The 288,358-nt window shown below is 40.6% G+C and overlaps 5 protein-coding genes across 20 annotated transcripts; 3 read left to right on the top strand and 2 right to left on the bottom strand.

The window, feature by feature from the left end:
* The first annotated feature begins 76,432 nt into the window (after nucleotides 1-76,432).
* Nucleotides 76,433-105,909, top strand: GEMIN8 (gem nuclear organelle associated protein 8). 5 transcript variants are annotated; one of them, XM_061459956.1, is made up of 5 exons: nucleotides 76,433-76,692; nucleotides 77,329-77,380; nucleotides 80,804-80,840; nucleotides 83,588-84,010; nucleotides 103,867-105,909. In XM_061459956.1, the coding sequence occupies exons 4-5, from the start codon at nucleotides 83,650-83,652 to the stop codon at nucleotides 104,115-104,117; spliced, it is 612 nt and encodes a 203-aa protein (XP_061315940.1). In that variant the 5' UTR covers nucleotides 76,433-76,692; nucleotides 77,329-77,380; nucleotides 80,804-80,840; nucleotides 83,588-83,649; the 3' UTR covers nucleotides 104,118-105,909. The 5 variants fall into 5 exon arrangements, with proteins under 5 accessions (XP_061315940.1, XP_061315937.1, XP_061315939.1 ...); XM_061459953.1 differs by having other exon boundaries at nucleotides 83,584-84,010; XM_061459955.1 differs by having other exon boundaries at nucleotides 76,433-76,695.
* A 15,205-nt stretch (nucleotides 105,910-121,114) lies between these two features.
* GPM6B (glycoprotein M6B) lies at nucleotides 121,115-230,400 on the top strand. Of its 6 annotated transcripts, none has more exons than XM_061459946.1 (8): nucleotides 121,122-121,271; nucleotides 205,639-205,758; nucleotides 216,263-216,449; nucleotides 219,550-219,706; nucleotides 223,025-223,196; nucleotides 225,150-225,223; nucleotides 225,535-225,600; nucleotides 227,948-230,400. In XM_061459946.1, exons 1-8 carry the CDS (start codon nucleotides 121,268-121,270, stop codon nucleotides 228,095-228,097), a joined length of 930 nt encoding a protein of 309 aa, XP_061315930.1. In that variant the 5' UTR covers nucleotides 121,122-121,267; the 3' UTR covers nucleotides 228,098-230,400. The 6 variants fall into 6 exon arrangements, with proteins under 6 accessions (XP_061315933.1, XP_061315930.1, XP_061315931.1 ...); XM_061459947.1 differs by lacking the exons at nucleotides 121,122-121,271; nucleotides 227,948-230,400 and adding exons at nucleotides 197,969-198,249; nucleotides 226,305-227,491; XM_061459945.1 differs by lacking the exon at nucleotides 121,122-121,271 and adding an exon at nucleotides 197,971-198,249.
* A 450-nt stretch (nucleotides 230,401-230,850) lies between these two features.
* OFD1 (OFD1 centriole and centriolar satellite protein) lies at nucleotides 230,851-266,876 on the bottom strand. 6 transcript variants are annotated; one of them, XM_061459930.1, is made up of 23 exons: nucleotides 266,824-266,842; nucleotides 266,634-266,735; nucleotides 263,997-264,197; nucleotides 263,052-263,120; nucleotides 262,940-262,967; nucleotides 262,054-262,161; nucleotides 261,162-261,298; nucleotides 258,922-259,095; nucleotides 253,451-253,557; nucleotides 252,426-252,545; nucleotides 251,042-251,115; nucleotides 250,255-250,367; nucleotides 249,926-250,115; nucleotides 249,158-249,288; nucleotides 248,667-248,778; nucleotides 246,632-247,243; nucleotides 243,425-243,557; nucleotides 238,625-238,725; nucleotides 234,995-235,114; nucleotides 233,781-233,932; nucleotides 232,727-232,885; nucleotides 232,007-232,065; nucleotides 230,851-231,020 (listed from the first exon to the last, which is right to left on the bottom strand). In XM_061459930.1, the coding sequence occupies exons 2-23, from the start codon at nucleotides 266,727-266,729 to the stop codon at nucleotides 230,975-230,977; spliced, it is 3,042 nt and encodes a 1,013-aa protein (XP_061315914.1). In that variant the 5' UTR covers nucleotides 266,730-266,735; nucleotides 266,824-266,842; the 3' UTR covers nucleotides 230,851-230,974. The 6 variants fall into 6 exon arrangements, with proteins under 6 accessions (XP_061315914.1, XP_061315915.1, XP_061315917.1 ...); XM_061459931.1 differs by having other exon boundaries at nucleotides 232,727-232,882; nucleotides 266,634-266,876; XM_061459933.1 differs by having other exon boundaries at nucleotides 250,255-250,346; nucleotides 266,634-266,876.
* A 1,026-nt stretch (nucleotides 266,877-267,902) lies between these two features.
* On the top strand, nucleotides 267,903-273,131 carry TRAPPC2 (trafficking protein particle complex subunit 2). The gene is made up of 4 exons (XM_061459959.1): nucleotides 267,903-268,012; nucleotides 270,096-270,244; nucleotides 270,974-271,055; nucleotides 271,741-273,131. The coding sequence occupies exons 1-4, from the start codon at nucleotides 267,920-267,922 to the stop codon at nucleotides 271,837-271,839; spliced, it is 423 nt and encodes a 140-aa protein (XP_061315943.1). The 5' UTR covers nucleotides 267,903-267,919; the 3' UTR covers nucleotides 271,840-273,131.
* Nucleotides 273,132-275,668: 2,537 nt separating this feature from the next.
* RAB9A (RAB9A, member RAS oncogene family) lies at nucleotides 275,669-285,664 on the bottom strand. Of its 2 annotated transcripts, none has more exons than XM_061459957.1 (2): nucleotides 285,595-285,664; nucleotides 275,669-277,831 (listed from the first exon to the last, which is right to left on the bottom strand). In XM_061459957.1, the coding sequence occupies exon 2, from the start codon at nucleotides 277,795-277,797 to the stop codon at nucleotides 277,192-277,194; it is 606 nt and encodes a 201-aa protein (XP_061315941.1). In that variant the 5' UTR covers nucleotides 277,798-277,831; nucleotides 285,595-285,664; the 3' UTR covers nucleotides 275,669-277,191. The 2 variants fall into 2 exon arrangements, with proteins under 2 accessions (XP_061315941.1, XP_061315942.1); XM_061459958.1 differs by lacking the exon at nucleotides 285,595-285,664 and adding an exon at nucleotides 285,076-285,205.
* Nucleotides 285,665-288,358: the final 2,694 nt, after the last annotated feature.

The raw sequence follows: 288,358 nt of genomic DNA, 5'->3' as shown, positions 1-288,358 counted from the left end.
CCATGGAAGAGGCTTGGAAATTTAGGGAATAATTAATTTGCAGGACTTGATGTCCCTTATGAAATGTTTTACCAGGCATAAATTATCTCAGCATGCAATTCTAGTCCTTATTTACACCGTATATTTTTACAGAGTACATTATTTACATTATATTTACAGAGTACTTTATTTACAGAGAACCTAGTGATGATTTTTAACACATTGAACTAGTCCAGCTCTCATTTAGAACTCCTTCTCTGTTGGGGAAAAGCCATAGGGAGAAAATTTTTCAGCTTCTTATGACATAAATTATCTTTACCCTGGAAGCAAAAGGAGAAGAAAAGGAAAATATCTTGACATTTTTGTAAGTACATATTCATTAATAAATTAAATGTACAACTCATGTGGGTAAATAATCTTGGGTCTGAAAATCAGGTGTCAAAGATGCAGTAAATAATTTAGTAATGCCTTTGGAATCTTGGTTTTGTATGTCAGAAGTTGAGCACCTATCATATCCCAAGCAGAGCCAGAAACCACAAGGAAGGCTGGTCCAACTGCTCCCATCAGTTCCTAGCTCTCACCACACAAAGGAAAGGTGAGTTCAGAAGCTACTACTCCAAATGGACAATGTCCAAGAACACCTGCTTGCTCTGGGGGACGATGAGGAAGCTGGAAAGGATTGTGAGGGGCGGTCTTATTTGTTTTTGTTTGGGTTTTTTTTTCTGGGGAAAAGAAGATGGAAATGGCAATGCCCCAGAAGAGAATTCTCAAACCAAGGTCTGGCACCTGTGAGGCAGCATCTAGGCGTCAAAGACACCAAATCACCGTTTTCTCTCCCTATCAGAAACTATCATCTGATCTTTATTGTGGTATAAACACATGCCTCTTAGCCGATCTGACAGATGGTACTGCTTGAGAATAGCAGTTAAACTGGCTGCCCTTATACAAATAGTCAGACATGGCGAATAGTTTTTTGCATTCTTCCAACATGTACAGAATGTTTCTTCTTTGGTAAACTCATATGCTAAAATAAAATGTACGTCAATTTGCTGTCTGGATTTTCCATCTAATCAAATTTAGGGATACTGGATCCACTCAAGATGACAGAAATACTTCACAGAAACAGACAAGATTATTTCTGAAAAATGTTAGTTTATATTCTGAGAAAATGGTTTGGTAAGGCATTTAGCAATTGTACATGTTGTACTTCGTACATGTTGGCTACTGAGCCAGTTAGGAGAACGGTAACAATCTCTTTTCCTATGGCCCTACATTCTCACTGGTGGCCAGATTGCCTCCCAGATATGTACCCAGGCAGTTCTTTTTGAAATGAACAGGGACTGCCTGCATGCAGGGGTAGATGATCTTCCATTTAAGAAGTGGTAGGCTGAGGGAGAGGGAGCCATATCTGAGTATGCCAAGGTTTGAGTGGGAAGAGTCCTAGTCCAGGCTATATCAATTCAAAGGTACAGAATTAGACACAGTTGCCTAATTTGTTACGGGTTTGCTCGAATGTTGGGAGCCTCTCAGATACATGTAGGCACATGTCCCCCAGAATATTTGGCTGTTTTCATTCTCACTTAATAAAAGCAAAAATATCACTAATCCATAGAAAGAGAGAGAATCAAAAAATAATAGAAGTCACATCCCTTCTTTTTGGATGTAGAACAGGAGATGCTATTTTGTGCTTGTATTCCTACTCCTTTCCAGCTAAGATGCAAAAATAAAAGAGAAAGGAAAAAAAGCAAGGGAGGCATTTATGAGGGGTCACCACTGGCCAGGCCTGGCTCCCTGAGCACCACAGTAGTGGCAGCTCAGTCTGTTCTCAAGCAGTTAAGTTTTCTCCCTCTTTTTTTAACACTTTTCACAATCTCTCAAGACTTCCCTTTTTTTTGTATGCAGCGGAGGTAGGATTTATTCATACAAATCCACTAACTCATTTACCTTTCACAGAGGGATTATTTCCCAAGTATTTCTCTCTTGCTTGCCACAGGATCTTTTGAATACTGATATGGCAAAAGTGGTTAGAGGCTACAAGGCAACACTTCCTACTTTTGAAAAATCATGGGATTTATATTATCCATTAGATCAAGACACAGGCTAAGAAATAGCCACTAGAGAAATCACACAGAAAACAAAAGAACTGAAATATCCCTCTGAAAATCACATTAGCGGTGCAAATGTCGGAGGTGACGTTTGTTCCACATGATTCATCTAAACAACATATCTTTATGGTAAGGACTTTCAAGATAATTCTGGGGTTTGGGCAGGGTTTTTTTTAGGGTTTTTTTTGGTATATAAAGTAATCTAGCAAGCATTCCTGTGCACTCTGTAATGCTATCTGTTATACTAGCCATAAATGTTTGAATGTTAGTTTGAATGTTAGTTTTCTGATGTTTCACTTCCTTCAGAACTTCATAACATCTACATCTGATTCTGTCTAATGCTTACTGGGCAAACAGAAAGAATCATTAAAAATATCCTGTTTCTATGCAACAACATAGAGTTATTTGTAAAGAAATAAACAAGCATCTGCAAAGAATGTGTTTTGATAAGCCTTTTATGTGATGCCCAGAGACTGCTTCTGGAATTAAAGCACAGAGTAGTGAAGAACTTGGACTGCCTGACCATAGTAAAGTATCTCCTTTAAGCCCTTTTAAAACGTGGCAGGAATATAAACATCAGTGTGACAACAGGAAGGTACAGTGCATAAACAAAGAATTTAAAGGAAAGAGGTGACTCATCTTGATGTCTTTGGAGTTATAGTAAGAGTAACCTGTCTTTCAAACCTGAATACAATAGTCAGCTTTTACAACCTAGAAGCCTTTTGTGAATGTGACATCTGTCGCCCACCACAAACAGCTTTCAGCAGACAGTGCCCAATGAAATTCAACATGTCGTTTCCTAAAGGAATGAGAAATAATGCAATCTATTGTGATGTTATATAAATCAATACACAGGAAAAATACTAAAGAAGCTGGGAGATGGCATCCTTCACTAGATGCTCTAGAACAATTCTCATGAACTATGCAGGATGAAAAACCTGTTTCTGGTAGCTTGTCTTCTTTATTAAATGCATTCACACCTTTTTTCCACACTTTCCTCTGAAAGGTCTGGCACCACAACCCTTAATCCTGTGTACAGGGTAACAGGGTTCCTAGATGAGTTTAATGCATGCAGCCCTTTTTCAATGGGATAATTGATCACTAACCAAGGTATTTCAGGCAAAGTGTATTGAAATGTTACAACCAAATAGCAGTTTTCACTGTGAGAGGAATATAGAAAAGAGAATGTGTTTAATGTGAGTATATCCATACTCCAACAACACCAGTGCTTGGGTTTAGCAGGTTATAAACTAGATCACTTCCTTTACTTGGGGCTGTACATCAGAGGAAAAGGGATGCTGTATTTCTTCTGTTTGAATAGTAGTGTTTAAAGCTGCCAGATATATATATTTGAACAGTGTAAATCTAGATGCTTTACCACAGTGTCAAGAGTCTAACTGTTAATGCTGTCACAAGCACTAGCAGCTTCCTTGGACTTTGTTTACAGCAGCAAGAAATTCAAGGTAAGGGAGTGTTGAACACAAAAATATCTGAAGATAATTTACCTTAGCAGAAAGTAAGCAGCGAGCATGGCTGTGAAGAGAAATTTCCCCTGGAAGGTTCAGAACCTGTCCCTGCTATCAGACACTGAGATTCCAAAATCTCCTGCCTTTCTACTTGATAGGTCTGCATCCTTGAAACAATTCCAACATGGATCTTCTGAGACAGAAAAACACTTGATAAGGGGTGTTTTACCGATTTAAAAGACTTGGAATATAAACAAATGCTGTTTAATTAAAACGTTGAAGCACTTTTGATAAGAAATGTTGCTAAAATGGTGCCTAGAGTTGTCCCAGATGGGGAAGCAATTAGCATACTTGTACTAAAAGAAAGGTGTACTTTCAATAATTCTCTTCCCTGCTTATTATAGCTGAATACCACTTGTACTAAAATTAAAAGTGCTCTCACTCTTCCTCATCAACTCATCAAATTGCTTTAAAATCTATATGGATGTGTGGTTAGCATCAGTGCTCCAGATTTGAGAGTATTTGAACAAGGCAAACTTGACAAAGAGCACTATGGAGAAACGTATATATATAACAAAAAGTGAAGGAAAACAAGATTTTCCATTAAAAAGGCAAGCTTTACTCATTTGTTTCAGTTGCATCTGGGATTAACTCATGGCTTCCATTATCATTTAACTGTCTGGCTTCCATGCCAGCTATGTAGTGGGTGCATACCTGGAGGGAAAAGAGAGACCACAGTTCTCATCAGTGCTCCACTACTGGAAAGGCTCACCCTTTAGAAGCACACTGTGAGGATGAAAGGTCATTCAAACTTTTGACTTTGAGGTCTTTAATGTGATCTGGCTAGTATGTGATTCAGATCACCATTCAGTGCAGCTGCCTCTCATCCTGCTATCATCAATTCACACCCAGCCTTTGAAAGCTGAAGACAGACAAATGTTTTAATGCAGTCTTCTTTAGCAAGTGCTTTGGGGGAAAGGTTTTAAGCTGTACAAATGAGAAAAAAGGCATAGGAGAAAAATCAGAAGAAACTGAAAAATAGCTATGAATGTGTACGAGGAGGGACTGGGTGTTCAAGAAGGCTACAGCAGTGCAAAGGAGAAGGAAGATAAGGAGGGTAGCAGGGTCTGGGAAACCAAAAGGCTTTAGAGAGTATTAGAGACCAGTTATCTCTGATATTCTTGAGCCCTCTTCCAGCCCCTCTGTGTGTAGGCTTCTCTACTACCATCAAATATCTTCACCTTACACCATACTCAAATCATGCCAGATATACCCTCCATTTCATACTGAAAAAAGACTTTCCAGTAGACCACAACACAGGCTTCAGACTATATTTCATTTTTAACTGAAACTCACCTCCTCAGGCACAAAAGGTGAGTTATATCTCAGGGTACTACCTGCATCCTAAAGGAAACCCAGGACAGGTATGTTTACAGCCAGTTCATTCCACCAGGGAAACTTCTAAGCCATGTGAATGTAAGACAGTTCACACCACACAGCATTGTCATCAGGGATTGGTCCCTACCTCCTTTATTTATCAGCATTAATAGAGCCACTGAGCTCCTCTCCTTGTCCCCAGGGTACATTGCCATCTGTTATCTCATGTGCCTGTCTAACAGAAAAAGATGTCTAAGCCCTGATGCTCATGGTGCTGTAAGGTCTTCATCCAAATCTTTGCCTCTGAATGCAGGTAGAAATGCTCATAGACAGAACTTCCTAGGACTATCAAAAGCCTTGGGTGAGTCTGTTTCTTGTGTAAGGTGCTTTATTTCATTTTTTTTTAATAAAATCTGTATTAATTTATTCGAGACCTAAACTTACGGATCTTCATCTTGTCTAAATAAATACAAGACAAAAAAGGGAACCAGAAACCAAAGTGCAAATTAGAATCTAACCTGGCCAAGTACAGAGTTAGGTAGGAAAGACATTGTGCATTACAGTCAACACTTCAAACTGCATGACATATGAAGTGAATTCCCCTGTGTAAAAATTCTGTAAGGCACAAGAGACAATTGCAGAAAGAAAAACTGAAAAAGTATTCACTGATTGCTGGCAGTACACATTAAAAAATGAGATTTTGAAGAGTCTAGAAAGGAAGTGTTGCCCTGTGCAACTCATGGCGTGAACTGTGAAGTTATTCTTCCTTTATTCATCTATTCGATGTCACACACAGTCTGGGAGCATGAGACAGGCTTATGTCTGACACAGAGACATCACTCAAGTTGTAACAAATAATGGAACTGGTTTTGGCACATACCTAGCTACTTCACTTCTGATTTTCAGTGGCTGGAATTGGTAAACAATTCCCATCCAAACTTCACATTTTCCAGTGCAAAGTTAGTGAAGAAACAAAAGGGCATGAACTGACTGGCAAAGTCCCAACAGCTGCTACAAAAAGTCACTCCAGTCATTTATTTGTGCTGTGAGATCCCCTTTGCAGTTGAGCCACTGAGGATTTTCCTGACTATGAAAGCGCTTGCATCTCCTTTTGCAAACTGCATGTTCAGACTGCTAATCCCATGCTTTTGTGAGCACGCATTTGTCAAAAATTATTTATCAAAAAATTAATTAACTTTTGTCTGGGTGGAGTCAGCGTCATATTAAGAAAAAAAAAAATTAGCATACCTACAAAGGAGACATAGAAATGGTCTAATATTGTTTATCTGCCTGTAGACATAAACTACATAGAAGACTTGGCTTAGGTGATCCACTGAAGAGAAATTTGGATAACACCTGTCACTGTTATGCAGTTAATGAAGAGTTGGAGACACAATAATTTATAAATTACACATTCTGAGTGTACAGTAGAGAACACAGCCTGTACATTGCTAAATGCTGCTTAGAGAGGCCATTTTGTCCTGTACCCTCATTTTTCAGGAAATTCATCATGTGCCGTAATAGTCACAAAGATAAGCAATATTTAAACTTGATAAAACTGAGTTTCATAGTGGGTTTTTTGGGTGCCTTACCATCACCAGAAACCAAAACAACACCATCCCATTTCATAACACAAATCTTTTCCCAGAAAATGTCTGACTCAAAGCATATTTGTCTAAATGAGAAACTGACTTCTTATATCAAAAACTGTTTCCAAGACCCCAGGCTTTAAATGTGGAAACTAAAATGTATAGGACTCTTTCACAGTTTTTGAGAGCCACCATTTCATGGAGCAGTTTTTCCCTAGAGTGAAAATGAAAAGGGAACCGCAACACTTCAATGAGATAATGAAAGCCAAAACTGAGGTAAGTGACTTCGGGGCTTTTGCAAATTTTGGGCTAGCATCAGTAATAAAAATGATACATACATCTACTAATGTTTAGGCAAAAGAAAAGTGAGGTTTTAATGTAATGAATGCTAAAGCTGGCAGATAATCAATCTCATAAAAGGGGTCATAATGGCAATGAAAATGTAAGAAACCTCCCAGATAGTGGAATGGCATGGTTTGACTAGGGAATGTTACCTGGCCACTGGCACCAATTAGCCATAAGGATCACACAGCCATAAGAGAATTAACAAGAAGCATATAAATGTTTTTTTTAATCATGATATAACCTGAAATAACTTATCTATGTTTTTATTAATTGCTACTCCCTTTTTTGTATGCTATGGAAATATAAAACCCCAAATATTGTTCAAATGCTTTTGTCAGCATTCTTCTAATAATTTAGCAATTGGCTGCTATCACCGCTTGACAAAAAAGAATTAGCTTATTATTTAGAAATCAGTCATAAGCCTCATCTCCAGCCAGCAGGCACTATTTCCTGTCAAGATTAGTTGGGTGTTATCTTGTATCTTCACATCTGGAGCAACAAACAGGTATCAAACATCGAGAAGGGAATTTTCAAAGTCTTCTGTGGGAATGGGATGACTATTTTGTACTTAGTTTAGAATTATGCATATTTGTATTTGTCATGATGTCTATTTAAAAGGTTGGACCAGATGATCTTTTGAGGTCCCTTCCAACCTCAGCTGTTCTGTTTTTCTAGGAACTGAGCTAGCAGAAAACATTTCCATAGAGGGCAGCCTGATTCCTGTGTGGTTCTTGTGTGGCTTATTTGTGGACATATTTAAGACCCCAACGAAGTCCAAAGAGGAGTAGCTATATAAGTTACAGCAAAATAATGACGTATAGTCAAAGAGTAAACTGTAGTGTAATATTTATTTCATAGAATCATAGAATATCTAAATTGAAAGACTCTTAAGGATCATGAAGTCCAATTCCCTACTCCTCACAAGACTACCTTAAAGTAAACCATATGGCTAAGAGCATAATCCAGATGCTTTTCTGAAGTAAAAATAAAGTAATCTTATTGTGCCAATAAAATATGCCCAGAATTCTTAAAATACTTCCACAAGGGGCTAATTTTAAGACTGGAAATCCCAGAAGGTACTTAGCATGTGAACTTTAAATGTAAAATCAAATACACTTTGAGAATAAGTCTGCTGACTTGATTTAGGTCATCGTCAGGCTGGTGGCAATCAGTGAATTGGAGAATGGCAAGATGGGGAGCAGAAAGTAAAAAAGTTCAAAATACCTACAGTCTTTCCAAGGACAAGTATAGCATCCTTTGCACTTCACAAGAAATGGAGAAGGACAGGTCTAGAGTGGCATTTGCAGAAGAGGTTTTCCTCCATTGTCAGTTATTGTATCATTTGTATGTTTTATTATAATATGAATCTACTAAGTAGATTACTAGCATTCTCTCTCATGTTATTTGCAATTAATTGATCCTTTTCTTTCACAAATAATTGCTTCTGTTCTTTTTTTTATATTCCTTCCAAGTTCTTCAGTGTTCAAATTCCTTCCAAGTTTTTTAATGTTCCCATGCAATGAGCAAGATGGCTTCATTGCCAGTACTTAATGTAGGAAATGGCCCTCAGTTACCAAACACCTGCACCAGACAAACAAGCAGTGAGTTAAGCAGTACTGTTGTACCAGCATGATATTCATGGCATCCATTGCTATATAACTATCTGTCTTACCATAGAAACTACAGCCTATGTGTTCTGAATGATAGGCTTAGTTTTGTAGAGGTTTTTTGCATTTGTTTTAGCAGAAAGTCAAGATACCTGATAAATGATACTAGCCATCTGGCTTTAGGATGCACTGATTTCCCAGAAGGCTGATAGGAAAGTAACATAACTACATCTCACATTGCAAAAAATGCAAAGCAGGACATCTGTCTAGCCTGTTTGTGTCTGATGGTGCAGTCACACAGATGAGAAGTTTACAAAGTTTATAATAATAATAGTAATAATAAGGAGACTTCAATAGGCTATGGTTTGTCACTCAAATTTTGGTGTAAAAAGTCATTATATAACAAGAAGGTTCTCTTTCATTGACCACTTTGTTGTACTTCTACAAAGCTGAGTTCATCAAACTGATCAATGATTATGACCCAAAAACTTCAGCCTTATAATTACCAAGTTGTTCATCTAATCCTGGATGTGGCAATGTTACAAAAAGGATGTAAAGGCTTTGTAATCAAATTATCGAATGAGCAGGCTCTGAAGAAGTTGTATAAAGAAATACTTTTATTAAAAGATTAGTTGGGGAAATTGCAGCTTCAGTGAAATGAACACGAGTAAGACTTACTTAACAAAATGTCTAAAACTACTGGGGACACGCAAAGTGACTTACAAAAGCCTAAAGGGGATAGTCTGACAGAAGACAGTACTTTACACATGGAAAATATGATGGCATATATTAGTGAAAAAATAGATTGGATTTTACCTGCACAATAGCTATACTAAGCCTAGTTGATTGTCTGCTTAAAGAAGGTTTGAGTCATTGTTTTTAGCTTGTTTCAAATCGCAGGCATGAATTAGAAAAACTAAAACCTGTTTCTGTACTTAAGAATGGAATACAATTATGAATAATGTCCCTCAGCCCTTCAAAGTCTTTCAAGACAAGACAAGCCTCCTGGCTAAAGCTAATGGTAGCACTGTGTTAGGGGACTTCTGCACAAAAGCTCAAGGTGAAAATAGAAAACAATACATTTAAAAGCTTGAAAGTCACCAACACAGAATTATTGCAGTGAGATCACTGAGACAAACATCTTCTACGTCAAAGCGAGAAAGGTCAGACAGATCCTAGCAAGAGTTGAGCTGATCTCTTTAACCAGTCTAGAAGCCCATCCTAAGAGTTTCTTATTCATAGAAGTCATCGCTGCTGAGAAAGCATTTTACTGGCACTACTGTGCTGACACTACTGTGCAGCCAGATCATTGTGTGTCTGAGAAAGGGTTAGTAGAACTGGACCCCAAGTATCCAACTGGCCATGTTTCTACTGCCAACTAAAAAAACTTTGAGGAGCAATCCTTGGCACCAAGACCAAGTGGCAGCAGCTACCTCACAGCCATGCTGCCAACACCTACATAAATTTGGTCTTAGAAAGAGCCAGCTAGAGTGGTCCAAAGCAGAGGTAGGGTGAGAGGTAACATTCACAAAGTGACCCAGTGCTAAGGGTCACTCCTTCTGCCACTCTTACATAACTTTATAGACATAGCCATAACCATATTATTCTATAGTGCAATATCTGGCTAAGAAATACGTGTGATTTGCTTTACAGGCCTTGAAGATGTCCTCTAGACAAACAATTCACAAGCTGTGATGTACATCATGCAACATTATCCTTCAAAGATAAAAGACTTCACTTATTACTAAAGCCTAATCTGAAAAGGTTTTTTTCTTAACTAACTCTGATGTTCCCGTTCAACCTAATTTACATGGTAGTTGTGAAGTGATCATATAAATTAATAATACTGTCCTGTGGCCGTAGTCTGCCATAACACCATTTCCACAAGTTCTGTTGTGTAGAAAAAGGCATTTCATTACTTATAGTTAGGCAAGTACATCCACTTCTATAATTTGAATTAAGAATAATCTAAATAATTAGACTGTTACTGTTTCCCTAATGATCTAATCTGTTTCAAGTGTAAACACAAGAGGGAGAAAGCAGGTCAGTCCTGGATTCAATGATTTTTAATGACAAAACATGAAATATCCTCTAACCTAGTTTTTTCTATTCTTCAGTAATAGTTTTACTTTTAGCAAACACAGACAGTGTTCATTAAAACATTTTGCTGTTCCAACCTTGATCTTACCGAATACATTAAGAGGTAGGTCACTTGACAGGTCTTTTCTTTTCCTTTTTAATTGAAATCAATGAAACTGACCCTGGCAGGTAAAACTAATTAAAGAAGTAGCAATATTTTTAATTATGAGATATGTTCTGTTCAACCTGGAGTTCTTTCTAAAAGAAATTAGTTTGAAACCAAAGCATAGGTGAAGTTTTTCCTGAAGAAACTTCTTCAGGAAGAAGAACTTTGAGGAAAATACCACAGAACTTGAAATTCAGACTTTCATGGTCTTCAGTATTGCAAGAAAGCTGAATATGATTCCAGCACATCTCAACTTATATAAGCAGAGGCAAGTCCACAAACACAAGCAAATATTGTACCTCTTGCATTTGGGAATTCATCCTCTTGTGACTGACATTAATAACCTCACATCTTTGGACTAGGGAGGCTTTCAGCTCTGGTGTTCTTCAAAATCTCTTCTCGGGTCCCATGAAAAAACATGTATGAGCTTTAGACTGAGTGAATCTACAGGTGATGAAGAAAGCTTAGCATCACAGTGGCAGTGGCTTGTTTTATACATCAACAAAAACAGTCCAATAAATACCAACCCATCAAGAAATTATCAGTCACCTAAAGGATCATTTAGATATAAATGTGTGTATAAAAATCATAACTAGAGGATAGTTCTCAGATCTTGAGACGATACATTCTCTCAGATCATCAGACACTAGATAAAATTAAGCTATAATAAAAATTTACCTCCATGTCCTTAGAAAAATTTCATCAGAAATCAGTGACATTATTCTTACCCAAAAACTTTCATGCAGTTCTATACAAGGGCAGAAATGAACTGTGATATTACCTCATATCAACAAGTAACTGCAATAGCATTCTGTCCATTCTGCTGCATTGAAGGAATAAATGCATATAGCTCAATTCATTTTAATGCATAAAATGTAAGAACTCAACATTTAATCCGTTTTTTTTTAAGTGAAGGGATTTTCACTATTTTTGAAATGAGTCTGTAATTACACGCTCATTTATGCAAAATTAGCTCGTCTTGCAGGAGAGCAGTTATTAGTGGAATGAAAAGCATCATGCTAAGTAAACAGCTATAATAACGTCAGCAAAAAATCCAAACACATTTCAAAAATAAATATTTGTAAAAAATAAAATAAACACAGCTCATGTTGAATTCTAGGAGTATATTCCTGTTATCGACTACAAAACAAATAGCCACAATGTAGATAAAACAAAGAAAAAAAAAACAAAGGACAAAAAAAAAAGCAGGAACATGTTAAAAGTTAATACATTACTAAAAATAAGCCATGGGAAAAAAAAAAAGAAAGAAAAATCAGTAGTAAGGTATTCATTATGAAAAGGTTGACAAATACATGGTACGTATTTTATTCTGTCAAGTGATTGAAGAGCAGCATCTACCTCAAGGATCTATTTGCTAGAGCAACATAATCAACATGGGATTTAACAGCAGAATTCAGGTCTCTGAATGCAGATACCTTGTGCCATAAAAATAAAGCCTGGGTGATATGGAATTGGACTTCTGAGAGTCCTTCACCATTCTGGAACAGCCCTTAGGCACCAGGTGAGATCCCCAGGGACATTTCACATGGCACCTGACATGTGTGGGCAACCAAATCCAGTGCTGAAAACTAACCTTGAACACTTACAGTTTGTAGTTTCTAAACACAAGTGCAATGGCTAAGCTCCCATTTTGGTCCATGGAGAGCTAATCAAGGCAATTAGGGCCTGTCCTGGGTTCAGCAGTAGCAGTCAGTTTTTCTCCTTAGCAGCTGGTGCAGTGCTGTGTTTTTGACTTTCAGCCTGGGAACAACACTGATAACACCGATGTTTTTAGTTGTTGCTCAGTAATGTTTACTCTGACCAAGGACTTTCTGAGTCTCATTCCCCCTCTGCCAGGGAGGAGGGGAAGCAGGAGTAGTTCAGCTCACCCTAAAACAGACATTTATATCTGGATAGCGGAGTATCTCACAGAATGTACTGGCCGTATAAATTAAAGGATAGTGCGAAAAAAAGAGACTGCTTGCAAGAAACTGAAACTCTTATTGCGCTGGATTTTGTCACTTGGTATTATAGACAAGTTTGTTTGGAAGGTGTGCAGAACTGTAACTTTAGAAAGCCTTGACCTAGCCCAGGTAGAAATGTGCAGTATCCAGAGGCTCATTAGCTTTCATCGGAACAACATATCATGCTACAAAAGGACATAAATGTCCAGTTGAATCACACCAGGAAGCTTTTTCTGGAGAAATGTGACTGATGCTAGCGCAGAGTCAGGATAGCTAATTCAAAACCCATAAAAGTACATCTGTGTTAGTAATCTGAAAGAGGAGAAAGAGAAATAAATCTCTGAATACTATACTTAAAATACCACTCCAAGTTAGGGCTCCCCATAAATATTTAATAAATGGCATAACTAATAAATGCTTCTTCATTTCAACTCCTATCTGAATCTGTAAGGTTTTATTTTGGAAAATTACACCTACAGACTCCATGAAGGTAGATTTCTCCCTGGTGATCAGTGAATGAACTTTGCAGGCAGTGGTCACCAGGCATGCTGGGGCTGGGAATGCTCTCTGATGTGTGAATCCTCTTACTTCTACAGGAAAGAGCAGCCTAAAATTCCAGAAAGCATATTAAACAGCAACTCTAAGACTTTCCTGAGGAATAAGTATGAAATTTCCACTGAAGTCAGAGTTGTGTGTATATTTGACTATCTAGAGGCTGAATGTGGCCCAAAACTCTTTGTAAGTTTTAACCAGTGTTTGCAAAAGACCTTATGCTTCAGAGTATAAAATCCAGATCCTTATATTTCTTCAAACTAGAGGCAGCTGCTATGCATTCAACCTGAAGACTGGTCCTCAGTAATACAGCCATTTGTTTCCATACAGCACTTGCTCCCTGGCTGTAATCATGAAACTCCCTCTCACTTGCCTACTATTTGCAGTGATATCCCGGACATGCAAGTTTTTCAACATCTCGCTTTCAGGCTCCAAAATGTAAGTTTAGGCAACTCTAGAATTCAAATTCTGAATATGTGAGGCTAATGTGTACACCAGGGAACATCAAGGAGTTTCATTTCAGAGTCCCAGTTTTAAATACAAATAAGTCTTTAGACTGCAATATTGCCTAATATTTATGTTTACAATTATTCATGGAAGCCATAGATGACAAAACAAGGTAAAAGACTTATTCCAAAACAAGAAATTATTTTTATATATATATAATTAAGTAGGATTTTTTGTTTTGTTCTGCTATGTAAGGAATAATGGAAAACTAATTTCTCAGTCTGTGCCAACAGGAAATTATATGAGGTACCCCAAGCTTGTTTCTTGTTTATGCTAGTGATGGGCACCATGAGAATCATAGGATTCTAGAATGATTTGGGTTGGAAAGAACCTTCAGATTATCTAGTTCCAAACCCCCTGCCATGGGCAGGGACACCTCACCCTAGACCATGTTGCCCCAGGCTCTGTCCAACATGGCCTTGAATACTGCCAGAGGTGGAGTATTTATCACTTCTTTGGGCAACCCTATTCCTCAGTGCCTCACCACGCTCACAGTAAAGAACTTCTTCCTTATACCTAACCTAAACTTTCGCTGTTTTAGTTTAAACCCATTCCTCTTTGTTCTATAGCTACAGTCGCTGCTGAAGAGTCCCTCTCCAGCATCCTTGTAGGACCCCTTCAGATTCTGGAAGCTGCTATGAGGTCTTCACGCAGCCTTCTCTTCTCCAGGCTGAAGAGGATCAGTCCCAAGACTATGAAAACTGTAAATAACAATAAGAGGTCAGCAACTGCCTTGGTACTGTAAGATCATTACCTGCTCCCTTCTCCAAGAACACCTGTGTAATAACTTGTAATGAACCATTCTCCACTTCTTTCCTTTGACATTCCCTTTCATATCTCTCTGACATCTATCATTATTAAAGACATTGTCTGAAAGCATGACCCTCATGAATCACCATTAATTCTGATAGGCGCAAAGAAAAATAATACATTCAAAGACCTTTTTCACTGCTAGATTGAATTGCTGCCTTCTCTGACAGGCCCAAGTATCCTTAATCTAACTAGGGAAACAGCAAAAAAAATAGTAATTGCTTCTGAATCACTCCTTTTCACATAAGCAGTTAATTTGGTTTTGGTATCCAGATTGTAAAAGACAAAGTTTGTATTTGATGGTATAATAACTGTCCACATTTAAGCTTGCTGTAATATTTATGGGAATTGGGCAAGATGCTAATATGAATTACTGAACATACGTTTTTTGTTCCTTTGTGTCAACATGTGTTGTGCTGCAGAGCTGAAGAAACTTTTCATTTATCGGCTGAACTAGATATATCATTTCTTAGATATGCTCATTCATTTTTCATCTTTACCAGCAACTTACACTTTTACCACCTGAAAAAGGTACAGCATGGTAGAACTGGACAGCCTACCCATAATTGTGAACATGCACTAAATAAGCTGTCCCAAGCACTTTGAATGCAGCCCACCACCACTCTAGAGGATTTTGATATGTCAAGACTGATGCATGTTTTCATTTTAAGTGTAATTCTGATCTAGGGCTACAGTTATGTGATGTAAATAAGCACCCATTTAGGAAAAAATTGAAGCCACCAATTCCATTACAATGCTACACCAAGCAAAATGATGAGATGGAAAGGAGTTGACGACACCACTGAATTTCATATATTTGTACATTTCATATATTAATGAAAAGTACATCAAACTTTGCTACCAAGTTTACTGGAAACTTCACAGTCTGGATCTTGAAGACAGTAGGAGACATTCACAAGCAACCTGACTCTCAGGAAACAGGTTTGGCACAACTGGCACAGCAAAACAAAGAGTAAAGCAAAGCACAAAAATGACTGGTTGTCAGTTTTGTCTCAAGTTGTGCCTTGAAACACCCAGTAGGATTTTTGACTCTACCATCCTCCAGTAAAACACAGTTAAAACAAGGGAAGCAGATCCTGAAGTTACTACACTGTTCCTCCTTGTTTCCATACTAGTTGCTGCAGCAGACTGGGACATTGTCTCAGTCTCACTACTTCCTCCTGGTCTCACAAAAATGGTCCATGCCCCTCAGAGACCCAGCTTCCCAGTTTTTCCTGACAGCCAGGATTCACACAGTGCCCTAATAATTGGGCACTAGTATACAGGCATATCCCTCCTGGAGCTGGGGTGGAAAAGGGGGAAAGTGAGGATCAGCTGCTTGGTTCTGAGTTACCAGTTGGGCTTAAACCACAACAGCATCATTGAACTCAAACCACGACAGCATTGTCTTCAGGTTTAAGTGGACACAAAATGAATGGCACTTGCAGTCTCAGACTGCAGTAAAAGCTGGCTGGTTTTATATATAGACAGCCTGAGCCTGTAGACCTTTAAAATCCTGGCACCACTGGCACTTGTGATTTTCTTAATAGGAGAGCAGAACCTAGAGGGATAAAAATAAGTAGCTTTTGATTCTAAGAAATTTAATAGAAACAGACATGTCTGCTGTGAAAAATTCAAAGGGTGAAAATCTGTTTTGAAATCCCAGCCCCGTGAAAATCCACATTTTCCATTAACTTGAATAAAGTCTCAAGTTTGTTGCTGAGACTCGGCTCAGCTCTTTCTTTTCTTGGCTCACCTACAGATATTTCCTCATCAGAGATGTCCACATTTCCTGTGATACAAATAGCAGTTTTACCCCCAGGGAAAGCCCAGGGTCCCTCTTTATCCTCATCCTATCTAACCACTGCTGGTTACTGCCAGAGACAGAGACAGGACTAGACAGACCTTTTGTCTGAATGAAATGTTCCTGTGTTCCTAGAAGATGAAAATGTGGCATGTTCTTTAACACACCATTAACTCAGATGAATAGTTGTCTTGCATCAGCGCAGATGGATTATCCTTGTCCAACTGATTTTAATCACACTACAAAGTCACAATTGATTTAATGGTCCTTCACTGGTACTCTGCTTTTTCATGTTATGCTTTTAGATCTGTGGACATCTCCTGTGGCTCTTGATGCTACATTATGCTGAACTACTTTGATCTTTTCACTGAGTATGGTTTGGGAACCTGTCTTTCTGGACTCACAGAGAGAATTGGAGGACAGCATTAGTGGACCATTAACTGAGGGTGACTTACCCAATGTAAATGGAAGTGGCATCTAAGCATAACTGTGCAGATTAATCTAAATATGAAGCATCAACACACTTAGGTAAGAGCGAACGATGGGAGGAGGCTAGCATCCAACAACTTAAACTTGCAATAATGGCTCATAAGGCACTAACAGTTTGAAAACATGGGAACAGAAGGGAACCTGTTTTCTCCTCTAAACAGAAAATACAACACTGGAAGGAAACACATGGGTCATAGTGGCAAAACCAGCCATCACAGGCGCTCACAGCATCTAATTCTTTTCCTGCTCTGGTCCACCTAAAAAGCAATTAGCTTGTTCCCATCATTCTTATAGGAAGGCTGTTACAGACCCTTATTGCTTCTGATTTCCAGCCTACATTTATTCATAGCCCCTGAATACACAGGAATGAAAATGTCAGCACTGAGAGTTGTAAGTGCTAGCAACTTGGAAACAAAAGGTCTTTTGCTTGTATCTAGGGAGTCAACAGCAGATTCAAGTCATTGTCTGCAAGCAAAACATCTCACATACGTCATGGATGATAAAGTCAGTGACATACCTTGTGCCTGATCTCCAGAGACCTATGTGGAGACATATGCTTAAAGTGCATGAGTTGAGAAGTCTTGCTAGAAACATTTAATGGCAGCTGGAACCCAGAGCATATGTTGCCAGAGAATTAATATAGCAAACCACTTGCTCAGAGGCTGTCTCTCCTATATCTTTTGCGTGAGAAGAAACTCATCAGCCAGGACAACAGGCTGACAGTTCTCACATCAGACAGGTCTGACACATCAGGGATGCAGAAGCAGAAAAAGGCAGGAAGCTGCACCACAGAGTTCACCATGAACAGCTAAGAAGCAGCAACACCAGCCCTGATGCATCATTTTTCAGATTAATGGTTTGGTCTTTGGTAAACATTAAGAAGTCTTGCTGCAGTCTAAAACAAAAGGTCAGACCTCTGGGCAAAAAGGAAGGGTCAGAAGGATTGCAGGGATATTCCAATTTTCTCTCTCAGCTAGGGCTGGAAGGTTAGTTGTTACTCATTTGATCTAAATATAATTTCTGAGAAGGAGAAGTGAAAAGGGTAGATGTATTTGCTCATGCAGCCCCTGCAATCTTGTGCAGATAGGAATGAAGAAGCCAGGAAGTATGAAGTATTTAGGGAAGAAGGAGCTTGACCTGTGAAGGGGCAGAAGTGGAGTCCCAGACCTACTTTCCATTTTATGCATGTATTGGTCATTAGGTCATCTCTGGTCAAAACCAGGGATAATACACTGATATCAGGGAGTATAAGCCCAAGTTTATCCCTTCACAGTTCCTAGCCAGGATCTGGATTTTGGATGACTGGCTGTCTCTTCATACCCCAGGCTTCTGAGCAAGCTCAATCCTCAAAACATGGGTGCCAAAAACCACCGAACCTAACGAACTGTGGTGCCCAACAGTGGGACAGAGGAAGGGAACATGTTGAGTTTCATCCTCCAAATCTCAAAACACAACTTGGCCTTTCTTCTCCAAAGCAAGAAGGCTCCTAGGAAAAGGAAACCAGTCTTGAACCTGGAAGAGAGGCAAAGTTACGCTTGTACCAGGACAAAGTCCAGGGCTCCACAAACACGTGGTGATGTAGCAAGGACACCCTGGAGGGCATCTAACCCTCAAAGGCAGTTGGGTTTTCTACCCTTTCAGTAGGCACAAGGTGGTTTGTTCATTTCCTACCCTCTTCGCCTCATTCACCTGAATGTCCCTAACTGTTCCATTTGCTGAAAGAAACTAAAAGCTTAAACTAAGCATCTATCTTATGCTGCCACTTGATATGATATAACATGACATACGGTGCCATCTGCAGTTGCAGCTTATATCTTAAAATAACTCAATAGAACATGTCATGACATAAAATAATAGGAAATGACGCATGACAAATTAATACCTAAAAAAGCAGTAGCAGCTGGATGTACAATCCTTTCTTCGATAGTTCTCATAGTATGCTTGTTGGAACAGTTTCTCATGATCCACAATTAGAGACACTGCACACTGACTCCCTCAGCAGTACTTCAGACCATGGCAAATCCTGTGGATCTGCACCACAAATCTGTGGCTTCTGGAGCTTTTACTTTTTAATTGGTATGATACAGTGTGAATCTCCTACTGAGCATTTTCACCGTTCACCACATGTGGTAGACAGCACCAACATGCCAGCTTTGATTTTCGTTGGACATTTCAAACTCCACCAGGTTCGGAGTTTCTGCTTGATTTTAGGGAGTTGATGTGAAGAGCTGTCCCTGGATTTCTTAGCCTAAGGCATGTTTCAGGAGCCTGATATATCTGCACAAAAAGACAGAGTTCTGCTTTTTTTTTTTCAGTCTGTGTAGACTTTGTGTACAAAGGGTACTTTTTTAGTGATACAATGCTTTAAAGGCTATGTAATTCAAGTAAAAGATCTTTCATGACGTTGACATTTTCCCATTTCACACATTTCACCTGAGTCAGCTGAACAGCATAGAAGGGTGCAAGGAGTATAGAATTCTGCTTACTATATAATGAAATGAACCTTTATAATATTTTGGGCAGAAAATTAAATGCTTTATATGTGCAACTGTCCTGGGTTCATCAGTAGCAGTCATTTTTCTCCTTCTTGGTAGCTGGTGCAGCGCTGTGTTTTTTGACTTTCAGCCTGGGAACAGTGCTGATAGCACCGATGGTTTTAGTTACTGCTTAAATGTTTGGTCTGGCCAAGGACTTTCTGAGCTTCATGCTCTGCCAGGGAGGAGGGAAAGCCGGGATGAAGCAGAGACAGGACACCTGACCCAAACTGATCAAAGAGGTATTCCATACCACAGCACATCATGCCCAGGATGTAACTGGGAGTTGCCCAGAAGGGCTGGGACTGCAGGGTTGGAGGAGGTATCGGTTGGTGCTTGGTTGGGTGGGGTAGGGTGAGTTATTGGTCAGCAGGTGCTGAGGTGTTGTATTCTCTTCCCTTGTTATTTCCTTTATCATTGTTATTATCGGTGGTAGCAGTAGTGATTTCTGTTTTACCTTAGTTACTAAACTGTTCTTATCTCAACCCATGGGAGTTGCATTCTTTTCGATTCTCCTCTCCGTCCCTCCGGGAGTAGGCGGAGGGCAAGAAGGGGGGGAGTGAGAGAGCAAACTGCGTGGCTGGGTTTAAACCAACACAGCAACAAAGCCAATAACCAATTCCACAACCAATTGCTTTTTCAGGCAAAAAAAGTATTTGTACAGTTGCAGAAGTGAGCCCATTGTTACAAACTTTAATGGATCAAGTGCACCCAGCTGACTGTCACTGCAGTAATGATCTGACATATGTTGCAGCAAGCAGTCTATCACCTTAGGTCATTTACTTTGGTTTACATTAAATGAACTACATGTATTGTTTTCTAGCTAAAACATTGGTTGTTTAAAGTTAAGAGGTGAAAACTGCATTATTCACTCCAAGCTATTTTAATAAAGAAGCCTTTTAAGTTTTAAACATAATAATAATATTATCAAACCGGAGAAGCTGGTTGGCTTGGATTGCATTCACTTTCATGGGCTACCTTATATACTTTCATATACTGATTATTCCCTAGCATTACTTAGTAGTCACATATGCTGTTCACACTGGCATTACTAATATGTTCTTAAGTCTCTTTCCTATGTCTGGCATATTTGTATGAGAGCCTTACGTCCAGAAGTGCTGTCTGTTCAAGTTACATGTAGAGCACTTAGCCTCTGGAGTTCAAGGCAATAAAGATTCCCATGTGCTCTGAAACACCAATCTCCAAGTCAGTCCTGCTAAAACACATTATGATTGACTTTAAACCACAGATGCAAATATATGCATATATTCACCTAGTGAGTTAGCCTTGAAGTGCAAGGAGAAAAAGAAACTGCTATTTCATTCCACAGAATGTTCAAGGTTTGTGGCTAACAGATCAGTCATTGTAAACCTTCAAACTCTAAGCATTTATCTGTGTAAAAGCCTTACTGAACATAGGAAAATCATGGAATTTGCCTTATCTTTTTATGGAGTTGTGCTCACAATTTTGGGAACAGGACTCCAGATTCTGGTTCTTTTCCTACACTGCTTGAAACCTACTGTGTGTACAAAAGTGAGTACAAAACAAAACTTACTGACAGTCAAACTTCAAGGAATTGCATAATCTAGGCTTTCTATGAAAATGCTTTATCCACTGTTCATTACTTGACACTTAAACAGGCTTCATCTACCAAAGGTCAGGACAAAATACTAAGAAATAAATGCTATCCAAGTGTTTGATGCTGAATTGTGAAGAAAAATTGGGAATTAGTGGCTTTGTCAAGTACTTCAGAAAAATGCTACCAGCTGACGTATTGAACTTTCTACTGCATAACTTCAAGGATAACAAATAGCCTGTCATGTCAGCTCCTCCAATGTAATTAACATTAATAGCTACATAAAGTAAGCAATTACTTTCAAAAAGTGTGATGGGTGCGAGTATAGTTTCTTAACAATAACAACCAAGAGTTCCTATCTAAAACCATGGCAATTCATCTTGAATGACTCATGTAATATTCTTTCTACTCTTCAACTAGCAAAGGGTGCTGATTGAACCCCAACAATACTGTTGCTTTCACAAAAATAAAGTCCTCGGAGGCAATTTTCCAAAACAGATACTCTTAATCCTCTTCATAACATGAAACAGAATGTCAATAAAATCACAAAAAAAAAAGGTTTGAAATGTATAGATTTAATTCGCACTCTGTGGAAAACTTTGGCCTTTGCATATTTTCCTTCATAAATATAAAAGTTTGTGACAATCTTGGGAAATTTACTTTCTTTTAGGAATTATAGCTGATTTCTGTTATACATGTCTTGGCAGAGATGCTAAATAAGGGTTTGAAATCATACAACAATTCAGCAAAAGTATAACCTTTCTTTTTCATTACATATTCAGAAATATTTGCATTGCATTTCCCAGTGGTTTCAAGCTTAGCTCTTAAAGAAAACAAAAAAAAAACAAAAAAAAAACAAAACCAAAATCTCTGTACTGCAACCAAAGTAATAGAATTTCTTAAGCTTTAAGAGCATGAAAGAGATACTGATAATAAAGCTTAAAGATATAATAGAATTTTTTTTCAATATTCAGAAATGCTCTTTTGAAGTAATAAGATCTGCAATGTACACAGGTATACCCAGCCTGAAGCATCCAAACCGACTGGAAAAAATAATCTCATGTTGAGAAAATAGCAGGAACTCTACATGTACACACAGAGTGGGAGTCATAGTTACAGTTTCATTTCAGAAGGCTCAGTTAGAAGAAAGAACCATGAAGAAAAATAGTGAAATACTATCAAACACTAATCTGCTGTGATGTTTAAACAAGCAGTAGATGGAAACTATGTGGGAAAAATAGAAGTGATTAACTGGAATAGGAAATTTATCCTTCTGATACGGTAGAGAATCTCTATGGGCATGCAGTCAATAAGTTCTTTAGGTATGTGTTCTCAGGGTTCTTGGAGTTCAGAGACTCAGCTTCAGAAGACCTCAGATTGTGTGGTTGCTTCCACGAATTAAAAACTGAAGAAGACATAAAAATTTATGCAAAGTAACTATAATGTAAATAAAATGCAGGAATATCTGTTCTTCCATGAGGTGAATACCCGGTATCTCAATACCACCAAAAGAGTGGTAGTGGCTTGCAACAATGTCCTTATTCTGTTTACTTTGCTGTTTTCTGTAGCTGATGGATACAGAACCTGTATGGACCAGAGTGCGCTTTTGGCTTAATGGTTTATATATTTTTCTACTTCTTTTCAATTATTTTAATATTATTTAAAATTATGTATTTATATAATTAGTTTAGAATTAATCCAAAATATTCTACATATTCATATGAAGGTAAGTGCAAAGTGTTTTGGAATAAATTTACTAAATGTGCTAATAAAAGGATGTCTTAACGCATTTAAGAAAAAAAATAAAAATGAAGGTAAGCATAGTGTCATAGTGTAATCTTTCTGATAATAATCCTCTTATTCCCCAGACTCCTTGTGTTTGAATAACCAAAGACAAGATTTTGAACAGCCTGTCACACACAGAATGTTACAATATATTAGAGAATCAAAAGAGAGAGAATTTAATCTTTATTTTACCATGGCAAAATCCACCAATGCTCCCAAGGAGGCTCTCAAGGAAGGAGTAAACAATCAGTAGAGGGTCCCTACTCCAGTGAAGAATCTTGTTCACTCCCATCCTTTCCTTTGTGCCAGAACACACCAGACAGAACCCTGAAGCCACACAGGGTAACCACAAGAATAAATTGTGACTTTTGTCTTCAAATATTCGTTGGTGTTCCATGCACATAAATAGCATTTCTCTCAAATCATGCTGTCCACCTTGCTCCAGGCACTGTGCCCTCCAGAGCCACAGTATCACGTTTTGAAAAGCTGCACTGCATCTGGGCAGTTCACGTTTGCAGTGACCTACCGTATCTGCCATCAGAAAGGCCACAGACACGTCTGTTGTTTGCTGGGATAGAACTATGCACAAAGTGAGATTTGGTTCACTGTCATGGGTGCTTAACTGCAAGATTAAAAACTATACAGCTATAAAGCCACTGCAGTTTTCCCTCCTGCAAAAGCATATGCCCATGAGTGACTATGCTGACATGACAGGTTTCGTGGGAACACCTGAATGCGCTGACAATGTGCTCTGAAAATAAGATGGGTTCTATTATGTTGGATATTGTATAAAAACTTTATAAAAAATTGAATTTCTAATTTCTAAATATTCTGAACTCTATTAGTTCTCTAATTTTTAGTGTGTCAGACCATATTCTTTATTGTTATAGTACTGTGCATCTCATTTACAACTGCAAAGCATTGCTGACTCATGTTCAGTCCATAAGTCATTAGATCCTGAGGACATTTTCTACATCAGTTTTCCCCATATTGCCTTTATTCAGTCCAACATCTTGCTCTATGCTGCATTTATTCAAATGAACATTCCTACCAAAATATGGAACAATTTCTTTACGTTTTAGAAGCATTGCAATTTTTACATTTAGCTTCATTGTATGCTTTCTGGAATATTTCCCCAGTTTGTCAAGGTACTCTAGATTTCTAATTCTATCCCTCAGCCTGATTTTCACACCTGCAAAGTGCACTCTTACTCTTTCCTTCAAGTATTAATGAAAATACTGAACAGTACCAAACCATTGAAGAACTTTCCCCAGTCCCCTGGTGTGAAAACGAATGACCAATAAGTTCTCCCTCAATATGGTGCACTCCACAGTTCTGCTTTCGCTTCACAGCAGTTTCAGCTAATTCAGATTTCCTTCTGAGAAGGAAATCTTCATGATGCAAGTAAGAAAACATGATGTGACCGTATCAGAAATCTTTCCACAGTTGTGGTAATGTTCTGATGTTCAGTTTACTGCTCATTGCCAACAACAAAGTTAAACTGGCTGGCCTGCCCTGACATTTTTTGAAGATAGACATCATGGCTGTTCTCTGTCAGAGCTTCCTCCAGGAGTTCTCATAAATAGTTACTATGGACATCAGGTTGCCTCAGCCAAATTTGCTGCTGCTGCAGTTCCATTATCTTATCATGAGATGCTGAGCACTCTCAGTGAAACAAAAGATGTTTTGCATTTCCTGGCTTTAAACAAGCTGTCCATAGTCAGCCAAGAAGCAGCCAGCAGAGCTATAGGCTGCATTGGGCAGCCGACCCTTAAACCCAGAGAATTAAATGAGCTCAGATGACCTGTTAAGGTGTAAAAACGTGCAAAATCCATATGCTGAGAGAACTTTAACCAGAGCCAGTAGGAGCATTTCACAGATGCCTCTGCTGGTATAACAAAGACATCTGCCATTCAGCAGATGTCTTTTCTTCAACTTTGTAGGTTCATGAATTACACAGTTCATCGTTTCACTTGCCTACTGATAGGTGCCTTGCAACTTTGTACATCCTAAAGCAAGCAATGGAAACTACTGAAAACATTATAGCTCAGTTCCTGGTGACAGCTAACTTTTGCACCTCACTTCTCAAGTTATTTACCAAAAAATACCTTACAAATATTGACATTTCCTGCTGAATGGCAATCTTGGGGACAAATGAATCAGAAGAAAAAGCAAATTTATTTATTATTTTTTTACTCTCTAAAATTTGACAGATAATTCATTCACACAGCTAGTTATCCCTGTGGAGACACAGGCAGTCCAGGAATCTTGTACCATAGACTGGGGAGCATGGAAGTCCAAAGATCTCTACAAATTTCCAAAGATGCTGAAATCAGGAACTCTGCCCCTAGAGCTTCCATGGTACTATGAGGCTGGCAATTTTTCTGCTGAGAATCTGCAAGTACTAAACTATCCACTTAAAATCCAAATGCTTCTTCAGCTGCTGGATAACCTGCCATAGAACCTCCAACAGTGCTCTTAGAGAGCTACTGGGAAACCAGACAGAAATGTCAAGCACCACCCATTCCTCAGCAGGAGTTTACTGAAATCACTCCAGCTCTGCAGAAGTACTACTTTTTACAAATTACTGCATGTAGCATTCCCTTAATAAGTAAAAGATGTATGCAATCCACCTGCCCAGCACCAAAGCTGCCAGCAATCCAGACAAGGAAACACCAAGAGCAGTACTTCCTCCTATACAGTACAGCATGAGTACTCCTATGAGTACATCACTCAGCTGCTACAAACCAAGGACTTCAAACTGAAGCGTTGAGTTCTACTGTCTCCTGTCATTGCCAGGAACACGGGTACTACTGTAGTAGCTCCCTGTACATGATCTTCATGCCTAGCAACAGCAAACTGTTTTTTTTTAGGCAGCAGATTAATTATTGGGGACTCCAAGTAAAAGAAAAGGCCAGCAAAGTGCCTGGCTCCAGATTTTAAGGCAAAAGTATAACCCATGTTTGCCTGCATTTTCCTTCCCCTGCCATTAGTACGTTTATTCCTACTCTCTCTTCAGCTAAAGAAGTAAGAGTTCAACTCAGTTTTACTCAGCTACCTTGGGGAACACATTCCTGCCAGCAGCGTTCAGCTTAACCCTGTTAAAAAGATATAAAACTAATGGGGTTTCTTCATACCTCACCGGGGAAGAATTTGGTTCAGCTTCTTCCTTTCTTCTAGTGACTCTGATGCCCTTTTCAGCAAGCATCATTATGCAGAAGCACTTGCCTGAAAGGCTCCAATATAGCATGGACATTTAGTCTGTGTCCTGCAGGCAACCCCCACCCCCCCCTTCCCCATCATGTTTTGACAATTTCCACAAGAATTTCTGAGTGTTACATTTTGGGTGAAGTTTGCCTCAAAATATAATTTTTGTAGGACCTAGAGATGGTGAATCCAAAGCAGACAGCACCCTGATTTGGTCTGCAGAGTGAATGAAATTAACATTATGCACAGGGAGGAGAAGTAATAACATCTTCTGGATGCCATTACAGCACTGCCCTAGCATGCACCAGAGCTGCAAAGGGAGATTTACTGCAAGCAAAATGAAACTCTGTGTCTAGCCTGAGAGAAATTAAAACAGTGAGCAAGAGAATAAATGGTGAGAATGAATTTGTAGCTGGTGAAATGCTGTTGAAGTTATGATTTAAGACATTTTCTGCTAGAATACAAACTCTCTATAAGACAGTTAAAGACAGCTGAGGTGAGATGATGTCACCTAACTCTAGACATCAGCACTAGTTGTACAAGGGGCCCCTTATCATCTGTTTTCGATACTTGCTTTAGGATTAGGAGATTTGCCCACTTTTCTCTCTTGACCACAGAGAGAGACTCAGACAACAAGTACTGATGCAGAGGACTATGGTCAGCTGAATCCCCCTGAGGCTGTTCAGGGACAGTTTTTAACGTGGCACTACCTTTTCAAACAAGATAAACACTGTTTTCACCTCTGTAACCAAGAGGAATAAAACTTCAACCAACTGAGCTAATCAAGTTTCTTTTCCCCTTGCTGTCACAGATGAAGCAAGAGGGAGTAGGTTTCAGCTTCAGGATTAGAGAAGAGCAGTGAAACAGTGCAAGGAAGGGGAGGGAAAAGGAGAAAGCACCTGAACTAGGGTAGAGAGGGATTTTTCCCAGTATTTTATGCTGCAGGTACCATGCCGGCTCAGCTCCAGCAGATGAAGGGGACATTCATCATGTAACCATACACCTGGGGAAATAGCCAAAATGGAGCGATCCCAGGAAAAGGTAATTGTCAACAGATTTATTAACTATATTAACTTCTGGTATCTAAAACATGCACTTGAACTAAATATTTAGGTGTCTTTGATGATCAATGGAGGAAACGGGCAAAACTAGATCAGATTAAAAGTACACACTGCAAATGTCCAAGATCTGTTGGATGAATCCCAGTTGCTGTAACTTTCACCTGTACAGAGTCCACCTTTGGCTGGAAAACAAAAAGCCCATCCTAGCTGCCCCCATTTTGTGAACTTGAATCCAACACGATAAGCAGCAAAAATTAAGAAGATAATTTTGAACTGTGTCTGAGCAGCTTGGCAGGGGCAGGGCAGCTGTGTTCTGTCTGATGCTAGAAGACACTCCTGTGGCCCATGGCTTTCAGTGATACCCATTTTATTACACAGAAAAACTGAGGAAGCCAGAGGGAATCCAGAGAAGCAGAGTAAAAAGGGCTAAAGATCTGGAGAGAGGGAGCAGCAATGAAAGTACAGAAGCAACAAATATATGTTATACATGGAGATATTATTTTGAGGATATCTTAAGGAGTGCTGGAAATTTCTTTAAGATTAGATGTTTACTGAGATGAGATCAAATTAGATTTTTTACATTAAAGGGTACATGAAACACCAGGAGGACTGTGAAAAAAAGGCAGATTGTTTAAAGAGGAGGTACAAAGTGGCAAAAACTCCAAGAGAAATGGGGAGAAATTTGCCTGAAGCAGACATCCAATAGGCTAAATCTCCCAAAATGGGAAGAAGTCCCTTCATTTGGCCTTATTAAATATCAGTAAAACACTAGATAATTTAAAAAATAAAAAAAAAAAAACACAAAAAACCCTGTGCTAGAGAAAGTATTTATAGTTCTATATTATGGCTCTGACTTCATGGTTTTTATACATTGTTGGTCTTTTGCAAACGGCCTTTTAAAAAAAGTCAACTAGAACATTTTCATTGAATGCAGAAGGCTGTAGATTTATTTACAATGTAAAAGTATATATTCCAGGCTGTGTATCTAGAGGCTAAAATATAGTGGACTAGTTTTAAAATGTGCAGAACACCTGCATTTTCCACCAGCTTCAGTGAGGGCAATGAAACAGGCACAACAAAGATTAAATGAAAATCATCCCATACGTTTGCCTCCCATGGTATTTAAGGCAGTCAGTGGTGTTTTCTCCTTGTCTGATGAATTTTGGCAGCTGTTCCAAAGTTGTCCACACTAACTTGGACAACCTCAAATGGAGGTGACTCAGAAATCACCCCTGTGACAACTGACAGGCAAAGGGGACTGCAGGAGTGTGAGACATGCATAAACAGGATCCCATCACTACCCTACACAAACTGTCCATGCTGGGAGCAGGCAGCTCACAGGGAGATGTCCAGCCTGTTGCAGGATTTGGGCAGGGAGGGAAAGGGTAGTATAGGCAGGAGTCTGCCTGAACTTCAACAGGAACCTGGCTTTGGTGGTTAGTCTATATCAGCTTACATGTTGCTTGAGAAACCTCATCAAATGTCTGTTTGTAAACCACAAAAGGACTGAACAGACCAGAAAAGCTGAGAATATTTCCAAGTGTTCAGCTCTTTTGTGACCTTTCTGCATCAAGAGAAGGAATTGGTGAAAGAGAAGGACAGAGAAGCAAAGTGGAGGTTAGTAATGGCAGAAGGTGAAGGGCTGAGAAACTAAGAAAAATTTCAGCCAGTTGTTTATTTTTGACAGTGAAAATTTGTCTGAAGTGGATGTGTCACTTGTGCATGCACCAGTAACAATATCGTTATTGTGTACTGGACTCCTGTTTTGACACCCCACTTCACCTTCCATTAGGTTTGGTTACCAACCCTGAGCCACAGCTCTCCTGACCCCCAGTTTAACAATCCTCTGGAGTCAAATGGGGTTGGTGCAGCCTGGCAAGTCTGAGCTGGGCTCCTTGTTCAGTTTACACCAGCTTTCTGTCCTTAGGGTATTCTTCATCAGAGCATCTCATTTTCCATAAACTCTTCTTTTAAATGCTTGAGTAATCACTCAGAGTTGGCTCGATTACTATTCATGCACAACAGCTACCCTGAAAAATCCAGGAAACAGAATATTCATTCTCTGAGCTCTTTACAGAGATGAAGGGATATGGGCTATTTCACAACTAGGATGGGCTTTTTGTTTTCTAACCAAAGGTGGACCCTCTATAGGTGAAAGTTACAAGTAGGGTAGTGTGCACTTTTATTCTGATTCAGTTTTGCCTTTTTGTTGATTGATTGTCAAAGGCACTTAAACATTTAGCTCAAGCATACATTTTAGATACCGGAAATTAATACAGTCTCAAAAACTCACTGGCCAAATTTTTACAACTAATCAGGCTGCATAAACAGCATTATCAGTTAACTGCTAGTAATGGCCAGAGTCCTGCCTCTGAATTCCAGACCTACTTTTATGCTTCTGGAAACCCAAAGGAATCTGTCCCACATCAGTTCTGCCCCCACATCAGTTCTGCCCCCACATCAGAGATTCTCAGTGAATTACCAAAACCTCAGCATTTACTCCTTAACTCAGTTCAAAATAGGCTCAGGTTGCACTCTTTGGCTGCTGAGACACTGGATAAAAGAGAAACTGTGGCAATAGATTATAGTTGTAACAATTGACTGGAAGGATTAGATCCCCACCTTCTGACTACTGAATTTGTGAGTCAGGAAACTGATAGCCTGAGGAGGTAAAGAAGGACTCCTGGGTTGCTTCTGGATGCTTTCTCCTTTTGCAGCAGAAACCTAGTCAGATTTCTTCAGCCTCCTACTGTTTTTCTAGCAGTTAGCATTATCATTTTGTTTTTTCTCCCTGAGACTTCATCTGCAAGTGGAAGTACATCTTTTTTCTTCTTACCTCATTTGGAGACTGCTTTGTTCATTTTTCTGGAGTATTTTGACCATCAGAGTTGACTACATGGATTTATCTGGGCTGGTGGGAAGGGTCTGGAGGATGTTTTACAGGACATGTATTTTTTGCTTAACTGTTGATGCAAACCTGGGTTCTCCACTGGGTGCACACTCTGAGCAAGAAGACTGGGGACCTACAAGAGGAAATTTTCAAGGAATTTAAACACACATACACACACTACCAAGACAATTGAAAATTAAAATTCCCCAAGGTATGATATTAGGAAGTTTGTCAGAGAGAATACAGCTCTGAGGAACAGCAAAGATGCTCTCCAAGGAGGAATCAGATAAAGCAGTTCAGCATGAAAAGTATTCACAAATGCATCCCTGATCACAACAGCCATTGCACAGGAGAGGGATCAAACCCATGTTATAACTGAAGTAAGACCTGCAGTGGGAGCTCAGAAGTTTCTCTGTGTCACAGGATCTTCCCCAAGGAGAAACTGCATAAACAGCCATTGTAGAGTTGCTGGAGGTGCTACCCAAGAGAGCACAAACAAATTCACCTGAGAAATGCTGTATAAATATCTGAAATGGAAAAAGAACTTCACATAAGAGCTGTCTCAGCCATAAGGGCATTCACCAGCTCCCTTGGCTGGGGAGCAGGAGTTACCACAGGTCTGTGGTGAAATCAAGAGTCCACACAGGAGAGACACCAATGGATGAGAGATTGAAAACCATCCAAAACCCCTCCTTGCAAAAATCACAGGCTCCTCGCTGGACAAACATCTTAGAAGTGTGCTGAGACAGAGGAGGGTTTTTCTGCTGGAGCCTATTTTACTGGAAGTGAAGGACCCACAGAAGAGAGAGACCTAGAAAACAGGCCAGATCAGAAAAGCCCAATCCCCTGGGGGAATCCTTGCAGAAGAGAGGCCAGTTTGAAGGTAGAAATGATCCCTCGTTCGATCCTACACCAGGAACAAGGTGTTCGGGTTGACATGTAGGCACTGGGGGAGATTTTCTGAGCACTTTGTAGTCAGAGGGATGTGGACTGGGAAGTCAGAGAAGGACGAGGAGAGAGACAGGCACTGAAACAAGCAGTCGTGACACCAGGTAAAGGAGGTGGGTGGCACAAATCTGCATTTTGGCTCCTCCTAGGTGATTGCTGGAATGAAAAGAGCAGAAGAAAACAGCCAGCTCCCACTGACATGGAGGCACATTGGAGAGAGCATCCAGTTTGACCAGTGGTAGGGTCAGGAAGAGATAGATGAGCAGGAGAGTGCAGGAGGGAGGCTGTTTTACAGAGGTGGGGGAACACTGCCTGACTAATGCAAGAGTTTAAAATACCATGTTCCCATTGGCTTCAATTCCTTCTCCTATCCCACTCTGGGAATTTCCAAAAATTACTTCTTTGCAAACAGCATGTCTTCTATGCAGTACATTTTCATTTTCTCAGAACACATTTAAATAGCTAGAGTAAGAGGTTTAGTATCACTCAAGCCCTTGTGAAGCCTAGTGGCTGTTCCTGTTGCAATGAATTACATTTAATTAAAGTTTAATTAATCATCAAGTAATTGGCCCCTTGATAGACATTTAATATTGAGATTCAAGCCATCAGAACTACCTCCACTGCCCGGTTGTTAAAACCTGATAATCTGTTGCTGACTGGAGTGGTTCACAGAAGGCGGGTGACTCCCAGAAGAGGGTGTGTGGCTCGGACAGCCACTTGCCACATGCCGAGTGGTGAGTGCTGCCCCAAGCAGTGCAGCAACCCTGATCGTAGCTGTAGTCCTTTTGCAAGGAGGTAAAAGGGGGGGGAAAATGTTTCTGAGCTTTCTGCTGCTCAAAAACATGGATGCATGGGTTTCTCTGGCAGCCTGTGAGATACAGGGCTTTGTTCTGCCACTCAAGGCTTTCGGAGCACCACAAAGAAAACATTACATCAGGCTGAGGAGTCCCCTATCCCAGGCATTTTTGAGTATGCAAGAAATTACAGCCGGATCCCAGGTAGGCAGGGGCAAGAAAGTCTTCCTGAACATCAAGCCCAGTTGGAGAGCTTCAGCCAGCAATGTCCACTTCAAGCATGTCCAAGCCACAGAGGAAGATCTTTCTGGAAATACTAATGAATGAGGCACAGGTACACATTAATTTGTGGAAAGCATTTCATTGACGGCATTGAGGGTCAAAGGAAGAGGGAGATGGCTACAGGAAACAAAATCTGATTTACCAATGTGCTTCATTTCAGTTTCCTTTAGTTCCAAAATGTTCCCATGTGCAGTTCAATTCTCTGTGTGTGTGTATACAAGCACATAACTTCTGTACAAGGTGCAGCTATATGCTCAGAAAGGTACAATCAGGCATTCTACAGGTAGGGTTAGTTCTGTTACATGGAGGGGCAGTTCTCAGTTGCCCCACAAGAAAAGAGCATCCCTATGCTTCAGAAGCAAGGCAGATGGGGTTTGATTAGAAAACTCCACAGCCTTTTATCTTCTGCTATCACAGAAGACTTCCATTCATATTCTTAAACAGTGCTGATGATGTACCCCTTATCTTCAGAGGTAATCCGTCATGTCTGCTGTAAAGAAAACCATATGTTGTTTCCATCAGGGCATTCTCTCTGGATTGCAGTAACAGATACACTCATTTAAAACAAAACAAAACAAAACCAAACCCCCACAATTAAATACATAGAAACAAAAAAAAAACCACCAAATCTACAATCAAAAAAAGCTATTAAATTCAATGACAGTGCATTTCCCATCAAAGACTACAAAACCTGCAGAATAACTTCCCATTGCTCAGCAGCTCTGTGCGTTCTGTGTGTGAAGGATGCAAGAGCCACCCTGCAGATGAAGTTGGCTGCCTGTCAGTCTGTTGGCTACAGCAGCCTGAAGAAAGCAGCATTTTATTTCAGCCCCATGTGTAGTTATGCAGTCAGGTACCAAGGTTATACTTAGGAATAAAATGGATTTTTTTTCATTTTGGATTTTGGCCTTGCTTGTAGACCAAAGGATTTCTTTGTCATCATTTCAAACTCTTTACTGGAAAGAAATGAGGAATGTCTGTCAGAATGGTAATCTCCTGCAGACGGCAGGAGGGCAGCTTCCCCTTCAGGATAAATAATCTGCCCCTACTCTTCCAAAGCCATTCAGAAATTCTGTTTTTTTACCCACTCCAGGCAAGGTTCTTACTTCATATTGATACTTCGGTACATTTACAGGATGGAAGGAATATCCCTTACAAATTCAAACCTATACTGTAGGGGGTTTGCTAAATTTTGTGCATTAAAATATTCTGAGATTATGAGACACAGACTCTACTTTTGTCCACACTGATCCTTGGTGATCCTTGTCATCCCCTTATCCATGCCACACTAATCCCATGCTTATAAAAACCCTCAAGGTTGAAGCTTTACGTTCACTGGACACGTGTAGTGAGGAACACACATTTCTGCTTCCATTCAGAGCCCTACAAATGTAACTTCTTGATTCTAGGCTTTGTTTAATTTTGTTTTTAAGTGGATATAAAATTACATTTTATGACAAAGGACAGCTTAACACACACTTCTGTCTTCTGACATAAGATTTTTGTCCAGACACAAGTAGCATTTATCCCTGAAAGTTTTAGATTTCACTCAAATTTTGACCATGATAAAGATATCAAACCAGCATAAACCTCTAGCCATTTTTTAGAACAGCAATATCACTTAGAATTTCATAGACAGCTAATGTAATCTCTCCACATCAAAGTTGAGGGACAATTTGAAATATATCATCAGCTACACTTTAATCTGATTCCTTTCTCCAAATTACATTATTTAATTTCAGAATTCTTCAGCAATGACAGTGCAGAAAGAAACAAATCTGGGAATGTTTAGGAGCATTTCCAGGATCCTGAAGCATTGAACAAAGGCACTCAAATTCTGACCATAAATATTTTTCCATCCCTGTTGCATCAGCAAGCAATTTTTTTAGCCAAACCACTCCAGTTTCTTGCACATCTCTCCTCCTCGCTGTGTCTCTGATTGCCAGTGGACAAGAGGAACCTATGTGACAGGCTACAATAATTTCTTGCAGGTACATATTATCTGTGCAGGCTAGACCTACCAAATGCCTGCTCTTTAAACAAAGAGGGGTATTACAGGGCTCAGTATTTACTGTTTTGCACCCACAATTCCTTCCTCATGAATAAAACTCTGGTCTTTTGCCAATTATTATTGCATTTGTTCTATACACGCAGCAGGTAGATACTGCTATGACACAGAGACACAATTAAAGTAGGCAACAAGGGCCTCTTGTAACAGGATACTGAGATCCAAGTCCTACTTGTGTCTCAAGAAACAACATTACATTCTAGCAATTAAGATGAGCAAAACCTTTTGTGTCCCTAGCAGGAGGTCACAGTTCCAGCAGCAGGATATTTATCACACCTAGCAAGAAAAACGTTAAAAGTAAAACCACCAATTTTGCCTGCTAATAACAAATAAATTACTAAAACCCCATGATCTTCAAGGCTCTCCTCCAAGTCCTGTGAGTCTATACTGGGAGCAGGCTGGTCTGCTACCATGAGGAATAAAACCTTTGTGCTTTATAATGGGAAATTAAAATGAAATCTCAAAAAAGAGGGGAAAAAGGGTCAGAAATAGTGACAAATTACACTCCCTTTGCAGAAATTTATCTTCATCTCTGAAGATTTTTCATGTGTTCCAAAGCAACAGACAAAGTAATACATATTTCCTCTTCCTGGTATAGATGTGAATTAAAATCTTGGAAGTTTTTTTGATCTAGTTGCTGCTTTTTAACTTGACATATCTAGGCACTGATGAAACAAGATCTGCTCTATTTGCCACAGACAAAAACGCCCTGGACTCCTGACTTTGACAAAATGAACATAGAGAAAGGATACAAAATCCAGCAGAAATCCCTCTTAAAAGGACACTTGGTTTTTAAATACAGCTTTGGGTCCTCTACTGAAAGAATTTTGTACTGATTGTAAGTCAAAGACACACATAATATTACATTATTAATATTGTAATATTTTACATTGTAATATAATATGGCAGTTGAAGTACAAAATTGGTGTATGCAGTATATTGGGAAAAAATAAGGAAGTTTTAGATAATAAAATTGTCTGGTTTCTTATTGCTGTATTTTCATTTTTTGAATAAATTTTATCAAGCATTTCATTATGACTTGCATTATAATTGGCTTTTATTTCACATCTTAAAGAGGCTTGTTGCACTGTGGTGAGAACATGATAATGTGAGGAATAGTATCCTGTTTCTCACAGACATTGTTTAAAATATACAAACATTTGAAGAATGTGCTCTGCTCTTTCTCAAAAAGTGTATACTTGATGCTGGGGACTCTTCATTAGGTATTGCAGTCATAGGGCACGGGCTAATGGGTTCAAACTAAAACAACAAAAGTTCAGGTTAGATATAAGGCAGAAGTTCTCTACTGTGAGGGTGGTGAGGCACTGGAACAGGTTGCCCAAAGAAGTGGTGAATGCTCCATCCCTGGCAGTGTTCATGGCCAGGTTGGCCAGAGCCTTGGCAACATGGTCTAGGGTGAGGCATCCCTGCCCATGGCAGGGGGCTGAAACTGGATGATCTTAACATTCTTTCTGACCCAAACCATTCTATGATTCTGTGATTCTATGATCTTGACACAGCATTCATTTTTACAGCAGTAAGAAGTTAATAGAGTGTTTCTGTATAGAGAGAAGATAGATAATCTGGCTGCATCTACATGAAGGAAGAAAATGGTATTCTTATGCTAAAGCATCAGATTGTTACTTTACATTGCTAGAAACCTGGGGGGATAACAGTCAAATCATTACCAACAGTTGTTTTAACTAAATCTGATTCTTGTTAGGTGCACACTCCTATGGAATCCTTTTTTGTCTTTGCTACCACTTTTAAACCTCAAAGGCTACAAAGGACTGACAAAACAATGCCACTCTGCTGCTTTCGTTAATGAAAAAAAAAAGAAAATAATGGAGAAATATGCCAGATTATCTCAATGTACATAAAAAAGGAACCAAAGTGCAATTAGCAATACCATAGATTTCTTCCAAATTATATTCTTTTACCAAAAGCAAGCTTTTTAACATTATAATGCAAGTTTATTTCTCCAGCATCTCCTAACTGCATTTTTACAGGCAGATCATTTCAAAATGGGCTTCATAAATGCTGCTACAAAGCATTCGTCCCACCTAAGGTAAAAATAAACCAGTATACTTTAGGTTGGGGGCTGACATTGCTTACTGTTACCAACATTTTATAAACAGGTCTCTATTTAAAGAGTTCTATACTGTTTTTAGTAATCATTTATCTATTGTACCAAGTGAACACTCGTCTTCTTGGCCACATTAGTTTAAAAATCATGTTGGTATTTAAATACTTACATTGCCCTTTACAAGGACAATTCCTGCATCAAATGATGTAGCAGAAGCACAAAGAGCTCATCACATGTTTTAGTGCTACAGTAATCAGTGTTACTAACAATAATGTCAATATCAGTATCAATTTATTCATTATATTAGCATCATTCCAAATCAACCATCCACCGCCATGCTTGGACCATCTAAGCTAAAATTCCCAGTTTCAGAAAGCTCCACATTTAGACAGTGATTATGAGTACTAAAAAGTGAAGGTCTTATTACAGCTCTCAGCGGTTTTTTTCCACTTAACTTTCTACCAGGACACTGTGAATACTTCATCCAAAGATGAAGAGATCCCAAACTAATAAAGAATTAACATCACTGGTTGCCACCAACTTCACTCCCTGAAATTATCTTACTGTTGGCATTCATTTACTTGTGCTTCCCACGGGCACATCACATATATTGATGTACACCTTTATAGATATTTGCATATATACTTATATATATATATATATATATATGCATGCATGCATGTATTGATGTATTTCAGAGGTCACATGTTCCTTTACTTGTTCCTTAGCTGCATAATGCCCTAACTAGCCATATCCCATCCATGAAAGAGCTTTCTGTGTGTGTAGGTCATGTAGCAGCAAGGCAAGAGGGAAACAAGACGTATCTGAATACAAACGTAACTTGGGAAATTACAGAATTCCTATACATCACATCTACCAAGGAGCAGAACATAGGTGTGATTAGGTTTAATCAAGACCTTACTTTGTTAGACCTATCTTTTTAAAACATTCTAATTAACTGCAATGGGAATGCAGGCTTTGATAAGAGTCTGAGTGAGCCTCTATACTTTTTTTCATCCAGTTTGAGGAGAGGTACCTGGATATCTCCAGTCCCCGCTGTGCACTCTGGCAGACCCATTTCCAGGGTGAGCATGCAGCAGACATTAAGCATGGGGAAGACCTGAGGTGTACCTGAGCACCCAGGAAAGATTTAAGAGGCTATTCAACAAAGCCAGGCTGGGCATATAAAACTTCACTAGATAATAGGATTGTTTTATAGAAACACTCCACTCCTATCTCTTAGGCTTACTGTAGCTGCAAAAAGTTTACAATAGCAAGTAAATATTGGAGTTGCAGCCAGACTGAAAGAATAGCAAATAAACGTGCTGTTAAACTTAAATCTGGCTCCCATCTGGAGTTCTGCTGTAGCCTGCCAAGCACAACAGGGACGAATGCAACAAGGACACTGGTCTGGAGGTCAGAGCCAAGGTATTTGTAAAGAACAAAGGATATCCAAATAGTATCGGTGGCTGCAAACACTGCACTGGTAAGTCAGGGAGCATTTGGAAAGAAGAAACTCACAGGAGGAGGATGAGAAAGAAAATGAAAGGGTCAGAGGAATAGAAGAGAACAAAATGGGACAAGACAAAGGTAATGAGCAAAAGGCAGAACTGTAGTGTCCTTCAGCATTTAATGATGAGAAATCTTTGACTGAGATTATAACTATTGATCCACAGGCAAAAATTTATATGAAAGAGGAGAGACTGAGAAGGGCCAGATAGTCCAAGACAGGGGGTTAAGGGAACTGAGCCTTACTTTAGTTTTGCAGAGCCTCGGGACAAATACCACTGTAATGAAATGCTACACTTTGTGGCATGCAGCCCCACACCTGTATCTAGCCAAGTAGTCACGGACCACTTTATGAACTGGGTGAGAAGGCTGGTGGGAAAAGCAGAAAGAGAAGCAGAAACTTCTTCATTCATGGTGTTTCTTAGAGGGAAGTATAAAAGGATGTAGCCACTTGCACCGTCTCTTGACCTGGATTGACTTGCTGATGGGAGAGGAAGATATGTTCTGAATTTAAAAAATGGTAAGAATAATAATCAATGGGGACGTAACTAAGGATAGGGACACCAAGCCCCACAGAGCACTGTGATAAGTAAAAAATACAGTTCATATAGAAGGGCTGACATAGAGAAAGGAGGCTGTAGCCTTGAAGCCATAGATTTTTCCCCAGAACAGTTTTCTTGGTATACTAAGCTGTTTAGCTAAGTTCCACTCAGAATGTCATCACATTTTTTTCAATTACTAGTCCTCTGCTCTTGCTTCCCTTCTAGACTTCTAACAACCAGATTTAATTTATTAGCAATGTGAGTTTCAGTTGCTTCAAAGTAATGAGCAAAGATACACTCTCTTTACTTATTTAGCTCATCCCTTGCTAAATCACTGCTGTAGACATCAGCTACTAAGAGATGCAAAGAAAATCTGTGTGTCATGTCCTTTCATGTACTTTATCCGGTTCGGTTCAGTAGGGCAGACTTCATGCTCTGTACCCACTGGATAATACTTTTACCATGTTGATAGGATGTTACCAGAAGAAGAGAAACAACTCGGAGAAAACTAGAATTTTTTCTGTCTCTTTGGGGAGTGGTAAGCAAAGATAAATCTTTGTGCAGAATATCATCAACAGACTTCCTTGGAAGGACTTTTCAAGTGTAAGCTCCCAACAAAGCTCTTCAAAGATACCAGGCTTGGGAGCAGCCAGTCACACACATCCTAAGTGATTGCTGTGGACATCACAGTTCAGCATGTCTACAGCCTGATTTAGATGGAACTGACACATCCTAAATAAGGCTGTGGTACCTCTTCAAGCTTTTCCCAAGCCTTTCCCTATAACAAGTCACTGCCGAGAGTGTCTTGTTCTGATGCAGAATGACACAGGTTTTCAAAAGTGCACTTAAATTGGCATAAAATAAAAGCTCCTGATTAAGGTACTGAATTAGCATATTTTCCTAAGCATTCTGGGTAGTTCTTCTTAGTCCTGACTCATAAATTATTGGTGCCTCCCTGGTGCCTCCTTCAGTGGAGGCTTCAGATCTATGGTGTCAAGTAACTCACAGCTGGCTGTCCCTGACTTATACAGACATGAAAACTTCCCTGTTTACTCTTCTAAAGCACCATGCAAACAAAAGGCACTGAAGAGAGGTTTGGGGTTCTTTTAGACTTCCCAAAGCATCAGCGAGCTATTTCATTTATGGTCTCTCATCATAACAAGAAAACGGGAAGCGTGCAAGTTGAAATTGAAAGCATGCCTGTTGTTCTATTTCTTTTCTTTCTGGAAATCACTGGATATACATAGTTCCATAACGACTACATTGCAAAAAGTCGTGTTAAACAAAAATATTGCAGCTGCCCGCTATAATGTAAAAAGAAAATTCAACCTGCTCTGTCAGCTGGGTCCACTTCATACAAAATCGCCTCATTTTTCTTTTTAGTCACTGACTTCAGGAATGGTTATCATAGATGCTCCACTTCCATGTTCCGTTGAAGTCCTCTTCATGCATATTAGTCTCTTGGGAAGGATGTTCAAAACAGAAATCAAGTGCATACAGCAAAAAGCTTTCAGCATCAGATGGGAATGATTTCAGATGGGATTGAAACCATTGTGAAGATTCACTAGTTCAGTAAATTGCCTCTGAAACATCTATGCTTTCTAGTCACATTAAGAAAAAATGATGCTTTGAGCGTAAGGTAGGCCAATAAACCATATTAATTACACGATCCTGTTTTATATCTAGACTTAGAACTGCTTTATGCCACCGTCAGGCAGACAGAATAGATGAAGTCACCACAGAAGACAACCTCAGAATCTAGGTTATGATTAGTCTAGTTGGTAAATCTGAGTGTCTGCCAATTCATTAATAGTTTGGCCTGGCTTTTACAACCTCTATTTCTGAAAGTATTGACAACCAAACAAATCTTGCCTTTTGAGATCAAATTGTCTAACTGTATTGTTTCGGTATGGGCTGCAACATTAATAAGTCACCATGTTATGTGACATGTTGGACAGAATACCACTGAGAGAAACTCAAGCTGCTTGTTTGTTCTGTCTGGTCTACCTTTGGTTGTGACATTAATTGCTGGCAGAATAAGGCCTGCATTTGTGAGGGACTTTATTAAGAGACATAAAGATGCTATAGCTGCTTGGAGAATGATGCCTCCCTTTCTGTTTGAAACATTCATCTGGAAAATGCTTGGTCACTCTCCCTGCATAGTAGATTAAATCTTCTACAAGGGTGGTGTGGCAAACTGCTATAATTTTATCTGCTTGCATCCCAGCACTTTCACTAGCACACCTCATTCTGAAGGATGTCAGTCTCCCAATTTTATTATGAGTGTTGCAGTATCTAACACTAGACCCAGCTTGTTACATCAGGATACAGCTTTTTTTCAGAACAAAATTGAACTCTTTTGGTTACTGAGAAACTCAAAACCTATTAACTGTGTTCCTGAATGGTTTCAGGTTATTAAAAAAAAAAAAAAAACACAACAAAACAAGAAGCATGGCTAAGATATCATTGTCTGCAAGCCAGTCTCATAGGCTTGGGCACTTTATTCAGGATTTTTAATCTAGCGAGATGTTAAACCTACAGCTACCCTAATGAAAATCACAATGTGCACTTAGAATCATTGAATCAGTTAGGTTGGAAAAGACCTTCAAGATCACAGAGTGCAACCAACTGCTAAGTCCACCACTAAACCATGTCCCTTAACACCACATCTACATGTCTTTTAAATACCTCCAGGGGCGGTGACTCCACCACTTCCCTGGGCAGCCTGTTCCAATGCTTGACAACTCTTTTGGTGAAGAAATTTTTCCTAATATCCAATCTAAACCTCCCCTGGTGCAACTTGAAGCCATTTCCTCTTGTCCTATCACTTGTTGCTTGGGAGAGGAGACCAACATCCACTTTGCTATATTTCAGGTAGTTGTAGAGAGTGATAAAGTCTCCCCTCAGCCTCCTTTTCTCCAGACTAAACAATCCCTGTTACCTCAGCCGTTCCCCATCACACCTGTGCTCCAGAGCCTTCACCGGCTTCATTGCCCTTCTCTGGACCAGCTCCAGCACCTCAATATCTTTCTTGTAGTAAGGGGCTCAGAACTGAACAGAGGATCCAAGGTGCAGCCTCACCAGTGCTGAGTACAGGGGGACAATCAATTCCCTAGTCCTGCTGGTTACACTACTTCCAATACAAGCCAGGATACTGCTGGCCACCTGGGCACACTGCTGGCTTATGTTTAGCTGAACATGAATTCACTTGAAAAATACTGGGTTCATACCTATTTTCTTCAGTCATGCCTAAGCAGTTGCAATTTTAATTATTGATATCACTCTAAAATTGCCACTAATGCCATATAAACACACCATAATTTCTTTCCTTCTAGTCACTAGAAACTGTATAGCAAATGTTTTTGCATTTATTCCGAACTATTTCTAGACCAAACCACTAAACTTTTATAATTTGTTATACTTTAGAGCATCGTATTCTTGGTTCTTGGGTACTTCCCCAAAGGAGTCATGTTTGCTAGTTATTAGAGGGTATTGGCTTTCCTTTTGCCATTCCTGCCTTGAACTTCTTGTACATTTATTCTCTGCTGTAGTCCAAAAGGATGTAGGCACCTTAGCTGGCACACTAGATACATTCAGTCTGCAAGCACCTGAGACAAGCAGCACCAGCCAAGTGGCCCAGGCAGGGCAGACGGTATAATTCTTAAGGGAGCAATATCAAAATCATATAAAGCAGGAAACCATCAAACAGCTTATTTGACTGACTGTGATATTGGGCTTGACATTCTACCTTGGTGAAAGTAGCCTGGCATCTTCCTCTGAAAAATAGCTGAACTCTACTTTTGTCTCTCTGAATCATGACTAGATAACTCTCATTCAAACTTACATTATCAGTGCAATATGTAACAAGCATTAGCTTTCAGACATGTAGCTCATCCTGCAAAACTGCAAATGATCAAAAGTCATGAGTGCAGGCTGTCTTAGAGTGCCTTTCCTCAGTGTTTAGTTAGATCATGTTTCTCACTGTTTTACAGGTTGTACTATGAGTACTAATGGAGAGACAAAGTAATTTTGAAGAACTTTCTGCCTCAAACAACAGAAAGGGCTTTAATTACATTATATACAACATCTACCACGCTGTGAAATCACTAGTCTTCCAAAGCCAGATTCAAGTAAAGATTCAAGCTTCTAACTACCTATCACAAGAGTTACTAGGAAGCTAGGAGCTTGCACATCTTATCAATGGAACAGGATGAACAAAAAAGTTGCTGTGCAAATGAAAACTTGCGTATAGCAGGGTTCCATCCTCTTAGTCATGCAGGCTCTCAATTTAAAAGGATTATAATAAAAATAGAGCCATTTGAAATATTTGCAAATATTTTTACATCTATGCATGCTTGTTCTGCAACTGTAGTTGTGCATTTTTTCATATCCTTGTGACAGATTTTCTAAGCACAAAATCTCAGGAAAAATACAGGTATATATTATATATTATTTATTATATATTATTATATTACGTATTTTTTATATATATATTGCTGTATATAGGTGTGCAAGTCCCACTTACAGCAATGACTAATGGTATTTTAACCACTCTTTGTGCTGCCCTGGTAATTTGCTTATCTAAGTACCTCTCCTTTCATTTTTGGATTGTAAGCTTTTTTGGTCAAGGACCGTTTTTATGTCTGTCTGAAGCATCAAGCACAATGGCAATCTTGGTCCATAACTTAGTTTCTGACGTAAATAACAACCTGGTTCTTAGATGAAATAGGTTTTCAGTCCTTTTAAAGAACAAATGAAACATTGAAAAAAGAGGAGGCCAGCAATGTTTTCTACAGAAGCCTAGAAGTATTAAAGGGGAAGCGGCTGCTTCTTATGTACCTGGCTACCAACAGGTGCTTTGTTATAACAAAAATCAGACTGAACCAGACTGTGATCTTTTGTGAAGCTGGAGTCATGAAAGCTGTTAAAGGCAATTGGAAATGGGCATATTACCTGAAGTTAGCAATGAAGCTGAAGAAAGAATTTCAGAAGAATCAAACCAACATTAAGGCGGGCAGATTTTCTACACAAAATGTTATTATTTTTGAGCCATCTGTCAAATTAAACACAAAGAATTCCAAACCCATGTTGCAGGGGCAGGAAATGCCATCAAAAGCTTTATACTGGCTTTGATGCAAGATTAACTGGGTTAGTTCATTGCCTCCAAGTCACTGGCTCTGTTATCTTACAAATCTAAAAGAGAGAAGCAATAAAAATTTACAAGAAGAGTAAAGTAGTGAGAAATGCAGCAAATTTTCTGACATCTGGTAAGACCAACATGCTCCTTGATTTTACTTTGGATGACGAAGTGACCCTAAGACTCTAAGTCTCCAAAGAGCCCTCTAAGCTATTTCTGTCAGTCGACAAAACATAATCACAGTTTTCTGTGGAACATATACTATGGTCCTCTGAATCTTTGAACTATTTACATTATTCTAAGAGCAAAATAAATCGCTCAACAACTGAGCATCAAACTACAGTCAAAGTCTCATTGAGAGGAAAAATAAAAACCTAAAAAACAAAAAAAAAAACAAGCAAAAGAAAAAAAATAAAAACAAAACCAAAAACCACCCACACCTTAGAAAGATGGCGATTCTTCCCAGAGTCATTGATGCACTGGTGACCTCAGCTTCAACGGCAGGTAAATTGGCAGCCAGTGGAATAGAAATGAGTTGTTGAAGGTAAGACATCTCCAGCTCATGCTCTCAATGGGTTAGGAGCAAGAGATGATGACCTTTTCCTGCAACAGAAGAACAGGAAGCCCTGGTTTCCCAGCCCCAAAACTAAGATTTCTGACTGGTCCCATCCTTTCCTCCCCAAAAGACCAAGATGCACAGGTCAGTAAGCAGTGTGGGATGCCTGCAAGAGGACTGGAGAAGAAGCAGGTCACCATATGGGGCAGGGAGATACTCTGATGTCTGACAGGCCTCAGAGGGAAGTGGAAATCCCATACCCCAGGGGGAAACAGGAGAAGGAAGAAAGAAACCTCATGCTTCTGCACCCACCCCCCCCCCCCCCCCCCCGCCCCCCCAACTCTGCTCTCCAAAACTCCAATTCTTTCTCCAAGGCTCCCAAAACCTCCCTGCTCTCTCCCATCCTAAGTCTTCCATACATCTGTTTCATGTACTCAGAGTTATCTAAAACCCCCATATTCCCCCTTTTATCTTCCCATTACCCACCTGCAGCCTTCTTCGCAGACAGTGATATTTTCCCACAGAGGTGAATGCCTTCAGCCCACTCTGGCTTTAACTACAATTTGGGTAAGGGCTGTACAATCACTTTTTCATTTTCCCATCATGTGGTGGAGAGCAAGGTTTCAGGGCATCCCTCTGATGTTGAGTACTTTACTCAACCTTGATCTTTGGCTAATCATTTTAATGAAACCTGGGGAAGTGGAAGGGGAGAAATGGCCACTGTCCTACTAATTCCATAAAATACATTGCATTTAATCCCTTCCATGGCCCCAAGGCTGTTAGGTCAAGACTCAGCAGTTGTCATTGCTCAGGGTCCCAGTAATAACCATATTCACACTGGCTATGCCTGAGCTGCACACATGCCACAACAGCTAGGAGTCAGGAGAGGCCTGGGCCAGGTACCCACACTTAGAAGCTCAGGAGCAAGAGCAACATGGCCACTGGGACCTCAGTCCTGACCTTATACACAGTAGAAAAGCAGAGGTCAGAGACCTTAACATAAAAACAGTGCTTGAAGATTTTTTTAGACCTTTACCACCACAGGCTGATATTTGTGTACTCATGGCCACAACATTTCCAATGGGTATGGATTACCTTTGATGGGATTGAATTGGATTGGACTGGACAAGAAGCAACAGACATAGTGTCTCATTATGCATTGCCAGCAAAATCTAGTTATCTGCTTTCTGCTTTTAATCTCACAGTCTAACTTTCTTTGTCTTTTAATCATTTCCAATAAACATCAGTGATACTTTTCTCTAGTCTCTTCATTATGTTTTCTTAGAAGATAAATGGATGTAATGGATTTGTATCTGCTATCAGACAAGGTTATGCTCTGATTTATAAGGGGAGACAAAATTATGCAGTAACAGGCATTTTAGATAGGATACAAGAAGCTCCCCTTTCCCATTGCCTAAAGACTGGAATAATTTATTATCTTTTTTTGTAAACAGTGATTTTCATTGAGTCCGAATGAAGTGAATTAGTTGCATGAAAATTGTGAAGGGTCTAGAGAGCTTGGGACCAATCCTTTGTTAAATTATAAAACTGGTCATTCTGTTTTCATTTGTAAGAATGAGTATATTGGACAGATTTCTAAAGGCTTTAAATCAGTGAAATCCATCAGATTATCTTAACATTTGGAATTTGCTCTGTGATTTGACTTCACTGGCTTCTGCTGAGCACGACTCTTCCTAATCCTCTGCTCTGCCTTCTGTCTCTGTTTTCCTTTTTCTCTCTCACCCTTTGTCAATATAGGCATAACTTTTTTTCCACAGCATGACTCAAAATTTGAAGCAAGGTCTTGGTTTACCTCTCCCCCCCGCCCCAAGCATTCAATTCTACAACTGGCTGCTTGTTCAAATATATGGAATCATAGAATCATAGATCTTAAACCCTGCCTTGTCATGTTACATACTTTTCCCTCTCCAGTGTACCATCAGGGAGAGTCACGTCTTTGCTTTTCCCCTGTAAGCTGCATGAAATATTTGGTTCCACCAACAATTCTTCCTGGAAAAATCAGAAGGCTGTTGGAAGCCCTTACAGTTACCTGCTGGTGAACTCAAAGAGCAAGAGTGTACATTTAAAAGCCTTTCCCTTCTCAACCAAGCCCAGGAAAAGTTGAGGCAAATAGCAAGTGGCCTTTTTCATGCCAGCAGTTATATTCAGACCCATGTTTCTTGTGTAGGAATGCAGCAAACCAAAACTGAGCTCATGTTTGTCACTATGATTCCATCAGAGTTTTTGATATGAAGATTTTCTTCTGGGTGAGGCCAGAAGAAGAGGCTTACATAAGAATATCAAGGGCATGCTCTGCTGTGGCTTGAGAAGACGCAGTCTCTCCCATTGTTGAATATTTTCTAAAGGTAAGCCTAAGATAAGGATAAAATTTCCATCAAAATATTCACACCTCCAAAATGCCTGCCTCTGTGACTCCAGCTGGGAGTAAGAACACAAGCAGAGCTGTTTTCTCATACTTTGTAGTCTCTGGATTGGAATACAAGAAACAGCAGGTGTTGAGTCTTCAGTTTTCACAGGTGATATTAGACTTGAAACAGTAACGAAGAAAGAAAAGCCTGAATATTTGGATTGATTCCTCAGAGAATAAATTAATTTATTGTTTATGAAAGATGTCCTTGTTGCAGGGAAACATTTAATTCACTCGGAAAAAAAAAATTAACTGAGAAATTAAAAGCAGAAAGAAATCCAAGAAAAAAGCTGTGACTATTTGTAAGGGCATTAAGGTGCTCATCAGAATATTGAGATCATAAGAAGTTTTCATCTTTAAAGGAAAGTAAGTTATCAAATGTTATGTGTGTACGCATATATAATTTGGGTATATGGATACATAATGTGTTTGAAACAGGCTTCTCAGGGAGTTATTAATTGCAGATTTTCTATAAAGATGGGAGAAAACACTTAAACTTTTTTTGATACGTTAGTGCTTCTTTTTCCATCCTAGATGAGGTCCCCTAAAACAGTAAAAGCAAAATTTAATACCTCTGTGTGACTTTTAGAAACTTCTAGAAATAGTAATATGACCAGCTGGAGAAAAAAAAAAATATTCAAACATAATGAACAGGCCAGGTATTTCAGGAACAAACAGAAATAAGAAACGGAAAAAGCCACCACCACAATTGTTTGCATGAGATGGATTTCTTTTTCAGAACTGGATTTTTAAGTTCATTCTGCTCTGATGGCATGAAAGAGGATTGGACCCAAAAGCTATGCCTCAATTGCTGATTGAAGCTTGCATGAAGCTGCTCCCTGACACTAAGGCCAAGTGGCACGGAACAGCCTGTATCCACATTATTAAACTCTCTTACCCTATAAAGTAGGTGGCTGCAGCTACACTGCACTTGGGAGCAGTTCCTGGCCTAAGCTAACTTCTGAACTGTGCCTGAGAATCATTTGGGAGAGCAGTGTGTGGCCAAAAGCAAGCCAGGGGGCATTTCAATAATTTAACAATATAAATAATCAAGTCCAGTGATGTGCCCTGCCACTGCTTAATTTATTAGAGCAAACACAGCTGACATGGCCAGCTGCTGATCCCTTAATAGCACAGAAAAAGCACAGATGGCCTTGGACTGCTCTCCTTTTTGAGCAGGGGTGCTGGGAGCACGCTGAAGCATATGCAGCGCTTCACCAGGGGCCAAAGGAAACCCATTCTATCAGAGCAAGCCAGGGCTCATGCTGGTAGCAAAGCTGCTGCTTTCCAGCACCATTGCCTCCCTCCCCTGTGAGACTGTACAGGAAAACAAGCTACCTTCTCCTTGGTCCCAAGTCCATGGAGGGCTAGAAGATGCTGCTGTAGCCTACTGGGGCACTGGAGGAGGGACTGGGGTTGGTTGTGGTCCCCTATGCACAGCAGCCAGGACCCATAGAGGCAAAGCTCTCTATGCATGGAGACAAAGCATCTCCTGCCCTGCTGTGCTTCTGAGGTTTACTCACTCCAGCATAAATCCTGAAGAGAACAGCTTTGATATCTGGCTTTTGGTTTATGAAACAGTATAAATCGTTCACTACAGAGAAGCACAGTTCAGCCCAGTCTTAGAATGTATGCTCTAGGCACAGCATGCAGCTGCTGGGAGGGAACAGCCCACTCAAAGCAGGCAGTGGGATCCACAGAAGCTGCATCCCACTTCTCCAGGTGGCAGGGGCTCGCCAAGAAGTGGGAAGGAAGCCGCTGGGACCTTTGTGTACCACAGTTAAAACCGCAAGCAGGCTTCCAGGAGGGGCTGCAGTACGTGCTACAATTGGAGCAGTTCTCAGAACAGGTGGCTTGTTTTGCTCTTGAACAGCAGTGTGTCTTGGTGCACATTTTTAATAGAACAGTTTCACCACTGGACCACTCTGATCATTAATTTTTAAACAGAATGACTGGAAAGGCAGCAATTATTTTTTGTAGGTCACAGAATAAAAAAAAAATACTTTTTCTTTAAGAGTCTTAAGAATTGTAATGAGCACAAACATTTAAGTGACATAAAAAATTAAAAGAAACCCATGCAAGGCAGCCATGCATAGACTAGCTCCCAATGTTAGATTCGAAATGCAGTTATTTTGTGTCTGTCCCTCTGTTTATGTCTGGAAGGAAAATAGGCAGCCCTGAGGAATTCAACAGTAGCACCTCATTTGCCTCACAGCATTCTGCTGTGAAGCCTCCAAGGAGATGACATATGTCATGGACCTCTACTCTTTCTCAACCTCTCATTCAAAGCTCCTGGTGACTACTGAGGTCTGACCCTCATCACTAGGGTCCGGCCTTACATCCGACACAGTCTGGATATTTTGACTCAATCCTCGTGTTAGAAAACTCTGTCCTCCAGCAGTGTCCATTGCCAGCCATCACCTGAGACATGCAGCATGGATGATGTTAGGCATGTACATGTCTTTAGAAGCTTGTCTCAGACATAATCATTATCTTGCTCCAATGGATGGTGGGAGAAGGACTTTTGTATGGACTTTTTCTTCATTCCCATTCATTTGCATGGTCATGGTTGTTCAGGTTACAAATTACCTTTCAGGGTTTGCCATACCTCCACAGATGGATTAAGAAGTTTGAGCAGGATGGGGCTGGTGCAAACCTGATACCACAGCAGGTGGGATGGTGCCCAAGGATCCACCTGGATACAGACATGGCCTTAGACAATCTGTCTGGGAAGTGTGGGCCTAGTTTCAAGCCACTGACATCTCTGGACAAGTTGGCAGGTCTCAGATTAATTAACTAGAAAATGAAACAACATCAATGATACCTAAGGAAAGAGTAAAGTATGACTCTCATCTGCGTTCAAGCCTACAGAAGCTATAAAGACATTATGAACACAGGAGTCTGTGTTCTGAGCACTATGTGCAAAGCCTCCAGAGCCAGTCATCTGCAAAAGAAGGGTGGGATTGTTTCACCTGATGCCTGGTCACTAAACCAGCAGCACTGCTAGACATCCAGCATCAGGGATTGCTCAGGTTCTGCCATTTGTTCTATTTTCTGTCCCTGGCTTCACAAGTACTGAATTAACACCTCAACAGCTTGTTTTACTGCATGTTGCTGTTCAAATAGCAATAAATTGGTCCTTCTATCCACACACTATAGTTTCTTCATCCCTTTGCCATGCTCTATCCTTTCTTCTGCCTCCACTGCTGCAATGGAGCAGCTTAAAGGCCAAGCTGGAGGCCAAATCACCCAGCCATTGTCCATTTGATTTCTGTTCATTGGTGTTATATTCTCTCAGTCCTTGTGTTGGAACATAGCAAACTGTCAATTAAGCTCTGTTCACCTTCTCCATGACACTCAGACTTCTGTCCTCTCTCCACACCACAGTATTATTTTCCAAGCTGAATATCCTCCTTTATCTAGTCATACAAAAGAAGTTTCACACATCTGATAATTCTAATTGGGGATCATCCAGCCGATATTCTTTGAAAAGAGACACTGAATGCACTGGGTGCTTTCAGAAGAAACTGCACTTCTGCGCTACACAAGCAGACCATGCACATCATACAGCCTCCTTCTGCCTCTTCAGAGGCATGACATGGCCAATGTCTTATCAGGAATCCAGGAGTCCTCCCTACAAAGGTCCCAAAATAAGATTAAACCTGCAGACAGCCTGACTTCATAGTACATTGTGGATGTGAGGTGCCAGGTCTTAACAGTACTCTGGGTTTCCACAATTAGACCTCTTGTCAAAATTGAAACGAAGATATAGATACAAAGTGAGGGAATTGCAGAAGTGCTGATTTAAAGGCAAGCAATTGTGATCCCATGCACCTCCAACTTGAAGAAGGACTTTCATCAATACCCAATCAGTTCATCTTTGGCTTTGTCCAGCCCAGTCTTCAAAATCTCCAAGAATGTATGAAAAGACCTCTCTGGGCACCTGCCCTCCTGGAAAGAAGGTTTTCCTAATGTTCAACATGAATGTCTACAGCCACACTTTGTGATTGTTTTATCATTTTACCCCACCAAAAAGAATTTGATTCCATCATCTTTGTAACTGCCTTTCGAGTAGCTGCAGGCTGCCATTACGTCCCCCCTCAGCCTCCTCTCATGTAGAACATGGTCCAGCTCCCAGACATATTAGTGGCACTTCACTGGACCTTCTTCAGTTTGTCCACATCCATCTTGAACCATAGAAGCCTAAAATTAGATACAGTCTTCCAGCAAAAGCTTCATTGGTGCTAAGGAGAGGGCATAATGTCTTTCCTTGATGTTAGCCACATTCCTCCTAAAGTAGCTCAGCATACATCTTGTCTTCTTTGCAATTTTGGCTCATATACACAGTAGAATAAATAATCTATTGCAAAGCCTCGGTCCTTTTCAGATGCAACCAACATGATTTTCATCAAATAGTTTGTTTTAGTAAAAGTTTTGGTAAAATACATAACATCACTTTTTCAGGCATGACAATAGGTTTGTAATCCCATGCCAATCTAAACAGTATGTTGCACAGATCAATACAGTCTTTTCCTTTAGGAACTGTTTGTTTTCTTAACAGGAGAACAGCAACCACCACAAACATAGTGAAATAAGGTAATTCCTGCTCTAAACCCCAAAACTAACAGGAGGTATTGCATGGGTGCCAAAAGCTGATGATAGGCAAACATGAGTTGACAGTGAGATAGCTATGTTTTGGTATAACAAACAGCAGTTTCAACATCAGCTGCCTAGCCATTCTATTTCATTGTTGTCTTCTGTGTTTGAGCAAAGTAACAATGGCCATAAAGGTGTCATGAAACTCCACTGGGTTGCCTACCTCACATGTAATGCATATGATGTCATTTTTCACTGAGCCTAATACAAACCAACATGGCTTCAGAACATGAAAATAAACACTGCAACAGAAAGTCTTACCAAGGTAAGTCAATTGGAAAGAAGGAAAAGCCCAAACATGCAAGTGCTCAAGCCATTCTCTTGGGTTCCAGGATGATTTTCTGGGACAGCTCCTGGAGATTTGCTAGTGGGGACACATGGATTCACATGAGGCAAGAGGGCTGGTCTCACCTAAGCAGTTAGCTTTCAGTTTGGGACAGGGTTCCTGAGCGTGCACTTGGAAGCCTCTGCCAATTACATGGAACCACACTATCTATTTAATCAAGCTCATTGATCATCTCAGCAGAAACAGGTTACTGCAATTCCTGAAAATAGTAACCTCCTGTTGGCACAATCTCTACCAGCAAGGATGGCTGGGGGTGAGAAGGTAAAAAGCTGTAACAGTTTTTATATGAATTATCAATGATAATTTATTGTTAAAAATTGAATCTGAATGCATAATACCACTGAAAAATCAAAAGTAGTGAATTTTTCACACAGCTAATTTTACAATAGTTACATACAAACAGAATACAATTATTCAGAAGATCAGCCCAATCCCTCTCAATGGCACCAGAACACAATTTTCTGTACAAAAAGCCATATTCTTAACAATCTAAATAAACTCAGGCCTATAAACACGTTGCAATATTTGCTGAAAAAGGAACAAAAGAAGCAATCTAATCTGATCATATTTCCAACACAAACTGTCTCATAAACTGTAAAACAGGAAAAGCTGAACTGTATACATTTCCTCTGTTAACCCAGCTTCCTTTTAGCAATGGTAGAAAATATTTTTTTCAAATATTAATGATTTTTTTTTGAGACTGGTAACATAAACAGCCTCTTGCTGCAAATGAATCTGAAAAGCACAGCCACTGCATTTTCCTCCCTACAGATAGGAATCATTCTGTTCCTGCTTTAGTCACAATTAAAAATCTCAGTAGCCCCAGCAACTGGACCCCTGAATCACCATATAAAGGTCTCAGAACATCCCAAAAGCCCATAGCAAATAGAGTGTAAAAGGGAAGCATTCTTCTTCACTCTTTGACTACAATCTTCTTATTGCTAAGGAAAGAGGCAAGCCTCCTAACTCCCAATATGATAACTGTGCATTAACTAGTTAGAATAAAGGCTAAATTCAGAACTAAATCACTTGAGTAGAAATTCAGTACCTAATTTACTGTAATATTAGGCCCCTGGCTCCTATTCTTTTCAGTTCATAAATGCAGATTGGCTAGAGGGACCGCAGAACACAAAGCAATAACATAAAATAAACTATTAAAGCAAAGGACACTATGTTCCTTTGATTCTCATGCCTACCCACACACATACACCCACAGATACACAAAAGCTCCTCAGGAGTAATAGTTCTGAAATGTGAAAAGCCCAGTATACAACAAGGCTGCAAAACAGACTTATTACTTTTTTTTATGTACATGTCTTGTGTCATTAAGCTGCTCTCCTAGAGAGAAGGAAAAAAAAAAAAGGCCATGACATCTACATGCCTTTTTGTGCTGCTGGAGAGGTAATTGCTGTTTCAATAGAAGTCATTTCAAGCTACTTGCTATACATTGAGTGACACACTGGACAAGTAATTTTGTGTTCCCACAACCGCAACTTAGAAAGACAGCAGAGCAATAGAGTAACCGCAAGACAGTCCTTCTCGACCCTTCAAATTATTGCATAGAAAGCACTAAAACCAACACAAAGTCCAACTATTGATTCCACAGTGGAACGTATTTCACTCCAAATTATATTGCAACAGTTCATGTCTACATTGTTTCTGAAAGGACTTAAAATGTCCAGAAACTTAAGCAAGAAAGTTGCTAAGGTTTGGTTTTACATTGACCCCTTTAAAAAATTAGGCTGTTTTTCCACTTGAAAAGTATTTCTTGATTATATTAGAGGCCTGATTTCCCCTTTAAAGTTTTCCTGCCTTACACCAAACAGCCAAATTTAGGCACCCAAATTTAGTTGCGATTCTCATTCACCAAACCCTCAGTTCAAGCTGCTAAAGTTATTCTTGGATATCACTTGCCTTCTCATAGCATGTTCCAGTGACACCATGTGCAGGCAAATGGAGAACTGTCTGCACCAGCAAACAATGGCTTGCACCAGTACTCTCAAATTATGTTTTTATTATTTATTTAATAAAACCTCAGCTGTCTAGAAGCCACAGTCATTGTATCCTCACCCTCCTCTTTATAGCATCTGGTGTTTTCAGACAAGCCTGTTGCTAGCCCACCCTTGCAAGCATATGGCTATGTTTCCATCTGGAGCTCATGCTGCAGGTCTATCTTGCTCTCAAGCCTCTGCTGCTCTCTCCAAAAAGGAGGTAACTCATCTGACCTGCAAAGAGAGAGGGCAGACAATCCCAGCTACATCATTTGAACAAGAATTAAGACACATTTTTGTACATGGGAAATAAAACAAAGATTCCGGGACATGGAAAGCTCGCACAGTTCTGAACAGGAGAGAAAGGACTGCAGTGCTCCTGCTGAAAGGCATGGGGGAAAAAGGGCAACAAAGTCTGGAGCAGCCACCTCCATACTGAATACTACCACATGCAGAACTGAATTCAGTGTTGAGCTCAGATTGTACCATTCACCATATGTCATAGTAGATGCTTTACAGCATTGAGAGAAAGAGATCTGAGGAAGGCCAACACCACTTTTATTCAAAGTCTAAGGCCTTTCCCAAGGATTCTCCAATGTCTGGCTAAAACTGATTCAACCTGCTGAGGAAGGGGAAAGGAGTTAAACTAGGTTTATTATTCTGTGTTCCAGTCCACTTTCCCTCCTCATCCATGTCCTCTTTCCCAAAAGAGTCTAGCATGTGCAGATGGAAATAGGATAGATCCTTCTGAAAAAGCCAGGTTATTTTTACAATGTACACTGACAATCGTTAGCAAACAAAGTAGAAAGCAAAAGGTTAATACTGAAAGCATGCAAAAAAATACTTCCAAATGCACGATTTTACAGAACAGGCAAACAGAATTTCTTAGTGAACAAATCAAAGCAATGAAAACAGAAAAAGGAACATGGTGAAACCCATACTTCGATACATAGATAAATTACATGCAAAATTTAAAGCAAGCTTTGCAAGCAATTCACTAACTGGTTGTTCAGATTCCATGACTTTTCATAAATAAAATAACAAATATGTAAGGTAAAAATCCAGATGCAGCACGCCTGTTTTCCCATCTGCAAATGCAACTCCAAGACAAATTATTTGCCTTCTGTGCTTGGACTCAAAATTAGAAATAAGTAAAGCTGGTTCACTTTTGGCTCAAGGGACTGGCTTTGAATTGGCTTGTTGTGCTAGAGAGCAGCAATAAGCTTTCTGTTTGTAGACTATAATCTTAAATTTGGCACTTGTCCTCCCTGCAGTTCTCTGGTACAATGGAGTCTATTCAGATCGCCTACTTTAGTTGCCTAACACAAGTGCCGAACATGTCAAAACTGGATGTCTGGCCACAGCAGGCACCAATAATAAAATAATTCTGAGTACCCAGCTTAGGGCTACTTAGCCTGTAGAAAGAGCCAGGCCTGAAAGAAGGCCCCTGAAGAAACAGTCAAAGCGGTAAAGAAGGTGCCAACTTCCCCTCCTGCTTGGAAGCCCCTTAGCAACAAGGAATTAATCCTGAAAGTTTCCTTGGGAGCACTAGCAAATCGCTGAATAGACGATTGTCCAAATGAGAGGAGATGTGCTCCCAGCAGGTGCTTCTTTGAAAATTTTGCATTAAATGTTTGTATCTGCAGGAGTTCAGAATGACGAGCCCTCTCCTCTGGGCACCGCATTGTTGACATGTCCCTTCCTCACACTGCCCCAACTCAGGATGAGCAAAACCTTCTGCCTTTCAGCTCCAAACATGGGGTCAGTGGGGAACTGAGCCTGTTGCACTTTTTTCCCATGTTTGCACAATCTCACATAGCAAGGCAGCAAAGCAGACACATTTCCCTGAGCCATTCTTGAGTTAAGTGAAGTAGCCTCCAGTTGCAAACTAGGAGATGATATACTGCTGGCAACACAGTGAAATTTTGGTTTGATATATTGTATAACGTATATTTATACATACAGACACACCATAAAATATGAATATACATATGCTATAGATTTATATCATTTGTACAATTTATAAAACATATCTTAAACATTGTCATATGTGTTACAAACAGACGCATTTATTATAAACATTTCTATGTTCTACATAAGTTACATAGATTCACTGATATCTTATTCAGAAAAAATAAAGTTTTCTTCAGGCTTTCTGTGCTGAATTCTTGAAAGCGCCTGCCACTGCAAGAAAAACTTTATCCCCAGAATGGGATGAGCAAATGTAAAGATAGGGTTCAACAAAAAGTAGTGTGGCAGTGAAAATCTCATCGACAGCTGGAATGATGTAAAGCAATCAGTGAAACTGATCCTCTACTTCCTCTTCGTCCATTTTTAAGCATGAATAAATGCAGCATAAATGTAGAACAAACATAACTCTTGCAACATGTCCAATCCTGTCTTCCTAGTTTCTGATTGAACTGTTTTATTTCATTACTTGTTTTTTCCCTGTACTGCTCTTCTAATTCAGTGCAACGTGCAGGCATTGTACATCAAAAAATTGTAAAATGTACAAATAAATTCCATTCATAGCTACAACGTCACACTAAAGTCAAGCTGGTCTGCCAAATAATAGCCTGCAAAAATATCAAGGTAAATTTTATTCTATAGGTAAATATAGAACAATTTAACTGGAATCAGTGGATATTCTGAGCTTATATCATCACAAGCAAGTACACAGCATGGATTACCACCTAATACTATTAAGAAAGCTTTAGCAGTATTTTATCCATTTGATGAAATCACAAGCATTTTGCAGGATTTCATCAGTGTGCTAGAAAGAGAAGGCTTTAAGACCCACAGCCCTTTTTCTCAACAGCAACAGTATGTAAAATGTGACTTTATAACCTCTGACCTGTGTCAGCCCTCTTACATTCACCCCTGAAGCTTTTTCAGAAATTGTCTTCTGAGTATTTCTGTTTTCCTGTGAAACAGAGCATTCTTTCCTTCTGAAGTTGTTTGGCATTTTTCAGAAAATATATTAGAACATACGGGGCAGCATCAAAAAATGCTTTATGGGATTTCACAGGTTTTGGCCACAGGTTATTTTTTTCCCCAGGATGCTACCTGATTGACCCCAGCCTCATCCACAAGTAAAAAAACCCAAATGCTCAGACGTCATAAATGTCTGGTTGTCAGGTACAGATATCCTACAGATATGGCCATAATCATTTAAAGAGTCTCTGCCTTCTAGGCTCCATAAACATAACTATGTGTATCAAGGACAGTAACCAGAAGTCATGAAGAAAAATCTAGATTATGCAAAATTCAGCTGTGCCCCTGCTTAGCAGCACAAACGGCTTTACCCTCAGGAACTGGCAACTGTAGTGCAGAAAGAAAGTTACAACTTATAAAATCACACAATTCAAATTACAGTGCTTGTAAAAAAGAGAAAATTACCTCTGAACGTTAAGTCACAAACGTTAAGGTGATTGGCATTCACTACTTATTCCTGCGTCATTTATTTGGCACCTCTGGTGTCCAAAGTAACATATCAGTTGAGGTCAGATGAAGAACTGGTCATGAGGCAGAGTCAGTTGAAATGCACAGCTCATACTCCAAGATACAGAATATTGTGAGCTGTATTCTGGCTTTAGATTCTGATATTGCTTATTTGCCTCTTCATCTATGCCCTATTTGCCTGTTCAGCTAGATGAGGCATGCATCACCCTATCCTGCAATTCACCTCCTTATTGATAGATACTTTGTGCCAAGACATACACATCTCAGTGTCAGTATCCTCTGTCGATGATCTCTGCTTGCTTATAAGTCACCACCAAGGCCCCCAATACCTCCATCTCATGGCTGTCTTTCCTCATTGAACCTTTTAATGGGTTTATCATACAAAAACATTGCTCAGGCTAAAAGTAATCTTCAGTACCACAGAGGGCTGAAATTTGACTGTTGTGGGAATTCCTCTGGCTTTGAGCATTTAAATTCTCAGCCACAATCCTGTGTTAATGTAGAAGTTATTGTGTCTTGAATAGGTTTGTGTCTTCCCAGGACAACGATAGATTAGGGTTTAACACTTCTGTAGTGCTCAGCTTCTTGTCACATGCCTTTCATTTTGGTTTTTTTTTGCAAAATTACATCCAGCTTTACCTGGCACATACTAATGAGTCCAAGCTCCTTCTCTTTACATGCTGGGAGTTTAATAAAACTAAACACTGATAAAACCAATTTTGGATTATTTAGACTTGAGAAGTAAAGCATGTCTTAATAAATCCAGCACATACTGATAATGCATTTAATGGTAGAGAGCTGAAAATCACAACAGCTATGCCTATACTTGCAAATCAAACAGCACCAAGGCACATTTCAGACTCAAGACTGCCAGCCTCCATTCTTTACACCATTAAATTGTTAGTGATCCCTGGTACAGTTCAGGGCCATATCATCTAACACTACTCAAAAAATTGCAGTTAAGGTTCAAAAGTCAGCATGGATAGGCTGTTGTCATGCAGCAAGCTTGTATTAAAGAGGAGGATGGTTTAGCAGTGTGGATGCAGGGTGTCAATAACAGCACCAGGCAGCCCTCCCAGGCAGTTTCAATTAACGGATGTAGATATAGCAAGAAGGTCCATCTCTGTTATTCCAGTGTCATGGTTTAAGCCCAGCCATAAATCAGAACCACGCAGTCTCTGTCTCACTTCATCCCTTCCCCCCCCCACCCCGCTCCCAGAGGGATGGGGAGGAGAATCGAAAGAATCTAACTCCCATGGGCTGAAATAAGAACAGTCCAGTAACTAAGGTATAACACAAAACCACTACTGCTACCACCAATAATAATATTGATAAAGGAAATAACAAGGGAAGAGAATGCAACTGCTCACCACCCGCCAACCGATACCCAGCCCGACCAAGCACTGACCATGCCCTTCTGGGTAACTGTCCCCAGTTCTACATCCTGGGCATGACGTGCTGTGGTATGGAATACCTCTTTAGGTAGTTTGGGTCAGGTGTCCTATCTCTGCTTCTTCCCGGCTTCCCCTCCTCCTTGGCAGAGCATAAAACTCAGAAAGTCCTTGGTCAGACTAAACATTACTTAGCAACAACTAGAAACATTGGTGTTATCAGTGCTGTTCCCAGGCTGAAAGTCAAAAACACAGCACTCCACCAGCTACTAAGAAGGAGAAAAGTGACTGCTACTGCTGAACCCAGGACAGTATACATTCCTTATTCCATACCATTCACATCATGCTCAGATCCCACATTTTCAATATACCATCACTCTTATCTCATAAATATACATATATATACACAGAGAGACAGAGAGAGAGAGTGATTCCTTAGTGCATGGACCAATCCCTATAAAGCTGCTGAGTCCATTGGTCTGGGTGTGCTGGTCGATGAGAAAATGAACATGAGCCGGCAGCATGCGCTTGCAGCCCAGAAAGCCAAACGTATCCTGGGCTGCATCAAAAGGAGCGTGACAAGAAGGTTGAAGGAGGTGATCCTGCCCCTCTACTCTGCTCTTGTGAGACCTCACCTGGAGTACTGTGTGCAGTTCTGGTGTCCTCAACATAAAAAGGACATGGATTTGTTGGAACAAGTCCAGAGAAGGGCCACGAGGATGATCAGGGGACTGGAGCACCTCCCGTATGAAGAGAGGCTGAGAAAGTTGGGGCTGTTCAGCCTGGAGAAGAGAAGGCTGCATGGAGACCTCATAGCAGCCTTCCAGTATCTGAAGGGGGCCTATAGGGATGCTGGGGAGGGACTCTTCATTAGGGACTGTAGTGACAGGACAAGGGGTAACGGGTTAAAACTTAAACAGGGGAAGTTTAGATTGGTTATAAGGAAGGAATTCTTTCCTGTTAGGGTGGTGAGGCACTGGAATGGGTTGCCCAGGGAGGTTGTGAATGCTCCATCCCTGGCAGTGTTCAAGGCCAGGTTGGACAAAGCCTTGGGTGAGATGGTTTAGTGTGAGTTGTCCCTGCCCATAGCAGGGGGGTTGGAACTAAATGATCTTAAGGTCCTTTCCAACCCTAACTATTCTATGTTTCTATGATTCTATGATTCTATGATTTGGTCCATGATGGCAGGCTCCATCTCTTGTAACAGTTGTTCAGAGCAGGAGAGGCTGTGTGCAGTGTTCACACTCATGAATAACCTTGGCAATAGTGTCCATTGCTAAGTCCACCCCTCGATCATGAGTCCATCTCTATGTTGCATCTCTACTCTGATGGCCTGAAGTGCCATGGGCCCACCAGGCTCAAAATAATTCACTGTCCCCTGAAGCAGTTTCTGCAATTTGTCACTGGGGACTCCATACAGCTGCCTTCCATCTTTGATGCTTCCAAAGCACTGGAGGGGCCCAGTGGACTAGATACTTGCCCATATTGTCCCCCACACCCTGCCACTCGTGACTGCCCAGCCTTGGAGAAAATCCCCCTTCCCCCCATATCGCCATCCAAAGCCAGACAAGGCCCCAACCCGACTCGGATCAGCTCTTGATATCAGATGAAATGGTGGTCTGTATGTGTGCCAACATGCTGATCCCCATCACTATCAGCAGGCAGGTCTCAAGGGCACCCAAAGGCCATTCAAAACATTCAGAACTCTCAAACGATGCTGCTATACTTGTCACTGGGCTGGTGTAGCTGCTGTGCTTGGAGTTGGAGTAGCTGTGTTGTCTGCTGCGGTCAGAGTTTGAGTAGCTGCTGCACTTGTCCCTAGGGTGTGTGGGAATGTCTCCCTCATAGGTTGACCACCCGAGGAGGGAAAAAAAGATGTGTAATTGCTATACACTTCTATTATATACTTCCCAAGGTATAGAGGTGGTGACCACATTGGGAACGCAAGCCAGATCAGTTTTATTATCAATGAGTCTATCGTATTACAAGTCATTACCATAAAGTACAATGAAACAAGAACCTTAGCCCAAGGCTCCCAGCCAACAAACACTAACACAGCAAATACCAGCTGTAAGTAAGGTATGACATGCTGAAACTGTGAGCTCAAAAGCAACAACTTTGAAAGCCAATAAATCAGCATTGTGACGAGTGACTATTAATCCAAAACAATAAATGCTTATCACAAATACGATTACACACACTCCAGTCAGGTCTGTCGTTTGGGTCATGTGTCCTGTCTCTGCTTCCTCCCAGCTTCCCCTCCTCCCTGGCAGAGCATGAGACTCAGAAAGTCCTTGGTCAGAGTAAACATTACTGAGCAACAACTAGAAACATCGGTGTTAACCTGCGCTGTTCCCAGCCTGAAAGTCAAAAACACAGCACTGTACCAGCTACTAAGAAGGAAAAAAATGACTGCTACTGCTGAAAGCAGGACATCTAGTCATAAGAGTTGTGACTGGCCTCATTTCTGCTCCTAAAGGGAGAGAGAAGGAGGGAGGGAATTTCTGCCCCAAACCACTGCTTGAATGTGCAGGATATTAGCACTTGTTGTAGTGGCCAAACTGCTGAGTCCTGGGACAATGGTCAGAGCTTTTACATTAAATGAAATCAGAACCAGAAAAAAACTCAGCTGAATGTGTCATGGGATTATTTGCATCATCATCTTTATTTCATTTGGTTTACTTGGATTTCAGATATGCTCTTGACAACACAAAGTACTTTGGACACCATATGAGGTCCTCAAGTCAAAATGTTATTAAGATAAATTTGAACTCCCTCTTTAGGGAGTAGACAAAATCAAATCCAACACCAAGAATGAGAATCACTCACTTCAATACTCATGGGAGAAACAAAACACTATTAAAATAAATTCACAGTGGGAAAAGACTGCTCTTCACATTCTCTCTCAAATTACATTTTTAGAGAAATATTTTATTAAGGTTAATACTACTTTTAAAGTTGTTGTGGAGAGCAAGGGAGAAAATAATCCTTGGCTTTCAAAAAATTGTGCTTTGCAGCCTTCAGATAATCTTTTATGATTTTTTAAACTTTTAGTGTCTTTACATACCTCTCTTCCATATGCATTCAGGACCCTTGGCTGAGTGCTTATTGACCAGGTATATGTTATCTTGCCACATAAATACTGTTTTATTGACATTTCCCATGCTAAAAAAGCCTTTCTTTGGCTGTTGAAAATTCACCACACCATTGTCACTGTTTGTAGAAAGGTGTTAAATAAATAGAAGGGGGAGAAAGAAAGGAAGAAAAATGTTTCAGGCAAAGTTTCCCATCATCTCCTTCTTACTGTAATTATCACCAGAAAGCATACAAAAAACTTGTCTACAGCAAAATGATTTATCTAACAAGGTAAAGTAATAAAAGTCTCATTCTGATTTTCTGATAATAGTAAGAAGAAAGTCAGCTCCTCAGTATTTTACACTCTTCTCACGTGTAAATGACAAGATTCAAAAGGGTCAGGATGGATACTTTTGAGAACATTAACCTTATTCCCATCCAGACTCTGATCTTGCCTGTCTGCAATGTTCCCACTTCCAAGTAAGTATTCAGCTGTGCTGTTTTCATCAACATCTCTGCTCTCAAGTGCCTCTGTGCTGCAGGGGACAGTTTGCAGTCAAGACAGTTTGCTCAGCAGGATGCTGTATATTGTGCTGATCGTGGCCTGTCCTCCCTCTTTAAAGAGAAGAGAGAAACATCTGTAAAATAAGCCTAATTTTGTGAGAAGCTAGAAATTATTACTAAGAGAAGCAAGGCAAGAATAGTGAAAAAAAGTAGGATAGGTCCAGGAGGGGACATAGGAGAAGAACAAGCCCTGAGTTTCTGCGCTTTTTATAGATGCAGTGGGATTACCATTTAAACGTTGATGTTTGCCAAAGTAAATTAAATATTTATTACGAAAATCGCCCTCTTGGGTGGAAAACTGGAGCTCTTCAGAACCGATGATGTGCTTATCTGGAGAAAATGAAGACTTTTTTTAAAGAATCACCCATTTTAAACAAAAGTAACAACCAGACCTTAGAATCATAGAATAGTTAGGGTTGGAAAGGACCTTAAGACCATCTAGTTTCAACCCCCCTGCCATGGGCAGGGACACCTCCCACTAAACCATATCACCCAGGGCTTTATCCAACCTGGTCTTGAACACTGCCAGGGATGGAGCATTCACAACCTCCCTGGGCAACCCATTCCAGTGCTTCACCATCCTAACAGGAAAGAATTTCTTCCTTAGATCCAACCTAAACTTTCCCTGCTTAAGTTTGAACCTTGACACAGCATAGTCAGAGCAATTACACTGCACTGCAGCATTTGGAAATAACCCAGGTTTTCCAACATTTGATTTCTGATGTTGCTCAGCTTTCCACTTGTACATCTAAATGAGCTACAGATACTGCTATAGGTAATGCCAGTAAAACAGGTTGTGTTACACAGTATTCTGATGGGGGTGATTTCTACTTTGTCTTATTGCTCTAGAGATGATTACCTTGCAAGTGTTTGCTGCAGTGCCTGATTATACCTGACTGAAATATAAAATGAAGTAAAGAAAAAAAAAAAAGAAACAGCATGTCCTTGCCAGGCACCATAATTATCTAAAAACTCTAATTTGAATGGGTTTCCTTTTATTCACAAAGAGGAATCACACTATCTTATTTTGAATGCCTTTACTGGAAAAAAATAAAACTTTTGTGAGTGAAATTCATAGTGGTTTTATGCTTTGAAACAGCCAGACTTCATCAGTTCTGCCCCAGTAATATCTCTGCTGCAGACAAACTCTTTAGAAACCAGAAGACAGAATACGGAGAAAATCAAATGACTATTGCATAAACATCTTTCTCCTGTTACCCAGAATGGAAGCTGTTCCCACAGATATTGTGTGAAATTTTTCCACCAGCTGGCTTGGTGCAGAAACATCTTGGGGTTTTTGTCTATTTGTGAGAGACACCAAATTTGACATGAAAACGCACACTAATGAACTTAGAGGAGGCTCAGGTTAAGGATACTTAAACAACAGCTGTAAATCACATGGTTTTCAAGCACTTGAACAGCAGGTTAAATGTAATAAGGCTCTGGAAAAGAAAAAAAATTTACAGCTGTTCTTCTTGGATGGTCGTTATTTCTTGTAGTTCAGCTTATTTGCTATGTTACGGAGCATGATCATGAAAGCTCTGTTGTTCGTGGTCAAGGAAACAGCTGTGAACAGCTGGCATATTTTAAAACCATTCTTATTGCAGGGTCATACAATAATTTGTGTGAATTACCATCAGAGATGGAAATTTTCTCCTGTCAATGTGAGTTGACAGATGTTTTGTCTTTGACCTATAATAGCCCACATAAGGACTTGATGCTTTTGTCACACTTTGAAAAGAACAGAGATAGTGGCAAGATGACTAGTTTAAAGAAATTAAGCTACTGCACAAGTTCAGTTGTCAAAATGTGTAACAAGAAAAGATTTAAAGAAAACTAAAACGCTATTATTTCTACAGCTATAGCAACAGCAACAGCTTTAACTGACAACTATGTTTCCAAAGTTATCTAACATTTATATCAGAGTTCCATTTTCTTGCATTAGCTTGTCTATCCTCCTACTCCCATCCCCTTTATAAACATGGTTATATTTACTCACCCCTATGCTGCTGCCCCTCCAAGTTGCAGGCTTTCTCCCAGCCTTCCTAAAAGTAGGAACTATTACATCGTTGTTTCCAAACAAATCCTTGCAGCTCAAGCCATGCCAGCCCTGTCCATCCATGCTCTTTGCATCCCAGTCAAGACTGCAGCTTCCTGGAGGAATTTCTGGCATTTTGCCTAGCCCAGACCTTCGTATCTCCCCACATGTTAGCCAGATCCCTTCACATGCCCCCAGATCATACCCCAAATCACTATTTCCTAGGTATCACTGGGGTTTATCCCTTTCTGCTTCCATTTCTCATGCCCCACCAATGACACCAACAGCCCCCAACTGTGCACCCCTGCCACCACCCTACACCTGCACTGCCCCTCACCACCCTTGCCTTGGCCTTGCACTGCTGAGGTTGCCCACTCTCACCTGACTTGAATGCTTTAAATATAAGTATTTTATTTAAAGTATTCACAATGATTTTTAAATGTTTTATAATTTAATATACTTTATTATTTTCCAAGCTCTGCCATCAAAATTCCTGAAGTGGCAGACAATAAAAATATAAAAAGAAACACTTCTGGCTGTGCACCAGCACAGCCCAGCTAGAACTGTGGTCCTTCTATTTTTCTTGTTTAATGAAGGTTGATGGAACATGTATACACATGAAAACTATATCTCATTAGTTGATAATCTTTATATATGTGTCAAGTTCTATAACTTGCATTAATGCACTAAGGACAGACTTCTATAGTTACTAAAAGATAATGAAGACATTGTGATCTCAGTTAAATGTCTTATAGGAAGATAAAAATGAGCCAAAATTAATCTAAACTAAAATATCTGAAGGTTACGTGTCCTGAGAGTTTGAAAAATATAACGTCCTACAAGCAATGTTCAGAGAATCTAACACAATGAATTTTGAATAGTATTTAGATGCCAAGAAAAGGCAGAGCTCTCTACTTCAAAATGAAAAATACCAAATTACAGATTTCTGTAAATTCTAGAGCAATGAGAAGAGTAACAAGATAAATGAGAGGAAATGAATGACAGGCAAAGAAATTAATTTCTTAGACCCTTATGGCACAAAGCTTTGCATTACATTTTTCTGGTTTACCAGTATTTTTCTGGGACTTGCATACTTTTCATTTTTGATTTTGGCTCCTCCACCACAACTATTTTGATTGTTTACTTTCTCTGAATTCCTCTGTGATACTTTCTGAAGTTTAAGGAATTGTGTGAAGATGTTAACATAGACTGTACAGCACTTTTTCACTTAGGAAGGCTTACTGCAGTAAAGACTCTGGACAGAATGGGTGTATGGAGAAGTTTGAGCAGCACCCTAGAAGTCTTCTGCCTTTGAAGCTCACCTTCAGGGATGCCAGGCCCTGACCACAGGAGATGCTCTAGCAGAAGCACTGTCTTACCTGGAACAACCTCACACAAGAAGACATGAGTTTCCCCTGGTCACTTTCACATCCCTCTGTTTCCAGAAACAATGGTGAAGGTCCTACTGAAAGCGGAAAAGAGAGTTCGGAAAGCAGTAAGTGCCCATCTTCAGGCTGGATTGACGACCAGAGAGAAGCAGCAGCTTTACACATTATCACTGCTCAGCATAGTGCACGTTGTACAACTGCCACTACCCCATCTTCACTGCAGCTGCACCCAACCTTGGTAATAGTGTAAAAGTGTGTCAAGGTGGAAGTTTTTCTTCTAGCCAACAAAATGATCAAAGGCACCCTTAGGCTACACAACCACTGAAACTCTTGGATACAAAGTGAATGGAAGCACGTAGTACAGACTGTATTCTGTTAACAACAGACAGCGCTGGCACTAGACTGTGCGTCAAAAAATATTTATGTCTAACAAGCAACTGTGTGTGGTAGAACAAACTGTTCTGAAGATCACCCCATACTTAAATAACTCAGACCTTGGCACACAGCATGGATCTCAGTGCCACATGCACCAATAGTTGCCATCTCTTACTGCTGCTCTACAAATACGCTGTCATACTGCCGCCTTTTCCTCCGCTAATGCTCATGCTTCCAAGCAAACATGCCTCTCCTCTTGCTGTCTCCTGCCTAATCCTCACTGTTGGCTTACCCATACACCTTATAAAGCAGTAAGAGTGTTTCCATGGAGGTAAATGACATGAGCTCAGAGTAATTGCAGCTGCAAAGGTGGCTAGCTTACCTGAAGACTAACCCAGTACTGCAAAGATGCCTAAAACATTAAACCGATAGTAATAAAATAAGCCTTGGTAATTCTGCAAAAGCTAAGCCAGACAGAAGGATTTTGAGAGGGATTTTCAGCATTCATATTCTCATAAATTAATTTTTACTACCTAGGAATAGTACTCTGATTATAACAAAAAAATCTAGACTAAGGAGTTGTATGGTGCCCTCATAAACCTGTAAAATAACAACGCAAATGCACAAGCATTTGGTTTTATTTTTATTTTTTTTTGTTAAGTGTATCACAGAATGCTGATGTGTAGAGCGGAATTAAGTTCTCAGGAATAAATCTCTGGAATCACCTCTGGATCTATCCACTTATGTCATATTTTATCCATTACAGCAGCATTTGAACACCTTCCAACTACTTACAATATAAATAACAATCTCTGTCCCCTTTCCCACAATAGGATAGCATTCATATTCAGTTCTATGCTAGCAGATTAGTTGGTTTGTGTATCTCGTGTCTGTACAGTATATATCACAGCTTGTCCAGTGTCTCTGGGTACAATGTACAGTAAGTATAATAAGAAATAACAGAAATAATGTAATATATTTTTTGTCTGGTGATATGGTATGTATAGACAAGCCTGAGAAATTGAATGGGTAAATATTGAATTTGCTTTTGAAAGTGAGTTTTATTTATCACACCAGCATTTCTTTCATTTTGTAGAGGCAGATTACCATCTCTACTCCTGAAGATTTCTTCTCACACTGGTTCAACCCCATATGCATTTCCTTGTAAGATAAACCCTCCATGAAATACTGGTAGTGAGATTTTAATTTTCACTGTACTTTAATAAAAAGTACTTCATTACTCATTCTATAGGAGTCTCTCTGGAAATATCAAGCTCTCTTTTAACAGAGAGATGTTCCACTTGTAAATCATAAAATACCAAATTAAGAAGATAAAACTGGCAAATAACTTTTAAATCAACAGAGAACAGATGAACAATTCATAATTAATTATTTGGGAATTAATGCCACCTCAATTTATCATTGAATATTTGCTAAGCCAGTACATGCACTTGTACCCTTTTTTGCGTCTTTGTAGGGTCCCTACTGAACATTGGCCCAATACATTCCACTATGACTGATAGACGGTCAAGTCACCAGCTCGTCATTGACTTCTCTGCAAAAAAAAAAATGTCTGAAGGATGATGTCCACAATAAACTAAATATTCAATTTCTTCAGGGATAAAAGAATTAGGAATTTCAAAGTTTGTGCCTATTACTTCAACATAACTGGCTGTAAACGGTTATGCAATGATTTGTCGAATCTCTGTATACGCAATTTAAAAACAGCTTGATATTATGAATTGTCTGTGTTTAATTTGTGAAAAATGCAATTTCACTTCATACACAGAGTTTGTCTTTCCTCTCTATAGGCTGTTTTATCTCATCATTTTTATTTTGAACTGAAATTCCCAATGATGGTGATTTCGGGCTAAGAGCTGCGCAGTGATGCCACCTTCTGCCAGCGTCACATAACCTGTTACAGAGATGTTCATCAACTATTCGTTGCTAACTTTCTCACTCATATAACCACAAATGCAGCATAATAGGACTATTAACAAGATCCTTCGTCTACCATGGTCACTATGTGCTTCATCACACACATCACTTCTGGCCATGTGGTGGGACTGTGTACATGCATCAGGTCTCCTAAGTGACTTCACATGCACATCTCAGGCCACAGCAAGACAGCCCTGAGCATGTCAGCTGCAGTAAATATATTTCATTCCCAGTCTCATGATGAAAAAGCCCACTGAGACTTCAGGAGGGAGAATGACAGAAAAGAGCCTGTAAAATCCCAGAAAAAAACTTCCAGCCCACTTCAGGCTGTCTTCCCATCTCCAGTCTACGCTACAGACTGGTTGAACTCTTTTAGTCATTAATTTTTTGTCATCCTCTGTTCACATGGAAATTTCATAGGATAAAATGTTCACTATCACACTGGTCAACTGCTTTCCTAAACCTAGATTTCAAGAGAGAATCAACCAAGCAAAGGAGTATTGAGAGGGGGCTTGGATCATTTGAGGAGGCCAATTAAAGTTTTAATTGACACAGAGAAATTTGGTCTGAGTAGAGAAGCAGAGGTCTGTCCAGGAGAGGAGGCAGAAAGCTAGCTACATGCCAGAGCAGAGACTCTGGAAGGAGAGGAGTACCATTGCTGCAGGAGAAGGATTGTGAGTATTCCAAGCCCAAGAACAGTTCCAGAGCAAGAAGAAAACTGGAGCACAGGTATATGTGAAGACACTTTGGTTCTGATTTCTTGTGCAAGGTAAAGTAAAGAATTAACATTTTCTGGATGCTTTTTTCTGCATCCCCAGTCAGAGTTCTGAGAAAGAGTGAGCAACTGCATGTGAAGGACACCAAGGGATCACCATTGCATCTAGCTAGTTCAGGCTTCTAGGCATTAAAGCCCTGTTTCTGAGAAAGATGCCCAGGTTTCACATAAGAAGTTTATAGAAGAGAACAAGAAAACTATACCAGAATTACTCAAGTGGCAGAAAGCTTAAAGGTACACAGGATCACCAGGAGCCAACCCAGCAGCATGAGGTATACCCTGCTTTTTTAAAAAGTTTGATTCAAAGTTCACATTCTTGAAAACTTCAGGATTCTCAGAATTTACCTGGGACTTCAGGCCAGAACATCTCAGTAAAATGCAGCCCAGATAATGAGAACCAGAAGCAGCAATTAATGAATTCTCAAAGGAAAATACATTTGCTTTCAATGTTACAAAACCATTTTCTCTACAAATACATTTTATTTAGACTTTCAAAAAATATTTTGAAAGTTTCTGACACTATTCTATATCAATGTTTGCCATATTCTGAGATTCTTATTCAACTTTTATTCAGTTTGAACCCAGGACTGAGGAGAGAAAAAGAAGTGAAGCTTTCAGGATTTAATGCTCAGTGGGAATTTGTCTCCTGAATCATTACTATCTGCATGTTACACGTAGGCCACTCCTTTGGGCTTGCTTGTAACTAGGCTGTCCTGAACAAGCTCCTTTTTCTGATGTGAGAATTCTTGGTAGAGGAAATCTGAGGGATATATCCATTTGTCTGGAGCTTCTGGACTACTGTATGCGAGGAGGCTCCTTAGATTTTGTTGTCTGTCATAACCCAGCTGAATAGCACCTTCTCATCCAACTCTAGAACTAGATAGGGCTGCTGGAGAAGAAGCATATTGTGTGTCGATCAAATCTCATAATTTCAAGGTGCTTGGGTTTTCCTATATATAAGCAAACCAGTTGTACCCCCATAAACAGTGGATCCTTCCTTTCTCAATAGCAGAGGCCTTGCTGTGCATTTACCATGCTTCTTATGAACACATACTGACATTTCCAAGACTCAGATTTCACCTTTCCTACCCAGAAGGAGAAATCAGCTTCCCCCAGATCACCAACAGTAAGACCTCATGGCAAGAGGTAAGAATACACTGAAGGCAAGGTCAACATAACTAACCTCCCTCAGCCCTCACATAGATTTTCTTGAGGAAAGCTGTTTCATTCTTATGCGCCCATTCCCAGGGAGACCCCACTGTGATGGATCCGCAGGTACTTCTGCACAAGAACAAACTACACTGAGAGCATTACCAAATTTTTCTATGAAAAATGTCAACCCAGGAGGTAACTGTACAGAGAAAATGGGTCCAATTCATGACTAGGCAAGTAAAATAAAACACACTGTTGATGCTCAAAATATTTAAAATTTATTAACCTGATTTTTTTTTTCCATGATTATTCATTCTTGCTGCCACAAATATGCTATTTATTCCCCTAAATTTCAAGTCGCTTAGCCTGGTGGTATTTTTTCTCTAAGTTGGCCAAAATATTTGTATCTGGAGCACTGCAATACCTATGGCAAAGCCAGCGGAATGGCTTGCCAAATAATGTCTGTGAACACATACAAAAGCTGGAATGAAAAACAAGATATTGATGTTGGCCTATAAACTGGAGGCCAGGTTTCAAGGTCAGCAAGAGGTAAGTGGCTTATTTGTTCCCCTGGGGTAAGTATTAAGCATCTGAGGCATAGAAGGGAATTAAACCCAGGTGTCTCATTTTCTAAGGAAGTGATGTACTCAGCAAGCTATTTTACAATATGAAGGGGCACATTCATCATGACTTTTTTATTGCCACCTAAAAGAGGTGTGGGTTTTGAGAGAACAGCAGCAGATAAAAATGTTTTCGCACTATGGTTTCTCAACATTCTTCTCACCTACCTTTAAATATGCAGCAGAAATACCTAAGCTTAAGATAAGGTTTGGTTTAAGGTCAACAGAGGCAGCCATTTCCAGAGAGCTTAGCTCAGATGCTAAGTAGAACCTCTGTCTCTTGGAGTCGCAGGTCTTCACTCGCTATAAGGCAGGTAGAGGCACTTCAGCTGGAAGCTTAAAGATGGTAGAATAAACACCAGGACAAGTACAAAGGCTTTTCAGGTAACTCTCTGGGACACCCAACTGCCTCCCTGGGTTTAAAAGAAAACCTCAGACATAGCTTTCAACTTTGGATCCCCCCTAGTGGATTAAGTACCTAAAAGTTATGTATTTATGTCTTCTACGTCATCTGTCTTTTTTTCCCTCTCCCCCCTATTAGTTAAATCCTGAGTCCGTTTTAAGTCTGAATTAATTTTGACCCATAAGGAACTACCCTGTAAAATCTCAAGAACCCTGACACTAAAGAGCCACTTGTAGCTCCTCAGCTACAGCAGATTTAGAAGCAGTTCAGATGTGGCTCTTCCATCAAAGCTGTGCCTCTCAGGGTTGCGCTGGCCCCATAGCTGGTGGGTCATCTAAACACTTGGCTGCTCTAAGAAGCTTCTGTTACTGATTTTGCTGGGTTGCAATCCATCTGCGCACCTAACTCAAGAGCCGTTGACATCTCTTGTCCTTGTCCAGAGCTTTCTGTAGCTCTTGCAACAGTGTAATAGGCACCTTGCTGTTCTCAGTCCCATGGAAACTGAGCACTACATTTGCAGGATCAAGCAGCCTCCCCTTTTCTGGGGCAGGTCAACATGAGCACACACCTAATCTATATTCTGCATGGCTTCTCAGTGCACTTCTAGTCTCAGTTTCAAGTATCTGTGAATAAAGCCTTTTATAGCAGAGGATACAGATAACACAGAGAAAGCCTTTTGCCTCCTCAAAGCCCTCTTGTAGCAGGAAGATCAGTCAGCATGCTGTGGTCTCTCTCTGGATTTAGGTGCAGCTATGTGTAGAATTATTATTACCCACTATACTGAACACAGCCATTTATAATTGTGGAAATTCAAAAGGTCATGGCAACACCATCAGTGAGGCACTCTGCAATAAGAACTCAAAGTGAGAGCTAGCTATGGCTCACAGACAAGACAGCATTAATAGCTGCGGACACAACAGGAAGGTACAAGCAGTAACAGAAGAAAAGAAGAAAAGAAGATGATGGAGGGCAATGATAATAAATCAAACAGCTACAAGGCCTGACAAAGTACATAGCCAAGTGGTTTTAACTGAATTCAAAGTGTTATTCAGCAGCTCTGTGACTAACCTCTGGTCAATTGAAGGCTGATTTTTAAGATTATACAGAAGTTAACATATGCACAATAATGAACAAATCTGATCCCAAGCTACGGGATCTGCACAAACCCTTTCCACACGTCGATGCCTATTCATGTTGGTGGAATCTGTGGGCCCATACCTATTAAGTAGTTCACAACACTTCAAAGACCAATGAAGAAATTCAGTGTGCAAATAAAAACAATAAAAACCTAAAAATTCTTCTAGGAAGGCAGCTGTATCCCTAATATATTGTGCTTGTCAAAGCAGAAGAAAAAAAAAAAAGCAAAATGAAAAAAATCCCCAAACAAACAAAAAAACCCTGACCCTGTATTAAATTGCTGATTGTTAGTTAGTTATTATTCGTCATAAATCATTTGCAAAGTCTTACAACACTAACCTATAACTGAGTGGATTGAACATTACTTTGGGGCATTAACTTGGATATCATGTGTTTTGTAGACTAAATTCTAATAACTGGGTGCATGGAATGGAGTGTGTGTGTTTCAATATATCTATGTATGTATCCCATATGCATTTGGGAATCTTTTGAGGCTTAGTAATATTACAAAAATACAGAACAGGAAAGAGAACAAGAAATCCAGGTACAGTGCTGGTTTAACCTACATGCAGTTTGATTCAACACACTTTCTTGGGACCACATTCAGGTGTGAGGAGCTCATATCAAATAGACACTTAGTGTCAGTAGCACTTAAGCCAGGAGAATTGCTAACAGGGTGGAAGCTATGCAGCTTAGACAGAACAAGCACAGGATTCCTTTCCAACCCTAATGATTCTGTGATTCTATGATTTACCAGGAGGCTCAGCCCCATCCCACACTGCTGTGGTCACAGCCATTTGGCTACATAGCACCTCCCTGATGTGCTCAAGGCACTGAGTCTCTCCTTGGATAAAGGAATCAAAACATGGCCTGCATCTTCTGGTATCTTTGTAGTCTTCATTTCTGCTGTGGCCTCTTCACACACTACCTGCTGTCTACATTTAAAGCACACCTGACATTATTAATGAGTTTTCTGGATTAAAAATAACCAACAACAAATGTGAAACAATTCCTTTCTCTTTTTTTTTTTTCTGCACAAGAGAAACAGCATATATGTATTTCCTAATTAAAAAATTTAAATGCTGTTGCTGTAGAATAATTACAAAATTAACAAAGGCACATAAAATAAATGAAATTACTGAAGACCAACAATAAAATTCAAAGACAAGATGAAAATGTATCATTATAAAGTTTTATTGCTTGTGTATACTGCATTAAAGTACCACATAACAGAATCACAGAATCCTAAGGGTTGGAAGGGACCTCAAAAGATCATCTAGTCCAACCCTCCTGCAAGAGCAGGGTAACCTAGAGTACATCACACAGGAACTTGTCTAGGCGGGCCTTGAATATCTCCAACGTAGGAGACTCCACAACCCCCCTGGGCAACCTGTTCCAGTGCTCTGTCACTCTCATAGTAAAGAAATTTTTCCTGATGTTCACATGGAACCTCCTATGCTCCAGTTTACACCCATTGCTCCTTGTCCTATCACTGGACATCACTGAAAAAAACCTAGCTCCATCATCCTGACACTCACCCTTTACATATTTATAAACATTGATGAGGTCACCCCTCAGTCTCCTCTTCTCCAAGCTAAAGAGTCCCAGCTCCCTCAGCCTCTCCTCATAAGAGACATGTTCCATTCCCTTAATCATCTTTGTAGCTCTGCGCTGGACTCTTTCAAGCAATTCCCTGTCCTTCTTGAAATGTGGGGCCCAGAACTGGACACAATATTCCAGATGCCGCCTCACCAAGGCAGAGTAGAGGGGGAGGAGAACCTCTCTTGACCTACTAACCACCCCCTTTCTAATGCACCCCAGGATGCCATTGGCCTTCTTGGCCACAAGGGCACATTGCTGCCTCATGGTCATCCTATCCATCAGGACCCCCAGGTCCCTTTCCCCTTCACTACTGTCCAGCAGGTCAGCCCCCAACCTGTACTGGTACATGGGGTTGTTCTTCCCCAGATGCAAGACTCTGCACTTGCCCTTGTTGAATTTCATCAAGTTCCTCTCTGCCGCACTCTCCAAATTTTGTTCTAAACCATCATAGGCAGCTATGACAAATGATCCAGTGCTGAGCCTTGAGAAACAGAAATTTAAGAATAGGCTGACTGCTCAGTTCTCTGCTTTTCAGACTCTGGAAAACTGGAGGGTCCAAGGTCCCTTTGTTAGCTCTCTTGAAAAAAGGAGACCTTGTGCCACCTGAAAGCTAAGAGAAGACAGCATATTTCATCAAGCCAGAGGTACACGAGTCAGGGCTATTTGGCAGATTTTTTATTCCTCCAAAGCAACCAGTTTATACATCCTAGCATCACTGTTTCAGGCAGAGGTTCAGCATTACCATTTCCAGTGCTGCCATCTATTGGCTGAGGTGGGCTTTTACATTTTATAGTCTGCTGCCACATTTTCCTTCTCAATTTTTTGCACTTTTACTGTTTTCTTCCTCAGTGGGATTTATCTGGATAAACATACACACCTGCAATAAGAGCACCTACCGAGAATTGCCTCAGGCTCCCTCGAAAATCAGTGGAAGAAACTAGCATTTCTGGGGTGTGATTCACTTCACCCCAAAGTAGTTAACAAATACACATCAGACAAATACACCCGTAAGTATTACTGTGCTTTGCCCGTGGCTATAATGGGATCTGAAGAGTGACTAGCTTAGATGCAGAGATCACTGTCACACTGTAAGCAAGAGCAGAAAGACAGCAAAAGGAACACTACCCCCTTATCCAGCAGGAAAAGCCTTCAGAGATGCTGCTAATTTTTAATTCTTTATCTTGTATCCAGATACAATGAGGCCACAGGTACTGCAGAAGACAGATATTAACTACATCTAACTTTAGATAGGAGTGATGACATTTGGTCAGAAGTCCAGCTCCACTTCATATTTTCTTTGGCAGTAAAATCATCTTTAAGACGTTTCTACCTCTTCCCCCTACTCTGCCTTTGGTAGCCTGTCCACTTTCCTCCTCAGAAAGGACAGCTAAGTAAAAGAAGTCTTACATATAGTTTTCTGCCCACAAACACACATACCCCCCAGAAAGGGCTGTCAACCTTTTCCTATAAAGTTTCAGAAGTGTAGATTCAGAACTGGACTTAAGTCAGATTTGGTTTAATCCAAAAACAGAATCTGCATCATGGTTGAAAATCTACTACAAATAATTAAATTAAAATATGATTAAATATGATTTTGTCTTAACAAAGGACAAGCAAAGTCAATAACTTCAATGCCCTAGCACTTTAGTCTACAGTTGTAAAGGTGACTTATTTTTGATTATGCTTAAATCGGTAGAGCAATACTACAGTAACACAATCTTTGAAAAATAATGGCCTACATACAAATTTGCACTAGTTTAACAGAGCCACACATCTGAGTGTGACAGATACGTACTTCCGGAACAGTGGTACAAGAGTAAGATTTCTGCCTAGTTTCCAACTTCCTATCATTGCCTCCCTGTACTTAAAACTACCACCTTTCCAGATCTGATGGCCAGAATGCCGTTTTCAGCTTATATAAGCAGTAAAGTGTGCTGAAGGTTTAAAATCTACATTTTTTACAAACCTCCATTCATTACAGTCCTTGCTTCTTAAAGCATAAGTTAATTAAATTAGTTGGCTAATTAATGAATCTGAGTATCTGACAAATGCCCTCTGTCTAGACCCAACAGCTGCAAATGCTGTTTCTTATGAGAGAATTTTCCTGCTCTAATAGCTGTTCTAGTCTAACATTTCATTCTCTTTCCGGGAAACATCACCTGTTTTCAGCCTGGCTCAAGACTAATGTTCAGCCACTAGAGCAACACCAAAAGCCACAAGGAACACAGCAACGCAAGAAAGGAGTTCAAGAGGGACATGCTGCATTATGGGACACCACTGATAAAAACTTCTCACAGTGTACCTTCGGCACAGTCGGACGCCCCAGTAATCGCACAACTAGCTGAAACTAGCTGTATCTGTAATTCTTCTGATAACTAGCAAAGATTTAAAACAGAGTGACCTTCCTGCAAAATTTATTGCAGGATAGGCAGACAAGGAGTATCCCAAGCTAGCAGATGTATGGGAGGCTCTGTCTCTAAATTAACTGATAAGTAGAAGGATGGTGTGAAATAACTCATTCATGTTTAGTGGGGCCACTAAATCCTGTTATCTCACCACAGACTTACAACACAAACATTGTTCTTTAAAACTACTTCAGAAGACTAGTGTGAAACAATTAACTCATGTTTAGTGCAGCCACTACATTCCACAGACTTACAACATAAATATACTCTTATTTTTTTCAGGCACTAGCTTTTCTTATATCAAGCCCCCCCCCCCCCCCCCCTCTTTTACCTTTACAAATTCTTTTGCTAGGTGACTCCGTTTTGCTCAAGAGTTCTGGCCCGTTGTTTAATTTGTTGTCTGATCTTGTGTCTTTAGCGAGCTTTGTTTTTGTAAACTGGTGCAGTTATACCCGCATAACCACACCTATGATTTGTGAAAGCCAATATGTTTATGTGTTTAGCACACTAGTTTAGGAAAACAACAATAATCAGAGGACAAGAGTCACAGTCATCAACAGCACAATCATCACCACATCCCACAGACGTTTTGACTAACAATTCAGTTTGTGGCGTATTGCATACACCCTAGGGCTGGAGGAAGTAGGAGGCAGCAGACGGGATTACAGGAGCTCGCACCACTGCCCCTGTGAGGGGCAGGTGCCTACAATGGGGCAGCCCCTTCCCGGAGAAGACTCTTGAGGTGACTGAGAGCCAGAGCCGGGCCCTACCGGTACCTCCCCGTAGCCCCACAAGATGGCGCCGCGGGACCGGAGATGGATGGGCGGGCGGAAGCGGCGGGAGGAAGCTTTGCCCGCCGTGCTCACCCTCGCCGGAAGGAAGGGAAGGAGGAAGTACCGGAGGAGTTTTCGCTCGGTTTCTCCTCGGCTCTCCTTGCTCACCGGAGCCGCAGGCAGCCCGTCTGGGTGCGTGGACGGTGGTGCCCCTGCGTAGGCTGCGGATCAGGCCTCCCGCCTCGCTGGTCCGCGGCGGGACGGTTGAGGGAAGGGGCAAACCGGGGCGAGCGGTGGTGTGAGCGGGAAGAGAACAGCTCAGGAGGAAGTTTTGCGTTCGAGCTTGGCGGGGCGGAGAGGTGGTGCGTGTGGCTGGCAGCTCGGTTGTACGGGCTCGCGGCTTTTCGTCTTCTCTGCAAAATGCTGGCCTCCGGCCTGAGGCGGGGGGTAGAGCTGGAGCGTGAGGGATGCGCCGGCGTGAGCTTGTCTTAAGGGTTTGTTTTCCTGTCAGCCTTTTGATTTGTTTGCCCTATTTGGCAGACACAGGAGCTGCTTATGGGTTTTGTGATCTGTAAAGTCACTGACCAGTCTGTATGGCATCTGTGAGACGAGGAAAGGAATTTTGCTTTCACACGCAATAGAGTAGAAGTTTCATCCTCTCCCTCGTTTATGGGTAAACTGCCAAGCCATATATGAAACATAAGCTAATTGAGGCTACTAATAATTGTGCAGCTCTCAGCACTCTGCTTTTGACCTGTGACTTTTGGGTCAGTTAGCTTTTGGGTTTGTGTCCTGGATCTCAGAGAAAAAAAAAAAAATAACTCTTTTTGGGAGCAGTCAGAGGATTATGCTGTTTCCGCTCTGCTCAGGTCAAAAGAGCTGTAATGCATATGGTAAAGTTTGGTCTGCATGCTTTAGTCACAGGTCTAGTGATTAAACGTGGATTGTCCCTGCAATGAATGTAATTTTGTCTTATGTGTAGTTTCCATTCACAGGAATTGCTACTACTGGTGTAAAGACACTGCTGTGAAGACATCATAGTGATAGGTAGGTCTTCATAGGTCAACTAATTGTCCTGTTCAGATGATGACCAGCTGTACCTGTATCCTAAGTGCTGGACAGGTCTTGTATTTCGAGCCATTCACAAACAAGAATGCAGTGCATAGTGTTAGGAATTTAGGGAAATAACTTGTACTGCTGACTGTCTCAATCACAGGCTTATCTGTTTGACTAAGTAGGGCACTTTGGTATTAAAGTTGTATGCCAGCAATGCACAGTATTAATCTGAAGCACAGAGTGTCAAAACACTTTCCAGACATTTCCCTTTTCTGGTGGTGATTCTGCACCAAGAGTAAGCATTAGAAGTATAGAATGAAATAGGTGTTTTTAGGAAGTTGTACACTTTAGGTGTTGTTACATAGCATGATTTTCTTGCTGAATCCTTCAGATATTTTTAAAGAGTATGTAGTAGGGTGAGTTTAAAAATACACGCACAAATTGGTGTTTAACACCTTAAATTGTGAAATTTATTCTGATGGGATGTTGTGGAAATACTTAGTATTCATAGATTGAGAAAAAGGCAGCCTGGCTTTGAATTCCAGAACCAGTTTGGAGCTGAAAAAAGTATGTCAGCTGTCACTTGCTGAAATAGGGGCAAATGTACCAGGAAAAGTAATTCCTGTATGTGTGCTCTAGTGTTACATTTTACTGAATATCTCTAATCTCTTTGCCAGAAACTGGTTGCTGAGTTAGGGACATCTGTGGCCTGACTGAGGAAGGCACTTCTCACAGGCTGAAGAAGCAGGGAGAAAGGATGTGGTCAGCTGTCTGTTCTTTTGGGCATTTCTGATTCAAATGTATTTTGCCTTTCAAGGAAAGATTTATATTTTTTTTTGTTGAAATCTGTTGAATTTATTGAAGTTTCACCTTTGTTTAATAACATCTTATATTTTTATCTTACTGCAGTGCAACAGGTTCATCTTGTTCACATTGGTGTTCTGAATAGCCAAACCCTCCTTGATGCTGCATTGGTGTTTCTGGCTGTACCTGTTTCCTCCAATATGGCAGCCATGTGGCAGCACTATATCTAACACACCACAAGAGGGCTTTGCTCCCAGAATATGAGTTACATTGCCAAGTTATAAAAAACAATGATTCGTGATTGTGTTTCACAATATGACAGACATTGTCTCAACTTCCTTTGACTCACTTTGGGATTAAGTGCTGTCATTGCTTTGATCAGATTTATTTATTTTCACTAATGCTTACTTGCCTCAGGTTGGTAAGAGGACAGATGTGCTTTGATTTAAGGGAGTACATCTGTATTTAATTATCGGTGAGGAAATATTTTAAAACTGAGAAAAGGAAGTAATAAAATTTATTTTAAAAATAACTTTTTCATCATTAATGATCAGCATAGGCAAACAAATCTCTTACTCATTTTAAAGTCTACATTTGCTAGAGAGTTTCAAATGTTCAGTTGCATCCATATTTGATTTTTTAAAGTATAAATTATAGAAGTAGAGTTATCAACACATTTTGTGCTTCTTGTCATGTTTCACATTTTATGTAGTTTGTTTTGGAAGAGTAATTCAGCTGAAAATTTAGTGTCCCAGCTTGCAACATTGTTATGCTCTGCTTTATGTTTGTAGTCTAATGTTTCATAAATAATTTATTAAAATTATTAATGTTTCTGTGTGTGACAAAACAGGTTTTTCATATTTGGTAAATTAATGTAGTTGGATAATTTTGCCAGAGTTTTTCCTCTCCTTCTCCTTTAGAAAATATGTATTAATAATAAAGTATCAAAATTCACCACTTAAAAAGTGTCTGCATGTTAAGCTTCAGCCCTGATATCTGTTTATGCAGAAGCTGGTTCAAAGAATCTTTTGTCAGGTAGGAATTGTGAGTGAACTGGAAAATGAAATACACATACTTTTTCTAAAGTGGAAAATGGAAGAATCAGTTACCATGGACTTAGGTTATTAAGTATGAGGAAAAATATATTATGACAACCTTGACAGTATCCAGATGTATATAGGGAAGGGACAAAAGTTGTGTGTGTCATGGGAGTGAAGTTTTAAAGAGGGCTAGCATGGGAAATGAGATGTTTGAAATGAGCAGAGAAGGGTATCACAAGAGTCCTTTATGTACATGCGTGTTTCAAGTGTTACAAGTCACCACAGTGTTTTACAGTGACCTCAGCACTAGGTTTTCTTCTTCCTCCAAGCAGGCAGGAGAGAATACAATGAACTCGCATACTTTGGTTGCCTAACGTCTGATTCTACAATCCTTAGCTTGCATAAGTCATCCCATTGATTGTAAGGGGACTGCTCACGTATGTAGGTTTTCTTGTAGATAGGTTGATGTGACTGAGGGTTTGTAGGTTTGAGCATAGTGTAGGCTTTGCAAAGGATAATAGTTTGCTTTTGAAGTAGCAGCATGATTTGCATTTTCTTTGAATGTGGCTCACCCTTATTCTCCTTTCGTGCAGCATGGCTTGTCTTAGAGACAAACTGTTGTTGTTTAATCAGTTCAGACAGAACACAGCTGATGTATATACTAAATTCATATGCATTTTGAAAGATCTTAGTTTTAAACTGGTATAAATCTGCAACAGTTGTAAGTGCTGTCTTGGCTATATTCCAGTGTTGCTGGGAATTGCATTTTACTGTGTCTTATCAGTGGAAGTTTAGTGTACTGAGTTCCTGTTACTTTTCACTGTCACTCACCTGACATAAAGTTCAAATCAAGACTGAGAGTGTCAGGAGAAATATGTGGATGAAGCAGCTAACATCTTAATAATTGTCAGGTAGGGAGGGAATTCAGATTTTCAGTGATTCCTCTTGGTAAATCACACTGAAAATGATCGTAATTATAAATCCTGCCTGGTAGTTATAGATAGCTTGTTTTCCATCTCTTCCCTTACCAAGAAGAGAGATAAAGAAGGTATTGTAGGTGGTTATAAGTGCACCACAGATTTGAATAGAGTCAAGATGATGTCCTGGTTTCAGCCTGTTTTAATCATTTTATAGTAATTGCTTCCTTTATATATGTCCCTGAGCAGACACCACTAAAAAGTGAGAACAGTGCGTTTTGTTAAAGTTTATTATTTTTGTTCAGCATTTGGAAGATAAAGGTTGTAAAAGTATAAAGTGCATGAGACAATAGAAAAGGGAGCGGGGGGAGGGGTGGGGGTGGAGGGAAGCGTTCAGTCACAGCATTTTGGGCTGCGTAGTGTAGAAGGTTCCCTTTTCACCTTCTTATTTTAGTGGGGAATTTTAAGATTGGGATTTTTACTGAAGCTAGTCAAAAACTATAAATAAGACACTTCAATGAGTCGCAACAGAAAAGGGATATTTAATAGCTGTAGGCCATAGTATCCAAGTTTAACAAAAATATATTCAGTGCTTGTGACCATTTTAATACATACATTCTCATGAATTTAAAAGTTACTGTTCTCTTCTCTAGTTCACCTTGATCACCAGAACAAACTCCACAAGTGATGGTAAGTGGTCTTTATGTGTTTCTATGTAAGAACTTAGTCACTTCTTATATACAAAATGCATATAAACACTTACTGAACTGCCAGTGCAGACATGTAAAAATTAGATGTGAAAGTAGCTAAACTGCTCTAGAAATGGAATTCAGAATGTAACAGTGGATGATTTGTCTACTCCTGGGAAGACTCCAGAGACATAACAGGAAAATAACAGAGGACTCTGATCATTTGCCTTAGATTTATAGCTTTTGTTTCCTTGAGGAAATCTCTTATTTCCATTTATTCTGCAGCTGAAAAAGCACAGACACAGAACTAAGTTAAACTTTAAAGTGTTCCTTTCCCTTTTCCACCCCGATATAAAACATTTCTGTAATTTTTTTAACAGATGTATTTTTAAAATTCAAATGTAAAAGGGATTTCAAGGGTCACTTGCAACAAAAAAGCCACAAAAAGTAGTTGGACAGGCACCAGCATCACAGTTCTGTCTACATGAACTGGCTTTTTGTCTTCTTTTCCCTTAAATTAACAACTGAAGCTAGTCATCTAGACAAATTAGCCAGCTGGATTCCAGAGCTTTCAGTAAAGTGATGAAGGCCCTTTTTAGAAACATTTTTGAAGAACTGGAGATAATTTTTGATATTTTAAAGAATATGTTTTCTTCTTTGGAAATACATAGAATGTAGGAGCTACTTGCTTTTGTCAAGCTTCTTGATGTTTCAAAACCTGTTTTTTTAAGTACTGGGAAAAATAGAATGTTCTGAAAGTAACCTGCAAATGTATCAGATTTGACAACAGGAGGCTGTCTGACTGCTGAAGGGTGAGGAGTCAGTGTGGCATTCTTAAGCAAAGCAAGAACAGTAAATAAAACGTTGTTCTTCCTAGCTTTTAGGTGGCTGGCTGATTAAGAATGAAGACATTCCATATGGAAGACAGATGCTTTTCTTGCACCCACTCATGTTAAGAATAAATATTCTGAAATGCATGGTCTCATAGCAGTGCAATGTTAAACCAAGAGGAGAATCAGAATAAAGATTCACCCCCATGAATTGTTGCTTTTCAGGAAAGATCATTTGTCTAGACTTTTAAATCACATAGCTGAGTCCCACAGCCCTTCACAAACAGAGTGCAGTGTTTGATCAGAAATAACCTAAAGAATGCAAGTTTGTTGTCATGCATTTTCTTTATGGACTCTGTTAGCTGGAGGAATTTTGTTTCTGAAAGTGCTTCCCAATGACCTTAAAAAGCGATTGTATTTATAGATCTCTTATGGGATAACAAGCTAAATTTTGCAGAAAGAGGGGAAACATGAAAGTTACAATTATTATTCCAAATTCTCTAACATTTACGTTATTGCTTGAGAACCAGAAATTGAAAATAAATGTAAGGAAATGAAATTAACCTCTCGAAATTGTTGGCATTAAATGGAAGGTATTTCTTAGGGATGTTTTTTCTGTTTTGTTTTCGAATTATTTTCTCCCAGAAAATTATTCCTTAAAGGCGGCAGAATGGTGCCAGTACAGATCAAGAAAACACACTTAAAGAAAGATTTTTGTCTTGTGCGCCTTTTAAAAAAAAAAAACCAAACAAAAACCCCAACTAAGGTAATAAAGGATTGTAAACATCACATTCGTCTCTGAAAACGTCAGCTAAATCTCGCCTTAGTTTTGAGTGTTTGCCAAAGCATGGCTTAATTAAAATTCTTTCAATTTAAAGTACAGACATTCTGGTTTGGCCCAGATAAAAGATTTTCTAAGGAAATTAAGAGGTGAGGGAAAGAAAAAAAGAAATTTATTATACTTGTTCTAGCCTCTAGTTTACTTTATGGCTTTCTTTCAGGATACCTTATTATCCCCTCATTTTGAAAGTAGGATGAGGGTGGAGATGAAATGGCCTGTACAAAGGGGGCTTAATGCTAGAGGGACTGGGGGGCTTTGTAGTCTCTGGTGAAATCTGAACAGCATGAAACTTTTTTTCAGGAAAACTGAAATTAACTGGAAGACAGGAGAAGGTGTGTTACAGTATGCTTCTTTCTATAGAACCATTTTCCATGTACTTTATCAGTGGTACTTTATTACCCCTTTTCATATGTTGGTTGCTGATGAGTACAAAAGGGAGATTTACTGGCAGCTTGCATTTGGCTAAATACAGTCTTGTTTTTGATCAAGGCTATGATGGATATATGAGCTTGGCTGAATTGCCATTTGACCTTTTCTGAGAAACTTATTTTGGCAGGCAGATGGAGGAAATATGTTACTGGATAAAATGAATGCCTTTGTTTAATATGGAGGAATTTTAATCTCTTGTGTTTTCTGTCTGCGGATTTGGAAATCAGGTGTAGGTTGTAATACATACACCTTGGAATGGTTCGGTTCTTACAACTCACATAAGCAGCTAAGGAATTGTGGACTATGTCCACACAGCATATCCTCTAAAAAGAGCCAATTCCCACTGTAGTAGCACAAATACTTGAAAAATACCTTCTGGAGACTACAAATTTCTGTTGCTGATTCTTCACTGGTAGTTGTGTTGATGCAAAACCAGTCTCTTGTAATAGTAATAAAGTGTAGTGCAGTTGTACTGTGTTAATACTTGTCCTCTTTTAGACCTGTGTGGTTTACCGTAGGCAAAGGATGATTATTGATTAAAAGGCAGGCTTTGTGCTTGTGTTTACAGTGTTTCCTGCCCTCAATTACTGTTTGTTTTCTTTCTTTTTGGTGTTTTTTCCCTCTCCCCCATGTTTTGGCCACAGGAAGACGCTCAGCCATGGTATTCTCGGCAAGTGTACGCAAAATACTGGAAGCACTATGACTTAGCCATGCGCTGGATGCGTAGACACCAGCGAGCCTACAGGAAAGCCATGGAGTCCTTTTATCACGTACCATGGCATCTTCCTGCAGCCTCTCCAAGTGGTCACTACTCAGATTGGGATGGGAATGACCTCCCACATACCCAAAGCTATTCTTCCAGCTCTAGGCCAAGTGGCACAGCTGTGTACCAGAGGGGAGCTCAGCAATATGCAGATGCCCACCAAGAGAGGGAGGATACTGACGGGGATTCTGAAATGGAGGAGGACTCTGAGTCTGAAGGGGAGATAGAATATGACTTGAGTAACATGGAGATCACGGAGGAGCTTCGCCAGTTTTTTGCACAGACAGAGGCACACCGAGAAGAACTGCGTAAGTCAATGCTTGTTCTGTGTTTTCTGGTTCTTGGTGGCCATAACACTGAATGATGGATGGTTTCAGCACCTACAGGTTTTGTAAGAATTCACAGAAACAGGTACTGCAATGGAGCAAGCCAAAGAAAATGAAGTAGGGAAAGCTGATGGGTGCAGTTAAGTACCATGCATTACAAATAAGTCTCAGAAAATGTTTCAAGGTTTTTTAGTACAAGGGAGAGAAAATCATGACTGCAAAGAGGAGAATAACACGTTTGTTCATAATATATTCTTCTTCAGTGCTGAAGGAAAAACTCCAGAATTTTTATGGTTAAATCTAGTTAACATGCTGCATGTTTGAGAAGGGAACCCAAAGGAAGTGCTTTACTACCTCTTTGAACCCTAGAGTAAAACCTCAATGTATTTTATAACATGGAGCATCCATTTTGCATGTTATTCTTTGGCTAACTCAACAGTAAAATTTCATGACCTTTTTCTTCTCCCTCTGCATCCCTAGGGTACTCTTCATTCTGTACTATACCACAAGTTTCTCTTTGTTTTACATCTTGATCTGGACCCAAGTCCTTAAGCAGGGAATGTAAGCCAAAGACTTAAGAATTTTCTCAGGTCTTAATCCTCAGAGGTATTGGTCATCTTTATTTCTATGAAATCCTTAAAAGAAATAAAAATTACGCAGTACTTTATTGACACATTACTTCATATACGAATGTTGCAGGCACATTTATTATCTGTTTCAAGAAAGCAGCATGATGAAGATAACTTCCACGTGACTCCAGTAGGAAATACCCAGAATGAATGATTAATAGAGCTTTCTCTGGAAGACTGAGATGTTCTAAAAATGCATAATAAACACAGTGATGGGGAGGGAGAGATAAAAACTGTGTTGTTTTAAATTCTTTGATCAGAGGGTATCTGGTGAGCTGAAACACCTCAGCTTAACTTCACACTTCCCATCAGTATGATGCACGGTTGATCTCAAGAAGCTCAGTGTTAGTGCCCAACGTGCATCCATTTCTCATCATGCTTTCACAGAATCAGCTTGGTGTTCTCTGTTGAAATGTTCTTTTAATGAGGTACATAATGTTTTCAGATGCTTGTTTGTGTCAGGAGATGCATTTTATTTTCTTTGGCTTTATGTTGTCTTTATGGTTAGTGGGGTTTAAAGGTATGCAAATGATTGAAGTGGTATCCTTGAAATTGGGAAATCTGGCCTCACAGATGTTCTCTATTGCAAATATACTAGATGACCTCGGTATAGCTATTTAATCTCTTCCTGACCCCTCACTGGCTGCTCTTGCTAAAAATATGATTTGATTCTTTATGATGAGCAGATGAATTGGGAAAAGGTTTGTGACTCAGAATACAGATTTTACTTTTGTTCCTTCCACCACAGTGGTACCTGGAGGCTTTTGGAATAATTAGGTCTCTGCCACGTGCCATGTAGCAGCCTAGTTCTGTGTAAGCGTAATTCCAGTCACTTCAGCGGCACTGTTTCAGATCTTCATGCAAATTTAAGCTGAATCTGGTCTTTAGCTACTACTTGCCTCAGTTGCGATAGTAGTTTCCCTGCTAAAATGAGGTTAGTAATAATAAGCTGTAATTCCTCAAAGCATGAAAAAGTAAGCAAGTACTTGATTTAATTGAAATTTTAAAGTGCTGTGGAGCTCTTGGGTGAACAGTGCTATCTAAATGCTAAATTTTGTGAGTAGGAAAAAATACGATGTGATCTTGTTCAGAAATAACTTTTTTCTTGTGTGGTAAGGGAAAAGGAAAATAGAATGAAACAGATTTTTCTAATTCTGTTGAAGTTTCTCAGAAGAAGAAACCTAAGCAGCAGGAGGAGAGGAAAATCATTGTTTACCTGACGGCATGGAAATGAGCTGGTATGGCAGACATGTTGAAGGCAGTACCACTCTACTTCAGGAGGTAGTATTATTGATTTTCTTGGATGCTGTTTCTGAACAAAATGAAATTTGGGGTTCATTAAGCTGCAATTCATAATGATGCTGTCATATCTTTTATACTGTGCTGAAGAATGATTCTGTCATTCTGTATCAGTGCTCAAGAAGATGGAGATAATGCATCTACAAAAGAAACCCACAGTTACTTAAGTAACTGCCTTTTCCTTTTAATCCCCAACTGTATGTCCTGGGCTGCTCCGCCTAGCTTAGGAGGAGATTTATAGAGAAACTTGGGCACTAAAAAGCTGAATAACACCTGAAATTTAGGCATCCATGTCCAGCAGAGACATTTGTAATGGTAAGAGTTTTCAATTTTCTTTATGAACTGGAAAGTAATGTTTGAGTATGTCAGAGTGGAATACCAATAGTGACTTTAGCGATCAGTTGAAGTATAAGTCAGCTGTTAAGGAAGGTTAAGGGAAGGGCTGTCTCGTGTTTTCTTTCTCTGGCGTAAATAAGAGGCTATAGGTGGAGTTCACAGCCTTTGACTCCTGCACCTTGACATGCACTTGGTAGAGGACACCTGGCTTGCTCTTCCTTTAAAATGAATACCATGCAACTTTGGTACATTTGTTGGCAATTTACTGAAGTGTGAGACATATGGGAAAAGAAGAAGAGTGGGACAAATAGAAAGGGGAATTTGTCACATAAGGAAGGAGATGCTAGTACAGAGGGGTGGAGGTCTAATTTATCTTTGTGAAGGATGACTTCCATGAGTGGTGTTTTTTCAAGCCCTGCAAAATCAGGAAATGCTATGCAGCATTAAAAGAGTTATTTGGATATGCATAATGAGAGTCTTGATTTCCCAAGTAAGATATAACTGGTTCCCACATTTCATCCATGTCTCATCAACATGTGGAAGGATAATCAAAAGGACTGAAACAAATCCTAGCTGATGTCAGACTCTTCACTTCTAATGCTTGATCTGGAGTCTGCTAGAGGTGATCACAGACATCAGGGGCTAAGATCTTGCAGACTGTAACTGTGGTAGATTTACACAGGCCTGAGATGTAGGTGGGAAAGACGTTTGTGTCTGGATGGTGCCATGCAAGCATTAATGCTAATTGTAAAGAGAAGGGTTTCAAACAAAGCTGTCCCGTCAGACCAGCCAAAGAGGAAGAACTCCAGGTTTATTTCATTTTTCAGTAAGTGCGACAAACTTTAAGAACTAGCAGATTCCTCACTTCTGTTCACAGTGGGCATTAGCAGTGGTTGGCTGACTTGTACAGTAAAGCCTTTGAAACTGGCAAACTATGAGCCGTGCTGCATGATTTAACACTTCAGCAGTAATACAGTTGTTCACAACCAACCTCTTCTAAAACAATCTACTTTTTGTCTTTGAATTCATGTCAAATTCTTACTAGTTTTTAGGTTCGTGTCATGTATTTCAGTCAAGTTATGTGTTCCTGGAATGCCCCAAAGTAATTGGGAGTGTTTTGCTGAGCCTGTATGAACTCAGGCATAGTAATGCAGTACGAACTTATCTTGTGTTCTAGATATATAGTGCATTTGGTTATAATGTAATGCCCCTACAGACAGTTTACATTTCTCTGAAGTTGTTTCTTCATATGCTATTGTAATTGTTTAGTGATTCTGTTTTTTAGGGGCATTTCTTGTCAGGTTAGTCTGTTGTTCTAGTTCTTCACGTAACTGGTGATCCTAATATACTGTGCTTCTGGGGGATGTTTTTAGTTGCATTTAAAAATCTTCCCTCTGGCCATTGAAATGCATGAAGTTATTTCTGGGTTACCATACCTGTCAGACCTAGATAGTGTACTGAATTCTCCAGACATCCTGGGTGTAAAGAACAGAACACTGTAAGTTACCTTTTTATATTTGCAAGAGTTAAAAGGACAAAAACCAAGAAAGGAAGATGCACAAGCCCAGCAAATCTGTAAATTATCTAATTGCACGTATTTTATCACACTATTAAATTTAGCCTTTGAAACATGTAGTTTGTCCTTATGCAGTTTTTCTTTGTTCCCTTTTTGCATATAAGAGAAAGTGACTTCTGTAATTGAGTGAGTACAGTATTTCGAGTACATTAGGAACCATTCTGTAGTAGTCAGCAGGCAATGAGACAGTGTCCTTTATTTAAAAACAAAGAAAAGCAAAGGAAAGTACCATCATGTCAGTTCATTACTGACGGGTAATAGTCTGCCAGTTGTTATTGCTGTGACTAGCTTTTTCCATTAAAGCCTCTATATTGCCCACACATACCCTCCAGCTTTTCCCAAAATAATGTTGTCTCAACTTACAATTTTCATGCCAGATGGAAAACCTTTTAAAAAAAATTGAAAGGAAATGGTGAATGAAGATGATTGTTTCAAATCTGCAATTTGTAGGGTTTTTCCTTCGGGTTTCTTTTTCTCTGAGAGATGACAGTTGTCACTGCCTCCTCCGTGAAGAGGGAGCACTGGAATTTTCCATGTTTTGAAACTTGTTTGAACAGTAACAGATCTGTGAAGCTTTTGGTTTTGTTTAAGGCCTGTGTGCTTCCTTGGAAAACAGACTTTGATCGAGGTTTTTTGCCACCATGGTTTCCATCTTTCTTCCACTTCTCCCTGTTCTTCATCTGTTTTTCTCTCCATCAGACTGTAGTTCAGATCCTTAGTCTTGGTCACCAGCATCTCTTTCATTTCTTCTTCCCTACGCTAAACTTTCAAAACAGTGTGGATGGTGAAGTTGAAAATGTCTGCTCAGCTTCCTTGGCTTTGTCAGCCTTGGTTGTCACATGAACTTTTACCATTCTCTTTAGAAGTTGAATCACTGAAGCTTCTGAAGAAATGCTTGTGAAAAGTGTTCTCTGCAGTACGTGTGGGCGTTTGGGAGATGCATCTGAACCACGTTCCTCTATGAACTGAAGGAGAAATGTGAAAGGCTTTCCTTTTATACCATGTCTCTGCTTTGATGATTGAACCTTTTATTGTATAGCAGCAGAATCTTCTCAAGTGCACACGCTGTGTCCAGTGTAGAGGCTGTGTTATTTGGTACTGGAAGCCAACAGCTTGAAAAAAAATAAAATAAAATGCCTTCTTACTAGAGAAACAAGGAAAAGTGCTACAATTTTTACTGTTTTAATATTGAAAACTAATCTGTACATGCAAAAATAGAGGGTCTGAATTGAATGTGGATAGTAACAGTTGGGCATAGTTTTATATCTATTTCCTAAGAGTATCAATTTGAGAATTCAGCCATTCCTAGAATATGTGATAGTCAAGAAAACGTCCTTGGATTTCATATTAGGGACAGAATTAGAGCTTAGGAGAATGTATAGTTTTGCTATGTGGACCTGTGTCTTTCCTATCAATCCAACACATTGTAACAAATGGACATTATGCTGTACTTGCCACTACAGGAATTAATGGAAGAGAGACACTAGAAAGCTTGAGGTGCTGCTGAGGAAACTCTGCTTTTTGTTTCACTGGACCAGAGACAGTTGGAAATGGACATCCTCTGCTGAATGCTCAGGAGAGTTGTGTGAGGATCAATACACAGAACTGGAAATTATATGTGAAATTTTTCTTATTCGTTATGTGCCTCTGGGTGAAACTTTGACAGTGTTGACAAACCCTAAAACTATGCAAGTGCAAGGCCAGGCTTGTTTTCTTCTGCTAAGAGATGCTTCAGTTTTCAGCTTCTAGGTGGCATCTGAGGATGCTGTGGACCAGGATGCAGCCTGGACAGTTGGGTAGAGCTGGGGCCTGGAATGCCACTTCCCTGTCTTTAAGTGGCTGTACTGGGCTCAAACCTTCCTAAGCATGCTGTGGATTTCTGGTATTTGACTTACAGCAGGTTCATAGCTAGGAGCACAGGAAAAGAAGCTTACATGGTTCAGTGCGGCTGTAGCATAGGCACTGCTTTAAGAGGAATGCCAGGATGTCAAACACCCTCTATTTCCTCTTACATTTGATGGAAATGAAGAATGCTGTCTTAATATGTATTAAGTTTTGGAAACCTGTGTTGGAAATTGTCACCCTTTATTTGTCTGTCTAATGTGTTCCTGTTACTGTATTGGAGATAGTGCATACCACAGGTGGCTTGTTGAGAGTTTCAGTTTCTTCAGATTTATAAGGGGTTTTGGGTAGCTTAGCAGGAAATAAGCAAAAGCCTCAAGTGGTAAAAGAATGAACAGTTTGATCTGAGAAGAATTGTTCATTCCAGACCTTTTGCTTAACATTTAAGTTAGATGTCATCCTTGTGACCAGAACACATTGTGTCAACATCATCTTTGCTGAACAAATATGGGATTTGAGCTACTCTTTCTCTCAGAGAACTGTTATCCTTAAGTTATTCATGAGGCAGTAAGAGAAGTCTGGTAATCTTGTATTGTTGCTGCTCTTAGTGAATTTGTGGTAAAACTACTTCTGACTGGATGTCTGTGGCTTGTCTTGAGGATATGAGAATGAGATGTGCAGGACAGAGGCAGATCATTGCCCCTCTCAGCTGCCCTGTCCCTCACTATCCATGTGCTAGATCTGCTTTCGATAGTTGTGTCTTGATAGTTGCTGGTCTCAGAAAGTTCCTGTGGAAACAGGTCAGTGGCTTGCAGTGATGAATTAGCTATTGAAACTTTCTCCTTGCAAAGACAATACATGCAGTAACTCAGTTTTAGGTCAAGTAAGCAGAGTGCCAGTGCCTGTTTTGTGTCCATGCAGTTTCCAAGGTTTGAGGGCATTGCTGGGATATACCTGGGCTTTGGCAAAGAACTACCAGGTAGACTCCAGGGCTGCGATGCCACATAAAGAACAGGGAATCCTTCCCCAGTCTTGTAAGAGCAAAACCAGCTTTCAGAATGCTGTTATGGAAGATTGCTTCACATGGGAACAGTTCAATGTGGGAAGATGCAGACACTACTTAAACTCAGAACTCGTGCTGGTAATTTTTTGAAGGCAGCTCTGCCTGCTTACTTATGCCGTTAGCATCTGCAGCTGCTCTGAGTGGCTCCTCTGGTCTTCTCTCCATTCTTTGTCCCCGCAGGGGAGCCTGTGGAAGCAGCTGCAGCTGCTGCGGAAAAGAGCAGGTGAGACCATGCTGACAGACACAGCTCTAGGGAAAAGTGGCATAAAAGCTGCTCTGCTGCTCTGTGCTAATCACTCAGTTTGGGCAGTCTGTCTTTACTGTTTATGCACTTTCCCATTTCCCCTAAAATTCTTTGTTTACTGGTTCCATCTAAGTGCCACATGGAGCATTTTTGCATCTCTGAATGATTTTACTTAGGAGACAGCTCTTGTCTCAGTTCTGTGCTGATAAATTTGAATTCATTGATAGTACTCTCAACCTTGTAAGAGGAAACAGTGATAGTGTGGGCTGTGAATTAAGCATTTTATAACAACCTTTTTTGTATCTACCTGGGGGATCTGCTTCTGTACCAAGAATGTTTAAAGTTTCAACAGTGGAGTAATTGTGAAAAACCAGTGCTCTTTATCTACAAAATCTGCTAAGAATCTACAAGAGACCAGGGCAGCAAAATATCTCAAGTGTTACACATTTTAGATGTATCTGTTATAAAGTAAACTTCTTGTACAGATTTGCTTGGAGACACAACATTTACCCCTGTTAATTTTATTGGGTGTTGTTAATACCAAGACTTCAAAGGCGTCATTTCCTTTTCAACATCTCTCACTGTGCCTCAGTTTTATCAGAAGCATACAGATGGAATTCACATCCTTTGTCATTTGGGAGATGTGGGTGCTGCAGAGGCAGAAACTGAGAGTTCAGAGACTTCTGTCTGCCTGGGTCTTTTTGAATCTAATTACCTCGCATACTCAAAATGGAGTGAGAGAGACAGACAGAGGCTGTTAGGCTCCCCATCTCAGACTTGGGTGCCCTTTACGGACTTCCATGATGGCCTTGGACATGCCGTTTGGGGCTAGATCCATAAAAGCTTGCAACAGAGGTGGAATTTAGAAACAGATGTCCAAAATAATAATCTCTCTCTTCCATCCATGCCTTCCAGGAAGAAGGGAGACAGTAATTTGTAGCCAAAGGATGGAGCATCTTAAACCCCAAGGTGCAAGGAGACATTGTCAGTGTTGTCTTTTCCAGTGGCTGTGTTAAGCAGCTGTCCTACCTTGTGATGTGATCTGCTATGAAGCCCATATCAAGGAATCTAAAGCACTGTGCTGCACTAGGAATTTGTGTCCATTTTCTTTTTATTTGGACCTGTACTAGTGTTGTGGTTTAAGGCACTAGAGGGGTGATAGCACTTCTCTTTCTATCAGGTTGATGTGACAGCACACCAAGAAAGAGTTGTGCTGCAGCCATATGAATTATTCAGTATAGATTGATCCAGCTGTTCATTGGTGTTATAATTGCTATTGGCTTCCAAAGTACCCAAACCTGTTTGTTTGGCCACCAAAGCTTTCACCCTGATATTTTCAAGGACATATGTCTAAGTTGTCGTAACACTGCTCTGCAGTACACTGAAATCACGGAGGCAATGTAAAATAGAAAATAAATCTGAAATGGATATTTGTACTGAAATTAGATTTATACTAAATAAATAGCATGAGTGTTACGCTATTGATTGCTGCTGTTCACATTTAGCTGGATAAGAATCTTGTGGGTTTAATTTCATTTGTAATTGCTGAAGTGGTGGTTGTTGAGCTGAAAGTCAGCTCTCTGTTAATAGTAATTGGAGAAACTCTGCCAAGGAATGTAGGTCTCCAAAGATCATGCTGGGCCTCAATTTTAATATGATTCTTCATATGCTAGCAAGTCAATGCCGCTGTTCTCCCACTCTGCACAAGCTTGCAGAGCACCTTCATATCTAGAAGGTCTGCAATTTCTGATGTGGTTGCTAAGCAGAAGGGTTGGAAGACTCACTTGAAGATTCATCTCTTGTCATTGCTTTGGGCTTTTTGGCCACTGGTATGGTGGGGAGGAAGCTGAAAATCTGTAGAAGAGTCCAGACTATGTAGACTGCATCATGTGTGATATGTTGGTGGAGGAGGTGTTGAGGTAGTAGATGGCAGAGCATCTGGATGACTTTGGAAAAGTGCAAGAAGTATCTGCCTTTTTCTCATCTCTCCATTTGTCAGTACATAAAGTTGGTGATGTGTAGTTATTTACATACCCTGATTTTGCATTCTTCCCTTGGCATTAGTCATTGGCCTCTGTCATGAATGCAGTGTCAGGCTAGATGGGCTTTTAGTCTGATGGCTCTCCTCATGTAAAGTCTTCTCTTTCTCAAGTTAATTACACACTTCCTTCCTGTGAGAATTGCCCCACTGAAGCAACAGAAGCTTCCCAGTTGCTAAGAAGTACAGCTTAACTCTGAAGGTCAGGTCAGGACCCCAGCTGCCTTTTGGAAAGAAGACAGTGCTCAAACTTCGACTCCAGCAACTGACTCTGGAAGTATTTCTAGTGTCAAACATTTCCCTTTTGCAGAAGGTACGACAGATGCGTATCTGTAGGTTTTCTGATAGGCTTCTTATAGATATAGGCATATTTTCCCAATCATAGAATAGTTAGGGTTGGAAAGGACCTTAAGGTCATCTAGTTCCAGCCCCCCTGCCATGGGCAGGGACACCTCACACTAAACTGTGTCACCCAAGACTCCATCCAACCTGGCCTTGCACACTGCCAGGGATCTAGCATTGACAGCTTCCCATTCCAGTGCCTCACCAATCTCACAGTAAAGAACTTCCTCCATGTATCTAACCTAAACTTCCCCTATTTAAGTTTGAACACATTACTCCTTGTCCTGTCAGTACAGTCCCTGATGAAGAGTCCTTCTCTGGCATCCTTGTAGACCCCTTCAGATACTGGAAGGCTGCTATGAGGTCTCCACGCAGTCTTCTCCAGGCTGAACAGCCCCAACTTTCTCAGCCTGTCTTCATACAGGAGGTGCTCCAGTCCCCTGATCATCCTCGTGGCCCTCCTCTGGACTTGTTCCAACAGTTCCATGTCCTTTTTATGTTGAGGACACCAGAACTGCACACAATACTCCAGGTGAGGTCTCACAAGAGCAGAGTAGAGGGGCAGGAACACCTCCTTTGTCCTGCTAGTCACATTCCTTCTGATGCAGCCCAGGATACGTTTGGCTTTCTGGGCTGCAAGCACACGCTGCCGGCTCATGTTCATTTTCTCATCACCAACACCCCCAATTCCTTCTCTGCAGGGCTGCTCTGAATCTCTTCTCTGCCCAGCCTGTAGCTGTGCCTGGGATTGCTCCAACCCAGGTGTAGGACCTTGCACTTGGCATGGTTAAACTTCATGAGGTTGGCATCAGCCACCTCACAAGCATGTCCAGGTCCCTCTGGATGGCATTCCTTCCCTCCAGCATATCAACCGAACCACACAGCTTGGTGTCATCGGCAAACTTGCTGAGGGCGCACTCAATCCCACTGTCCATGTCACCAACAGAGATGTTGAACAAGACCGGTCCCAACACTGATCCCTGAGGGACACCACTCGTTACTGGTCTCCAGCTGGACATTGAGCCATTGACCACAACTCTTTGCGTGTGGCCATCCAGCCAGTTCTTTATCCACCGAGTGGTCCATCCATCACATTGATGTCTCTCCAATTTAGAGACAAGGATGTTATGTGGGACAGTGTCGAACGCTTTGCACAAGTCCATGTAGATGACATCAGCTGCTCTACCCCTGTCCATCAGTTCCGTAGCCCCATCATAGAAGGCCACCGAATTGGTCAGGCAGGATTTCCCCTTAGTGAAGCCATGCTGGCTGTCACCAAGCACCTTGTTGTTTTTCATGTGCCTTAGCATGCCTTCTAGGAGAATCTGCTCCAAGATTTTGCCAGCCACAGAGGTGAGACTGAGTGGTCTGTAGTTCCCCAGGTCATCTGTTTTCCCCTTCTTAAAAATGGGGGTTATATTTTCCTTTTCCCGGTCGTCGGGAACTTCACCTGACTGCTGTGAATTTTCAAATATGATAGACAGTGGCTTAGCAACTTCATTCGCCAGCTCCTTCAGGACCCACGGATGGATTTCATCAGGTCTCATGGACTTTGCACATTCAGGTTCTTACGATGGTCTCGAACCAGACCCTCTCGTACAGTGGGCCCAAGGTTTTCTTTCTCACAGTCCCTGCGTCTGCCTTCCAAGTCTTGGGTGGTTTGGTCAGAGCATTTGCCAGTGAAGACCGAGGCAAAGAAGTCACTAAGAACCTCAGCCTTCTCCAAATGCAGAGTAGCCGGTTCTCCTGATGGCTTCCTGAGAGGGCCCACATTATCCCTAGTCTGTCTTTTGTTTGCTGCATGCCTATAGAATCCCTGCCTGTTCTCTTTCACATCCCTGGCTAGATTTAATTCTGCGGCTTGGCTTTCCTAACCTGATCCCTGGCCGCCCGGACTGCCTGACACCCTGACTGCCGCGCAGCGCTCCGCCTCGCTCGCGCTCCTTAAGCCGTGTTTTCTCCGCTCAGGGCGGGGCCGTCCCTCCTGGCTCCGCCCCCTGCGAGTCCCCGCCCGCCTCAGCGGAGCTGCCGGCTCCTGGGCAAGGCCCGGCGAGGGCTCGAGGCTCCCTGGGTGGCTCTCGCCGCTCGGAGCTGAGGCTCCTGGACGCGGGGTTTCCCCTCGCTCCGGTGCTGAAGGCTCCTCTCTGGAGCTGCTCAGCTCGGGAAAGTTTTTTGTTGTGATTTTAATACTGGGCATAGCATTTATCGTCATGTATTTCAGCATGTTTAATTTAATAGAATGTTGAAATGAGCAATGAGAAGCTCAGGTCAGAAGTAAACTTAAGTTTACAAAGCTACCTCTCATCTCTTTCTTTCCCAGGACGTAATATATTTTGCTGATTCCATTAGTTTGACCCTGTTTCCAGGTGTCTCTTTTAAAATGATTGGTCAGGCAGCACACTGTAGTTTACTAACAGCATGGAAAGAAAACCCAAATATTTACTTGCTGAAATTAGTTTATCTGGGTCAGAGATTTTTATTTAATTCCACATGTCAGCGGTAGGTAATGCTAAGTTCTGGACATGCCAGTTAGCTGAAAGGTCAGTTCATAACCTGAGTATGCTTCCTTTCAGAAAATCAGTGACATGGTCACAAGGAATTGTTTTTCAAATGCTGTTCGTCAAGTAGCAGACTTCCCTGCAGATACTACTGAGCTGCTTTCTCATCTCATGCAATAAACCAGACTTGAGTTTAGCAGTGTAGTTTGTGGCTGGAGTCAAGAAAGGTATTTCAGGATGAAGTTTGAATATGCAGGTTTGATTAGGAAGACTAACACAAGCTACTTCCTTTATATATTTATTTTCTGTGTGTGTGTGTAAGCATCAAACTTTCTGTATTAGCTGTCCGGCACACTACATCATGGAACACTTTCTTCCAAGTGCATGTGCTTAATTTCTATGCAGGGCACACACAAAAAATGATTGTGAAACTCATGTTTCTTCAGTGTGCTGGTTTCTTTTTAAAGAAGCGCTTTTAATTTTGAGCATTTCCTTGTTCAGTCTCCTCTGACTGTTCCACAAATGTGTGTGTATATATGGATACAGTTATATATAGATTTAAGTAATCCTTCTGTTTACTCTAGCACTGGTGTCTTTGTCTGGCGTCAGCATTGTTGCCATCAGTGACAGATTGGAGTTGTTTTGGGGGATGGGAGTGCAGAGTCAGCTGGCCTGCATTTAATCTTATTGCTGCAGACTTGATCCTTAGTAGAGGCAGCTGCCAGTGCCTGATCCTGTACTAATTTCTAAGCAGTGGCTGATCAGCAGCTTCCTCACCATTTAATTCCATCACAAGCATACAGCCTGGACATCTTGGTATCTTTGGTGTGATACAGACACCTGGTTGCTCTGGGCTCACCTGCGTGTTTTCTGTCCTAGATGCACATGCATATATCTGATTATAATACATTATCTGATTCAGATTTCTAGAGAAGGCTTTCACTTGGGGTTCCACTGGGTTAGCTGTTTGTTTGGTGTTTATGGGGTTTGATTGTTTCAGTTCATTTTCTGGTTGGGATAAGACTGTTCCTTCTTAAGGGTTTCATTGTGGAAGGTACTAGAAGAGAATAGAAGAAAGGTGCTTTCTTGTTTAGCTGGGCGGTAACCAGTATAACCTACTGCTAGTGTAAACATGGACATGAAGGCTTGTATTGTTTCCATCTAGGATCTTTGGCAGTTAGTTTTGGAGACCACAAGACAACCTTTCTTGGGTTTTAATCCTAGTTCTAAAATAGTAATCAGTTTCTTTGTTCTCTGGTTTACTGTGTAACTTTCTGCCAGTTGCTTAACCCACAGATTTCAAAATAATGTGAGATAATTAATTCTTTAAAACTCTGTCAGGTAGGAAAGTATGAAAATCATTTCACAGATTATTACAGTGAGGCATGTGCTTAATTAACTGGAGAGTGATACGTACCACCCAGTAGCAAACCTGGAAGTGGAACGCCTTGGTTGTAACCTTACTTCCTGGCTTACTATTAATTCTGATTTCAAAACTAGTTTCTCTGCAGTCTTGTTAAGTAGCTTTCCCTTGTTTCTACAGAACTGACCTCTTCAAAATGATTAGAAAATCTGTATTACAGTGAAAGAGAAGGTATCAAACTGAGTACTTCAGATTTGCAATGCTGTCTGCTTAGACAGCTTGTTGCAACCATGTCTTTCTTGGGGAGCACACTCTTTCACCTTAGACTGTTTCCTGCTTTTACCAATAGGTTTTCAGTCAGACTGTGTTTCACTGAACATGTCTCTGTGCCAAAGTGACATTAAGCAGTTTTTCTTCCTAGCCATTCAGTCCTGCTCCAGTGGTGCCCCTTTACTTCAGCATGTGTGGTGCCAAGACACTGAACTGTACCAGGATTAAATATAACTTGTTGGGGTGGAAGTTTTTTTTGTTGATGGGATTTTTTAAGGATTCCTTGTGTGGCCCCTTAGACAATTGTAGCAGGATCCTGGAGGGGCCTGGGAGGGAGCTGGAGCATGAAGCTGAGGAAGAAGGAGGGGAGCAGAAACTGCATAAGCTGGTTTTGTAGCTGAGGCAAGAAAAATGTCCATGGAACCATGGTTTCAGACTGCCACAAGCTTGCCAAGCAATCACATCTGCTCTTGCTTCAAAGCTTGTAACAGAACATTTTCTTTTTTCTTGAGAATATTGCATTACTTGTAGATATATGTGGTGAAATATTTGATTTCTTTTAACTCATTCCCTCCTCAACTAGCAGATGGAAAACTTGTCAACGTTAGATACTTGTGAATTTAATATTTTCAGCATTTTTTGTTTGGTTTTTTTTTGTCAGGGTGGTTGTGACTCTGGATGCTGAGAGGTTATTGTTGCAGGCAGTTATTCCCCCCAAAAAGTCACTTTTATTCCAAATTGGTGTTTTCAAGCCAGCTACAGCATTTGAGTTTTGTGCATAGGTTGGACTGCTGGCATGGTAAGATACGGCCTGGCTGTCTCCACTTCTTTGAAGATTGGGCTTCTCCTGTTAAAAATGGGAAGGGGGAAGTTACATTGTGTCATCTGTTATCTTTTTCTTGCTTTTTTGCAAGCACTATTTTTTTAAATTTAAGGAGTTTAAGCATAAGTCTATTTTCTCCAAACCAACTTATAGCCAGAATGAGGCTGTTCATTCCACTATAATCTTCACTCTCTTCTTTCAGTATGTTTCCATAATTTCTGTAAGTTATTTGATGTTTCAAAGTAACCCTTCAGCAAGCCAGACCATGATGTTTTCAGTGACCCAGAATGTTTTATCTTTAGAGATGTGGGGGTAAGTCACAATTGTTTGTATCTCACAGGCTCCCACTGATGGAAACTCTCATTCTGCAAAGCTTTGCACTTGATGAAGAGTAATTCTTGAGATGACAGCCCTCTGGAAATCCAGACCTCTGTTGATCTCTGTAGAAATTAAACTCCTTGAATATCCTGTTTACAAATCCCCAGTTTTAAATGCTTATTTTGTTGTAATTCCTTTAGGCAAAGATTTTGGTTTTCCCCATGGTATGCCTGGTTCATGCAAGTATGGGCATAATAAAATGGTCTGATGTTATCACCTCAGAAAAACTCATACGTAAGTTTATTGTAAAGGTACACAGCTTTTCTAGGGAGATGAAGAGGCTGGCATTTTGCATTGAGAAGTTTGTGTGGGCAGAACATTCAACACAGCAGATAGGCTTGTGGGAAGTGGCATTCAAAGAGAGAACTAGGAGTTTTTAATCAATAGAAATGGGTAGTTTTTTTAACTCTGTTAGCGGGGGCTGCCCAAGATCAGTTCAGGTAGCATTTACGACAAGATGAGAAAGTTCAGAAAGTGCACATGCAGCAGTAACAGAAAATCATTCAGCATTGAAATAAGCAGCAAAATATGTGAACAGGGGTATAGGTCAGGCTGAAATCATGGAAAAGAAAAAGCAGATCAAGGCTGGGGAAAGTGCATTATTTGCTTGAAGAATAATGTGCTAACTAAGCAAGAAGCTCACAGTCAGTAAAGGCCATTTGACGCTTAAGAGGAGCAAGCTCTTGGTCTCTTGCCATAACTACAATCATGTGGGGCAGAATATGGCAGACTGCAGGGTGTGAGCACCTAGAAAGCTGTGGAGAAGGTTGTCTGTATAAAAAAAATTGCCATGCTGTGTATGATCACTGGTTACAGTGAGCTGAGGGTTGGATGTATAAACACTAAGAGCTAAAAATGATATGACAAACCACACAATGTTGGGTATAAATCTGTCATAAAAATCCAACATAGATAATTACCCTCCCAAGTTTCATCTCCTTTTAATGTTGAAAAGTCTCTCCATGAAGACTTCTCTCCAAATAAGGGAATTTATTTGGGTTTTAGGTTTAGGGTTGGGTTTTTTTCTTGTTTTGGTGGTTTTGTTTTCTTTTTATTTTAATGACAAAAGGAATGAATTCCAGAGAGGAGATCTTTTTTGTTACTGCTTAAGCTTCTCAAAGGATATTACAAAGAGGGAAGAGCAAAATGAGTCAAACTTACCGAAAGTTTGTAACATTTTCCTTTTTATAAAATAAGAGAAATAACTGGTCTGATTTTCTAAGGGCCTATGGGGAAAACAGCTTATGTCTTAAAGAGCTTAGGTCATGGTTTTTCTGAAAGTGTGTAAGAGAGCATTTGTGCACATATAAATGCAGTGAATAGCTAATATACTAGTTACTGCTTATCCTGCTTTTGGCACTCCCTGAGGATGAAGGTAATTGTCTATATTTGTTTACTTTTCAGCTAGGATATCCTAGATTAAGTCGTCCATAAAAGGGGGGGGGGGGGGAAGGGAAGAAACAACCACCCCAAAATTTTTTTCAAAAGGCCTGGAATCATTGGTGATGTTCAGGATGCAGTATGAGTTACGTATTCCTTAAATATGAAGAAATAAAGGCTTTACTGTTTTTGGAAAAAGATATCTCAACTAGTTTTGGCCAGGTAGTGATGACTTCCCAGCAGAACGGGACTTGGTGGGAGTAAGTTAATTCTGAAAAGATCTTGAAGAGATGAAAAGTATCTTTGGAAAGAAATAGACCTGACCAATTAGGAAAATGTCCGCAATACATTTCTTTTGCACAGGGACCAGCAACCACTGCAGCTGCCTGCCTGCCTTGTGAACATTTGCAAGATAGTGTTCCATGATGGGGGAAGCTTGCCAGTGATTGAAGCTGCATGCTGTAAAAGAAAGCACATTCTTCACTGTGTGAAGTGGAAGGAGGAACTACTTAGAACTGTGTAAAAATTATTTGTTTCACATTTATAACTTGGCAGCACAATGACTTATAAATCTGGAGTGTGAAACTATGACTTGAGAATGAGCTGGGGACGTAATGCTGCAGGCTCAGAATTAGGGTTTTCATAAACCTTGTTATCTAATTCATGGATGGCTGTTTGGTGCTTGCTTCAGAGAAATTCTAGTTAACTCTATAGGTTTAGGGCTATAGAGAATTTTTTTTTTTGTTTGGTGTTTTTTTTTACATTGTCAGAGGCTTCTTGTAATCTTGATGAAGAGGTAGTTACCCATTTAGCTGCAGATTTATTGCTTTGTATGTTTTCAAAGTAAATCTTGAGGTAACAGAAAGAAGCAGGCTGCTGGAAAGAAGAGCAGTTCAATTTCCCGACCCCTGCCCCACCAAAGAAGGTTTAGCATGCACCTCAACAGGACAAAACTTTCTCTGCTGTCATCTATTTCTTATCTTTGTGTTTGGGTGGAAATACTGCTCTTGGAAAAGCAGTAGTTTACATACCCATTTAGTTCCATGGCTGTTCTTCCCTTGACTGACTGTGACAGCAAGTAGCGCTGTCATGGTCAGTGGAGATTTCTGGAGAGATACTACCATAACAATAACTGATTTGAAACAGCAGCATATTTCACACAGTTACAGTTATATTTACCAGCAGCAGCTGCCATGTTCTATGCTCAAATTCAGCCTTTGGTGCAAAAAATAGTAGGTCACTGTAGCAGATTTCTGTCCTCAGCCTCTGTCTGGACTCTAGACCTGATTTACATGTCTGAGACTCTGCAATAGAGTCACTCTGGAAATTTTTAAGCAGTAGCTATGGAATAGTGAGATTCAGGTTAGAAAGTTAAAGGCAGTACATCTGATTAGTGTAAAGTAAACATTATGCTTCAGATTTTTGTAGGTAATTTTGAGAATGCAATTTAAATTGGTATTATTATTTTGATTGCTAACATTAAGATCTGTGGGTTCATGAACTACTCTCTGCTACAAATTGGAGATGACGCACACTAAACTGTAATCCACTCATCCATCATAAAGCTTCTGCTACAGACCTATTTAATTTCCAAACCAAAGAATTCATTATCTGTCTCCAGAGAAATTAATTTTTCTTAAGTACTAGTTGTGCAATGAGCTGTCAGAGAGCATTCTATGGCAGACAAGCAAGGAAGCAGTTGTCTCTAGCATGCAGCTATGGAACTAATGAATAAAAAATTTCCATGGGCAATACAGAAATACAAGGCATTATCTCTGTGGCCCAGGAGAGCCAACAAATCTGGGTTCCATTCATTGCCCAGCCAATTTTGCTGCACAACCTACAATGAGAGTCATTTTCCAGCACAGATTTTTTCTAACTGTTCAGTGTATGTTGCATCAAGTTCATGCTTAAAAGCATGTTACCTAGTTGTGGGCAGTCTGGTGTCCCAGAAAGTTTGCATCAATGGAATGCAAGGGGCCTCTGTAGTCACAGCCTGGGTGCCATAGCCTATCCACATAGTGCTTGGCCCTTCTTAGGCAATGTTAGTTCTTTTAATTTAGACCTTCTGGTTAAAATGGCCTGACACCAAATAAATCTGACTCTTCCAAAAACACATACAGACTCTAATGTATGTTTCCTCATGAATTCTGGCAGTGAAGCTCCCTTCAGGGGTGTGCCTTTAAAGCAAAAAGTGAAGCAGCTCTCTGGAATGGATTCTAATAGCCTTTCAAGCCCTTCTGTCTGTCCTTTGGCTACCAACACAAAACTGTGGATGGTGTTTGGAATGACAGGACAAAAGCTTTCTGTGGCCCTGTCAGACAGATGCAAAAATTGAAGTTTCTGAGTATACTGTTTAAAATACCTATTTTCTGTGAATGAGGGGTAATTCATTTAGGAAGACTGACAGACAGTTGGCTGCTCTGTACAGTACTTTCCACTGTAAAAATAAACTGCAGATGTTTGACACAGATATGTCAGGATATTTAACTTTAGGTTAGGGTTTGCAGATGTTGTGTTTAGTGGAAGCTAAATCTCTGTCTTAGGGGAAGGAGGGAAGAGGTACATAGCACCAAATGCTGAGAAGCATGTCCTGTATGTGACTAATGCATCCTGAGTGGTGGATACTCTGTCCCTTTGGAGGTTAAAAAAAAAAAAGTGCTGTCATTAGTAGTGAACTGTTGCTGTGATGAGGCTTTGACAGCCCTCGTTTTTTACTGATCGCCAAAGGAGTCCAACTGCCAGGTGATTTTCTTCATCTTGTAGAAATGTCCCCGTAAGAGGGGAGTCTTGTATAGCACTTTGCTGTTTTAACTTCACAGAGCATTATTTGTTCCATCAGAGCACCAGCCAGGAAGTAGAGGTAACTTTGGGCACACAAAATCAAGTTCTTTGATTCCTGATTGGGCTTCCCAAAGAGGATTTTTGATGACAATGTTTCACCACTCTCAACTGTTTTAAATCATTGGACTAGATGATCTTTCGAGGTCCCTTCCAATCTCTAACATACTGTGAAATCCTTTTTAAAAGAATTGATGCAGGGATTTGTGTGCTGTTTTGGCTTGTCTTCAAAGCAATAGCAGTAATGCTGCCAGTTGTGAACTCTGCAAGTCTTGAGAAATGGATGAGATTGGATAGTTTATCTAAACACAACACTTACAGCTGTGTTTCACTGGATGCACTTAATGGCAGCCGCTTACATGACAGAGCAGTCTGTTCATTTTCATAGCGTAGTAACTGATTACATTTTCTCTTCGCTATGGTTCAGCTGAAGTTGCATTGTCCTGCGCATTGTTTCCCTATCTCAGCTGCTAAGTCATTACTTTGGAAACAGCTCTCTTGTTCGGTTTTTGGATTTTTGGAGGGGGGATTGGTTTGGGTTTTTAGTTTTTTTCTCTTTAAGAGGTATACGAGGGGAAGAAGTAAGCAATGACAATTTTTACGTTATTACTAATTCAGAGGTTTTTTACATTTTTAGGATTAAGTTCCAGGATCTTCTTCCTTTCTCCCCAGTTCTTCCAGCCTGGTTTTATCATAATATTTAGTAGGAATTTGTCATTATGCATAATGAGCACAGCAGGACAAATAACATGCAGTTTGTTTTGTAAGTTGCAGGAGTTGGCTGAACCCTCAGAAGTGTGGATATCGGCCCTTAGACCCAGCATGGATTTGAATATGTAACATTTTAAGACGTTTAAATAAAAAGTGATTGGTTGATATCCCAGTAATTTACATCTCTTGTGGTTTATTTGTCCAGGGAGGCAACAGCAGCTGGAAGCTGAGAACCAGTACGTGGAGGCTGATCAAGACCTTCACAAAAGGACAGGGCGTTCCGTGCAGCCACCCACAGAAAGACCTGGGGAAAGGCGAATGGCAGAAATGAAGAGGCTGTATGGTGCTGAAGCTGAAAAAATCCAGGCAATGGAGGCTGCCATGCAGCTTATCTTTGATAGAAGCTGTGACAAAAAGCAGCCCAAATACTGGCCTATTATCCCCCTTAAACTGTGAGTACCTGGTCTGTGCTCTGACCTGCCACAGGTCTGTATGGATGGCTGCCTCTGTCAGGTTGTGCTGCTGAGAGAAACAAGTGCAAGTTTTGGGTTTGGCTGGGCTTTGGGGCAGCAACCAGCAAGGGCAGCGTCTTTCTTGCCTGTCGGTGACGATCACAGTCCATTCTACCTACATACAGTTGTCAAGTAGTGAATAGCTATTGTCAAGCTGTCAATAGGAGGGACAGTAACATAAACCTGTCCAAAGCCATAGTTTCGCTCATTTGATACCTGCCTGCCTTGTCCGTGCTTGCAAGAAAAATAACAATGTCTATAGTCAGTGAACCATGAAAATTTAAAGCAGTGAGGTAAAGAAAAAAAGACTATACAAATTGTCTGCTTTTCCCATTTAGGAAATGAGTGATCCCATTTTTCAGTCTCACTTAACATAGTAGCATTTGGATCCTGTTTAACACAGCGCAGCCTGAAGTGTTATGTCTGCTGATCTTGGAGGGCTTTTTTGAGGACCGGGAGTCCACTGGCCAAGATATAATATATTAAATTACTGTAGGCCAGCCATTTGAATTCTTTTTCAAAGGTTTATAATAAAAGCAGGAAATTTTTGTTCCAGACTGATACTTGTCTGGCAGAAGTTCAACTCTAAAGAAATATTATATCAAAAAATGTTTTAATAAAGGGGGTGGGGAGAGTAGGGGTGAAGCCTGATGTGGTCCTGTCTGTCAGAGATCTCTTTAGCAGAAGAGAAATTTCAGAGGACAAAGCGCTCTTGAGGCCAGTGCCTACAGTGAATTTTGCCATTCAGATAAAAAGTATGTAATTGGATTAAAGCTTTAAAGGAGACATATTAGTTTGATAGATAAGGGTACATCTATATGCTGTTTATGGAGGTGTGGAAGCCATGTAGCCCTGAGGGCTATGTTTATTTTAGGTGCAGCTTTCCCATGCCCACCTGCATATTACATGCACAAAGCTTAAACATAGGCAAGTTAGATGTGCTTCTGTGTGTGTACTTATCCATCTGTACAGTCTGTTTTGCTCCACTTCTGTCACTCTCTACTTTTGGTCGGTTGTGCTTGCCCCACTAATTGCTGACCAGGTGGAGGGAGGCACATAAGTGGTCTATGTAAGAAAGGCAGAACTGTCCCTTCAGTGCTGGTGACTACCTTAGAAAATAGTACCCTGGATGCTTCCAAGGACATTCTGTGAAGTACTGCTGCTACGTATTGTTTTGTGTTGAAGGGCTATAGTGTGTATGAAGCAGCATTTCTATGCCATGGCAAAGGAGCCTTATGCTGTTCTACTTGTGACAAAGATTCATGTGTCTTTCTGGCAATAGAGGCAGGTCACAACTTCTAACTTCAGTTCATGCCCACTATGTCTGATGTATCTCTATGGCATGTGTAGTTTGTAATACACACCAGCAGTTGCTGTGCCCTCTGCAGCAGGCAGCTGCACCAAAGTAAGTCTGTGGTGTAGTTTAGAGTATCTTTGCTTTTACTATGTTACTATGTTTTTTCAAAGCAGCATTTTAGTTTCAGTTCTACCTCCTTCACTTTAGGTGTGACATAATGGAGTTAAATTGAACACTAAAATTAAAAGCCCCAGTCTCCAAGACTTACTACTGGTGTGATTAATCTGAAAAACTTGTGTGAGACAGGAGGGGGAAAAGGGTTATGAACAGTCCTGCATTTGTCTTTGCTCTTGTTTTTGGTGGGTTTTGTCAGAAATTCAGTGTTTTGTATGGGGTTCCATTTGGTCACCAAATAAATTTGCTTTGTAACACCTTGTAATTGAATTTTATTATTTATGAAGAAACTTCCATACTTCAGCACTCCAGTTCTCAGATGCTAAAGCTTTCTTTTAGCTGCTGTATAGAGCAAGGACAGTTTTAACATACCGAGAAGCATGAAGAGTGTTGATAAGACGTTCACAGGAATGCTAGTCAATACCACACACACGTGGTACAGAATGAATGGGAGGGCTGTTGCATCTTCTGGGGGAAAATCCCATCCCAGATTAACATGCATAGATCTCTCTGTTCCTGTTTGAAATGTTTCCAGTGTGATGATGGTGTCTTCCCTGTGCAGTTGAGAACCAAAGAAAGAAAGGATGGGTAAGACTGGGCTATTCTTACTTTTCAGCGCAATTCCTAGTTCTTCCTGTGGTTGTTTCTTTGTCCAACTGGTTCAGCTAGCAGAAGCAGAAATTCTGGTTTCCAAAAGTATTTGTACAGACCGCATATGAGACAAACATTGAATTCTTTTCCTACTTCACGTAGAATATACAAGAAATATCTTTGCCTTTGATTCTTTTAATCTTTCTAGGAGGGTTTACGATGCTTCATGACATTAGAAGTAGAAAGAACTAGATTAAATGTTCCTTAGGAACTATGTGCTGAGGCCTGCAAGGGAGGAACACACCACTGCAGATTTTGAGTTGCTAGTGGATAATCTCTGTTCTGCTCCTGAATTTCAAGGGATGGGCTGTTGCTGTAGTTGGCCAAGTGTCTGTTTTGCTGGTGGTTTGATGGAACTTGGGGGTTTTGTGTTGCAGTTCTTTTACTCCTATCTCCTGTGTCATTTTACATTCTAAGAAATATCTCACATAAAAGCATATGATCATGGAAGCGATGCAACTGCAACTCAAAAATGCCTGTTCAGTCAGAATGTCTGTAACATTCACCTTTCTTGCACATATGTATTATGCTGCAGTTCCCAATCATGGGACCATGTGTGCTTTATTTTCCCCCAAATACAATGTTATGTCAGCTTCTTGACTAGAACACAACTGTGATGCTGCAGACTTGATTCTTGTCCAGAATATTGCACCTTTGCTTTCAGTTACACCATCTTCTTCTACAGTTCTGCCCAAAGGGAATTCTTCACTTGCTGATGGAGGTTTCTCATGAGCTTTTCCCAGCCCCAGTAGAAGGAATTATACCCTTAAGTCGCAAGTACAAGTTGTCATACAAACAATTAGTCTTAATTTCAGAAACTGGTTTCCTCATTCGGTACATGCAAATATACAAATCAGACTCATCTTTAGAAGAAGAGTTTGTGATTGCTTGAAGGTGCTTTGAAGATTGGAGAAAAATGGTTATAGATCTTTTCTACTGAAAACATTCTTAAAATAATAAAAACCTTTCAGAACTGGCACAATGTAAATTTAACATACAAATGAAGCAACGACCTTTGTGTTTCCTACCAAAAGAAAATCTGCTTACTCTTCTGCTTTGGTGACATTGTCAAGAACACTCATCCTTTTAGAGTTACTTCCCCACAAAGCCCCTGACATTTTAGTACGCCTGTGCATACAGGCAAGCTGAGAAGAGATTAAACAATTTTTGATGAGTATAACTTTTCGGTGAGCCTTACTGGTAAGTATTCATCCTTTCTGATGATAGTCTTGTATAATGGATAGCTGCAAACATGTCATGCTTAGAAGAAGCTTTAATAAAATGCAACCTAAATTTCTTAACAGACTTTGTGAAGGATAAACACATTGATAATCCATAGGGATTTGTCCGCTTCCGTCTTTTTCTCTTTGCAAAAGCTTCTCATTCATTATATGAAGTACATTTCAAATACTGGCATCTTCATTTCTTGTTGCATTAGTCCAGCTAATGTCCACCTTCATGAATAGAAATTGAGAAAAGCAAGACACTTTGTGATTCAGCTGCTTAAATTTGGATTTTTAAGTATGATTTTTGGTATGCTAGTCTGAATATTTTGGCTGAAAGAATTACAGAAGGGCCAAGATTATTGCCCAAAATGTGAAACACAATCTGTCAAAAGGAAACATCCAGAGCCCTGTTTTTCCTTCTGGTTTCTTAAAAGTGTAAGTTGCTGGGGAATATACTAGTTGATAAATAATACATTCATGCTGTGACGAAATTCTGGGTTTATGTTTGTGTGCTGCTTCATCAACCATCTACCCTGTCTAACCTGCCCTGTTGTCTCCTGTGATCCTGCTGAAGGAATGACTTTCTTATGGGCTTTCTCCTGGGTAGAATAGCAGCTGGTGAGGGAGCCTCAGGTGCTCCTGAAGGTCGGTTATGGCCAGTGTGTTCAGGGCCTCCCATCCCTTCATCTATTCTTACATAGCTGAAATTCCTGAACTAGTACTCAGAGACATGTGCAGTGGAGCTCTGGGTGGGTAAGTGCTGGACCGTGACATTGCTATCTGGGTATTCTCTTGGCAACCTAGTTATTATAGCAAAAGAATTGCTTGGATTCGGTCTGTTCTTTGAAGTAAGTGAGCACACAGGCAGCAGCCTCAAGTGTGAATTTTGGCAGGGCAGGAGCAGCGTGGAAATCTTGCTTGACCAAAAGTGGAGAAAGACCTTGCTCATCTTGAGCACTTTGAGTGTGTAATCAGGATTCTCTGTGCATGGATTTTACTAATTACACAGTCACAGAAGGTTTTTTCCCCTTTAATCATGAATCATTTTCTTCTAAGCAAGCAAGAAAAACAAAGTGAGAACATACATAGTTTTTGAAAAGAAAATACTTTTCAGCCTAATGAGGCCAATACAACTGCTGGTTCCCTAAGCTACATTGAGATCTTTTGCCTACAAAGCCTTTTTGAAAAGCCAAAGTGCATAAAACTGCGATCCTCATGGCTCTTCTTTACAGCCATCCCAAAGAAATACCTTTGTGGAGAGGAATGGATGAGAAAAGTAGAAAGGATTGGGAGGGATCGTTTCTAAACAGAGTTCAAAGTGGTCCTCCTTAATTTTCAGACTTTGTTTTTAATAAAAGTATCAGTTTATACCAAAATCTGGATTCAATAAAGATGTGAGGCAAAAGCCTATCAGGGGCTGTTAAAAATTAAGTTACATTACAGAAGACTACTTTATTCATGGAATTTTCTTACACTGTCCTAGGCAGCTGCAATTGCCATTCTGATTGCATAGGAAGCTAACTAGACTGCTGGTATCTTTATAGGGATCTTTTGAATCTTTCTACATGCTTATGCTGAAGATGAAGATTGAAAGATCTCAGTCCAGAAGTTCAGCTTTCAGCTATCCCACACATCCTTTTTGCTAGGTGCAGAAATCACCTCTGTGGCTCACTCCACCAAAGTTTCCTGCCATCAAGGTCTGTCAGCAGCTCTTAACTGTGTGACCAGTCCATTGCTGTAAGTCAAAAGGAGTTGAGTTGGAAAAGCCCTACTGCTAAGCTGTTTAATGTAACTTGTGAAAAGGATTAAAGGAAGCACTCGCTTGTGCAATCAGATGAGCAGGTCTGGAGGAGGCAGACTCCACAGGCATAAGCATTCATAAGGCAATGTTGCTGCTGCTAGAAGAGAACTTACAAGTGCATTTTTTTTTTAGTGCTCAGAGCCTTTGAGGATTTTTCCTGCTTTGGTCTGAAACATTCACATTTACATTTCTTTCTTCAGGCATGTTAGCCAGCTTCTCTAATACAAAACATGTAGAAAAGCAAACGTTTATTTTCCTTGCTGAACACAAAAGGTAACAGTCATTTTGGGCAAACCCATGGATGGGTTTAACCCAAGACTTCTAAAGGTTTTTATTTTTCATTGCTACTTTCTATGTTAAAGTGCCTTGAGTTTGCAGATTTGCAGATGCTGTGTCAAGGAGCATGCTTGCACGATTCAGATTCATACCCTTTGCCTCAGTAGGAACCATAGCAGGAGTCAGAGGCCCAAGATTCAGTTAGCCGTTTTGGTCTAGACATGTGCAAGTATCCAGCAAGAAAAAGTCTGTGCCTTGTATTTCACTAATTTTGATTCTGACATAGCTAAATCTTATTCCCATCCTTTGCAGTGGATAGGAATGCTCTTGGGTCACCATGTCTAGTTTCTACTACCTCCGGCAACCAGATCATCAGAAACTAATTAGGCTCCGCTTTGAAACAAATTCCATTTCCTGTCACCCCCACTTCTGCTAGTTAAGGCTGCATGTCCCACCTCTCTTTTGCAAAGCATAATAAAATATCAAGACTCCCACAAGTTTTAAGTTGTCCATTGTCAGAAGGCTCCAAAAATCAAAATGCAGGAACAGATTATGTATCTTGGTCTTTTCTGTATTAATTACAGTACTGTAATATCCTTTCCCTGGACAGAAGGAAAGGAATTACTGTTGTGACAAAGGTACATGCTTGAAGTATGTTTTTACTTAAGAAATAGTTCATCAAAGGCACACTTCTGGTCTGCAGCATATTCCATGAAAGGGTTGGGTAATAGCCAAAGGCTCCCATCCCATTGTCCGCCTTTCATGCAAAGTGATGAGGTTGAAGCTAAAACTTCAGCCAGTTTATGCTGCAGTGCATTTGAAACACAAAAGTTTGATGAGCTGCTCCAAACCAAATAATCCTTACATGACTACAGAATACAAATCTGAACTGGACTATAAACCAAAAGCAATTAAAAACTAATAGGCATTATATATTATTACATTTGGGAAGACAGTAATATTCATGACTTTTTAATGATCTTATATATATACATTGATGAATTTAGGGTTTCCAGTATTGCCAGATCATACTCTCCTAGAGGCAAGAAATATTTGTTATACTGATTCTTTCTGAACATAACATGACGTTTCCATTTGTATTGCTCTGCCAGAGAGCTGTGTCACAGCAGTGCTGTAGCTGTTTTGTGGTCCTGTTTTGGTGTCACCACCATGGGTGTTCCAGAGCATGCAGAGAGTCCTTCCTTGGCACCACCTCTGAGAAGCCCTGTGGCTGAGCAGCACTCACAGTAGCTGTTTTTACCATTATATACCAGTCCTGTGGTCTTCATTATGTTACCTTTTTTTTTTTTTTTTGTTAGCCATTGAACTCAACATGCAAACTGTACTGCCCGTTTGACGCTTGCTCTTGCTCTGAAAGCCACGATGCCGAGTGTTTGACATGACAGGGTGCCATGGCAACAGGCTGTGATATCAGAAATGCCAGATGATTAGATAATTTCAGGGACATGCCAGAAAGAACAGCTACATTGTGCTACAGAAAGCCCTTACTCCAGAACTGCTCTCTACCAGCAAAGAAAATAGAGAAAATGAATGGTGTATAACTGCTCAGTGCTCCCTCCTTTGCTTGCTCCATTGCGGAGATCCCTCTTCAGGTCATCTACAGCTCCAGTGTCAGAGCATAAACATTTATCTCCAGAGTGCAAAAGTGCTTCTACAAAGAACTTCTAGGATTAGTTACTTGCCCTTCATAAGTGTGCTTTACTGCGCAGGCCTGCTCTAAAAAGTTGTCCTGTACTTTCCCTGTCAACAGCAGTAAAATCTTGCTTGGAATGAGATAAAAAAAGCTGTCTTACTGTAGTCACTTCCCTTCAATAGCTATTTCAGTCTCATAGTGTTACTTGCATTATTCAAGTCTAGCAAAATGAAATCTGTTTCTACAGCATGGCTATGGCTAGAGCTTTTTTTGTGGTAAATACATTGATTATAATTAACTGCACTAGTGGTTTGTGTTACATTGTGGAAGCTCTCATTCCAGGCATAGCCTGCAAGTGCGATCGTCCCTGTCAGCATGACAGAATTGTTCACTTCAGTCCAAGAAGATACCACATCCTACTGAAATATAACAATAGTTTATATTGTTGAAACTTTAAAATACTGTATTAAAATCAGTAATTGAACAATTTTGGTTTGCTAGTTTAACTTCCTCCATGCCAGGTTTTTGATGCGTGAAATGATGTAAAACCACAGTAATGGTAGAAAACATACAGCTGAATCTCAAGTACAATGCAGATTTATTCTTTTTTCTAGTAGGGTGGCAAAAATTATATTAATAATCTAGTAGGAAAAGTTTAAAAAAAAGTTGTGTTTTTCCAATTTTTCAGTTTTCTTTTAATTTCCTGGTTTCCAGAAATAAAATGTGAGGGGGTTTTTTATACTTCTTAGCTGAGCAACCTTTAAAATGATGAACGGCTTAGCAGCCTCACTTTGCAGGGCTTGAAATAACATCTGAATGCATTCTGAATGTACGAAAACCGCCTACAGTGCCTTTCCCACTGCTGCCATCCCCACAAAGCTACCTGGAATTAAATGGATATGTGCTGTGATGCATTTTCCTGGCAATGTCCATCATAGTTTGCATCTCCAAGGATCCAGCTGAGGTGTTTTCAGGGTCTCTCTTGCCTCAGTCACTTTCAGTCCACCTGTGCTCTCTTCTTGCTCCCTCATCTTTTTCACAAAGGCTCCTCTCCAGCTTGCCTCCCTCCACCCCAAACACACATGCTTCTGCAGCCTGATTCTGCTCTCATCTCTCAGCCCCCACACTCTTGTCCACCTCCCACATGTAAGGCACGAAATGTTGCATGGATGTACTCAGTAACCAGCAGGACTAATCTAGATGACCAGAAAAAGGTTCAGTGCCTCTAGCACCGTAAGTGCTGAAAGCAGAAAGTGCTGAGACACTTCCCACAGCGTTGTCCCTGACCTGACAGTGGCTGAGGGGAGATCATTCTCTCCTCTTTTCCTAATTAAGCCACAAAACTTCCTCGCTGCTGTGCAAGTGGTGGGAAGGTGTTACTGCCAGTTCGTCTCTCCCTGCTTTGGGTAGACTCCAGTCACTCAGAGTAAATATCCCTATTTGTTTTAACGACTGACCAAAGCCTTTCTAAAGTTGCAGTGCAGTGAAACCACCATGATCCTTTTGAGCACCAGGGGAAGCTTTTGTAAGACTTTCCCCTAGAGGGAGAAACAATTACTGGATACAGAGCCTGGGCTTCACAATCCATCTGTTTAATTCATAGTGTGTCTCAACAGTACATCTCTGTCAACTCCATCTCTCCAACAGCAAGGCATAGCTGTGATTTAGGAGCTTGGCCATTTGAAAGACCAATCAGGCAACCATGATCTTTTCCCACCCAGCACATGAGGATGTTGCTAAGGCAGTTTCTCAATTTAAGAATGATTTTATCTCTTTTTCTCTCTTTTCAGCCCTCTTTGCCAGCTGGCATCTTGTTTTCTACTTTCCAGTGGGCACTGCTTCAGCTCAGTGTGAATCCTTGGAGGGGGAGCAGTAGCCTATTTAGAGCTTAAAACACATAAAGGTTTACTGGCTGGAACCCCAGAGAACAACCTACCAAGAGGCTGATGAGGGCACTTAGCCAGATCATCTCCAAAACATTATTGTTAGAAGAACCTGATGTGCATGTTAAGTAAATATCAAATATGCAAAACCCCAGTACATGTAACGTGCAGATAATAACACAAGGTAATAGGCCCTATCTCCAAATAAATAACAGCACTCTCATAACCACAGGCAGTTCCAGTATTTTATGTTCACTTTCAATGTCCTCTGAATGGTTCATATCTATAATATATTAAAACTCCCACAGGCTCCAGCAGGACTAGGATTTAGTTGCTAAAAAGAGGGGAAGAAATTTTTCTTGCACACAAACAGGCAAAAAACCTCTAGAATAAATTTGATCCAGGAAGCAATTATATAAAGGCGTTGATAATTTGATTTGCATATAAAATAATAACAAGAACGGAAGCTAAGTTATCCCATATACACAGAAACCCTGGGTTTTCAGGATTGGCTACTCATTATTCTCTTGTCATACAAAGCAATTCAGTTTGCAGCTGCATTTCTCCCTTACAAATCCAATTCAATCAAGAGAAACATCATTAGCAAACCCACTGATTTATCCACCAGTAAAGTGCTGATACAGGCTTCTATTCCTGCTGCTAATAAATTCTCTATGTAGCAGTGTTTGCTTTCTCTCTAGGGATCTCCCATTATACTAATGGCTACAGGTTTCTAACTTTACCACTGGGATTTTTAATAGAATAGTAGGGTCCAAAACCTGTGGAAGTCTTAGGAAAGGAAGGACACAAGCCCAGAACATGCAGCCAGTTGCTACAGAGATGTGGCTACATGTCACTGCAGGTGGAGCAACACCTGGTGCCTTCAAAATTGCTGTAACAAGACCTTTTTGGGGGTTTTGGTTGGGTTGTTGTTTTTTTTATTCTCTGAAATATAACCATTGTCTTCTGTTTTGCTCATCACTTTCCTTGATTCCTTCAGTGGGCTTGCTTCCAGTGCCTTGCCTCCCTCTCTGTACCTTTCCCTGCCTCCTGCTTGGTTTGTTGCCTTGATTACCAGCCTGATGGGTTCATCTGCCTTTGCTCTGGCATCTCTTCTCCTGCAGACATGCAGCAGCTCTGAAAACACTTGCTAAGTGCTGTCTCCTGTTCCTCCTGCCCATCACCTGCCACCAGGGCTCTGGGCGCTCAGCTCATCACAGCATCATCCCCTTGCTGCTTTCACATGTATGAGCCCTAACACACTATTTCAAGGCACGGGCACACATTTCAGCATCCTTTTCAAGATGGGCTCCAAAAGGGAAACCCCAGGGGGTGTTAGAAGTGCTGTTGTCTTTTGGGAATAATTTCCCAAGCTGCAGGTTCCATAGCTTCTTTAACAGTCCTAGGTCATTTTTATCTTTCAGGTCCATGTGATGCTGGGTTTGCCTGTGGCCCTTTCATCTTTTAAACTCAAAGAAGTTATTTCCGTAGACTATTGGAGGCCAAAATTAATGTTCTAGGCTATCTGGCAGCTGAGAAACACTTGAATTTGGCCTGAATTTTATTAAAAAAAAAAAAAAAAAAGTACAAAATGTAAGAATCCAAATCCACCTATGACAGTAGCCCATGTTTAATATGGCTTTAATAAAAGGTTTTATTACATTCCTCTCTGGGGATTGTGTTATTTTTCTACTTGCTGAACATAATATCCAAGATAACAAAAATCAGATAAAAAGAGTCTTAAAAAAAAAAAAAGAAAAGAAAAGAGATTTGCAAAAATTCAGCATCTGGACTGAAAATAGTTGGAAAATGCTTATGTTTAGAATAACTGTTTGGATTTTTTTAAAGAAGAAAGAACACCATTTTTGTTAGTCTAGGGAATGAGATGTTAAACTAATCTTCCGAACCCATGATTCAATATCAAATGCCATCTCATAGTTATTTGCCAATTTCCTCAGTTGCATTCATCCTGGTTGGGCTTTCCTGGAGGGCTCTCACTCATCTGACCAGAGTGCCTTGTGCTTTTTTGTTCCCGAATGTTGCATTTCTGGCAGGTCTAATGCATTTGGCTTTCAGTGAAGTCAGAAGGAGGTGAAGTGTTTCCATGACATCAGCACATCTGAAGCCACATCTTCCTTCCAAAACCACACCTCACAGAGCTGATGAAGGATGTCATCGCCCCTTAGTCCCATTTCCATTACCTACCAGTGAAGAACCTGCCACCATAGCTCCCACAGCCCAGCACACACATCCTCCACAGCCTGTTTGAACTATTCTTCTGCACTGTTGTGCATGCCAAGCCAGCAAGTTACACCACTACTGAGTTACTGAGTCATTCCCATCTTTTCTCCAACACATCACATTTTTGCCACAAACCACAGCTCTTGAGTATAACCATTTGCTAGAACTGTACTGTGCGAAGTGTGGAGAGCAGTACAGAAGCAATAAAACACAGTGTGTGCAGGGGGAGAAAAACCAACACAAACCCCAAACCAGTATTTTGGAATGTATATTAGTAGAAAACTAAAGCATTACAAGAGAATTTAGCTCAGCTTTATGATACAGTTTAAGTCCTAGGCATCATTCATGTTTACAGAGCTGAATTAACCTAATTTAGTTCAACCCTAATTTAGTTTAACCCTGCTGGAGCCTGTGGGAGTTTTATTATATTACAGATAAGTTACGGGCCGGTGCCTATTGACAGAAGTGAAAAAATGAGAAGTAAAATGAAATCAGCTGGCTGTTACTCAGCCTTCACTGCCCAACTGGATCAGGAAAAGTGTTAAAATGAGTCCTGCAATTTTCCTTTGCAGCCTTTAGAATGTGATTTTTAGTTGTTTTTTTTTTTTAAAAAGGGGGAGGGTGCACCTGAGAACGTTTTTAAATGCTCTCTGTGGCTGCCATCAAAGGAGTTTTCTACTTTGGAAAAAGAGCAAGCCTTGTCTCCAAATGCACTTTTGCCAGGAATTCTGCCCTGATTAGCCTGCCTTGGAGCACTTCCTTGGGTGGGTGCCATACTGAAGTTATTGGATGGCAGCCATGTGTTCAATACTCTTAAAGTCTATTCCCTTAATTTGCAACTCAACATAAAACTCGGATTAAGTCCATTGATATTGCTGGAGGGCGGGGCTAACATACATATGTATGCAATTATTTTCAGGATATTGCAATGAGTACGTATATACTCCCACAGAAGTTGCTCTGAAGTTAAACGCTAATGTTCCTTGGGTATGTGTTTTGCTCCTGGGTATGCGTCTGGTTTCTTCATTTGCAAATTATTCCACATTAGGATCTCCTGGCTGGTACTAACGAAAATGCTGGATAATCCATACGTTTGAGTCAGCTCCTCCTAAGACACTGTTTGCCTCTCCAGCCCCCACAGTCCTACCCCACAACAGGACCTTAGCAAAGCACTTCAGTGAATGTTTATATCCAGGCCTGCTAGACTGAGCCTATGACCTCTGACCAAACTCAAGTGCATTTTTGAGCATAAATGTTTTAGAATTAGGCACATGGAAGAAAGCCTTCAAAGGGATCATTTTATCGTGACTCACATAGCAGGACATAAGACTTTTCTCTCCCTTACTTGAGAGAGGGTTGCCAGCATCTCTCATCCACATTTCACAGATCTATTTAGGAGGATGAAATGAGGTGGGCTGCACATAGAAGGAAAGGTTGTATTGACTTGTATTTTTATTGTGTAACAGGCATCCATTTCAGAGTTGTTACTCTTTCACTCACAAGCTTTCTGCTCTGAATAATGCCTTACTGAGACCATCCACACTCTTTCAGACCTCGTATTATCTCCTACATGATCCTCTACCAGCTACAGGTTACCTGTGTGGCACGCAGAGAGAGAAAGGCACAGAAGCAAGTATATATATCCAGAATAAAAACAACCAATACCGTTCTCTTGGTCTTCACCCAGGCCCAGTCTCTCACAGACACTTACAGAGTATCTACACACAGAAGTTCAAAATACTGTACTTCGGGTAAGGTAAGGTAAGGTAAGGTAAGAGGTCCTGATCTAAACACTAATCCTTCATTTTCAATTATATCTTCTAGATTTTTTTTTGTTTTTTCTTTTTTGTACCTTTAAAATCACAAAGTGATGTTGGTTATTCCACAAGTGACTTGGGGATATGAAACAGAGATGAGTCTGTCTTTGAACACTGGAGTTGTATTCAGTACTCCGTAATTAACACCAAAATGGTAATCACTAATTTTCAGATAAAATCAACTATGGTTCATTGGGAAAAAATATGCATTCTGTTGAATATACAATTATATCTATTCTAAAGCAATCACTGCTTGAATTTGCATATTGAGAAACAGTTCCTGGAAATATGACCTACTTGGTAATAAACAGTTTTGATTTTGAAGAATATTTATTCCTTACACTATCTATTGCACCTGTATGTTAAATTCAGAAGGAGTACCTGCATGCTAGCTAAACTGTATCAAATTACTTCTCATTTTTTATCTTTTCCTTTCTCTCTTTACCCCAGACTACACAGCATCCATGATCTGTACAATTTTGCTTGGATGAACTTTGCAAACAGCTCTCTGCAGTGAGCACTGAGAAGGGGTTTTGGAAGCAGCAGTTGGAGTCTAAAATGGATCAGCTTTACACAAAAGGTACAAACAACATAGGAGAGCATGAGTCATTCCCCTTCATCTACACTGAGATGCTGAGTTTAAAACATGAAAAGGTCACTACTTTTTTGTGCACAGATGAGAGTATAAAGTGATCCAATTGTCATCTTACTTCTCTTTAATATCCATGGCCTCTGAAACGCCACTTTGAACAGAAGATCACATGGGAGAGAAAAACCTCAGCACGGCTCAACTGTATGTGAAATCACAAAAGTTCAAGGCAGAGAAGATGGATGAACCCCCTTGAGAAAGGCCACAGAGAGCACTGACTGCAACTAAAACTGTATTTTTTCACTTTTGATTCCCTTAAAACTAAAATACATTTGTGTTAACATTCAAAAGGAGGCTGGTTTATGAGCTTCTGATTTTCTAAGGTTTTGGAGATTTGCAGGATTTTTGAAAAAAAAGTGTAGGAGTGGTACTGTATACACTCACTCTGGGAACTGGTACTGCCTGTGTAGTACTCAGAAGAAGTAGTATTTACAATTAACCACTAGCTTTGCTATTAGCAGGGGGAGCCATGGGAAGGTGGCTCACCTGCAGCCAAAGGTAGGACACTGTGTGAGCTGAAGAGCCACTGAAGCAGGTGTCCCACTGAAAGATATTTTTACTAGACCACCATCTTTAACATTACATAATGTTTAATCAAAGCTAAAACATTAAGTGGAAACATCTTGCCTTTGATTCTGGTTTTAATGGGGAAGGTTTCTTGTATCTAGGGCAATTTGTCTAGTTAGACAGCCTGAGGAAAGACAGAAGGGGTGGAAAACAGAGACAAGTAAACAGGTAGTGACACCTACCACACTGTTCTGTCCACAAAGAAAATAGGGATTAATTTTAGAGCTAGGGTCTTCTCCACTGAAGAAGTAGGGAAACAGATGGAGCCTGGTAAATTTAAATCACAACAAAAAAGAATTGTATACAACCAGCCTTCACTTGCTCTTGAAATCAGTTTCATCACTGATTGCTAGAAATGGTCAAATACAGTAAAAAGCAAAGTTTCAGGCTAATACTGTGCCCTCAGTTATCACTGATGAAGCCCTCCTTTTCTATCCTACCTCTCCCTGACTGATCTCGAGATTGAAGTTAAATTTTCAGAAGGCCTTTTTAAAACCTCTCTAGAGAAGAACACAGTGTTCCAGACCAGATTAGAAGATACACCAAGCATATTGCTGCAGGGAGTAAAGGTGTTTCTTGAAATACCTGGTATCATCACACTAGTATTAGGGTAACACTACAAATTTCTCTACAAATAAAGAAGTGCTTGCAGGTTGCTACCCATGATATGGAAAAGGTTTCAAACACCTAGCATAGGCAATGAATGACATTAATCAGTGCAGGATTCTGACCTCCACCTTCTCTTTTACATATCAGATCTCCAATGGCACCAGGTTGTTTTATGATCCCTTGATGACAAGACTGTCTGGATCAATCTATCAGGCTTCCAGGGTAAACTACAGCAGGCCTTTATCCTTCCCTTAGGGCTACCAGCTATAGCACCCAAGGAGCCATTCAGCCACTGAGACTGGCTGAAATCCTACACATTCCAGCCTTTCTCCTTCCCATTATATACTAGATAAAAGAGTAAGAACATGGACCAGAATCCAGCTGTAAGACTTTCCCAAATAGGGAAGTACCTATTTCTACAGACAGCTTAGTTCTGAAATTAAATCCATCTATTTCTATTCTTAGCAGAAATTCCAGCTAAGCATCCCTGCCTTCTTGACCTCATTTGAGTACTGTAGTGTAGTTTTGCTTAAAGAATCAAAACTTCTGACATCAGCCCTGTCAACTTCTCTCTTCACTTGTCAGAGACTCAATATTTCTGTGAGTGGAAATCCCCACTGACTGCTGAGCCGTAACCAGTATTTGGACAGCTGTTCTTTGCTTTACTCTTTGGACAGTAAAACAACATTTCTAAGGATGACAGAAAGCGAGTCCCTCCTCTCACTGCATATGTGCTAATATGGCCAATTCCTGTGCTACCAAAGAAATGTCTACTCCATACCTTGGTGCAAGTATGCAAACCCAATCTGGACAGTGCTGACTGTGTTGACCAAATTCCCTTGAGCAACTAGTCCCACAGATTTCAGATGACTGCACACACTACTTCACAAGCAGGGGGCTGAAATTGCAAAGAATGAACTAATTTCCCTCAAAATGAGTGGTCAGACTTGTCACTCCTTCACCTTCGTGTTTTATTAATATGTTCTTAAGCAATCGATCTTCTTTAGAGGGGAATAATATGGTTACATAATTTAATAGATCAATTTGTTAATAATCATGGGAAAAGATTAAATATCTCTTTATACTTCACGTAAATAACAGAAAATTATGGTACTATTATTGTGACAGAGAAATGCATGCCAATTACCCAATTAATGTAAATCAGCACAACCTGACTGATATTAGTCACTGCAGATGCATTTATTCTGACTAAAGAACTGGCCTTTGCCTCTGAATCAAATTGCTCTGATGGTAAAAATCCAACTTTGAAAAGAAACTAAACTGAAAAAAGCCGACTTTGCCACTCTGATCCATACCCTTCACCTCCATCTGTGAAGACTCACTCCTACAACGCGATTGTTTTTGCCTTCCAACACATCCAGGTATGAAGGGGTTTTACTAGTAAGCTCTCAGGGGAGAAGTCGCTCATAGACCCCCAAGCTATTTGGCGTGTTACTTTTGGATCCCCTTCAATTTGGTTTCCCCAAAAGCTAAGATACATTTCTCACAGTGCTTAAAGAAATTAAAAAGTCACTGCAAGCACAGGAAGGCAGGGTTGTGTGGCAGGAACATCACTTGGGTGGTAGCAACATCACTTGGGTGGCAGCTACCGCAGTGCTATATAATGCCATACAACAGCATTCATAGGTTCAGAAGAGGCAGTGAAGATAAGAATCACGTTGCTGAACACGCATATAGATATTAATGAAGTAATGTTATTTTTGCGCACATTGTGCCCTTGCAGTGGAGGAACATCAAGAAGAAGATGCCTCTGAAGGTCAAGGGTGCCCTTAGCCCCATTTCCTGGGCAAGAGCCTGAAACGTAGAGGAGCAGGGAACCAGCCTGGCCCCAGGGGCTCCTTCCTGGAAGCCTCCTGAGGGCGAACGGTAAAACGCTGGAAGAAACCGGGGGCACCATACGAAAGCAAGCCCCAGCTTCAGGGACACCCCGGCAGCAGGGTCCGGGCGGGAGGAGCACCGCCTGCGTGCCGCGCCAGGCCGCCGGGCGGCGCTTCACCACTCTACCCTTCTCCGGGCCGGGCCGGGCCGGGCCGTCTCGGGCTCCCCCAGGGCGGAGCAGGCAGGCGGGGCTGTCCCCTCCCCTCCCTTCTTTCCGCGCCGCAGCCGCCGGAGGCGAGCGGAGCCCGCCAGTGTGCGCCTCCCGCCCAGCCTAGCGCAGTCCAGCGAGGCACGGTAGAGCGAGTCCTTGCCCTGTTTCCCCCGCATCGCCCGGGCGACCAGAGCCGGCTATGGGTAAGCGAGAGGGGCTGCGGGGAGCCCCCAGTCTGGGACCGCGGGGTAGGAGCAGGGGCAGGTGCTGGGCAGCCCTGGGAGTGGTGGCAGCCCCAGCCCGGCCTCTTGCCGTGGGGAGGCAGCCTGTTGAGCGCCCCGGCAGAGCGGGCTGGGGGCGGCCTCCGCTCCATCCCGTTCGGGCCGCGCCGTTGCCACAGCGGGGCTCGGAGGGCTCCTGGCCGGCGAGGCAGCGGGACCACGCGAGCTGCAGAGCGCTCTCTCCTTTAAAAATCAATTACTGTTAGTGGCGGTACTACAGGATCCCGGAGAGATAGTTTCTTGGAGGCGGTTGTCCGCAGCCGGCCCGGAGTGTGCCTTCTTACCCGGTCCTGCCGGCGCTGAGGCGGGGGTCTGCGCCGCACGCCTGAGGCAGGGGCAGCCGCAGAGGCCGGGCCGAAGAGTAGCAGGGCAGCCTCGGGTCTCGGGTAATGACTCGGTCTGTTCACTGCTTCCCCTCGGGCGAGGCGCGGAGCGGGGTCCCTCTCAGTCCTCTGGGGGTGCTCAGCTTTGCCGTGGGGTGCAGTGTGGCCGGTGGGAGCAGGGATCACCTCGGGGGCAGGGCGGAGAGTAGACGTGCCTTTTCGGGATGGGGAAGGGTTGAGGGCGCTTGTTGTGCCCTGAGCGTTGGAGACATTGGGGTAACGCGGTGCGCTTTTCCCTCTAGCCTTGGGTCTTCGCAGTGGAGAGAGTTGGGCATCGATGAGAATTGGCGGCTTCTGTTCCACAACTTATAGGGAGGATAGCGGGTGTGTGAGTGTGCTAACGCGAGCAGAAATGGGGCCCTGGCTAGGAAAGGACTCATCCTGCACATGGGTCACTCGATATTCAACACACACGTTCAGCGTTCTCATCCTTTCAGGCATGGGCTGCTTCCTGCGAGCTGTCCTTTCAACCAACAGTACATCCAAATTAATTAAGCAGTAATGAAAGTTATGAAATTTGGGAAAAAAGAAAAACGCAACTGTATCTTTGGTCCAGTTTGCCGGTGGTGTGTCATTGCTTAGAGGTTGCAGCTGCTAAAGCAGAGCCATCAGTGCATGCCTGTGTGTTAACATGCACATACTGATGCTGGCGCTGTCTCTGGTTTTAATTAAGAAGAAAAAAAAAATATTAATTACTCAGCAAAAACTAAAGGAAGCTGACAGAATTCCTATGGTTGCTACTTTGTTAAATTAATCCGCTTCACTTAATTCCTGAATTTCTAAATGATTATTAACTGGTTTGTTCCCTAGTTTAGTGAAGATCAGACTCCTGTAGTATTACAGCTTTTTTACTAAGTTCTTTGAAGTTTACAACACCCCTTTCAATGCATGTTGAAGTACTGATTCCTGCTGCCTCTGCAGCTCTGAAGGCTGAAATGAGCAAGCCAGCTGCATTACTGGCACGAAAAAGCTTGTATTTTGTGTGCATATTCTGACACCTTTTAGACAGCGCTTTCCCTATGTGAACTTTTGATATTAAACAGTGATGTTGACAGCCTCTTCCATGTCTGTATCTTAGTATCCGCTTACTACTTTTACTGTATTACCGTAGGTTGGTGTCAAATAAATGTTGGAATGGGACGGAAGAGTGAAAGATAGAAAGGAATGTTTTTTAGTATTATTAAAAGAAGTTTATTCATTGGATTACTGTGTCTTGGGGAGGGATAAAATTTATTAGATAACACATATAAAATTGTTCTTAAGTGTCTTTGCTGCTAAGTCTATAAAACTGCTATTTCTTCAGAAAATCAAGCTGCTAGGGGTTTAATATCAAAAAGTTGTTTTAAATCTTCGTGAGGGATTCATCCTGAGGAGAAGCAAATCTTTATTTTAGTCCTAAAGTCTTAGAAAACCACTAAAGTTAGTCTTGCAGGTTGTGCAAGTGTGTGAAATGCATGTTTTGTGTTGGTATAGAATGTCTTGTCCCGAATGTAGCAGTTGGGAAAAGGGGAGTGGAGAGAAGAAAACATTTCTTAAACGTTTCCCTCATAACAGCGACAGCGCAAAACTCCAATGTCTCTTGACTTCTTTGCTTAGAAACATTGTTGGATGATCAAGCAGTGGCTGGCTGGGCAGTGATGGCATGGTCAGTCAGGAGAGGGGACTTCTAGCACAAATTTCAGATGAAGTACTTCAAAAGGCGCAAAAAGAAGCCTTTGTCAGCTGTGGATCCAGTCCTTCATGAATACGATGTTTTGTTTATGCTATTGTATAACTGCTGTCTTGGCATTAGGTAGGCTGAGGCCAATGTGACCATCTAACCAGGACTTGTTTGGAGCCCAGTACTATATTGAGCTTCCTGATTCAATAGCAAGGATGTATTTGACTGACTGTCATCAGGACAATTTGAATTGTCCTTGCTTGCACAAAACTTCTTTGTAGGACTGGCTTGCTGAGGCTGATTTTTTCTTTTTTTTTTTCCTTTTGGAGATGGTAAGAGCCCACTGTGGCCACTGATATTCATTGGGCTTTTGGCCTTCAGTGCTTCTGAAAGTCAACACTAATCAGGGTCAGCATTGGCTGGAAGGGCGTTAGTAATGACCAGTGCAGGGCAAGAAAACCCACCTGTTGGTGTCTTACATCGTGGCACGCACTCTCCCAAATATAGCGTCTTATCAAGGAAGTGGGGGGAATGTGGGACTGTTGTATTATAAAATGAACAGAAAATGCAAAAGGTTTTTATTTCTAAAAAGTTTCACAAGCATCATACAGTGTAATTTCTTGGAAACTGTGTGTTTTCATCAGTTTGCGCCTTTTCTTTTTGTACTCTCCAAACAGTTGCTTTCAAATAAGAAAAGTGGTTGGAGCAGGGTATGTACATATATTGTGTTTTGGTTGGTTGTTTTTTTTTTAAAAGAGATACAGGGGAGAACACTGTGTGCAAACAGGGGATGGTATGATGCCTGTCTTCATGTGGGTTTGCATCCCATCTCTCTGAGTCCCTGTGCAGGAAATGCTGCCTAATGGAGCCTGCAGACACAGGAGTTCCCAGGGGTGTCACCTGTCCTTAACACCTTCTGCAGCACATCCAGATCCCCCAACAGTATTTGCTGCTCCATCCCAGAATGAACCATCCCTTCCTTGCAGGCAGTAACCTCAGGAGCTCCACTTTAGGGGCTTCTACACCTGTAGAAACAGTCCTTGCTTTTATGTGAAGGGTGTCCAAAGTAAGTTTAAATATTCCCTAAACCAGGCTTTCTTCTTACAAACCACTGGGGGCAAAGCCTGAAAGAAAATCAGTCCTCTTTTCTTTCTATTCAGCTATACACTTTGTTCAGGCAGGAGCTGAAGTCTTTTGTGTGTCACAGTAATAGTAAAATCTGATTAGTATCCGTCATTAAGGGTGGCTGGATTTCAATTGCCAAGTGGTGTAGTCCATATTCTGTTCAGTCGTGTACCTCTTAAATATGTTTAACCTCATTTCTACAAAAAAAGGAAACTAATACTAAGTTTATCTTCCCTTAAAACCTGTGAAATATAAAATTTTATACTGCTGCCTTTCCTCTATCTCCACAACACCTGCTTAGGCTATTAAAAAGTACTTTATTTTGCCTTCCCACTGTAATCCTTTGTGTCCAAGAAAGGTGTGGAGGAGAAAATGTGCATTTCACATATTTCCCAGTATCCTAAACAATTTGTGTTTTCACCATATTTATGAATTCTCTCTCTAGCTCTCTTTTTAAACAAGTGGTTCAGTAATACAAGAAAGCTGCAGTCCCATGTGTGAATTATGATACATCTGATAGATTTTGAAATGTTACATTTTAGAAAAACATACTGGATTATTGAATACATCCCTGGGAGGGCTGAAGTCTGGCAGTGCCTGATTATTTGTCTTTTCAGAGTGTTTCTAGAATTTCTTAAACCAGTTGAAATCTTCAGGTCACTTTCAGTGTTTAAAGAACTTGAATTACTTTTCTGAAGCCAAGGACCTTTTCTTATTTTTTTTTCATATTTGCTTCCATGTGTTGTGATTCCAGCAGTTGTCATGTTGCAAGCATCATTTATTTGTTTATATACAGCATTTTTCTATAGCCTTTTTTTTCAAGATTAACGCTATCTAATCACAGAACAGAATCATAGAACAGTTTGGGTTGGAAGGGACCTTCAAGGGTCCAGCCCCTCTGTGAAGAGTAAGGACATCTTCAACTAGATCAGGTTGTCCAGAAACACATGCAGCCTGGCCTTGAATGTCTCCAGGGATGACACATTCACCACGTCTCTGGGCAACCTGTTCCAGTATTTTACCACTCTCACTGGAAAGAATATTTTCCTCACATCCAACCTGAATCTTCCATCTTTTAGTTTTAAACCATTATCCCTATTGCAACAGGCCCTGCTAAAAGGTCTCTCCTCACAGAATGGTTTGGGTTGGAAAAGATCTTTAAAGGTCATCTAGTCCAACCCCCCTGCCATGGACAGGGACACTTTTTCACTTGCTCAAAGCCCTGTCCAGCCTGACCTAGAACTCCTTCAAGGATGGAGTACTCAGAGATGGGGCATCTACAACTTCTCTGAGCACTATTTAGTGATATCTGAAGTCATTACTCTAAAAAAAGCTGAAGTCTATTTCATTATAAGGTTAAAATAAATTGAAAATTAACCCAGTGAAGCCCACTTCTTGGTATCTTTTTATATTCGTTGTCCCTGAGTGGTGTGTGTTCTTGTAGCGAGGATTTTGTTTTCCCTGAGATATACAGCTGGTACAGTGAGACGCAGAATCACTGCACATAATGTATTTTCACTGTTGGTATTTGGATGTAAATGCACTGTTGTATCTCTAGAAGTGCAAGAGCATTGAATCCAATGAAATTTCACTGGGGTAGATCATTTGCAGAGGGCACTGCTGTGGCTTGTTACATTACCACACTCCACAGGATGGGCGTTCTTCCCACTGAAACTCTTGGATTTCTTTTCTTTTTGACCTCCCCCATGTGCATCCCAGCTGTGTGTTCCCTTCACCCCTCCTCAGACACACATGTACGTATCTGGTCCCAGTGAACGTATCCCCTAGGGCGGCACATCACCTTGCTCCTCTGAGTAGCTCCTTGGGCTGCTCCCGCAGGGGGATTGAGAGCTTTTACAGCGCCACAGAAGCAGCTTGCCTGTGAGTTGCTCAGGTCCACCTGCAAAAAAAAACCTGAACTCTTCATGGCACCACTGCAGAAGATGTATGTATTTGCTTATAGTGTGCTTTTAATATAGATGCTTTTTACCCTGAAGTGTGAAGTCAAAGCTTGCTCCTGATGGAACACATGGCATCTCGCTGGAGTGCCAGGCTGATCGGGGTACACTGTGGCACGTCTGGGGGTTGTTCTCCAGGGTACTTGTGGCTGGATTGATTTGAGCTGTCCAGGGAAATCAAAATCCTTTTTGTTCTTCTGTCTGGTTCTTTAAAATCTGTTTGGGTGTGAGTGCCTCTGGGTTTGAGTTGTGGTGAGCAAATGTAAGGAAAGATAGTTCAGTCTCCATGTGGGACATCAAAGAATGTTGTATTAAACTAATAGGTCTCAGCTGAGCCTGTGAGGCTCTGTCCAGATGCAGAAGCCAGGGCTGGGAGGGTTTGTGGGTTAATACCCAAAACGGCCAAAGGATGAAACATATCCATGGTGGCTCTTGTCCATCACATCCGTCTTGTAAGGTGTCTTCTTCCAGGTTGTATTTAACATAGCCTATGTCCCAGAGGAAGTGAACTCAGCATGACAGTACTGGGGGAGGAATCAAAGTCTCCTGATCTTCTCACAACTTTTCTTCTGTGGGCAGGTGTGAACTTCTGACAACTTGGGATGGCTGTGCCTGTCAAAATTCCATGTCATCCCTCCCCTGTAAACAACAGGGGAGAAGATTTCACCATTCAGTGTAACAAACACATAGCATCCTGTTCCACTGAGTCCTCAGCTGTTTGTTACTTTCTACTGTTGGTCTGTCTTGGTTCTTTGTCAGTCTCTGTCTCTGTAATTATTTGTCTCTTGGGTTTTAGGCTCAAAGCTTGCATGTGGAGTTGTGGCTTGGGAACCATTTACAAACAACACAAAGAACTATGAGAATTTGAAATCTTTTGTTCTCCCTGTTTTTGGAGCTGTTTCACTAGCAGTAGTTTCAAAATGTGAATGGAGCTTATGTTTCATTAATAGAAAGATGTCCCTGACAGAGCTATTGAGTGATATAAACCTTGGTGTGTTGCTATGCGTCAGTTTTGTGTGTGTTTTAATGCTTTGATAGTTTAGTGGATGTGACACTCGTGAATTTCAGCCTAAAGTTATACGTACAAAAGCTGATTTTCAGGAATGTGTTTGCACTTAATGTTTGGTTCCATTTTGTTTTTTTTGCCTGGGGAGAAAAATGTAGAAAAGGACCATTGTTCAAATATAGCTGGGACCTGGGTCATGAAGAAGACTGAAGTTATGAACTGATTTGGAGTATCCAGCATATGGTACTCCTTCAGAATTTGTGATGGCTTTTTTTAATGTTTTATTAATTGCACAGAGTTATCATTGCATATTGCAGCCTTAAAACACTGTCTTTGTATACATTGTGTCAGTGTCAATGAAGAAAATACAAGAATTGCCCCAGTCTAAGCCATGCATAAATCAGAGAGTGGGATTTCCCTGAAGGCAAACAGGGCAAAACTTGCTCTGTTGGTGGCTCAGGAGTGAGGAAGCAGCTGGCTTGCCTTCCAGGTGCTGCTTTGTGGAGTGACAGGCAGAAAGGACACCTTGTGGTAACAACACAGCTGGCTGGGAGATCCAAACACCAGAGTAAATGATGGGAGCCCGGCCAGAGGAGGATTATGTTTTGAGTAGTGAGCTGGTTTTCTTAATATTGGAAACATACATTTGGGCTTACTGGTGGTTTTGTTGAGCTGGAGCCATGGAGCTAACTTAAGAGGAATCTGATTCCTGTTGCCAGCAAGGCACAGCTAACTGGGGTTCTCTGATGTCTGGTTTTTGCTTTACATTTTAGTCTGTGTTTTTGTCAGCTTGCATGCTAGGAAATTCATAATTTCCTGAAATTCCTAAATGCTGAGTGTGCATCAGTGAAGCTGCTGGGTGAAGGTGAGCGTTGGCTGCCTGCAGTCTCTTGCCTGCACCCTTTGTGAGCCTGCTTGGCAGAAGAGCTGCTGTTGCATCTTAGGATCACTTTAAGAGAAATTCCCCACTGTTTGCTTTTTTGTTGGTTTTTTTTTTTAACTCATTGGGTTTATATGTGGTTTGGTTTCTGATGGGACATGAATGTTTCATGACATGAGAGTGCTTTCCTCAACTTAAGATCTCTTTTCAGAGCTTCTAAAGTTCAAGGTTCTAGGAACCTCTGTCAGAATTGGGCACTCACTGTTGACAAACATTATGCAAGTCTGAATTAGTGCAGAGCTCTGGCTGGATCTTCAGTACTTTCTCCTAACTTCTCTACTAAAGTAATTGTCATTTTCTTCTTGGTTGTGTTTTTTGTATCTTATTTCGGGTTTCTTTTGAAGGAATGACTTCTGGAAGGTTTTAAACAATTGCTTTTTGTATGTAAACTTAGGCTTTTGTTACCAGAACCCTGTTGACATAAATGTCACCTACTTTCCCAAACAAAAGTGTAAAATGAGTTGTATTTGTGAAGCACACAGCTGAAAGTAAGGTTGCCACATGCAGCTTCCCTTGTGGGAAATTAAATGCTTTTCTTGAGCTGCTTAGGCATGTATTAAAAAAAAAAAAGAAGAGAGGAGGAAAGAGATGACTAATGGGAGTATTTGGAGCTGAGAACTCTTGGTGCAAGCACAGGGATCTGCTCCAGCACATCTGTCAAGAGCCCACGAGTTGCAAGGTGTAATGAACAATAACACTTCATACAACATCTGCTTGGGCTCTGTGATGGGCTCTGCTACAAAAGCCTTGAAATCTCTGAGATATTTGTCATACCATGTCAGGGGAATGCAACAGAATCTGGTTCATCATCTATTATTGCCTGCTCCCCAGACAGTGAAGTTACTAGGTACTAAAGCTGATAGCTGTTTCCCTGAGCCAGTTTTACGTAAGCAAATACAAGGAATGCAGTGCAGAGGGGGCTTTAATATGTGTGACTGGTATAGCCCATATTAGTAATTATATCTGTTAAAGAATGTATACCTTCACTTCATTCTCCCAGTCCATGCTGAAATTAAAGTGGCAATTTCTTATGCCTGATAATTGCCTGATGAAAATCCCCCATTTCAGATAATGTCTGGAAACTTAATGACATGGAATGAAAAATAGCCAGTTAAGTAATTTTGCTTTTTAATGGCCCGTAATTTTTAGTTTCTCTCTTGATATTGTTCTCAAACAGTTTGAAAATACCTATTTTTCTCCACAAACTTGAGCTATGAGAAGCATAGAATAGATACTTAATCTTTAACCTCCTCCTGGGGTTCTCAGTTTTTTTCATCTTACCTGCCACTTACATGCTTGCAAGACCGTGTTTGACAAATTGTTGTAATCTGCCACGTATTAAATTCCTCTTATTCCTCAGTGGAAACCTCTGGGAGGCAGAAAAGAGCCAGGAAGGAGTAAACAAACTCTTGAAAACACTAATGTAAAGTAGCTGTGCTGGACTGAAGGTGGGTATGTGGGGAGTGGGTGGAACTGAAACAAAGCACAAATGAGGTAGCAGCATGAGTCAAGATTCAAATGATTTTAGCCTTAACCAATCTGCAGATTTCATTAAAATGTTAGTTCTTTTTTTTTTTTTTTTTTTGTAAATCTTTGTTTCTGGATTTCTTTTTTTTTTAAGGTTTTCTATGGCCGTTGTCACAAAAACTGCTGGATGTTTTCCTCATTATGGTCAGCTCACCAGTGCATCCCAGACATAATTTAGGCTCTTTCCATCACCCTTACAAAGGGAAAGTGCTGGATCTTCATAGTTGAACCTTGTCTTGTCCTCCTTCCAGGCTGTTTTCTACCAGGTTTTGTGGGAAAGGGGTGTGTGTGAGGGCCAATTATTCCTTGTACCTCTTCTTCCTGTTGGCATTTGAGCCTGCATTGAAGCCATTCTCCCTCAAATGGTGACCAGGAAGGAGCACTTGTTCATTTTGCATGCATGGGTTTTACACGTGGTAGGTGAGTACGGCTATGACACTACCCGATGGTGCACTTGGGTACTTGCAGGTATGTTTTCCATAGAATGATAGCTGCTAGTTTCTGTCCATTTCAAAGTAAGGCACCCCTCCTAAGAGATTGAAAACAGTGGGTACTTTTGGAGAAACAGTTTTAAAATACACAGAAAATCAGGAGACACTCTCTTAAAGCAGAATTAAGTTCTTTACTGGAGGAAGTTTGGGGGCTTGGTTTTCTCTTTCCACAGTAATAGAAAGGCACTGCACATGTGAAATAGTGAATGTTCTTGCTGAGGCTAATGGGAATGTCTTGGCTGCTGTTAAAAGCTGATGTATAACTGTTAAATTACTGCACGCTGAATCTTTTAGCTGTTCTTACAAGAACACAAGGAGAAAAAGTGCATGAAAATAGCAGCATAGTTACAATTGACAGTAGCTACTTCTTCCCATTACAAAATGCACTTAGTTGATGAACTGGTTCTGGCATGCTAAATGGGTGCCTGTGCAGGACTTCTGAGGAGAGTCTTATATGGCCTTCGTAAGAAGACATAGATGGCGAGAAGCTCTTATCCAGCCTAAACATGACTTCTCAAAGCATTCCTTCCTCTTTCTCATGGTATAAGGCAGGTTTATAGATCAAAATATGCCATCATGCCTGCTTACATTTCATCTACTGTAATTCTGTAAATAAAAATAATAAAATATTTGATCCCTAACCCTTTGGTTTTTAGGGAAGAGGATGGTAAGATTAGTAGGAGGGAAGCATGCCTTATACCTTCAAGTTTGTGAGCGTGACTACTGTGCCCACTTCCCACATGGTCAGTAGTCTGTCTTCTTCTGCATGTGTGAAATGTTCCTTATGTTAGCTTCTGTACCTTGTAAATAAAGTATTTTCTATTGCCTTACTCAGAAAATATGTCAAGCTTTTAGTTGCATATGCTTCATTGCTCCAACACTTGTGCCTTGTATTTGCATATTATTATCAGATCTCTATGGAAAGATATTTCTTCTCCTTACCCAAGTTTAAACACAGGAGAGAAATCTTAGAATCATAACATGGTTTGGATTGGAAGGGACCTCAAAGATCATATCATCTCAACCCCACTGCCATAGGCAGGGACACCTTCCAGTAGACCAGGCTGCTCAAAGCCCTATCCAACCTGGCCTTGAACACTGCCAGGGGTGGGGCAATCACAGCTGCTTTGGGCAACCTGAGCCAGTGCCTCAGCACCCTCACAGAAAATAACTTCTTCCTTGTATCTGATCTGAATCTATGCCGTTTCAGTTTAAAACTATTCTCCCTTGTCCTGTTCCTATATGCCCTTGTAAAAACATCCCTCTCCAGCTTTTCTGTAGTCCCCTTTAGGTATTAGCCTGCTAGGTCTCCCTTGAGCCTTTCCCAGGCTGAACAAGCCCAGCTCTCTCAGCCTGTCTCCATAGGAGAGGTGCTCAAGACCTTTGATCATCTTCATGGACTCTGAATTTGCTCCAACAGATCAACATCCTTCTTATGTTGGGGGACCCCAGAGCTGAATGCAGTACTCCAGGTGGAGTCTTAGAAGAGCAGCGCAGAGGGGAAGAATCACCTCCCTTGACCTCCTTGCCACACTTCTTTAGGTGCTGCCCAAGATATGGATGGCATTCTGGGCTGCAAGTGCACATTGCCAGGTAATATTCCAGTGAACTTGCAGCAAGAGCCTTTGGTCTTTGATGGCAGATATGGTGGAGCTGTGATGCTTAAAGCCTCCAGGCTTGGCATCTGCTGCCTCTCTGCTTTGTCCTGAAGGGGACAGCTGGGAAGAGCACCCCATTGAGAATCTACATCCCAGGCCTCCCGCAGCACTCAGGATGTACTGTGATACTAACAATTAATTTAAAATCCTTCCCCTAGGTCATCATGACTTTTAAGGAGCTTTTGCACTTATCTCAGAAAATGCCTTTCTTCCTTGCGTGTGACCTGCCAGGACAGCTGTGTTTCTCTTAAGCACTGAACTTAATGATACAAAACATGAAGCTTGAGAAGGGGAGAGCAGGATTACAGCTCTTCTTAGCTGTGTACCCACTGCCAATGTCCCTTGCGTGGGAGAACACCATGACCAGGGCTTTTGTGGCTGCAGGACAGATTGTAAGGCATGACTTCATCATCTGTGATCCTTTCTGCTAGGGGTTTAGAGGCTGATGCTTGTATAGCCTTTCAGGGCTTAGCGTGAAACAAGGCAAGCTTTCTTGTTTGTTAATGCAATGCAATGGAAAAGACTTTTTTCAGACTTCGCAGTAACATTACATGTAAAGGTCTTCCTTGGGTTTGTGTACATTGCTAACACACATTTCTGATAAGCCCTGTGGACTAGGTGGCTTTGCATCATAGGGTGATCACAATGCTTCTGCACGCAGTAGGACAAAAGTTGCTCAGTGTGGATGTCTGGTAGTGCTTTGTCTGAGCTGTACAGCTTCTTTCCTATTGGCGTCCATACAGTAACCTAAACTAGCCTCTTTTCACATGGCCTTGAATTGGCTATTGGCTCACCCTCTCGCACACTAGCATGCACACTTTTTAATTTTCATCTTTGCTTGAGTTCTCCTTCTCCTGTTGCCTCTTCTCATGAAGCTGTGTGTGGGCTTACCTGCAGCATGGTAGGAGTTTGCATGAGGAAATACCTTCCCAAATATTAGCCTTGGCAGTTGTGCCTCTGTGGAGGCACGTGGAAGAGGCAGGGCAGCAGTCCCAGCAAGCTTCACCACCTTCTTTTGTTTCCCTCATAGCTATGGTGAGCCTGGATGCGAGACCAGGAATGTACGCACTGGAGATGATTTAAGGAAATGTGCAGCACTACATACTAATAAATTCAGGTCATGATACTCATAGGGTAAGCACAGTGGCTTCCTGCCTCCCAAGTGGTTGCTGTGATTCTGATGTGAACTCTTTTGCCTTATGCCAAGAAAAAAAAAACCTGTGCAGTAATTAAAATTTACCTGAACTGCTTTAGAAGAGCCTGATTTGAATTAGGGCATGATTATTAACTCTAGTAGTACTCAGCTTTGCTAAATCTTTCCCTGACTTCCATGCTGTTCATTCCCCTGCTACTCCATCACCTCAGTAACATTTACTGGGATAGTATCTGTTTAGATGAGACCCTTCATTTCTGTGGAGAAGACAAGGACTTGGCTAAATGTATCATAAGCCTCAGTGGAACCCTGTCCAGGATGCGATGCCCACTGTACAGCTTGCTAATGGCTGACAGGGTCTCATGTTAGCTCATCCTCAGAAAGCCAGAACTATGGGAGCAGAAAAAGGGGAGTGAATAGGCAACTTTATGGCTTGCATAACTGTGCTGAATGCTGTACTTCTTATGGGCATCTGAAACAGTTAACAAAATTGGACTGCTTGGAGTTACTGCATGAAATTTAAGTCCTTTGGGGTTCAAGGGCATTGCCTTTTGTATGTATGTGTGGGAAATTTGGGGAAAAAGCAAGAGTACAAAGAGTTTTAATCTCAGTCTGTGACAGCTCTGTCAGTTTGAGGGCTCAGAGACCCATGCTTATGCTTTTCTTTCACATGAGCTAGATGATATGTTTTTTTCTTTATGTGTAGATGACACGACTTGAAAGAGTATCTTTAAGCCCTCTTTGTGGTGACAGCAAACTGTGAAACATGGGTTTTCATTAAAAAATATGTAATAAAGCTTTTCTGAAAAGAAGCATTTTGCATCAAGTCTTGTTACCAGGTCACGGCTATGGAACACTAGTTTCAAAGTCTCTCATATTACAGCTGTGCTATTTGTTTTCTAAAGCATTTTTCAGACAGGATCCACTGGGAGCTGCTGGTATGGTTTCCCAAGTTCTTCTCCAATATAGTTCCTGGATGCCCAGATGCCCCTGCCTTGATCTGCGGTACAGTGGTGTTGGTAAGGCCTACCGTGTTTGTAACCTGTGGTGATAGAGCAAATACTGGTTTCACTGTTATTTGTTTTTACTATGTTCTGATGCTGGCAGAAGAACAAAAAGCAGTAGGATTTTATTCTTTTAATCCAAGAAGGATTTAACTCAAGAAACAGGAAACTTATACTAGAAAGGCCTTTCATAAGAAATTGAAACATCTTTTTGGAAACAAAAGAAATTTGAAATAAGCGCTGTAGAAGGCTGTTTGTTGTTTTGGCTTGTTTTATATTTTGTTTTTTTTTCCTCTCTGAAAGAGTTATCTCTGCTGTGAAATGAAACCAAACCTTAGTTTGAAGGCTTGTATTCAACATCCGCTCAGCTTGGGAGCGATTGGAAAGGAAAGCAAATGTATGAGTTGCCTGGTCTAGTGGAGGGTGTCTCTGCCCATGGCAGGGGAGTTGGAACTAGATGATCTTTAAGATCCCTTCCAAGCCAAACCATTCTGTGATTCTTTGAGTTGTACAGACGGGCTGTGTTTTGGTTCTGTGCTGATTTTCCATGTTTCTTCTTCTGAAGTTCTAATTTATCTTTGGAAAGTCCAGGAAATTAGAGCTAACTAAATATAATTTTCTTTATGCCTGTAAAATGATTGTATTGATCATCTCTACACATGACAGTACCTTCTTCCTTTTTAACAATCATACTTTTGCAAGATATTATTAATCTCTACTACCTGTAAGATTTTTCATGCTCTTTGGACAGAGTCTCTGCTGTCTCTGCTTTTTGTGCAGGAGGTGGAAGTGTCCTTCAGAGAGCTGCAGGCATCTGTTCTTAAGCACTAAAAAAATCTTTGCTCTTGGTTCCTGCTTGAATGATGGAAAAAAAATCACGACCGGCTATTGGAGTCTTTTGTTTACTGTTTGGTTTCTGAGCACTTAGTGGCTGGTACTTATTTCAAATTTTCCCCCTTTTGTGATGATAAATGGATATTGAATGGAAATCTACTTCCTTTTTCTTTTTCTTCTTTTTCATAATGAAAGATGCAGTTCTTCATGCATGCTTTAGAATTGTGATTTAAGTTTGGCCCCAGATCTTGATAAACTCAGTGCTGATACTGCAAGGGGCAGTTCAAGTGGAGATAGCATGCCTCTCTTCGTGCATGATATTAGTACCTTTGCTCTTGCCTTTGTGAAAAAAAATAGCTGAATGTGTTCCATGCTACCTGCCTCTGCTTTTTACACTCTTATGTTTTGTATAGGGTTTACTGTTGCAGACCTATAGGAAAGCATGAGCCCTAAGCAAACCCTGAGCCTACAACACATATCAAAGACATATGTTTTAAGGAGGCATAGAATCATAGAATAGTTAGGGTTGGAAAGGACCTTAAGATCATCTAGTTCCAACCCCCCTGCCATGGTCAGAGACACCTCACACTAAACCATATCACCCAAGGCCTCGTCCAACCTGGTCTTGAACACTGCCAGGGATGGAGCATTCACAACCTCCCTGGGCAGCCCATTCCAGTGCCTCACCACCCTAACAGTAAAGAATTTCCTCCTTATATCCAATCTAAACTTCCCCTGTTTAAGTTTTAACCCGTTACCCCTTGTCCTATCAGTACAGTCCCTAATGAAGAGTCCCTCTCCAGCATCCGTATAGGCCCCCTTCAGGTACTGGAAGGCTGCTATGAGGTTTCCACGCAGCCTTCTCTTCTCCAGGCCGAACAGCCCCAACTTCCTCAGCCTGTCTTCATACAGGAGGTGCTCCAGTCTCCTGATCATCCTCGTGGCCCTTCTCTGGACTTGTTCCAACAGTTCCATGTCCTTTTCATGTTGAGGACACCAGAACTGCACACAATACTCCAAGTGAGGTCTCACAAGAGCAGAGCAGAGGGGCAGGATCACCTCCTTCGACCTGCTGGTCACACTCCTTTTGATGCAGCCCAGGATACAGTTGGCTTTCTGGGCTGCAAGCGCGCACTGCTTGCTCATGTTCATTTTCTCCTCAGCCAACACCCCCAAGTTTTTCTCTGCAGGGCTGCTCTGGATCTCTTCTCTGCCCAACCTGTAGCTGTGCCTGGGATTGCTCTGACCCAGCATATCTGAAAGAAAGCTGTGGAAACAAAATGGGGATAATTTTTCTTATTTTGGTTTGTGATACCTATTTCGATAGGCTTAGACTGCCTGGAAGAAAAGTGTCGTTCCATAGCATTTTAAATTGCACGTTCCAGTGCATTTTAAATTCTCAAAAAACTCTGTGCTTCTTTCCCCATCTTCTCCCTATAGGGAGACAAGATCTTGCTATAAATTTATTGTCAGCATTTGAGCAATGTAATACATGTGTCTGACACTTCTGTGCATATCCTGTTCGGACACTAAAGAGGCTCCCTCAGTTGTTATGTCTTTGTTACAAATGTTTAATTTAAAAACAATAAATTTGAGGCTGAGAGAATGGGGATTTTCACAGTAATGTCATTAAGGAAATGTTGCAAAACTGACGTAAGTGTTGGGTTTCTTCTTTTTGGTTTGTTTTTTGGTTTGTTTTTTTTTTTTTCCTCTGCAAACTCTGCATTTTTCAGGCAAACTTTCTCAGAACAGAATAGTTAGGAAGCAGCGGTTAGTGGGTCAGACAGGCCCAGGGGGCTAAATTGGGTTTTGTTCAGCCAAATGTTAGTGCTTTTTAATCAACACTGAATTCTGCATGCAACACTCTCTTCCTTCCCCAAAGCCATAACAAAATAAAATGGGTATTCAATTGGGTCATGAACAACATCTGCCCTTTACTAAAAACAGAGAGTTACCACAGCGAGGGAAGAGAAGCTGCCTATAGCTACTGCTAGAGCATCTTTTCACCACCATGGCTTTGGTGGTCTGGTACAAACAGCTGCCAATGAAGATCTGTGCACAGTTCTCAAGCTCCCTTTAGAAAGAAAAGGAATATTTCCTTTCATTTTCCATGCAACATTTTTACAACAAGGTGCAAAATTCCAATAAAACTGTGCCCTGAAAACTAGAAGTGCAATGGGTTTACAGTACTGTGAAATAATTGCATAGATTTCTTTTTGTCCTGTACAGCTTCCATAGTTATTAGGCTCCTTCAAGTCAAGGAACTGTTTTTTTCAGATCTTGCTGCTGCCACCTGTTCAGTCTCTAGTTAATGTAATTAATGTGAGGGTAGAAATGCCAGAGGCTTTGGACTCTTGTCTAAATGGGTTACATATTCTCTACTGTAGACCATGGGCTATCCTGATAAGTTTCAATTTGCCTTCCTATAGGCCTTTTTTTGTTGTTGTTTTTGATAAAAGGCTCCATGCAGTCTAATTTTGTACATATAATTCAAGTGGTTTTGATTTGAAGATTTTAGGTTCAGCTGAACTTCTTCCAATTAACAGGAGTTTATCAAGTTCTTCACCCAAAGCAGGCTGAGTCAGAGGTGTATGGAAAACTAAAAATTAACCATGATTTATTGGATACTTATTGCTGGTTGCTGTAAAGGAACCTAAAAGCAAAAGATGGTAATTTTCTTGTTTAAAGTTCTGAAGCAGTTCACTGTCTTTCATGAGAAGAGATTGGAGGATCTAGAACCAGATGATGTTGCCTTAATGTTGCGAAGAACAGGAGAGTTAACTTGGTTTTGCTTTGTTTTGGTTGAAGAACTCAAAAAAATAAAAACATAATTTTTAGAGGGTAGTTCTCTACAAAATATTACATCAGTAGGTGACTTCCTCCTAAAACTTCCAAATAAAAAGAGTTTTTGAAGAAATAAAGATTGCTTTGATGGATAATATATCTCTGGAAACCGAGGACTAATTGTTTTCTCACAATGCTCATCATTGCCCCTCTTTCCCCGATTATATGGCAAGCTGCAGAGAAGCAGTGGGTGCAAATGAAATGTATGTCATGTCTGTTTGAAAAGAAAGTCAGTTAAAATGTGAAACCAAATGCCTGCTTATTTAAATAACTAATTTTCAGAGGGGAACTGTGTCTCAGGGTGCAGTCTGTTAGCAGCAAATGCTTGTTAATACAAAATTTTGTCTCAGTTCAGAAACACACTAATATATGTAATTATCCCTGGACACACCAACAAGCAGCCTTGTGAGCTTGAAAGACAATACTTACTATATGTGGCTGTAGAACATAACAAGTAAACTGCTAGATCAGGGTCTCTAATGTGCATGCATGTGTTAAAAAGACATGTAGGAAAATATACATGCACAGCAGGTAGAATTTACCTCCGTTGAGACTTTGTGGTAGTGTTTTGTTACCATCGCAAATACTTGTGTGCTTTAACGGACAGAAAAAGTCATAGTTTGTATTAGACTTAGAAGGGGGGGGGGGGGGGAAGGTTTGGAGTGGTTTGTAAAGCATGACTTGGAATAATTTTTATTTGGCAAGCATGTTGCATCAAAAATGAAATGAAATTAAATACTTCCTGAGCTTCATCTTTCAGGTAAGTAATTACAGAAATTGCTATTTGATAATGCAGGAAACAACTTTTGATTATAAAAGATCTACAAAACCCGTTCCATGCTATGAGCGCAGTCTGGGAGTTGTGATTGAAGCTCACTACCATGGAAACAAAGTACACTGCAAACTGGATACAAATGATTAGGCTTACGTAGAGCAATGACATGAAAGCATGGTTACTGGCTTCTGACAGATGTTTCATGCCTAGCAATGGGGTAACACACATAGAAGTTTTTACATAGAACTTTTTTCCCAGAACCACACACCACTTTCTTTTTGCAACTCTGTTGTTACCGCTGTTTGCCATCTAGCAATTGAATGTGTTGTAATATGTAAAAAGTTGGTCTGTGGTGGGGACTGTAGGTATAATTGCAAAGTTGATAGTGTTTCATAGTTGCAAAATGCGTTAAACGTGCTTATACTTAATTGAAAACAGGGCTTCTGACAGTTATGGATGTGTTGGGAAGTGCTGAATTGGTTGCCAGGACTGCAGGGGAACACGCTGGTTGTGCTTTTCCAAGTTGCATTTTTCAGTCTTCTGTAAAAAATGCAAAGACAATCCCAAATACCAGTTTATTTTTCAGCAGTGAAGTGATAACAATTACTTTAACTGCAGCCTTCCTGGGTGATTTCTCTTACATGGATAACCCCTCTTACACCTGCATTTAGTGGTATAAACTAATGCTGTAATACATATACCATTTCAAAAATGTGTTATATTGTGAATAAACTTTCATCTCTGAAATGCTGAAACTCCTTTAGATATAGGCATGCAAAAACCTACATGTAGCAGCTAGGTGGCAGAAACTGTACCTTTTTAAAATAAAGGGATACTATAAATGCAACAGGGTTGCTTTGTAGTGACTGCGCAGTGTCTTTAAAAGAAAGAATTTTGTGATACCCTTACATTGCCAGAAATTTGTCCTTTGAGAATACAAAAGTAAGCAACTTCCTTCTGTTTTATTCATGGCATATTTTCTCTAGGTGTCGAAATGGTCAGAAATAGATTCGATTGCATGTCTACCATCTATTTGGTTTTAAAATAGAAATAGCTGAGAGATGTCACTTCGTGCTTCTACAACCGTGGCTTTCTTAGTGTCTGACATTCAGTTATTTACCTGTCATATCTTGTACAACTGTATAAATACACCAGTTAAACAATTCTTGTGAAAGGTTTGGTATGGGAGGGTACCTATGCAGACCAGAAGTTTAGGGTGTAAATATTTGGAAGCAGGGGCTTTTCTGCGGGTTTGTGTATCACTCATTAGACCTGAAGCTCACTCCAATTATATGGTCTAGGTCCTTTTAGAATGCAGAAATTATGGGAAGCACTATGAGGAGGAGGGAGAGAGAGAAGGGAGTTGTCTCTATTTTAAGATATGCTGTTTCAAAAAGAATGCCTTATTTCTTAAATCAGTCTAAAAATGTAAATGCAATTGGTACCAAACACCATGCCCTATAGGAAATCTTATAAACTCAATTGATTACTGCAGTTCTACATATGGCTTGTTTAGTCCTTTGCTGGGCATAGTTTACCTGCAGAGGTGGTAGATAGTTTATGTGCTGCCTTAAATTCTTTCAACTTCCAACCCTTTCTTTGTAGTATCTGGCTCATGGCCACAGTGGTTTGGATAGGAAGCCGGAGAAGACTTCAGCTCAGCTCTGCATATATCTCTGCTTGAGATGGAGCTGTCATTAGAGCTGGCAGCTATTAGAGCTATTAGACTAAATCACTGAGGTCGTTTGCTTTCCTGCATGAGTAAGAAACTTTCCTGCATGAGTAAGAAACTTCTTTGGGGTTCTTCAGTCATACAGTCATAATGGTGGTAAAAAGTTCAGTCATATGCTTTAGTTAGAGGAACTGTTAGAAAACAAAGTGGAAAAAAACCCAATCCTGCTATTTATGAGCAATGGTGGTCTGGTCTAGCTGTTTTTTGTGTCTGTATAGAACATTGGGTCAGGTGCTGTCTATCTTCAGACTCTGTTCATTACAACAGACTTGCTAGTCTACAAGCTACCCACGCTGAGTCAACAGCATGAAAAGTACTTTTGAGTGCACCATCTTATCAAAGTTACACAAGTTAGTTTGTTTTAAGAAGAGTCCAGTAGAGTTTATGAAGAAGAACCAGGTTATTTTGTGTAACAGGTTGGGAAATAAATGCCTTGTTACAAAATGAGGTGTTTAAGAAAATGCTTGAGGATGCAGAACTTATGTCCTCTCTAAATGAACACTTCGTGTACAACGGCTCTCTTAACACTTGAATTCCCAAAAAGCATGATTCTTTCACAACCAGGTCTCTGGATTTTGTAACATAAGAGCTGCACGATAGTTCATTTGTTCGGATGTTTAAACTTCATTAAATGAAGCACTAAATAGGATAATGTGATTTCCTAACAGCTGAAATTTTCAAGAGCATATTGTCCTAAACAGACAGTGGGCCTTGCATGTATTGAGCACTGAGGAACACAAGTCTTATGTAGCAGTTGATTAATTTGTAGGGTTGATGTAAAGCTTGTTCAGTCACTCCTGCTTTTTAAGGTCAGTTTTTCATGTTAACATCATTGAGAAAGCATTATGTATTTGACTACAGAATGTTTTAGAGAATCTTCCCAAGTGCATTTTTTACAGGAATAAGCAGATCAACCTAAGCAGAATGTTTAGCTGTTTATTAAGGCAGTATGCTGTCATGTGATACATGTGAATGTTAAGTCATATCTGTATCTGTTAATTTGGCTTTATGGCTTTTAGAAAACTAGTTGAATTCTTTTACCTCACTTTCATTCTTTCATTTGCTTATGTATTCAAGATGCTTAATGGGTAATTATCATCTTCAAAATGCTTTGGTGTCTGAATAGAAGGTGATGCTGAAGAGATTTCTCTATGGGAAAAAAACATAGCTTAGAGTTGCAGGCTTGATTCATACTTTTTCTTAGCATTTCAACTAGTGTGCGTATCTGTGTTCTCCAAAAGAGTGATGTTTGAAAAGGCATCTAAGTCCTGTCCCTTTGGCTTCTCCTGTTGCAACCATAAAGCAGATGACTGGAAGAAGAAATGAGCTGTGGCTGAGGAAAGAGGCATTGCCTTATGTTTTGGAAACCAGTGTCAATTTTTTTCCTGCAGTTTAGTTTCCTTCCGGAACTCTCCCAGCATGTCATCCTTCCTCTCTACCTTTCCACGTAAGTTTGTCTAAATAGGAAAGACACAGAGTTTTTACCACTCCAGATGGGGAAAAAAAAACAAACAACAAAACAAAAAACAAAAAATCAAACTAACAAAACCCAACCAAAAAAAAACAAATCCCAAAAACTAAGCAAGAAAAAACTTGGAAAAGCCCATTGCTGCTTCAGATTTTTGATTTGGAGCTCTCTGTAGCTCTGCCACCTCTGGAGCTTCAGATAGACAAAGCATGTCCCAGCTGCAAACCAGCCCATTCTTGTTGCTTTCTGTGCTTACATGGTAAGGCTGAGTTGCATGGTTGTCCAGTGTACGGGGGGACCTATGCCTCTTCTAGGTGACTGAGAAAGAGCTGGATGACAGGGTTTAGGGTTTTGAGAGGTGTAACCACGTTTCCTAGAGTTTGCATGCTTGACAGCTCTGGAATGGAGAAGCTCTACTCTTTCCTGGCCTTGAGACATGCAAACCCTTCCTAATTTGTCTGCCCATCTTTGAAGATGAATTTTCCCTTGTGCTCTGCAAGTCAAGATAACTGTTCCCTGTTAATGGTCGTGAAGGCAGAGATCCCAACAGCTGGAGCAGGCAAAAGATACATTTACTTTCAGCCCTTATGAAGTGTTAATCTCTATGGTGGCCGAGTGACCCAGCTTGAAGGGAGATGGAGCGCGAGATGAGCAGGGGAGTTGTGGCAGAGATGGGAAAGGCTGTATGTGGGGTAAAATTGGAAAGCTGTAGGGAAAGCAGCACTTCTTGCATATGAGGTTAAAAATGAAAAAATGGTCTAACCAAGAAGTGAGCTCAGATTTGTGCTTGGTACCTTGTCAATTAAATATTGATTTATTTCCATGTGCAACTTCGGTATATAGCGTAGTGTATTATTACTTCTGTGGATGACAGTATATGCATTTTATTTTGGATGCGTAGTGCAAGTGGCATAAATCATGTAGAATTTAAACTCATGCCCATTTCACAATTTAGTGTTTCTTTCCACTGTTAAATTGTTATGCGTTATGGTTTAATATCTTTTGGGACAAATTGGACTACATGGTAAGTTGTGGGAGAGGAAGTGTGTTTGTCTATTACTCATGATTTTAAGCGTAATTAAGCTCTCTTTGTCTTTCTGCCTTCCCCATTACATAAACTAATCTCAGTCGTAGCTTCAGAGCCACCAATTTACATGTGTGAGCAGTTTCTCACTTGTGCAGCCTTTCCTCTAGCCTCTGGTAGTGATTGCTTATGAAATAAATATGGGATTCACAGTTTGATTCAAAAGATTTTTGGGAAGCTTTGTCAGTACTTTACGTTTTTCAAGGACACAGGGCACAGTATTTTCAGGCCAGGTTCTGATATCCCTTCCTAATGAACACTGCAATAAGTCCAAATCCAGATGTTGAATGTAGCAGATCTGATAAAATCAGCCAGATTTGACTGGTTTTGGCTGTTACCATGTCCGCTGTGAACTTCAGTGATGTTTTTTCATTGTGTTTGTGAGATAATCCTATTTTTTTGCTGCTTGATTTCTAACAACTCTGAAGGCCAATGAATATGGTATTTTCTGGAATGAAGGTTGTGTTTGGAGGCTGGAGGGAGTGTCAAGCTGTTTTTTGTCCTTTTGGTTTTAACCCCTCTTCCATAGAAGACACAGTGTCCTGCAGACAGATAGAACAATGCTATATTCCATTTTAGCGTCGAATCACAAGCGGGGTCTTTGGAATTAAATTTGGCGAATTGCCTGGATATGTTCAGTTTTCAACAAGCGCTGCTTTGTGCATTAGCACCCTACGCTTCCTCCCTCCCTCCCCCCAAAGCTGCCACTGAAGAGAAGAGGCGAAACAAAAAAAAACCCTAAGCAGAATAAAAGCATCTGTTAGAGAAAATGGGGAGGAAAATAGGGATGAAAAGAGGAGGAAAGATGTTTTCCAGAGCAGCTGTCAAATCTGCCAGAAGAGCTGGACATAATTTTTAAATTAGTCACCCTCCTGAGTATCCGATTACATATGTATAAATATTTCTTTTTTTAATTATTATTAACATTAGGTGCAATGTAGATATAACACAACTTTTTATACAGGATGCAGCTCAATTTTGAATGGAATGTTTAGATGCTCATTTACCAGGACTTTGAGCCCAGCATTTGGGTATTTGACACTAATGCATTCTTCCTTTTTCTTGCCTGTGCAATGGGAAATGTGCTGTGGTAAGGAATATGGGCTATTATTGAGCATAGTAGCTAGGTGAAGCTTTGACAGACTTTAAGGTGCATGCTAAGACTGTATTTTATTAAACATTAATGTTTGTGCTGCTTTATTTTAACTTGCTGAGGGATAAATGGAAGCGTCAAGCTCAAAGGATTATTTTCCTTGAAAGATCTGTAAGCTATGTCATGACCTGAAAGAAAGTAACCTGTGAAGAAAAGTACTGTCCTACTGTGGGTAAGATAGCTGTTTACTTACTGACAAAACAGTGGATAAAGACCTCCCTCCTACCCCCTGGTACTCTGTTTTAGTTAGGTCAAGCAGTGTGATTGATTGCACATCACCATTAAGGTACCATTTTCATTCAGCTAAAAAATATTTGTCTGTTACATTCAATGCAGTGTGTTTTTTCAGTTTACCTACAGAGCAAAATTTCTGACTTAAATGAGGATATATAACTAAAATTAACCATCCTACCATGGCTGCACCCAGTACTGCATTCTAAAGAAGAAGGAATCATAAATAAATGTGCAAATAAGTTAACCTTTAGTGAGAGGGGGAGTACAGAGGAGGTGTCCTTCTCTGTTCTCCAGCTGTGCTATAGTTGTAGGAGCTGGGGTCAGCAAGCAAAGCTGAAAATTGAGAGCTATGAACCTGAAGGGAATTCTTGTAATTCTTTTGAACTGCAGGCAAAATTATTTCACAGTGAAAATTGTACCAGAGGAATGTATAAGCTCAAATATTTTAAATTTAGAGAGCAAAGGGAAATCCATAGTCAAATAAATGGCCATAACAGATGGTGTTTTTTTTTGTATTTGTGTTTTATTTTTGTCCCAGGGATGCAGCTCTGAAGCAAATATCATTTATCCTTATGCAATAAGCTTTGGTTTGAATCTCAGAGCTGTCCTGTAGTCCACAACCTGGGTTCGTTATGGATGAAACTGGACTGAAATGTGCCCTTCAGGAGAGCACCTGCAACATTCCTGCCACTGAGGATTGCTTAGTTCATGGCATTAGGCTAGAGTTGTCTAGAACTCACCTCTCCTCTCCTATGGAAGTATATCTTCTATGGGTACTGAGTCCTCAGCAGCAACTGTTTGCCCTGCAAGTCTGCTGCTGCTATCGCTTTGCAAAATTATTTCTCAATCTCTCCACTTAAAACATGTTGACTGAGCTATAGATAGCTTTTGTGATAAATTTGCACATGATTTTGTCATGCATAAAATGTGCAGGTCTATTTTAAGAAGATACATAATCTGAGGTTTTTAATTTATTAAAAGATGGAAGATGACTATTTTTAGACTTCATTTGAATGAAAAGCACATCCTTTTAATGTACTCAAACACCTTCAGCATTTTTTAGTTGACTAAAACAAGGTTAAATAAAACCGTCTAACAAACCTGCCTTAAAAAGAGGTGCATATGTGTGGCTAGTAAGTAGTTTGTCCTGTGTTCAGCTGGAATAGTTATTTTTTTCTCTCCTTCCTAGTAGCTGGTGCAGTGCTGTGTTCTGGCTTTAGTCTGAGAGCAGTGCTGATAACACCACGATGTTTTTAGTTGTTGCTAAGTAATGCTTACTCCGATCAAGGCCTTTTCAGTCTCATGCTCTTGACAGTGAGAGGAAGGGCAGTCTGGGAAGAAGCAGAGGCAGGACACCTGACCCAAACTAGCCAAAGGTGTATTCCATACCACAGCACATCGTGCCCAGTATATAAACTGCGGGGAGTTACCCGGAAGGCCCAGATCGCTGCTTGGGTCAGACTGAGTGTGTTGGTCAGTGGGTAGTGAGCAATTGTACTGTAAATCGTTTGTGTTTATTGTTTCTTTTTTTTTCCTTTCCCCATTTAGTTTTATATTTTATCCCCTTGTTATTTCCCTTATCATTATTATGTAAGTAGTAGTAATTTTATATTCTATTTTAGCTATTGGACTGTTCTTAACACATGGGGTTTACCTTCTTTTGATTCTCCTCCCCATCCTGCCTGGGGGAGGGGAAGTGTGTGTGTGTGACTGGACTAGCAGTAAATTAAGTGAGCAGGAAAGTAAGAGTTAAAAAAAATAGAAAAAAATAAACAAACAGTATCCTCTAATTCTGGATGCTTAGCTAGTGACCGCCACTAATCTGATTTGTCTTTCTTTGAAACCTGACAGAAAGCATAAGCTGCTTGGTTATATGCTATACACAGTAATCACGTAGGTGATAAAGCAGTGTTAACCTCAGCATTGGTTTTGAGGAAAACTAAAGGAAGTCTTTTATTTAATTTTTAATTTGCTTTTGTGGTACGTCTCGCCCACCATACAGCCCCCCAGCCATGCTTAGATAGCTGACCATGGTTCAGAGCAGCATCTGTGCCAAGCATATGATGCCTATGAAGTATAGAAAGTCAGAAGATAAAAGGTATGCCACAAAGAAGTGAAGTTACTGTGACTTATTTCACTTTGGCTTTTAGCTGTTTGATGCTTTGTTGATTTGTGATAGTTTCTGTAGTTCTCTTTTTAAATTGTGTTTAGGTTTGACAGAGCAGACCTTAGGAAGAAGTAAAACAACAAAGTGCTGCTGAAATGGTGGTGGCTGTAGCACAGCTTCTCAGCTTCTAGAGAGCTTATTCAGGTAGAGCATTGAAGGAAATACTTCAGTATTTTTAGTCACACTGGACACAGACCAGAGTTTGTTGCAGCCCAGTAGGTGAAACCTGCATCTCTTGCTGAGCCTCATGAGAACTGTGACTCTCCTGCACCAAGTGCAGGTCTACTCAAAGGGGAGGCTGTGCAGAGCAGGTAGATGCAGCCAGAGGTGGCCGTGTCCCATGCAAACAAAAAGAGTGTGGCTCATTAGGGTTGGATCTGTAGAGTGAAACAGCTGTTGATAAGGTCCCAGTGTCCTTGCTGAACATCTTGCTGGAGTGTGGAGGGTTGTGTCAAATTAGCTTTGGTGTGAGCCTGAAAACTGAGTGTATTTATATAAGTTCGGGCACACAGTTTGTTTTCATTAGAAATAAAGACAGTTTGTGTGCTCTGCAGTGTGAAACAAGGTGTGGTAACTGGGAAAGACTGGGAGATTTGTGCCATAACTACTTGTCATTTAATCTAAATAGTAATCAGGGGGGATTGTATTATAGGTGCTCCCTAGCTGTTCAATCCCTGTGTGTTTTTTCTAAGAGCACTGATTTTGCCTGTTCAATTTTTCATTAATGTTTCATGGTTATTGAATGGGTTTCTGCAATGTCCCTAGCTTTTTTGTTTTGTTTTGTTTTGGCTGGAGCATATCACTTGGTTATAATTCAGATGATATTGTCCATCACTACTAAACTGCAGCATTGTCTCTGTCAAAACTTAGCCCCAGCTGTTCACTAGAGTGGTGTGAATGATGTCCGAGTGTGCACATCTGGTCATTTTGGAAAAGGTTTAGTACATTCCTTTCAGTGCTAGAGTTTAATTTGCAGCTGGAAAGCAGACCAGCACAGCACTAAATTACTCAGTTTCAGATAAATGCTTTCTTTGTGACTGCTTTGTGAAAATGATTTATGGGAATACTCTGTACCCTGATACGTTTCTTCCCCTTCTTCCGCCACTTGCCTGGAGTCTGACATCCTCCAGCTTGTGTGTTAGTCTTTGCATCTGTTTGCTAAGTATATAATCATTACGTAAGAGGAAGATCCGGACCATGTAATTAAAGCAATAAACTGAAATAGAAATTTAAATTTCATACCTTTCGGCAGTTGTAGAAATTAAGAAGAAAAATCGAACTTTTGCAGATAAATACCAGCAACTTGTCTGTCCTGCACTTGAGGACTGTTTTTGTGATCGGTTTGAGTACTCTTGAAATAAAACTAGCAAAAGGGACTTTCACTGTCTGGAGAGCCAGAAACTGATTCTGGGAAAGCAAAATTAGAAATTTTTTATTTTTTTTTTTCCCCCTATAGAATTGCACTTGGATGTATTTCGATTAGGAAGGCCATTTTCCAGGGCGGGGAGGAGGAGTGGTGTGAAGATAATTACTGATCTGACATAGATTCAGTAAGGCTCAATTTTCAAGACTTCAGTAAACTGAAAAGTACTTGTTTTCCCTTGCAGGCTCAGATCTTGATATTTCTTTCTAAGCAGTAAGCAAAGAAGGACAAATGGAGGGTGCCTTTTTGCCACAGTTGCATCTTTGACTCTGCTCACCTTGTGACCTTGTCATTGGTATTGTCTTTGCATCTTGCATCTTCTCTGAGTGAAGATGACAAGGCTGCACCTGGTTTACTATTTGTAGTTTTTAAGAGGATCAGGCTGCTTGGCTTTTCTTTATAATGATCAATCCATATTAATTATGATTTAAATCATTGTAAGAAGGAAGCATCACTTATTAAATTCCAGCAAGAATTCAAGCATTGATAGTTACATGTGGAGCTGTAAAAGGTCTGGGTTTGTTTTTTTTTTTTAAGTTACAGGCTGTTTTTTACAGTGAGTTGATCTTTTTTTTAATTCTTCAGTTCTTAGTTGACTGGTTGAGAATGCTTTTTTTACCACCTTCCCCCAGTCCTTTCCTACCTTCTTCATTGCTAGAAACAGCTGGTGCAAGCTGTTTCTTTGTAATTAGCAGTTTGCTGCTTTAGCAGTTCTCCAGATAGTATGCACCACAAAAAAAGTGGTGTTTCTAGGACAGGTCAAAAGTAATGCCAAGTATTAGAGAGACCATGGGAAGTGTGGGTGATGATAGCTTGCTATTTGTCACCTGACCTGAATTATTGCACAGTATTGCTGCTTTTTGCTTGGGATGTAGGAGGAGAACTTGCTGCCATTATATAGTTTTATCTAAAACACATCTCCATTTCATTCTGCTTTCTACAATGACTTTGAAAAAATACTTCAGTCAGTTCCAGCAACGAGGAAGCCACCTAATTGTTTATTGGTTGTACCACTGAGAAGATGGATAGTTGAAATGAAAACACAGATGTGCTTGCTTTGTATCCCCATGAGCAAAACTGAGGCAGTTTATGGAAGAAGCTGTGTATACGAATTAGTCTCTGGACATGTGTCACTGTGCACAGTAATCTCTTGACAAACTTTCTACTAGAATAAAGGTTATTTCTGTTGTATGTGCAGGCATTTTCCATCCGTCTTTTAACAACAGGAGTGCATTGAGTATGCGCTTTGATAAGCAGAGGTTGGACTCGGTCACCTCCAGAGGTCCCTTACAAATGACTGGCTTCATTTGCACAATTCATAACACACCTTTGTGGAGTGTGTGTGGTCCTGTTTCTTACCCTGTTTCTCCTACACCCCCTCCAGGGAAGTATGGGTACATAACTGTGGGAGAGAAATCTCTGGCATGAAAAAGACTTTGTATGCTTGTTTTCAGTTACTTGAGAAGGTCCTGTCAGACAACTGGTCCTTCAAATTACTGCTGAACTTCACAGGGGAACTTAATTCATCTGTGATTAGTCATGACTTTCTTGGATAAAAAGCCCCAAGACAAATTTTAATTAGATGTTAAATTTCAATGGGAATGGATTCCTATAATCCTGAACTGCTGTGTGTGACCAGGTAGTGTCATACATAACTTTTTGCACTATCCTGCTGTGGGGTGAAGACTCTGCAATGTGGTCAAATTTCAGGTCTCATATAATACACTCTTGTCCTCTCCTCCACCCTATCATGTAGTTTTATAGTCTGTGATACTATTTTTTTGTTGAAGGCCAACACCTCCTGAATAATTTATTAATGGAGGATGTAGTATGAATGCCTGTTGTTTAAGCATTTTTTAATGAGTCAGGCCATTTTATGAGAATTTATGATTGACTATGTGATCACTGCGTAATGCAAAAACTGGGAAACCTTAGATGGAAAATGGAAGTGGCATCAGTCAAAGCAAGACAATTTTCCATTTTCACCTTAAACAAGCGAATATCTGTTTTAAAGGGTTAATGAAATTTTAATCGTCTGCTATACATTAGCCAGTCACATTAACTGGTCCACCTGTTACTGTCTTTACTCAAGGATCAGATCACTATTTTAAGAAGCCAGAATAGATAGTGCAGATAGTTTTAGGCATTTCCCCCAGCTTGAAAAATGTTGTGTTTAAGGTAAGGGATTTTTGTTTTCTGCCACTTTGAATAATCAGTGACTCTTGATCTTTTGTTTCAATTGAAACAAAAAGAAGAAATGAAAAACAAAAAAGAAAAACAAACAGGATGCCTACTACAGTGCTGTTTGGGAGCCATGAAATGTGGCTGGGAGCTGAGAACTCATTAGCCCTGCTCAATCACATAATTATTCATGTGTTCTTAGAGTATCATGGGTCTATGGTAACAAGGCTGTGCTTCCTTCTAGCAATCAGAATTGTCAGTGCCTAAGTTCTTAGTGCCATCATTCTCTCATGGTAAGCAAAACCAGGGAGCTACAGGTGCACCTTGGCCCTTTGTGGATCTTCTGTGTGTCACTGTGGAATTGCCCAACTCACCAGCTACTTCCATGTACAAGTGCAAGTGTGCAGTGTAACCTATTTTATAGGCACATATAAGATGGTTTAAATTACTGCTTTTCAAAGTGTGTCCTTAGACACCCATTTATTTTCTTACATTGAAGAGAGCTCTTGAATGTTTTGACCCATTGATACGGCATTTTAACTCCTTGTAAAAGTGAGTCTAAAATATATATGATGGGTTTTTAGAAACTTAGTCATGGAAACTTACCATTGTTATGTGGTTAGGGTTATTGTAGTTTCATAACCAGACTTTTCCTGAATGGAAAAATTGTGCATAAAAAGGTGGTGGCCAAACAGAAAAAATGCGTATGCAGAATAGTTGTGGAGTGCAGCCAATACCAATGTGTGGAAAGGATTGCATAAGTCTTAGGAGATACTGGAAAGATCTGGTCACTAATGAATTATAAAAGATTTTCAGAAATTCCTGGTATTATTTCTAAATCCTCTATTATATTCTGTGACAGCTTTAAGGACACAGATGCCAAAAATCTGTGGATAAAAGTTGTTATGCATTTTCCAGAGCACTACGGTACCATTTATTTAACTATGTAGTTAAAGAAAAGCAACTTCTACAAAACTTCATTTTAAAGGATTAATATAGATGAGTGTGAAAAGGAAGAACCTTATTGTACTGTCCTTGAGTCAATAAAAAGGCCAGTGTGTTAAACCTGCTTTAACTGACCTGGGGAAATAATTGTTACACTTTTCAAATATTGATCATTTTGACTGAACAACAAAATGCCAGAGGAATTATTCTTTTCTGTCACATACCATCCAGTAAAAGATAACTGCATAGCTGAAAGTGGTTAAATAATCTTTATTCCCTCTCACTCCTTGGATCAAAAAGGAAATTGCATAGTTGCTGCTCCTAAAAACCTGTCAAATCCCCTCAGATGGGTCTTTGCATTGCTTTGAAATGCAGGAGATGTTGTCAAGGGGTAGTTCAAAGTCATGAGACAGGGCAGCGGTGATTTGTTGAAAGAGCTCCTCATCTCTTCAGACCTTTTAAAGTCTTTGATTGCCATCCACCTCTGGTGAATGCATTTCCCCTAAGTGGTAATCTCCTGTCAGCTGTCTAATATAGGTACATGGCTTTTGGTGAAAGCACATGTAAAACAAAATGAAAGTGAATTAAATCTGGTAATCATGACACTGTAGGAAAGCACAGTGATGCCTGTTGTCCCATTGGTTCTCCGCACATTTGTTTTGCCTGTTCGAAAAACCTTCGGGGACTTACACTGTGGGCATCTCTAAGTGACCTGTTCTTACACCTTGCACAGGAGTTTGTCTTTGTTTTTTTCTGTTGTTCCTCTTCCCTCAACCACTGCCTCCCCACAATTTCCTAATAACCAGTCTAACTTTCTTTTTGTCATCATTTTAAGCCAGCTGTTCTGTCTGTCCCTGGTGAATAGGGAGGATGATACGCTCTTATCCTCTTTGTGTTAACCTTTCAGATGTTCAAAACTTTTTGTCACGCTTCTTTCTTTTCTTTGTAGACTATTGATCTAATGACAGATAGAGGTCTTCCTGAGCCTAAAAAATAAAGATATCTGCAAACCTGTGTGACATTCAACAGCAAATATGTAGCATAAGCAGTTGTGAGGAAACATGTGTACACATCTTTCCTGTTTATCACTTTAACCTTGATTTATGTGGCTTTAACCTGTCATGCTCAATTAATAACATATAATGGTCAACAACACGTAACTAGACAGCGAAGAATGACTTAGTTTGGAAATAGCTGGCAGCAGTAGTCTAACTACACTTACTGGTTTATTCTTGCATGTTGTGTCCAAGCACTGCCTGTGGGTGAATTGGCAAGGTGGGCTTGCTTTGCTATAGCTGGGTTTTGTGACTCTGGTGTGCACCCAGCCTGGAGCCAATCACCTCTATGTCTAGGTCAGTCTCCACAAAACCTGCAATGAAAAACCCCTCTGCTTGAGCCAGAGTGGGGAATTTTAATCTGGCCTTGCTTGAAGGCTGCTGTTCTCAATTTTGTGGAGTGCAAAGGGCAAAGAGAGGCCATTACTGCTGTTTTGGTTCTGGTAAATTGCTTCCATCCAAGATCCAGAAGCAGCTCTAGAGAGCCAGAGTTGAGGTTTTTTCTAAAAGTATATTAATGAGGTGAACTGTGCAGTCTGCTTACAGAAGTTCTAAATGTCATTGCCTGAAAGTCTTCCTATTCAGGAAATAAAAAAATGGCTTTTTAATGAAGGCTTTTTGATTAAGCAGGAGCTTAAGATATTCTTACAGTTCCTTCAAGCCTGATGAGGTCATATACATGCAACCACTGGAGAATGTTTTCAGTGCAGTGTCTTTCAAGAATCTGCCAGTGTAAAACTGCATGGTTGATATTTGAACAGGTTTATACTGTTTTACTTCTCTTTTTTACACACACCTTTAAAAAGACCTTGTACACATTTTAGAAGAGATTGTTGGGTGATGCTTCCTAGCACAAGTCAGAAAGCCACAATATTGGTTTGCTGGTAGCAAGTAACTTACAGGTGTTGTGTGTGACCAGTCTCAGGTGCTAAAACATCTGGCTGTGGGAGGAAGTGGTCTCTTGTGCTCAGTGTTATTTAGTTACTGTGGGTTGATGGATGCTGACGGAAAAGGTGTGTCCTACCATAAAGATTGAGGCTCTTGGGAAACAGTCTCTTACCTCTTACTGGGGCTTCTCACCTCGACACCTACAACTGGGACACATCTTGTAAATAATGACCATACATGCAACAATCAGCACCTAACTTTATCTTATTTGGGATCTATAGTCAATAGTACAATAGAAATTTAAAAAAAAAAGTAGGAAGGGAATTTTAGATTTTGGGGGTTGGTTTGTCTGTTTGTTTTTGTGTGTTTGAGCAATGTTATGGGAAAGCAGTAAGAAAAAAAGACTAGTATTCAAGTGCTGTGGTAAAATAAATGGTCTCTGTAAACTTACAGGCATACTGCTCATCTTCTGATCCTCCCTCGAGCCAGAACATGGAAGTGCACATAGGTAGAAAAGGGAGAGTTGGAAGGCTGCTGGAGTTTTCGAAGTTGTAATATTGCTTCAGTATTTCAGTAATAACAGGGACCAGATCACCTTGTTTGAAGCTAATTAATATTCTTTTAAGTCACCCTGCCCTTAACTCCAATTGTCTTCCTTCAAGCCAAAACTACATCCATTGATTTTTATCTCCCTTACACAGCTCCTCACCTACAGAAAATACACACTTGGTGACCATACAAAATTAGCTTGCATTTCAGACTGGAGTTTATGTTGATGCGTATAGGCTGTGAAACAAGTCTTGGCTTGAGCTGGCCTTGCTGCGCTGTATTTGTTAGTCCAGTGGCAATTTAAATTGAAGCAACCTTGTTCAGTGATATAGATGTGGCCCCTTGCATGTTTTCTGCATACTTTGGCCAGTAGCTGTTCCTTAGAAGGGAGAGAGTATAAGGGTGGGACCCTCATATATGTATAGGAGTTTGAGATGATAACTTAATTGGGGAAAAAGCTGAGAGGAAAAATAGCTGGCCTGTATTACTTTGTCCTATGAGAGATGCGAATTTCACATCAGTAGGTAAGGCTTTATTGTGAACTGCAAGAGGATATAGGGATGACAGCTTAGCTGCAGCCTCTCTTGGTAAAGATTCACTGGGAATGTCTCATTTATGAATGCCACAGCACTTTGCATGATGCCTAGGAAATACTGTTGTATTATTTACTATTTTTTTCCACTTGTGCTTTTCTGAGTATAATAGTGAGCTTCCAGCTGAAAAGGGGAATTAAAACAAAGGTGTGAGTAGCACATGAAGAGCTTCTGTTGGCTGCTAGCGATGAAGATCACTTTGATGCCTTGTTCAAACGCTGGTCAAGATGTAGCCAAAGCCCTTATCCCGTTCCCATTTTCCTGCTGTGTGGGTGAACCCACACACCTGCTTATGCAACTGAAAACCTGCTCAGTTGGGTTTGTGGTGGCCTCTACTGGTGCTCCTCTGCAAAGGAAAGAGCTCTGCTGTTCATGTTTGCTCTTTCAGAAACCTAATAGTCCAGAAAATCTCTCCTTTGTAAGTGAAGTTTGGGGGAGGGGGGAAAGAAAAAAAGCCCTTCTACGGCAGCTGTTCAGGAGAGCCCTTCTAATCAAGACCTACCACTAAGAGTACAGCTCTTAAAACGTGTATATGTTTTTCAGCTGAGTATTATGATTATGTTGCCTCCATGAGCATATGTGGCCTGTGAAAGACTAGCCCTGAGCCTCAAAGCATAGCAAAGCTCCTGTTGGCTTCGGCTTTGGGTTGCAACTGCAAGCTGGTTGGGTTTGGGCAGCTGGGGTGAGTTGGGGTGCTGTGTCCTGTGTGCTTCTTGGCAAGGCTTGCTTGCTTTGGTTTGGCGCTACCTGCGATCTGGCTTAACCTCTTCCTGTCCTAAATAATTCTGTACCACAGGTAGTTAAAGCTACATAGAAGCCTTCCAGCTGTCGTGGGTGAAATAAAACAGGTGAATCGAGAGGTCTTGAGATGTTAGTCAGAAACCTTGTGGTGATCACTGAGCGAATGCTTTGGATTCATGTGGGTATAGGGCTCTTCTGTGCTCCTGCTGGGCCAGAGAAAGTGCATCAGTGGGTCTGCATGACAGGAAGAGCATGGAGAGTGTTTGCATGGTGGGGAGAAGCTGGAGCTTGGGAGAGAAATACCATGGAGAAGAGTTAGGGTCCAGGTTATACCTCCATCCTTTTCAGCTGAAGAGCAAGACATTGCTCTGAACAGCAAAAGGTCTTTTTTCAGGTTTAAATGACTCTTCATATGTTTCTAAACACCAAATCACTGTTTGTAAAGCCCTTTTGCCAGTAACTTATGAGTGGGGTGAGGGGATCTGTTGGTGGTTTGTCAATCAGCTGTGTTTAGTTTTTGCTAGAAACTAGAAAAGTTACTGAGCTGTGTGCTGGTCCCTTCTGACAGTTGTAATGCAACGAAGGTGTGTGCTCTTATCTTTGAGTTGGGTTTGGTTTTGGTTGTTTTTTTTTTGCCCAGATGCCCAAAACCTGGGCTCTAGAGCTGGTAGAGCAGAGGGTTGGACCTTCTCAAATTGGTCTGTGAACTCATCTGCTGGGCTTCCAGCCATGCTTACCTAGCTCATGAAGACAGCGTCTGATGCAGAAGGGTGGACTGTTTGAAAGTCATGACCCAAAAGCACACGATTTGTTTTTAAACTGTGAGCACTTTGGGTTCATCAGTTTTTCTTTGTTTCAAGTTGTTAAAGGTTGTGTTCTTAGGCTTTTTCTCAGAAAACATGGAGGCTAAGAAATTTGGTTTTGTTTTGTTTGTTTTTTAAGCAGCTTACAGCTGAGGTTTAACAGTTGAGAAGCTGAAGCCCTGATAAAGGCACTGAATATCATGAGACTTGAAATAAAATCATGAGATGGCAGTGTTGCTTCTAGCAGCTGATATTTTTTGGCGGTGCTTCATTTCCTAGGTCTCTGTGCAAATGCTTTTTCCTTGCCAAACCCCCTATATCGATGAATTACAGCCAACACTAAATGCATGATTATTTCCACTATCTAACCTGTTTATCACTTCTGTGTTGCTTCTGGATTTGCCAGCTGAAGTTCTCCAAGGCACAAATTAATGTACTTGTTTTCCTGGCAATGCATGGATTTTGAATATGGTTAAATATGCTTAAATTAATCTGACATCTGGAGATGTGGGTAGTGAGAACACGTTTCTATGTTACCAGCTAACTTTAGCCTTGTAGTTGAGGCGGCTTTCTCTAGCTAACTGTTTGTGGGGAGCTTGTAGAATAGCCCTTTGGAGACAGCAGCCAGTGTCAGGCATGCTCTGGCAATTGAAAGATCATGAAGGGACCTGCTTCTTGACTGATGTGTTTCAATTTAATCCAACCTGTTTCAACCATGAGGGCATCATTAGTCTAACAGCAGCCAGGGAGCTTTCCCTGTCAAGTTCAAGTGATTCAACTGTTTCTGGCTGCATCTGTGCTTTGCTTTCAGACTGAGTTTATTCAGGCATGCTACAAAGGAGAGCATCAACAGTGCTTGTTGTGGGTAGCATTGACCTGCAAAAGTATGCTGTGTCAGGCTAGTGCAGGCAGTGCTTTATAAGTTTAAAACCCTGCCTCCTTGGGCTTGCCAAGTACATCAAAACTCGGCTAACACCATGAGAAGAGGTTTCTGTGAAGCCAGTGTCACATGCCACTTGCTTATTACAAGTCTGTTGGGACTGTAATAACACCACAATGCTTTCATATTGAGCTTAAAAAATGAATCAGCTGATCCCTTTACCTAGAATCCAGTTCCAAGGAAGATCCTTCTCTGTGGGTCAAAGGGTAACTATACCTTTTTCTTACTTGTTTTTTCCCTGTTGCTTTTCTTCTCTTCCCAAAGCTTTGCTACAGTTAGAACACTCAGAGGGTGATGTTTTGTTGCTTTGAGCCAGAATAATGGCTGCTCTCACTAAACTTGAATAATGCTAATGTCCTTTGAGCAGGGGGATGCAGAAGCATTTCCTGACTAGACAGTAAACCAAACTGGCACAGGGAGAAGCTTTTAAGCAGCTTGCTTGCTGTATGGGTAACATTCTCCATGGACTGCAAGGGTGGGAATTTCACTTCAATATCTGGCTTTTGTGCATAGAAATCAACTGTCTTACTTTACACAGATGTGTTCAGGACAGTAAGGCCTGGGGTTTGTTACTGGCTCTTGACTGAAGCTAAGCACAGTGGTAGCAGCAGCTTCAGAGCTACAGTAAACTCAGGTGATGGAGCTTGATTTTGTGCAATATGGTGGTGGCAACCTCTTGGTCCCCCATAGTGCTGTCATACTGTGGAAGCAATGAAGTGTGATCTAAGAGTGTGAACTGAGGAGGAACAATTGTAAAGATGGCGGGTTAACTTCAGCTGCTCCCAGATGAACAAATAGGAATTGAACTAACTTAAAGGAGGATTTTTCTCTATTTGGAATACACAGATAATAAAAGGAAAAATCATTATAGGTATTAATGAGTTGCAGGTGCCTGCCTGTGTCTTCTTCTGAGGCATTTTTACGTTACTGAAATCTGTGCACTGCTGTTGATCAAGATCTGCAGCATGTATCACAGCAAGGATTAATTCTGTAAGGCTGTAATTTACGGATAGGAAAGGATTTAGGATCTCAGGGAAAATTTCACTGGTAAGTTCCAAGTACCCCCTAACTTCTTTAGTATAGCAATTCCAAATCCTCAGGGAGTATAAGAGCTGCAAAAAATGGCCAGGCTTGCATGATCTTTCTAAATAGCATCTGCTTTTGTCATTCTCTGAGTCAGAACACTGGGCTAGATGCTATTGCTCTGACACAGCTGGGCATCATTACTTACATTTTTAAGCAACACAAAATTCCTGTTCTCATGTTCCCACAAACATCATGCTATAGATATTTTGTCCTCTGTGTATACATATGGACATGTTTATTTCCTGGGGGATGTACACACCCTCATAGCGCTTCTCTTCCCATGCTATTATTTCAAGACCAGGCAATGGCTGCAAAAGAGAGTTTCCAGAACAGGAAGAAGTCAGGTCTAGCTTCTTTCAAAGCTTGTCTCTGTCACGCTTCTCATTAGGTGAGGGGAGGCTCTGGATAAAACATATGTATAACTGGATATAATCTCCATGAAAACTTTCTGAGCTGTCTTACACAGCGTACCTTCAGTAGTAGGTTTGCTAAAACTTTATCACCTTGTTCTCAGAAATATCAAGTGAGGGATTTTGTCTTCATTTTCTAAAGTGGATTAGCTCTGGCATAGCTGTGATGCTACTCAGAATTCAGGGTGGCTTCAAGGTTGCAGTGTCAAAGGCATTAGCAATATTGCTCTCAAAATGTGCCTGCTAGCAATCTGCAGTATTAATAATAAACAAAATGAGTCCATGTAGAAAAACTTTACAGGGAGTGTAATCTTCTATCACAGTGTGCAACTTTTTTGTACTTTTGAAGTTGCAGAATTTGGAGGTTTTGATTATTTTGTTGGTTTTGGGTTGTGTTTTTTTTTTGTTTTGTTTTGTTTTGGGTTTGTTTTTTTTTTTTTTAGCAAATGTCCTGTTTCAGAAACTGTTGCAGCTGCTGGAGAATCATTGTGTCTAGTTCAGGTAGTTTTGTAACCAAAATTCTAGTTCAAATTTATAAAGAGAGTAGGCACAACAGTATTAAAGTAGGATCCTCTAGTAGCTTAGGGTGTTTCTGGACACACAGGTGGAGGGAGGGAATGAAATCCTGTGCTCAGCACAGATGACTGGGAGCCTGGCTTGAATTCTTCTCATGGGTTTGTGTTGCCCTGGATTTGTGTCTCAATCCCCTCAAAATTGGGGATGGATAACACTCATTTCACTGATAAAAAGGAGAGCAACTTTTTACAGGGACATGCAGTGACAGGACAAGGAGTAGTGGCTTCAAGCTGAAAGAGGGTGAATTTAGATAGTAAAAATAAAATAAGTTCTTTACTACAAGGGTGATAAGGCACTGGAACAGATTGCCCATAGAAGCTGTGGATGCCCCATCCCTTGAAGCGTTCAAGGCTAGGTTGGACACGGCCTTTGAGCAACCTGGTCTAGTGGAAGGTGTCCCTGTAATGGTTCCTTTCAACCCAAACCATTCTGTGATTCTATGAAAAGGAGTTTTGAGTAAATGTTTCTTTAGATGTGCAACTTCCTCAAATAGGGTAGTACAGTGTCTGTCCGACTGTTTCAGGTAACAGTTGACAGTGTTCAGAGTGCAGAATAAACAAACTATGCCTCACTTTGAAAATTGTTTAAATTACCGCTGTTCTTACACATATGTTGGCTGTTGAAAGCCTGCTTTGGGATTACAGCATTATGATTCAGAGATGTCATCATATCTCCTCCAGTGGTGTTTATCCATCTGAGCTGAGTCTTCTCCTGACTCTGCACAGAGACAAAAAGGAAAGACAAAAGTCTAGATCTGATGATTGGCACTATCATTCTCATACTTCAAAGGCTATTGCTTGCTCTTGTCACCTCCTGCACTATTGATGTTGTATGTAAATCATCTGATCCATGTTGTGCTCCAGATAATTCTCAAGCTGTTTGCCAGAGCTGCTCATCACTGTCCTTGCTGCCATGGAAACAAATTGTTCCCATTTTCATAGGAAGAATATTTTCTCTTTCTGTGACAGCTTTGGTTATGATGCATCAGAAATTGAGAGGCCAGGCATCATCCTCTATAACCAGGTGCTCTTGGAAGAGTTTCTGGAGGAATACAGGGTGGGTGATGCTACTTAACATTTGTTGTTTGTTCTGTTTGGAAAATAGAGTGAAAGAAGGGGGGGATGAGTATTTGATCATATTTGCTGCTTTTTGTTAAGGGAAGCGCTGTCTCAAAGTCTTGCTGCAGCACGTCATTTTAAAAAATGAATGACTGCCATTGTCCTTCCCTCGTCCTTTGTGTTTCCTGACAGCATGACTAGTGTGTTCCTACTGACTTCTTTGACAACACTGAAGAGTCACTACTTATTTAAGCCACGTTTGATGTTGCATCTTTTTGAACAAGAAGTGATGAAGGGAAGAACGAACCCCTTTCCTAATTGCAGTATCCTATGCATACATACATGGCATGTGCCCTCTCTGAGCTAACCTGCAGCTGGATTGTTACTAAGTATGTTCCCAGAAGCATGAAAATTGATCAAATAGTTTTTTGTTCTTATGCATGTAAACAAGCAAGGTATTCTGACACCAGCTTGGTGTGGATGTAAATTCTTGCACAAACAACTCTGTTGATTTTCATTGTGCATTTTTATGCACATGACTTCTCATCCCCACTTGGAGTACTGCATTCAGCTCTGTGTCCCCCAACATAAGAAGGATGTGGACCTGTTAGAGCAAGTCCAGAGGAGGTTATGAAGATGGTCAGAGGGCTGGAGCACCTTTCGTGTGGAGACAGGCTGAGAGAGTTGGTCTTGTTCAGCCTGGAGAAGAGAAAGCTCAAGGCAGACCCTAGAGCAGCCTTCCAGTACCTGAAGGGGCCTACAGGTAATCTGGAAAGGGAATTACTAGAAGGGCATGTAGTGATGGGACAAGGGGGAATGGCTTTAAGCTAGGAGAGGGAACATACTGATTAGTCATTAGAAAGAAATTCTTTTCTGTGGGGTGTTGAGGCACTGGCACAGGTTGCCTAGAGAACTTGTGGCTGCCCTGTCCTTGGCAGTGTTCAAGGCCAGGTTGGATGGGGCTTTGAGCACCCCCATCTAGTGGAAGGTGTCCCTGCCTATGGCAGGGGGTTGGAACTGGATGGTCTTTAAGGTCCCTTCTAACCCAAACCATTCTGTGATTCTTTGTAGTGCTGCCATGTGCACATGGAAGGAGCTCCCTGTCTGGAAAAGCAACGCTTAGCTAACATCTCTTTTCCAGAGTGCACCTAGTATCAGGCTGGCCATGATCTTGAACATCTGACTAAAGGCTCAGATTTTGATAAAATGTGCCCTGATTTTACTATTGCTTTATCTTTCAGTTGAGGGACATTCCCTTCTAATTCCCTTCTGTCTGTTTCCTTTGTTCAGCTCCTGCAACTTCTCTGTATAGCAGAGAGTTCAGTCTAGGATTACAGCAGTCTGCTTTGCTCTTTTCTGGCATGCCTGTCACAACAGGAACCTTCTCCCTAGTTGAACTTTGTGGGTGCTAATGCAGTAAGACTTATGCTCATGATCAAGGCAGTTTACAGTATAGTTGCTTCTCACAAAAGAAGAATACCTTCACATGGCAGGGCTGCAGGATGGCCAAGGTACACTCAGCAGGTCAGTTGCATTTCCGCATTTCACCACGTAGAGCAAACTTGCATCAAAATGGCTGTGGATTCCTCTCTATGCTACCTTTAGTTGGTTTTTATTCTGCTGCTACTTGTACTCTAGGTTTTACCTGTCAGCAAAGTTACAGCAGTGTTTGATTTCAGATTTGGTGGAACCACTGTTGGGAGACTGAGGGAAAAGGGAGAAAGGACATAGGAGATGTCCTCTCCCTTCCAGTAGTTTGGACCTTGATGGTACATTGTTTCAAGCATATCTAAATTAATTGGTCAATTTTTCATCCTAGTGTTTAAATTTGGCAGGTAATGCTGCAGAAAGCAGCTTTGCTTTTTTTTTTTTTTTCCTCTGCATTGAGGGTTTTAATGTAAAGAAGAGACTTCTAATAAGAAATATTGCAAGCAAGTCATTACATTACATACAAGACAATGGTCTGTGCTTGTCTCATACTCCAGCAGCCATGATGGTAAACCTTGATACTGGATGTGGAAATTAAAGTGAACTCTCTGTGGTTTTCCTGTGATTTACAGAGGTTTAACCATGCCAAGTGCAAGGTCCTACACCTGGGTCGGAGCGATCCCAGGCACAGCTACAGGTTGGGCAGAGAAGAGATTCAGAGCAGCCCTGCGGAGAAGGACTTGGGGGTGCTGGTCGATGAGAAAATGAACATGAGCCAGCTTCAGTGTGCACTTGCAGTCCAGAAAGCCAACCGTATCCTGGGCTGCATCAAAAGGAGCGTGACCAGCAGGTCGAAGGAGGTGCTCCTGCCCCTCTACTCTGCTCTTCTGAGACCTCACCTGGAGTATTGTGTGCAGTTCTGGTGTCCTCAACATAAAAAGGATGTGGAACTGTTGGAACAAGTCCAGAGGAGGGCCATGAGAATGATGAGGGGACTGGAGCACCTCCCATATGAAGACAGGCTGAGGAAGTTGGAGCTGTTCAGCCTGGAGAAGAGAAGGCTGCGTGGAGACCTCATAGCAGCCTTCCAGTATCTGAAGGGGGCCTATAGGGATGCTGGAGAGGGACTCTTCATTAGAGACTGTAGTAACAGGACAAGGGGTAACGGGTTAAAACTTAAACAGGGGAAGTTTAGGTTGGATGTAAGAAGGAAATTCTTTCCTGTTAGGGTGGTGAGGCACTGGAGTGGGCTGCCCAGGGAGGTTGTGAATGCTCCATCCCTGGCAGTGTTCAAGGCCAGGTTGGACAAGGCCTTGGGTGATATGATTTAGCGTAGAGTGTCCCTGCCCACGGCAGGGGGTTGGAACTAGATCTTAAGGTCCTTTCCAACCCTAATGATTCTATGATTCTATGAAACTTGATGGTGGAACAAAAAAATAGCTATCAAAAATGCCCTTTTGGCTAACAGCATAAGCAAGCAAGAGGTGCCCAGTGCCCTGCCAGGAAGATTTGGTGGCATGGCATGTGTGGCATGGCATGCAATTCTCAGTGATCCCATTTTGAGCAGATCAGGTGCAGTGCTCAACAGACGCTTCAGAGTGCTAAGTAGTTGGGGGCGAGTGAGTGAAACACTGACTGACTTGTGTTGGCAGATGGGAATTCAGGGATTCATTAGTCATGCTGTAGTCTCTTGTTTTGCAGTTCATTGTGATGAAAAGAGAGAAAAGAATTGCCTTTCGATAGCTGAAGAGGGCTTTTAAATACTGCAGGCTGAAGGCCACTGTGCTTGAGCGATGTTGTTTTCTGCAGCAGATGATCCTCAGGATAGTCATGTTGCAGATCAGGGAGACATATGCGATGAGATTAGGATTACCAGTCTCTGTTGATTATAGAAAGTGGACTGCTGGACCTTATTTTGGAATAAGCAGAGAATGGTTGAAGAGATGCCATCTTAAACGCATTTTCTGTAGGTAGGAGGACCATATTTGACTACAGCATAATCACACAGTACTGTAGTTCTCATCTGACCAAATTAGGGCCTGTTCCTGTAAAAATCAGTCAACTGGAAGATAAAAACATTTTTTTCAAACATCCTGCTTAATAGTATCTTTACGACACCCATGTTTAAAGTTTACATCTGTCTTACGTCACTTTCTCCCCAGGAGCATGTAATGTGCCTTAAGAGAAGCTTTGCCTTGCAGTTCTTCAGTGATTCACTTTTTGCGTGGAAATTGGGTCTAGACCTGTGCTATCTGTCAAAGAAATATAAGATGTGTGAGGCATACTGTCCTGGTCACATAGTTTTAATTTTAGATTGCAGGAGGGAGGAGGAAGACAAACAAATCTTTCCAGCCACCTACATCATCAGTATTGAAGTCACAAATGTCTAAAAGGGTGTTAGCAGAAATGACTACCAATGAAATCATCCATGTAAGTTAATAGATGGGTAAATATGATGAATTGAAAGATGCCATAAAATTAATAGGTGGAGAGATGTGAATATTTGTAACCTTGCTAATGTCTGTGGCAAAATACTCTTGAATAAATTAGAATAGCAATGAGAGGAATAAGCTTATGAAAAGTTTGAAGTATGTTCTGTCAAAATTGGGCAACGTTTCTTAATTGGTATCTCAGAAGCATGCTTCTGCCTGAGGAAGCATGGGCAAGCCTTGTGAAGGGGTCTGTCCAAGAGAAAACCAAGTTAATGGGTGTCAGGTTGCTTGGTAAATACTGGAGTGGAAAAGCCCTCCATGCAGTCAGACCAATTTCAAGTGACTAACTGCTGATAGCTGCTGGGCTACAGCCCTCCAAGCTTGTTTTCACCCCTTCTACTGAAGCGTAGGTAAATAAATAAGTTTAAAATAAGCATTCCTCACAAAGTAAGTGAGGTTTCACCAGAGTCCTTTAATACCTTGGCTGCCTCCAAAGACATTTAATGTTGTGCTTTCCCCATGCTCTCTTCTGTCCCTGTTGCTTTGCAAGTGTTGGAAAATTTTTACATTGGCAGTTAGCAACTCTTCTTTGGGTTGTAGTGCTGGTCACAAATACTCTCCTGGCTCTTAAAAGAAGGAGCATAAACTGTCCTTTTTTTAGACATTACAAGTAAGAATTATATTTGGAGGAGATCCCAACCTGTGTTGTTCTTTAATTAAGGGACTTTATACAAGGGCAGGTAGTGCTAGGAGAAAGGGGAATGGCTTTAAACTGAAAGAAAGTAGATTTAGGTTAGACATAAGGCAGAAGTTCTTTACTGTGTGAGAGGTGAGGCACTGGAACAGGTTGCCCAGAGAAGCTGTGGCTACCCCATCGCTGGCAGTGTCTAAGACCAGGCTGAACAGGTCTTTGAGCAGTCTGGTCTAGTGGAAGGTGTCCCTGCCCATGTCAGGAATTGGAACTATGTGAAATTTGAGGTTTCTTCCAACCCAAACCATTCTATGATTCTGTGATTCTAAGGGGACTGAACATTTCTTTTGTAGCTGTGGGGGTCCAACACAAGCAGCTCACTGCTGAGCCTTTGCAGGAATGGTGACTTTGGCGTGCCTAAATAAAAATTAAAGGATCATGTTTGTACATCTCTTAAGGAGCTGCTTCTGCACAAGTATGACCAGTGTCCTTGAAACGCTATGAAGATTTAGCCTAGTCAAAACTGAAATCCCATCTTTGAATAGCTTCTGGATATATGTACAGTGCAGAAGCAGCTTTTGTATGCGTGTGTGGGGTGAAGAACTGAAGCATTCGGTATTTCCAAAATGTTCTAACCATACTGTCAGTGTTGCTTAGCAGCAGAGGGTTTAAAATAGCGGTATTACTCAACAGTGTGAGCCGCATTTGCACATGGTAATGTTCTGTGTCCTGTATTGACTTGCTGCATTATAAAAGTGCTAAGTTAATGTAAGGAAAGTGAAGATAGCTCACCTCCTCCTCTCTTTAACTTGATGAACAAATGACTAAACAGTGACATGTCTTCTTTATGGTTTCAATAAGCAGATGTCCAATACAGGCATGCCGCGGTGTTTTGGTCCCGATAGATGTGTGCATGCAGACCTCACTTGGGTGTAAAGGCCTTTCACACCCCTGTTTTTCTATGAGAAAGTTGATCTCTCAACCCAGCAGCTCACACTGGCGCTGACTAGGGTGTGCTGTTAATACAGCATCATGTGGTTTGGGGGCACTGGCAACAAACAGTGGGAGCAGGAGCAACTGCAAGTAACACTCGCTGATCACTCAGAAGTCCAACTTCTCAGTACTTCTCAGTGGATGTTTCCACTACTTCTCTGCTTCCTGGTGATTTGATCTTCTGGAGTGAAGTTGAAATTGGCTGAGGCGGAGGTGTTTCACGCACCATTTGTGGCATGGTGCATACCGTGGGGTAAGGACATGCAGGACTGCAGCTGTACTTGCTGTCTTCTCCAGAAGAGTGGAGTTACACTGGTGAGGGCAATAGAACCTGGTGGCGAGAGTGAAAAGTTTGACCCAGATATCAAGGACTTTGAGAGTTTTGTCTTCTACAGGATTAAACTAAGGGTGGATAGTGGTTAAACTTTATGGTAGTCTACTGGAATATATTATTTGCTGATGTAAAGATGATCAGCCCAGTATACTGCATGTTTTACTTGCTTTGAAGAGCTTCAACAGTTGCTTTAGAGCTATGGATATATTCCTTTAGCCTTGCTAATGATCTTCCTAACAAATACGACTGCGTATTATTGTGTCAAAATAGGGCCATATTTTAAAGCCCTGAAAGTTAATTAAAATAGTAACGGATCTGTCATTAGTGTTTTGTGTTCCATACCATGAAAATAAAACGTTTATCAGATGCAGCTGCTTAAAAGCTGACCTTAAAAATAAGGAAAATGTTTTTCTTAAGCAGATCCCTCTGAGTTTTTTTCAGTATTAAAAACCATATCCTATTTCTTCAGAGAAGGCTCATAAAAGCCCATCTTAAATTACACAGAACATCATTTACATTTATGCCTGTTTTATTCACCCTTTGCCTGAAGTGTGGGCCATTTTATGATAGGCATTTTCTCAAAACACAGTATGTGAACACTGGAGGAGTATGGCCATGAAGTTTAAATCTAAGACTGGGCTGTGTGCAAGTAAAACGCTTCGTTCAACCACTTTCAGAAAGAAATCTGGTAATGCTTATGACAAATAGTGCAGTATAAATTGCGGGAATTAATTTCAATTTTAACTGCTAATTTAATGTTTTTAAGGAAGAGAGCCAAGCTCTGCACAAGTATAAATGAAGTCAACTGATTTGGGTTGGGGATAGTAATAGATTTAATACTTCCATAATCTCATCTGCCATTGCTTTACCAATATAGTGATTTAAGGTCCGAGAGACAAGGACACTGGGGAAAAAAAAAAAAAGATTATGCAACTGTTTGCTTGGAAAGATGATGATTTTCAGTTATTAAAATAAACAAAAAAAACAGACATCATGTTTTGGTCAGGAAAAGGACACCTGATATGCCAAGGGCTGATGCATTTTTTTCCCCAAAAATTATTATGACTTGAAGGTCATATGACAGACCTCATATTTCCCTGCACACATGCTTTGCACTACAGAAAGCAGCAAGCCTCTTGAGATGTCAGTTGCAAAGAAAACTATGCTTCTGTTTCCAGTTAGGCAGGATCCTGTGAAACCATCTCAGGAACCTCCTGTAGCCTTGGTTCAAAGTTCCTGTTGGAGGTGCTTTCAGGGGAGTCCAACTTGCAAATTCTTCAGGTGCACAGGAGATGGTGCGAGTAATTTGTGCATTACTGGCTTTTTGTATTTGGGCCATATGCTACCCAGCTGATGTACAGAATGCCACATGCAGACCGAGGATATTGCTGTCCTGTGCTGGCTGGTGTGCTTCTGAGCTGGCAAAGCATTTTTAGTGAGTGTGATTCAAGGATGGTGCTTAAGTATGCATTACAAAGGGGAGAGAGCTTTTTCAACTGGGATCTCTGTAAGTGAATTGGTCTGAACAGATTCTCAACTGCAGGAGAGGAAAAGAGGGGGATTGGAAAGCACTTGGTCTAGCTGAGTGCCATGTAGATATTATTTATCACTTCAGATTAGTCCCTAAACAAATAATTTCCCCATGTATGTGCATGTACTATAACAAGGCCTTGAAATGTTTATCCCATATTTCAGAAGTATCTTGTTCTTGTGGTTTCTGGTAACAGTGCTCATATATGACCTGTTTCCTGGATACTTTCCAATGAACACAAAATGTATTTAGTTAGAAGAAAGCAGTTGAATGAAAATTAGCTGGATACATGCACAATATTGTCCTTTACATAACTGCATGCCCTTACTGATAAACTTCACAGAGATGGGGAGGATTTCTTCTGTTTGATGCAGAGCAAAATCTTGCTAGAGCTTGAAGTTCACAGGTGAGCAAAATTAGCATTACAGGACTCATCTGGGCTTAAGCAGGGCTTGGATTTAGTCCTTTGAAAGTGTTTCTGTATGTGCACTTGAAATGCATGTTCCTCAGGCTTGCATGTTGCCTTAGATTATCAGTTTGTTTTCTTGGAGACCCCGTGACTCCATTCAGGAGAAGGGATGAGATGCAAATTCATTCTGCAGCCTTCTATAACTGTCCTAAAGGTTGGTTTCCTCATTCCCCTTTTTTCCCCATGTTCGAACTGCCACTGGCACGAGCCCAGGTTTGCCATGAGTGTCTCGCGTTTGTCTCTGAGGCCAGGCCAAGTAAAGAGACACATTTCCGGGTTCTCTTTGGCTATAGAAAGTAGTTTAACATCTGGAGAAAATGCTTCCATGAAATGCTTATCCCTTTGGGCAGAGAGAGATGTGGACCCTACGCGTGGGCCATGGGCCAGCACCCGGATGTTTGTTAGCTTGGCTCAGCTGCTCATCTGACAGCTCCTGGCTCCTGTGGGGCTGGCAGTGGCAGCCCTGGCGGAGCAGCACCTATCCTGCCTAGATGTGGGTGACGAGCGCTTCGGGGCAGGGTTAGGGTGCCTCTTCCTAGTAGACCCAGAAAGGGACATTTGTCTGCATCTTTTACCTCTAGGTGTGCCTAACATTATTTTTCAGGTCCACCAGATAAGTTATACATGTTAAATGCGGTGTTATTTCTATGTGTGATGGAGTACTGTGTAAACTACTGCATAGATTACATTGCTGATGAGGCCTATGCACATGCCTGACCTAAGTGTCCAGAGTGTCTAAGGTCTGTTCTTGTGCTTTCACACCTTGCCAATTCAGGATCTAAATAATGAAAAACAGACCTCAACTGCAGAACTTCCCAGGAGTTTGGTGCTTTCCCACGTCAGGCCAGTTTTACTCTCTTTGCCAACCCTGTGTGTAGTCCTCAGCTGTGGGGAGCTCTTATGGATGTCAGCTCCTGTTCTGGGATGAGTTCCTGACTTTCCTTTCATGTTTTGAAGGGAGTTTTTCTTCTTAAAATTTTCCCTCCAGTCAAATGGACAACATGGTTCCTTTGCTTGTTTTTGTTTAATCCTAGGGCTTCTGCTTCCAGACATGGATCAGCTTTACTCTATTTCACCTGCCTGGAGTAGCAGTTGCTGCTCCCTGAAAAGGCATTGAGCCAGAAGTGTTTCATTAGCATGTGCTATCTGCAAGTAATTAAGGGGCAGGCTACAGGATGGCAAACTATGACTTGTTTGTATTCTATCACTTTGCTGGTTACCTGGTAGACATTTATCTTCAAAGAATCCATTTTGGGTTTCCTTGTTGAGAGACAGCTTGGGGTGTCACGCCAGTGCAGCTTGTCCAGGGCACTCTGTGCAAGTGTGCTCCTGACAGCACCTATATACAGACTAGTACGATGTGGTAGGAAAACCTCAAACTGACACAGAGCTGGGATCCATGCTTAACTGCTGACTGAGGTATGCTGTTCAGTGCCCTGTTTCTTAAGCCTGTGTTTTGCTTTTGGTGGGTAGAACTGTCTATAAATTGATCCAGGAGATGGTATTTGCAGAAGTCAAGCCAAGTGCAAAGTCCACTTAATATTTGGTGGATGTATTTTTTGATTTGCCAGTGTATTTTTTAGTGGTCCTTCCTCTGCAGTTTAAATGTCTCAGAACTGCGGAATGGGAGGGTGTGAGCATTGCAGTCCTAGATATCTCCTTGCTGCTTCCTGCCTCCTCCAGCCTTTCTCATGTTGCTGTGGTAACTGAGCGCCTACAGGCATGGAGCAGTTGACCGCCTATCCTTGCCTTCATGCTTCATAATCTTCTGTGCCTCTCAGTTTGTCACATGTTTTAGGGTTTGGGGATTCTTTTGATCGAGGTTAGGAACTGCTAACTTCTTCGGATGTTATTTGTCTAAGGAAAGCTGTCTTAGATTACTTTTGGCTATGCTTTATGTTGCGTTGTGTTTGTGTTTGATTAGAATTCCTTAGGCTGCTTTTCCCAGCAAAATGAAGCACGTGGTTATGCAGTGTCCAAGTCACAGGGTAACAAAGAGCTCCATAACAACATTTCATTAGAAGTCTGTGTATATCACAGTTACTTTCATTTCTAACAAGAAGCCCACACACAACCCAATGCAAAATCAAATACGTGTACGCTGCTGTCCAGCCATCTGCGGCTGGCTGGATAGTGTTTTTGCAATCCCTGTCCTGTGTTTTGTTAAATATCTTCTTGCTCTCTTTTAAATTACAAGCCTTCTTTTTTTTTTTTTTTTCAATTTTATCAATTATTACAAGAATTGAGAATTAAGCAGAATGTACTTTGCTCTCATTTTCTTCAATTAAATACTTTATCTTTCTCTAATTAAACTCTTTATCACGAGGAATTACTGTCGTCTTATAAAAACAATTGCCAAAAGGTTATCTTCCTTTAATAATGGGACAGGAAATTGTGCTAGGGATTACAGGCCCTGCAGAGGCTTGCCAGTAAATCTTCCACATAAAATATTTCTAGTCATTGTAATTGCATACTGTACTTTGTGCTAGTGCAGAATCACATTCTTCCCTCGAGTTCCTCATGCCTTAAGTCCTTTATGGTGCTTATGTGTTTAACATGCACTAGCTTCAGCAGCCAGAAAGTAGATTTAAATTGTGGAGGGAAAGAAAATGGCTTATGTTTTGCATATCCCTATTACTGTGCTACAAAGAATAGTAACACAGATGCAGATACAGACCAGTGGGGGGAAGGACGGCATGCCTGAAGGCAACCCCTATTGCTGGGTATGGCTGTAGAAAAAGTGCAGGCAAGACTGAGAGGCTTCAAGTCAGGCTCTTCAAAATAGATTAGGCTTATGGGGGCTGCAGTGAAATTGTGGTGTTTCACCCTTCATTTCAGATGAAATGCCCATGTACTTGAATTTGTACAGCTTGTTCTTGCATCTCTTTCCTTGTGACTTGGCTTGTGATGGGTAACTACACAAGCTAGAGAGTATCTAACTTGGGCATGTCTTCCTGTGCCACTATTGTGCCTCTGACAATAATGTGTACTGGGGAAAAAAAATCTGTGAAAACTGTACAGGTTAGTGTGAATTCTTCCAGTCATCCTCCCTCCCAGTTTACTCCATCTTACGTTCTTTGTTTGATGATAGTCTTCTAGCCAGGAATCCATCAAAAATAAACATCGAGCATTAGAATACAAACAAATAATTTTGCTTATGATTTTTTAATTTTAACTAATGGAATGCCCTCTTGATAACTGAGATTAAATGGGGTCTCTGGAAGAGAATTGTTTGGTGATGACCTCAAAGGGACAGAGGTTTGTTTCAGAGAGATCTTCTCACTAGCGAACTGCTTTCCCAACTTTGCCAAGTGTGTGTCCATCTATAGGAAAGGCACTTCTGGTTATGGAGCTCTTAACATTTAATTGTGTTTGCAGGCACACATCTGAACTCTGTACGTTCAGTTTTGATTTAATGCAGCAATAGTGTGTCCAGTATATTGAATTTGAAAATAAAGAATTGTGCTATAGCAGCAGGGGTGGTATTATTATAAGGTACAGTAACTTCAGGCCAAATCCATACCAGAAGAGGCTTCAGCTACCTAAGGCTGAATTTACAAATGTGAAAATCCCTTCCCAATTAAACTGAGAAAACTTGTGGGATCTCATCATTGTTCAGGGGAGCTGAGGGAGTTTTATTCTGTTTAAATCTGGAGCTCTGGGCAAGCTCAGTCCTTCTTTCTAGTCTAGTCCCGAGCTGTGTTTGTACAAAAGGCAGAGAGGGGTGCAGAAGAAAGTTTAGGGCCTAGTGGAAGGTGTCTCTGCCCACAGCAGAAAGGTTGGAACTAGATGATCATTAATGTCCCTTCTAACCCAGCCATTCTATGATTCTATGATTTTAGTAGGCGCACTACATTCAGGAGTGTTGTCTGTCTCTTGATCCGGCTCATATTCCTTAGTATATAAGGAGCTTTCTTCTCATGTCACAATTTAAAACTAAAACATAGCATTTGAAGTTGCCTTAAGCAGTCCAGTTCTACTGCTTATCTGAAGATACAAAACTAAAATAAAAGCTGAGTTTGAGGTTTATAATATATTGCTTAAATACAAAAATATCATTTTCTAGCCCCAATTGCAGCCTTTTGAGTCCAGCTCTTCAATGTCTCAGCAGGCCCCCAAATCTACGCTACATGGAAAATGAAGCTACCAGCTACTCTGAAGCCAAGACTGGTCATTATAAAACCTCTGTAAGCTGGCTGCCAGCCTTGGAGTTCATTATGAGGGAGGTCATTCTTCCTTACAGGAATGAATGTAGCTTTTGAGTACATTTTAGAAGTTTCATTTAATCACAATGCAGATGAGTTGTTTTAGCTGTGATTGCCTAATGGGAAACTAACTTTCTTCTTCCTGGAAAAAAAAAAAATACTGTGTTGATTCTTACAGCAGCTTTTAGAACTACAGGATGTGATTTTCTTTTTTTTTTTTTTTTTTTTTTGAAAGAGTTGAAGATTTTGGCACTAACGGAGGAAATTTTTCTCCCTCTTCTCTGCTTTTCCTTTAATACTGAGTAGTCAGTTTTCTTTTGAAATCTGTGAATGCACAGAATAAGGTCTTTAATGGAGCTCTTTCTTGAAGCATCCTCCCAAAGTGTATTTCTTTACAAATATTTTCAGCTCCACCATAAAAATTGTGATTGCATAATGCTTTGAAGACTGTATCAGTTTCATATTTGGGTAAAATGGTTTTTAAGTGGTGGAAAGAAAGAAAGTATTTATTTTTGTCCATGTTGGATAGTCTTTCATGTCCCAGTAGAAGGCTTTGGAGAAGAATCATAGAATACCAGGTTGGAAGAGACCTCAAGGATTATCTGTTCCAACCTGTCGTGGTTTAAGCCCAGCCAGTAACTCAGAACCATGCGGCCGCCTGCTAACTCACTCCCTCTCTTCTTCTAGCAAAGTAGGTTGCAGCAGCCTGTCCAACCGAATCTTCAAAGTATCCAGTGGTGGGGAATCCACCACTTGCCTGGGGAGATTATTCTAATGGGTGATTGTTCACTTTGTTAAAAATTTTCTGCTTGTGTCTAGACAGAATCTTCCCAGGAGTAACTTGTGCCTGTTACCCCTTGTCTTTTCCATGTGACCCATTGTATAAAGGAAGTCTCTGTCTTCTTTGTAGCCACCCTTTGAACAGTGGAACAAGAAGCCAGGCTCACTTTGGAGGTTCATGGTATTAGCATGAGAAAACACATCCTCAGGCTGAAACACAAGAATTCCCAATGAGATCAAAGGAAATCTTTTTTTCCCTGTGACAGAAGAGGTTGCCCAGGGCAGCTGGGGATGTTCCATCAGAAGAGATATTTGGTATAGAGCACATCAAAGCCATGACAGTTCTGCTGTAACTCACCCTGCTTTGGCCAGCGCACTGGACTAGAAACCATCAGGAATGCTTCCTAAACTAAATTCTATGATTCTGTGAAAATAATCTTCACTGTATGTGCAATATCTGTGGTATTACATGAGTTTGTCATTCTACTGTATGATTGTAATTTTTTATAATTGCTGACAGTACCAGAGAAATGGAAATGAGGGGATGGTCTTGGTACAGATCACAAGTCTACAGCAGCAACTAGTTAGTGAGCAATTAGAGTTCAGGAGTCCAGCACAGCAAACTGCTGCATATTCAGGATATTATCCTGCAGCCATGAAATGGTGTGTGTAGAGGTGTACATTAGTCCTTGTCAACTGCCTGCAGATTGTCATGTGGTAAGTAGCTGCGAAGAGGTGTGCCCAGCATGGATTTTCATTATGTGCGTAAAAATGTGTTGGTGAATGAAAATTGTAAGTTTAAAATACTGTATAGCTTTAATTTCCCTAGTATAGACCTTTGCCAGGACCAGTTTAAAAGAATCCAGTCTCACATCACTGGTTCGTGAATGCTGAGAAAAGGAAATAGCAGTTATTTCAAACACCTGTCTCCTCCCAGCAAAACTCCAGGACTTTTTCCAAGTAAGTACTTGTTTCAAAACATGTTTAAATACTAAATTTTAACCTAAACATATAAAGTGGCAGGGATATCCAGTTCTAATCCTCTGTGAGCTTTTTTATTTACTTTATGGTTGTTGGAGAGGATATTGACTGCCTGTTGCCAGAGATTCAGGATGAGTAGAAAGTCATGTCATGTAGATGCTTCCCAACCCAACAGGTCAGAAAGTGAAAATTCCTTGGCATTAATGAACATGAAATGTGTCAGCAGAAAATATTGTGCTCTTTATCCAAGAGGTTCCCTTTCTTGCTATTCTGAAGTAATTCATTAAGTCACTTATCTAATAGGGTTGTGTAAATGCTGTCCTGTTGCAGGCCATCAGTGTCAAAAAACTTTAAAATCAATTAGGTATGTGGTCCAGGCTGGAAGCAGCTAGGTAAGAGAATTTGGTTTCTTGTCGTATTCTGCATATTAGTATTCTTAACGCTATTTTTTTCAAGTGGTAGTTGACTTGAGGAAGAGTATAGGCCTTAACAAAGCAGTAGGCGATGTTCAGTGAAAGACCAAGTTTCTTGTTTTGAGATACTTCTGAAGACTTCTTTTTTTTTCTGAGAAGAACTCAACCAAGTAGCATTGAGATGCATCTTCGGTTCTGTGCAAAGTTGCAGAAGCCATTTAAAACCATTACGCTACTGAGCTGAGATGAAACTCTTTGTAGCTGTGACTGAAAAAGCAATTGGATTTTTTTTTTTTCCTCCCTCCTGTCACCCCTAGAAGTGGAAAAGTCATTAAATATTAGCTGCTCCTGGAGTACCTGAGTTGCATAATCCAACAGGTCTAATATAAGGGTGACTTACCTTCCTACTGACCAATGAAAAAAACCTGGGCATAAGAAAGTCTTGGCAGCACCATTTTAACAGTAAATAAATGCTACTGTGAGTAAATTATACATGACATAAACTGGCTTCATAAAAATCCTGTGGACTTCAAGTAGATGGTTTTTTGGGTGGGCAGGTGGGGGAGAAGGATAATCTCTTTAATTCAACCAGCCACAGGTGATGAAGATGGAACATTGATGAAGTATCAGTACAGTATTGTATCTAGAAACTGAATGTAGGTCACAATCCAAAAGAGGGAAGAACTGCAGTTAGAGAGGCACATACGGTTTGTGATGGATAATGAAACACGAGTTCTTGGTGTAAAGTACTTGGTAAAGGAACACAGATGATCCCTGGCTACAGGATTGATGAAAATTCAGTACTGTGTGAAAGAGTTTGAATCACAAGATTTGCAAGGAGAACAGTAAGTCTAGAAAAGCTGGGAGGGAGTAAGTTTTTGCTTTGATCTAAGTGAAATTTAGGTTGTTGCCAGGCCAGTCTCTATGCGGGAGAATACTTCTACCTGTGGACAGAGATTTGATTCATAAGGCAGTGGCGTAACAAGATTTGATGTCTGGAAGTTGGAATACAAAATGCATGCTACTAATAAGTAATACTCTGTACTATGCTGATGATACATTTATAAAAGAAGTAAGCCAAAAATTTGGCAAGTTCCCCATCTGGTCAAGTCTTTAAAGAGATCGGATTAGCTGTCTTTTTCCAGAAGAAATCGTATAGATTTATAGATTTGCAGCAAAGATGGAAGATGGTGAGATGATGGAAGACTCACTGGATGAAGTCTTATGGGCTATAATAATTTGGAAGCCTTGTGATCTGGAATAAGTCTGTCAGGAACTGGAATAAGGCCATCAGGTTTTTTCAGATAGGCTGCTGAACAGCTGTCAGACAGTAGCTGCCAGTTAACATAAAGAATGTGTCCTACATTGCCAAAAAGTCTAAGTGATTTTGGCAGTGGAAGGAAATGTGGGTTTGCTTCATAGTCTTTTCACTGCAGGAAGGGATGATGCACATTATAATCTGTTCTAGCAGAGCAGTTCTTTGGGCATCAGAGGAAACAAAAGAATATACTGAACAAAAAGTCATATGGGTGCCCTGCAGAGAAGAAAGGGCAAGACTAGATCTTGGAGGCTTTTACATGCAGTTAAGTTCCACTCTTCAGGAAACATTCAGAAGCATCTTAGGAAATCATTTAATATTTTCTGTTGACAGTTGTGACTGGCTTGAAGCTCTATGCATCATTGCATCAGAATAGATTCTGCTGGACTCAACTGTGCCAGTTTTGGGCTAGTGCCCTTTCACAGAGACCTGACTGTCGTCATTATGTACAACCAATTGGATGCTAGCCCTGTAGTGATTTAGGTGTCCTTTTAGGTGAACTCCTAGGGCCTCTGCTCCCCTCATGGCAGGTGCATGTGGTTTGAGATGCAGAATGTAGACCATGCAAATGTTGAGAGGGAAACTGAAATCTCTCATACTCTGAATTTTTTCATTTTATTCACTTCTCTGCAGTACTATTTAAAAGTGTGTCCTGTAAGTTTTGGGAGTACCATGCTCTGTCTAGCTTGGCAAGTCTTTATGTGGTAAGTATTATCTCCAGTTAAATGCCAATAAGAAAGTTATCTTCTGATGCTGCAGTCTTGTCCCCCTACCTGCCTTGTGATGCCCTGACCTACTACAGCACATTATCACAAGGTGGTGGTCTAGTTTAGTGATTTGTCTCCAGCCTATTAGTGCAGACTGAGATCTCTGGGTACCAAATACTTCTCTAGAGCCTTCCACATGAATATCAACACTGTTTAGTGATTCTTCACTGTCATTGCCCTTTGAAACTTTCTTTTGGGAAAGGAATAGGTATAGCAAAGATGTCAAACAAACTTGAGCTCCTCAGTTTGTACATATCTTCATACAGTCTGTAGACATAAAAAAAAAAAAAAAACAAAACAAGGAATCCTAGATCATATGTAGACCACTGAGCTCTGCCTTGTTCCTGCTTGGAAGTACCTCATCTGGAGAGAGGCATGAGGAAAATGCCTGTCAGCAGTCAGCTGACAGTGATTACCAACTTCAGAAGTTGATAGTGAAGCATTACATTAAAATAGTCACTACTAAGTCCTAATCAATTGGAAATTGGGAATTGAGAACGGATGAATATACTACAGAAGCACAGCGTTATTCATATACTATAGGTGTTTAAAATACAACTTTTCTACTAACATTGAGAATCCACTGGAAGTCAGTCTTAAAAAAAATCTATTGTAATGAAACACAACAAAAGTTAAAATTAGTTTCCTCTCATAATAATCAGTACATGTATGTAATTCGTGACTACTCAGCTCTTGCAGAGACCTGTATCTCTAGCAAAACAATTCAGTAAAGCTGACAGAGTTCACATGAAGGAGGGGTTCAGTGCACTTTCAAGTAAGTTTATTTGCTCAGCTAAAAATAAGCATATGCAAACATTACAGGGTTTGAGGGGAAACCAGCGAACCAGCTTGCTTCTGAAGGAAAGGTCTCATTGCCCATCTGTTTCCACGGAAAAACACCTCTACCAGTCGCTGTATTTTGAAGAACCACTGTTGTTGGGGTCTTTTTGTTCTGCAGTGGGTGTCCGATCAAAAGCTACTAAGAAAAGTTAAGTTGTTTTATAGTAACTCAGGAATAGATCAGTACCATCAAAGATGACTAGTTGAATGGAATGCTATATCTCAAATACCTTTTTTTGTTGTTGCTGTTAAATCTTCACTCCTTTCCGTAAAATACCTGCTTTGCTTTGCTGAAAACTCCCTACACTTTACATTGAATGTCTTCTCCTCACTAACTCCAGACTATGCCTGTAGATTGGGTCTTTCTCCTTACTAACTGGCAGTTTGCACTTCATCTGATCTTAGGAAATTCTCCATGAATTTGATATGCTTTTCTGTAAACGGTGCTATATTTCAAACTTCCATATGATACCATGAGGGATGAAGGAAGAGAGCGTGACTTGAAGTCCTCCTTTGCATGTGGGTAGATGAGTAAACCCTGGTGAGGTTCTCATGTGCTCTGGTTACTTCTGAGTATCAGTCAAGTCTTGGGGCTCTATATGTGCCTCTAGCAGTGCTGTGTGAGAAAATGAGGCAATGAGACAAAATCTGAGCAAAACTTTACCACCTTTTACCAAAAATATGTTTTGCATGCCAACTTTTCTGAGTCTTCAGCTGCAACTAGTCCTCTTTCTGATTATTCACTTAAAACCTATTAAATTCAAAGTATTCACCAAGTCCATCTTGGCATATAGAGGCATGAGGTATGTCAACATATGGGCTGATTACTTCCATGAGCTTTCCTTGAGCTTTGGCTGCATGATTGAATTGCTGGCATCGTAATGCATACTGGGCTGTGATGGTGCTTTTGGAGAATGTCTTGGGTATTGCATATTGGAGGGAGAGAGGGGAGCACCTACCTTCTACTTGTACTGAGAACTAGAGAAAGTGAGAAGAAACCCACTGGCAAGTTTGGGTGTGTTTCTGCTGCTTTACCTACATTTGTAATAGAAGTCTGTAACAGAAATCTATCTGGTCACAAGCAAAGATATTAACCCTTCCTCACCAGATGAGACAATTCACAGAGAGAAAGTTTCTAAGGCACAAGGGCATTCCTACTAGAGGACAGGTTTTTGTACTGGATATGTTGAACAGGCTGAAATTATATCTAATCAATGAGTGTATAAGCTGGCCTTATGCTAGAAGGCCATATGCTCATTTGTGCAGACATGGTGAACAGCATCTTCAGCGATTACAAATCTGCCTCAGAGCTGCTTACTCACTTATGAGGAAGGCAGAGCTGGTGCCAGCCACCTGATGCTCACTGACGATACATGAACAGATACAACAGTGTATGAATGATCACAGCCCATTGCTGCCTGCACATTTTGTCACCATGGAATGGGGTCCTCAGCCTATTGACTGATTGGAAGCACCTCATCTGTAGGGGGGCTGGATTGTCATATAAATGCTTGGATACTCAGAGCAACCTGTGTATGCAGCACTAGCATGGTAGATAGTGTATAAGCAAGTGCTTCTCTTTAAAGAGAAGGGAAGCAGGTATGAGTGCAAAAAGGGCTCACCTATATGGAGTTACAGCTGGGAGCTTTTCTCTATCCCATGGTAGCAAAGTGTCTTTCATCACCAGGTCCACAAATCCTGACTGTGTGTGGCAAATCTAGCAGGAATGTGTATGTGCACGCACCTTTAAGTACAGTTCTCTCCAAGAAGGGAAGGGAAGGAAAGGAGTGTGTTATAAAGGTCACAAGTAGTAGCTCAGTGTAAAATCTCTTCTGGAAATCTGTCTCAGCCTTTGAGAAAGTGCTGTGAGTGCTTTTTGGCTGTTTTTCTTTCTGCTTGAGGACTTAGATATCAGCAATAGTTCAGGGAGCCAATAGGAGTCTCGGGGAAGGACTAGAGCAAAGAAGATAGCTTTGCTGTGATCTATTTCTATAGGGAGTGGTGACCATTTACCTTTCACCAGGGTTGTTGTTTCAGTGGGGAGATGATGCCTTGGATTGTGTAAGCAGACTCTGGAAAACTTTTATTGAGCTGGAGGAGAAAACGCATCCCTTTGTCTTCGAGGTGTTTTGTGTTTGTCCTCTGGTATGAAGGACAGATGAAACAGGCTAATTTTGGAAAAATAAGAAGTCTCATCATTTTACCTCACTGCCATTTTTACTGTTTCAGGTAGCTCTGTCTTTTTAATACTGTTTTTGCTCTGACTCTTGTTCTGCTGGAGACTAGCTCCGGGGTGGATGGCTTCCAGCGCTCTTTCACACATGAGGAAAAAGCATTAGCCAAGGAAGGAGGCAGAGGAGAGGTATTGTTCAGCTCAGTGTCTCCAAACAGGAGCACTTAAATCCTCCAGAAGTGGGGATTGTGTTAGCAGATAGGAAGATTTGTAGTCACTTGCAGTGATCTGGAGTCATTTTTACATCCACCTGTACACCATCAATGGGCAAGTGGACTTTTCTGATCAGTTCCAGAAGAAACTGGAGATATTTTAGTTGTCTCGGTGTCTGTGGGTTTAGTCCTTAATTATCCTCTTCTGCCATTCTGCTGAAGTGCATTTGTTAATCACTCCAGAGTACTTTAGCTTCTTTCAATGTATTAAATTCCACTTGGATGCTTTTTAAAGTGTTTGCGCAGCATATGCTTTTCTTAGGGGTATGGGAAATATCCACAGTTTGAAACAAAAGTGCAGTGTTCTGAACTCCACATCCATGTTGTTATCACATAAATTAGTACGCTCTGTGCTGTTACGTAAGGTTTATCTTGTGTCAGAATAATAAAAGCTGAGTGTGCTGAAAGGCTGATAAGCATGCTGTGAAGAAATAGGTCGTTCAAAGTCTTGTACTTTAAAATAACGCCTGTTGCTCTGCTGACTGGTGCTGGTAGGATAGTGTGTCTTGAGAACTAATATAAAGTGTAAAAGAAAAAAAGAAAAAAGGACTTTAGAAGGTGGTGGGGAGGAAATGGTGTGTTTTTCAGGCAGTTCAGGTCTGAGCCTTGTCAGCCTTGAATTTCATATTGTCTCTGAGCCACTCTTATACGAAAGGACTACACGAAAGCACAGCTGTTCTGTATTTCTGGATATTAAAAGTGGACAAAGTGACTTTTCAGTAATAGTGCTGTAGCCTCAAGGACCAAATGCAAAAAACAAGTGCTCCTTCTGTTGGCAGGTGGGAAGTTTAATCCCTTAAAATGCAAAATAAAAAATTAAAAAAAAATAGATGGTTGTACAGATTCTGAGGGTAGCCTGCAATGAGGGCAAAGGGACAACCACCCCACAGCTGCCAGCAAAAATCACTGCTGGCAGTGTGTGTGCATAAACTAACAGCGCTCTTCCAGCAGCCCTTAAGTAAATGGCGGGGGGAGAGGGGAAGTTCATCCCTGATACCATGGTTCTGCACAATGATCCCCTTTCTGGGTGCTGGGGTCACAGCTGCTGTCTGGAGATTATGTACAGAAGCACTCTTCTTCTCGGGAGAGTGAGATTTCCTGGAGGATTAAGCACAGGCTGAAAGCAGGAGGAGTTACTCAGAAGGGAGACAAAGAAAGCAAGCCTATGGTCGTGACAGGGGAGGAAGACAGTGAGCGATAAGCCAACTGTTCAGAGTTGCTGCTTGAGCAGGAGATTCTCTTGTTTCGGTTCTTGAGGTGGTCCAATTGTGAGGTGAAACCCACTGTGGGTTTGGCACAACCCTGCCTGCTTGCAGGACTTGAAGCACTGCTTTCCCACTTACGTGGGAGGTGGATGCAGTCTGATAAAGCTCTGCCATCTCCTGCATCTGAACTGAAGTAATTTCTTTGCTCACATCTCAAGTCCCCTGCAGTCATCCAGAAATAGTAATCAGTGTGGTAACCTGAATCCCCATGTAAAGGTACATTTTTGCTACCCATCTGCTCAAAGCTATGCTTTTTTGCATTTTCCTTGGTCACAAACATGGTATCAGCATCCCTTCTGAGCCTGCTGCTTTGGTGCTTCCTCCTTCCTAGCTTTATATGTCATCATCCCCCCTGCCTTTTCTCTCTTATCCTATTTCACCTCTTGGGTGCACACATTCCTGGGAAAGTACCCAGAAAAATCGTTCTACCCACGTATCATGTGCCATCACCTCTGATTTGTGTAGGAAGGTCTTCTATATTTGAAACCAGGGCCATCTGTCTTGTTCCTAAAAAAAAAAAAAAAACAGCCAGGTTTCTTGCAGTTTTCTTCAAGTGTGATGGTCACAGTTCTTGTGTATAACTTCAAAAGGAATATGCAACCCATCCTATAGTAATAATATTTGAAACTTCTGTTTATTAGTTAATTCTAAAGTTGAGTCTTATTTCACTTACTAGATCAAATTTCCCACAGCTCCCATGTGGTGGCTACTTCTTTTTAGTGGCTTTAGAATCTACCAGTGCTTTTTATAATCTGAAACAAATGGGTGCTGCACATAATGTAGGAGAGGTGGAGGCAGAGGAGGCTGACAATGCATGCATTCAAATGATGTGAAAATACAAGTGGGAAAAAAACATGACTGTATCAGTAGAGCTTGTCAGAGGAGGTTTAAGGCATGTCATGTATTAGCAAATCGTAGCTATTTTGAAGGCAAGATAATGAAACCTCTTAAAAGGAGCAAGATTTTAGAAGGACACTAATGAGTAAGTATTGGGTACCAGTGTTTAGATGTGATGTCATAGTTGCTAGTTATTGTCCCTGCTGCATGGGTATCTCCTAAGTGCTGTACTGAGTCTTAACCATCTCACTTTTAAAACTGCATTTGCATTTGCTTCTGACTGTAAAATCTTCTCTAAAAAGAAACATTGATGAATACATTGGTAAGAGATAAAATACTGCTGTTGCAGCTGAAAATAGTTCATGCTTTTGATGTTGTATTTAGACACAAACCTAAATAAATTGTGAATGATACAAAAGCTATTGAGAGGAGAAACTTGGTATAAAACAGAAATGTAACCTGTGCTGCTCACTTCAGTCCCTGCGTTATACTTCTGTAGGAGGTAAATGCTGAAGAGAGCTACCTTGCCAAGGACGAGCCGAAGCAGCTTCAGTATTTTTTTGAATCATGAGTCCTTAATGGGAGGAGTACTGATGACTGCCCGCATCTTGTGAACTGTTTTAGAACCTAATTACCATGAAGAGTTTAGGAAACTCTTACGAAGTTTTAAAAAATAATATGTGAAAGAAAGGAATAGCTTAGCTAAAAAGTCAGAGAAACATTACTGAAGTGTTCCTTGGGGATAACTTGAAAGTAGCTTTCTTGCTCCTGAAAGATGTAGCACACACGAATGGGAACCTATTTTATTTGTTAACATTTTCTGTTCAGATAATTTGGTATGTTTAAAGGTATCTGTTGCACCTAATTAACCCCTGTATTTTCGAGTCCATCTGGAAATCTAGGCATTTACTGTGAAAGATCAATAAAGTGATTTTAGTGCTTGTGAAAACAATTTTTATGGCCTAGTTTATACATTAAAAGGATAATACCCCTGTCTTACATTTGTGAAGTATCTGAGCAAACACTAAAGGAGAGTCTGTTGGGTTTATGTACTTTGTTTTCCAACACTGTTGTAATGGCAAGTTTCCAAGCAAAAACATACTTTCCCTCTAATCTTACTCACTTACATGCACATCAGCTATGCTGTATATCAAAGAAAGGTTAAATTTGGGCTGAAATGTGGCCTGAAGGATAGAGGGAGGCAGAAACTCCTTTTATAAATGCATACTGTGGAAGAATACATATTCTTTCCCCATGTCTCCGAACTCAGGGTTTACACCAGCTTTGAGAAGCTAAGGCTTTTGAAAAGAAAATGATGAGTTGCATAGTAGAAATTACAAGTATTTTAAGATAGAAATAGCTCCTTTCATGACTTCCCTCTCTGTTGCAGTTCTGAATATCTGCTCAGCTTTGGGTTGTGCAATTTCTTTTTTCGGTGGGATTGCACAGGCCTTATTTGCACAGCATATCCATAACAGTGCTTCAGCTTGTAGGGGTGGAAAGTGGGAACCTCTGTGTATTGTTAGTAGGTAGTTTGTGTCCTTAGGAAAAATCTTGAGCAATAGTGAGGGTAGACCAGCATGTCTAACACTGCAACAGATGATTCAAAAAGGTGGTAGAATTACATTTGACTTGTGTAGGGCATCTCACATACTTGGTTGCTACATTTTTGATAAATTTGTGATTTTATTTTTTTTTATGTTCTCTTTGAAATATTTAGAAGAGGAATGATACCTTGTCAGCACCTGTGGTGTTGTAGGTGTAGCAGAGGTAGAAAGGAAACGGGAGTACGGCTGTTAGAGAGAGAAGGGTTTGTATGTTTCAAAGCATATGGGCACTTGAGTGTTTCTGGAGTTGTTCAGAGGTACATCTCTATGAGAAAGCGCCACTGTAGCAGGACACAGGATATTCCTCCCCAGTTTGGGATCAGCTTGTGCAGCATGCCTGTGACCACGAAGAATTGTGATGTGAACGATGGGCTCCATACAGGCACTACACTTCAACTAGGAGTGAGCAGGATGCATAGGATGCGATGTGGAGAGGCATGTCTTTCACCCTGCTGTGTGCCAACTTGCATCACTGTCCTGATGTTGAACATGATGTGGGTGGTGGCCCAGCTCCAGTATTTGGTGTTCCCCACTCTCCAGCCTTGATTTGAAAGGATTTTCCTATTTTATGGGGCCCTGTTCCTCTGTCCCAGAACAGCTTTGGGAACCCAGAATGCTTTTTCATGTAACATCTGTGTGTGTGTGTGTATGTGTATGTGTGTGTCTAAACAAGTGCTAAGGCTCTTACAATAAGAGCAGAAATTTTAGGCTGGCAAATCTCTACCATATCCTCAGAACACTGAAAATCACCTATGCCTTAACTATAATCACCTATACTTCCTGCTAGATTCCCCAAGTCAGAATAGTGTTTAGAAAGTAGTAAAAATAGTAACGATCCAGGTAGTTAATTTTGTTACACTGAGTTAATAGGACAAGAAAGGAAACATGAGGGACATGTCCCGCTTCATGGCAAATCAATTTCTAGTTGTGTGCCAGTAGTTTTGGGGTTTGTTTTTTCATGGGATTAATACAGAAGGCCAGAAACTATTTCTGCCTGCAGGAGCAGGCATAGTATGTCCTGAACATCCTCTGTGCCTTCTCTTCTCACTGAAAGCTGAAGCTTGAAGCGTATTTTGAGATACTATATTGGTCACTTGCACAGAAGAAAGTAGCAGTAGGTGGGATACTGGGACAGTTAGTAACACTTAGTGTGGAAGTGAGAAGGTAGTTTTGTTTCAGCAAGGTTACGACTCATTATGCCAAAATAAATGTAATGAGGATGGTTTGTTTTAGCTTAGATATCATACCTGTTGGGGTCCAAGAAAAAAATCAAGTGAACCTTTGGTAGGAAAAGTATCAGAGTTCAATACCCTGTGGTGATCCGAGTTGTAAAAGCCCATCTCATCACATGAGAATAGAGCGCTCTTTCTGGGGCCTTCTGAAAGGAAGAGTGGTGCCTTTGTTGGTAGGGTGCTGCCCTGTGCCAGAACGCCACGGCGGATGGCAGCATGTGCTGTGTATTCATCGTTGGTCTGAATCCAGTGAATCTGAAGAATAAATGGAATTTGAGGATACTTTCCTTGATTGGTAAAGTACTGTGGTCAGGTCCCTTTGGAGCATCAACAAGAAAGGCACTGCTTTACCTTGCCCTGACTTCCTTTCTTCCCCACATCGCAGCCATCCTGAAGAGAAATTAGATGGGTGAGATGTAGTGTTTCCTAATCAGTGGAAGGCTTCGTTTTAACTCTGCCTTTTCTTGATCTAAGTTCAAAGATATGAGACTATTTTACTTGAAGTTTCTGTTGATAGGTCCCATCCTCAAGAAGACTAGATCTCATTGCTGGGTTGACCGTGGCTGGATGCCCACCACATCCGCTCTATCACTCCTCTCCTAAGCTGTACAGAGAAGAGAAAATGTTACAAAAGCTTGTGGCTCAAGATAAGGACAGGGAGATCACTTAGCAATTACTATCATGAGCAAAACAGACTTGACTTGGGAAAAAAAAAATAATTTATTGTCAGTCAAATTGGAGTAGGATAATAGGAAGTAAAACCGAATCTTAAAAACACCTTTCTCTCACCTCTCCTTTCCTCTTGGGCTTAACTTTACTCTCAAATTCTCTACCTCCTCTCACCCAGCAGCACAGGGAAATGGGGGTTGTAGTCAGTTTATCATGTTGTCTCTGCCACTCCTTCCTCCTTAGGAGAGGACAACTTGCACTCTTCTGCTGCTCCAGCGTGGGATCCCTTTCACAGGAGACGGTTCTCCACGAACTTCTCCAAGGCAAGTCCTTCCCATGGGCGTCAGTTCACGCAGTGCTCCAGTTTGGGTCACTTGCATGTGATGTAGTCCTTCAGGAACAGACTATTCCAGCATGGGTCCTTCTGTGGGGTGCAGCCCTTTAGGAGCAGACTGCTCCAGTGTGGCTCCCCTGTGGAGTCACAGCTCCTGCCAGCAAACCTGCTCCATCACAGGCTCCTCTCTTCATGGGGTCACAGGTGCCGCAAGGAGCCTGTTCCTGCATGAGCTTCCCATGGAGTCACAGCCTCCTTCAGGCATCCTCCTCTGGTGTGGGTTCCTCCATGGGCTGCAGGTGGAGATCTGCTCCACCGTGGACCTCCATGGGCTGCAGTGGCACAGCTGCCTCACCATGGCCTGCACTACAGGCTGCAGGGGAATCTCTGCTCCAGTGCCTGAAGCACCTCCTCCCCTCCTTCTGCACTGGTCTTGGTGTATGCAGGGATGTGTCTCTCACATACTCTCACTCCTCTCCCTGGCTGCAATTGCTCCTGTGTAGTAACTTCTACCCCTTCTAAAGTATGTTATCTCAGAGGTGCTAGCACCATCATTGATGGGCTCAGCTTTGGCCAGCAGCGGGTCCATCTTGGAGACAGCTGGCATTGGTTCTCTTGGACATGGGGGAAGCTTCTGGCAGCTTTTCACAGAAGTCACCCCCCACCCCAGCTACCAAAGCCTTGCCATGCAAACCCATGCACCACCTTTCTCTTCCCTGTAAGAACTGCAGCAGTACAAGTACATCCATTTGTAAACAGAACTGAAATCTCTTACTGTGCTAAGCTCTCATGGCAGTTGATTGGACAATTCATCTTGGAAGGAGTGCTTATAAGTGAAGTTCTGCTCATCCTCGCATGACTGAGAAAACAGATCTCCATTTTGAACTTTAATTCCCCTGTCTCCTGCCTAGACTGGTTAATTACTGTCATCCAGCTGTTAATGAGTGAATGAAGGCTTCTGAAGGGCAGTGGAAGCCCTTCCTCCTTTTGCTTTTGACATGAGACCTTTCATGTGATAGCATGGAACTCATGTCCAGTGTTTTGGTACCAAGTTGTGAAGTGCCTCAGAGTGTGGAAAAATGTGTGTCCTGCCTTTATGAGCAATTTATAAGCTGTGGTAGCAAAATACTTCAAATAATGAATAGTACTCTCCAACCGAGTTCCTTTAGCCTCTTTTGGTCAGTAAGTCACCATCTGGTTATGTGTGGTCTCAAATACAGCAAACGCATCTTTAAAGCAAATGTGTAGCTATTCGAGACCAGGAAGAGCTTTCCTGGGGAGGGAGTGCTGGCTTGTTAGTGGCAGAGGTGCTGCATCAGAGGACAGTGCTAGTCATCAGCAAACAGACCCTTGGGCTGTAGGTGCTTGATGCTGCAAGGATGTTTTGGTGAGAAGGGTGTGAGAACATCTGCCAGAGGGAGGAATATGTCTACAGTTAGATCTCAGTCACTGCTGCATAGCTGCCATATGGACATCATACCGTACTAGTGCCAGGAACTCTTTGGTTCTGATGGAAATCAGCAAGTGAAATGCCTGTCCTGCCAGGTAGTGCAGATCTGCAAAAACCACTGGGTTAGCACTCTACAGGAGGGAGCAAGGCGCTGCGTGGGCTGCTTGGCACGTGGCAGGGGAAAAGTGGATGGTTGAGAGCAAAGTGTTTGTGCACAGCAGAGACTGTTGAGTATCTTGAGCATCGCTGCTAAGGAAATCAAGGAATGGAGATGGATCCCAATCCTCAGGAAAATTCTCTGATGAAACAGAAGAGTCTGAACAAAGCAGACATTTCTCTTACAAGACTCCTTCTGCAGGCTGCATCCCAGGATTTTTTTCTGAACAGTTTCTATACCCACCTCTCTTGCAAGCTGCCTGCCTGGGATCTCATTGGCATTCTGCTTTTCTGCTGTAGTCTCATGTTGTTAAGGAACGTGATTTTTGTTCTTAGCTGTGCCGCATATAGAAAATTACATAAATACCTTGAAATCCTAGGAGGGGAAAGAAGGAAAGAAAACCAAGCCCCAGAACACCAAACCTTTCTTCTGAGAAGCATTTAGACCGAGGAATCTTATGTCTTCCTCAGAGAAAAATCTGCTTAACACAGGGGAGAAGCAGAAATGCCTCTTTGCCAGGAAAGCTACAAACTGGCTTCCTAATGGTCCAGCTGTGCTAATGAGCAATTACAGACCAACACAGTGAGCTGAGGTAGATTGGTTCTCCTAGCCGCTGTTGCTCAAAGATGTTTTGATATGGAAGTGCTTTATCCTCCTCTCCTCCCTATGTGTGTCATTTCCATCTCCTTCTTCCTGCCCTCCTTTCCCTGGTAAATAGCTATTCACTTTCTAATTTGAAGCAATTTCATAAAGGTTGTACTTCTGAAGTTCAGCTCCCCTGTTTGTAACCCTCAAGTTAAACCAAAGGATAATCCAAGGGGCTGGGGGAGCTGGTTTATTTTTCCTTGTACCACAGTGATTTAGTTTCTTGTTGGAAACTGGTATTTTCAGCAGCGTGCCCCTGGTATGGGGGGAAATTGAGCTGTGGGTACAGGACTCTTTATAGTGGGTTACTGTGCATGTGTTTTAGTTCCAGAATCCTTGATGACAGGGTTCATGCTAGTGCTGGGGGCAGCCAGACAAGCTCACCAGGGGGTGGACCTTCAGCCTGCAGTTCATTGAAAACACTGCACGGACACCATGTTGCTCTCTGCTGCATTGAAAGAGCAGCTTTTTTAATTTCTTTAAAGTCTGAAATGTATCAAATAATATAATTTACTAAAAAGCTTTTATCAGTCGTGCTTCCTTTTTTTCAGAAGAGTGAAATTTGTTAGATATGCTTGCAACTTGGGAGAGAGAGGGGGAATAAAACTTCAAACAGCGCTGCTAAAAACAGACTGGGCTGCTTTTGTTTGGACTTTCAAAACGCAGCAGCTTAAAGCCTCCATTGTATGCAGGGGGAAATATGCTAATTCGAAGCACATTTCCCATCAGAAGCCCTTTCAGTCCTGTCATCGTTGAGATATGAAGGATGATAAAAGCGGGGAGAAGGGGGAGGCCCGTATCTATGGGAGCACGGCTGCTGGTTATTGTGCGCAGGGAGCGGGGCTGAATAGGGCTGACGAGCCCGGTCACCCGTGAATCCCCAGGGCTGTGTGGATTCCCATGGGCGCCAGCTGCCCCCAAACCCTGCCGGGACCCCCATCACTGCTGCCAGGGCAGGAGTCCTCGAGGGTGCTCCCTGTGTCAGCCACCCTGCCGGGAGCCAGGACAGGAACTTGAGGGTTGCCATCAATATTGGCAAGCACCAGCCACCCTCACCCATCCTGCAGCCCTGTAACCCAGAATTTGTTTCTGGGTAACACAGGCAGCGACTTTCTGTTCACTCTAAGTGCAGCTGAAGCTGAAATAACTGATTTTTCCTGACAAGGCCCCCTTGCTTCCTTTACAAGTTGCTGATGGTTGTGGGGCAGTGTTGCTTGCTGGCTGTGCGCCACTGAGCTCCCTCAGTGAAGACACGCCTTCAACTTGGGAAATAGGTGCTGCTGCAGTTGGGGTGGCTTTTTTCCTCACGGTTATGAAACAGAAGGGAACCTGTGAAATGCTACTTAGTCTGTTACAGCTCATTTATATGAGTATGTTTTAGGTTGAAATAACTACATTCATCAGTGTTTGGTATAGAGTAAAAACCTGTAAGCCCTACTCTTCAAATATTGTGTAATATATATAAAAACCTAGGATTTGGGGTTTTTCTTGTCTTTTTTAAAGTTGGGTTTTCTATCGGGAGTCTGACCCTGTTGGTCTGGAGCTGGGGAGATGCTCAGTTTACGCAGGATGACTACATTTTCTGTTTTCTTTTCAACAGAAAGAATTTGGGATTAAATGAACTTCAGGTTCTGATAATGTTGCTATGATATTTACTTGGAAACAGTTTGAAATGGCAATGAGAATTTAGTTGTAGTTGTCTGTTTGTCATTATAAACCTGCAGTGTACTAATGGCAAATTAAACTAAGAAAATGGGTTTTGATTGCATTTGCAATCTGGTGATGTTCTTTCTGCAATAGAGTATGTGCTGCACTCAAACACACAATCGGTTTAAATATTTCTGAGGACCATAGCTGGAATTAAGTGCTTAGAAATACTTTAAAAGCTGTGGTTGGTCTTCAGTTTCTTCCCTGTAGTAGAAACTTGTGAGCAGCCAAATCACGACTGTTGATTTAGGCTTGGTATGAGAAGCTGTGATCTTTCTTCTGCAACCTATGGGCAAGACTGTTTTGCAATTAAAGGAACTCTATCCCACATTGAGCAACATGACTTGGGTCACCTCTAGAATGGTGAGTGCACAATTGACATAGTGCAGTTTTTTGATTTGGAGACACAATTTCTCCTATGGACCAAAGAAATAACCTTAGCCAAAGGCTTGGCCTTTGTTTCTACCTTTTGCTTTTCTCCATTGGTTTAGAGTTTAGGGGGTTGTGGGATTTTTATGTGTTTGTTTTTCAATATGTCCATTCCTTCTTTCTTTCCATGGTTTCTTAGCTGCTTTCTTTTCCTCTCCAAATGGAGCAGATGATGGTACTTCAGGAATCGATAGTGGTAATAGATAAGCAAGGTGTGTCTATATTACTACTGAAAGCAAAAATACCCAGTGCCATTTTCAGGAATGAGTAGGAGGATCTCCAGAACAAACGCATCATGATAATGCTTAGTTGGCTACACTTGGAAATCTCTGAGTGCAAGAGAGATGGTTGCAAATGTGCCGAAACCCTGAGAGATAAAAAACAGGATGGGAATGATACAAGGAACAGATGAAGGAGAGTAGATGCTAAATGAATTTCATTCTGACTCATTATATAGTGCAGAAATGATGCCTTTCAGCTGTTTAAAACAAGTGAATGTCATCTTTGGAAAGAAACAGGGAAATGAGGATGTAACCTAGGCACAGTCAAGGAGGGATTGCTCAATAAAGAGTCTGTGGTTTTCAGGTGGAGGGACTGGAGGCCATTTCAGAGGCCAAGATCTTGATCTTTCTGCCCCAACTGTGATTGGGGCCTGGCCATTGTGCAAGCCTTCCTTTGTGCTGGGCCTCAAAACCTGCCAGGCTGCAGGATGGCTTCTCCCATAAAACAACTGAAATGCTTTCAGCTTGCAATGCTTAAAATCAGGTGAGACAAAGTATTGGAAATGTATACTGTAGGGAATAATCCTGCCCTGGCAAAGGATTTTACTTGACAGCCTATCTGGGAATCCAGGTTGAAAGCTGCTACTTTGTCCTTAACTCACCCGACAGCACTTTTGTCTCGGAGCTCACTTTGTATGCAGGATCACCCACTGCTGAGGTTTGGCAAAAATTGAGGCGTGACATGATCCAGACGGAGCTCCAACCATGCTGGTGGTTGGCAGGTTAAATTATCCCCTGTTTATAAGGTAGAGGGTGGGGTTTGTTTAATTGTGCTGAACTCCCTAAATGCACACTTAACTTTTTATGGCTGCAAGTGAAAGGCCTGTTAAACACTTCAGCGGCCATGGTTGTTGTCCACCAGTGGCATTCTGAAAGGCATAGTACAGAAAGAACCGCTACTTTATACATGACTGGGATCCCAATTGATGCAGCTAGAAAGAGGGGATTGGAAAAGCTAGCCCAGTCGGAATTGCCTGGCACATATTTAGTTGATGAGTTAATTGGACACCCTCAAAGTGGAACTTGTTAATGTCCTGCCCTGTTCCTAATGAGGGTATCTGCTCTTGCAAAGCATACGGTGATTAACTGGGGACTCTTTCGTTAGTGTCTTAACAGAGAATTTCCTGACTAGTGCCTTGTGTGTGAACAGAACCTATATTTGCAATTCAACAGGCAGTCCATGGCTGCATGTCAGAACCAGTCCAGGATCTTTCCCAACGTGTAGTTCGATTACACTAGAATGGGAATTTTCAGTATCAGAGAAACAGCTGCAGTAATGGTGACTTACAAGGTGCTGAAACTGTAAACAATGGATTTCAGTACCTTGTACCAGTCATTATTTTGATGCTTTCTTTGACATCGACATTTTGACTGCCACATTACATGGGTTTTTCAAAACATCAACACACAACTGCCCAATAATCCATGAGTGGGTCTTGGAGCAACGTATAGCTGAGCCTAGTGTTGGTAGGGCCAGCCTTTCAACCTGGGATACTGAGGTGAGTGGGTAATGGTGCCTAAGAAATGGTGCTCTTGCTGTGTGGTGTAGCTCTGCCTCAAACTCCAGTCTGACACTGAGTGACTTGCCCTGAAATCCTGAGCTGGAGGAGGCTGTAGCACTTGAATGGTGCTTTGCCATGTATTCTCTATCAACTTGATTACCTACTGCATGACTATATAAATTATTTGGCATTCCTTGTTGTGGTTCCAATGATGTTGGTAAGGTTTCCTGCTCAATAAAAATATGTATATAATCATGCATATGCTTTCTTCTTTTACATATGCTTACAGATACGTACATGTTTTCTGTACACACGTACATCCGTATCTACGATTTATTCATGGAATCCCTCATGAAATTCAGGAGGAGTCTTCATTCCTGTCTTTCCCCATGCCTCTCCAGTGTGGGGTACTTTTTCATAATGAATGCCCCTGGTTTCTTTCTGGGGAGATGCAGAGTTTTGTACTTCTTTATATCTCCCAGCATTTTTCCATGCTTTGTGAAAAGACTGGACTGAGGCCAAGAATGAAGAACAAAACGAGCACTGAATAGATGAGAGATTGTAGGTGGGATGCTGAAGTCTATGCAAAGAGTGGGAGGGCAATTTTGAAAATCAGAACTGGATATAAAGTTAACACTGGATTGTCTGGTTAAATCTGACTTTGTGGAGCAAAAGAATAAGTTTGTGTCAAGGCTGAACCCAGTGAAGTTTAGATTTATTTATAGATAGAAAGAGGAAAGAAGAATCAACAGGTAGCCTCCCAGTAGTAATTCTGCCTCAGACTCTTGTGTGTTTTGAGACTAAGCAGCTGTATTAGCAGGAATATATTATAATGATACCTTTGCTGCCTTCTAAAACTCTGGCAGAAATAGCTCTTCTACAAGTACAAGAGGCACTTGTACTTAAGTGCTAGCAAGTGTGACATAGATATCTAGGATGCTAATTGAGTATGTCCAAGCATTTAGAAACTCTTGCTAGTCTTCTGAGATGGCAGTAGGCTTTGGAAACAGTATTGGAGAAGAGGGTTCATAGCAAAAGCTAAGTAGGTTGGATTGTCTTTGGGGTGCAAAATTAAGGGAACAAAGACAAAAGACCTGAGCCTATTGTTTTCCTGCTGCTCTGCAGCATTTCTGCTGCTTCCGAATGTGTGATTTGAGGCAGAGGCATAACATCTGGGAATCTCCCCTCTGTTGTGAAGGTGACAGAGAAAAAAAAAAAAAGTGTTTATGCATCCCAAACTCCTAGCAAAACCTAGCCTTTACAATGATGCAGGAGTGTTTGAAGCACTGTTGGAGGGCTTCATATATTAATCATGAAATGTGAGGAAATTGCCACTGCAGAACAGAAAATGTATATAAGATTGGTTAACTCAAAGCCTTGTTTTGCTGCCTAATTTTAAATTTAAAGCATTTGAAACTTGCCAGGCATTACACTTGTAGGAAACGATACATATTGCCATAAAATGGTTGAGCTGCAGTAGAAGCTGAAGATGACCATCAGGACTGGTACTCTGAATGTTGTTTACTGAATGAAAGCTTCTGCTGGGAGAGATGCTAGGAGGTCTTTGCTTTTTGTTTCCTATATTTCCGTGCTCTTTCAGCTGTAGTATAAATGGGCTCCAGTTTGTCAGCATATTTCTTTATGTCTTGCCAAGACCATGATGCTTCTCCAGGCAGCCTTGCAGGAGATGAGTGCAGGAGGCGATGCTGCTTCCATCTCAGTTTCAAATAGCCTGTTTTGTTTTCATTTTTATTGCTTTTCCTCAGCAGTCTTTGGCATCCTGTTCTATCAGTTTCCCCAGCTATGTTTTTTAAATACAACTTTCTTATACCTTTCTTACTTCTTAGTAAGGTAAACCTTACTAAGCCATTAGTTATTATAAAGAAATAATATCTAGCTTTTTTTTTAATTACTTTCATGCTACTGACTGCCTTTCATGAGCAGAAATGGACTTCCCAGCTGCTTAGGGACATCATCAACTTTTGCTTTTATTTTTACTTTCAGTATAGCTCTTCAGGCTTTCTCCTTTGGTTGCTTTCACATCTCTGCCATTTGAGTCATCTTTGAGACTAGAACTTGATCAGATTTATCTACTAGAAAAGCTGTACAGAACCATATATTCACTCTTTAATGGTTTTTTGCCCCCTTCCTCCCACAGACACCCTTTATGTTCCAAATAAAGCTCAGGCATCCGTGTATGTTCTGGATTTAGGCTGTTTATTGCCTTTGATTCTCACCACTTACTGTGACTGCAGTTAACTGAAGCAGTGTCCAGCTGGAAACTAGCAGGCTGGCCAGACAAACACATGAAACCCAACAAATGAATGACATCTACTTTGCCTGCCTGCTTGCCAACAGGCATTTAGCTTGGCAGCACTTACTGCCTTCTTTGAGGGGCTTTATTAAGAGGGTCACAGGACTGGCACCTTCACAATCTTAAGGTCTGCTTACCCTCCTGGACTTACCTGCATCAGTTAATTCAGTGATTTTCTGTGTTTGTAAAGATAACTACTTAATGCTTAAGCCTTTAGTTTTGCCCTTTCTACAGAAATCCAAGATTGAGATCCCTAAGTGCATTGTAGACTCATGTTTTTCAGTAGTCTATATTTTATACTCTGGTAAAACTGCAGATTTTTTTCCGTTACTTGTTCATTAATTCGGTTTTCATTTTCACAGTAACTTACTATGTCTGAAAGAATAAGCCCCAAATCTGGGTTTTTTTAAGTCCTTGCCAGGTATATGACTGTTGCGCCACTAAAAGCTTGTTGCCATGCTTTGATTTTATCCACATGGAAAATTTGCCTGCCTTTGAGTAAGCATAGAGATTGGGCTTTATACTCAAGTCTTAGGTAACTGGTCTAAAGCTGGTCTGAACATCAGCAATTGGTGTGTTGAGAGACACACCAAGTTACTGCATGTGGATTTGTGCTTTCTCTTGAATATTTTTGCATATGTCCTTAAAAAAAAAATGAGCATTCTACAAGTTGTCTTTAAGATTAGTTATTTGGAATACATGTCAATCTTGTTTGAGGGACAGTCCTGTATTTTAGCTTCTGAGTTTCAGATCTCATAGGCTAATCTTAAATTGCTCTTGAAGTATGTGAAACAGTCTTTATTACAGCTCTCTGAAGCCTTTGTAGGAATGGCAAGTGTGTATTCATCTCCTGAAAGCTTGTGAAGAATTTGCAGTAGCTCATGATAGAACTTCTCAGCCTCCAGGAATGTAAACTAGATTCAGTGACATTAAAGATAGATGTTCAAAAGAAATTGGCACATGAACAGAACTGTTTTTTTAATAACTTTTTAAACTTGTGCAATTGTGCCGTTTTTCTTGACTGAACAAAATGATTTAATGCTTTTTAAAACCTAGATAAAATAAATTAAAACCTTTTATAAAAAAACTGTTTTGCAGTGAATGTGACTTGGTCTGCAGTGCTTTCAAATACTTTGCTCTGCTGCTGTTCATCTTGAGGTTTGGCTGTCAGATCAGAGCTGTGCTTTAGCAGCAGAAGCCCTTATTGCTCAGGCCCTCTGCTCATTTCATTTTGGTCTGCAAATCAAATGCTGGGCTGAATTCCTGAAATGTAACCAGCTGCCTTCCCTAATTGCTGGTTATCTAAATCACCCTGGTCTGTACAGCAGGTTTTTGCTGAATATCAGTCTTTAAAGAAGTTTTTTGTATTTTCTGCCTTTATGGCTTTGTCTTTTGTCATTTTATCATAGGCTTAGACTTGATGTCTCCCAGTCTCATCACATATTATGAAAAGGATGTATCTGATTAAGGGAGGCAACATTGGTTGAGACAGCTTTCTGGCTGAGATTAATGCTCAAAGCTCAAGATCAGCACCCGTGTTGGCACTGAAGAAAATAACATACAGTTTGTTTTATCTGATGTGTTTATCAATGACAGTAGAGAGGTTGAAAGATTAAGAAATTACTTAAAATGCTAAGTGCTTAAAACACATCATACATAACAGCAATCTGGAAAGTAGTAAGAAGGGAGGGAGGGCGGAACTTTACACTCATGCATCACTTGAAGCTTTTAGCGGATGATTTAGTAGGTAGAATTAATGCTTTGGAATAGTTGGGATTGATGGCTTTGAAGTCTTCAGTTCAAGCTTTTGTGAAGTTGATTGTGTTATTGTGCATTGATTTCTTCTTTGCTTGTTTGTGGAGGGCGTTATCTTTCAAACTTTTAGACCTTCCAAAGTAAGCAAAAGTTGTTAAGAAATTGAGGTCCAGACTGTGACAGTAGCAAGCAGAAGTACAGAATGAGCAATGAGAAATTCCAAGAAGGGAATTTTAATATTGAAGGCAATCGACTGTTTTGACCAATGACTAAAATTTACATTACTTTTAGCGAGTAGGGTGTGTTTGGTATGGTTTTTCAATTTTAATAATGTTAAATAGAGAACAAAACCCACTCTTTGTATAACATTTTGTTTGTATATCATTACCCCTAATGTAAAGAAGTCATCTTCCCTTTCTTGACTGCGGGATTTGAACAACTTTTAGTAATGGTTAAAAGCATACAGCAAACACATCAACTACGATTTCACCTTTCAGCTGCTTTCTTGAAAGAGTATGTTTGCAGTACATGGTTTTGCTGGCAGGGACTTCAATGTGTATATGGAGTACTGGGTGGGCACTGGGGAAGGAGACAGGAGACATATGACTTGCACCTGGTTTGAGATCTCTGCTGGGGTTGATGATTTGATTACCCTGAGGAACCCAACCCATTGTTTCCTGTTAGTTCCTGAGATTGCTTCCTGTCTTCTGCACATACTAACTTCATCCTGCTTACAAAAAGGTCTGTTGAGGTGGGAGCTTCAACTGCAGACTTTTCCTGGACTCCAGGAAGGCTTTTTAGGCAAATGCTTGACATCAAGTTTTGATGGTGTGTTATGAAACCTTAGGGTAAATCCAAGACCTCTTGGCAGCTGAGCTGAAGCATGTGTTTGAGCAGTAATGCCCAAAGAAAAATAACAACTGTGGTGACAGTGGTTAAGAGATGATGATTTGTGCACAGTGGTTAAGAGATGATGATTTGTGCACTGATTTCTTGCAAGAGAACTTTCTCTAAAGGTTGGGTCTGAGGGTTGTTTTGTGCTTTTCACTAGGAGTCTATAGAAATAAAAATGCACAGCAAAATTGTGGGTGTAGTGACTTCAGCCAGAAGAGGCTGAATTGCAGCTACAAATCTTTGGACTGCTTCCCTCTTCCCACTCTCCTGGTTGAATCTGTTAAATGGAACATGCAGCGTGTAGGTTTTAACATCCCCAGCATTTGCTGAATCTGCTAGGCGTCTTTGCAGCCTGCAGGATCAGCTGTGGTGGCTGGACCAGTAAAGCCTGCCAGACTGCAAAGGCCATTGCTCCATGGCTACTCCATCATACTACACACAAAAAGGGGTCCCTTTGGGCATGTCTGCTCTGTCAGTGTGGCATGCTGTGAAGCCACTGAGAAGCAAAATGATAGACAAGATTAATTAGCCTCAGTACGGCATTAAATATATTATCTTGGGGTTTGGAAGGAAGCCCTGCATGGTGTTGCCTTGCTTTGTGTTTCCTCTGCTCAGAGCAGGCTAGGCACACCTAAATTCACCTCACACAGTGCAGCATAGATGTGTCCTGGCTTTGTTGCTGCCAGAGCCGGGTTAGTACACCTTGTTAGATCATGTTGCAGCCTGTCTAGATTTGGAGGAGCAATCAAACATGTCCTTAACAACAGCTCTGCACTCACTTCTAGGTGAGTCTTAGGTCTCTAATGACAGACATCCTTTTAAAACCCAAGCTGTGTCTTCTTAAACATTTTTTCCTTTAAAGTATTGCACATGCATTTTAAGTCACTTGAGCTTGCTTTCTTTCTACTTGTGCCTTTTTTTCCATCGCGCTTGCTGGTCAGAGAAAGAATGTAAATTTTCCATGTATTTTATATGTATACATATACATACCCACTTTAGCTCTTACGCTTCTCTCACAGCCTTTTGCCGTGGGTGAGCGGAACTTAGTCAGCAAAGAAAGCAAACAGAGAGAGCAGACCCATCGCCCCCTGCTCCTTGAAAGAGCAGAGGGCATGTGGAATAAATCAAAATGCAAAGCATAATAACAAGGTCCCATGGGAAAGGGAGCCTTGTGATTGTGTGCTGGCGTGCACTCCCCTTAGAGACGGCAGCTGGGGGGCTCACCCCATGGCGGCCAGGGGGCTCCTTTCTTTCTCGTCTGCCTCTCCCCTCCCGATGTCACTGATCCATTCACCGCCCAGAGAATTGATTAACATTCGTTGGGAGACAGGGAAAAAGGGGAAGAGCGGAGGGCAAGGGGAAGGGGGCACGAGCTGGTGATGCTGGTCCCCAGGACGCGGCAAGTGGAGGCACGGTCAGGCGCAGGATGGCTATTTTATAGCTGGGGACCGCGGTGACGTATGGCTGAGCGCTTGCTGGCAGTGCTCCTCGTGGACCAGTCAGCGGAGCGAAATTGAAGCTGACAAGACTTTTCTGGCGTTTTGGAAAGGACTGTAATCTACTGTAGGGGAGAACAGAGCCATTCAAACACTGCCGCTGTAAATAGGAGACGGAAGGGAGTGAGAAAGGAGGCGAAGAGAAAAAGTGCTTGCTGGGGGGGGAGGGGGGGGCGGCATTTTTGGTGGATGGTATGAAGCCAGCCATGGAAACTGCAGCAGAGGAAAATGCAGAACAAAGCCAAGAGAAAAAAGGTACCCAGGGGTCTAACAATAGCCTGTTTAAATCTTTTCATTCAGGGGGCTTAAAGAGGTTTAGGCCAGTTCTGTCACTTTTTCAAATAGCTCTTAAACAGTCATTACTGCATCTTCGGGCTTTCAGCTGTCCTTTCCTGCATGGCTTGACAGCAAATTAATAGAGAGCAATCTTTCTGTCTGTGTCTGTATTTGCTCTGAATCTGTCCTAACCCTACCCAAAATGATGTTTGCAAAAGAATTCTTGTTATTGCTGCATCTTTGATAGATTTTGGTAAATTTGGTTTACAGAGATAGCATGTGCCTGTGTGTTTGCATATTGTTTTCAGAGCCATAATCTGGTGTCTTCATGAAGACTGGCCATGTAGCAAGGCTTTGCAATGCAGTGTGGGAGACCTAGGTTATAATAACATATATGTCGTAATATCTCATAATGTTTGTGGAGCTAGCTTGATGAAAATGCTACTTTTATTTTTAAATTCCTTTTCTGTGGTGTCGTCCGGCAAATTTTGCTATTGTAGAGATCTGCTCATGGTATGGTAATGGGGAATAATGCAGTGAGTTTCACAACATTAGATTTCAGGATCTGTTAATCACCAGGAATTGTTGCTTAATGGAGAGAACAATTCCATGGTAGTGGTTCTGCGGTAGAGAGATGGAAGCGCAGAAGGGAGAGGTGCTTCATCCATCCCAGCCTTCCTTACAGGTGATTTATTTGGTCTGGAGTGCTGAACTTCAGAGGGTAAATTCAGCTACCGAAAGATGTTTTGTTTCTGCATCATATAATTTATGACAAGTGAATGTCCCTCTTCAGTGTGGCAGACTGTGTATGAATTATAGCGATGGTGTTTTGCAAAATGATGCAGCAGCAACAAAATTACTGAAATTTCTACTGCCTTTTTACATGAGTTGTTGTATACTTTTGAATCTGTTGTGTCATTTATAAGCAATCTAAGTGTCTCAGAGGCATAAGCAGCTGCTACACGACTAATACATTTTGCCAAGTGGAATTGTTTCATTTATTGTTAAACAGTTCAGATACGAACATAATGACAAATCCCTGTACTGCCCAGTACCAGATTCTGTTTTCCTACTTCGAATCTGATTCCTCCTACACACTTTGTATGATTCAAACCTAGCTTCAGTTTCAAGTAAATGAAATTTGTCAAGTGATTATACATAGTACTACATAATCCGTTAGGGATTTCACAAAAGGAGGTCCACTGATAAAGAGATTAAACTCTGAAAGCCATTATTGTATGTGGACAATAACCCACCTCACTGTAGATGTTGAGTAATTAATGTACAAAATGTCCTAAATACATTGACTCTAAAACCACTTTGAACTCGTAGATCAGTCTTCAAAAATTACAGCATTTTTTGCTTCTGATTGATGAGTTGCCTTTAAACTGATAGAATTCATGTACAATAAACACCAAAGAAAGTTGTCCGTATGCATCAGCAGCTGTGCAAAACGAAATCTGTTGCTGAGTGTGTTTATGATGAATTTATGGTTTCCCTTTTGTTTTGGCAAGGATGAAAGCACAACATGTAGAGCAGTAAATCTGTTACCAAGTCAGGGTGCTTGATCTGTTGCCTTCATATGATGCAAGTAGAGGAACTTCCTATCTTAATTTTACCACCATTTCCTAGTTTTTCTGTGATAATTTTATACTTTGGATCTGTTACATAGGTATGTGTATGTAACACTTCAAGGCTTTGTTCTTGCCAGTTCCCTAATTTCTCAAAGTAACACATGGTCTCTCACATTATGCTCTTTTTTTCCTATTCGCTTAAATTCCCAATATGTTTCACAGTGAACTAAAATGCAGAAAGCTCAAACAGTCCCACTCCTAGTCTCAATAGCAAAATAACTAGCCCAGGTCTCCCTGCAGTGTTACTGCCATGGAGCAGTGATGTAGGAGAAATATTTGATTTGGGGGGCACACGGCAGATTTTACAGAATGCTAAGGCTGTTGAGCCCAGTTGGGTTTTCAGATGGGCTCAGCAGGTTTAAGGTACTTCTGAAATGGCAGGATTTTTCAAGAGGGTTCTTTTCCCTTTTCTCATGTTTCTCCATGAACAGTTCTCATGGAGAAAAATGAGCTTTTTCTCTGTGTGAATAAACTTCCAGGAAAATGCTGCTGCTTCATTTTGGGAGTATGAAATAGAAGATGACACCTTAAAAAATGATTCCATTTGTTGTCTGGACTGGATCCCTTGCTTTTTGTGCCTTACATGCTTGCTAGGCTTGCAACATTTGCTTCTCCCTCTAAGGTCCTACCAGGACTTGGTGTAATGGCCATGCTTTATGTGATGCCCTAGATCCAGTGATTGCAAGGCAGCCACCACAGCCTGAAGCAATTGAAGTGCTATCACAAAGTCTTTTAACTCTTCCTTCCAGAAATGAATTGTCCAAGGAGATAACCGAACATCTGAAGGAGTTTGGGGGATGTCACTGTTGCTAATATTGAGCAAGAGGTCCTGAGCATTCCACTTTGGGTATTCAGGTTCACAGACAGTATACTGTCCGCTGCCAAGGTCTGGGGAAAGTATTTGCATTTAGCTAATAGCAAAATGTACTTTTAATCTAAGAGGTTTTTCCCCGTAAAAAAAAAAAAAATAAATTACACTTTTCCGGGTTGGATTTTTTAATGAAAGGACCTCCTCAGTGATGTGCTGTGTTTGTATAGAATACACACTTGAAGGAAGTTGGGTTGGGACTACATGCTGTCTGTACACACGGCTCCCCGTACTCAGGAGAGCTCTGGAGAGCGATAACTGCCCAAGCACTTGGCATGAGCAGCGAGATCTATTTTCGGTTCAAGCACCATAATACAGTCAGATCTGAATGGTGGTCTCTCATAGGTACTGGTTTGCATTTCCCATCCCTGTGGCAAATGTGGATGGCCAGTTATTTCAGATTGCAGTCTAGCTGAGACAATTTACACATGCTAATGTGCTTTATGAATAATTACTGAACGATAAATGAAAATGATTAATCTTATTTAGAATTTTAAAGTTTGCAAAATTTTATATGAATTCCAGGTTTGTATTTTAATAATTATTATCATGAATATCCTGCCTGATTCAGTGGATGGATTCAGTGTTTATCAGACATTTGTTTCTCCGCACCCAGATGAGTGGCAGCTGCCCCAGTTTTTTAATTGGAAACGGAGCAACACCCATGTTGATGGAGATAAGAAAGAAGTCAGCTTTATATACTGTGTATCAGCAGCCCTTATCAGAAGAGAACACCATGAGCAAGCTGAAGCAAAATAATAACAGATACTTTACAGGGCTGCAGGACAGATTGGATACATTTTAAAGATGAAGGTTTGCAAATTATTACAAATGACAGGGTTTGTCTTGCAGGCATTAAATTAAATCAAAATGTGAGGTCTGGGCAGGCAGATTTACTGAGGTGGAATATATAAGAAAAACGAAATGCCGTTTTGCATCAGCAGTGAACGATATAGATCCTGATACACATTAATGGAGACAAGAAGTTTCCCTTTACATTTAACTATGAGAAATTCTACCAGGTTTCAAAATAAAAAAAAAGTAAATAAATCAAATACAAACAAACAAACCCCCACCTCAACTGTGGATGACCATAGTGCATTCACCAGGTACGCATGGGAGGACAGAAGAAAGCTGTTACACTAGGATATAGATTCCGTGTATGAGCACATATGATGTTTGAATTGTATATGCTGTGCTGGGGAATAATGAAAACCAGCCAGAGCAGCTGTACCAAAGGTTCCTTTTAATTGGCTCTTCTCTACTAATTTGCTCTCCATGAAAGATGTCGTGCTCAGGAATGGCTGTGAGCTTTATTATTTTCATCATATATGAAGTGATCTTTCTACTCTTAAACCCTAAGTAGACAAGTATATGCCAGTCAAAAATAGAAATAAAATAGTTAAGCACAACTGTGTGGACGCGTAAATGAAGCTGCTGAAGTGTGATGTGAGAAAGGGATGAGTTAATGTGCAGTTTATTAACTTTTAGTGAAATGTTTTATGCAGTGAGCTTATGACATATTAATGTGCTACAGGTAGATGTACTTTGCATGACAGCAAATTGAAAAAAATGTCTCTTTTTAGATATGTTATATTATTTGGTATATAATCAAAATTTTCAAGCATACCCATTTAATGTTAGGCTCACACGGTATCAGAGCTGTCAAGCTGTGTAAAGATTTGTGTGCTGCGTATTTTTGCCCATTTTATACAGCTTATTGGTGTTTCAGATTCCCTGAAAACACTTAACTGCCTTAAGTCCCTGAAGAGTATGATTGTAGGAAGAGAGGTCCAGCCCAGAGAGAATCTGGGACACACAATATTCTGGGGATAATAATTTGGTAGGCTTAGTGATTTAGGTTTTAATGAATAGGATTTGGTTCCTAAATAGGAGAGGGTTGAAAAATACTCAGAGGATGTACTCATACTGGTCTGGACGACCTCATGAAAGCAGAAAACCCAGACATATGTGTCACAGGATACAGTAATTGGGAGGGGAGCCCAGATGGCACTGCATGTGCATAATGGACTCTTCAGTGGGAGCAAAAAGGGGAAGCAAAGAGGGGTTAAGGGAGTCCCCTTTGGTTACTCTGACCCTTCCCCGTTTTCTGACCACCCTTGCTCCTAATGCACTATTCATCACCAGGTTGGCAGATCATAAATGACCAAATGACAGCCCTCTCTTTGCTCCTACGGACTGCTTCGTCAGCTGCAACAGATGAATGTCATAACTGTTTGCTCTAAAACCATATGCTAAAGGCAGCAAGCGTGAGGATGTTGAGCGCTGGGAGTTTTATTACAGGCGTGCAAGATGACTCATACCAATGAATATTGAACACCACGGTCGCCATCATTGTGCCTGCATGGTGTGACATGAAAACATTGTCAGTTCTATAGCTACTGCGACTGTGCAGGGTTGAGTACAACCTGGTGCTGACAGCAGGGCTTGAGGTGCGTGAGCTTGGCTGTGCATGGAGAATGTTGTAACCTAGACCCGGGAATGCAGTCAGTGTTGTTAGTTCCTCAGAAAGCAGAAGGTAAAGAAGTCATTTAAAGCTATTTCCTTTCTTAACTATTGAGGTACAGAGTTAAACTTCTAACTCATACATACTGTGTTCAGTAGTTGTTATGTCATTGAAGCTTGTGGAGCTTTTGACCTGGTGATGATGGGCCTCGGTAGGTCCCAGCAAAGGCACCAAAGATGCTCTTCAACTTCAGAGGTCATGCCAGGCTTGCAGTAAGGGCTACCAAACAGCCCTTGCTAAGTGGCTCTTTGTAGAGCAGGACAAAACCTGAGATTCCTTACGGAATTTGAGCTGGCTTGTAATGAAAGAAGCCCTGTTACTGCAAAATCAGAAATTGCTAATTAAAAAAACCCAACTTCATAAAATATTTTCATTTACAGAAATTATATTGTCTCCACATTTACAGTTTTCATGTTTGTCCCACAGCAGACAGTGGTGACTTCACCAGTGTCTCCCCAGGCCAGGGTAGAAAGCAGGCTGCATGCTCTGCTGCCCAGATCCAAGTGGATTTTGTAGCTACTGCAGGAGAAATCACGAATTGTGTGTTTAGGCCTGGCAGGATAAAATCCTTTTGGTGTCAAGAGTTTGGTCTAGATACTATTGTAGTGCAAAAGAAAAAATTAAATAATACTAAAATACATAAATAATATTAAAAATAACCAGTCCTTTAAACTTATTTATTTTTAAATCTGAATCTCTTACCAATATCCAGTAAGTAGCTTCAAAAAAGCAGGGGGCAGTTGGGAGGGAGGAGGGAAATGATATTCAGTACCAGCAAAGAATTCTCTTATTTTCAGTTTCATATTCAAGTCATTTTACTATGGTGTTCCTTCTGATCACAGAATCATAGAATGGTTTGGGTTGGAAAGGACCTTAAGATCATCTAGATCTCATAAACAGGATTCTTCCTGTGCAAGCAAAAGGAGATGATATCATTCTGAGTGTGCACATTTTGGAACAATACCTTTGACACCTTTTGAATTTGGTTATGCTCGTAAGATGTGGAATTTGTCTTTCCTAAAAGGAAGGGTAAGCCATACAAAATGGAATAATGTCTTGTAGGAAAAACACGCTGCCTAATACCTGCTTGGCAGCCGTAAAGTATCCTTTAGAGAGTCACTGATACTAAGTTTGCATCCCAAACCCAAAAGACTGTGTTAGAGTTTATTTGCTGATGTAGAAGAGGAACAAAAAAATTCTTGTCTCAAGTCCCTGGATCCAGCATTTGGATTTGAGGCAGAGATTTTTTTTCTCTTCTTGACATATGCAGATGTAACTGTGCCAAACTCCTCATTGCACCAGCAGCAAAACCATGTGAGAGAGGGACCAGGTCCAGGACCTTCCTAAGCCCCTCAGGGACCAGAAATACATGGTACTCCTACTCCCCCTGCCCCCAGAATTTATTTGTGATTGCGTCTGCCCCAGATGGATTTTCAGCATTGTAACCTTCACTTCCTCCATATGCCTGAACACTGCTGAACTGAATTTATTTTGGCCAGAGATGATGGTTGCTTTCTTGATTTAGGCACCGCAGAGTGGGACTGCAGTGCGTTTTAAATGAAGACCTGTCTGTCTCACCCTGACAGCCTTGACAAAGCCATAACAGTGCTGAGGGGGATGTGTCAGTTCGAAAGTGGTTTGATGTTGTTTTGCCAGTGGCCTCTTTCAGGAGGCTTGGAAGCTCCATGCTGGTGAATGTGTGATGAGTGTGCAGGAGGGTCAGGTGTGGTTCTTCATGTGGGGTCTTGCTGCTGAGCTTCAGCTGTCCTCTGAAGAATAACTGCTCTCCTTCATTGTAAACTTAGAACAAGTCTGTTTTAACATACTTGGTTCAGATTTTTGGACCTGAGCAGAGCCTAGGTAAAATAAAGGCCGTGACTTTTTAATGTATGAAAATAATGGAGCAATCGCCTGTGTTTGCCCTACCATTACACATCACAGTAACCATTTTCTTTAACAGATTTAGAGTCTTCTAAAAAACAGATAACATGGCTTTCCATGACTTTGTCTTTCTTTACTTCTGGTACAGCACTTTTCACCATGGACAAAGAGAGAAAGCTGTGAGAGTGGGTGGGAGGGACAAATGACAAGTCCTTCCTTACATGTTTAATTCAAATACTAGCCGGAGTTTTAGCTGTTCAACCTTTCTTAACACCTGTGCTAGCATTTCCCTGTTGACAGTCCCTTCCAACCCTTCCCTTGGTTTGTCAGCTTATGTTGTTTCACTTCTGAAACTGCAGTGTTTTTTTCTGGGCTCTTAGTTTTTAAAGTTAAATGATTGAAAGTGCTGAACTAAAACTTGCTGGTGACACTGACTTTTTACCACCTAAAATTGGCAGTGATCACCAGACCAGAAATGGAAATTGGCAGGTACCACTGGATGTACAGGAGTTCAAGGCCACACCGGTACCATCATGTGCCAGCATTGAGAGGCAATATTAGTCCTTTGGGGATTCAAGGTAAATAAAGGGCTGGGTGAAAGGGAAATGGAGAGTTCAGAAATGGTAGTAGCATAAACCTAATGCTTTGCACTAGTCCTAACAATTTAAGATAAATGTCCTTCTATTTTTCTTGTTTTGTTTGTTAAGGCTGTAAAGAGTTTAGTTCTTCCATTTGAATATTTACCGTAAACTTAAATTTGGTTGTTAATGCTTGAAAGACAATAATGTGTGGTGAGGGCCACCTCATTTTTAACTGTGCTGCCCGATTGCTTCAAAACTGTTTACAGATGAGATGGCGTAGTATGGGTTTTGTATGCCAATGAGTCTATCAAACTTGTCAGTCACAGCTGCGGTAATTGATACGAAGTTGACACACAGCACATCTGACTTACTGGTCTGCTACAGTACACTTCCTAGGAAATGTTCTGTGCTTTTGTTTGCATTTTTCCCTTGCTAGAAGCAGTAAGTGTGTATGTCAGAACCTAAAGGAGGATTCCAGCTGAGGCTTTAAAAATGGTTTGGCAATTCCACATGGCTGTTCTTTCACTATCTGGCTTGAGACCTCAAAAAGATCCTGCTTTGTTTTCTGGAAGCTTTATTTTAAGAGTTCAGGAGAATTTAGTTTTGAAGCTTCTCAGAAAGACACCTGAAATCAAGCACATGATTGATTGCATTGGAAAATTCCAGTCTGAGAGTTAGCACAGTGAAGGATATAAATGCTCAGAGACAGCATTTTCAGCTAGCTCTGTCCAGCAGTCCTCTTCCCTTGATGGAGCTGATTGAAGTCTGCTTGACAGCTTGTTTGCTGGAGGTGTCTGCCTCCACATTAGAGATTTAACAACAGTTGCAGGGAAATATTCACCAAAGCTCGCTGCCTCATCCTTCACCTTTCCATTACGTTTGCACACTTTTGGTCTTTAGGTTTCAAATGTTTATGTATTTCAGAATGGCTTTTTTTTTTTCCTACCTCAGATACTTAGGTTGCAATTCATGATCTCCGTCTTCAATATTAATATTCTTTTTAGGCATATTTTATGATAAATTACCTGGGTGACAGACTGGCTGCCAAAAGACATTCCAAACTTCAGATCTGCGCGCATAGGATACTTTATACACAACAGAAATGCTTCAGGAAGGAGCAATAGGTTATGAATGCTGCTTCCTGGGCTGTAGAGTACATGGAGGGAGCAGGCCAGGTCCCTGGTTATCAGTGTGTTTTGCCTCTTCATCTGTCCCAGTGATGAGACACGTCCATATGTACTGGCATGGATGAGCCAGGACACAGAGGAAACTCGTAGCATTCTGTTGCAGCAGCTGGGAGTCTGGCACCTAAAATGGTGCTAGAGACCCTTGTTTAGGTAACTAAACACTATTCAGGCTGCCTTGGGAATCTTCCTGAAGTAACATGCAGGTAAATGTGGTGCCTGTCATGGAGAAGTTGAAAAAGGGGTTAAACTGCCCCCACTAACAAAGTCCAGAAATGCTAATTCAAAGGGGAGGCCCTTTAAATGGCCGCAGTTAAATTAAAATGTTTTTAGGCAGTGATGAAACAGATTTCAAATAAGACTAATCTACCAGTGATGTATTAACCACAGTGAAAATATTGGTCTTTGTTCCTTCCCTTAGATTGGAAAGAAATGTTGCTTCCGTCACAACCCAAGTCACAGGTGTAACATGTCTCCCTTCAGTACTGGCATACAGCTCCCCACTGATGGGTTGCGCTGGCTCCTGTGCTGAGATAAACTCTCCATTTCTCTGACAAGCCACATTATTTCTTGGTTGCCTTTGCAGTATGGACGTTTTTACTTTGCCTCCCCTGTCAGTGTCTGAATGGACATCACTAGGAGAGCACCTTTGTGGCAGTTCTCGTGGCATCCATCTCTTCTCTCAGGGTCTTCAGATATGACATGATCTCCCTTCCCCATTTTAAGCTTTATGCAGTACTTGAGCTATGAGGGAAGAGTCAGCATGGGATATTCACTGTGGTGCTGGAGCTAAGACATCCCCAGAACACCTGCAAGCTTAATGAGCCTTTCAAAATGCCTAGAACAATTTTTTCCCAGGAAGCAAAGTACCATCTTTTACTTAACTAAGAGAAACTTAGCAATGGTTGTTTAACATGAGCTTAGCTCTGGGCAGTCTTCCAGGCTGGGTGGGTGTTGTTTGCTTTATGGGAATCTTTTTTTTTTTTTTGTTCTTCTTTTTATTTCCCTTGACTTGTTTCCCCAGATGCTGGGAGGTGTTTCAGCTGCTTTGTGAGCACATGAAGGCGTATGTGAAGTATCTCACTGAAACAGCCTGCTCCCTTAATGAAGCAAGCTTACATTTTGAAAATGGTGTGGTGGTGGCTCAACTGGAGAAATACCTGCATGAAATCTCTTGCAGGGCAAAAGATTTCTCCAGCTGTGGTTCAAGTTTCTTATCGCTCCTCTAGTTCCATGGTTGAGTAAATGTCTGAGAAGACCTTGGCATCTTCAGTTGTCTCTGAAATGGAGAATTTACCTTCCAAATCTCATATCCACCAGGCTGAAGTTCTGCCCACCACTCTCCCCCCCCCCCCCCCCAGTTTTTGGCCCCTCAGCTGTAGGGAGAGACAGGTTGTGTTTCTGTTTGCTTCTTTGTAGCTAGGGAGGAGTCAACTGGGGAAGCGGTCCGTAGCTGTGACTGAAATCCAGTGTGTGTCAAGTCTTGCTCTCCTGCTGAGTTCTGAAGGTTGATGGAGAGTGAGGTGAGTTGCAGCTGCCAGAAAGGTGGAGCTAAGAGTCTCAACTACAGTTTTCCAGGTAAGATACTCACCTTTGATTAAAGTCAGCTTTAAAGATCATGTCAACCAAGTACAGGTGGCTCTGGAGGATGATTGAATCAAGAAAACCCAAATGTCCTTACAGAAGGTTTCACAGAACTACTGAAGTAGCCCCGGGGGACTGAAATGCTTAGGTGCTTTTGTACTGCCCCCAGTGAGCTTGTCTAGGCCTTCAGGCATTTGATTATCTTTGGCAGTCTGCCCGTTGCTTCATCTGTTTTACCTCTTTGGCTTGATTTGTCCAAAGTTATCACCTGGACTGGCATCTACTGATGCAGCAGTTCTTGCATGTTGACCATTCAGCATGTTTCTGCAAGAAGGAAGGGAGGGAGGTCAGGGTAAGGGCACCAAGGAGGAATGTCTTCAGGCACGTTTTCCAGTGAGTTGTTGCTATGTCATCTGAGAGTTACAGCCGCAGTTTGGAGCAGCAGCTGCCCTTGCTGGTGCAATGTGTTTGAACTTTGAGCTCTGTGTGTCAATGAGCTCTTCCACATGCTCCTGCTGTGCAGAAGTCCCAAGGGTTATTTTGCATAGTAAAACAGTAGAATGAGTCTCCGGGAGGAATAATGCCAAAACTCATATGAGTACTGCTTGAGTCATCCCTTATATGAGAAGTCTCTTTTTAAATCACCAACCTAATTTTTTTCTGTGCAGAAGTAGCTTACAGCTAAAAGATCTTGATCCATAAGGATTCCCTTATAAATCTGATTCAAGTAAGGCCTTTTCCAAAGTATAAATTAGGTATTTTTCTTCTGCTGTGGTTTCCAGTGTTTCATAGGCCAAAAGTAAAACAGACAAGACATGAATTAAAACTTAAGTTCTGCCTGACCTATGTCCAAGGGCTGGACGAGAGCAATTCCCTTGTCCCACTGTCTCATGGGGCAGCGGTGTTCTCGCCATGCAGGTCTGACTCCTTGCTCTCACTCAGCAAACGCCTCGTATGGGCACTTGCAATAAGCATGGATGTAGTGATTCATCTTTCATAGATTGTCCTGCCTGAAAAAGATGCCTTCAGAAAGCCTGTGAGCTTAATGAGCCTTACAGAGGCTGGGAATGATATAGATGGGAAGTGTGTGCATTCATTTCAGTGAATTTGAAGAAGATGAATTAGAGAAAGCCTGTGAAAGGCAATGCAGATCATCTGTCCTCAGATGAAATGGGTTTGATTCCTACAGTGGGAATGTGGTTTTTTGTGGGTTTTTTGTTTTGTTTTGTTTTTAAGAAGAAGTCTGGTTTGGACCTGAGATTTGAAGAAAAACAGGGTTTATGTTTACAGCTGTCTTAGAGTCTTCTCTGTCCTTTAACAGCATTCAGAAGAGGCAAATCTTGCCTTGATAAAACAGACTTTTCTGCAATCTGGAGGTTGTGTTTTCATTAGTGAGGGGAAAAATTAAATTGCCTTTTGCTGTTGATGAACATTGATAACCTCTGCCAGGGGTATTTGGGTTGTTTTTTTTTTTGTTCCTAGTGTGTATCAGTTCTTCTGGTTTCTCTGCACTGGTTCCACCACAGGAAGCATGAGCAAGGCTTTATAGTTCTCTGTGACACTTAGAGTATGGAAGCTTCTAAAGAAGTTTAAAAATGGAAGGTGTAAAACTGGTAAAAGAAAATAAATACATTCTCAGAAGTGGGGACCTAGGTGCAATGCAGTGCTGAAACCACATCTGTCTTACATGTATCAAGAATATCTGAAGAGGTTGCCATTAATGTTGAAAACCTTCAGAAAAGATCTACTTGTTCTTCGGGTAGCTCTTAAATATTGCAGGTTGGGATGAGACTTACTGGATGGATCAGACTTACTGCAGGTCTCACTGCTTTTCACTTGAATGAAGCATCTTGTGCTAGCCATTGTGATGGATGAGAGTGGTTGTCTTGCTGGATTTCAGGTCTGATCCTTGGTGGCAACTTTGATGGCTGTGGTCTCCAAAGGTCATGTCTTCTCCATCACAGATACTGTACTGGCTAGGAAGGAGAATTTATTGATTAACAACTGGAAGAGCAGGATGTGATTGCAGGCTGGGGGGAGATTATCGATCTTTCTAGACCAAAATACCCTTGCATAAAGTTTTCTGGCTCTCATGAACAGTTCATTTTTAGTATAAATTAATTTCACAACTTCTGATTTGTGAAGGACAAAAAGGCAAAATTAGGAGAGGCTGAACTTGAAATGAAGCTATCTGTGGAAGAGCTTTAAGAGATTTGTGGGAGGAAAACAAAGGACTTTCTCTATTTGAGCTCATCACTTATTTAGTCTGTTTAATGTACTTAATCCAAACGTGTGTGGTGGGTGAGCATTTATTGTCATTAATTATAGAGGTTTTACCTTTGTGTCATGTTTTGGAAATCAGTGACGTTTAAGATGAACAAGAACAGGTAAGGATAGAGCTTCAACAAAGACTTCCAAGTGATTTAACACACAGCCTTTTTATTTTAGTGCCCCTATTAATGTGGGGAAATAAATTTGTCACATGCTTTAAACTGACCCATGTAAGATTAAATGTTTTATCTTATTGCACTGTTGCCACTGACCCTTGGCTGCTGGTGTGGGTGATAAATGTGGGAAGTAAAATTATCTTATTGCCAAGTGGTGGCTTATTCTCACACAGGGAAGAAGGAGGTAAATTCCCTATTTGCTTTTGAGGTATTAGTGTATTCTTGCATCCCTCACCTCTTCACCTGTAACTGTCAGTCATGCTGTAAGGTATGAAAATGTACATCCTAGCATGCGTAAGCCATTCATAATGGAGATTTTAAAAAATACAGTCAGTGGCAGAAAGTAAAATGAGCATTTGCTTTCACTGACTTACAGTTCATTTTCTGACAAAGATCCATGGTGGTTTAGGACTCCAATGCTATTATGCAGTCTTGATATTGAATAATCTTCAGCACTGGGGAAATGGGAGGTGAATCTGAAGTGCTGACCTCTCACATTTATTTGTGAATTGGGAATAATGCTCCCAACACCAGGCTCCTGTGGATATGTAATAATGAGCTTGATTTACATGTGATGGCTGCATTTAAGATGCTATCTAGTGCTTTAATTTAAGGTATTATCTACTGCTTTTCCTTTCCTTGGGTCTTTTGCAACATTCTCTTTGTTAGAGCACTTTCTCCACACATGCTCCCTGCACTGTGGTGATGAAGCCAACAGATATCTTGGTTCTGTGGTGGAACATGTCATGTAATTTTTGCCACATGTTAACTGAGCAAGTGTCCAACATGCCAGGATTTCTAGAAATTCATTACAGAAAGAGATGAGAAAAAATGGTTCTCATTGCTTCATCTTTCAGAACAGCAAGATTGATTTATGGGAGGGAAACTAATGGAACTTCTAAGGAAAAGAGAGTTGGAACTAACTCGGAAAATGGCCCTGAGAGTCTGGAGGTTTAGATCCTTGAAACTGAGAGGTTTTCAAACCACTTTTCAGGCTTTGTTCCTTATTTTTTTGTTCCACAGTAACTTTGACTATGAGATCAATGATTCATACCTGAGATACACTGAGGGACTAATTCAAACTAGGAGGAGTTTGGGATGTTAGAGGACAGGCTGGTTTTCTGTCCAGGAGGTATGGACACTCTTCCCTTACTTCATGCTTTACATGCTTTGCTTTGAGGGATTGCTTTGTCTGTCTCAGCTTTTGAAGTCTGGCTTTGAGAGCTGATGTGTGAACTTCCTAAAGAAAGCCCTGGGAATACTCAGGACAGCTACCTGATCCCATTGCATTGTCTTCTGTACTTTCCGAAGCACAGAATTGACCCTAATAGGATGAGTTAGAGTCAGAGAATTGCCTTTTTTTTTTTTTTTAAAGACCATTTTCTATTAATTCTGCATTACCTTGCTTTTCTGAGTTTAAATCTTAAAGCCATACTTAAAGTATCAAAGAAGGTTTAGCCACACAATTGCCATTTGACATGGGAAATTGAATGGCTAAGCCCCTGCATATATGCAATAGCCTGTACACTGCTGGGTAGGTTGTATAATTATTCTTCATACATTAAGCAACCAATTGCCCGTTTGTGTACATATGTAGGTTCATCCTTTACCAATTTCCTGTGACTGATAGTTTCCAGGAGATTAAAAGAATAGGCGGTTCCTGTTTATTCTCTTCTCTTTATTTTTGTCCTTTAGCAAGAATATTTGTGTGTGTGTGTGTGTGTGTTTAATAGCATTCATTCCCTAGAGAATAATCTCAGTCCTTGTTTTAGCTGGCCTCCTTCTGAGAGTGTGTTAAATCTGTAGCCAAGATCGCAGGCAGCTCTGGGCAAATCATTGGGCTGTTATTAACCTGCCTCCATGGCAACTGCTGCTCGCCAGCCTGAGGACAAAAAATGTTTTTATTCTGCTGAGTTGCACAAAAGGTTCTAGTGATGCCTTGCACAAAATGGCCATTGAAAGGGGAGATGCAGTGATGTGTGTTTGTGCTGTACAGTTTCATATTTAAATCGTTCTACACTGTTGCATTGGAAGTGGATGTACAGCTGAAAAGTACAGCGTGTTGGCCATATGGAAAGGAAAAACTAGCAGAAAATTGGAACTAAACTTATTTTAATACTGCTTATTTTAGTCAGCTGGAGTTCATAGGCCTCCAGCCTGCAGTTGTCATCAGTGCATTAGCAAGTTACTTTGTGAACATGAACTAGGCAAACATCATCATGGGTTTTCAGTTGTATGATATGAAGATACTTGCTGACTTGGGGTTACAGAGAGAGATCATAAAGCAGGTTTCCTGGAAAGCTTTCATTTTTTTCAGCAATCCTTTGATTTGCTTTAGTGTTTTCTTGGGAAACTTGGTAAGCATATAGAAATGTTTCATGAGCTTCAAATTTTAGCTGGTTTTGAAAGCTGCTCTTGGCAGTACTGTTTTAGGCTTGCTTTAAAACAAGATTATAAACCCAGCTATACTTCTCAGGCTAGGCATGAATTTAAGTTGCTCATAAAGAGTGTTCACAATAGGAGCTGTTGAGGATCTGGCAGCCTCAGCACCATGAAGAGGTTGTGTTGTGCAGCAGTTAGTTACCTTCTGGAAGGAAGCTGTGCAGCTCTGCTGTCAATTTGGGTGCAGAATGACTATGTATGGATGCATGCTGTCTGCTGATTTGGGATGCTTCCTGTGCTTGCAAACTCACAGCCTACTATTTCCACATGAACTGGAGTCCCTCTGCTTTCTGCTTTAGACATGCTGCAAAAGTGAGTAGTTTCTGCAGCTCCACATTTAGGCAGTTTTCTTTACCTTACCCGAAATAGTGTGGTTGCTTTAGCCACCTCTCAGAGCATCCCTTGGCCATCATCTGCACTGATAAAATGAAGGTCACCTAAATATTGTAATGCTTTTTCACTTCGGCTATAGAGGAAAACATAAAGAGTATGGTCACAAAGTTGCTTTGTGCAGCTGCATGGCGCTGGGTGATGAGAGGAGCTTTGCCACTGTTGGGTTGTGTTTAAGGGTTTGTGGATTAGTGGCAGATGTTGTCATGTTTGGGTAAGGGGTCTAGCAAATTCTCCAGGGTGAATTCTGCCAGTGGCCTGGAAAGCTGGCTGTGCAGTGTAGGTTGTTAATCATCAGTCCTGGGTCTACACCAATGTTTAGTTTTGTCATGCAGGCTGCTCCCATTTTCTGAAACCATCAGCTTTTCTTTCAGACCTTGACAGTCCCTTGGCTTTGCTTCCAGCTGTTTTTCTTTCCTGTCTTTGATGGGATCCTTCTGCAAAGCAATCTGTGGATCAGCATGATTAGGTTCTCCTCCACACCAAGCAACGATCTGGCATTTAGTCACCATCTCCTTTAGGAGTGTGGCTCGAAAGTCTATTTGTTTTGTGATGGCCTATGGCCATGTGTGTTGAGCGTTGCCTGCTGGGTGAGAGCGTGGTTGCTCTTAGATAATCCTTCACTGCTAATCCTGTGCCAGGTGCAAGCATTCCTTGGATTAACTCTTGGAGGTTTGGGCCTGGCCTGGGAGCAGATGCTGTGGAGGCAAGCCAGCCTCACAATGTATGGCTGCTGTTGCATATGGCTTGTAAGCTGCACTCAGGCAGATTCCCCAGTGCAGAGTGTTGCTCTGCAAGCTCTGGTGTCTGAACTCATCTCGGGACCTCTGTGGTAAAATGAACCCCAGAGATGATTTCCTCTCATAGCATGCATTTGGACTTTGTTTGCCCTGTCACTGCTAAGCTGCAGTGTTTGTTCATTCAGCACTATTTTTGTCATGAAGATAGTTCCTACTGAATGGACTCCAGCTGTGGGCTTGACTATAAAATCTTCCCAGGCTTGTTTCTAGACAATTAAATCTTATTTGCAGTTAGTGAAGTGGCATTTCATAAGTCATTTTGGTGGTGATAGCTGCTTAAGCCTGACCAGGACACTTGCTAGTAGCTCTCTAAAAGAAGAGTTTCCCACTTGTGAAACGAGAAGGCTTTCAGTTGTCGGATGCATATTATTCCCCAGTGTACCACGGAAGTGCCTGCTCTGCAACTCATTCATTAGCGGGAAAGGGAGAGGGGATAAAAATAAACTTGCCTCATGTGGCGGATGGAGACTTGCTGATCTTTGTGAAGAATTTTTGGGGTGGGAAGATGTGATGTGATGTACATGCTCACCAGCTGTCTCCTTGCCTTCAAAAGCTTTGTCCATTTAGCACCTTCCCAGAGAAGCAGTGGGCTGTTCCTGCAATGTGCAATGCTGGTCACTCCATTAAGCATTGTCTTAATGGCTTGTGTTTTGCACAGTTGTATGAAATGCACATTAATGGAGACAGCTTAATGCCATCACCCTGAAGTAATGAATTGGTATGGATTGCCATTACCATTATAGCGCAGTTAAAAGCTGTGTTTGTTTCCAATTTGCATTTCCCAGCCCTGCAAGCAGATGGGTTTTCAGGCCACATGGTTGGAAGGAACCTGGCAATTCAGCTGCAACCTCCTTATTGCAGTGTTTGGGAAACAGCAGTTTGGAGGAGGGAGGATGGTGGTTTGTTAACTCAGACTGCTTAAATGATATATTTCATTAAAATTATGATTATGCTACTGCAGACTATTCAGGGATCACTGAAAATCCAGTGTATCCTATAAAGCTGGAAATGTGTTGTCTGTTTAACACAGCTGCATCTCACTGCTCTCAATATAAATTGCTACTGTTTGACTCCCATTCAATTTTTCAGGTGTTAAAATACCTGTATCCCTATAACCTCATACAGATTTATACAAAAAGATGCTTGGGAGCCATGGGAGAGTGTAAGGTGGCTAAGTTTTGCAGACTTAAATGTGTTTCTCTTCCAAGTGCAAAAGGCACTTTCCAAAAGGCTGTCTTGTCTTGAGTATTTACTTCTCTGGCTTCCTGAATGGCGCCAGTGTAGCTGGTGCTCCTACGATTAGTAATGCTGAAACGTGGTGAGCTCTGTGTGAGCAGCTGAGTTGCAATGGATCACTTTAGACAAGTGATTTTTTTTCTTTTTCCATTTCATAGGCTGTCTCATCGATCTCTTGATCCTGTAAAGACAGGAGCACTCAGCACACTTTCTGGGCATTGAGTCCACACCAACAGATCTGTAGGTCACTGCTTTAGAGGGTGATGTTGTCTTGCACCACCTATAGATTTTTGCTTAGCATGTCAATGCCTGGGCCTTTTACTCCCTGTGGCTTTTACCAAGCGGAGGACGGATGTTCTTTTCCTCATAATTTGCTTTTTGCTTATAAAGTTTCTTCTGCTTTCTCTCTTCTGTTTAGGTTGCTTTGAATGTTGCATTAAGTGCCTAGGAGGAGTGCCATATGCTTCACTCGTGGCAACCATTCTCTGCTTCTCGGGGGTTGCGTTGTTTTGTGGTTGCGGCCATGTGGCGCTCACAGGAACTGTATCTATCCTGGAGCAGCACTTCTCCACGACTGCCAGTGACCATGCTTTGCTGAGTGAAGTGTAAGTATGCCTCCCATTTCCATTATTCCTCGTAATACCCTCATGCTAAATGGGTAGAAATGGATTCAAAACCCAGTCTCCATCCCTGAGTATTAGATTGTTTGTCCAAAGCGCTCAGTGTCTTCTCGGTGTTCTCACACAAAGAACCAGAGTGTGTGTGCTGCTTTACCTGTTTATATTGTGACCAACACTGTTTAATATCTTCATCAATGCCATAGGCAGTGTGATTGAGTGCAGCCACCCTCAGCAGGTTTGTAGATGACACCAAGATGAGTGGTGCAGTCAGTTCACTTGAGGGAATGCCATCCCGAGTTCACTCTGGATGCCATCTGCAGGGACCTTGACAGACTTGAAGAGTGGGGCCCTGCAAACCTCATGAGGGTTAACAAGGCCAAGTGCAAGGTCCCGCACCTGAGTCAGGGCAATGCCCAGTACAGACTGGGGGAGGAAGGAATTGAGAGCAGCCATGTGGAGAAGGACTTGGGGACACTGGTGGATGAAAATTCAGACGTGAGCTGATGATCTGTGCCCACAGCCCAAATAGCCAACTGTATCCTGGGCTGCATCAAAAGGAGCATGAACAGGAGGTCAAGAGAGGTGATTCTCCCTCTCCACTCTGCTCTTGTGATTCCTCACCTGGAGTCCTGTGTTCAGCTCTGGAGTTCCCACATAAGAAGGACGTGGACTTGGTAGAGCAAGTCCAGAGAAGGACCATGAATATAGTCAGAGGGCTGGAACACCTGTCCTATGGAGACAGGCTGAGAGAATTGGGCTTGTTCAGCCTGGAGAAGGGAAGGTTCCACAGAGACCATATAGCAGCCATCTAGTACTTAAAGGGGGCCTATAAGAAAGATGTAGAAATGCTTTTCACCAGGGCTTGTAGTGACAGAACAGGGGTAACAATTTTAATCTGAAAGAGGGTAGATTTATTGTGAAATATCTGGGGCTTTTGTGCTCCCGAGGCTTCTCCATGAAACCAGAGTGAGGCCTGGAGGCCTGCATCAGGGCCTGCATTCAAGCACCCAGCCCCATTGGCATGAGTCTCTCTCCCCCCTTGGCACTGAGGGGTGCAGGGGTCCCATGCTCTGGGCTGATGGTCTGAACACACTGGGTCTTGTGTGGTTCCTCCAGTTGAACTGCCAGAGTTTGAAAAGGCTTTTGTGTGATGGCACTGAGGAAGTTTGCACACATTGTGATTCATGACATCTGCACACCAGCGCTGATATGCTGACTGGGTCTGGGTTCATCATCTTGCCTGCTGCTTTACCATAGGCCAGCACCAGCCACAGGCACAGTGCACAGCCAACCCCAGGCAGCGGGACAGCATGAAGGAGGGCAGCCAAAACCTGAAAGCCATCTGAAGGCTTTGGGAGGGGTCCCTGTGCAGGCCACCTGCCTCTGTGATGAGGGGGCCTATGTGGTGCACACTGCGTTGTGTGCAGAGGGATGCACTGGCAGCAAACAAGGCACGCGTGCTTTGCTTACCTGCCCTTAAGACCCAGCTTTTAGGATGTTATTTAGAGACTTTGCTATGAGGGTCCAGCTTGACACGCTTTATTCTCATGTGTTTCTTTTTCTTTCCTTTCCTCACTGCTTCTATATGGTTGCAGACATAGACCTGCTGGTTTGCATGTGCAGCTGACCCCTTCCCATCTCCTGGGATCACTGGCGTCAGTCTTGCAGCACCATTTCAGGGCTTCCCCGCCTTGCAGGACCCTCTTGTCCAGGCCTGCCATGTGGACTGAACCCGGCCAGGGTCCCTCATCCCAGCACTGCCCACCCTTACACCCTGGGACTGGGTACTGCATCCACAGCTCCAGTGCACGAGCTATGAGAACTCTGCAGTTAGCCACAAAATTTAGCAAATGGCCATTCTTCAGCAACCAAATAACAAAACACCCTGTTCTTGTATCAGTCTTCATTTAAGCAAAATAGAAATCACCAAGGCAGCCATAAAAGGCAGCAACTTTAAAATTTTGGACTATTCTTGGCAATTATTTCGTGTCAAGACAGCATCAGCGCCCGGGGAAACGTGTCATTCCTACCAAAGCAGCTGAGGTCTTGGACTTGGTAGAGGCCTAGAAAGAAAGGCAAGGGAGGTGATAATAAAGGGCAAATAATTTAAGGCCACAGAGACATAAAATAAACGATACTAGTAAGGCACCCTTTGGAACAGATTTTTTAAAACTGATTTTCATATTATTAATTTCTAGTAACATGCATTGAGCTTCTCCTACAGTGTTAATGATGGTGAAATGAATTCTGCTGTACTCTCTCAAATCTTGGCTTAATTTTTTCATGCTTTACAGCACAGGTGCAACAGATTTATCCTGTTATTTTTAATCAGTTTGGAAAACAAGCATAACACTTCCCACATATAATTTTAAATGAGCAAGATCTGATTTTGGTACAAGGGATGTGCTATCTGTCTGGATAACATTCAGCTATATAAATGGTAGTCATTAAATTAAGCTAAAACATGCAGATGCTCCTTGGAGATCTATGTTAGTAGCTACTTAGTGGAGAGTGGTAAGACATCTGAGGAAAAATATATTTATCCTTAGAAAACTGGCATCATGGATTTATAAAATTAACCTCTGTTCTTTGAATAGCTTCATCCAAAATAGCCATCCCAAATTACTTTTAAGAAGGTGTAAGTTCTGGAGAAGTTGTGCTAATAACAACGTATAACTTTTGGAGGCCAAAAGTGATGTGTGGAAGATCTGACATTCTGGTCCTCCAAAACAATTAGCTTCAGATACTGAATCTGATTGATAATATTTAGAAATTGCTCTTTCCATTTACCTATTCTAGACATAAGAGATCTTTAAGGAATTGAGAACTTTTTCAGGTAATATCTGACTGAGTGCTTATACCATGTGCCCCAAGCATGTACAAGGCTAATGCACATTAGTATTGCTTACCTGTAGAACTGGGATAGTCACGCTGGCCTCTTTTGCAGTCTGCTTGCTTAAAATGCATTAAAGAGCCTTGAACTGTATTTCTGGAAAAGGAGTTATCTTATACCTATTATAATTTGGGAGGACTGACTGTGTTTTTATAGGAGTGAAATCTAATTATCTTTTCTTTTCCATTTTAGAATTCAGCTAATGCAGTATGTAATTTATGGCATTGCATCATTTTTCTTCTTATACGGAATAATCCTTTTGGCAGAAGGTTTTTATACAACAAGTGCTGTGAAGGAGCTGCATGGAGAGTTCAAAACAACAGCTTGTGGCCGCTGCATCAGTGGAATGGTAAGCAGTATCAGAAATGAGAACAGTAGTCCTCACTTAGCCAAAACCTGTTGAGCTTGGTTTAACTCCTGGCTTTCTGAACAAAAGCATATCGCTTCCTTCTTTCTTTAACTCCTTATGGGTGGTCAGAGTCAATCCCTGTTGCTGGTCCTTCCTTGAGCTCCGAGGATGCTTGGTCAAATCCAGATTCTGCAGGTGTACTCTCAGGGTGCTACCATGGCCTCCCATGTCAGAAAGCTGAACCCAGTGGTCTGGAGACTGCTAATTTTAAAACAAAACAAAGTTTGTGCTTTTAAACATGGAGCACACTAGTGATGCTTGAAGGCTGACTGTAAAATGGCTGTGGTCTGCAGAGCTATTTAAATAGCAAACTAAATGCAAATGACTTCTACAGTCAATTCTGCTTGAGGATGTCTGGATCCTTCAGACAAACAGTAATGAGTGAAGCTTCACAGCATCTTTGCACTTGAATCAAGTATTGCTGTCTTCCTTTTGCAGATGGCAAAAGGCACAGAGGTGAATGCGCTATCTCTGGCAGCATTCAAGGCCCGGTTGGATGGGGCTTTGAGAAAATTGATGTAGTGGAAGGTGTCCCTGCCTGTGGCAGGGGGGTTGGAACTAGATGAGCTTAAGGTTCTTTTCAACTCAAACCATTCAATGATTCTATGATAGATATAACAGGGAGTCTTTCTTGCAAAGCTGAAACACTTAAAGCCTTAAAGTTACAATCCATCTTCCCTTCAATATACTTCTGTATGAGAACAAAATTTTAAACAAAGTTCAGCTAAAAATAAAACTTCAGATTTTCCCCCACATTGCCCCCCAGGGCGCACTCTGCAAGAACAGAAACATAACCATGTTTCTGAGACAGGATTTCAAAGCTATTTCTGAAAATCTGAATTCAAAGCTTGTAGTTATGGAGGAAGCTAAGCAGTATGACAGATCGCCCACGGGAAAGTGTGGGTGAAAAGAGAAGAGGCTTTTGATGTGATTGTTGCATTTTAATATACAATCTATATCCTGTACTTTAAAAATATGTACTTTCAGCTGGTTAAATACAAAAGAAATGCATGTTTATTTTCAAGAGGGTTAACAATTTTTCCACTGTGCTGTTGGGTATTTACTGAATTATCCAAGAGCTAATAAAAAGAAGATATACAATCATTTTCCAGTCAAGCAGCTATTAACTTGCTTTTTTTTTCTAGCAAGTGTGATCTTCACTGAGGAGCAAAATTAGATCTATAGAAGTATTTTCCAAAGATCCAAACTATAGTAGAAACATAAACATATGTGCATCTAATTACTGCAGAGAATTGCTTGTGAAGTTGAGTAGCTGCAGGCACGTGATTGTCAGCTGCTTACACAAATACCAGCGTGACACATAGAAATATGACAGAAAAAATGTATTTTCATGTTTGCCCATATTTGTCCACACAAGTGAAGGAGAGAATTTAGCAGCTGAATAATTGCTTGGAGCTCTGGTTATACACATTAGTGTTAGTGGTGACAGTCATGGCGTAAAAATGCCTGTATGCTACTGTGTAGTGGTAGAGCTGCTTAAAACACCAGGGTCAGAACAAGATTTGCGGGAGATAAAATATCTTAACAGAATGTTGGCCACAGCTGGATATGGACAACAATCTTTTAGATATACAGGACTTATTTTTATTAACTTTTCCTCCTTTAATCTACTCCTGTCTCTGTTACATTACTGAGCGAGGTCATAAAAGGCTGTCCCTTCCATCTTGCATAAGGTTATAGCAGAAGACAGACTTCCAACTTCCATAAATTATTTGTTTTGGCTGTGGTAATGCAAAACAGCCATTTCCCACAGTTATAACATTAAATGTGAGAATGAGTGTGTTTTCTCCTGGCTATTTTAGGAGTTAAAGGCTTTATGTTCTTTCTTGCATGAACACTTCCACATATACATATGCAGACATACTCATCATAAAATGTGGACCTATAAAAGTCCTGTAAACTGGTCCATTTATCCAAAATCCAAAGAGAGAATTCTCAATTCTCACGTAAAACACACAGGTCTCTTGTGTGGCACTATCTAATATGAAATAGGGTATTTGAGTTCAGTTGTGTATGAATTAAAGGCTAGCTGGGTTATTTGTGTGCCTTAGTTTGCAAGCTCTCCCACCTCCCCACACACCGCCTGCACTGACTGGAAAGCCTCACCAACCGCTCAACCTTTGCTGTAATGTTTGCAGTATTGTTCGGCACATCTGGATAAAAACCCATGAGGATATGAACTTCCACCACTGCAGCATTAGTTCAGTCTGTCATTTCTGGGTGAGGCTGAGAGAACCTTCTCCCACATCAGAGCCTTTTCCATCCTCACTGTTGCTCTCTGGCACACAAGTAAGACAGTGCAACACCAGTGCAAGTAAAGCCTTTCCAGTACACCTACAGTTAAATAACAGTGAACAGGGAACACAGAAGATGTCACAGTGTTCCCCCACTTTCCAAGTGGGATCCAAATCCTTGTCTCACCAGGATGAGGGAGCTAGGAACTGATGCCAGGGAATTCAGTTTTATCGTGAAACTTAGAAGCAGAGGGAAAAGGGAAGAAGTCCAGTGGGTGGGGGTGGGAAGCTGGAAATTTCCAGAGCAATGAGTGCCATACTTTGTAATATTACCAAAGAAAATGCAGATAGTAATTTTTTTTATTTTTAAAAAGAGCCAATCCAAACCAGCAAATTTCAGTGGAAAATCCATGGTTCTCTAAGGTGACGTTAACTCATTTTCTTCTTTGCAAATGTGTATTAGATCAACTGAATCCTTCTGATCTGCTGTAAAGGTTGTGGTATGTTTTAAAAAATAGGCATTCTCAAATGTTACATTCAAAATTGACTTCAATAAATCAGTATGGGAGAGCTCTGTGAGCATCGATTCGCTCTGTTGTTTTGATTTGCATCTTGCATAGAAATGCTGGTATACTACAGTTAATTAAAAAACTCCTTGAATTGATTTTTGTTGGAATGTTATTGGGTTTAGCCTACAACCAGCATCCCTGCTTAGCTGAGAATCTTGAGGAATTAATGGACTGCTCTTTCAGGAGGGCAAGCTGTTTGCTCAAGCAGGCTGATGAAAAAGGAAATGCCTGAATTACTTTCTCAGTAGCACTCAAACTACCAATGTAATTGTAAGCGATGAGAATACTGATTTTATTCATGCTTGGAAATCAAATGTTTTATATTCCTTGATTTCCAAAAGTATGCTTAAAGATTATTTTGAACCCTTGTTAAGGAAAATTCAAGTGTTCTTTTCAAAGAATAAATGTGAAGTGCTTGTGTTTTCTCTGCCCAGTTTGTTTTCCTCACCTATGTGCTTGGAGTGGCCTGGCTTGGGGTCTTTGGCTTCTCTGCTGTGCCTGTCTTTATGTTCTATAACATCTGGTCAACTTGCGAAGTCATCAAATCTCTTCAGACAAATGTGACAGTTCCAGGGGACCAGATCTGCGTGGATATCAGGCAATACGGTACTCATTTTAATCCCGATTAAATGCTTTATCCTTTCTCCTTGGACTGTCTTCAGTAGTTTTGTCTCAGCCTTATCAAATGAACCAAATGCAAAAGCATCTTGTATCTCTGAATGTGCTATTACTTTTCTAATTAATTCAGATTACACTGATCTCTTTCCAGATGCAATCAGTTTAACTGAACTGGCAAGTCATTTATCTAAAGTGATTTTGAGGCGGTTTCCAATACTGTACTATTAGGTTTAAAAATAAATCAGCCTCAAAATAAACTGCTTGGAACCAGTGCTGAGAAATAGATAACCAGATCCTGGTTTTTGAGCCCACGTGTATAAATTCTTTCCTTTCAAAAAGCTGGTTTTATATTTAAATAGGAAGTTAGCACCTGAACTTTGCACTAACAGTTACTTTCAGTTTAAAAGACCAAAAACCTGCAATCGGGAGTCTGCCTTAACAATTATTGAATTAACGCTCCTTTGATGAGACACAGCAATCCCACAGGTGTGCAGGTAGCAGAGAAGAGAGTGGGACAATGGCTTAAAATAGGTCAGGCTTTTCAAAGTAGTTCATTCCTTAAGGAGAATTTTGTCTAAAGTTAATCTTTGCAGCTTCCCTTGTGCAGAAGAGCTTTTGTCACCAGGACTTTTGGCATCATTTTAGCAAGCGTTTTCTAGGAATGCTTCTTTCTTTGGACTAAGGCATTCAAAGCTCATGTCCTGGTTTCGGCTGGCTCAAACCATGACAGCTGAGGAAACGGATTCAGAGTTGAAAAAGTAAGGAAGCTGGGGCTTGCTTTCCTTTCCAGACTGTAAGTCCAGTAGAAGAGATATAGACATTTTAAAAGCAAGAAGTCCCAAATCAGTTAAATGCTTGCAACCTATTTTAGCAACTGACAGCAAGAGACTGGGAAGACGTTTTCTTCAGCAGCAGAGCCTGGGAGTGCAGGGAGGAGATGGGCTCCTCCACCTTTCTGCTTCTCCCTGTTGTTTGGCAGCTGTGCAAGCGTCGCATGGGGCTTGGCTGTTCCTCTGATCAGTAGAATCATTTGGGTGTGTGGTGGGAGAGAGCAGCTCCTTAACCGGCAACTTGTGTCACTGAACTGCCCTCGTGTTTTTGGCTGGAAGCAGTAGCTAAAAGGCTTCAGGTGTATATTGCAGTTGCAGAGAAGAAGCTGGCTTTAAAGTAAATCCTATAAAATCTCTTTGAAAGCCAAACCATCCTAAGATAATTTCAGTGACCTGCCCCTTGCAGAGTTGCTAATTCCAGCCAGCTGAGTTTGAAATGCAAGCTCGATGGGGGAGACAAGCTGGTTTTCTCCTGTTTCAAATGGCTTTTGCTTAAGCTTTACATCTGCTACTGGTCTAAGAATTTAGGTTATTTTAAATCTGCTAGATGCCGTTGACTTTTCAGATTTTCAATCATGTTAAGAAAAGTAACTGGGAGTAGGTGAGGTGTGGCAGCCTGAATTTCCTTGCAGCAGTGTTCCCCAAATGCTTTTTACCTATCAGAACTTAAACCAGAAAAAAATCCTGTAATCCTACTGTCTAGCTCCATATTCACACTCTCCTAATTTCAAATAGGTCTTAATCTAGTAAGTAAGCGCTATCCTGAAAGGTGCCAAGTACCTCTGAGGTGCAGTTCATCCCTTTCAGTGCTGAGTGGGGGAGTAGGCGGTATGGGACTGGACCTGGAGTGCAAAAACCCAACCAACCATTTGGCTGCCATATGGGAAAACCACATCTGAGAACATGCCTTGGCAGCGAGCCTCGGTGTGAGGAGAAAGCGCATCTTGAGTGAGTTGTTTTAATTCCTCCTGCCAACTCAGAGCTCTGCTGGTCAACGTGCGGATGCCCAGAATGGGAACACAACTGGCAAGTGGGCGGAAAAGAGGAGAGAGGAACAGAAAGTGTGTGTTGATCGCTAAAATTAGTGGTTTCTTTTGCTGTGGTATTTCAGGTATTATCCCTTGGAATGCTGTACCTGGCAAAGCCTGTGGCCCGATTCTAGAGAACATCTGCAACACAAATGAGGTACAGAAACATAACCTGTTGGCAGCTTTTGCCTACAAGTCACTCAGGCACAGTGTAATAAATAGCTTGATAAAAAACTTTGGAGAAAACTAATCCTGGTAGTATAAAGAGATTGATTTAAACGCAACACTGAGATTATTCTGTTAGGTCATCCGATAAAAGAAAATTACTTCAGAACAGTTTTATTTTCTAAAGCTTTGAATACCCTGCAGTGAAGATGCCTTTATTATCCTTATCCTTGAGAACAGTTGAAATGCATATTGCATTATTCTCATTTACTTCAGTGTTTTTAACATCCTCTTTCTCCCTAGTTCTACATGTCTTACCACCTGTTCATTGTGGCTTGTGCTGGAGCTGGTGCCACCGTCATAGCATTGGTGGGTAGTATTTTTTGATGGTTTACTGTATGACATGTTCCTTTCAGGCTTAAGATGCTTTAAGATGAAATTTTGTGTATCTTCAGAATAGTGATAGTAGACATTAAGGAAAGTGAGCTGTAATCACCATTATTTGCTGCTGCAGTTTGCTCATTACAAGTCAGCAGGTCCCAAACATTTGCTCTAAGAAGTCATCATAACCCACCTCCCTCATCCTTAGAAAGAAAATTTTTGCATATCCTTTGAAAATCCTACTTCTACCAACTATTTCTGGGTTTATATCCATTATTTCATTTCATTTTTGTAGTTTCTTTGGTCAGTTGCTTGTAACCTCTTGGGTTTTTTGTCTGGGCCCAGGCAGTTTGGCTAGTCCAACTCTGCAATGCCCCTTACAGGTGGCAGTTGGAAAAAGGAGATGTTAAGGAGATGACTTATTCATACATCTAATGCTTCCTTTTGCTGCCAGCTTCTAACCTCATGTCAGCCAACCAAGGCGTAACCCAAATATTTGTAGATGAAATAGCCTTTAGGTCTGCATGTAGGTTATCCTCTCTGGGATAAATGGCAAATGATTTATCTTGCATCTTCACCCTGGAAGAAGCTCAGAATAACATCTGTTGTAAAAGTATCGACAGTTGCCCATGTGGGCTTGAGCCGTCACCTTGTTGTATCTTACTGTCCTGTATTTTGTTCTCTTCCACCAGCTGATCTACATGATGGCTACTACATATAACTATGCTGTTTTGAAGTTTAAGAGTCGGGAAGATTGCTGCACTAAATTCTAAATTGTATAAGCCCAGTAAAGAGCTGCATTGCGTAGCTTGAAATACCACTGACACCCTAGGCTGAAAGTCTAGCTTTCTGAACTTTGTGACAGTAATTGTAAATAGCTTCAATAAGCATCATTTAGCTGATCAGATTAATAAAATGACTTCTTGTATATGAACTATGATGTGGATGAGATCTGGCTATTCTTTCATGTCGAGAGGATTCAGTTACTGTAGGGGTGTTTATAAAGCATCCTTCTGAAGATGGGATGTTTTCAGTTCACGTCTCCACTGGCTTTCTAACAGTCATCTCTAGAACAAGTACTGGAACAGTTCAGGGTCAGAATTGTTAATTTATTCTTCATCAAATACAACCCCCTCCCAAGCATACAAAATACATATGATGCAAAAGAAAAGGAGTAATAAGGTAGTGCCAATCCCTTTCGGCAGAAATCGGAAGGCCAGGTATCAATGGACTAATTGGCTTGTGTTTCCAGTGATTCCATGGATGAAGAAGTTGATTATTTCCTCTTACTTCAGTTTCAAGTAATTGCCAAATCACACTCTCTCTGGAAGGAAATGCATCCTTGCATTAGCTCTGCGTAAAACAATCACATTCTTTCTTTTAGACCCTGAACTAGTAAGAACGAGCTTATAAATAGCTTCTGCTCTTGTGCAGCTTGCACTTTAGTAACTGATTTCTCAGTAGCCAGATCTCAAAAATGTAAGTATGACTGCACGGGAAGCAAAACCATGCATAGGCCAGAGAGACCTTTTTACACTGTTAGGGAAAAGAGGAAAAAAAAGTGAATCAGTGTTTTCAGATGTAGATTTTGTTGCATGAAGTGTGGTGAAAAGAAGTCGGGAAGAGACAAAGGCACAAACTAGAAAAAAATCTACCCGGTAACTAAACGAAAAAGAACTGGTTGCTACATGTGGTACAAAACTCTTCACCTGAGGTTAGACAATGGAAATTTAAAATGTAGCTATGAAAGTACATGATTAAGACTTCTTAACCCGGAGATTGCATGCTTTTGCTTAGTTTTGGATTCACATTTTGTTGTTTAATTTTTCACTCTGTTACTGTAGCCTTGTTCACGTAAATAAAACTGTTTACAGTTGCAGGCTTTTTCCAGGGGGAGGGTGGAATTCTCATCTGCTTGTTGGGGGAAAAGACTTGCCGGGATCTGGGCTTGGATATGCGTAACCAGCACAACCTCAGCCAGCAGTTCTCCTGAGCACCTCGTAGTTTATGGATGCCGTGTCTCGCCACGTACAAAACCTTTTTCCTGCTTCCCCCATTCTGCATTTTAATTGATCCGTACAACTCTGTAGCTCATTTTGTTACTGTTCTACTAACTGCCTCTAAATTGTGAATAACTGACTGAAGTGTTAGCATGCCAGATCCTAGAGACCTGTGGAAATAGCCTCTGTGCTTGTTTTCATAACAGAATGCTTATTAACGTAGAGTAACTTTATTTTTTTGGTTGTTATTTCAAAGAGCGTCTATTAATCTAACTAGCAGCTTGCTTTGCCTCTTGACATGCTCACTAGCCATCATGCTCACCCTTCTCTTCCAGATCCACTTCCTCATGATACTGTCTTCTAACTGGGCCTACTTAAAGGATGCCAGCAAAATGCAGGCCTACCAAGATATCAAAGCAAAAGAAGAGCAGGAGCTTCAGGATATCCAGTCTCGGTCAAAAGAGCAACTCAATTCTTACACATAGATGTTTGCCACAGTAATTCCGCAGAAGAATTCCTGTAGCTCTGACAAATCAACAAATAGCTGCTCTGCAGTACAGATGTGTGTCTACCAAACAAAGTTAGAAGTGCAAAAGCTTCACATTCCAGCTCCTGGAACACTTTCATAGGGAAATCTTCCTGTGGGTAATCTTCCATCCTTTCTTATAGAGAATGGAGGTTTTATTCCAGGCATTTTAAAAGGCAACACTTCACAATAAGTGACCAAAATATTCTTCTTCCAGACTTTTGATATTTAGCATTTGATGTGTTCCTACAGCCCTGAGCCCTGCACAGAGCTGTGGCAGGTGCTCCACACCAGAAGGCAGCCGCCCGCTGTGCAGACCTTAGGCAAAGGCCTAAGTCTCCCGAGCTGCAGCAGGGCTGCCCTGGAACGTTCCTGGCCTGGGCTGCAGGAACAGCACCCTGCTCTTGTGCCACGCTTTTCTACGATGAAGCAGTTGTGCTCCTGTGCTCACAGGAGTGTTGAGTAGAGGTCCCAAGTTTTAATCTTTTTATTGTGTATTTAATGGAATGTAGATCCCTGGGTCTGGATAATGATCCCCTTCTTGGAAAATAAATGTCAGCTTTGCCTTAATATTTATTTTCTATAAATGTCTTAGCATTTATATAACAGCAGGAGACCATTATCCTACATTTTAAGTATGTGAAAAGTGTTACCTTATTAAAATGAGACTGATCTGACTATTCCAAATGAGCAGATGAGAAAGTTTGCAGAGATTTACACAAACAATACAAATTGCAGCCATAAAGCAGAATACAGGTTGTCCACCTTTCTCTATCTTGGTGCTTAGCAAATTTATTATAGTCAGTGCTTCTGTGTTTTCCTTTTTACAAATGAATTAGCACATTAAGAAAATGTGGTGTTCAGAGACACAACAACAAACAAACTGGTGCCATTTTAAAGTCATTTCCCATAGAAGTCTGCCTTCTAATTAATGTTTTTTTTTCAGAAGCATTCAGTGATATCTTGAGTATTAGTGATGGTATATTTGGTGTTTGTTCTATATGATATATATATATATATATATATAAATGTTGGGGGGGAGTAAAACACATCAGCATTTGAAAGAATTAAATATTCAAGTCATACCCATGTTAAGCTGACGTGTGGTTTGATAGTTTTCACTGCTGAATATAAAGCAAAGGCAGCACAAATTCCTTCAAGTCAGTATTAAGAGAAAGGCATTTTGGGGGGTATTAACTTCAAATAGAATCTTTTTTTTAAATGTTGAAGTCTAATTTGACAGTTTCAAAACAGGGGCAAAGTAAGTTGATCAATGTAGAGCAAATATGACAAAATAGCCTAGTGTATGTTCTTACCTGTTGCATGAAGGAGACATTTCTACAGCAATGCAGGTGATGTTCTAGCCCAGTGTTTGCATAAGGGTAAAATGGAGGCAGTGTCTTAAAGCCTAATTCTTTTCTAATTCAGTGTAGCTATGACTGGGAGTTTTTGAAGTTTTGTTTAAGTAGTCTAATATTTTTATGTAAAGAGCATTAAATTTTGCTATGTATAAATTTTTGTAACCTAACAGTGAATCAATATTTTCTATCAGTGCCAAGGGCTTCCTGTAGTTACATCCAAGTGTTAAAATAAATATTTGTAGATAATAGAAAACACTTGTGTACGCTTATTTGAAAACAGACTTACAGCTGCTCCGTCCTGGTGCACCTTCAGGCTTTCTGTCCCTATCTGAAGTTAAAGATGTTTTCTTCAGGAGTATCCAGGTGCTCCTGTAGTGGGAAGGGAGGCCCTGGTGGCGTACGCTTCAGCGTGGCAAATCAGCAGGTGGCTCTAGCACAAAGCGGTGGTAGTAGTTCCTGGCCAGCATAATGCAACAAGCACTACCTGTCCCGTTCTGGGCATCAAACAGAAGGCCTCTCAGAAATATCTGAAGTGCCAGCATTGCTGCAGCACCAAATTAAGCAGCATGTAAAATTAGACTTGCCATCAGATTACATACTAGCTTGATTTCTAAAAGCAAAGTTTATTTCTGTCACATTTGTGGTACACGTTTCAGCTTCTGATGAATTCAAGACAGAGCTTTGTTTTTTGCCCCTAAATTCTGTCAAACTTGGCTTCATGTTCCTGTAGCTAGGTCAAGCTGAGCAGCCTCAAATGCAGTGCAAGTTGTAATATATGCTGCCACTCAAAATCACTTCATTGATAAAAATACTGTATTTTATACTGTAAATAAAGTTTAATGATCTTGCCTATAATCTACCTACAAAATACAAAGCTTAAATAAAGATGAGTTAAATAGCACTTTCATTTTAATCTCTCCATTCTGGGGTGGTTAATACCAACAAGGAGATACAAAAGATAAGGCTGCTTCTACAAGTGTCTGTTTGCTTCCCCTGCCACAGCAGTAAAAGGGACATGTTGGCTTGGGTCTGTCACGCTCCACTCTGAAACCACCCAAGCCACCTTGTCCCTACGAGACGCCTTTAAAAACAGGTCATGATGACTGCATTTTTCTGTTACCTGCACACTATTACTTTGACCTACAGTGGGGAAGGGGTTGGGGGGAGGGCCCCACTTGAAAAGCTGTTTATAGAAATTACAGGAATTCAATGCCAAAGCCAATCTACCTGGACATGCTGATTAATTTCTTCACACTGCTTTGACCTTTCTGTTGCCCCATCCAAGAGCCTTCTCCTGCGTTAGTGACACACTGGGACTCACTATTTGAAGTCAACGGCTGAAGCGATGAGACAGCTCAAACTCAGCTTTATTAGTTTAGAATTATACAGTCTGCAATCTTGGTGCCTGACACTTGTTACAGGCAGAAAGCTGCTTTAAAAACATTGTAATAATAATAATTAGCAGCAGCTATTGTTCACCAGAAGCTTTCATCCATGTCTCCATGAGAAATGTCTGCAGTGCTGTAATAAGGATAGAAGGGAGGAAAAGAAAGTTGTGTGAGTCCAAAGTAGTTTTGTATCTTAAATATAAATATTTGTTTTAAAAAGGAAGTTAGTTAAGAGATTGCCTATGCTACAGTTCTCTTGCTGTTTCAGTGAACTGAAGGAAATAAGCAAGCCCTTAAGGGTGAAGACTTGGGCCTTAATGAACAGAAAGTCATCTCCTACCTACCAAAAAGACATACTATCTGTCTTTCTACCTGCTCTGTCTGTGGTGCTCACCCAGTAAAAATAACACTGCACAAGTACCAATTCAGGAGCACATGGTAGGGTCTGGTATGTAAACCAGCATTTCAAGGACACAGAATACTGAATCATTACTACTGTTTCAGTGAGCATTTCATTTTTTTTAATTGCTCCATATTTTTTGCTTATACGTATTTTCATTTCTACATCTTCAATTAAACTGAAAGATGTGATAGAGAGTTGTTGGGGTTTTTCCCCTCTTAAGCAACTAAGAACTACATATCCTTATTTATCAGTGTCTAGAAAGAAGCAGAGGAAATGCCCTAGCTGTGGTAATCCAGTGCAAGCAGTGCAAATCTCCGCCAAAAAGTGTGAACTCATTTGTTAAAAGCCCACAATGCCCCTGATAACTCAAAGCTAGATTCAATGCTAGTAACAGGCCATCTGCAAGGTGCGGCACTAACAAACCTTCACAGGAGCATAACCCAAGAAGAATCCCTCATACTTCAGCTCAGTGTGAAGAATCAGGAGATGTCACCCAGATGCAGATACAAAGGTCTAATTGCCTTAGCTATTGAAACGGATCATTCCACAGCTCACCTGTGTAAGAACTGGAAGGGTCCTCAATTTTTCGCAACACATTTGGTTTTGATTACTGGTTTATTTTTCTTTTAAGAGGCAGATGTCTCTTAAGCATAATTCATACTGTAGCTATTAATATGGAGTAACAGAAGTGATGAATAATAATATATGAGCCTTACCTGTCATCCTTTTCGCTAAGTCCAAATCCCTCTGTAAGTGACACTTCTTTTTTTGAATCCTGGCAACCAAGAGAAAAAATACATTGTCTGTAATTGGTTCTTCAGTTAAGGTTTAAGTGACTCTAAGAATCTGTACTTTAAGGCACCTAACTGAAAATAAGTCATCCAAAGGAGATGATACCCTGATTCTACAAACACTACATTGCATCTAGAATAACACTTTGGAAAAAATCAGGTTTGGATAATGTCTGAACAAAAATATGCTACATTCCTTCAAAGTCATGTGATACATCCCCATACACACCTCTTCTTTAAGATCAAATTTTCCATTTTGCCAGAAAAAAATTCTCTCAGTTGTGTCAGTGGAACACAAGCCGACTTGTGTAGATTCAAACTATTTAAGCACAGTTTAAACTGAAAACTGAGGACTTTTAAATGTAAATATTGCCCTAGTACCTAAAAGCCAAACAAACAAGCCAACCCCTCCCCCACAGGACACAGAACAAAAGCCCTTATAGAAGAAAGGTTTCAGATTTTGTTCTTTTGAGTCAACGCAGTTTTGCAATACAAATGCAAACACGCTTCTGCAGGTTGTCAGATAAAGCTTCTGAATGAAGGGAAAAAAATAAAAATGGGGATACTCTTTTCACTGGAAGCATACTTAGCAAGATCTAAATTTAGTCAATATTATTTCTGGAACCCCACTTTGAGAATATTCACCTTGTTTGCCCTCCTTTGCTGAATTAGTTTCATGTATTTTTCTAATGGATTTGGAGTAGGATCCTTTACATTATCTTCAGCACCAGAATTACTGTTTTCAGATTTTACCCCCTCCTTGTCTTCTTTTTCTTCATCTTTTTTCATTGAGTCTTGAATCTGCTTTAAGACACATAATCAAAATTAAATATTGATCAGCTCAAAAAAACCCCACCTATATATTTTGGTATCTGCATTACAAGGAGGAATTTACATTAATGTGGGTAAAACATGCCAGTCTAAACAGCATTAAACCCATTACATGCACTTCAAGATGAAATGTTAAGCTATTGCTTCAATTACAAACATGACACTCACAAAATCCCACTCTAACGCTGTCTGGGTGTCTGAGATACTGTGAAGCCTGAGATTTGTGTGTGACACCTACATGTGAACTGAAGATGAGCTGACACAGGTACGCCACTTTCTTGAAGGGCCTAGTTTGCTGGTGTGAAGGGTAGGGTGAGCACAGTGGAATCAAATTAACCAAGGTTTATGAGTGGGAAAAGGAAGGTGAAGTGGGAGGGAGCAAAACCCAGGTTTTATACTGGTCCTAGAAGTCCATAACACTATTTCAACACATGCCACGTCAGCTCAAAGGGATTTAAGCAAACTCCTTAAGGTCTCCTTACAACATCTGCTTCCAAGAAAGTACCCTAGATACCCTGACATAAGGAAGTGAAGAGATGGATATTAACATGTTTCAGTGGTGTCCCACCAGGAACAGTCCAGACCAGAAAGACAGTGACTGTATAACCTATTCCAATAGCATGGTTCTGGCCATAGAACTGTAGCTTCCAGCTGCATGAAGCATGGAAGAAAAACCATCTGCTTCCTGTGAGAAAAGTTACTTGGCATAAGGAGAAATTCTATCAAGGCTGGTTGATCATAAAAGAACTTTGCCTCTACTACTTTCACTTAAAGTCTATTTTAAATCAAGTAACACACATAGCAATCCTAAAATACATGACACTACAAAGATGCATTACTGCCAGAAGTTAAAATACTGAATCATTACCTCTTTGTTAAGCTTTTCCTCTTCTTTTTGCCGTCTTTCCAAAGCTTCCTGTAGTTCTCCCTCCCCCCTTTCTTCTCTTGCTTTCTTTTCTTCTTCCAGGTTTTTCTCCACTTCTCTATCCTGTTCTTCGATCTGTTTTTGATCCAGCACCACTGCGAAAAATTATTTTAACATCTGTGACCTATGTAGTTCAGTTATTTACTACAGTAGCATAAAAATAAGTATTAGGTTCCTCTGTAACATTACTAGTAAATGAAAAGCAACTGGATATATTGTTTACATATATACCGATGTTATTCTTAGGTATCTGGTTTCTTCTCACCTCTAAACATTTTTATTCTGATGTATGACTCCCTAAGAGCTAAACGGGAAAGCAAAAGTAGAGGCCAGAGAGCTGACAAATCTCTCTATGCACTTCTCATTCCTGTCATGGACTTTCTCATTAAATCTCTGTTATCCTAAAATTCATGTTGCTATATTCTTTACCCCTCAGCAATCTGACTGAATATAATTCTTTACATTTATAAAGCAAAGTACTTACAAACCCCTTGAAAATCATTGCAGGACATGCTGCTGATGTGGCCAGCATATTTAAAAAGCTGTGCAAGTAGGACAACATTCAGACAGTAATTAGATAGGCAAACTAAATACTGGGAATTGTTAGAAGCTAGAAAGCTCCTCTCTAAATAAAAATAATCATAATGCTTCTATGTAGGACAATTAGAAAAGTGGCATATGCTGCACTGACATCACCTTCATCTACCTGAAAAATTAACACAGCATGGGGTAATACAATTTGCAAACACAGCCAAGAAAAATGAAAAAAAAAAAAAATCCAGACAAGACCTATATAAACCATGTGAAACAGAAACACAACCTCCAAAAATCTTTCAAGTCTGATTTCTAGCAAGAGCAGAAAGAAGAATTATCCTGAAAAGAACAAAATCATCCCTCCAAAAGCTGGACAGGAGGGTGGGATGGGTGGCAAAAGCATTTAAATTAAAAACAAATTTGACCAAAACAAGGGTGAAGTCATCCTAATTCAGTAAAGCAACAGAAAACTTTCCTTCCTCTTTCACATAATTAGGGCTTTTGGACAAATTTTCCATCACACCAGCATACATACCCACCAAATGTTAAATATCTGGCTTTTTGTGTTACACATATGACATGTAAAAAGGGCATTCACTTTCGTTTCTGACTGGAGAACTCACTTAAGTCCTGCAGTGAAGCGGCTGCTGCTGGCACAGTGGCTGTGACATGGTTTCCATTGACGATGTCCCCACACGGATGCAAGGCATCGCTTTCACACTGCTCTGGAATGTCTCCCTGATCTGGAGAAGAAATTTGAACAATGGCTTCATTATTTTGTAATCACAATAGTGGAGCAAAGCAATGGACACAAAGTGTGGGAATGGCTGAACTAGAACACGTAAATATCAGTACTAATTGAGCATTTTCCCTTCCACTTGGTCATTTCCCTGAGGACTAAGAATTATCATAGGCTGTACTTGCTTTTTTTAATTACAGAATTGTTAGTTTTGAAATTAGCTATTGGAACACACCTGTTTACAAAGCCAAAACAGATTCATGAATAAATATATAGCAAAACCAAAATGTTTCAATTTCTTTATGTAAGATACAGGTCACAGAAAAATTACATGGCCAAGTTTAGCTCAGCTCATACTTCCTATGCACATAAAACAACCTTTAATTACTTGATTGCATACTATTTTTTTAGTAGGACCCTTGTCTTCTTCGGCGCACAGGATGGATAACTACTAATTCCCATATTCTACTTTGTATTCTTCCTCCTGTGCAACGTAGCTCTGAATTTACAAACCACAGTACTGCACTTCAACTGTGATCACTGCTGTGATACTCAGCTGCTTCCTGATTATTTATTTGCCAAGTATGCAGGCTGCTATTATATCAATTTTACAAGAGAAAATAAAGAGAAATAAAAAGTCAGATGTAGCTTTTACTTCTAGGTAGCCAACCTCAAATACACAAGACCATTTTCAAAGCATTTGGTGTACCATAGTACAGATACCTCATGTATCTCCTTAATTTTTAGGTAAAGGTTTTGAAATTTCTTATCCTTTAAATATTATCAAGGTTTCAAGTTTTTTGTTTCCCACATTATAATAAAACTGAAATATACTGCATGAAGAAAAATGAGACACCCAAACCAATCAGCCTCTCTCTCTGAATGCTCTGAATCTCTTCAAAATATTTTAAAGGAATTATAGATGAAAGCATCAGAGAAAATGTCTGCCAAACCATCAATCTAGCTAAGTTACAAGACTGTTTCAGTTTCTTACAAAAACACCAGAAGTCCTACCAGCTTCACCTGGGAAAGTGAATTCTATGCAAGTTTTACCTAAGATCAAAATGATGAGCTACGACATTCAGAAGAAAAGCTATTCTGGTTTTTTTGCTCTCTCTTTAACTTGAGGTTTATATTATAGTGTTATCAACATCATTATTTCCACATGAAACTTCAGTAATGTTTTCTGGGGTAAGTAATGTTTAGTCAAAAACTTCCTTTCACAAATAGGTTCCTGATAAATATTATACCTAAATTCTAAAGGTCTGATAACGTCACAAAGGAAACAAACCAAACCCAAAACAATACAGCACAAAATATCTTTACATTAACTACTCTGCAAAAGACAAAAAGGTAACAGTTTTTGTACACCATCACTGCTTTATGTAAGGGTGGACAGCAAGAGATGCATTCTTCCTTAAGACAAGCACATCAACTAAAGCAATTACCGCCAACAGAAATTCCAATCTTTTCTCGCTAGAGCTCACCCACAGTAGGACTAAAAGGCTTCCACCACATTTTCTGGCATCTTCTTCAGTCAGGTTATTTTTTCCTACTCTTACCAACTTCTTCCTTAATGGTATCTTACTCTACATTTACTTTTTAGATTCTACATCCTTATCCTCCCTCCGTCCCAAGTTTCTCCTGGGTTACTTGCTCCCTTTTTTAGCCATTCTGGTTCCCTTCTGCACACTGAGATTGCCTTGTGATGCAGTCTGACCCAGCTGAAGTACTGTTGATTAAGAAATCATCAGCATATACAAGCTCTTAAAACCATCCTTTCAACTACCTCACATCACTTAATGACACAGTGGTAACTTACCTGGGCGCAGCACCAAACTCAGGTAGATTTGCTAAGGAAATGCCAGTTTAGCCTCATACGTGATAAAAGCGGAATATCTAATATATTCTTAAAGTCTCTAATACAAAATGAAACAAGTAAATCTAAATCTAACTAAAATATGAGATGAGTAGAAACCATTAGTGGCTACAAACTCAACTCACATTCAAATAATGCGTTTAAAGCTTAAAAAAAGAAAAGTAAATGAGATAAATTAACAAATAATGAATATACTAAGACTTCACAGAGAAATTAATAGATGAGTCGTCAGCTTCTGCTAGTTACCACTAAAAACTGTCAGCACAATCGCTGTTCAAACAAACAGCAGCTTTTGGGGGTGGCTCTTTTTAAAACACTGAAAGCTCTATATTCATAGGTTCAGGAGCATGAGCAACTGTATCACTCCATCTATCTAACCACAATCGAAAGAATAAGCCAGTCTGGGACCTAACTCACACCAGTTAGAGATATTTTCCTTGAAATCAGTGATTCTAACTCTCCCATACAATAATCTCTTCACCAACTGTGGATTAATCATACCACCTAATGACATACCTCCACCAGTATCAAGACTTTACAGACCTATCAAAATTTAGAAATGGGAAAGGTGTTTAGCTTGCAGTCTACATCTTTCTTACTGACAGTTTCACTTACTTTAAACCCCCAGTTTCATAGGAGAGAACTCTGCTCAGGTCCAACATTAAGATGTCACTCAAATGCTGAAAAACTAGGAAATACAGCCAGCAAATGTGCTCCTATTTTTCTCTCAATACACAAATGGCTATAAAGTGCATTAACTTCAGCTATCCTCCTTTTTCTACAGTACCACAGTTACATCAAAAATTTTTGGGAACTGACCCTGTAGGCTTACTGCAGCATATACAGAGAAGGAAACAGCACTCAACACAAACCATTACTGACATAATGTCAAAGGCCTTCCTGCAATCAGCAAGAGCACAAAAATGTAAATAAATAAAATGCTGATCTCAGAGGAAAAAAAAAAAAAGAATAGGGTAACACTGATGTTTCAGTAACTGAACCACATGTTCCAAAACTACTCAAAGATGCTGATTAATGATAGCGTCATTGCAACTGTTCTTTACGTGCTTACAAACACTTCTAAAGTTACTACTAATTCATAATACTATTTAAGCCACAGTTACTGAAGGAAAAAAATCAACAACAGTACATGTAATGGCTGCAAGAAACTTATCTTCAAAATTACAGCTTGGTAATAGTACTCTCATACCAGTCCACAAGAAACACCCCTTGGAGTTTTACTTTACGCAGCAAATACAAAACAGCTTCCAGTTAGTTCATATACTAATATGCTTTGCTGTTTAAAACCAAAACCACCCTAAACCATTTTAAACCACTCTGAAACAACCGTCAGACCTACATGCATTAATCAGAACAAGGTTATGCAAGAGTCTGGAACAAAAAGTTCTCAAAATTCAGAACCAGCTTGATTTTAGTGTGTACTTACTGCTACATACCCTTCTCCTCCTAAATGCACAAATAAGAAAATTTATCCCTCATCATTAGAGACTCTTTTTCTTATTTCAGTCAGACTTTATTCTCTCCCACTACAGTCTTAAGCTATCAAGAAAATTGTCTCACAACCATTAAGCACTAAGGTGTTAAACGAACCGTCTAAAATGCACAAACACTTACATTCAAGAGAAGAAATGCATTCTTCAAGGTCCTCATGTATTAGTTCGTCTAGTTTGGGAATGTCACTGAAATCTGGTTTATCTGTTTGTTGATTATGAAGTCTGAAAGAAAAAGGAAGGACATAAACAATTTAATAAATATAAATGCTAAACTTTTAAGCAAATAGCAATCTGAGATTTAAATACAAGGGCTACTTACATGCTTAGAAACAAATTAAACCAAACATAAAAAAACATGCAACGAGAATGCTGTAACTTTCTGGCTCAAAGGTTGAGGTATTTAAATACATTTAAATGTATTTTGGTGACGTTTACCAAGAGACAGCTCCACCTCTCTGATAGCTAGCTCCATGCTGCCTTTCCCTAAGGCCTATAAATAACATAAAGGCATTATATTAAAACAAAGTGCACCCTCAAAAAGCATAAAAAGGAGTAAGAAAAAAGGATGAATACAATGAGTTGTGACACTTAGTCAAATGAAATTAAGAAATTTGCCTTTTTAGGTTCTCTGTTATAGTCTAATTCCCACTTTGATGTCATTTTAACAGATGTGCTTGAAGTATATTAGGATTAGATGTCTGGCAAAACATATGCAGGAGTGAAAATGTGGGTGCTATGAAAAGTGGGGTTAGTGCCCTCATTCTAAATCCCCATTTATCTCATCAGAAAGATAATGTGAAAGAACAGTATCTCCCATGTGACCCAATTACTAAACCCTGACCAGAACCAGAACAGAAAAAAGTAGTGTAGGTCACTAATGAAATTCAAGAGCAGCACTTCATAAAGGAGCTTATTCCACACCAGCTGGTGCTCTTCACCACCACATAAATATGTTGTACTTACAATCTAAGGAATTCAGGTCTTCTATGGAGCAAAAGTGGAGAATAAACAAAACATGCCCCCACGATGAGACATGTTCAACAAAAATGTAAATGGGTGGACAAACAACTAAAACTGCATTGCCAGAAGGATAGTTCAATAAAATCAGTGGGGGAAAACACCCTGTAAATTAAATATGGCAGAGTAAATGGAACGTCAAGGTTTTGGAATTCTATGTCATGTTTTTAGCCTTTCCTTCACAGAAATGGTTAAGTGTTAAGTATTTTTTTTAAGGATGCAAGGTTCATGGACATCCATGCCACTTTCTTCAATACCACATCCTGCTAGACAGACAGTCAACACACTGCCCCGAGTCAGGAAACTGAAGAGGTCAGCTCCATGAAGAGAGGTAAACACACATATTTCCAAACAGTTTTCAAAATTCATTCCATCATGCAAAGTTGGCAACCAAGCCCTGAGCTGTACTTAATGTCAATATTCCGTAAAACAAGACTGCTATGCCAGTCAACACCAAATTGTTAAACTGCATAGGGTATGCATAAAATTACCATTAAAGCTTAAAAAAACCCCACCAAAACCCCAATCACCACCATCTAAACTATTTTGTTAATGTCCAAAATTACTTTTTTAGCCTAAAACTGGTAATAAACCTCACAATCAGTTTCTTCATTCCTAAATAAAAAAAGGCATAGTTTAGATAATAATCTGCCTTATAACTCCAGTCTTCCTGTGTTTATTGGCTTCCTTCATAACACTCATATGTTGAAACATAAATAAACAAGGAGCTCCTGTAGTCATAGATGCAACTGTTCTGCCCCACTGACATTGGTCTAACTTGTAATGGCTTACTGGTGTTAGAGCATTGTATTTTCTTTTCAAAGTTCCCATTGCCACTTAAAATCTACAGGTCATAAACTAATCCCACGACACACCGATGATGCAGCATTTACCCAATAATGAGTAAATAACTGGAAAAGCCCACACATGCATTTCTCAAATATTTTACGTAACAGAACACAGTCCAAGGCACAAGAAATTGAGAAATCCTCAACAATGTTTTCCCTTTAGGAAGGCCTTGGGAAAGCACAATGTTCAAGAAAATTATTGGGACCTCATCCCTTTGCTTTGTCACAAGGAACCCAAGAACACAACTACAACCCATTGCTGCCTGCCGAGACCCTGGCCTTTTCTTTGCAACACAACTTGCTCATGCTATTCACTCTTCAGGCAGCGTGGACTCTATAACATCCTTCAAAGAAGTACAGTCCCTCCCAGTATTAGAGCATTTTCCCATGCCACCTTAACATGCAGGTTAACATTCAAACTTCGCTTTGTAAGGTCTGTCAGAGGAATACAGGATATCTGAGATATACTGTAGAAAATGCCAATCAAAAGAGAAAGAAGAGACAGCCACTTAAAGGAAATAACCTTCCAGTCCCTGGAAATACCAACAGCTTCTTTTCAAGGCCAAGATCATAAAGGCTCTCCCCAAATTCAAATCACAGAATAGACCCTGTCTACATGAAATGTCTAGTCTATCGAGGACTTGATAAAAAATAAGCCGTATGAATGCCTGCTAGAGCTGCCCCAGGACAAGCTTTCTTCCGCCATCAAATCCAGAATGATGGCTAGCAGGTTAAGGCCAATTCAAGTTTCTCTAAAGAAAGAAACATTAATAATTAAATATTTGAGCTTTTTCTGAAGACATCTATTCAGGATTCTCAATTTTGGACAGTGGAGGCACCAAATGACTATAAGAACAGACGAATTTCATGCATAGAAATAGGAGATACAGAGAGGAAAGAGAAGTCATTCTTATGCAGCTTAATTTTGCCAAGTTACTCACTTACTTAAAAAAAAGAACAACCAACCAAACCAATCAAAAAACGAAAAGAGAAAAGTTCTGCTACCCATTATCCCTTTCGCACATGCAAAGGAGACTGGAGAATTCCTATTCTGGAAATTATAAGATAGACACATGAACAAGCTCTTCAGAGAACAACAACAACAAAGTTAGCATTACAGCTTGCTAATGAAGTGAGAATGTGCAACTGCCTTGATTTGAATTCTCAGGTAGCAGAAACTACCAAGCTTCAATCAGTAAAAGCTCAGCAGTCAGGTCACAGATGTGAAAAATAGAGACACAATAAAAGAGACATAGCTTTGCTCAAGGAATTAGTGGCCTTTTTTTTCATTAAGAGGTTTCTTGTGCATCAAATATAACCTTGGCAGCTTTTGAAAATCAAGCGTATTCAAAACACCTGTTCTAAGGAAGATGAAAAATAATTTTAAGTCATTGAAAAATGAAGTTTACTCCTCTAAAGACCCAACTTTGTCTTCTGAAACAAAGTTTGTTCTCAAATTAGTCTACAATGTCAGCAAGAGTTCTTGTTAGCGTTATTGGAACCAAATTTATATGGATGGCATAGAAACCTACTAGAGGAATCAAAACTGCCAAAAAAGCTCATGACAGCAAGCTGCTAAAAACACATTCACATTTCAGTAATTCATACGAGGGTGAGATGTCCGATAGGACTGTTGTGAATAAGACATGCCAAGTAACAGTTAATTGGCTACCGTAGTACCTTCACATTCCCATTTGCAACATGGTTCAAACATTATTCTTATCTAAACAGTATACAGTCCAAATTTTTAACTTACCAATATGGTCCAAAGTTACAGGACACCAGGAAAAGTCAGATACATCTTGGACATATGTACACATTCCTCACTGCTTAAAAAACTAACACTTTTTCATAGATATTACAGTCATACAAGACAGTGGTTGTTTAACTCAGATTTACATTTAGGAACAGATTTTAAACATTCTCAGAATGCTTAAACTTCTGGAAAAGCCATTTTCTGAAATTAGTGATTAACAAAACATTTATTTATTAACAATACATCTTTTAGTCAGCTGCCTGAAAATGGTCTACTATGTAAAGAAATGCAATGGAACAGGTGGATTACAGCACTACAGTAGATTTCAAGCCCTGCAGAGCTTGAAATACGGGAATCCAAAGCAAACCTTGCTTTCAAAAGTTTGTCAGAACACTGACACAGGAAACACTGAAAAGCAAACAGGGGCAGAAGCAAAGAAGGGCAAAAGCAAAATTCATCATTAAATCTATGTAGATATCTACAACAGTCTGAAAAACAACAAAGTCAGTCAGTCCTGAGCCCAGGAACATCTAACCCTTTTATGACTTTTGCCTTAGTGTTGGCATTGCACACCAAAGGAACCACCTGCTATCTTCGAAGGCACACATGGCAACAAAGCAATACTTACATTGGTTGAAGTGGCACAACCTGAAAGTGCTGAGAAACGCAGTTCTACACATTAATATCCTTAAATGGCAGAATTTGAGCTAAGTTTCAGTGATGGATGTTTATCAATTTATTCTATCTGCATTAAACTAACACGTGCTTAGGACGCCTCAGGTTCTCACTCCCCAGATTGACTTGTCAGTCCTTCACCTAGCACTTTTGGACTTTTTAGGCCCTGGGTCTACTGCTGCCATTACCGTTTGCCCCAACAGAGGGAATCTTTCAAAGCTTTCATCTTCGCTCAGCTACAACAGTTAAATGACTTTACAGAACACTATGTAAATCAATCAAGTTTTACTTTGTCACAGGACAAGACTTCTTTTTCTTTTTTTTTTTTTTTTAAAGAAACACCACATTCACCTGAAGTTTCTCATGCACTTAAGTATTTCATTGCACATAACTTTGCATTGTAAGGAGGTACAAATTTAACAGAGATGAAAAATATGAAATCATATTTGCCAACGGTGTTTGGCTGGGGGGGGGGATGTTTGATTTTTTATAACTAAGTCCCTCCTGAGGCATGATATTCAAGAAGGGAAATCCTTATCCATCTTTAGAAGAGCTTGGCATGCACAGGTAGATAAATGTTTCTTTAAAAAGCAGGTTAAAAAACTTGCTTTGTAAACAATGTTACCTGATTTTCTGGCCGTGACTGGATGGTGAGGAAGAAACAGACTCAGAAGATGAAAGTGGATATGGCTTTGAAATAGGAGAGAGCACCTTGTCAACACTCTGCTGTGAAGAGTTAAGGTACAAGTGACTGGTGTCTGCAGAATGAAAATCACACAATTAGTATTAGTCAGTTATTTGTCCTACCATTTCTCAGACAAGGCTGCACATGCATAATTGAACCGTGCAGACACCATAAGACAACTAACATCCAGTTCTTAACCTGACTTCTTGTGCTGGTAATTTCTTTATTTTGGGTTTGTTTGGTTTAGTTTTCCTGTGGGCAATTCTCCTTTACAGGTCTTCACCATCATAAACTTACTCCTTACAAAGCCATGATTTTCATCACCCATACACCTATGTTCCCTGCAAACTGCAGCCCCTCTGCAAAACACCAAATAATTTCTCCCTTGCTGGTCATTAGAGGAAGCAGTTACGAACACAGATTTTAAGTTAAGGATGTGCTTACTAGCCAGCTAAAGATAGCTCTTGAGGTATCTCAAAGGCGATGCTTCATTAGGAAATTAAACCTGAAAGGTTTTTTCTACAGATTCGTGAAAATAGGCAATGAAGGAAGGAAGAAAATCTTTGAAGGTTTTATTCTCTTATCAACAGCTGTAAAGTCAGCACAGAAGGAAACAGAGTATAACTAGAGAGTCTTGAGTTTCCTAAGAAACCAAGGTAAAAAACAAAATCCATGAATTATAAAAGGCTTTTAATCAAATTTGCAAAGTCCAGCGCTTTGGTTAAATTTTACCTTGCAATTTCAATTTTCCTTTCTTGTGCAGCTGTACAGGTCTTTCATTACTAGACTATGATTATTACTTTTCCCCACAAGATATGATATTCACTCAGTAGGCAGGTACTGTTTTTTTTCCTTCTCTTCATTAACTAAATAACTTTTACAGTATTCAGTGCTAATTTGGCTCAAGAAATAGATAAAAAGCTACTATTAACACTCCCATACTTGAAGTCCTTTCAGATGGTTGCATAGAAGTGGACCCAACTCATGGTGTACATCCCACTGCAGAAATCAGGATGCTTCAGACTAGGGGTTGCCCATGTATTTTTACCTCCAGACAGCCCCTATGCTCACGCATCACAGACGAACACCCTCTAGGGAAGGTGAGCACTAACAGAACAGGACCTAGCAGCTATGTCATACTCATGTATCAGAAGTACCTGTTAGTGGTAGAAACCCTCAGCTTACCCACATCCAATCTTCTATAAAATAACTTGTCAAACTTTCATGTGCAAAACGAATGGACAAGAACAGCATGCAGTACTTACGCACGTAAGTACTTAGTGCCTCCTCAGTGTAACACATACTGCCTGTCAGAAGACAGACGGCACACCAGTCATCTCATACCATAATCTACTACAACCTACTATCACTTCGAAATGATGCAGGATTGAATTTACTGATGTTCTACCAGGAGACAAATACCTGAGGTGTTTGGCTCATAGCTTGCTATCTGCAAGACACACCAACCTTGCTCTTTCTCATCAGAAAGCATGAAGCTTGATCAAGTAATGATTAAGGTGAAAAGTACTGATCAAGTAATAAGATGGCAATCTGAATTTTCTCCTCAGAAACTGTTTCTTCATCTGTGTTACTGCCCACAGATTGGAGACAGCAAGCAGGGGAAAGCAGAAAAGGATCCTCTCCTACTTTTAGTAGCTTTTTACAGGAGGACACACTTCTTCCTTTCATCCTTCAAAGATAGGTCCTCCTGATCATGAAGTTTTATTTCTGCATCTCCATCTGTTGCCACTGGAACAATAACTTCCACAACTTACTCATGGTATGACAAAGTACTTCCTTCTCTTTCCTTTCAATTTCACAGGATGGTAGGGTCTGTGAAGGAGTGGTTAACTTGTTCGTTTTCAACTTTTCTACATCACTCATTGCCTTCCAGATTTTCCGCAGCCCACCTCAGCCAACCCTTTTCCAAACTAAGCTGCCTTTCTTGCATTTAACCTTCCTTCACGCAGAAGCTGTTCAGTATCTTTGCTTGGTTTTCTTAGTATCTCTTTTTCACATCCCATTAAATCCACTTTGGGCTAGGGCAACAAGAATTGTGTGACTTGACAAGCAGACACACAGCAGGATTTGAAACAACATACCACTGTTTAATTTTCAATTCTTTTCTATTCTGATTGCTTTCCTGAACACTGCTCTTTTGAAAAAAAATTACTTCGTAATTATTAGACACTGTCAAATTAATAGCAAGTTACAATTTTCCAAACACTAATCCCTTCCCCCTTAAAACTGCTCAGGAATATTTGATAAAGATGTCACAGCAAAAAGAACAAACAAAATCACATCTGGACTTCTCAGATGGGAAAACTCAATTTAAGAGAAGCCAGATGAAGCAGTCTTTTGCTGCACATGTTAACTGCAGTGTTAAATGAAAGTACAGGAATACAGAGGGAAGGTTATTAAAACTAGGAAGTTACAAATAATGTTGCAAAGTAGTTATACTTGATTGCAACTTTTGAATGAAACTCTGCATACCATAAAGTTACACCTGCAGTGAACTTTATGGCATAATCTTAAAGCTATCTAAAGCACAGTATGTTTAGCCTCCCTCAATCTATTTCTCCAGTATCTGTTTCCACGAGGAAGTCACGCTCCAAGGTACTAGCATATTTTGTTTCTGACTTCTCCTGACTCTTAGCAATTAACAAATAAGTGAAAGACTACCACTGCTAAATCTTTCTCTTCCCATAGCACAAGAGGAGCAATAAGGAAAAGCCCAATACCACACCACATTAACAATCATAGAATCATAGTCTGGATTGGAAGAAACCTTTAAAGGTCTTCTAGTTCCAATCCCCCAGCAATGAGCAGGGACATCTTCAACCAGATCAGTTGCTCAGAGCCCCATCCAACCTGACCTTGAAAGTTTCCAGGGGTGGGGCATCTATCACATCTCTGCCCAACCTGTTCCAGAGTTTCACTGTCAAAACTTTCTTCCTTGTATCTAGTCTAAAACCTTTCAGCTTAAAGTCCCTTGTTCTGTTGCAGCAGGCCCTGCTAAGAAGTTTACCCCCATCTTTCTTATAATCTCCCTTTAAGTACTGAAAGGCCACGATATGGTCTCCCCAGAGCCTTCTCTTCTGCAGGCTGAACAACCCCAGCTCTCAGCCTGCCCACATCGTGACTTACCATCTGAAACTTTCTTGTTACCGAGATCTCTTTCCACTTTGGAAACAGGAGTAGAAGAAAGGCATCTTGAAACAGACGTTCTTCTATGTGGTGGCGTTAAGGGATTTTTAAAGACATCAACCGACCCAGTTCCTTTGATGTCTTTTTCATCTCTTGGACTGCTCAGAGGGGAATGCTGGGACCTAGGATTACCCTCAAGAACTTCATGCTGGGCAGACAAGGGTGGTTTACCCATAGCGCACTGTAGAAGTAAAGGAGACTGCATTTTTCTCAGTGTTCTGCTTGCAGCTGCATCCTGCATGACACTGCGTCGATAGTTCCTGTAGGCTTCTTCCAAATACTCTGCCTCTTCTTCTAGTTCTTTTATTCTAGCCCAGGTATGTGCCATACACTCCAGGTCAGAATCTGCAGAAGCACTGTGTGGCTGTAGCTGCTGCCAATAGCCAGATCTTGGAACAGCATTTACCTTCATGGCATCAGTCATAACCTGATTCTTCAGGAATGCACTATCCACATAAATATCATGAGGTACAGCCCTGTCACCGGTGAAGTCAAGGACAGAGCGATCAACAAGTGAAGGCTTTGGATTCCGATACACTTCATTTTCCAGAGCTAAATGATAGCAATGAAAGTGAGTGACAGTAAACAGTGAGAGAGGGAGACGATAACAAAACAGAAAAAGTCAAACATGGCATTCAAATTCCAATTTGATCAAAATGACTTTTATATAGAATTGGATTAATTTTGAGAATTTAATGAGTTGACTTAAATATATTTTAATGTAGCTGCACAGCTGCAAATAATAACTGATTTTTTTTAATATATAATTCTTCCATATAAAACTATCACAAAGTGTGCACTCCACAATGTTATTTCTTAAATTACGCTTAAATGAAAAATAAAAATGAAAATGTCACCACTTTGGACACATAAAATCCAATCATGCTGTTAAAGGGGGAGGGATACAGGGCAGGCTACAAGTCTTAACAGTTTCCTTCTATTTAGATAACAAAAAAAAAAAAAAAGTGGAGAAAACCTACACTGTAAATAGATAATGTTGTTTTGAGTTTGTTTGTTTGCGGGTTATTTCTCCACAACTGTCAGTTAAATGGAACGTTCTGGGGCTATCTGCTTCCTGGCTTGCACTTTTACACTTCAGCAAGCTCAAAAGACCAATCTATCGGGCTGTATTTTTCTCAGTAAATTAACAGCTTTGGTTTTATTTACATAAATGGTTCTTCAATGACATCCTTAACTCCGATGCAAAATAAAAGTCTCTTCAGTACCTTAGACATTTAATTAAAATTTATACTTGCTATTTTGACACTAACAAATTTCCAATTCCAAATGGTACCAATACTTGTACCACACAGGAAAATGCACGTTGGTCTATCAAATAATATAAAGTATGGATATACCTAACTATGCTGCAATCATTGAAGAATTTTAAAATCAAATATACATCCCAAAATTGTATTTGTCATACTTGATATTAGCAATTTGACATAGGCATCTTCAGAACTGGCACTTCTTCAGCAGAATGAATTGCTTTAGGCAAATTACGCTTTTGCCTCTCTAATGCCCACACAAGGTGCATAAGTGATTAGCCTTGACAACAAACGCTCAGAAGTTTGATTTAAATTTGCGAGGTATGCAATACAGTTTCAAATTGGTTATTCTTATTACAAACATTCAAGAATCAAAATGCACTAAAACACAACTTGCCTCCTAGAAAACAGTGATTATGTTAGCAACAAACATTAATGCCTTTATGCTGAGGAAAAACAAGTAAGAAAAACATGCAAGTATTCAAGGAGGAATGTTTTTCCTTCTTCCTGTACATATGTTTTTCATTTGCAGTAAGTGTACTTTTTAAATTGGACTTTTAAATAGATTTTTATTTTAAACTGGAAATCCACTCACTGGTGTTATATTAGTTCTGTGTAACTGCAGGTTCTTTAAGCTTTTGGAAATTCTTACACTGGTTAGGTAAGTGAACTTCTCATAAAGGACTGCTCTGGTGTAAGACACAAACCTGCCTGTGTTTGTTTCACCTGCAGTTTCAGTTCTTCAACCTGCACATTTAACTTCCTGACAGTAGTTTCGGAGTCTAACAACTGGGCCTTTAATTGAGCACAACGCTCAACCTATAAGAGATTAAGAGAAAAACAAAATCAGCGTAATTCAAACAAAAAGAGTAATCTCAACTGTCTGAATACTAATTCCTAAATGTTTTTCAGGTCCAGTCAAACCATATACACACAATATCCTACTGAAAGTCAGTGCTGGCAACTTAATGACTTAAAAAGACTTAGTTTTGTTATGTTGGGTTGGTTGGGGTTTTGGGGGTCATTTTTTTGGTGATGTTTGGTTTGTTTTCTTTAGAGTTGCTTACATAAAAATAAACAGAGTATAAAAAAAAAAAAACAAAACAAAATATAAATGGCCTGCACAGGTACATAGATAAAGATGAACGAGATGACAGGAAGACGAAAGAATTAAAATTATTTAGGAAGAATAATTTACCTCACTTTGTAACTGCTTTTCCAAAGTCTGCCGATAATTTTCAAATTCATCCAGTGCCAGCTTCTTAGAATGTTCCACTCTCCTCAGCTCCACTTGGCAGGCCAGATGCTCTGCTGAGGGCTGGGACAGCTCTACCCAGAAAGAGAAATACTAGACAGTCAGCTGTAAAATAGTTAAGTGTGTACTTTTCTACATGATAACCCCTTCAAAATGTCAAGCTGATATGCTTTTAGGAACATAACAAGGCTTTGTTTGAATAAAATACTTAGGGATCTTTTCTCTAGCTTTTCAAAGGATGGAAATTTTTATTGGTGGGGTCATCCAAGAATTAGACCCAGAGTGTCCTATTCTGGAAGAAAAATGTACATCCTTACCTTACGTAAGTGGGTGCACATCTCTATCTTCCCATAATCTCAAATGCACATTAAAAATAATTGGCATTTTATAACTATAGTCAGGCAAGCACCTCAAAATAACAATGCAATGTTCTTTTACTACTATTAACCATACTAATGCTATGGTTAGAAATATTGCACTGCTTTTTTGAAAGTCTTCATATTATAGCAAACAATTCAGGATTTCTACTATACAGGCATATTAAAGAAAATAAATATCAAGGACTGTTTCATTTTACACAAAGATTAGCTGGGATTTATTGCAAACCACTAGTAAACCTAATACAAAGAATGGATTGTAATGAAAACTATTTCTAAACAAATACTTGTAGGGAAACATAAACAAGAAAATTACTAAATCAGTCACACTGACTGTCTCGAAGATGCTGGTTTTCACTACGAGTTTCATCCAACTGTTGCCTAAGGAGTTTATTCTGCACTTGGAGCTCCAATTTCTCTTCCTTCAGCAAAGGATAGTCTGACAACTCTTTGAGTTTTTCTGTCAACAACTGATTCTGTTTATTTAGCAACAGAACCTGGGCCGTCGCTGACTCCAAATCCAGCTGCAGATAAAGAACAGTTTAGAAGCTTATGAACTTCTGTACTACTTCAGAATTATTTTTATTTCACATTTTCTTTTTTTAATATAGCTCAAATGCACTAACTATAATACAGCTTCTTTAAATTCATGTTTACAGTTACCTCAAGCTCTTTTGTGCGTGATATAGCTTGCTTGAGCTCTTCCTTTTTGGAATTAACAGCAATGGCTTCTTCATGCAAAAGCAAAGCTTTCTCTGTAGGAAGGATTACAAATGCTGAATTAAAATTAGTAGAGCATTACAGTAAAAAAACTGTGTCAGCAAAACGAGTTTAAGCTGCTAAGCCCAGCATTCAATTTAAATCAATACATAAAAATGACTGTATGTTATACACACTCCTTCAAGATTAAGTAAATCACACTGTGTGAATATATTCATATGCATACATATACTCCTTTAGAATTAAGTAAATCAAATTCATATGCACATGACATACCATTTCTTCCACATGCCCCTAAATTAAAAGTCTAAACATGTAATCTGTCCCAGCTCTCTTCCTCAAGCTCCAATTAAACATCTTGTGCACAATAAATGTAGAAGCTGGCAACCATTCAAGGGTATGGTACCAGATTGTACAAGAGTTCAATTAGAGAATGAATGAGCTAGTAGAACTTCAGAAGGAGATGGGAAACTGAAAAAGCAGGGATGCTTTGCAGCCTCTGTGTGAAGCAACAGCTCACAGTTCCCATTGCATTCTGAACAGTAAGGAATTGCCACCCTGTCATTAGAACCTGCTACATGTTTTCAAAATCTATTTTGATAGCTTTTCTGTCACTTATCCCACTGTTACTTAACATCGTGACTGTTCAGTAACAACAGTGTTTTGACACCTATTAGTAAAAGCTCTAGAGATAAAACAGCTACTGTACTGATCTCAGAGAGATGGTTACCTTTATTTTTTTTCTCATCTTCAGTAACCTTATTGGTTCTGGCTATGTATTCTTCATTTAATTCAAGCTGATATCTAGAAGTAAAAAGAATTATATATTCCAGTTTGCCCAGGGGGGTTGTGGAGTCTCCCTCTCTGAAGACATTAAAAATACGCCTGGACATGTTCCTGTGTAACCTGCTCTAGGTGGCCCCGCCTTGGCAGGGGGATTGGACTAGATGATCTCCAGAGGTACCTTCCAACCCTAGTGATTCTGTGATACCCAAAGTATGTGTGTACACATGTGTGTGCACTTGTGTAAATTCCAGTTTTCCGAGACTAAACTATAATCACACAATTATTTATTGACAAAATCAGTCATTGAAGGCTCACTGAAACAGTTGGAAAGGGCCCTGCCAATCACCTCATTCAAGCACCTGCCAAAAAGCAAGACTCCCACCAACTCTAGAGCAGGTCACCTGTGGCTCTTCCTACCAAAGTCTTAAAAATCTCAAAGAATGGACACTCCATCACCTCCCTGGATGACCTGTGCCAATGCTGCACTGTCCTCCCAGGAATTTTTTTTCCCCATGTCCAAGCTGAATCTCCCAAGAGACAATTTACACTCCCTGCCATATGAATTCAGAAGTCACATCTGACAGACCCAGTACTATTGTGCCAGAATTCTAGTAGACCGCCCCCACTTTCCTCATGACTTTCTTGAATTGGGGAGCACAATCCTGGGCATGGTATTCCTAGCACAGACTTCACCAATACCTGAAGGGTATACTCACTGCAACACCTCAAAAGCAGTCACAGATGATGTCTTAAGCTTTCAAAGAGCATTTCTAAGCAAATTGCTTGAAACCATGTTCAAGCAGATGGTAATCAATTAAACAGGGTGATCTATATCAGGGAATCCCTCTCCAAAAATGGGGATGGGTTAAGAGCCAATCTGTCTGTACAGTGAGCTAGTGTGCCTTTCACCCTTTTTCCAAGAAACCTCTAATATCTCTTTAATGCTAATTTCCTCCCATGTCTTCTCTGCATTTGTAAAATGGTCAGTTGTTTTAGTATGGTTAAAAGAAGTCACTAATACTGCTTCAAATCCTTCTGTCTAAACATGCAACTAATGTCACATCTCTTTCCCAGATAGCAATACAGAATTTAAACTGCAACATAATATAGTCTGTAATAGAATTATTTCCTATAGCAAGCTTTTTCTGAACCTGACAGAACATTTTGTTTCACTAGCAAAGAGCTAAGAAAAAATTTAAGCTGATAAAAAAGACTGCCTTTTTCAAAGTCCTTGCTTTGTTATACTTGTCAAAAGAAATCCTAGAGAATTTATTATTCTGTTTTCACAAGAGTAGCATGTGTCTTATTAGAAACAAAGAAAAAATTACTTTAAGAGGTCTGTCTTAAGCTTTTGATCATATGTGTCCTCTATGTTCTTCACAGCAACCTCCCGACGTCGAAGTGCATCATCAATAGCTTTATTTTTCTCTTCCTGAAGTTTCTGAGAGCTGAAATACCCATAAATATGCAGACAACGATCAGTTACAGAGCCAAAAGTAGTTTTGGTTTTTGTTTTGATTTGGTTTGTTTTTTTAATAACACTTAAGAGACATCAAAGGGTAATGTGCTTGCTTGGAACATTGTAGCAATTTAAAATTATCATCAGAATCTGTCACTGTAATTCATTAAGAACAAGGAGATTTGACAGAAATTAAACTGCCCTATTTAAAACCCAGTACCAATTAATTATGCAGCTAACCCGGGTTAACCCTAGCTCAGTTTCCCACACCAGAAATGCTTCAGAGGAGACAGCGCTAAGCATGCTATTCTACCAGCACCCTCTGCTGGGTTGTTAAAAAACCCTAAGTTTTTGCTATAAAAGCCAGATGACAAAGTAATGACATCAAGTAGTACTGAAAACCTGTCTATAAATGTTGTGTTTTGGTGTGTTTTTTTTTTAACCAAAGCAAAATGATATTACTAAGGACAAGTTTAAAAAAACAACAAAAAAACAACCAACAATCAAACATACAAAAAAACCAGTAAGGATATTTTGCTTCTTTAGAAGCAAAAATTCATACATATGTTACATAAATGTTATGGTTACATACTGTGTTGGTTTTGTTGTTTGATTAATTTTTTTTTTTTAATTTTAGCACTTCGAAATGAACATCTGGTTCATTGCCTCCAATGTGCTGCTGCACTGGTTTGGTTTTATGAGGTGGCACAGGAAAAAAACCTAAATCATCTTTTTTTATGGGGTATCCCTGCTAACAGAGACAGTACACAATACTGCCCAAAATACAAAACATAACTTCTGGGATGTCACAGAAGTAGCAACATCTTGAAGCATGCTTTCCAGAAAAAGGACAATAGCATCATTTAGCATTATATATGCCTTTCAGCAACTTACACTTCGAATGCCTCAATTCTTTGCTTCAGTTCTGCCTCTCTGGTCCTTATGACTTCAATATCTTTCAGTAGACTTTGTCTCTGAGCATATACTTCCTTTGCTTCTATCTAAATCAGAAAATATTATTTCTATTTTTACTTCATACTTTAGACAGGTATTTACTGTTTAACACATTCAAACTTTCAAAGATATCCTTCAGGAACTGGTCTTACTCCAATAAATATTATTTATATAGTCATAATTTAACGTAAGATCCAGGATCAATTGTAATTTTTTTTGTTTTTAATTCCTTATCTGCTTTTATCCTGAATAAAAATGGTTGGAATGGAGTCACTACAGTCTATTCATAAACACTTTCCTTTTAAGAAATAGATTAAAACTTCTTTAAAAGAAAAAAAAAAGTTTAAAAAAATTACAATGATGAACATGTTCAAAACACTTGAATTTTTTAAAATAAACAATAGTTTTGTATGCTCCTCATAAAAACAAAATTGAAATAGCAAATGCCAAAATGTCCTGATAAAGCATGATTTAAAACTGAAACCGAGTAAACCAACAGTCTTTCCATTTTTGTAGCTTAATTTACAGAAATCAAACAAATTGTAAAAGGGATTCTCCAAGTGATGAACATGCTAATACCGACCTCCACATACCTTCTTAGCACAAGTCATTATTTCTTTCCAAAGAAATAATAAGTGTCTAAGAAGAATAAAATTATGATTTTGCCATATGGGTGGTCTTATAAAGTTTGCAACCATGGGCATTTGACAATGCTGAAAGACTTAGCTGCTGCTGCTGGTGGTGCAAAAATAGAGCAGTTTGTCAAGACATATTGCCTGGGCTTAAAGTTATCTTAGTAAAGGCTTAAATGACTTTCTACCTTTAGTTTAAATATAATTCAACTCAGTAGAGCTCCTGGTCTCTGTTAAGAATCTCCAGGTAAATGAAGTGAGTTGCACCAACAATACCAACCAGATATATTCATACACGATACTGGACAAATATGTTGACCTAGTAATCCTTTTTTTTTTGGTTTTAATTACTGAATTAATTTCATGCTCACAGAAGAAGACTGACAGCATAAAACAGGTGGTCTTCTTGTAAACTTCCAAGGACATCACCATAAAAACAATTCATATCATAGTGATAAGATGTTTAATTTTCATATTGGAAGGAGGGCAATGGTAGATTCCATCTACATAAATAATAATATATAGAGAGACATGCATGATTCCTTTGCTAACTAATACCATACTCCCATGATGGGGGAAACCCAAAGCAAAACCAAACCAAAATAAAAAAAACACAAACACCACAAGATAGCAAAAACGTGGCTAGCAGCTGTGGATGGCTATAGTTTGCATAGAGAGGTCTACTGCTGAGAGCAGGGAAATGGCTAGGAAAACAGGAAACAGACCAGCAATCAAACTATTCTTCAAAAAACTGAAAAGTAATAGAAATCAGGAGAAGACATTTAGAACTATATACAAATTATTGTGTGCTGCAGTAACAGCTACTGCTCTGGCAAAACACCAAGAGTTAACAGCCCAAAAGAGGAACTCATGAACAAAGAGTGTTCAAAAAAACAAACTGAGATGACAGTTTATAGTACAGACAGTGGCTATTAATAATATACAACATATAATGACACAAAGAAATGGCATATGCATATTTCCCTTCTGAGAGGAACAGAGGGCCTGATATGCAGAGTTGACCCTCATCACAGGGAAGTGTGTAGTCTGCCTGGAGCCCGGATCAGGGATATCACCAGGGAGCTCCCCAACCTGGTGCAGCCGACAGACTACTACCCGCTGCTGGTCTTCCAGACAGGTGGGGAGGAAGCTGCTTCCCGCAGTCTGAGGGGGATGAAGAAAGACTACAGGGCCTTGGGGCGGATGGTGAAAGAGTCTGGGGCTCAAGTGATCTTCTCCTCACTCCTTCCATCTTCCACTGATGATGTGGGAAGGAATGGGAAGATTCAGTTCATGAACAATTGGCTTCGAGACTGGTGCTACAGGCAGGGCTTTGGATTCTTTGATAACGGCTGGTTTTATAGGGCACCAGTCTGGACAATGACAAGTGAGAAAGGTTTGTCCTACAGAGGCAAAAGGATGCTGGGGCACGAATTAGCAGGGCTCATTTGGAGAGCTTTAAACTAGATTCGAAGGGGGATGGGCTTGTAGCTGGGCTTGCCCCAGTGGGGCAGTGCTCCAGAATTGATGAAGACTGGGAGGCCTCCTACAATCCTAGGGTGAAATCGGTGTGCTCAGCTCGCTCCCTGGAATGTCTGTACACCAATGCGCACAGCATGGGAAATAAGCAGGAGGAGTTGGAAACCTGTGTTAAGTCAGGAGATTATGATCTGGTGGCAATTACAGAGACGTGGTGGGACAGCTCACATGACTGGAATATAGTCATGGAAGGCTATGTCCTTTTCAGGAAAGACAGGCCAGCCAGGAAGGGTGGTGGGGTTGCTCTTTATGTGCGGGAGGAACTACAATGCACCGAGTTCTGTCCAGGGACAGATGATGAGCGAGTTGAGAGTCTGTGGGTGAGAATTAAGGGGCAGGGTGGCAGGGGGGATACTGTTGTAGGTGTCTGTTACAGACCACCGGATCAGGGTGAGGAAGTTGACGAGGCCTTCTACAGGCAGCTGAGAGCGGCCTCGCAGTCACAGGCCGTGGTCGTCGTGGGGGATTTTAACTTCCCTGATGTTTGCTGGAAGGACCACTCGGCAACCCAGCCGCAGTCCAGGAGGTTCCTCCAGTGTATGGATGATAACTTCCTCCTGCAAATGGTGGATGAGCCGACCAGGAGAGGAGCGCTGCTGGATCTCATCCTCACTAACAAGGAGGATCTGGTTGAAGCAGTAAGGGTTGAGGGCTGCCTTGGTTGCAGCGACCACGAGATGGTGGAGTTCAGGATCTTGTGTGGCAGGACTAGTAGAGTAGCAAGTAGAATTGCAACCCTGGACTTTAGCAGGGCAAACTTTGGCCTTTTCAAGCAATTGCTAGGGGAAATCCCATGGGCAAGGCTGCTTGAAGGTAAAGGGGCCCAAGATAGTTGGTTGACATTCAAGGACTGCTTTTTCCGTGCTCAAGATCGGAGCATCCCGACATGTAGGAAGTCAAGGAAGAGGGCCAAGAGACCTGCATGGCTAAATAGGGAATTGCTGGGTATGCTCAAGCAGAAGAGGAGAGTTTACAGGTCATGGAAGGAGGGGCTGGCCACTTGGGAGGAATATAAGGCCGCTGCTAGAGGATGTAGGAAGGCAGCTAGGAGGACTAAGGCATCCTTAGAATTAAACCTGGTGAGAAGGGTCAAGGACAGCAAAAAGAGCTTTTTCAAATACCTGGCAGATAAAACTAACACCAGAGGCAATGTAGGCCCACTGATGAACGGGATGGGTGCCCTGGTGACAGAAGATACAGAGATGGCAGAGTTACTGAATGCCTTCTTTGTCTCTGTCTACTCTGCCGGAGGCAGTCCTGAAGAGCCCTGTACCCCTGAGACCTTAGATGAAGTCAGGTCGACGGAGCGGTTTGCCTTAGTCGATGAGGAATGGGTTAGAGATCAGTTGAGCAATCTGGACATCCATAAATCCATGGGTCCAGATGGGATGCACCCGCGGGTGCTGAGGGAACTGGCGGAAGTCATTGCTAGACCACTCGCCATCATCTTTACCAAGTCTTGGGAAACGGGAGAGGTGCCTGAGGACTGGAGGAAAGCAAATGTCACTCCAGTCTTCAAAAAGGGCAAGAAGGAGGACCCGGGTAACTACAGACCGGTCAGCCTCACCTCCATCCCTGGGAAAGTGATGGAACACCTTATCCTTGGTGCCATCTTAAGGCATATCAAGGATAAGAGGGTTAGGAGGGGCAGTCAACATGGCTTCACCAGGGGGAAATCATGTTTGACCAATCTCTTAGCCTTTTATGAGGAAATAACACGGTGGATGGATGATGGCAGAGCGGTGGATGTGGTCTACCTCGACTTCAGCAAAGCATTTGACACAGTCTCCCACAGCATCCTCACGGCTAAACTGAGGAAGTGTGGTCTGGATGATCAGGTAGTGAGGTGGACTGTGAACTGGCTGAAGGAGAGAAGCCAGAGAGTTGTAGTCTATGGGGCTGAGTCTAGTTGGAGGCCTGTAACTAGTGGAGTGCCTCAAGGGTCAGTACTGGGACCAGTATTATTTAATATATTCATCAACGATTTAGATGAGGGAATTGAGTGTACTATCAGCAAGTTTGCTGATGACACTAAGCTGGGAGGAGTGGCTGATACGCCAGAAGGCTGTGCTGCCATCCAGCGAGACCTGGACACGCTGGAGAGTTGGGCAGGGAGTAACTTGATGAAATATAACATGGAAAAGTGTAGAGTCCTGCATCTGGGCAGGAACAACCCCAGGTTCCAGTATAGGTTGGGGAATGACCTGTTAGAGAGCAGTGTAGGGGAGAGGGACCTGGGGGTCCTAGTGGACGACAGGATGACCATGAGCCAACACTGTGCCCTTGTGGCTAAGAAGGCCAATGGCATCCTGGGGTGTATTAGAAGGGCGGTGGTTAGTAGGTCGAGAGAGGTCCTCCTTCCCCTCTACTCTGCCCTGGTGAGACCGCATCTGGAATATTGTGTCCAGTTCTGGGCCCCTCAGTTCAAGAAGGACAGGGACCTGCTGGAGAGAGTCCAGCGCAGGGCAACAAAGATGATTAAGGGAGTGGAGCATCTCCCTTATGAGGAAAGACTGAGGGAGCTGGGTCTCTACAGTTTGGAGAAGAGGAGACTGAGGGGTGACCTTATAAGTGTCTATAAATATATAAAGGGGGAGTGTCACGAGGATGGAGCCAGGCTCTACTCAGTGGCAAACAATGATAGGACAAGGGGTAATGGGTACAAACTGGAACACAAGAGGTTCCACTTAAACTTGAGAAGAAACTTCTTCTCAGTGAGGGTGACAGAACACTGGAACAGGCTGCCCAGGGAGGCTGTGGAGTCTCCTTCCCTGGAAACATTCAAAACCCGCCTGGACACATTCCTGTGTAACATTATCTAGGTGTTCCTGCTCCGGCAGGGGGATTGGACTAGATGATCTTTCGAGGTCCCTTCCAATCTCTAGCATACTGTGATATGCACACCATACAGTCTACATATTCCATTTAGTGTTCTTCTGAGCTAAAAGAATTTATAGTACAACTAAAAGCAACATTCAACTTATTAAAACAGATTTAAAAGTATTTATTACATTTAAATCCTTCAATACTAACTTGCAGAACTGTTCCTTTTCCAGCCTACACTCATTCTTGCAGTTGCTAAATGCATTCCCCTAATTATGAGAGTATAAGTAAATCCAAAGCTTTCGCTAATAAGCCAATTAAGATCTGAAGGTAAATCTCCCAAAGATAAAAGGACAGGTTAAGCAACTCCCTGAATCCTTTTGTACTAGATTAAGAAAAAAATATTTGGAACTTTACCTCTTGCTGCTTTTGAAGCCTCTCAATAGCATTCTTTTCACGAGAAATCAAGGCTTCAGCCTTTGCTTGATGTGCTCTCTCTAGCTCATGACGCAACTCAGAGATTTCTTTCTGGGTCTGTGCTTTCTCCTCCATCTTAATCTTTGCTATTTCAACTTCTTTAAAATGTTCTAGCTTTTACATAAAGAGGAAGACAAGGTTAAGTAGGGCCATCTTCAAATTGACAATCACTCCTCAGACAATTCTAAATTTCACCTAGAAAGTCTTGTTACGAAATGATAATTCAGTGAAAATAAATTACTGTGATAAAAATATCTTAGCAGCACATACTATTTGCATGTATCACATACTTTTCATGTATTTATCTGGAATCCCAAAGCAGATCTTACACAAAACTAATAGCTTTAGACAACAGCAGAACAGAGACCTATGAAGAAAAACACACTGCAGGACTGGTACTCTGCTTGCAATTAAGGCATGGCCACACTCTTTAATTCCTCCTCTGACACGGTCTCTATTCTTGCCCCTTTCCCAAAGAACCACTTCTGACTGATTATGCAAGAAATGGCAGAAGCAAACCCATCACAAATCGCTCAGGAACAACAGAAATTCATCTGGACACAAAAGAATTTCCGAACATGTAAAAAAATATATGCAGAACTCCACATAAAGAGGGTTACAGAAACAGAAGACCTGATTCACAGACTTCTTAGCAAAACAGGAAAAAAAAAAGTAAATGCATACAAACAAGAAAACATGCATCTGGCAACTACACAGAAGAATTGTAGGGAACATGTGTCCGTCCGCACAATGTGTGAAGTGCCGTATGTGCAAGAAAAAAAAGTGTTTATTAAGAATTATAATAAAAAAACTGGAAGAAAATAGAAAGCAAACATACAAGATAAAAGATGAGAAAAAACAACAAAAGAATAAAAATAGAATGATAGAAAAATTATGAGACTGAAGAAAACAAGGTTAAAGAGAGGAAAAAGCACAGTAGGAATGTCTAATCTGTAAGCATAAAATTTTTGAAAAAAAGAAATGGTGAGACAGTACAGTATCACTTGTACAGACACAAACTGGTTTAGAAACGTGTTACAGTAATTCACATCACACTGCTAAGCAATCCGTGTAATGATAACTGAATTTAGAAATTATTTATAACTGGTTAAGATTCCAATTTCCTTTGTTTCAACCACTTTGCTTAAACAGAAACAAACTTAAATGACACACAAATTAACACGTTCTACATGCTGAAAAGGCAGTGCCAGTGGGGGAATAAAGACCAAAGGGAATAGGAAGTTTCCAGCAACTTTAACTGCCCATCCTTCTACTAGTCTAGCTGAATAAATATGACTCAGCTGATTTCATCGAACAGTTTATATGCAGATGAATGACTCTAAAAGTGTAACTAGGAATTGTAACTTAGAATATTATTTCTATATCCAAACAGACTATTAATCTTGACAGAAATTACTGGGAAAAAATACCATATTTGAATGAACTATAGTTAATTTATTTTTTTTCTAAGCAAATAAAGTATTTATTTTGACAGAAATTTAAGGGGGAAAAAATCCATATTTAAATTAACTGCAGCATGTTCTTCTGCTCCATTTTTCAGATATAAGGATTATTGAGGGCTTATGCAGCAAAAAAAATAATTTTATTCACAAAATAAAGAGAAATTCTCTAAAAGAGCTGTCTTCAATTTCAGAAATAAAAAAAAACACTCAAATATTGTCTGTTATGATTTTAGTGTTTCTGTGTAATGTTTTGAAACAGTATGTAAATTCTCATCACTATTAAAAATTAACTGCCAAGCTACACAGCAGCAATTCACACCTCTATGTGTGTGCTATGCACTACACTGAAATTCAAGCTTCAAAATCTTAATTGGGAAGGAAAATTAATAGATAAATGTTTACTCTGCTTAGTCATACTATAAACCAAAATCAAAGAGAAATATAATTTACCAAATTACAACAATCAAAATAAGAAGTTGCATTACAAATTAACATCAGAACAAAAAGCTCAGCATTCTGTGAACATTCAAAAAAAAGGAATGGAAAATATACATATGCAATGTCATCAACAGTTGATATTGAATTAACTTAGTCTTTTGTTTGTTGTCACTCACTATTAGATTTCTTCTTTCAATTTACATTAAGCATTAAAACTTTGTAATGTGCAAAGTAAAATTTAACAAATGTCTCTCTCAAATTCAATGACCAGAGTTATACCTTTTGACACATTTCCGCTTGAAACTGCTTCTCTATTTCTTTTCTATATTCATGAAGTTTAGCTTCTAAAGATTCGTATTTCTGATGCCAGGGATAAGAGTCTGCAAACTCTTCATCAATCAGCTGAAGCTTCTCAGCTATAAAAAGAGCAACATATCCGTCACAACTGAATACACTATAGTTATCTTGCCAAAGACTACAGGAACCTGTCTCTCTGTAGGAAGTTCCTTAGTTTACCTAAATAGCATTGTCATAGAAAGACAAACCTGTTTGGTACGGAAGCAGAGGCAGCACAGAAATACCACTGATCAGCTTTGTGCCACATAACACATATATTGGAGGAGGCACTTAGCTGTGTAGGCACTGTGGTATTATTACACAGTCATTCATTCTCTTTATCATGGATGGACAAGTATTTTCTTCTGCATGCAATGTTAAGGTGGTTTTTATTACTTTTATTACTTTATTTTATTTTTATATAGGGCATGCCTATATATCCTAATAGCATGTAATATACAAGAGCTCTCAATACATGCCTGTCACTGAAACACTACTTTAGGAAGAGAAGCAAGACACTCATCTGCAATTATGTTTTTCAGAACATAATGCAGCACATAACACTTATAATCTATCTAAGATGTTAGAGGTGCTAGGTAAATGCCTAAGAAAACATTTGAGTGATCAAAAAAATAATAATCCTTACAGGACTTTGGCCTTATTTTAAGATAGGTTTAAAAAAAAAATCAACAGGTATGACTTTTACTGATAACTACTTCAGGCTGCATTTGAGCAAGCGATAAATGAATATAATTAACAGAATTTATAGATCAATACCATTTATCAATATGAAATATCTGGGGAGACTTGTGTATAGAGTCTTACCAAAACTTACCAAGAGATTCTCTGTAAGGAGGCACTGAGTTTGTCTGAGTTTCTGTGTCATGAGTTTCCTTGCTTAGATGATGCTCTGTAAGCCCAAGTAAAATCTGCATAAGAAAACCTGTCAAGATCCAATATATTAGTTATGCCTGATCTTGTAACAAAATTGAATTTGAGACTGTAATTAATGAAACCATCATAATTGTACAAGAAAACCTATTCAATTTATGGAAAGAACCAAGTATTTAAGTAAAAAGCAATACTAGTAAGATCTTAAGATTTTGTTATAAGCATAATCCAGTCCACCTCACCCTGTAAAAGTTGTCCTTTTCCCTCCACTCACGTCTCTGTCTCTGATTTCTGAGGCAATTTGAGAGAGCATATTTTTACTACTTTAATTATGAGGTCACTATGTAACAGGGTTTCTGATGCTCAAGATACCTTAGGCTATACAATATAGCTAGATTTCATCATACAAACATAAGAATTATTTCTTCAATAAAAAAATAGAAAGTCAATTAAATCTTTAACTAGCTTTTGAAGTACATTAGCAAGCTAATACAAGCAGTTACAAACACAATCCAAAGTCTGAGTTTGCCAAAGTTAGTGTGAAGAGCTTTGAGAGCATTATATTTCATACCTGATTACAGATGTTTTTCATATATCTGCTCAAGCCATTTATTTTGTAAGTGAATGTTAAGATGTAATTCACACCACAAATAGCAGTTGGATAATCCTGAAATATAATACTCATCATCCTGGTGTACTGCAAGTTTCAAAATCAAAATTATTCCATAGCAACATCCACTCAAGAAATCTGAATTTCTATTGCTTGCATCTTAACAAAATGGAAGCTGATACAATTATCTTTGTCTGTATCATGTATAAACATCTTGTACCTTTATTCTCCTTCCGAGTTTCTGAAGTCTGTAAAAAACAAAAGATGTTTTAGACAGTCTACTCCATCACCACTGTAGTTTCAGCTTATTTTCAAAATCAAAATAACTTTACCAGTGATTTGTAAAGACTGGACTTTGGATTGATCCTCATAAACTGGAGAAGATCTTGCATAGTCCACAGCTTTGGGGGGGGGAGAGGAGGGGAAGGGGGAGAGAAGGAGGAGAGCATAACTTAGAAAAAGTTAACTAATTCAAAATCATTTCAAATATGTCATAGGCACTATTTTATATTTGTAGAATGTTTCCATTCAAGAAAGATCTATTTATCACCTTGTAAAACAATTTTCAGTGGGCTGCTATTCTGGTACTTCATTTAATTATTTCCACTACCCAAGACATGACATACAGCAGTCAGCATGTAGTTATTACATGATCAACTGAAGCTGTGAAAAAGAGATAGTTTAGTTTCCTCCCTGCCCTGAATACACACTTTTGCTACTCTTCTTGCCCCTTTTCTTGATTTATCACAACCAGTCAGATGAGCTCACTAAGCACTCACCAGGTCAAAAGATTAATTTTCAGTTAGAAACAGCTTCACCCCATCACGTACTCATAGAGGAGAAAAAGTGAGAGGGCAGGGACTGTACTTTTCAGCCATAGATTCTACGCAAAACAGCTTAAACTGACCATGAACCACATTTTCAGGGAACTGAATGGCCAAACAAGAGGTTAGCTTTAGTAGGGATCAGTTCCCCAAGTGCTCTGTCACACAGTCTCACAGTCATGTCAGACTGTGGCTATGGGTGAAGCAAGTGCAATTTTAAGAGGCTTGTGCTGTCTCTCTAAAAACCAGCATTATTAGCTTATTGCCAGCATTTATGAAAACGACCCTAAATAAAGAAATCCTTTATGGAGATAATCAGAAGCTGTATTTGTGTTTGTATTTCACTATCATAAAAAGGTTTGTTTTGTTTTTTTTTTAATTTTGTTGGAATATGACAACACCCAGAATGCAAAGCTCACAGAAGTCTTAGAAGAGGTAAATTACTGAACTCACCTTCTTCTTTTCTAAACCACTTTCTGGAAAGAAAACAGAAAGTGAATACTCATAGCCACATCTCTGTAGATGATCTGCTACCAGACTGTTGGAAGCTGTGATCAAAACTGAACTCCCTTCACTTGGAACAGCCTGTGGCTGAAGTTCTCCACTTAAAATTGGGTGCATTAGTTCATGGATTAGCTGGTTTCGGAGCTGTGTCTGATATAGAAAAGACATTATAATCTCAGTTTACATGCTATTTAATGAGTTTTTACTTTTCAAAATTCACAGTGAGTCTCGTATTACTTGTACAAGTTACATTACAACCTATGTAACAGAAATGGGCAGACCAGCGTTGACAAAATGCAGAATAGTGCTTGGCACACTTTGCCTTTCTTGAAAACATTACAACGGTGGCTACACTGAAGTTCGACTTTCTCTCACAATGTATCAAACGTAGAACTGAAAAGAAGTCTTGCTCTGTCAAGAACTTGCATAACCTCCACTCTATCCCCAGCTTCAGTTTTAGATCACTGCCTTCCTGTTCTCCTTCTCACTGGCTTAAATAAAGCCTGCCTGATGTGGGCTCAATTTCAGGTGTACTTGGAAAACTCACTAGTCCTGTTCTGAGTCTCATATTGAGAAGCTGCCAATACCATCACAAAAGCAGATGGGAAAATAAACAGGAATTTCAATGTCTTTAAGACAAATTTTACAGGGAAGCAAGAGTACTAGCTTAAAAACCCTACAGGCACTAATAATAATTAAACAGCATTTTCTATTCATTATTTGCATCCTATAAAATTACAATAGAACAAAAAGAGTAACAAGGAATCAGAAAGTCTACCTCCTACAAAAAGATGTATGATTTTTATTATATAATGATAGAAATTGTTTATAGTGTACTAGAAGATTACAACAGAAACAGCATTTTAAGCTTTCAACAGCAGGTATGCAATAGTGACAAAGATGATTAAAGAAGTAGCGTCTTACAAAAACAGGACAAAATACTTACCAAAAGTTAAGAAACCTAAATCATCAGACCAGCCTGATATTTTTGCATGGCTTTCTACAGAAATTAGGCTGGCAACAGAAATCAAGACAACTGAAAAAATGTTTTCCTTATTCATTTCTGAACTTGTCCAGTTTCACTCAACTTAGACACAGGTGATACTGTCTCAAAAACAACTGAGACCAACAACACCTTACACATCTCATGACAAAGCACAGGTGGAAAACACAGGGCTAAATCACCATCCCTACTATGGGAAAGGAAAGCAGAAATCAGTTATTTACATGTTGGACATTCAGCTCCAGATCCACTCTGCCTCTTACAAGCAGAGACAGACAGATAAGACAACAAGAAATTTGAGAGCTTTCTCATTAGAAGATGTAATCCATAAGAAATCAGTAAGAATCCGTAACTGTATTAATCCTTCAGCTCAGAAAAAGACTGTATACTCTTCTATACAAGGAAAATGAAGCACAAAAACAGACTTAAATAGCTTGCCACCTGACAGACTATTAGTTAAGTCAAACAAGACACGAAATGGTTCAAGAACTGCAAGCTTTGTATGGAAATCACTGAGGGGAAAAACAAGTTACCCTGAAAAAGAGAATTGTTGGCCGTAAGATTATCAATCGCATTCTTAAAGTATAGATTAATTTTTTTTTTTTAAGGCAGTCAGATGATTTTTAAAGACTAGCAAAAAACTGAAACTGCATGAAATACATTTCAGCATTTAAAGCCTGATACAAATTTCTGCTGTAACACAAAGGATTTCTTGTTTCAAAAAGCGAGATGTGGTTGTAAACAATCCAATAATGACAAACACTCTAAATGCAACATGTTTCACGAAGAAATACATGCAGCCATCCACAGGCTCCCTCACAAAAATAAGAAAAAATTAACATAATTTTAAACTCTGCCTGGAAAGCTCATAACAATCACAATCTAATTCCTTTAAAACAAGGGTGTAAGACTTCAAAGTGATGCAAAGGACTGCTGGGGTAACCAGCAATGAGACTACTGCCCCTCGACTTAACTTAGCACTGTAGAACAGAATCCTGAAGAATAGGTGTGACTGCTGCCTATAAATCATCAAGAAGAGTAAGAGCTATGTAACCTGAAAGATACTTTCAGCACAATATAAAGGCAAGAGCAACCATAAATAAACCCAGGCTACAAACCAGAACAAAGCTTCATTCTTGAGCACAACCATAGTCTAAGATATTTTCCTGAATAAGCAGACAGGAGGAAATCAGCTCAAATGACTCTATGACTCAAAATAGTTTTAAAACAGAACTGTAGTATTTTAGGATGATAATTCCTATAGCATGCTTACTTACAGTAGATAATAGACTCTATGCCCTATGAAATCCTTCCCAATCCTGTATTTTCATTTACTCCTCTCTTCCCTGCTTGACTTTTTTCGTCAAGCATGCAAATTCAAAGACCTGATACAGACCTTTAACCCCCCTGAAAAAGACTCAGACTAACCCCCCCCAAAAAAAAGCTGAACACAAATTCGGCTGTGACAAGAAAAATACATTTGGGAAGAGGGTGAAACGCATTTATTTAGCATGACTTTTACTGCTTTCAATGTTAAGCAGTACAGTGAATCACAGGCAGCACCTGCTGAGAATAAAGCACACCTTAAGTGTGTCCAGTACACCTCGGTTCTTAAAAGTCTGATAGAGCCTTTTCCGGAGCTCATCCTGGGAGAGCGTCTCCTTTTCAACCGAAGCCATCCTGCCCTACAATATCAGGAAACAGAAACAAGGAAGCAAACAAAAAGGCGCGTTATTGACTCCCAGCTCGATCCACGGCCGCCGAGTGCCCCACCTGCCCGGCCTCTCCCTCAAGCAGGTCCAGGCTTTGCCGGGCAGCCTCCCCCTACCCACGGGGAGAGCCCCCGGCCCCGGCCCGCTCCCGTGCGCTGCGCCTCAGCCCCTCCGGTTCCTGCCTGAGGAGCGGCAGCAGGCGGTCCCCGTGTGTCGCCGGCAGCCCGTGCCACCGCGCTCTGGGAGCCGGGCACCCAGCACGCTGCCACCCACCAGCTCCCACCGCGCGACGGCTGCCGGCGGACGCTGAGGCGTCACTGGCGCGACGGATGCTGAAGGAGCATTTCCGGGAGGCCGTTGGGAGCCGTTGGAGACTGATCGTCGCAGGGTAGGTGGTGGGCCCCTGCGGGCCTAGACAACCCTTCTACCCCCCCCCCCCCCCCCCCCCCCCCATTCTCTCGTTCTCCCTTCCTCTTTCCCTCCCTTCCTTCCTCCCTCCCTCCCTGGTTCCGCGGGCAGCTCCTGCGGCACCTGGCCCTTCCTCTGGGGACGGCAGCCCCGAGTGGGCCTCAGGGTGCTGGAACGCGGCGGCAGGGTGCACTGTCCCGGGTAGCTCCGGAGTCCCCAGGGATGGGGACTGCAAGGCCAGGTTGGGGGCCTTGAGCAACCTGATGTAGTGGGAGGTGTCCCTGCCCGTGGGAGGGGATTGGAACTCGATGAGCTTTAAGGTCCTTGCCAACCCAACCATTCTGAGCTTCTATGGAGCCGCGCTATGGGACCCTGACATCTACCATCCTTCCTCTTTCTACCGCCTATTTGTAGGGCCCCTGTGGGAGAGACAGGCGAGGAGTCCTCAGAGGCAGATGCACCTCATTACTTCACGGGATCGTTGCTGTCCGAGTCATGGGGAGGAATGTCAGGGGATAGATCAGTAATTTAGGTTCACTTCCAGGAGGTGTTTCACTTCATAAAGATATTTTCTCCCCCTATTTGAGTATAAATGGACATACCTAGGAAAATGCTCATCTCCTTTTAGCTTATGGTAATTATGAATAGAAAGCATGTTAACTGATTTTTAAGAGCATTGTCACATGGGTTGAGTTTGTAGACTCATCAGCATGTCTGTCTTTTTCTTGTAAGGAACATTACTTTGGAGAATGTCTGGAAGTTTCTACTTTGTGATAGTTGGTCATCATGATAATCCCATATTTGAAATGGAATTTCTGCCTCCTGGAAAAGTGGAGTCCAAGGTGTGTTTTTTTTCCCCTGTGATACTCCTATGTTGTAATTATGATGCTTTTTCTTTTATAATTTTATGCTGCGTTAGAAGCATAGCCAGGATTTTGTTTGTAGTGTTATTAGTGTCTAGTGTTTTCTGCTTTTTTGCAGAAACTTTGTCACAGGGAGTAAAACTCTGGCATTCTGGAGTGTCTTAAAAGTTCATTGTCAGATCATACTAGTTCTTCATAAAACATGGTTTCCTTAAATATTTGATGCTGTATGGTGAAGAATATATGTGCTAGTCATGCTTGCTCTTAGGATGTAGAGCTTTTGTAATAGCTGTTTGTTATTTAATGCGTGTGTAGTTCTCTAAGGCCCCTGTAAATAGTTATAAGATAAAGTGAGGAACATATGTTTGAAAGCTCTATTTAGTCCCTTATTTTTTATGCTGTAAACCATCTTATTTTTTAGTCATCCTCATTAGTCATATTTGCTTTTAAGTAAGAAAGTTTTAAAGCTTGTATTGATAAATACAAGTTTTTAAATGTGAGAAATGTCAGACTTATTGAGTAAGTAGCGTTTCCAGTGGGAAAAGAACAAATCTGGTATTACACTGAGGAAAAAATAAATTGCAGAATAAAAGGCCATGGGTTTGTGAGTTTGTCAAAAAATTGCAGTCTGTGCTGTCACTGATTTGAACAGCATGGTGTGATCTGTATTTCGATCTAGTGTCCCATTAAGATAAGGCTAGTTGGACCATAATCAGTAAGTGTGGGGATGTGTCAGTGGAAAAATTCATTTTCTGCATTCTGCTATTGGAAATAGCTTGGCTTGGGTAAGCTTCTTGTCTGACTGAGGTTGAAATACTGATTTTTCTCCTAAGAGTTAATCTAAACTTGCTGTACAGTGAAAGAGAATTATTAGACATTCATGTTTTGGCAGTTGGCGCTTCTGTTTCTGAGACATGCCATTAAAGAATTAATTCATTTCAGATGCACTTAGTAATGGACTTCAGATAACGTAAGTGGTTTGCATAACATACATGGTAAATCAGCATGAGCTTTTGCCCCTTAAACTTCACTACTTAGTCTCTTCCTCGGTATGGTTTAGTGGAACTTGGAAAGCTATTAATGCCCTGAGCCAAACTTGGTTTTTGGGGAAGACATGGTGCACTGAGAGAAACAGTGCAAGTCCACTTACGTTTCCAGTCTAGTATAAGCTTACAGTATGGTTTAGTCCCATCTTCTTCACAGGTGTCCTCTGGTGTTGTAGTTCATGTGCAAAGTAAATGGCTCTTTGCCTACACAAGTCTTGCAGTGTTGGGGCCAAACACTGTGATCATTCTTATGAAGGCCATTCATGTTTGTTATAGGAAGAGGTGCAATTTACATCTGCAAGCATACATTTAATACAAGTTGCAGGAAGCCTTTCTGCGCTAGCTCTTAGGAAAAATAAAAATCCCAACAGAATAAAGCAATCCTATGTTTCTAGGCAAATAACCTTAAAATCCAGAATCTTTAGGTGATAATTTTATCAGTGTATCTGTCCTCTGTATTTCTCTGCTTTCCCCATCTGTCCCCCAATTCTATACATTGTAGTATTTTACAGTGTTTTAACACACAGTGTTTTACATTTTAACATTTACACATTTTAACATTGTATTGCTCAACTTCTGCCAAATTTGACAGGGACCTTACGGTGAAAAAACACTAAATTGCTGTAAATTTCACAAAACCAAGTGACTGGAAAGCGGAGGTCTCATAAAAGCAGAATTTTATGAGGGTCTCTGTTGTGGAATAATTTTGCAGCCAGAGATTACTCACTGGTAAACAAAAGAATTCATGCTTGAATTCATTCCTGAAGCATAAATACAGGCTTTACTGGTTTTACTACTCTCACGGCTGGTTTTGTGATGACCTTTTATGACTTTTATTTCTCTTGAAACTGAGTATCATGACAATAAGGTACTAGTTTCACTTACAGGATGGCATATATGTAACAGAAAAGAATGGTGTATATATGACTAGTTGTTTAGCAACTTGAGCAAACTATTGTTTATATTTCACTCCTTTCACTGAATTACTAATCCTCTGTCTTCTGGAAATACATTAGGATGATCATCGCCATCTCAACCAGTTCATTGCCCATGCTGCTCTTGACCTAGTAGATGAGAACATGTGGCTTTCTAACAACATGTACCTGAAGACTGTGGACAAGTTTAACGAATGGTTTGTTTCGGCTTTTGTCACAGCTGGACATATCCTTCCCTCTTCTCTTTCCATATATTTATATAGGTAAATCCTTTTGCCAGAAAGGGACACGTTAGATAAAATGAGTTTGGAACAGATTTCACTGGCTGCTAATCACTGTTATAGTTAGAGAGAGTCACCAGCTTCAAGATAAATTAAGAGGCACAGAAGGTGTTTAAAACTGGGACCAGTTGGAAAGGTGGATTTTTCTCTTTTGGAAGAGCTGAAATAGCCTAATGAAATGTGGAGCTTACCTGGAACAGAGGAAAGAGGTATGAATAGTGCTAGACAGGAGAAAGAGGAATAAACATGCTTGGTGTCCCCCACACCCATCTTGACAATGCAGCGGCAAGGCTCAATCTCATACACAGGTCATCCTAGAAGTATTTGTTGTGAAATATTTGTTATACATGGCAAGTAACATTGAATGCCATTTTAACTTCAGGGGTATATGGCAATGCTGCTGAGAGTGTCATCGCCATTCAGAATTGTGTAGCTTTAAAAAGAATAACCTTGGCTTATTTTCAAATAGGGGAGTTTTTAAACAGAAAGGTAATGCTTTCTAAATTTCACTGCTTCAGTTACTTCTTTAAAATGCTTCCTCCTATATAGTCACTGCTGTTTCATGTACAGCTAAACATTTTAAGTGTATGCAGAATTAGGTGTAAATGCTTATCTCAGGATATGTTAAATGTCTCTCTTCTTTGTGAAAGATACATTTTTCTTAATTGCTTTACATATGAGATTTATAATGCTTCATGATGTAAGGCAAGAAGATGGAATTAAGAACTTCTTTAATGACGTATATGACTTATATATAAAGGTAAGAACCCACTTCCTATGGTCTCACAGCAGTACTTCTAGGTGTGTTCTGCTATAGATGCTCAGGCATGCCTGTATTAGCATATTTTCTCATGGGGGCCAGTGTAAGTGGAGAAGAACCCATGCAGTCCACATGAGCCAGAGTTGATAACATAAAGGCTGTATTTTCTATTACGCAGAACAGATTTTTCTGACTTCTTATAAATTGTGCTCTTTCAGAACTTATGCTTCATGATGGTCCCATGATTTTGGGGCAGTATTGTGTCATTCATGGGAACAGGGAAAGCAAAAGGCTGTTGTACAAAAGCCTGATCAAAGTGCTTTGCTCTCAGAACAAGTGGCACGTGTTCTCTCAGCCTGGAGGTACTTCCACTAGATGGGGCAATCACGACAATCCACTGGAAGAATGCCACTTTGGCCTCCACAGAGCACTCAACCAACACTTATTTCCAAACTAGAAATTTCCACCAGAGTCATGATGGATTTGCTCTGAGGAGCTGCTATAAGGGATTGCTGTGCATGTACACGGGGTGAATGGAAGGGCCTGGAAATCAAGCAACTATTCAGGAGCTCCCTGCTCTCAAGTGGCTTTAAATAGGCTGAAAGCTAATAGTAGCTGTCATCTGAAGTAACATTTGCTAGTGCTAGGCATTGTGCTTATTGATGACTTTTTCTTTTTTCCTCAGTTTGCAATGAATCCATTTTATGAACTTAATTCTCCTATTCGATCCAGTGCCTTTGAAAGGAAAGTACAGTTCCTTGGGAAGAAACACCTGTTAAGCTGAATAAATGAGTTTCCTGAGTGAGTGCTTTTTCCATACTTCCCCAGTTATTTAAACTGTAGTTCTGGTTATTTCTCAGCATGTTTGATATTCATCTTCTGAGGATTGACAAACTGGATACTGAAGAAGCTTTTTTGTTGCTGTTGCCAATAGAAATCAGAACAGCCAAGCTTCTCTGGTTAAAACGTGTAACTTAAGAAGTTTCCTTTTATGTGCTACGGAATAGGTACATTGAGACGTGGGTGCCAGTGCATATGCAAAATGTAAGCTTCTTATATGTGGTGGGAGGAAATCAGATCTAAACACAAGAAACATCTCCAGTCATGCAATTTAATACAAATAAATAGTAAAAGGGAATTCTTGACTGTTTGGCTTAAGGGGTTAACTTTGTTATACACTTTTCTACTTACTGACATTTGCTAGAGAACATACTCTGCAGGTTAATTAGACTAACCCTACTCTCTGTGATATTAAATTAGGTCCATGTTTATATTGTAATGTGTAATGTATGTATTATAAAGTGTTTAATAAAAAGAGGGTGTATCAGCAAAGCTCTGTCTTCAATATTTCAATTTGAGAAAAAACCTCTAATGTTTTAGAGCTTAAAACTGAAAGCTTCAAACTTACTAAATGTTTACATGAGTGATGCATGTTTAGCTGCAGCATTGCATCAAGTGAAGTGACTGAAGTAGCCCAGAACACCCATTGTCTGGCCTGACTTTAATCCTAATTCACATATGGAAGAAAACTAAACTTAAATGTTTAAACCCACACCTTTCCATTTTCTCTGCAAGTGCTGAAAAGAAAATATATTAAGAGTAGGATCTTTGAACTATGAATCTCATTTTTGATGTTTCAGAAAGGCATTATTTGGCCTGTCTGGCTACTATTCCATTGTAAAATGTGGTTAGGGACTCTTCTGCAAAACTTACATCATTCCAGAACAGTAATTTTTAAATGGGCCGTTTGGCATATATGTACCTAATATTTTGGTTGGTTTCACAGTCTTTTAAGTAGCCTGTTTTCTTTTGCAGTGAACCTGTGTAAGCTATCTTCTTGGACTTCTCTTTGAAATGTCTGAGAAGTAATTCTCAAAGGAAGTGGTATGCTGTTCTAAGAATTACATTTTGCATAGTCTGTGTAAAGGGACCACATGTGTATGTGCTTTAAATGTACAGCCAGTCATTATTTCTTTGTAATTTACACTTACTGCTACACTGTCACTGTAAAATACTATACAAGAACACAATACAAAGGTGCAATATACCTTAAATAAAACATGTAATGATGCAGAATGGATGCCTGTTGGGTATACTTGAAATGATCTAACAGAAAACTAAATGATCATGGTAAGGCTACCTTATTGGTGGGGTGGCAAGTGAAGATGGGAATACTTGTCTTTATAAAAAGCACATTTTACAAAATATATTGACGTTTTGATAATGTCATGTAATCTTGTATAAATCAACTGGCTTGGGATGTTTTGCTATACGCATGAAAGCAATAGAAACACAATTGAGGTGTTCTCATTCATGCGATAAGGAATCATTAAGCTGGAGCCGTTACGCTGTTTTCTGCCTCCTCCACAGTAGCAGGATGGTTGGAAAAATACCAACACTTAAGACTCACTGAGGAAATGCTTCTGTTAAATAATCATATGTGGCAGTAAGAAGAGTTTTGACAGAGATGCAGGATTAATGCTAGAAGTTTCCACCAGTTTTGGAAACTGGGGATTTTTGATAATTGTATTCTTTTCTGCCATCATACAGTAGCAAGTTATGTAATATAACAGCATTTTCTCTCGTCTGATCTCTGAACAGAGTTAAACAAATGGTGCCTGGTTTTATGCCCCCTCTATGTTTTCTCTCTTCTGTATATAGGAGTTGTAAATGGGAAATGCAGTCTCACAGGTCCTTCTAGGCTTTACTGTTACAGACTGTTACTGGCAAGGAAAGGGAGAATTGTCTGAACTCATTACATCAATCATTATAAAATTTGTGTTGAAGAACAATGTTTCAGAACTCTGAGGGACCTTGGCTAGATAGCTATGATTTCCCTGTGGTATGAAGGAACACTTGTTTATGCTTTGATTTGTGACTTCTCACAATAAGCGAAAAAGTGACAGGTGAAAGTTGTGATCAGCTAGTCACAAATCTGCTTTAGGTCTGAAATTTGAAGTTCTAGTGCATCAGACAATGAACAGTTCCTCAATGAACAAGGCAGGAGACAGGCTTCCCTCGCACAAGTATTATGTTCCTGCCCCACCTCAAGAGGCTTACAAATAAAAATTAAATGAAATCTGTTGCAGTATGAGAAAGCAGCAGATAACCTGTAATAAAGGCCACAAAAAAGTTTGTAAGTTAAAGGGAGAGGAATTACCCTAGGTAGTACAAAAATCACACATAAGGAAACGAGAACATTAGCATAACCTAAGAACACGAACCAACCTTAAGTAAACTAGGGTGGAGATGCAACTCATTCTCACCTTTCTGCAAGGTTATGTTACCATTTAGATAACCTGTCCTATGAGTTGACTTTAAGATCTGTTGGAGGTGCAGAGACCTGTCAAAGGAAGTAGCCTGGTTCTAGCAGCAGTCTCACACTAAACATCTGTATACTTTGCTTCAACACAAGCCATTAGCTGTACTAGATAGCTGCTTCTGCCCTTTCTTTCTCATTCTGCTGTCTGTTCCAACATGGGCAGCTTTCATCAATCCCATCCATTTGCCATGACAGTACTTTTTTGCTTCTCATTTTGAAGGACATCTGCAACTTTAGATACATACTACGCAGCATGCCCTGTCACTCTACAGAACTCTTAAAAATTGCTAACAGGACCCCCTAATGCTTGTGGTATGTTAGTATTTGAAATGAATCAGTGAATTGCAATGCAAGCCATAAGCACCTACCTTGCCTACATATTGAATGATGGATACCAAAGTTTACACAAGGTACAAATATTGTGCATTGTTGTCTTTTTTTTTTTTGTACCCACCATCTACATCTGCTTGTCATAGGACTTGTTTCTTTCAAGTACTCCACAGTCTCCCTCTCAGCCCAAATCCTGACCTCAAAAATAATTCTCATACTGTCATATTTACTATAGCATGTAACTCCTCCCATCTTTACTAGCCCCTTTTGTGATTAGTGTACAGTTGTACAGCAGCTCCCAGGCAAAGTAATACACTTCTATTAAGTTTTATTTAAGTTTATTAAACCTACTTTTCAGGCAGAGGCTTGGTAACCATGATGTTACATGAAAAGAGGACAGATGGGGAAACACAGATGCTTAGGCATAAGAAAGACTACAATGGTTCTCATCCTTAACTGTTTTAGCAATCTCATTTTAGTCATATCTGTAGTATTCTAGTCATGGAAACTTAATCTCCTGGTTTGTTTAAACCTTAACCTCTGCCAAAATAATTATTAAAGGAAGCTTTCAGTAGTAATGCAGTAGTTTTACAACAATTTCATATCACTAGCTTAGTAGTTCCCAGTGCAAGCAATCTTTGTCCTTAAAGCTTTTTGCTCTTGGCTTAATCTTAAGAGGAATTTATTTTCTTCACAGATCTTTTTATTCATTCACTAGAAATAACAGAAGTAGCAGCTCACCCTGTATTTAGCTGTTAGGTGACCAAAGCTTACAACAGTTCTGTTGCTGTATATGCAGGACTGCAAGAATGAATGACACTTAGGAATGTACTAAAGGTAAAAAGGTAACACTTTTAAGTGATTTTAAGCAGGAGCAGCATATCTATGGAGTAAAGTCGTCCTAGAAAGGTTCAAGAAAGAATACAATACAGAAAAAGTGTATTAAGAGCAACAAGCAGGATTTGTTCTGTAAGCTTTACTTCCATACAATTACACCTGGTACAGACTAAAGAGATACGTTAAGAGAAAACTTTTGCTGTTACTGTACTCTCAAGAAAGGCTTTTTTATTGGAACAAAAATCCTTACTGTACAGAAAACAAGAGTCTGTGTAGCTTAATGAACAACATGGCCTGTTCCCATAGGCCACAGACTTCCTTTTGAAGTCCACAATGTGAGTATGTGCATGCTGGTTAGCAGTCAAATTACACATTTGAAGCAATAGTACACTATCAAGTTTGCTATTACAAGGACAGTGGGTATTCCAAGAGCCGACACCAACAACTCATATTCTACCACTTAACTGTAATGGAGAACTTCAAATACACCTTCTGTGGTGTCATCTGCATCACTGCAGAAAGACTGTCCATTAAATATAGAATTTGCTTCTGTTCATCACTGTATAATGAGTACAGTAATATAAAACACATCGTCTTAAATGTGTACATCTGTGTAAGTCCATATTCAAAAAATAACACTAGCTGTATGTATTTACTTGTATTAGGGCTGAAAGCTGTCACAATATAACATAAGTCAAAAGCTTCCTGAGTTTTCTACGTATTGCCAATCCTTAGTTTCACAGTGCAGAGATTACTAGTAAACACATTCATAGCTCATATTAACAGGAACAAGAAGTTTGGAACTTTAAGGCTGTTTACAAAAAGTTTTCCTACAAAGTCGTCATAATATGAATCTGTTCAAGTGCTATTAAAGCTGACTGAATAAAGTGTATCTTCTTCATAACTAAAAATGATTATACTTCAGTTACTCTTGATTTTTCACCTTATTGATCAGAAACATGCTAGAGTGGGATTTAAGGCAAATACATGTATTAACTTAAAAAAATCATCAGTCTCTTGCATTAAGCTGCTGGGCAAATTAGTACAGCATTAGAACAGAAAATGAAAAAGGATATTAAATATGTAGGAAATTTATTTCCTACTTAAAAATCTATACAAGTTATAGCAACATTAGGCAATTAAGAGAAAACCCAAAGGTAATTTATATTAACTTACAATAAACATATTAGAGATGAAGTACCACTCACAGCAAAAGGAATGTAGTGAGACTGAAGTTTAATATCTAGCATAGTTAGGAAACTTGACTTCTAGTGAAACAACAACGGAATGCCGATTTCATAAAAATATACACATATAAAAGTATCTTTGTGCATGAATTCCAGAACAGTTTCTCCAAAGTAGTGCTTCTAGAACTTTCAAGTTTTAATTATATTCAAAGTATTTATCACTTGAATAAAGTTGGCAAATTATGGTTTTACTTGACACCTTCCTAAACAGAAGGTGTCACTAATTCAATAATGGGTCACTCATGAATGGAAATTTTTCTTTTGCTCCCCCAAGAAAGCAGCAGAATATTACAATTTTAACATAGAGTGGAACCCGTTTGTTATTTTACCTACTACACCTTCCCCATCCTTCCATAGAGCAAGCTAGTCAAAAGAAATTTGGCCAAAAAAATGATTTAAGTCAGCAACAAGATGAGCTGGGTTTCGGTTTCCGATGAAGGTTTACTGTATCCGTTTGAATAAAGTGATCTGATCTATCTTCAGACGCTAGAACTCTTCTGACGGCTTCTTCAAAGGCTGCTGCAACATTAGTAGCATCTTTCGCACTGGTTTCAAAATAGGGATGGTTGCCATTATTTCTGCACCAGTCTTGGGCTTCCTCTGTTGACACTTGCCTTTCATCGATATCAATTTTGTTACCCAGTATCACAAATGGAAAACTTTCAGGCTCCTTGACATCTGCATAATAAATGAATTCTTTCTTCCAGTTGCTTAAGTTTTGGAAGCTCTGAGAGTCATCCACGCTGAAGGTTAGAAGGCAACAGTCAGAACCTCTATAGAAAGGAGTCCGCAAGCTCCTAAAACGTTCCTGACCTGCTGTGTCCCATATCTGCATTGTAACAAAATGTCCATCGACTTCCAACTCTTTATTTAAGAATTCCACACCTATTGTATGAAACAGCTGTGCATCAAACTTGTTGGTGACATATCGGTTCATAAGGGAACTCTTCCCAACTCCACCATCTCCTAGCAGTATTACTTTAAGGAGTGATGATTTTGCTGCCATTGTTACAGGAATATATTCTCCTTGTTTCCTAGACCTGTAAAGATTAAGAAAACCATTAAAAAGGAAAGAGTTACAAGCAGAAAATTTTACTCACATGAATATCTAGAAAGCATGAAAGTCCACCAATATCAAGTTTAATGTACAAAAGCAGGAGGACTATGCTATACAGGTGTAGATACTCATAGTAAAAACACACACTTAAGAACACCATGTGTTTAAGAGGTATCTCTTCCACTGACTGCCGTCTGCATGTCAGTCACAGGCAGTTCACTTCACCAATTACTGGTCTGTCATTTCAAACACCCAGAACTCCCAAACCCTTCAACGTGCACAAGGGGTACTGCATCACATTCAGCAAGTGCAACGATTCATTTATGTTCACTGAAAAAGATCCATGAAGAAAGCATGAAAGAAAATTTTATGAGCATGAGAGAAAAGTTTGTAATGCATGTGCCTTAAACTAATCACTTAAGTGACATATTTCATTAGCAAAGTAATTTTTAACACACAAAAGTGAAGAGAAAGATTTAGGAATAAAGCAGGACACTATCTCTTTTTCGGGAATAACTGCTGCACTTCACCCAAAATTGCAACCAGACACGGAATTTTAAATCAACTCCCAAGGAACACAGTCACCTATAGAACAAATACAGATGCTGTGATTTTATTTTAAAAGTCAGGTGACGAGGTACATGTACATAAACATTCAGCATTTTATAGTTCAATCATTGAGGAACAGCCAGGAGTAAAGGAATACTATTACAACTACTGCAGAAGCAAATCCACTGTTGCTACTTTAAATGGTACTCATGTTGCCAAGCACTGAGGCCAAGACTACACTGACAGTTTGTTAATTTTGTTACATTTATTACTGTCAAACATCTTAAAAAAAAAATAAAAACAAAACACAAACCAACAACAACCAAACCAAGAAAAAAAAAAAAAACACAAAAAAAAACCAAAAACCATTACCATTAAAAAAATCCTTTAAGAATAAAGTAACTTCCTCACTAGTGTTTTGTACCAGCTCAAGCTTGGTCATTATTACAGCAGTATCATCTAATAAGAAAGTAAAAAGTGTAAAAAAAGTGTTTTAATTGCTTGGGGGTACAGTTTCAGTTTTAAGAGCCCAAAGTTATGTTTCTGTATGAGAACTGCTGTTCCTATACCTGCCCAGTACTGAAAGATCTCAATTCAGCCAGAACAGGCTTCTCTGAAAATAGCATCTATTTAAAATGGAAATGGGTCATAAGTTGCCTAGTCCATCCCCTTCTCTGAAGGAAGGAATGCAGTCTTGCTAGTTGTAATTAGCATTACTGGCATATACATCACCCACAGAGTATGGCTGTGGAATTAATACCTGATATAAGCTGGCATGAGAGTCATATGACGCTGTGCTGCTTTAGAATCAAGGCCAAGATAAGGAACAAGAAATTTCAAGAATTTTTTCATCTCTAGCTTTGCATCTTTGAATGTTTATTTGTTAGACACAACCTACAGTAAGAACAAATTCTTTATAGTCTGAGAAGAGCTGAAGCCTCAACACAAAGGCATTTCAAAATATAAGGAACAGTGGCTGCTTCCATTGAAAATTTGTTCAAAGCAAGTATTTTTATTTATTCAGATTGTGCAATTAAAAGCAATATTTATAACTCCTTAATTTTGTACAGGCTTGTATTACAATGATGTTAAAACTGCTTAACAGCTACAAGTGGATTGTTCATGTAGGGATAGGACAAGTAGCAGAGGGGTGGCTTTAAACTGAAAGAGGGCAGATTTAGATTAGATATAAGGAAGAAGTTCTTTACTGTGAGGGTGGTGAAACAATGGAACAGGTTTCCCAGAGAAGCTGTGGCTGCCCCATCCCTGGAAGTGTTCAAGGCCAGGTGGGACAGGGCTTTGAGCAACCTGGTCTGGGTTGCTCTGTCACAGGCGCAGTGGAACTAGATGAGCTTTAAGGTTCCTTCCAATCCAAACCATTCTAGCATTCTTTCACAGACTACGGGATAATTGCTGTGGCTCAGGATATGAATACATGCATTTTTATATATGTGAAAAGCCTTCTTAGAGTCACTGGACTACATGCATATGAGTTCCAGGTTCATGCTGTTTAAAATGGCCCAGCATCTTCATTTATCTCCCTAATTCCCACTACTGGTTAACAAGTAAGTTATCTGAGCTAAGCCATTAGATAGGGACATATCCTTGATAAATAATGCATTCATGAGAACAGAGGGTACTGAGTGTCTTCCTATTCTTTCCACTTCAATACAGGGAACAAATTACAATTACTTTTTTTCTTCTCTCCTGTCCCAGTGAAATCATAAGTTCCCTAAAAGACATACTGTGAATAAATGAATGACTGACTTGGTTCTGACTGGTACTATGTACTTCTTTCTTTAGCTTCTACAGTTTGAAGAACTGCAGTTATTATGAGATTTTCCATGAAGTCACATTTTAAACAAAATAAAAGGAAAGTCTCTTAACAGTATCTAGTACTTTTATGCATCCAGAACCCAAGAATTTAATTTGCACAACTTCAACTACGTGAGCCATTGCAGTGAGGTCTAGGAGACTGATGACCATAAAAACACTTTTACTGAGCAGGCAATCACAGACCAGCCACAAACATCAAGTGTCTTTTCAGCTAGAGCCAAAATGGTCCTTCTACCCAGAAACTATAAAAACAGTCTTCCCAGGACTGATAAGCAAGTATCTCAATGTGATGCTACAGGCAACACCAGTTTTCAGGACATTCAGCCTCCACAGTAGCAGCTGTCATGCATAGCTGGCAGCTTACATTTTTATGAAGGTTTTAATAAAAAAAGTAAATAGGACATACCTTCAGTCATTTAAAAGCATGTTTAGAGGTGTTAAGACCCATTTTTGTTTGGAAACAGCAAAGACTATAGGATTTTTGACTACATAAGGGACTTCTCCGCAGCCCCACTGAATATGTGATTTAGATTATCTGCCAAGCCAGGGCAACAGCTGTCAGCACAGTAGGCTGCTGCATTTTATCTACTACACATCTTTAAATAAGTTTATTTAAAGGAATTTATCATTTTTTAAACAAAATGATAAAATCCTTAAGACACTGGGAGAAGTAATGTTATTTCCCCTATTATGTACTTTGAACTTATCTGTATGCTTTTTGTTAATACTCTTGAAGGAGCAGTCACCATCTGATACTGTGTTTCTTAAGATTTACTGCCATAATTGTTCCTTTTATATCATCATTCAATAGCCAAAAACAAAACAAAAACTTCATTCCCAATGTGCATGTGATTATTTTAATCATCAGGAACTGCAAGACACCACAGAATTTTACAGCTCTGGTGTCCTCAACATAAAAAGGACATGGAACTCTTGGAACAAGTCCAGAGGAGGGCCATGAGGACAATCAAGGGATTGGAGCACCTCCCATATGAAGACAGGCTGAGAAAACTGGGGCTGTTCAGCCTGAAGAAGAGAAGGCTGCAGGGAGACCTCATAGCAGCCTTCCAGTATCTGAAGGAGGCCTACAAGAATGCTGGGGAGGAACTCTTCATTAGGGACTGTAGCGATAGGACAGGGGGTAACAGGTTAAAACTTAAACAGGGGAAGTTTAGATTGGATATAAGGAGGAAGTTCTTTACTGTAAGGGTGGTGAGGCACTGGAATGGGTTGCCCAAGGAAGCTGTGAATGCTCCATCCCTGGCAGTGTTCAAGCCCAGGCTGAACAGAGCCTTGGGTGACACGGTTTAGTGTGAGGTGTCTCTGCCCATGGCAGGGGGGTTGGAACTTGATGATCTTAAGGTCCTTTCCAAGCCTAACTATTCTGATTCTATGATTTTAATTACAGGAAACAATTTGTTCCAGTTATTTCTTACTGTGCTGCACAATTAGTTTAATGTAAAAGTAGTCTCAACCTAGTACACAGAGAAGTATGCAAAGAGAAGATTTTCCCCTCATGTTCCTTTATCATTTCAATATTGAAAGAAAGAGCAAATAAACAAAAAGCAGCCTCATTCTGGTCCATTTTGATAACAATTTCTGAATTGCCTCCACTGACTTACAGGGACTCAAGCTCTTAGACCATCAATTATTATTAACTGTTCCAGTTAAAAGCAGGGAAATGTTTCTACTAAATACCATTTTTAATACAATCATATACTATAATACAAACGTAATTGAACTGTTGTCTCTCAGAATCTCCCTTTTAAGCAGTGAACTGAATTACACTCCTATTCACAATCTTCTTTGCTAAGCCATCTTTTGCTAAACCACAAGTATCAGATATTAATAGTTTTAAAACACACACCAACACTCCAAGTATTCTGTCTGACAAAAACACTTGCCTTTCAATAACAATATAAATTTACTCTGTCATTTGTAATTCTTTTTCTTCACACTAACAAAACATTTGACAACAATTACCAGGCCAGCTTGGGAGAAAAAAAAAAGTTTCCCACGGTTTGTTAGCTGCAGGGGCTCATCAAAAACATGATATAAGTTGCTTCTCTGCAAAATGTCTGAAAAAAAGCCCCAAGAACTATCAGAGTGCAGCACAAGGGGCAGAATACAGAACTACATAAAGCAGTTTTCAACACTACGCTTACTGTTTGAGGAGCATTTACATTTCTCAGCCCTCAGTCACTAGAGTAGTTACACTGATCTAATAGCACAAGAACACTTTCTTTAGTATTATGAGGCCACAAGCTTGTCTGACCTTGGAAGATTTTTGTTCTCAATTCAAACAGAAACACACAGATATGAAGTCAAGATGCTGCAAACTTTGTCATATTTAATGCGTTACAAGCTCAGACATTGGTCAGCCTCCAAACTGACCTTTGCTTCCACAGGGTACTGACATAAGAGCCATGTTTCTGCAACAGCCCTTTACTGATGGCCACTTTTCAGCCGCCTACTTCTGTGGAAGCCTGGAAGCCCTTCAATAATGCTGCTCGACCTACTGAGATCCTAATCATCTTGCAAGCCTGCCTTCCTTTATATACGACTTCACTACTGCACTGTAAAGATAGTTTGTGTTTTCTGTTGGATAGGTCTTCAATAATTTGATGACAGGTTATCTGAAAATTGACTCTAGTTGTAAGCAGCCTCAACACACTTCATCTAACACCAGAATATCATGAGAGTTTTTCACAGTAATTTGTAATATGAACACAAGCCAAACTGAACTGACATACAGCTGTTGCCACTCATTTGTATACTGAAAAGTTGTATTTGTTTTTTTTTTTTATAAGGTTATTTTTAACTCCTATGTAGTTCAGGATTCTAGTTCAAACAGTTGCCTGGCACAACTCAGGACTATGAAAGCAGCAGCCAAAGGAAGGAATCCTTAGGTCCACATAACTCCTGGATCATGAAATCATCCCAGTACTTACTGCCAAGATCATTTTTTTTTAACTAGCCACAAATTCAATAAGCAAATCCTGTCAGGAGAAATACCTAAATTTATATCTCTCCTAGTTTAGTCTTGCAGGGACCTGGTCTTCTTTTACCATCTTGTTCCCCACATTCAAGTAGAATAATCAAATTCTTACCCTGATTTAATCAGAGTTGACATTGCTCAGCAGCTCACAGTTGAGTGACAACTTAAGTAGTCTGTTACTTTCAGCCAACTTCAAATCACTCTTAGGCGCTGCTGCTCTTGGTGTAACATTTTTAATAATGAGTTAACTAACACCTTGCAACCTACTTGTCTGTTACAATTTCTACTCTTTCAGTAACTTATCAAGCAATTATTTCTGCTCATATGTGCTCATATTTTTCCTTTGCATTAACTTCTCTTTCCCTCCAGGGGAACCTGAGCAATACCAGCCTCTTGGTCAAGCTACACTGTACGTTCATATTTTTCTCAATGTAACAATGCGACCAAAGACAATCCCTAAGGCAGTTAAGTGGGCTACAATGTACCAGGCCAACATAATGTCTGCTCCATAGAGAATGAAAACAAAAACAAGACACTGAAGTACAGCATTAAAAAACGTTGATTAATTCTTACAAGCTTCTCCCCCCTACCCCCCCGGGAAATGTTTATTCATTGTGAAACATTTATGTAAAGTTCCAATCCTAAGGAGCTAAAAGATCTGCTTCTCACAATTTATTACTACATTACACAGAATAAAATACAACTTGAATGCTAAATACCTTGTGTGACCCTCTGCAATTTGTTTTTTCCCCCCCCCCATATATTTTCAATTCAAAGAAACTGATCGCTTGTTTGTGCACTCAAAACAGGGACTGCTAGGGGATTTTTCTTACTACACACTCCCTATTTTTAGCTTAACAGAAAAGCCTTTACTAAAGACAACCAACAGAGCTCCAATCAACCTGAAAGACAGCAGAGAAAAATAACAGTTCATTATTAGTTTCATGTTTAACCTGAAACACAAATGTAGCTGTACCATCCTTTGGTCAGGTTTCTCTAGAAGCAAAAATCCAAGGAAAAAAGTTAACTTTGGGTACATCTGAGAAACAACTCTTGCTCCAGTCTGCCACTGCAGCTTGCTACCTCTATAAGCTACTAACATGTCACACAAATATCCCCCGCAAGAGACAGCCACACACTACCACCCTTGCTCTAAGAAAAAGCAAGCACCAACAACTTCAGTGTTGTACAACACTTTAAAGGCAAATAGAAACCACATGCTTATTTAGTAAAGCTGTAAATTATGCTGGACAAGAAGGAAAACAACATACAGGGCAGCAGACTGCATGACAGCTATTTGCAGACAAATATTTTAATTCCAAAACAAAATTTAGCCAAGGAGTTCCCTACTTGGCTATCCAACTTAGTAAAATTAACTGCTCCCCATGTATCTAATTACATGTAAACCTTCTAGGAGGGCTATTAGTATAGAATTTTAAAACTAGCTCTCTTGCAGTATTCTGTTATCCAATTATTTTGCACAAGTTACGTTTAACATGGAATAAATACACACTGAAAACTGCCCATTACCCACTCAAACCTAAGCGATTCAACTATCTCATCCTAACCCTTCTGGTCCTTCAGCCATCCCCACATAATTTTTGCATAGCCACCTGCCAGGATTAGAACAGCAACCGGCCGTTGCAGAGGAGAGCTGAATAGCGTCACTGGTTCGAAAAAGACAAACTAGAAACTCATTGCTCAGGGTCCCCTTGGAAAAACAAGTCCTTCTTCAGCAGACGGCAAGAAGAAGGGGCGGCAAAGGTATCGGCTCGGGTTTTTTTCAGTTCGGAAGGTGCTGAGGAGACAGATACTAAACCAAGATTCACCCTCGCAGATCAAACCTTTACGTGCGCTGAGGAAGCGCGGCGGAGCCGGACACTGACAGCGCGCCGCTGGGAATGGCTCGGCAGGAGCCGCCTCCCCGCTGAGCTCCCGCCTGCCCCGGAGTCACGGGATTCCCAATCACGCCACGCTCCCCCGCTGCCCGCACCGGCGCCAAGCACCGGCGGGGCCTTCTCCCAGCTCTGCCCCGGCCAGGGCCGCTCCGCAGAGGGGTGACTGGGGGATGAGGGACGGCCGGGGCTCCCCTCCTGCTCCCCGGAGGCTGCAGCTGGCGGAGCTCGGTGAGCGGAGAAGGGAGCGCTGGGAGTCTGGAAATAAGGAAACCCCGGTCAGCTCCGGACCGCTGCCCCCCACCGCTACCTCAGGAAGTGGGAGCTCGACCCCCTCACCTCGCAGCGGCGGGCGAGGGGAAAGTCCCCGGCGCGGGCCGCCTCTCCCGAGACACCGGCCCTAGACCCAGCGGCTACTGCCCACCCGCCGAGGAGAAAGGGTGGGACGTGAGTCGGAGAAACCGATACCTGCCCGCGAGAAGAAGACTACCGCCAGTCCCAAACCCAGACTCCGCCACCAGGCACTGGTGAAGGAAGAAACAACATGGCGGAGCAGGGAGAGGCGGGAGGGATGGGATCACGTGAGCGCTTGGCCCCGCCTCCCGGCGGAGCCGCTGTGCGCCCGGGCTCCTGCGCGGAGGTGCTGCTGGATCTGAGGGTCCGATGAGACGCGGAGCTGTGGGCAAGGCCAGGCTTGGGTCTGGTGGGGCCGGTAACGGGAGCAGTGCTCCCCGGCACCGGCTGTCAGTGGAAAGGCTGTGACTACCTCTCACTGCCCGCCAGTCTGCAACTTCTGGCTTTACACTAGGAGACGGCAGATTTAGATATAAGGAAGCTCTTCGCTATGAGGGTCGTGAGGCACGGGCACTGGTTGTCCAGGGAAACTGTGGATGCCGCATCTCTGGCAGTGTTCAAGGCTAGGCTGGACGGGGCTTTGAGCAACCTCGTCTAGTGGAGTGTCCCTGGCCATGGCAGGGGGTTGGAACTAGGTGAGCTTTAGGTTCTTCCAACCCAAACTATTCTGTGATTCTATGATTTAAAAGAAGCAGTGCTGTTCCACTGCAAAAGGACAATACTTTTATTTGTATTTGTAATAATGCTCTGAATTACTCCACTTTAAAACACCTTTACATAGCTGTGTGCAGGTCAGAGTTATTTATTAAAAGCAGTAGTCTCACTGTGCTCCACATCACATGCTCCACGTTACATGCTCCCAATGTAAACAAACTCCTGACTGTAAGGCAACTTCACATGCCACTGAAGAAACTAACCAAAGCCCAAAGTGCACTATTTAAAAAGAGTAGTCAGACACTATATATATATATATATATATATATATATATGTATGTTTGGGTTTTTTTTTCCTGTAGGAATTCAGGATAATGTCAACTTGACTGTTTAAACAAGATCACAGGAAAAAAAGGTGTGAAGCAGCTGGTATAAAGACTTTTTTTGTGCTTTTACAAACCATCATGAGGACGGGGCAAAATGTAATTAAAATGAAAAAAGCATAAATTGTTATGTGTATTTAGAGAGGTTCCCACATCATCAAGAGGGATAGGCAATGACAGGTGTCCAAAAAGAGCACTGGAAATACACCCATGTGCTCTAGCAGTCATCACATGCCTCTGATCAGAAGGGAGATGCAATCAGACTGGAATTGCTACTTGCAGAGTCATCTTGTTTTGGATCAGATTTACAATACGTCCCAACAAAAGGAAAACAAGATCTCAGTATCATCAAAAGGAAATGCCTCCTACTGACAGGAGGAGTATTAAAAGGCAGGCCATGCTAAAGGTACATCTGATGATACTAGTCCCATTCTTATTTAATAAAGCTGGACTTTGAAATTTTTGAGTACTTTTTCCCCTGGGATCTGCTTTCATACAATGCTAAAGTAAAATACAAGTAAGTGCTGGAGGAGCAGAAAAATGGTCTTCGAGTTATTGCATTATTTTGTGATTTAAAATGATTAAAAAGAAAACAACACAAAAAACACCCATTCCCCCCCCCCAAAAAAAAAAAAAAAAAGTCAACTGCATTTAGAAGTGGAGGAGATAATTACTGTTTTGCACTTGATATCTTGTGGGATGAAGCTACCGTATTTCTTGAGACAACACTGGTTCTCAGACATTTGGATACACTTAAGGGAGATAAATCGTAGAATCATAGAATAGTTTGGGTTGGAAGGGATCTTTATGGGTCATGTAGTCAAATACCCCTGCAATGAGCAGAGACACCTTAAACTAGATCAGGTTGCTCAGAGCTCTGTCCAGCCTGACCTTGAATGTTTCCAGGGATGGGGCAGACACCTATCACAACAGGCCCTGCTAAAAAGTTTGTCCGTGTCTTTCTGATAAGACCCCTTTAGGTACTGGAAGGCTGCTCTAATGTCTCCCTGGAGCTTTCTCCAGGCTAAACAACTCCATCTCTCAGCCTGTCTCCATATACTGAAAGGTGCTCCAACCCTCTGATCATCTTCATGGCCCTCCTCTGGACTTGCTCCAACAGTTCTGTGTCCTTTTTTTGTTGAGGACACCAGAACTGTACACAATACTCCAAATGGAGTTTCATGAGAGCAAAGTAGAGGGAGGGACAGGATCACCACCTTACCTGCTGGTCACGCTTCTTTTGATTCAGCCCAGGATACGGTTGGCTTTCCGGACTGCAAGTATACACTGCCAGCTCACGTCCAGCTTTTCATCCACCAGTACCCCCAAGTCTTTCTTTGCAGGGCTGCTCTGAATCACTTCATCCACCAGCCTGCAGTGATACTGGGGGTTGCCCCAGTGCAGATGCAGGACCTTGCACCTGGCCTTGTTGAACAACATGAGGTTCACATGGGCCCACTTTTCAAGCTTGGCCAGGTCTCTCATATTCTTAAAAATCTAGTTAGAAACAAAATTCTTAAACTTTTGATATAAGATGTATTTTTATTTCTTTTATATGGGAACATAAAGGAAAACAGAAAAGAACCATAATGTAACCATGGCCTATTATGCTTATGATGTTATAGGCATAACTGAGTATTAATAGATTTAGTTCTACAGTTAAAACACACACATGCATGCCTGAGGATCAGGAACTAAAGGTCCTTTTCCCTTGTGTCCACCCTGTTACTATTACTCATGTGTGTAACAAAGCCAATAGTTGCTGTAGAACAATCGAAAACTCTAGAACAAATAATGCCGCCGATGAAGCTGGTCATATGAAGTAAACCTGCCTGTTCTTA

This window comes from Pezoporus flaviventris, unplaced genomic scaffold (genome assembly GCF_033815535.1).
Source record: "Pezoporus flaviventris isolate CSIRO_AGI_PZ_B2104156 unplaced genomic scaffold, CSIRO_AGI_Pfla_v1 ptg000030l, whole genome shotgun sequence".
Lineage (NCBI taxonomy): Eukaryota > Metazoa > Chordata > Aves > Psittaciformes > Psittacidae > Pezoporus > Pezoporus flaviventris.
This window is presented reverse-complemented; position numbering and strand designations above follow the sequence as displayed.

What these genes read in the sequence shown, in the direction of transcription:
- GEMIN8 (XM_061459953.1), top strand. An exon ending in GGCACACCGAGAAGAACTGC is followed by an intron (nt 84,011 to 103,866) that starts GTAAGTCAATGC and finishes TTATTTGTCCAG; the next exon opens with GGAGGCAACAGCAGCTGGAA.
- GPM6B (XM_061459945.1), top strand. Translation starts at nt 198,189, where the DNA reads ATGAAGCCAGCCATGGAAACTGCAGCAGAGGAAAATGCAGAACAAAGC. An exon ending in TAGTCCTTTGGGGATTCAAG is followed by an intron (nt 205,759 to 216,262) that starts GTAAATAAAGGG and finishes TCTTCTGTTTAG; the next exon opens with GTTGCTTTGAATGTTGCATT. An exon ending in CATGCTTTGCTGAGTGAAGT is followed by an intron (nt 216,450 to 219,549) that starts GTAAGTATGCCT and finishes TTTCCATTTTAG; the next exon opens with AATTCAGCTAATGCAGTATG.
- OFD1 (XM_061459930.1), bottom strand. Translation starts at nt 266,729, where the DNA reads ATGGCTTCGGTTGAAAAGGAGACGCTCTCCCAGGATGAGCTCCGGAAA. An exon ending in AAGCGGAAATGTGTCAAAAG is followed by an intron (nt 259,096 to 261,161) that starts GTATAACTCTGG and finishes TTTATGTAAAAG; the next exon opens with CTAGAACATTTTAAAGAAGT. An exon ending in AGAATTGAGGCATTCGAAGT is followed by an intron (nt 252,546 to 253,450) that starts GTAAGTTGCTGA and finishes TGGGTATTTCAG; the next exon opens with CTCTCAGAAACTTCAGGAAG.
- TRAPPC2 (XM_061459959.1), top strand. Translation starts at nt 267,920, where the DNA reads ATGTCTGGAAGTTTCTACTTTGTGATAGTTGGTCATCATGATAATCCC. An exon ending in CTGGAAAAGTGGAGTCCAAG is followed by an intron (nt 268,013 to 270,095) that starts GTGTGTTTTTTT and finishes GAAATACATTAG; the next exon opens with GATGATCATCGCCATCTCAA. An exon ending in TATATGACTTATATATAAAG is followed by an intron (nt 271,056 to 271,740) that starts GTAAGAACCCAC and finishes TTTTTTCCTCAG; the next exon opens with TTTGCAATGAATCCATTTTA.
- RAB9A (XM_061459957.1), bottom strand. Translation starts at nt 277,797, where the DNA reads ATGGCAGCAAAATCATCACTCCTTAAAGTAATACTGCTAGGAGATGGT.